The sequence below is a fragment of the Atractosteus spatula genome, chromosome 16 (genome assembly GCF_055471065.1).
Source record: "Atractosteus spatula isolate fAtrSpa1 chromosome 16, fAtrSpa1.hap1, whole genome shotgun sequence".
Classification (NCBI taxonomy): domain Eukaryota; kingdom Metazoa; phylum Chordata; class Actinopteri; order Semionotiformes; family Lepisosteidae; genus Atractosteus; species Atractosteus spatula.
Window position 1 is genome coordinate 15,503,041 of NC_142721.1, and position 216,319 is coordinate 15,719,359.

At 52.5% G+C, this 216,319-nt stretch overlaps 4 protein-coding genes and 2 long non-coding RNA genes across 8 annotated transcripts; 1 reads left to right on the forward strand and 5 right to left on the reverse strand.

Moving 5' to 3' along the window:
• Positions 1–28,056: 28,056 nt before the first annotated feature.
• LOC148819648 (vesicular glutamate transporter 2.1) lies at positions 28,057–52,899 on the reverse strand. Its single transcript, XM_088934830.1, has 12 exons — positions 51,976–52,899; positions 49,076–49,331; positions 47,510–47,628; positions 43,685–43,799; positions 39,240–39,327; positions 38,310–38,396; positions 38,051–38,193; positions 37,125–37,274; positions 34,551–34,683; positions 33,678–33,788; positions 31,205–31,332; positions 28,057–29,984 (listed from the first exon to the last, which is right to left on the reverse strand). The coding sequence occupies exons 1-12, from the start codon at positions 52,056–52,058 to the stop codon at positions 29,646–29,648; spliced, it is 1,752 nt and encodes a 583-aa protein (XP_088790956.1). The 5' UTR covers positions 52,059–52,899; the 3' UTR covers positions 28,057–29,645.
• Positions 52,900–55,397: 2,498 nt separating this feature from the next.
• LOC148819649 (transmembrane 7 superfamily member 3-like) lies at positions 55,398–64,640 on the reverse strand. Of its 2 annotated transcripts, XM_088934831.1 has the most exons (12): positions 64,383–64,640; positions 63,659–63,810; positions 62,924–63,068; positions 62,580–62,700; positions 61,627–61,798; positions 61,089–61,263; positions 60,026–60,112; positions 59,684–59,764; positions 59,438–59,590; positions 58,182–58,279; positions 57,550–57,712; positions 55,398–56,593 (listed from the first exon to the last, which is right to left on the reverse strand). In XM_088934831.1, exons 1-12 carry the CDS (start codon positions 64,483–64,485, stop codon positions 56,400–56,402), a joined length of 1,644 nt encoding a protein of 547 aa, XP_088790957.1. In that variant the 5' UTR covers positions 64,486–64,640; the 3' UTR covers positions 55,398–56,399. The 2 variants fall into 2 exon arrangements, with proteins under 2 accessions (XP_088790957.1, XP_088790958.1); XM_088934832.1 differs by lacking the exons at positions 62,924–63,068; positions 63,659–63,810 and having other exon boundaries at positions 64,383–64,563.
• A 2,447-nt stretch (positions 64,641–67,087) lies between these two features.
• On the reverse strand, positions 67,088–72,697 carry LOC148819650 (P2Y purinoceptor 4-like). The gene is made up of 2 exons (XM_088935205.1): positions 72,607–72,697; positions 67,088–68,134 (listed from the first exon to the last, which is right to left on the reverse strand). The coding sequence occupies exons 1-2, from the start codon at positions 72,625–72,627 to the stop codon at positions 67,088–67,090; spliced, it is 1,068 nt and encodes a 355-aa protein (XP_088791331.1). The 5' UTR covers positions 72,628–72,697.
• Positions 72,698–79,918: 7,221 nt separating this feature from the next.
• LOC148819651 (anoctamin-5-like) lies at positions 79,919–201,311 on the reverse strand. Its single transcript, XM_088934833.1, has 20 exons — positions 201,262–201,311; positions 187,111–187,181; positions 101,454–101,567; positions 99,215–99,283; positions 97,397–97,681; positions 96,926–97,039; positions 96,387–96,496; positions 95,341–95,475; positions 95,090–95,195; positions 93,693–93,753; positions 92,244–92,395; positions 90,486–90,560; positions 87,356–87,584; positions 87,057–87,226; positions 85,822–85,919; positions 85,298–85,428; positions 82,826–83,031; positions 82,007–82,209; positions 81,633–81,738; positions 79,919–80,215 (listed from the first exon to the last, which is right to left on the reverse strand). Exons 1-20 carry the CDS (start codon positions 201,290–201,292, stop codon positions 79,982–79,984), a joined length of 2,700 nt encoding a protein of 899 aa, XP_088790959.1. The 5' UTR covers positions 201,293–201,311; the 3' UTR covers positions 79,919–79,981.
• Positions 201,312–201,862: 551 nt separating this feature from the next.
• LOC148819652 (uncharacterized) lies at positions 201,863–206,721 on the reverse strand. Of its 2 annotated transcripts, none has more exons than XR_016094319.1 (4): positions 206,651–206,721; positions 203,586–203,733; positions 203,384–203,497; positions 201,863–203,275 (listed from the first exon to the last, which is right to left on the reverse strand). It is a non-coding gene; the product is annotated as an uncharacterized LOC148819652 (long non-coding RNA). The 2 variants fall into 2 exon arrangements; XR_016094318.1 differs by having other exon boundaries at positions 201,863–202,680; positions 203,586–203,686; positions 206,651–206,716.
• Positions 206,722–206,801: 80 nt separating this feature from the next.
• Positions 206,802–208,186, forward strand: LOC148819653 (uncharacterized). Its single transcript, XR_016094320.1, has 3 exons — positions 206,802–207,010; positions 207,122–207,208; positions 207,684–208,186. It is a non-coding gene; the product is annotated as an uncharacterized LOC148819653 (long non-coding RNA).
• Positions 208,187–216,319: the final 8,133 nt, after the last annotated feature.

Here is a 216,319-nt window from a genome sequence, read left to right on the forward strand (position 1 = left end):
GTGGTTCCTTAATGAACTGCAAAATAGAAACGGACTCAATTACACTCCGCATTCGTGTTATATCTAATTAGAAGGCGCGTTACTGTCCGCAGCTCATTATTAGGTGAGGGACGTCGATGAGCCCCGAATACAAAAATACAGGATCCTGCAGCAGCTCAGTCCGCAAGAGAGAAGCGGAAAGGCTGAACCTGCATAGTCGAATCCACGAGGAATTAGAGCATCCGGGTATGAAACACAATGTTGGTAAAACGACAACATCAGTTTTTCATCTTCCAGCCTAACATCTGAAACAGTTTAAGACACCGCCGTGGGTGTACCTCTGTATTTCCCACCCTAACCTGTGGCCCTGTGCCCCTCCAGGGAACTCCGGAGCAAAAACGCGAAGGCCAGTACGCGTGTGAGATGTCAACAGGGAGCCGTGCAGCGAGCTATAGAGACTGTCTTTTAATGTTTTGTTATATTGATGGATCGAAATCTGAGATTATGACTGCCCCAAATCGTTTCGAGGCAGGAATCTTAGAGGAAGATTTGTGTGCGATATAAGCTGTTTTTAGTGTGACGTAAAGACTGAAATTGATTTTAAAAAAAAATAATGAAACAACCTTGCGGCGTGACCCAGCCTTCCCAGAGTGCCTGGAGAGTTGGGGGACCGGTGCGCGCTGACAGGGCTGGGTCGCTGACGTCACGCACGCCCCTTGTCCGCAGTGCGGAAAGGGACATAAACAGCTTTCTTCTCGAACTGTATTCTTATTATTTTGTTATGTTTATTGGAGCGGAGAAGGGCTGTGAAAAAAAAAAGGTGTGTGCCGGGTGTCGCACCTGAAGCAGCCGACAAGCCGTATCTCTCTCCTTTCCCTGTCGGCGGGGATTAAACCTTCACCTGCGCAAACTGTTCTGATTAAAACAAACATTATTAACACAAAGAGAAGAATCTCAACAGCCAGCGTGTAGCAAAGAGCAACTAGGCTTGGTCTGCGCACACGTATTCAGTCCTTTGCGTTTTCCGTTCTTCCTAAAAAATTAGAGACAGATACTTTATTAATCCCGTGAGGGAAATCGCAGTGCAACAGCAGTTTAACACAGTCAACACAGCACAGTGTAACGAAATGATAGAATAATACCACAATACAATACAGTCAGTACAGGCAGTGAGGATTGCAGTAAAAACGGAGTGTACAGAACTGCACACAGTATAGAAGATACCAAACAAACCAGATTGTACAGGACACAAGAAGATGTATTGCCCATGATAAATATATTGATACCCAGCATACATTGCACATCGGTTGTAAACAGGACAACCAGCTATAAACAGAGAATTCATGTTTCGCCCTAAAACAGGTCAATGTTGTCCCCTGCTCAGACACACAGCGGATGAGTTGTACAGTCTGATGGCAGAAGGCCCCCTGTCGCACCGCGGTTGGATCAGCCTGTTGCTGAATGATCTAGATCGTTGATGAATATCAGTGGATGCTTTACAGCACAGTCGCAGAAATGACAACCTGACTTGGACGATGCGTTCTGTGGCCCTGTGGCCCCTTGTTGTTGACGCACATCTGAAAGCGCAATAAGTCTTTGGATTTGGGGTGCTTGATGAGCCGGGGCGGGGTCTCAAGTCACAGACAAAAAACGGGCCCGAACCAAAAAGAAAAGCGCCCCTCGATTTTCAAAATCTGACGGCCCTGAGCGGCCTGTTCCGTTAGCCGGGAGGCGCCCGAGCGGTACGGCCTCCTTCGTGCGCTGTGTCGCAGGGGACATCTTGTTGATTTTGCTTCCTCTGGCTGGACAAGGAGGGAGGGTGAATTGTTGGGAGCTCCCTGTCCTCATTTTCCAAGTGCAGCCCCTAAGTCCGAATCAAAGTGCCTCTGGAGAGGATTTTCGAGAAACCCTTCTTTGGTTTTGCGCAGGAATTTCTTTTCTTTGTCCAAAAAAGCATGGAGATTCTGAGAAGCAGCGGTGAGACATCCTTTCAGAATACAGACCTGAGTGAACAGGGGTCACAAGCCCTTCCAAGCGTTAACTACAGCTTTTTGTGTGGAAAACAAGACTCTTCATTTTGGCCTTGCGATCTTGACAGCAGAGGACACGTCCTGTTGGCATTTTTCCACCAGCCCTGCCTTAGTTTCTGACCTACCTGAAGCCTCCTCAGCCCCCCCCCCCCCCCCGTGCAAGATGTATTGCCTTTGCCTCTGTCACTAACATCACTGGCCTCTCTCACCGTCAGCAAACCATTAACCTACCAGGAGCAGCAGGCTGACTCGCAGCAAAATGTACCTCTCTAAAGCACCAGTGGACGCAGGCCACTTAAAAAGAAGGGAGGAGCAGCTGTTTATCTGTGTCCTGCCCCATCTATGTTTTTCTCCAAACAACCTGTGGCGGAAAGGACTCTTGTTTTTTTCCCAAAATCCCGAGCGCTGTTCCTACACCCAGGTTTAATCGATGAGATTTGCCACCCAAAGTCACCCATCTGTGGTCTGATCTGGTCCGGTCTCAGAAGCCCAGGAAGGCCCAGCACTGGGATGGGCGACCGCTAAGGAACACCGCGGTGCTGGTGTTAGGGGACCAGTAGGTGGCGCTCTTTCTTCAGCACCAGTGTGGAGATGAAGGACATGGTACTGCAGAAGGTGCCATCTGACTGATGAGCCATTAGAACTGAGATCCTGACACCTTGTGATTGAACATCCCAGGGCTGGTTACAAGAGCAGGGGTGTGAAACCTGTGGTCCTGGATACATTCAGTTCTGAGCTTGTGCAGGCATGCTGTAAGTAAACACTTAGCTCAGCTGGTGACATATTATCATAAGCTTGGTTGATGCCACGTCTCACTACTGAAGCTTCAGGTGCCGAGTGGGTATACCCTCCCTTGTAAGGTGCCTGCACCCCTTTTCTCCCCCGATGGCGAGGAAGCAGTTCTGTGTGTCATGTCACGGCTGGCAGGGAGCAGTGGAGTTGGGCCGTGGAAGAGGGGGGCGGGGCGGGGCAGGGGGGCTGGTCAGGCCCGGGCGCGACAACCCGTTGACGTGACGAGATTAGAGTGAAAAAGAGGGGGCCCCCTGCAAATTGAATTAGGGAGTGATGAAGAGCCTGCGGCTGGCGGGACCTGTAGGATGGAAGAGGAGGAGGAGGAGGGAGAGGGAGAGGGCAGGCTTTTTCCGCTGTTCAGTAGTGTCTAATATTGCGCAATATCATGCAGTATTGAGCAGTATCATGCTGTATCATGTAGCATCATGTAGTATCATGCAGTATTGTGCAGTATCATGCAATATCATGTAGCATCATGTAGTATTGTGCAGTAACGTGCAATATTGTGCAGAATCTAGCACTATTGTGCAGTATTGCGCATTATAATGCTGCATTGTGCAGTATTGTGGAGTATTGTGCAACATCCTGCAGTATCATGCTGTGTCACAGTCGTGCTGTATCGTGCAGTGCTGTGGAGAGTCTTGCGGTGTCATGCGGTATTGTGCTGTATCGAACAGCATCATACAGTATTGTGCTGCATCATGCAGTATTGCTCAGTATCGTATGGCATTTTGCAGTATTGTGCAACATCCTGCAGTATCATGCTGGTGTCATACACAGTCGTACAGTATCATGCTTTATCGTGCAGTGTTGTGGAGTGTCTTGCAGTGTCATGCGGTATTGTGCTGTATCGAACAGCATCATACAGTATTGTGCAGTGTTGTGCAGTATTGTGTTGTATCATGCAGTATCATACAGTATTGTGCAGTGTTGTGCAGTATCGAACAGCATCATACAGTATTGTGCAGTGTCATGTGGTATTGTGCTGTATCGAACAGCATCCTACAGTATTGTGCAGTGTTGTGCAGTATTGTGTTGTATTGTGCAGTATCACACACAGCGCCAGCAGCTCTCAGGAGCAACGTGTCGGTGGTGATGAGCGCTATACCAGTCTGGCAGCCAGAGATCAGCTGGTGAGACAGAGGTGTTTCGTGCCCTGATGTTCGCTCGTCTCTGCTGCCACGAACCAGCTGCCTCGTGTGAGATTGCAGAGCACTGCATGCGTGGTGGGGGTACCCCTCTCCCCACTGGGTCTCAGGGTGCTGGGAGTGCCCCTGCCTTCTTCTGCCCTGATGCCGTCTGCTGGCAGCCCACTGGAGCTCAGCAGTGTGAGCCTGGTCAGTACCTGGAGGGGAGACTCCTGGGAAAGCTGAGGCTGCTGCTGGAAGAGGTGTTAGTGGGGCCAGTAGGGGGCGCTCACCCTGCGGTCTGTGTGGGTCCTAATGCCCCAGTATAATGATGGGGACACTATACTGAAAAAAGGCGCTGTCCTTCGTGATGAGATGGTAAACCGAGGTCCTGACTCTCTGTGGTCATTAAAAATCCTAGGGTGTCTCTCGAGAAGAGTAGGGGTGTTACCCCAGTGTCCTGGCCAAATTTCCCAATGGCCTTTACCAGTCATGGCCTCCTAATAACCCCCCTCTCTGAACTGGCTTCATCACTCTGCTCTCCTCCCCACTGAGAGCTGGTGTGTGTGAGAGGACTGGAGCATCATCCAGGTGGGGCTGCACACTGGTGGGGGTGGAGGGGATCCCCATGACCTGTAAAGAGCTCTGAGGGGAGTGTCCAGAAAAGCGCTATATAAGTGTAAGGATTATTATTATTATTCTGTCTGTGCTCCTGCTCTGCCAGGGGAGTTAGACACACAGGTGGGCTCAGCTGTGGTGCTCCCTGGATAGGATTACAGACCATAGCAGATTAACACATCTCCCTCGTGACCTTGCTGTCTGAATTTGCATTGTGAACATTGTGGGCTTTTCCCCGTGATCCTTACTCAATATTTCTCATTTTCGGCCCTTTGCAAAAGTCTCCCAGTTGCTTCTTCAGTGCATGTGACATCCCATTGACTGAGCTTTCCCATTGTGGAACCTGTACGCAGAAGTCTTCCCAGCAGGGATTGTTCTGTATAAAGTATTTATTTATTCCTATTTTAAGAAATCATAAAAGAAGCATGATATATATTGTTCCTTGTGGCCTTCTATGCCAGAATCCGAGTCGCCATGGCAACCAGCCTAGATTCAGGAGACACACTGAAAAAAAGGTACTAGAGAAAAGACAAGGCCACACACTCGCTTCCTCTCCCTCTCGCGCTCGCGCACACACACACTCTCACACACGCACAGATGTACCCACCCACGCCAGATCCACTGTGGCTCTGAGGAGAGCTGGAGGTTTCTGCGCAGGTGTTTGAGTTCAGATCCGCGGTGAATCATCAGTACAAGGCGTTCGGACCCGACAGCCTCTTGCATCGCATCTCACACGATCAGATTGATTTTACAGACAGCTGCACGTAGGGAGAATTGGGGTATAATAGCGCTACTTAGGACAGGGGGAATTAGTGAGTGCCAATTGCAGCATTAAAACCCTTATTATGACAAAGAACGAAATGTAACATTAACTGTAATATTTGTAGGTCTCGAGAGCAGAGCAGAATAGAGGAGTATATTGCCGTATGTACATGTACATTGGAATTCTTAATCGCGCCGATCTCTTGGGACACACACACTTCAACAGGCAACACCACACAATGTAGACAATGCATTACAAACAAAATAAATAATAACAACAGGAACAACCGATATGTTGTGGAGCAATAACTATGTAGTGATGAGAATATGCAGCAGGCCCGAAACAACGCACCAATGCAAGAGCCCAATTACGTCTGAATTATACATTTCCTGTCAGGCACAATTTATATGCAGTGCAGGTGGGGCGCTGCGTCAGCATGCGCAGGCTGCAAAGGAACTAGTGAAGGTTTTTTCCCTGCTGAAACGAGAAGAGAGGAAACACAGCTCTCACCCGAAGAAGGCTCCACAGACGAAACGTTGTGTCTTCTTCCTTCTCTTTCCAGCACAGCTTATATGCATGTTATTTCATGACTACATATAAGAATAGGGGGCAGGCAGGAGATTATTCATCCATGAGGACAGCGGGTTATAGGCGTGGCCGGGTCTGGATTTGTAAGGAGAAGGCAAATCCGTCCTTCGGATGAGACGTAAAACCGAGGTCCTGACTCTCTGTGGTCATCAAAAAATCCCAGGGTGTTTATCGAAAAGAGTAGGGGTGTTACCCCGGCGTCCTGGCCAAATTTCCCCCTGGCCTTTACCAGTCATGGCCTCCTAATAACCCCCATCTCTGAACTGGCTTCATCACTCTGCTCTCCTCCCCACTGAGAGCTGGTGTGTGGTGAGCGTTCTGGCGCACTATGGCTGCCGTCGCATCATCCAGGTGGGGCTGCACACTGGTGGGGGTGGAGGGGATCCCCATTACCTGTAAAGTGCTTTGAGTGGAGTGTCCAGAAATAGCGCAATATAAGTGTAAGCAATTATTATTATTATTATTATTATTATTATTATTAAGTTCTCAGTAAAGAAACTGCTGCCATACCAGTGGGAGCTTATCTTTGCATTGACAGCCTAGAGAACCTGTTCTGAAATGCTGTCTCAGGTTACAAAAAAAAGGTGATTTATAATGAGTAAGAGGCAGCTTGGGTAAGGACGTCGTGCATCTTGGCGAGGGGATCATTCAGCTCAGAGGAAAAGCACGCTCGGCGACTGGAGCCGAATGAACAGTCCAGCAGCACGTCGGCCACCACTCCTGTTCTTTTTGCTCTACACAAAGGAACCAGAGGGGAGGCAGGAGGAAACAGAGATCACGCAGTTCCTCACTCGTTCCTCCTCTCCCATCCTTTTTCCTCCCATATTTAATCTCCCCCCTCTTGTTCCCTGTCACTCTTGTCCCCCTCTCTCGGGAGCGTGTGAATCCCATGAATCTTTTATGGCCTCGTGGCTGATGGAGGGGTTGTGAAATTGTGAGTGAGATCCTGCGAACTGTAACCTGAAAACGGCGAGGCTGTCTTCACTTAGGGCTTCTCTGATTTAGCCCCCCCCGTGCAAAGACACCAGGGCGATGGCCGCCAGCGGGACCGCGTGGTCTTCAGGCAGGCAGGGCCACGCCGCCTCTCCAGGGCGTTTGGATCCGACACACTTGCTGCGGTGCTGCAGGCAAGGGGAGAAGCCGCCGAGCGCAGTTCGCTCACAGCCAGAGCCAGGACAGGCCTCGCAAAGTGACTGTACTGAGGGGCTGGGAGCAGAACCAGCTTGAGGCGCCTCAGCAGCAGCTCATCGGCGTCAAACGAAAAACCGAGCGCGTTCGAGAGCCCCGCTGTGATCAGAAGAGCTGCACGAGAGCGTCACAGCCTTGATGCGGCAGAGGCCAGACACACCAAGCCCAGAAGGCAGCAACCAGACACAGCCTCACCTGGCTGAGCAGGAAGTTGAAATGTATTCCTCAAAATTGGGCTGGGGTTCTTCTTTGGGGGAGGGGGGTGTTAGGTGTGAACAAGCCAGGGGCCCTGTCGAAATATACACGCGGGTGTTTCTTTTCCTACTGCTGAAATAGAAATTAACAGCTAGTGAACTGAGCCCTGGAGTCTGTAATGTGTTAATGGGCTCAGTAAAGATCCCTAATTGAATTGTGTCACCGTGAGTGCACTGGGACACTGGCTGCTGAGGGAGCGGTCCTGACACGCTGGCCTGCTGGAAACTCACACTTCGTTGCAGACGGGAGCTGACAGCTGTCTCGCTCTGCTCCGTCTGAAGTCCGAGCAGAGCAGCCGCACAGCTCCTGTGGGTCCCATGATGGCCGTTTCCCTCTTCTTAGAGTTCCTAAAGCGCTGCCTCCGATCGCTCTGCCCCCTCTCTGTCCAGAACCGCTCGCCTCAGATCTTTCTCAGTAAGAGCCAGGATTTTATGATTTTTCCAGGATTTCTTTTTCTGCCCCGACCCCGGCCCTCCCCCCCCCTTCTCTGGTGGGTTTTCCACACGGAGGAGCTGGGGATGAATTCCCCTGGCCTTACCACCCCCCCCAGCCCCCCAGCCCCCACTGCAGCCGGTTGAGAGGGGATAGTCGTGCGTCAGTGTCTGTTTCTCCGCTGGGGGGGGGGAGAAGCTGGAGACGAGGCTGGGGCTGGATTGGATCCTGCTGGTGCGTTATGTAACGCGTGCTCACGTGCGAGCACCTCGTGCAGGGGTTGAGTCCGCTGGAGGGGGGGTGTTCAGAGCATCACGCCAGCGCGGCGTGTCCGGAATGCTGAAGCGCCGATCCTCCCCCGAGCTTGCGCTCATCGCTGGGGGGGGGGGGCGGGAGTTTCCCGAGAGAGGGGAAGCACGGGAGCCGGGCTGAAACCTGTGGGATCGACTCCAAGGATACAAGCGCAGCCCCCCCACAGTGTGCCGTAAGGAGGGCTTGCGCTCGACGTGGGGGCGTCCCTCTGCAGTGCGGGAGAGCCGTGCCTCTGACGTGTGTCCTGACAGGCTGTGGAATGATGCATGCCGGAGGTCAGGCAGCTGTCCTGCCCGATTCTGAAGCCGTCTTGGCGCTCCGAGCCAGCGTGTTTCTCAGCGAGAGGCTGATCCGGCTCTTCTGTCTCTCTGCCACGGAGCTGGCTATCTTGGTGCTCAGCTGAGCCCGCTGGGGTGAAGCCATGTGTGAGGAGGCGGCCCAGCGCAGGGCTCTCTGCCGTGCCACCCCCCTGCCCTCCTTTCCCACATCGCCCTCTCCTTGTAAGACTTGCCCTCTCCCCCTCCTTAGGAAAACGGAACCTGCCGCTTCTGCCCCTGCCAGTATCATATCGCTCTGCAGCTCCCAGCTGGCAGCCCCACTGGAGCTCAGCAGTGTGAGCCTGGTCAGTACCTGGATGGGAGACTCCTGGGAAAGCTGAGGCTGCTGCTGGAAGAGGTGTTAGTGGGGCCAGGAGGGGGCGCTCACCCTGCGGTCTGTGTGGGTCCTAATGCCCCAGTATAGTGGCGGGGACACTATACTGTAAAAAGGCGCCTTCCTTCGGATGAGACGTAAAACCGAGGTCCTGACTCTCTGTGGTCATTAAAAATCCCAGGGTGTTTCTCGAGAAGAGTAGGGGTGTTACCCCGGTGCCCTGGCCAAGTTTCTCTTTGGCCCTTACCCATCATGGCCTCCTAATAACCCCCATCTCTGAACTGGCTTCATCACTCTGCTCTCCTCCCCACTGAGAGCTGGTGTGTGTGAGAGGACTGGAGCATCATCCAGGGGGGGCTGCACACTGGTGGGGGTGGAGGGGATCCCCATTACCTGTAAAGCGCTTTGAGTGGAGTGTCCAGAAAAGCACTATAGAAGTGTAAGCAATTATTATTATTATTATCAGACAGATCTCCATTCTCTTGGTTGGAGACCAGTGTCCTCCACGCTCTGGTGCTTTCAGGACACGGTCGTTACCACTAGCTGCCAGTGCCATGATGGGCATCGTGGCGCCACGGGCAGCAGCGGCAGACCTGACGTCAGCGCGGGGTTTGGTGACAGTGGCATCAGAAGCACTTCTCCCATCCTCACCAGGCAGGGAGCAAGAAGAAGCTCAAGGCTGTTACGCATCTTTTCTCTCCTCATTTTCTAAGATGCGGTAAGATGCACTTTCTGGAGGTCTTTTTTATTATTTTTTTATATATATATACTAAAAAAGGAAAATACGACAAACAAGATGTCGACACACACACAGATGTCACAGGGCAAAGGTGACATCAGACGAGTGAAACCGAAAAACAACTCTTTGTCAACAGTACCGAGGTTGTGTGGGGTAAGAGATCACATTAAATAAGTTTACAGGCTAAAAGATTTTTGTAAACCAACTTACCAAGCATCTTTTATAAACATTTTTAGTGAGTTTGAGTATAGCTTAAATTAGTTAGAAAATTCTTTAAAAACGCACAACCACGTCTTCACCTACATTAAGTGAAGAAATCGTGTTTTTTTTTTTAACAGTTGAAGTGAGATTTTGTCTACCGTAGTGGATCTGGAAAATGGCAAACAAAATATGCAATTATTTCTCTAGCTTCACCTTCTAATTACACCTGTAGAAAAATAACTGATTGTTAATTTTTGGCAAGTTGTTGTTGTTTTTTACTTTTGAAAGCCCGTTGGCATAAAGAAATAAGAAATGCGAGCCCGTGTCTTTCAGAAAAAAAAGTCTGGCAACTGAAAAGCAAAGGAGCTCAAGGCCATCAGCTCCTGCAGAGCGACAGAGCAGCAGCAGAGCTGTCGCGCAGAGAGAAAAGTTCAAGTTCAAGTTTCTTGTCATTATACTCACACACAGGTATATGGTGTAACGAAATGCTATTGAGCTAGCTCTCAGACGGTAAGCAATACAAAAAAAACAACAACACAATTGGATAAGAAAAGAAAGACAGAGACAACAGGTAGTGTGCAACACAACAACAGATAATGTGCAAAACAACAACAGGTAACAGGGACTGTGCAAAACAACATCAGTTGTGCAAAATCATACAGCAACAGAATGAAATGAAGGATAGAAAATTATGGGGAGTGAACTTCTGGACATGTGAGGTAGAGGTAGATTTCAATGTGTGTTTGAGTTTTTGGTAAGAGAGAAGGCACTGTGAGGTTCAGATCGTGGGTGAGAGAGGCTGGGAGTTTAATAGTTTGATAGTGCGGGGGTCAAAACTGTCTCTGAGTCTGGAAGTCCAGGCCCAGATGCTCCGGTACCGTTTTCCAGATGGTAGAGGGTTAAACAGTCTGTAGCTGGGGTGTGTGGGGTCTTTGATGATGCTTAGAGCTTTCCTCAAGCACCGTCTGTCAGAAATGTCCTGTATGGATGAGAGAGCAACCCCAGTGATGGACTGGGCAGTTTTCACCACCCGCTGCAGGGCTCTGCGGTCAGCAATACTGCAGCTGCCATACCACACTGTGATGCAGCCTGTCAGTGTGCTTGCTGTAGTGCATCTGTAAAAGTTAGTGAGGATCTGGGGAGATATCTTAGCCTTCTTCAACCGTCTTAGGAAGTACAGGTGCTGTTGTGCTTTCTTGATCTGACAGGTGGCGTTGAGAGACCATGTGAGGTCCTCGGTGATATTAACGCCAAGGAATTTGAAGTTACTGACCCTTTCCACTTCAGTCCCGTTGATGTGGATAGGGGCATGTCCCTTTTACAGTTTTCTGAAATCAACGATCAGCTCCTTTGTTTTGCTGACGTTGAGGGTGAGGTTGTTGTCTTCACACCACGTTGTAAGGAGAATAAAAAAGGCTCTCATATTTGATGTATTGAGACCGATGGGTTTTTTTTTTCCTGCTGCGTTTGCACGCACCTAGTTTTTCTCCCGATTTTTTAAATAGTGGGGGATTTTTAAATGTACCCCAGACGTGTGCCACGTCTGGCGCGGCGAGAAGATCTCATTTTCACCTCGCCCCTGCGAGCTCGCTCCGGTGTGCGCCAGACGGGCCGTCGTGTGCGGGGGCGGCCGGCCGGGGTCTGTTCTCCACAGAGCGGAGCGGAGTATCCGCTGCTCAGTATCGCTTCTCTCTCTCCTCCCCGCGCTGGGACGCGCTACAGACGGGAACCGGGGTCCGGTGGGGGTCCGGTGGATGCTTGAGACACCCGTTGGGATTAAGGTGCGCGGCGAAGCGCTCTTGAAAAACAACCCGCCGAGACCGTCAATGCGCTACGTTGCGCCTTTTCCTGACAGAACTGGAAAACAGAGAAAACCCGATTTGGATGATGAAGGGGCGGGAGTTCGTCAAATACAACAGATAAAACCTATTTCTGCGCCTATTGGTGCGTTTCCAGCATTTATTCTTGACCATATGGTTTGTTTGTTTGTTTTTATATATAGAAGAAACGGTTTCAACCCAGTCGTTTGAAAAATGCAGGCAGCAGCATGTCTCATTGAGGTCAGCGTTTTATAAAGAAGAACTTCCAGCTCGAACTCTTTTTTCTTTAATAATCTGCAACACAGGAACGTCACTGGGTGCGTAGCAGCACGCTGGCACCGGTTCAATCCGGCATCTGTCCGGGTTCGCTCTCCAATGCCAAAGGCCTCCGTCCTCCGTCTCTCCGTATCCCTCCTGCAGAGGGGCACTGCAGCTCCTCCTGGCCCTGGCGCTTCTGTGTGTGGCACGGAGATGGGGGGGTACCCACGGCCCAGGAGTAACTGGCTAACATCAGGGTGTGCGTTAGAACCCAGTGACTGCAGTGGGACTTGTGCTGCCCGCTAGGCTACCCAGGACCTGGAGACGCGGCGGGGGCAGCTCGGAGCTCGCGGCCGAGACCTCGTGGCACAGACGGGGCAGAGATAGCCGGCGTGGCAGGGAGAGTGGTTTCTTCTTCGCCCTCCTCTCTTCGGCACAGCCAGCTGTGCAAACCAGCCGTATCCCCCTGCAGCTCCCAGCTGGCAGCCCCACTGGAGCTCAGCAGGTGTGAGCCTGGTCAGTACCTGGATGGGAGACTCCTGGGGAAGCTGAGGCTGCTGCTGGAAGAGGTGTTAGTGGGGCCAGCAGGGGGCGCTCACCCTGCGGTCTGTGTGGGTCCTAATGGCCCAGTATAGTGACGGGGACACTGTACTGTAAAAAAGGCACCATCCTTCAGATGAGATGTAAAACTGAGGTCCTGACTCTCTGTGGTCATTAAAAATCCCAGGGTGTTTCTCGAAAAGAGTAGGGGTGTAACCCCGGTGTCCTGGCCTAATTTCCCCCTGGCCTTTACCAGTCATGGCCTCCTAATAACCCCCATCTCTGAACTGGCTTCATCACTCTGCTCTCCTCCCCACTGAGAGCTGGTGTGTGTGAGAGGACTGGAGCATCATCCAGGGGGGGCTGCACACTGGTGGGGGTGGAGGGGATCCCCATGACCTGTAAAGAGCTCTGGGTGGAGTGCCCAGAAAAGCGCTATAGAAGTGTAAGGAGTTATTATTATTATTTTTATTATTATAAAACCGTCTGGTCAGCCCGGGGCTCGCTCTCGGAACCCTGTGCCAGATGCGTCTCTGCGAGGGAGCAGCCACACTCGGGGGCCGAGCGAGGAAGCTGGGTGCCCCCTGCAGGGCGGGGAGCGCACCACAGGGCAGCGGCTCAGGCGGAGGAGGGCTGCAGAAGGGCGAGTCAGAGGGCGAAACAACCCCACCCCCTGCGCCCCGAGCTCCGCGCCCGGTGCTCACGGTTTACAGGTGGGAAGGGAGGTCAGGAATGAGTCCCAACACGGCTGCTGTCGCCCCTCGTGCGGGCTGGTCCTGCCTCAGCCGTCTCGCAGACCCGCTGCAGCGCTGCCGGGGGGGAGCTGCGGACTGCCTGCAGGGCTCGTCGGAGATGGAGATTCCCTGCAGGAATAGCAGCCGGATCGTGTCCCTGCAGTGCTCTGGGTTCCTTTTGTTGAGAGGAGGCACAGATCTTGTCAGCCCCTCTTGGGGCACGCGGCTTTGTGAAATGCCGAGGTCGTTGCCCCCCTCCCCCCCTCCAAAAGGGCACACTCCTCTTCTTTCTTAGAGGGGCTTCTTAAAGGGGCTCATTCACCCCAGGGACTTCTGCTCCTTTCTTTGTCCGTTCTGAGAAAGCCGTCTCGACGAGACGTCAGTCTGCTTCCCCTCCCCTCCCCTCCCCTGAGCCCGATTTTCCAACCAAAACCAGCCCAGACTCCCGCAAGGAAGGACCAGCAGCGAGCAGGACTGCATTTCCTCGTGTCCATGCATCAACACGAAACAGCAAGGCTGTGCCAGCAGTCGTATCGCCCTGCAGCGCACTGCTGGCAGCCCCACTGGAGCTCCGCAGGTGTGAGCCTGGTCAGTACCTGGAGGGGAGACTCCTGGGAAAGCTGAGGCTGCTGCTGGAAGAGGTGTTAGTGGGGCCAGCAGGGGGCGCTCACCCTACGGTCTGTGTGAGTCCTAATGCCCCAATATAGTGACGGGGACACTATACTGTAAAAAGGCGCCGTCCTTCAGATGAGACGCAAAATGGAGGTCCTGACTCTCTGTGGTCATTAAAAATCCCAGGGTGTCTCTCGAGAAGAGTAGGGGTGTTACCCCGGTGTCCTGGCCTAATTTCCCCCTGGCCTTTACTAGTCATGGCCTCCTAATAACCCCCATCTCTGAACTGGCTTCATCACTCTGCTCTCCTCCCCACTGAGAGCTGGTGTGTGTGAGAGGACTGGAGCATCATCCAGGTGGGGCTACACACTGGTAGGGGTGGAGGGGATCCCCATGACCTGTAAAGAGCTCCGAGTGGAGTGTCCAGAAAAGCGCTATATAAGTGTAAGCAAAAGGCTGTCCTTGCGGAAAATCCATTCGCACCAGCGTGTCGCTGAGTCCCCAGAATCCCTCTACAGTCGACACAAGAGAGAAAAGTCAAGGACAGCCGATAAGCACGAACTGTGCTCACCCTGGAAAGCACAACAGCAGTCTGGCCCGGAAGGCCAAGGCCTAGCAGGGCCAGAGAGCACACTGGGTAGCTGAGTCACGCTGGAGCTCTGGGACGAACAGTCTCCCCCCCTCTCTGTTACAAGACTATCTGCTGAAAGAGCTGCGCACACTAAACTAGATCTCTTCTAATTTCCCCTAGATTGCCAGTAAAAGGAGGGACAGTGGGTGGGAGAGAGGAGACAAGAGAGGAGATGTCACCTTTATTTGTGAGACAGCTGTCTCTGCTCTCCCTGGAGTGAGTGATACATTAGGGCCTAATAGTCTCCTCGTGCTTCGACAGCAGCCCCCCCGACTTGTTCCCTGTTAGCCTAACTGAGCCGAAATGGGATGCACTCTGTTTCCAATCTCCTCTCCGCTGGTGAGGCAAATCAATGACGCGCCGGGGAAATTTGTCCGGAAATGAATCGCAGCCTGAGTGGAGCTGGAGGAGGGGTGTGAGCCCCGTGAGCCCCGCTCTGCCCTGGTGGAGGATCTCTGTCATCTCCCTGGCAAGCTTGCGGAAAACAGCAGGGGTGTGCGGCGCATTCTGTCAAGGGTTTCTCCCAATGTGGTGTGTGTGCGGATCCCCCGTGCAGGAGCCGTGCCCCTGTGTGCACGCCTGCCTCGGCCTGCGGTGACCCGTGAGCACGATTACACCTCCTTCCTTCCCAGGCGGAATAGTGAACACCAAAACACGAACCTGAGGACACGAGTGGAAACGATGTGGAGGTGCCTTTGGCACCGACGACTTGATGCACGGCTTTACGCAAAGGGTTGTGGGAGTCTGGTACCTTTACTCAGTCCAGCCATGTTGCTGAAGCTGACACCCTGGAATCGTCCATGAAAAGGGTGGCTGTGCACTATGACATTATGATACTGTGTTGTGGGCCAGTTGTGTTGTGCACCATGACATTCTGATACTGTGTTGTGGGCCAGTGTTGTGCACCATGACATTATGATTATGTGTTGTGGGCCAGTGTTGTGCACCATGACATTATGATTCTGTTGTGGGCCAGTGTTGTGCACCATGACATTATGATTCTGTTGTGGGCCAGTTTTGTGCACTATTCCATTATAATACTGTGTTGTGGGCCAGTGTTGTGCACTATTCCATTACGATACAGTGTTGTGGGCCAGTGTTGTGCACTATTCTGTTATGATACTGTGTTGTGAGCCAGTGTTGTGCACTATTCCGTTATGATACTGTGTTGTGGGCCAGTGTTGTGCACTATTCTGTTATGATGCTGTGTTGTGGGCCAGTGTTGTGCACTATTCTGTTATGATACTGTGTTGTAGGCCAGTGTTGTGCACTATTATGTTATGATACTGTGTTGTGGGCCAGTGTTGTGCACTATTCCGTTATGATACTGTGTTGTGAGCCAGTGTTGTGCACTATTCCGTTATGATACTGTGTTGTAGGCCAGTGTCGTGCACTATTCTGTTATGATACTGTGTTGTGGGCCAGTGTTGTGCACTATTCCGTTATGATACTGTGTTGTGAGCCAGTGTTGTGCACTATTCCGTTATGATACTGTGTTGTGGGCCAGTGTCGTGCACCATTCCGTTATGATACTGTGTTGTAGGCCAGTGTCGTGCACTATTCCGTTATGATACTGTGTTGTGGGCCAGTGTCGTGCACTATTCCGTTATGATACTGTGTTGTGACCCAGTGTTGTTCCCCATTTGGTTATTTTCACCTGTGTGGTTTTTCCTATTAGTCACTATGGCCCCAGAATGTCCTGCATGGAGGCAGGATGTGTTTAGTAAGGATGTATTTGGCATGACTGAAGGTTTCCCAATGAGACAGGAATGAAAGCAGAGGTGATGCGGTTTGAGAGGCTTTTTCCTTTCCAGTCAAATTAGAGCCGTCCTGGAAACCGAGGAACAGGCTGCAGTACAGAGGGCACCACAGGGGATGCGGTCGTGTGCCCAGAGCCCCTTCTGCTTCACGTCGTTAAGCTGCTCTGATTGAAAAGAGGCCTCCCCTCTCTCTCTCTGGAGCAGCACAGAGGCCCAGCTGGTCCCACCAGCTCTCTGCCGGGCTGTCTGGACCCTGCCTTGGGCAAGACTGTCACCGATCTGGAGAGCCGCCCTGATTCTCCCAGTCCCTTTGATGGGCACAACCCTGCCAGCTCCCGTGTGCTGGTTTTAACAATTCAACGCTGTGTCCCGGCAGCACAAAGACCCCTCTCGAGAAAATAGTCCAGATCTCCCTTTAATTGCGCAGTTAATTGAATTTTCAGGTTATGCACAGCAAACAATAAAGAAGGTGGTCATGTTCTATCAGTGCCAACGTGTAACTCACACCAGCATTGCCCGATTATCCACAGTATTTTCACCTGGAGTCAAACACAGCTCCAGAGTGGTGTCCGTTGTAAGAAAAAATAGGAAAATGGCAAGAAACGAACAGTGAAATTTTAGAAACACAGGAGTGTGAATCACCCTTAGTCATTTTACCACAGTAACCTGTCAGATGGGGCGCCTACGCAATGCCAGAGCAGAAAACAAGTCAACAATTGCAGCCTTTCAGTAATTATTTCAAATTGATCGACTGTATCATCACCATGGATGAACAGAGGGACCTAATACGCTCGTCTGGGCTGAGAGATGCCTCACGAATGAAGAATTCTGCCTGAGCAGCATTGTGAAAGGTTAGCAAAGGAAGACAGGGCTCTTTCATGTCCAGTATTCATCATTTCATTACTTTCGGGGACAGTCACTATAGCACCGGGCCTACGAGGCAGAATTCTGCAGAAGCAGGCCTGCCTCGTGAAAGCTGCCTTAGAAAAGTCAGAAACAAATGATCATCGATCGTGCGAAATATTCTATTCAGTTTTTGCCAGCGCTTTGTTCATCTCATTCGAAGCAGATTAGACGTCGCCGACTTTGATAGCGTCTCTTAGGCCAGCTGGTAGCAGGGAACATGAGGAAATTAATCAGATTTCTTTGAAATCCGAGGAAGGACAACTGCAGGGCCAGGCGGGCGTGAGAGAGACCCATTGACTCTCGCCTCCTGCTGCTCAGAGAGAGAGGGAAGGCCGAGCTGCTGTGTGGAGATTCCAGACACAAGCACGGAAATCTTGACCCCTCGATTCAATTCAATTCAAGGTGCTGTATTAGCATGACCGATGGGTACAATCAGTGTTGCCAAAGCAAACAAAAATTTACATGGAACAAAACGAAAAAAATAAAAGTAAAATAAAATCTACAGACATTTAAGCAGTGAGAGGTGGAAAATATTCTGCCTTCCTGTCTAAAAGCGTATGGTGCCACGTCTGTGCAGGAGCAGAGTGAAATGGGTTGGAACTGTTGAGAGGTACAGTATGGAGTAACATGGTGCCAGTTCAGCTGTGATAAAACCTGAGAGACATGTTTTACACCGCAGAGCCACGTCAGAGAGTTACCACACGTCTCTCTGTCTGAAAATAGATTCGTGTTTGCATGGGTTGTCCTCTTTTAATTGAATTCACTCAGTTTTCATTGGCTGTTAACAGTATATGCCAGCAGCCATATCACCTCACAGCTGACAGCCCACTGGAGCTCAGCAGGTGTGAGCCTGGCCAGTACCTGGATGGGAGACTCCTGGGAAAGCTGAGGCTGCTGCTGGAAGAGGTGTTAGTGGGGCCAGTAGGGGGTGCTCACCCTGCGGTCTGTGTGGGTCCTAATGCCCCAGTATAGTGACGGGGACACTGTACTGTAAAAAGGCGCCATCATTCAGATGAGACGTAAAACCGAGGTCCTGACTCTCTGTGGTCAATCACAATAATAATTTCCCCCTGGCCTTTACCAGTCATGGCCTCCTAATAACCCCCCTCTCTGAACTGGCTCCATCACTCTGCTCTCCTCCCCACTGAGAGCTGGTGTGTGTGAGAGGACTGGAGCATCATCCAGGGGGGGCTGCACTCTGGTGGGGGGGTGGAGGGGATCCCCATGACCTGTAAAGAGCTTTGAGTGGAGCGTCCAGAAAAGCGCTATATAAGTGTAAGCAATTATTATTATTATTATTATTATTATTAAAAGCCAGGATCCGGATCCTTTGTGGTCCTGTTCATTTAAGGCAAGATTTTGCATAAATAAAAGCCTTCTGGACAGAGGGCTCCCTCAGCCCGTGTGCTTTACAAATGCTGCTATATAAGTGTAAGGAATTATTATTATTATTATAATATTCCAGGCCACAGAGCAGTCAGATTTGTTACAGAGCTTTAAGAAGGTTCTCTCCATGAAAAGGCGCTATATGAGATGAGTGACAGCAGAAGCCCAGAAACCATTACATGCGAGGTAAGTGTCATCTCGTCCATTGAAACTGGGACACCATAAGAATGGACTCGGATGAACACATTTTTGCTCGGTACAAGTTCTGTTCACCCCTGAATCTCGCAGTTTTTATCGCCCCACAAACACAGGACACAGTACCGGGTGTGTCTACCTGCTGGAACAGCCACTGAGCAGCAGTGAAAGTGCAGACAGATACCTGTCTTCCAGGCAGTTAAAAATGCCCTCGACTGCCCAACACCAACCCCCATTCAACACTCCGGCCTGACGTGCTGCCCTTGTCTCATTCAGAGGCGAGCAGTCATCCCAACAGCGAAGTGAAGGTGGAGGCAGGAATAAATTAGAAAATAAATTGTTTTATTAGAGTAGGAGAAAACAGCACATCTCCTCGTGCCTCTGACAGACAGTATTGCTTTGCCAGTGTTTTTCTGCGAAGCTGTTTGAAGTGAGAGTGGTTTGTGCAACATTACAGTCTGGGGCTGGGGATCATTAGCATATCAGGCTGCCACTGCGCCTGGCATGCAAACACAGGGATAAGGGAGGAGATGGGATCATGGAGATGATCTGATGCCTACAGATGATACCCAGACACCCCTGTGTTCAGGTGTCCAGTGGTAGGGAAATCAGAGGCTCAGAGACAGTGAGCCTTTCGCCTGCATCCTTTAGGAACCTCCTGTTCCCAGAACAGACTGGTTCCAATTTTCCTCCCCCTTCCCTCCCACCACAAACCAGTAAATTATTCCTTTCTGTGCCAGACGTATCCATGCATGTTTAGCAAGGACTTAATGAGCTTAATATGCCCGTAACAAAATGATTTAAGAAAACATGAATAGTGGCAGTAAATTTAACACAGAAAAAGCCATTCTGAAGCTAATCGTGTTATCCGGGGGCTGGAGAACCTCAGAATACTTGCTTGGCAAAAAAAACCAACACATCTATCCCTATGCTGATGGCCACAGGGGGCTGCCTACGACGCAACTATAAAAGCTAAAAATAATTGGAGTGACAGCAGACAGGGGAGAATGAGCGACTTTGCAGCTGTCCTGTGCTCTGATTTACCGCACAGTCTCGCCTGGATTTTATCATCTTGCTCAGTGGAATCCCTTCAGAGCGGGCTTCATTGTAGATGTCGTGTCAATGAGAGGGAGAGAAAGACCATTACAAAATGTGGGATGTGAGGTTTGTTCGGCGTTGCATCATCGATGTTGACGTGTCTGGGGTTCTTGGTGGCAGAGCTGTTCGCGAGCGGTCAGTGGTCATCAGCGCTCTTTGGAGAGGGTCCCCAGACCTGGTGCCCCTCAGTGTCGGGGAACCGGTAGGTAGAATAGGAGGATTTTTCTGCGGAACCACAAAACCTGCAGAATGCGGAGTAGTACAGGGACTATCCAAAAGATGTAATCCAGGGGCTTGGTCAGTTAGAGAGTCCGGTAACCAGGGAAATCCAAAAGACAATCCAAAAACGAAATCCAAAAGGTGTGGTCAAAAGGCAGGAGCAAAGATTAGGAACCGGGAGATCAGTCAAAAGCTTTAGAAACGCACACAAGAGAATTCAACTGGAGGCTTCTCAATAGTGAGCATGGGTTGGTGTGTGAGGGAACTTTAAATACTGAAGGGGGAGGGACGTGGTTGGATAACTGGTCCGGGAGTGAGAATCTGGCGCCTGTGGGATTGTGATGGGCTCCATTAGGAATGAGATTGTGAAACAGTGGGTTTGGGAATGCAACGGCGTTGGCGAGGGAGAGTGTGGGGCGTGCCGCTCAGCTGGGGTTACAGCAGGGGTATTCACAGCGAGACCCATGCAATACAGATCCTCCTGCCCCCCCGGCGGCTCGTTCTGCACCTCTCCGCCCCCGGGCTGTGCTCCCGGTGCCTGGGGTCATTCCGATCCTCTCTCCCCGATCCTCCTCTACCGTGCAGGAAGGGAATCATTTCAGGGAAGCGGATCTTCTTCTTGGTGATATGAGGAGCTCCGAAAGAAAAACATCTCAATAAGTCCGGTCTTTCTCCTTCCCATCCTGGGAAGACCAACTGGGTGCTTGGGCAGCCTATCCGGACACTGTCAAGGGCTGTCTTAAAAAAAGGTTAAAGGGTCAAATCATTTACGCATGACTTTGTCCAGAACTGGTTCTAGGATCAGTTCTGTTTTTCTTATGCAATAAAGTGCTTGGCGCCGTCTTAGAATAAGACTTTCCCATCCATCCATTTCCTAACCTCCTTCGTCCCGTTCAGGGGCGCGGTGAAGCCGGAGCCTATCCCAGCAAGCAGTAGGTGTAAGGCAGGGTACACCCTGGGCAGGACGCCATCCATCACAAGGTACCCACAGACACGGACACGCACGCTCACACCAGGGCCAGTTTTCCCAGAACACCAGTACAGTATGTGAACCAGGATTTTTTTTACAGGAGGCAGAAAGCTGAACAAAACTGAGGGAAACCAGACCAATCTTTTAAGAAGTTTTGGTAAAACAGTATCCAGTCTTCTGATTCTGAATACCAGATATTACGTTCGGTACCCAATAGGGCTTCTCCTCCTCCTCTGTTTCTCTGGGAGACAGTGTTTTGGAGGTCCAGTGTGGACCAGAGCCGTGGACCAGCCCTGATGTCAAATCAAGGAGAATGTGTGTCTATGAGGCATCAAAAAAGACGTCAGCTCTAAGGCTGGATAAGTTATAGGCTGACCTTTACTGGGTTAATTCGAACAGTTTTGACCGAAGTGTCAGGTGTGGTCGAAATCTCTTGACAGAGACCAAGATTTATCTTAATCTTTTACAAACGTCCTCCGATTTAAACAAACAGCAGCCTGCGTTCCACTGAGCGATGAGAGGAGGGAAACAGAGCAGGTAACGCTCTGTAGGAGCTCGTATTTTGCTTCCTGTTTAATGCGACCTCTGACAGGCAGCGCAGAGTGAACCCCAGGGGTGCCAGATCCACAGCCCCCCGTCAGATGCTCCCCTCACTCCTGCCGGCAGCGCGTGTGGGAGCGGGGCGGGGGGGGGGGTTAGCATTAGGCAGTGAGCAGCCAGGATCGATAGCAGCTTGTTAAAATAAGAGCCGTGACCGTTCTGCCTGGTTGAGCCGCTGGAAGACATGTTTGTCTGGCTTAATGCGACATGGGACCTGTCAAATTAACGGAGCCGCCAGGGCGGGCTGGGCGCAGCGACAGCGTGGAGGCAGACCCCCCAGAGGACGCGCTGCTGCCCAAATTCCCCTCCCCAGCAATCCATCTGCACCAACCCCCGGGTACCCCTGGGCAGACAGGGCGATCGCTGCCGCAGGGGCTGTCCATCACTTTTCCCCAAACCTGGCGATGAGAACGCCAAGAGCCAGGAGTGACACATGCCCTGGCACTGTGCCACACACTCCGTCAGCCTCCTCCTGATAGCTCGCGACAGTGCCCGGCCTGCTGTGCCCTTTCCCAGTCCGGCCAGCGGGCACTCACTGTGGCCATCCCACAGCGTTGCTGCTGCAAAGGTGCATTTTAAACGTTTCATTCTTGCCCTCTTTAAAGGCTAAAGAGTTCCGCCCCCATCCCCGAAAAACAGACCTTTAAGAGCCCTGCAGGAAGGGACAGGCAGCCCTCCCCCAGGAGGAATTCAGCGCATCAGTAAAGAGTGGTATCGAAGGCGTGCATTACTCCAGCAGATTTATTAACGCTCAGTGCTCCAGACTAACACATTAAAGCACATAAAAATAATCTATGGGCATGTGGGTGCAGATAATGTAAATTTATAAACAAAACCATGAACGAGAAAGTCCCCTGATTGCTCTGGATAGAAACAAATTAACGTGCTTTGGTCTGCCGCCTGGCTTGCTGAAAGCACATCGGTTATTAAGGGAATTGTGCTCGAGGCGGCGTCAATAATTTATCCCTGCATTCCTTCCCGGAATCGCCTCATCGCCTGGACCAGCATACAGACCAGTTGAAGCAGTTTGAAAGCTCAGTCGAGTCCAGTAAGAGACAGAGAGAAACTGCAGAGAGGTGTGGTCAACCGTTCCATTAAGGTGTAAGAAAACTGTAGGGAACAAATTTAATGGTAATGGAGATTACCCCACCTGGATGATGCTCCAGTCCTCTCCCCACACACCAGCTCTCAGTGGGGAGGAGAGCAGAGTGATGAAGCCAGTTCAGAGATGGGGGTTATTAGGAGGCCATGACTGGTAAAGGCCAGGGGGAAATTTGGTCAGGACACCAGGGTAACACCCCTACTGGCCCCACTAACGCCTCTTCCAGCAGCAACCTTAGCTTTCCCAGGAGTCTTCCATCCAGGTACTGGCCAGGCTCACACCTGCTGAGCTCCAGTGGGGCTGCCAGCTGGGAGCTGCAGGGTGATATGGCTGCTGGCGGAACTTTGCCTGGATCATTCCCAGTGTACTGAGGGGTTTCCTATTCAATACAGCACCTTCGCTGCCTCGTCAGGACTGGGATGGAAGCAATACGAAGGAAAACCAGGCTGCTGCTGTTATTAGTCCTCGTGGACCAGAAGGTGCTGCTCTTTCCCCTGGACCAGAATGTCCAATCTAGTGCCCAGTACAGTGACCAGGGACACTGTGCTGTAGGAGATGTGATCCTTTGAATGAGACGTTGAACTTGATGCCCCAACGGCTTGATCCTTAAAGATTCCTGGGCTGTTCACAACAAAAGTAGAGTTGACCACTTCGGGCTTTGGGTCTGGTCTCCATGACGTTCCTCCTTAATTCAGTTTGTGAGGCAGTTTCTCACTGACCGGTACGTTCACACGAGTGTGAGGTCAGCCACCAACATGAAAAACCGCAGACGCACGTTTCTAACTCAACTCCTGGGGTGCACATAAACCAAACCACCCTCACACACACTACAGCAAATGCACAAGGTGGTGACGAGTCATTTTCATCCGCCCGAAACACATCAATCCTCAGGTGGACCTTAACCACAGCCAGACAGCCGGTCTCGCAGTGCAGGGCCTGAGAAGGTGTTAAATGCTATTGATTGGGCATTCATTTAAATTTGATTTGCGACTGTTAATTCGTCCCCTTCACGGCTCGGGTCAATAACCTTTCGAGATAAAGTAGTGTGACATGACAGGTTATTGATCAGGGCCCCTGGAGGGAGTGTTGGGGAGGAGAGAAGGGTTTGTGTGCGCAAAATGGTTTGGGACGCCACCTGCCATGGGACTGGTGAGAGCTGAGGGTCCGGTGCAGTTGGGGGGGGGGGGGGGACAGCTGTTTCTACACTGGCTGACTTACAGCATGCGCCGTGTCAGGGTAAGTGTGATTTACACCTCTGTCATCCGGCGCGCGTCGATGCTTTGAGTCATGAGAGGTGTTACTGGTGCGGCTTCAATAGTAATTATCACCTTCGGCAGTTAGAAACAGGCCGCCCCACTTCATCTCTGCGTCGCTGAACTCGCATTCTCACACAGTTTCTATTTCTCAGCAACTCTCTCAAGGTGAGGCTGTCACGCTCGTAAACCCCTCCTCTTAAGGACGCTCCAGCCCTTCCTTGTTTTTTACTAATCTCCCGCACCTGCTCCCCGTTCCAGCCCCCTTTTCAGTCCACCTTAAAAGACAGACGCTCACTCTGTTCGGGGCTGTGCTCTGGTTCCTGTACCAGGCGAGTCTGGGACCTGGAGCGCCTGGTCCCGTCAAGTTTTTAGTTCCTGTTCCTGTTCCTGTTCCAATCCCGTTTGTCTTGGATGGACCGCCCGGCTCTGGACTTTTGCCTTCTCTCGGATTCCCCATTGGACTCAGTTTTGGACTGTTTGCCTTGGCCACACCTCCCCCGAACCCCAGCGCACCATGGACACGCCCCGTTTTCATTCCTGACCCCTACATGCTTTTTTCCCCGTGTTTTCCTCACTCGACCTCGGATTGTGTCGTCTGCATAGGGTCCGGAAAGAACGCTTTCGTTACAGGGGCATAGCTGTTTCTCGGTGGACACTGACAGAGCTCTCATCCGAGGAAGCTCGAACTGGGGTACGACTGTGTTGTTGTCAGAAAACGGTGCTCGAACGTTGCTCTGAATGGAAATAAGTTCCTAGATCTTTGCCAGCTGTTTGTCGTCTGTAGGCCCTGCAGATTCGGGAACAGGGAAACTTCACAAGGAGGGTGGAATGTAGCTGGGTGGCTCAGAACTGAAGGCCTTTATCAGGACACCAGTTTTCATGGTCACATCAGCATGCCATATTGCTTTTGAAGACTGGGCACCTGAATCCACTCAAATCTATACAATATGCGGCTGATTGTGTATATGCAGGGTGGAGGACTAACCTTAGTACGCCTCTAGGTGGCGCTGTGTATTTATGAAGTTGGCCACATGGCTGCACCATTGGTGGTTCTGATGCCATGTGGCCAGAGCTCCATTTTGTCTCGGATACATGCAGTCGTCTCCCCATCAGTTCTGGTGATGTCCCCATCCATTCATTTTTATTTTTGTTATCCTGATAGATGAATAATTGTTGGGGGGTTTTCTTGAATAAATCTAAATAATTCCTTATATACCACTTTTCTGGACACCCCACTCCACCACCCAGGGACCGACCAGGCTGAGCTTTGGTGGGCTACGCAGGTCTATTGACAGAGTTGAGTCTCGTCATGTGAAGAGAGGACTGCCATCTTGGATTTCTAATACGAACTTGGACCCTTTTATTTTAAACAGCAGGTATTTAAATTAATAGTTTTAAACTAAAGAACCAAAAGATTCCCCCCCACCTTCCAAAAAAAAGAATGACCCAGAATACAGCTGCCTGTAAAATGGTTGTCGCGTCTGTTCGAATTCTGAGAATTTTGTATTTATGGAGAAACAGGTGCGTGTGTCGCTTTTGATATCTGATTAAGTTATGATCTATCTGTTCTTTTTCAAAGCCTGCAGAAAAGAGCTTCCATCGATTTCCTGTGTCAGCAGTTTTCTTTGAAGCTCCGATCCAGCGACTCTCTCCCTGTGCAGGAGGGAAGAGGGGGTCTCTCGTCAGGCCCCTGTCGGAGCGAGATCAGAGAGCAGAGAAGAGAAACGTCTCGCGCTGTGATTGTTTTTTTTTTCTCAGGGTGAACGGAGGGGGCAGTTTCGGAAGGGGGGGGGGACTTCATCGCAGAATCTAGCAGGAATCTCACACCCTCCTCCTCCTCCTCCTCCTCCTCCTCATCCTTCTCCCTCCCAGCGATCACACCTTCCCTTCCTCCTGCGGGGATGAGCAGAAATATCTTCGCGGCAATTAACCCCCGCCGCCCGCCAGCCGCGGCGCGGGCGCAGGTGCGGGGGCTTGAGAGGGGGTGACGCGTGGGCGAGAGGAGGCGTTTCATCCCGGGAGGAGCCGCAGGGAAAGGTGTGGTTATATCCCGGCGAGGGTGGGGGTGACGAGGAGAGAAGGGGAACAGCACAGCCTCCAAGCCTTTGCCTTTTAGCACATTGTCCTAAAAAGATTGATCAGTTTCTTGTCCTGTGCCTACATGTTCTATACAGCATTTCGAGAGGTACCCAAAAGCTGCTGTGCTCGAGGGGATCGATGACATTTCCTGAGACGCACAGTACTGCTGACAGTGAGAGGCAGGAAGTTAACGAAGGCCTGACTGTGTCTCCCTCAACTCTCTCAGTGTTTGCTCGGCTGCTCTCTGTATGAAGTCTCTGCCTCAGGAAGCGTTTTTTTCATGTCTTTTTACTCTAAGTGACCTCTGTTCTAATACTGCTGCACAGAACAGGCACAGCACTCTGAACAGAGTTGCAATACTATGCAGGTGTTATAGACAGCAGCTCTATCACCCAGCAACTCACCACTGGCAGCCCACTGGAGCTCAGCAGTGTGAGCCTGGTCAGTACCTGGATGGGAAACTCCTGGGAAAGCTGAGGCTGCTGCTGGAAGAGGTGTTAGTGGGCACTCACCCTGCAGTCTGTGTGGGTCCTAACGCCCCAGTATAGTGATGGGGACACTATATTGTAAAAAGGCACTGTCCTTCAGGTGACTTAAAACCGAGGTCCTGACTCTCTGTGGTCGTTAAAAATCCCAGGGCGTTTCTCGAAAAGAGTTGGGGTGTGTCCTGACCAAATTTCTCCAGGTGGGCTAAATAACCTCCTCTTTTTTGCAACCATTCTTACGAGAAATGACAAGCTTCTTCAGCACAGCAGAGTTCGAATTCTCCTACCCTTCTTCGGAAATGGACAAGAAGGTGGTGTTCCCGGGCTCCTGCCTGAGAGTTTCCAATGGGATCGGCGCCTGTGCTGGTGCTTGGTCCGGGAGCCGAGCAGAGTGAGGCAGCCATGACTCACAGACCCTGAGTCTGCTGTGAGCTCCTGAGTGAGCACACTGCCCGCCTCTCGCTAGGAGTTGATGTTCCTGTCTCTTTTAACGAGGATGCAGGTGCTCCATGACCCTCGGGGCTCTGTCACAAGCTAGTGCTTTTTTTATTTTTACAGGCAAAGAAAAATAATACAGTGGCGTGACACGACTTAAGGAAAATATACCGATCTGCTTGCACGGCTTGGATGATTAACCACTGCCTGCAACCGGTACTTTCAATTCCAGAGCTAAAGGACCTACCAGCCACGCAAAGCAGAAGCACTCAAAGTGAGGAGCTCTGACAAACCTGTTAAACCCAATTAACAAAAGTAAAATTGAATACCGTTACGTCTGTCTCCGTCACAGCGCCATTTCAGACTGTGGCCTGATGGCTTTGCAGCTCTAGGCTGCTTTCTGCTTGGGTCTGCCGGAGAGACTCTGTCCGTCCGGGCGCTGTAGGGCAGGGCAGGGGGGGGCTGTGACTCCTTGGCGGTATGCGCTTCACGTTACTATTGATCGACCACGAAATGGAGGGTCTTCTTCACAATTGCAGAGTCCCAGAGGTCAGGCCATTGGCTCTCTGGCATTTTACCACATATTCTCCAGAGCCCTGCAGAACAGCTCGTCCTCCTGTGCTCTGGCCATTAGCTCGCTCTGGGTTGCCATGGGCTCTCTGTGCCCCAGAGAGGGGGCATTGATTTGTGTTGAGAGCACAGGAGAGGGAGGGGGGGCTGCAGGACAGTGCTACACTGGTAGCTCTCCCGTCTCAGCTGGCTGCTGTACTGCGACGCCTAAACGTATTGCTGCCTTTGCCCTCCATGGTTTGAAAGATAACTGGGGCTAGTCTAATGATACCACAGCAGATTTTCTTACTGCTGCTTAGTCAACCAAATTGTCAACCATCTGATTACCCCTATATTCTATACCACACCCATCTGTGTACGCCTATATCCTATACTACACCCATCTGTGTATGCCTACATTCTATACTACACCAAACCCATCTCACTCACCCCTACTGTATATTCTATACCACACCCATCAGTGTATACCTATATCCTATACTACACCAAACCCAACCCACTTACCCCTATATTCTATACCACACCCATCAGTGTATACCTATATTCTAGCTATACCAAACCCATCCCACTCACCCCTATATTCTATACCACACCCATCTGTGTACCCCTATATTGCAGACCCTATGTTCTACCTTTGTAGAATTGTTACGTGTGTTGTCCCACATACAATAACAAAGGAGTGTTTTTGTATCTTATAAGTAAAAAAGGCAAAGGGAAGCCACTTCTTGAGTTTTTTTTACAAAAGGATATATAGAGCATTTTATTAACACTTTTTGACAGCAACAAACCTCTCCATTGAACACACCAAGATAAGCCATAGAACCACACGATCACTTCACTTCTGAGGCACAAAGCGAGAATGGGACCTTGAGTCATGTAGAAATGTAGAACATCTGTAGTAGCGCCATTATTATTTTTATTTTATTATTTTTTTTAAAGTTAAACACCTTTGCAAACAATCCTTATATATTGCGACTCTAGAAGGGGGGGGGGAAGGGGTTCCAACCACTAACACGACACGGTTCAATCGAGAGAAAAGGAGACCGGAGAGCAAGCACGCCCCTCCGGATCACTCCATTGGGAACAGACAGGACAGCGACGGATGTTTGGACTCCGGGAAGGGGGGGTCAGTGGTGGCTCCCCAAACTCATGCCAGGAGGTCAGTGTCCGACTCTCACCACGTCTCAGTTTTTTTTGTTTGTTTGAACATCACACGACTCCAGAACAGAACAAAAAAAAAACAGCTACAGTTAAATACTTCCGCGTTACACACAGGTGTAGGAGATGGGGGTGACGCCGGCGGCGCGGCTGTGCGCTTATTGCTCTGTACACAGACTGCGGCCCAAGTCCATCAGATACAGGATGAAGACGTGAGCCGGGAGCGGCTAGTGACTCTCTCGGCTGGTCCTCCCGTGGGGAACCAGCCTAGACTCTCCAGGCTAGATGTCGCCTTTGGTTTATCGTGCGAACCTGCCGACTCGTCATTCACGCAGGCTTCGAAGCCCGGCGTCCTCCAGACATCCACACCCCGGGACGGTGCCTTGAATCGCCCGTCTTATTGCTCCGAGCGGTCCGGTCTCCACAAGACTCAATCCGCAGCACAGGAGTCCTTGAAGCCTTCTTGTCCATTACAAAAATATGGCCCTTTTTTTGTCGATTTCGGGTTTGTGTTTTGTACGTTTGTGTGCTCTTAAACCACAAAGGCAAGAATAACCCCCCCCCACCCCACCCCAGCGTGTCTTAACGGAATCGTGGGGATTTTGGGGAGGGGGAGAAAAAAATATCCAATCTAGGTTAAAAAAACAAAACGAAAGGAAATATCGAGACTGCGACATTCAAATCAAAGCCAACACTTCGCTATCCAAACACTACAAAACATTTAAAACGGAGCAGGTACTGGTACTACAATGGTCAACTACGGTACGCACGGTCATTTTTGTCGATGTTACTACGATATCTGGCTCACGCGGAGCCAGTAATTTGTCCCAGTACAGTCTGGGTCTATAAATTATACATCCTAATTCTTCTACAGGTGGAGAAAGCTGGCGTAATGAGGTGAAAAATGTCACAATATTTTTTTTTTATACAGATTGCACTTCCAAATAAATTCATATATTCATGTATACATTTACAACCCGCCATGTTGAATCGTGTTTTACATCCTTTTTTTTCACGTTTTACACCACTATTTTTTCTTTAGTTTTGTTTTTTAAGTTTGTGCAAATGAACCACGATGAATTTTCTTTTTTTTTTGTCGTTTTTGTTTTTAAACTCACAGACACCACGCGACATATCCACTGTTTGGCTTCTCCGCTTATGAATAGTCCCCCTCCTGCTTGTAGGCGTAGCTGCCCTGCTGCGCCTCCTCCTGCACGTACTCCTCCTTCTTTTCCCAGCCGCTGGGCCAGCCTCCGTTCAGCTGGGTGGTGGCTCCGTACGTCCTGGCCGGGCCGAAGCTGCTGTAGCCCTGAGTGATGTCCCCCGTCTCCTCCGCCAGCTCGTCCTCGTGGATGAAGCCGCACTTCTCGTCGCTGGTCTCCTCGGGGTCGGCCCAGGGCTGCTTCTCCCCCGAGGCGAAGAGCCCGTAGAAGATCACCCCGCCGTAGTGCACCAGCGCCGCGATCAGGAACACGTACTGCCACTCCTCGCGCGTCTGCGGGGGGGGGGCACAGGGAGTCACTCACCGTGGGCTCAGACTCACCCACCCCCCCCCCCAAACAGAAGAATCGCTGGCCCAGTGTTGACCCGCTTGGTGACTGCAACCTTTATTGACTCTAATTTGAGAGCGGGCTCCGGGTTTTGATCTGATCTAACTGATCTTAGGTGAAATTCCACTGGGTCTCCGCTGTAGTAAGCAGCTGGTTTCTAACGGTACAAACTGCTCACCAGTAAACATCTCCTAGTAATCTAAGCATTCTAATATACTAAGGCCGTTTAAAATGGATGCTGTAATACATCTACTGGATACCGAGCTGACCTGTTTCTACTGGATGTTCTTTTTACAATCAGAGTGGCCTGGGTAGGAGGTCAGAGGTCATGCAGCGCTACCCAGCAGGCCTTGTGATGGCTGACAACACACACGGCATGCTGGGATTCCAGACCGGTTTTAAGAACGTCTAATTGCAGTACCGCCAAAAAGGATTTTCATCTATCCTCACGACTGCTTTGTCTTCTCGGAAATATCTGAAGAAAGGAGCCTCTTCCAAAAAGAAGCTTATTGAGACGAACCAATCTTCGGTGCTAGCCTTAAAGAAGCTGGTTTAAGACTCCAGGAAACAGTTGCACACTGGGATGCTTCCTTCCAACCAACCAGGTGGAATGTGCGCTTGTCTAAAAGCCAGTTGCAGCAGGAGTGTGTTACAAACTGACCTGCTGTCACTATTGTGACATATTGGATTGCTATCACAGTGCGCATTAGCACACGCCATCAGAAATGGATTCTTGACTTTTTGTGTAACTGACCCCTCCCAGCTACAACTTCAAAATGGTTAATGAGTATGTTGTTATATTGTATTATATTCTCCCAAGAGAAAATTTGAGCACAAAAAAAGGTTCGTGAGCTAACTAGCAACTGACGACTGGTGTCACATAGACGCCAAGACAAGATGGCGGCCTCTATGGACCTCTTATCTTTACGGCACCCAGCTAAGGCACTAACTGACGAGCAACATCTACTCCCAATCCCCTCACCCTCAGAACAACACACCCAGATCCAGTCCAGACAGAATATCCATCTCACAATCCTGGGGACAGACCCAGGGTACTCTGTCACAAGCTTCCGAATCCAAGACTCTGCTGAACGACCCCCAGGACTGCTGCCCGAGAGCGCCCCCTGGGGGGGGGGGCAGAATATAATGAGCCATGCCGTGCTACCTTGTGCTTGGTCATGGCGCCCACGATCAACGGGCACACCATCCCCGACAGGGTGCCCACGCCGTTGGAGATGCCCATGAGGATGCTGGCGTACCGCGGCGCGATGTCCAGGTGGTTGACGTTGAAACCTGAGGACAGGGAGAGATGGGATCAGCAGGAATAAGGGATGCGTTGCCGTGGAGAAACCACAACTGGACACTTCTGGCTTATCCCTCCCCGAAAACCAGTAAAGGATAAGGCACACCGTCATTTCTGAGGGCGGAAGTTTGAGTTGAGGTATTGAGAAGAACACGTTTCATGTTTTTGTCCCATTTTTAACGCTCCTAAGCATTATGGGAGCATAAAGGCACGAACGTCCAGGTTCAGAGACAGTTTCTTCCCACAAGCTGTCAGATTACTGAGCTCAACCACTGCCTCACACTGATGTTTTTTTTTTCTAAGATGTATGTTATTTAACTTGTTGTTGCTGCTGCTGCTGTTCTGTGTTTATGTTGTTGGTGTTTCCTTAATATCTTTGTATTGGAGCATACATGCAAATAAGCACTTCATTGCACTTGTGCCTATGACAATAAACTGAACTGAACTGAACTGTCCTGATCCTAAACCCCTCCTCTTAAGGACGCTCCAGCCCTTCCCTGTTCTGTACTCATCCCCTGCACCTGCCTCCGGTTCCTGCCCCCCGTCCTATAAGAGCCGGGCGCTCACTCTGTTAAGGGCTCTGCACTGGTTCCTGCACCAGGCGAGTCCGGGACCTGGAGCGCCTGGTCCTGTCAAGGTTTTAAGTTCCTGTTCCTGTGCTGGTTCCGACCCGGTTCCAGCTTTAATCCCGTTTGTCTTGGATGGACCGCCCGGCTCTGGACTTTTGCCTTCTCTCGGATTCCCCATTGGACTCAGTTTTGGACAGTTTGCCTCGGCCACACCTCCCCCGAACCCCAGCGCACCAGGGACACGCCCCCTGTTTTCATTCCTGACTCCCCCCTGCTTTTCCCCCCGTGTTTTCCTCACTCCACCGGATTGTGTCGTCTGCATAGGGTCCCGAAAGAACGGCTCCGTTACAGAACTTCTGTAGGAATCAGTTTTGTCTACGACTATGTCTCGTCAGCCTAATTATTTCTAGAGCAAAAAAGCCGAGCACAAGCACCAGAAAGGCAGCTTCTTTGGCGGCTGGAAAGGAATGTTTTTTTTCCAGCAGAAACCTTTTGTGTCCCCCGTGTCCCTCTGAGGAACGCTTTTCAATTATTAAAGGCTTTCGACAAAAAAAAAACCCTCTGCCCTCCAGGTGTGCGCATTGAGCGAAAGCACTCCTCTCTCTGGGGTGTGAGAAATCGAACAGGCTGCAGCACAGAGGAGCACCGGCGCTCCGAGCTGTACCTGGGGCTCCCGCACTCTCTGGTCATTAGCGTATCTCTAATTGCTAACAGATGACCAGGAGGACGGTCCACTTCAAGATGCGCCTGCTAATAAATCATGCTTATTGATCCAGTTTAACGCCCTGCGCAGCTCCAGGAGTGTGAGCAGACTTTCATTAATTTTCACTCCAGACATTAAGGCAGCCTGCCCTGGGATTTCACAAATTCATCAGTCCTGTTTCCTCACAGTGCTCACTGTATTGTACCTTCTGCTTGGCTCTCCCACCCTTTGGAGTTCCATATTGCCGAGTCACATTCCTTAAAATGCAAAGAGCAAGAAGGACATTTGACCGTTTATAAATTACTTATAAAGTCACTGGAACTCCATTATCTTTTTTTCTGTCAATAATTTTCCTGAACTGGAAGTATTGTCTCAGTGGTATATCCCCACATGCAATCAACAGCCGCATACAGCCCTTCAGATAAAAGCCAATGCGTGCATTCAGTGCGAATCTCTTCGGTCCTTGCATCGTTTTTTTTCTGCTTAGGCATTTCAGCATGCAGCACACCAGGCATCAGTTCCGAAATCTCTGGGCTTGCAGACAGAGTGCTGGCAATCGTTATGCTAAAGAATAAAGACCCTCTGCAGGGTTCAAGTTGGTGATGTCCCCACATGGTTGCAGGAAGTCCCTGATAGAAAATGTAACAAAAAACGCAAGTCCTTATACTCAAAAAACCGATGGGCAGGCGAAAGGCACAAACCGGGCTGGGACAGTTCAATCGAGGCAACAACTCCAATCGCAAAAGGCAGAGACGAGGTCAGAAACATGCGACAGTCCAGGAAGCAATAGTGAGATCAAAACCGAAAGAAGGAGGGTGCGCGCACTAGGGAGCTCCAAAGAGAATCTGAAATAGTGAGCGATGGTAGGGGAAAAGAGGAGGGTAGAAGTGACGTAGTGATGGGAGTGAGAGGCGATGGGAAGATTAGTCCAGGCGTGAGCGTCTGTTTGAGTGGGTGCGCGTGGGAATGTGACGGCGTCTGTGAGAGTGTGTGGAATGCGTGACACAGAGATGCGCTCTCTTCCCGTGGGGGCCGGGGACTGCAGGGGCTCGTGGGAACTCACCTGATATGGCGAAGCCGCTGAAGCCCACAGCCAGGACCAGGAAGGAGATGGCCACTGCTTTACTGTGAGAGTAACCCACCACCAGCAGCAGCGTGGCCTCCATGCCGAACCCTGCAGCAGGCAACACACGACTCAGAATCCACGTGCATGGGGAGACGGCATCCTACAGTTTCGTTTCACCCATGGGAAAGCAAAGAGACTGCAGTCCTGCTTTATCTGTGAGCAGCCTGGCTAAGGACGAGATATTCCCCATGGTACATCCGGGCAGTCCGGTCCTAGAGTTAAGGAGCTGTCTCTCCTCCCAAACCTGTGTTCTGCCTGTCATTGAAGCTGCACGATTATTATGCGTTGTGTGTGCTGTTTGTTTTTCACGGTATGTGGATCTCCTACCTTAGTCCTTTATCTCGTTCCACAACATGTGTGCACCTGAGTTTTATTTGTCTGGCACACCTGGGTATATACAGTATACTGTACTGTATATATATTGTTTTCTTCTTCAAGAAGCTCCTAGATTACTGTTTATACTGTAACCCTGGAGGAGCAGTAAAGCATAGTGGATGAATCTCTGGACTCACAGCTCTGGATGGGTTGTGGGTTCGAGTCCCTGCTGCAGACACTGCTGTTGGACCTGGGGTGAGGTTCTCTACCCCAGCTGAAGGAGTGGGGACCAGCAGAGCTGAGGGGAGCTAAGCTCTGCAATGGACTGGTGTGCAGGAGGGGACTCACATGTTCCCTAAAATGTTAAAGGCCATGAAAACCAGGATGAGCTGGGATGACCTCCTATTTTAACCCTGAATGACGTATCTTCTGGGTTCGAAACTGAACACCTTCTCCCCCTCTGCTTCGCCCTCCCCCTGGCCTGGAAGGCCTTACCTCCACAGTTCATGATTTTGCGGACCGTGGTGGTGGAGAGGATGTTCTTGCTTCGGAGGAAGTCCGCAATCTGCCCTCCAATGGGCACGATGATGGTCATGACCAGATGAGGGACGGCCGACAGCATGCCCACCTGGAGAGAAAAGCCATTGACTGACCGTTCAGAGCGCGTTCTACCACAATCAGCTGAGAGACCCTGAACATGCAGTGGTCAAGCACTGGAATCAATTGCACTGTATCATTTTTAGTGCTGCTCTGCATGGCATCTTATACAATACAAAAAAGATCAATCCAACGTAAAAGTATAAAATGTCTTGAACTCTAAATCCTAGTGATACAGTAAATAGCTTTCTTAGATGTTATGGTGCCGAAGGACTCCTGTTGCACAGTCAGTTTCAGTGAGATGGCACGAGGGTTCAAGCAGTCATAGTGCCCCTTGCCACACACATACACGCACACACACACGCACGCACGCACGCACGCACGCACACCCGCTATCCAGCTCGGCCTGTCTGCCCATCACCCTGCCTCTCGGCCTCTTGAGCACGCTGTCTGTGCAGCTTGGGGTGCCCTCACTGCATGAAGCTCTCCACGGCCTCGCTCTTGCAGAGGAACAGTGCGATTCCTGTCCGTCTCGACGACTTATAAAATAATCTAAAAAGTTCAGCTGTTGTAGTTCCTATGAACAGTTACGAATGACAGTAGGCTTGCAGGCTGCTCAGACCCATAGGGTAGTTAGCAGCAAACTGATCTGGGGATCTCATCCAGCTGGTTCTCGGAAGAAGTCTGGCTGTCAGCTTCAACCGTGTGCACAGGGAGCTTCAATAGCTGGGAACATAATTCAGTGTTTTGCATAACACCTGTGAAAATACACTAATCATCTGATCTTATCTTATTATGGGTTCAAATCCCCGTAAACACAGCCCTTCAGATTGTTCCAGTGACATACCCTGTTGAATAAATGTCTACAAATATATTTTGAGTGAGAGCTCAGTCTCATTAATTAATAATTAGCAGTAGAGAGGAGTCTAGAAGGTGAATGTGGTTTTTACACAGAAAGTGTAAAAAGACACACAGATGGGCCCAGCACAGCTCTAACCATCGTCAGAGCCTGAATTCCCATTAGGCCTGGAGGGAATTAAAGCAACAGGAGCTACCGTCTGCCTGAAAACACACACCAGCCTCCTTCCACTCGACTCCTTCCTGCCCAGAGCTCTGCTCTGCTAATCCTCCCCAGAGCAAAGCAAAAGATCAATCACTTGGCAAAAAAGAGGCGCAGGTACAAGATTAACATCTTCCTTTGGCCTGGCTCCTCACATCACTGTAAGGGTTTGAGATATTTATGGAATGGTGCATCTATGCACGCCTGTCATTACACATCATGGCACTGGAGAGACGTGGGCTTGATTACATTGAGGCCTGATGCAGATACAGTAAATCTTACTGCAGGTAATAATCAGATGGCAAGCCTAGGGAAGCACTGGGGTATCGCTAAACTGGAAGTGACCCATGCTCCTCCCACTTGAGCACTGCAGGCAGAGGGACAATAAATCCTGAGAGCCAGCTCCCTGGGACAAACACTGCATGAAAGCAGGGTGTTCGAATTGCGCAGGAATATACCGGGTTTTCATTATTTCCCTGTGCCTTGGGGCTGCTTCTCCGCTGCCACCTCCTGACACTGGTCCTACAAGACCTGGACCCTGAGTGGTGTCCAGCAAGGACAGGGTCACAGAGGAGGAACGAGCGAAGCCTGGGGTCTCTGGACCTCCCAATCGACACAAAGGGGCAACAGTATTGCCATTGCTAAAGAAACACCCAAGGCAGAATAAGGCCGTAGCCATGGTAATTCCAATAACAAAAGATTAAAGAGGAACTGCAACACTATTTTTATATTTCGGGGTTAGAAAGAATCAGCATTGATGAGCGCGTCTCAAACCATGATGAAAGGAAATGTGCACAGTAACTTGTAAAACCTTCGATTTACATTTCTAAATAGACGAAATTTCCAGCTAAGCGCAGCTCCATATTGCTGTCATTGACTGCGATTCAGAACGAGGCAACAAAATGCCCGGTGAGGTGAAGCAGCCCTATTACACTTGAAACAAGCGGGCTTGTGAATGCATCTGTTTTAACCTAATAGAAATATCGCTCTCGACTTCAAGATGGTTTTGCAGCTAAATAGAACTTACTTGTTAACTCTGCACGCAGATCACGCTGGAACATTTCTGCAGTGAGATGTCTGCTGCACAATTATGTACTTATTTGCTTGTACATCACAGTTCGTCGGTCATGACAGGGACTAGTGAGCAGGAAGGGCTGCTTTATGTCATAGTGCGCCTCGCTCTCGTCCATGGCGAGACCAGGGGTTTGTGACAATACGGTACTTTCACAAAGCTCACAATCTTGTGCTTAATTTGGAATTTGGAACATGTTTTTTCTGTACCGTCAATGAATTTATTTTGTTACCGAGATTAATAACCGGTCTGACAAACTGGGACTGCAGTTCCCCTTTAATAATCCAAAACTGCTCAGAATCACGTGAGCTTGAATCTTCCCTGCTGGACGGACTCTGACCTTGCTGATCTCGAACCCGAACACCTCTTCGAAGTAGGCAGGCTGGCTGATGAGCAGCAGGTAGAAAGTCCAGCTTCTACAGAAGTTGGCAACGATGATTGCATAGACTGGCATGGAGGTAAAGAACTTTTTCCAGGGGGTCTTGTATTTCTGGAGAAGGAGAAGAAAGTCAACAGCTATTTGCAGAATGACAATAGCAAGAGAAGCAAGTCAAACCACAGATTTCATTCAAACTATGTTCCTTTCCATTTTGCAAGAGGGCGGCAAACGGGCAGAATAAAAAAATTGAATAAAGAAATACTAATATAACGGCACAGTTTGTTTGTGCAAAGCATTCAATTTAATTCAGGACAAGAGCAGAAGCCATGCACAAGCAGGGGTGCAGGGAATGCACTCTGATCATTCCGGCTGACATTCCTTTAATAGTCCATAGGATTTCCTAGCCATTAGGTTGCCATTTCTGCTATGACTACCTCTGTCCACTGCCCTGGCTCAGCAGTGAGAGCATCAGCTGTGTATCAGAGAAGAAGACCACAGTCCACACGGTCCTGAGCAGGTGTTCCGCCGTGTCTACCGGAACAGCTGCCACGTCAGCTCGATCTAGCGCGGAGCCAAACCGCTACGCCTAACGATGTTCAAATGAACTCGGTCGAAGAGCGAGAACATCCATTAGGCTCCAGCATCCCACTGACGGATAGCAACCTTTCCCTGTCAGATCCCACACCCAGATGCCCCATCACTCAACCAATTAGCACTTGCGGACGAGCACCGTTCCTTTCCTTAACGACGGCCTCCGCGCTATATTCCCATCCTCCCTCTGACCCCCTGAAAGACTCCGGGTCAGATGCCTCCTGCGCTCTTATCTCAAGGCCACCTCTCGCCAGCAGGGGGAGCCGCTCTGCTGGACAGCTTGTGGGCTCGCTCACCTCTGCGGGGCCCAGCAGCTTGGCGCTCTCCCCGATGCTCTCCTCGATGTAGCTGCGCTCCTCGTCCGTGATGGTGGGGTGCACGGCGGGGCTCTCGTACGACACCAGAATCCAGAACATGTACCAGAACATCCCGAAACACCCTGCAGCGGCAGGCGGGGGGGGGAGGGGAGACACGTCAGTGGGAAACAGTGGGAACGGGACTGACAGAGGGCGGGGATAATTTACCACGAAAGTCCGAGCCACCTGGCACACGTACCGTACACATAGAAGACCGAAGACCACCCGGAGTATTGCACTAAGATCCCGGCGAGGGGCATGGCTATAACGGCACCAGCGTAGGAGCCTGCAGGGAGACAGGAAGAGCTTGAGAACACAGTGCTGCGCCCAGCAAAAGCCAAGAGCTTGAACACGGAGTGGGTCAAAGGTCAACTTCAGCACAGGACGGAGCATAAGCTATTATTTGTTAGCATTATTAATTAATGCAACTGATGCATCCATCCAGGGGAACTTATACAGTATTTATACCTATTTAAATCTAATGGGCTGCATTACTGAAGCAATTCTAGGGATGCATCTTGCCAAAGGGGGAAGAGATAAGATAAGATCACTTTATTGGGCATATACAATTTCTTGCATTAAGAATTCATCTTTTCACATAACCCAGCTTGCTCTCCATGAGACACACAGACAGGGAGAGAAGCTTGGGGTCAGAGCGCAGGTTCAGCCACTTATACAGCACCACTGGAGCAGTTGGGGTGAAGGGCCTTGCTCATGGGCCCAACGGACAGGATTCCTCTGCCGGACATGGGATTTGAACCGGCAACCTTCCAGCCACAGGCGCAGATCCTTAGCCAGAGAGCCCACAACCTTCCAGTTATGAGTCCAGCACCCTAACCAGTGCACCACACTGCAGCCCCTAGCTCATGGGGTTACCAGTTGGCCACACCAGGCTGCTGGTGCTGCCCTGGCACACCCTGCCGGGACGCACAGGGTAGGAGGTCGGGGAAGAGGTGGGAGGAATTGGGTCAGGCTGCTTCCAGCTGACCTCTGGGGTAAGGATTGACCATTCCCCTTGGCCCTGACCCGATAACCAGATCACAGCCCCATAGGAGTCCAAATAAAATATCTGATGATTCCCGAAAAGGGTTGCATGCTCAGCGTCAATGATAATAAACGCATCATTTACCACAGAAGGAGGTGGTGGCCAGTCTGCTTCTTTCCAGAGGTGGCGCCCATTTACTCCAGATCCCATGGCAGGCAGGGTATGTGACTCCCTGCACACAGAGTCATGCGTTAGCCTTGCTCACACTGTGCAATAGAAACACCTGATAGGTGGCAACGACCCAGCAAGGGCGATCCACGAGAAAGGATCCGGGCATTCATGTTGACCCATTAACAGTCTACTCCACAGAGTGCAATACAACTGAGAAAAAAACAGTGAATAGGCTGGGAGACTTTGTAAAGATGTACAAATAACAATAAGAATTCCTTACACTTATATAACACTTTTCTGGACACGCAACTCAGAGCTCTTTACAGGTAATGGGGATACCCTCCACCCCCACCATTGTGCAGCCCCACCTGGATGATGCTCCAGTCCTCTCCCACACACCAGCTCTCAGTGGGGAGGAGAGCAGAGTGATGAAGCCAGTTCAGAGATGGGGGTTATCAGGAGGCCATGATTGGTAAAGGCCAGTGGGAAATTTGGCCAGGACACCGGGGTTACACCCCTACTCTTCTCGAGAGACACCCTGGGATTTTTAATGACCACAAAGAGTCAGGACCTCAGTTTTACATCTCATCCAAAGGACGGCGCCTTTTAACAGTATAGTGTCCTCATCACTATACTGGGCCATTAGGACCCACACAGACCACAGGGTGAGCACCCCCTACTGGCCCCACAACTCCTCTTCCAGCAGCAGCCTCAGCTTTCCCAGGAGTCTCCCATCCAGGTACTGACCAGGCTCACACCTGCTGAGCTCCAGTGGGGCTGTCTGGGATAGAGCTGCTGGCTATAACACAACGCATTCTATTGCAACTCTGTTCAGAGTGCTGTGCCTGTTCTGGGCAACAGTATTAGAAAAGAGGTCACTTTGAGTAAAAAGACATTAACGACAGTAAGAAGCTTCTGGGACTTTATACAGAGAGCAGCCAGTCTGTGGAGCAAACACTGAGAGCAAGACTTTGTCTTCATAGCTTAGTGACAAGAGAGAGCAAAGAGCGTAGGTGATTAAGATCACCATGTCTCAGAATTGTCAGAAGTCACCAGGAAAACAAGCCTTTTTTGTTTTTAATAGCTTCTTAATGGAGTTAATTTATTAGAGCTTTCTCCTCATCTGACATTACCTCCAAATTCACATGAATCCAGAAACGTCACATTTAAGACCTTCAGCTAAAAAATGCCACATTTTGGTTTTCGAGCAGGAGTGTGACAAGACACTGTGGTTTTTGGAACGAATCCCGAAACCTTGATGCCCAGCCACTGCAATAAACAATTCTTTGTAACTCAAGGTTTGAATGAAGATTAATGAGTTCCCATCTAACGCACAGAGCATATTCAAACAGACGAGTGACTTATTAAGCATGAAGAAAATTTCTGTTACACATTCATTAAACACTAATTGGTGCACGATCAACTATTGGTAGATACAAATTGCTAGGGCTTGCTAGGGGAGAATTCTAAAATCTATTGTTTAATTTACTGTAATTAACTCAAATGCCCGTGACGTAACTTATCCATGTCACCAGCACAAGTCTACATCTATAAAATATGGATAGTACTGTGAGAAACTAAAACAGAATAATTAAATTCATCCTCTTAATTCTGTTAGTCTTTCTCCCTCATTTTTTTCCCTTCAGAGCAAGTAACAGAAAAAGAATCATCAGATTTTTTTCACACCTTTGTGCTTTCGATTTCCAGAAGAGCATTTGTTTGTGTCTCGTGGATGGGCTGCACATGTGGAAAAAATCGGGTTTCTGACAGACATCACAAGAAAAGACACCAAGCTTTTTCGTGAGTATGCACGATGACAGACAATTACACAAATGAGTGAATATTTTCAACAGTGCTTTAAAACAGTTGGGAAACACAGGGGTTGGGGGTTGAGTCAGGCAGGCAGGGGAGAATTCAATTCAATTCAATTCAATGTATTTTTATAAAGCGCCTTTCACAACAAGGCTGCCCCAAGGCACTTGCGAGCAAGTGACCATACACTTTGTGAATAAGCGGAGTGAGGTGTTGCAGGTCTGTTTGATTTGATTCGATTTCAGGTGAAGCAATCTCTGTTGCTCAGAATCACTTGCATTCCCCATGGAGCTGCGCTATGAAAAAAGAATCACGCAGGTAGTAATTAAAATGGATGCCAGCTTTATCACATTAAAGATTTAGCAAGTGTCAGCAGTGACACCATCGTCCGCCACACAGAACGAATTTCTGTTCCAACCTGCTAGCGGTGATTGATTGCTCTGCAGACAACTTGCTCTGGCAGTATTGATTAATACGTCACATCAGGTGGTGTTGGGGGGGGGGGGGGTGTAGGGGGTGCTGTGCTCAGTCCTTTGTTTGCAAACCCCCAAAATTGTGAGAGACCTTGTGAACAACTGAGCAAAGAAAATAAATCTACTGTATGTGCCTCTGTCTTTATTTCCACCTGGACAGATGGAGGATTTTCACAGAACAGAGAGTGGATGACACTGTTCTCACTGTCAGTAAGCTATCTATTAAGATATTATTAAGGACTTATATAAAAACAGATTATATTGATTAGGCTCACCACTATGATGAGAACTGGGGTATATTATTAATATCCAGTTGATCTACAGTAAAGGTTGGAAATAATCCCGATATGTCACTTAGTAATGCTTGATAAATCTTTCATTTACACGAGTCATTAGATACCTCTGGTCTAGGAGGTAACCAAAAAATATTTGTTTTGCAGAAGGCTGCAGTGATGTGCATTTTCCATTGTGTTATTGATCAACATTTAATCCATGATTAGAAACACTGGCTTCCCAGTAGGAAGTCGGGGAAGATCAGGGGAAATTAGTCTGCACAGAGGTTTCGAAGTTCCTGGGCAGGCAAGGTGGGATCTCTCCTGTATTAACTTGTCGTGTTGCCCTAGTTTTACACTGCCACAGAACAAGCCCATTCCCAGACGTCTCCCACATGGCGGTGAGAACCTGCACAGCTGTATTTCCTTCTGGAACAACGGCCCGCCGCCGGGACGCCCCCTGCAATAATGAGCCCCCGCTCAGCAGCTCAAGGACAAATCCCATAAGGCACCTATAGCAACGGGACCTCCAATATAGTTGTAATAGCGCAGGAGTGGAGGTATGAGCAGTTATGACAGCGTCCATCATCCATCCATCCATGCCTGCGGGACTCCCTGACAGCCAAGGGGAAGAATGAATCTACTCTGAGATCATGGGCATCTGTTCGGTCTGCATGTTCCTTGGTGCCCTCTACCCTCCCCTGGTAGCAGATGAGCTGAGAGGCAAGAGACTGGCTTTTCAAAATCCTGACAAAGGGAAGGCTCAGATCAGGGATCAGAGTTTAGGGCTCAGGGTTCAGGGATCATGAATGGTAAATCGTGAGTCATGAGTCATGAGTCATGAATCGTGAATCATGGATCAGGGTTCAGGGATCATGAATCGTGAATCATGGATCAGGGTTCAGGGATTGTGAATCGTGAAGCGTGAATCATGTATCATGAATCAGGGTTCAGGGATCATGAATCAGGGATCGAGGTTCTGGGATTAGGGTTCAGGGTTCAGGAATCAGGTTCAGGGATCAGGGAGAGCCAAGTGCAAATGGACTCGATGGAAAGTGAGGGAACACGGGGGAACGGCCACAGGACGGTAACGATTTTCCTTCAAGAAATGAGGTTCCCGGTACCACCTTGAAAAAAGCAGGTGGGGCAGAAAGATCCCTTCGTGTGTGTGCCACTCCTGACACACAGCGACGGGCAGCAGGCAGGGAGAGAATGACTTCCGCTGTGTCAGGGGACACGTCCCAGAGAGATCTTCCCTACGGCATGAATAGCAGGGCTCTACACATGTTAATGTCAGCAGCTCCGCAACGCAGTTCACCCAGACTGCGGCTGTGAAGACTGGCTCCTGTACAATGACAGTGATGGGTTCAAACCTCCACATCAGTGGCAGTGCAGATCCATTAGGAGGCTGCAGCTTTGCCACCAGAGATGACCCAGGATGGATAATACCCAAGATCTTCATCATCATCATCATCATCATCATCACATCGCATCACTTTCAATAACCACTAATCCAATTCGGGGTCACGATCCAAAGAATTTCCTCAGGCTAGATGAATCCGCCTGTGGCAGGAGTAGGCTTGCTCTGTAGCTTGGAGCTGCTCTCCTTCACAAGCGTGAAAGATTTGCTGTGACACCAGCCAAAGACACAGGGGGCCGCACCCACCGGTCTGAAACTGTACACGGGCCAACGGCGGCATATCAGAGATCGACCAAGACCCAAGACACACAGAAACCCCGAGGAAACCCTCAGAATGAGTCGGGGTGAAATCACACGGCCTGCCACTGAACGTGAACACACTTCAGAGCACCCCAAGATGAACTGAGCGGGTCACGACTCCACCCCCCTCCCCGGCCTCACCTCCACGAGCCCCTGCAGTATCCTGACGAAGATGACGCAGCCGTAGTGCACCCGGGCGGCGGAGGGGATGAGCATGTTGAGGGTGGAGGTGAGGAGGATCGCGGCGCCGAACACCCTGGAACGGGAACAGGCTCGTGAGCTCGCGGCAAGCGGGGGACACCGTGGCCAGTGACACCCCGACAGCCGCGGCACCCCCGCTCCCCACCAGCTGGGGGCTTATGCAGCTTAAACGCGCTCCTCTTTGGCAGGAGTAACGCGCGTTTCGTTATTTCGTTAGGGACTCGCTAGGGTTAAAAATTACAAAAAAAAACTCAGAAGTATTCAGCTCAAATTAAGTCGCTTCCGTACAATACAGACTTTAACGCCTTATTTAATTTTTCAAGGGCGTTTCGGTGCTTCCAATAAAAATTCCGTACTTCGCGTAGATGTTTTCCAACGAATACACCCACAAAGATATTCATACACCCGAATACGAAATAATTATAAATTTTATATTAAAAATAAATATTCCCTATGTCGCATGCCTACGCACCTATGCCACTGGCAGGCCAGATGCGAACAGCATTCATTCACAGTTTGTGTAACGCGTTGCTCGGATAACTGGATAATTTTTCACTGCTCAACTCGCGTCTAAGAAGGTGTTTTGCTTTAACGTGACAGGAGAAAATCTGTTTTGTTGCTTTCCAAAAATAAATTAAGACACCCAGATGTTAAAGGGTGTTAATTCGATGGAAGCGCACAATAACACATAATTAAAAATAAATAACGATGCCTTTATCTATTTAGAATGAATTGTGTCTGTGACAAAATGATCAAAATTGGATGGCGTTGCCGGCATCTCCAAGTTACATCTCACTATGTTAAAGTTTATATATGCATATATTTCCTTTTAAAATCTTTCTTTGTCGTCTCCTAAAAATTACACCCTGCGCTATAGGAGCCTTTGAAATGCCCTCCGGGCAAAAACGAAGACAAACGTTCGGTTTCGCGGCGTGAATCTGAAATAATGTTTATATATGGGAAAAACAATCGACCCCGTAGTTAATAAATGTTCCAACGAAAACGAAATGCGGAAAGCGTTTCGAAAGCGTTTCGAAATGTCCCCACTGCGAGAAGTAAGCCGCGGTTATCGACAGGGAGCGGTCGAAGAAAAACTGATCGGAACCGAACCGCGCTCTTTCTGCGAGCATCTGGCCGCTTTTAGCGTCTCTCCCGAAGGCGAACCTCATCGGAAAATTCAAGACTGGAAATAAATAACAACCGTGTTTTCAGAGAAATACCCGGAACCAGGCAGGGTTTTTTATTCACACGCTAAATACGTGGACAGCGCGACTGTTTTCATTTGAGTTACAGTACATTTCCAATTCCGTTGTCGGTAAAATAGGGAAATCATACTTTATGTACCATATCACATTATTATTATTATTAGTAGTAGTCGTAATAATAATAAAATAATAATAATAATAATAATGGAAACAATACAATAATTCCAGTCATGCAAAGGTCTAAAAATCGTTAAAAGTAAAAAACAATTCTGTTATAAAAAGTGAAAACGATTAAAAGCGGACAGTCCCGGAAGGGGGGTCGACGGAGTCTGTTTTTTTTGACGAGGTTGCCCTAATGAATTACGTGTGACACGAGCTCTTGGTTTTTCCATTCAGGTGGGGGTCCCCCTCTCCCCCTCCCCGCGCACAGGCGCGCGGCCCCGGTCGCGCTGGAGCGCGCCTCAGTCCGAGCTCCGGAGGCGCCCGTGCGGGGCTTGATCAACAAGATCAACGCGCCCGATCAAGCGTGATCGACACTTCGGGGATCATCGTTTGGATCGGCTTCTACCAGCGCGATGCTGCTCTAGGATCGGAACACTTTCTCATTTATTAAAATAATACCATTCAATTATTGCATCTTAATAATAATACCTTTAAAATGACAAAATTACAATTTCATTAAAGGCTTATAAGAATCACGTTAAATCAAATAATAATAAAGCTGCTCTAATAGCAGTAGGTTCTGCTGCCAGGATTACATTCTGCATAAAAAAGTCCTTGCTAAAAGATATATAAAAACAAGGACACTGACGCGCACCCTGCGCTACAGAAAATCTGAAAATAGACGTCATTGCGATATACAGTATTGCTATCAGTCGGCTTTCTTGTGTTAGAAGGGAGTCTCTCTGTTTTGTAGTTTAAACAGAATTTAAAACCAAATGTCGGCGCCGGCAACCAGGGCCTCCGTGTTCCGAATCGGTTTAGACAAAGAGGCGCCGAACCCCCGGTCTGCGAACCGGGCCTGATCCGGGCCTGACTGCGCGCCCGTCGATAGTCTCATCGGCATCATAACGGTTACACGAGCGGCAAGTTTGTAATATTCTTAAACTCTCTGCCCGTCAACGGCGGCACAGAGAGCTACAATAATAATAATAATAATAATAAAATAATAAGTAGTAGTTGAAGTGGGGAGCTGCGTTACCATGCGCAGGCTGTAAAGGAACAGGTAAAGGTTTATTCTCTGCTGAAAAGAAAATAAAACACAACGTTTCGGCTGTGGAGCCTTCTTCGGGTGTGTGTATAATAATAACAATAATAATAATTACACGAAATGACTAGTTTTTGATAATTGTTAAACTCTATGCCCGTCAACGGTGGCACAGAGAGCTACAATAATAATAATAATAAGTAGTTCGCTCTAATCTGAAAATAGTTACAATTAATCCGACTACAGGGAAGTGACAACGTTGACGAACGCAGTAAAAATATTTTTTCTCTCTCTTCAGATGAACTAGAGCCGGTGTATCCCGGCTGCGCCCGGAGACCGAACAGGCTCTAGGACCCGGCTCGGAGGCGGACCCCTCCCGGGGTCTCATTAACAGGTGGAGCAGAACCTCTCGGGGTGCTGAGCGCTCGCGCCTCCATCTGCACGCTCTTGCTCATTAAAGCCGCGCGAGGCTCTGTCACGGGCCGCCGGGGATCACCGCGAGACCCGGGCGACCGGGGGTCCCACCGCGAGACCCGGGCCAAAATAAAACCTGCCCCCCCCCCCCCCCCCTTCGCTTTCCTTTCACTGTTCAATCGAAAAGCGCGGAAGAGGAAAAATACACGAGGTTACCTTGTGATGGGAATATGCACGTACGGGTATTTCAAATAAAAAGCTCATACGTCATTTTAAAAAGATCCGCAAATCAAAGTGCAACAGAAAATTAAAAAAAAGATTATTTAAGGTAAGACTATTCAAATCACTCAAATATGGAGAATAATTATTAACTATACTAAACAAATAGTTATTCACTATATTTATTATATCTGAAGAAGGCTCCACGGCCGAAACGTTGTGTTCTCTTTCTTCTTTTTTTCAGCATGGAATAAACCTGTTACTTGTTCCTTTGTAGCCTGCGCATGCTGACGCAGCTCCCACCTGAAATATGTATTATATATAAATTTAATTGTATATTACAATATTTATAAATATAAATATATGTATACGGTATATTTATAATATATTCAATATATATTATTAGCTATAATTATTCGCTATATTATATTATATATAAACATATATAAAGATGTTAATACAATATCGAAAAATATAATCGAAATGAATCTACTAATAACTTCACGGCCGATCAGCCCCAGTCTCTATATGAGACTCGGATTTTGCCGTTCGGAGAAATTTCTGCCCGGACAACCCGTCTCGCGCGCAATGACGTCACGGCTCGCCCTGACGTCGCATCACCTTGCGCCCGCGCGCTCGGGAGGGCGGGGTGAGAGCTCACCGGGGCGCGCGGGCGCACCTGCCGCTTCCGGCCGGAAATGTATTTGCAGCATGAGTTACCTGTTAGCTGCCAGTCTGGACGATATATACCCTCCCGGGATCTGAGTCACTATGTAGCCCCAGAAGAAGGAGCCATGGATCATGCCCACTGTCTCCGGGTCCCAGTTGAACTTCGCTTTCTGGGAGAAAGAAAACAGGAACGCCAGTTAGCAAAAACGCAAATATGTTAGCAGTTTCTTAATTTCGTGGACGATTGAATTAAACATTAAACGAAACATCCATATTAAATCACGAATTATACTAATATTCTAGTTAATTATCGGGAACTAAAGGAATACTACATTCTGTAAAGCGCTTTGAGAAGCCACCTTTAAAGGCGCTATATAAAATAAAGTTATTATTATTACTACTGATATTGATGATCAACAATTATAGATTATTATACAGACGATGATAACGATCGGGTATACACATTTTTTTCCATTTAGCTTCAGCAGAAAATATTGCCGTGTAATTTGTGTTTAAATAGTTTATTGGCTCCGTTCGTTTCTCTTTGTTTTCGTTTAGGTTATAAAACTAAAACAGCGTCGGGGCGTATTTTCATCTTAGGTATATTTTTCTAGAATTATTTGTTAAGATGAAAAGTACAATTCCCCGGCGAGAACAGAGGCGGAAAACTGCAGTTCGTTTTAATAATAATAATAATAACAGTGATAGTAAAAATAATAATAATAATACGTTTAAAATGACAAAATTCTATTTTAGTTCATGTTTCAAGGTAATGCGTTATCAGAATAATGTGAAAACGTCTTTTAAAGATTAAAATTGCTCTGCAAGTCATTTGACATCGCACGTGTTACACGCTCCTCTCCAACTCTCGAGACTCCCCCCCTTCCCAAAGAGCTCGTGACAGCCTCAAGGTCATCGCAGCACCTGCGCGAGCCGCAGCGCTGCACGAGGCGTCCCGATTCTGTCTATGACGCAGAAACCCTTCTCACGGCGGCCGGGTCGAGTCGGGGTAAGGACACGACCAAGTTAGCCATGTGTTCATTGGTTAGGTCAGTGACACGTGCCCCTCCAGAGCCCCGGTGGTCTAGGGTCAGGGGCCAGGAGCCCCGCTGGACCTCTGAACGCTTTTAAGTTGAAAAACAACCTTGTTCGAATTCAGCTGAGCAGAGTTTTCTGCTGGAGAGAAACCCGGCCCGTGTTGGGTGTTCCCCTGCTCTGGCGGGTACATTGGGGTACACTGGGGACTTTAGGGTACATTCGGGTTCATTCGGGTGAATTGATGATGATGATTCTTTATTAACCCTATACAATTTCTTGCATTAGGAATTTGTCTTTTCGCATACCCTAGCTTTTCTCCATGAGACACACAGACAGGGAGAGAGAAGCTGGGGGTCAGAGCGCAGGGTCAGCCATTTATACAGCACCCCTGGAGCAGTTGGGGTTCAGGGCCTTGCTCAGGGGCCCAACGGAGTAGGAATCCTCTGCCAGCTGTGGGATTTGAACCAGCAACCTTCCAGGCACAGGCGCAGATCCCTAGCCACAGAGCTACCGCTCCGCCGAATTCGGGTACATGTGCAGGGTACTAGGGGCTGTCGGGAAGCACCGGGCAATACGGACCTCCTTGATGATGATCTTGCCGCCCTGGTGCACCGTGCTGTTGTTGACCATGTCGACGATGGCCACGCCCAGGTTGCAGCGGATGCCGAAGGAGATGCAGAAGCCCAGGCCGCTCATGATGGCGATGATGTAGCGGCGGGGCAGCCCGAAGCACGTGCAGTCGCACAGGGGCGGCTTCTTCTCTCTGGTCTCCAGGGGCCGTCCGTCCTCCGTCAGCTCGATCACCTCGCCCGTCTTCTGCCTCTTCTCCAGCACCCTGCGCGTCAGAGGCGGACACCGTCACAGGAGCCCGGTGGCGCCGGATCCACCGGGCCCGACCCGCGGACTAACGAGCCGGCCCCGTGCCGGGATATTTCTTTAGCCACGTGAAAAAAAAAATTCCACGAGTGGACAGGCGGGGTTGGGGTCACCGACGATCAATCTGTCGGAGCGGGTTCACGCTGCGATACGCAGAACACAACCGGAGAGCAGTCCACGCGTGGCTCGGTCCAGCTCAAAGATCGGGTTAAGTTCCTCGGTGTGTGTGTGTGTGTGTTTTTGTGCAATACAGTAAAATGTGCATTCAAACTAGAAATATTTCATTACTGGGGTCCTCCAGTTCGGGAGGCGGGTGAACGCAGCGAGCGGACGCTGAAATTAGACGCGAATTCAATTCCAATAGTTTTTTTTTATTATTAAAAGCTCAAATGGTTCCGAAACGGTAGATAGAGCCGGAGACGGAAACCGAGGGATTACAATCGAACGCCGAGGGTGTCGAGGGGCTTAATTGAGCCCCGCCAAGAGGGGGCGCCGTGGTGCCAGGCTCCTGGAGGAGCGGGGTCTGATAAGAGCAGGAGCCACAGCAGGTCTGTGCTCGACAGGTGCCGGGGCAGACTGGTTTGCGCAGACTTGCCGGTTCGTGATTTGTTTTATCATTTCCAAAAATCGGGATTAGATTTCGTGCATTTCCTTCGCGTCGTCGTCGACGAAAACAATTACATCTGAACGAAAAAAGCCCAGTATCTGAGCCCTTCCTATGAATGTCCGTACCTGTATTATTGAATAATAATAATATGAATAATAATAACTCAGTATATCCTGGTCCAGTGAGGTGGAAATGCACCGCAGTGCAGTGTCTCGTTTCCAGCAAACCTGGGCCTCCTGGTTTTTCAACACAGGTACACAGATCGGAAGACAAAGGGGAAATGTCGGGCTCTGCTACCCTTCTCCCGTCCAAAAGCACAGGATGAATTAAGGACGACTGAAGCTGGATTCCGGGAATGTGAAAACACCTCAACATCTGCTTGGTGACTGTGTTTTATTGCAGGGGATAAAGGGGTCACTGGGTCCTGTACAATTCCAAATCAACGAGAAAATACATTTCCAGATGAGCTAATACATAAGAAAGTGATCGAAATTATGGAGAGAATGATATTTTCTCAGAATGCGCCGTAAAAATGATAATATAATATAAAATATATATAACATAATTAGCCAACAACATAAAAAAAGCACGACGAAAATCTTTTCATTTTCATTCGTTTCGATTCTTCATTTTTAGAACAGAAACGAACGATTTTGAATAATAATAAGAAGAAGGGGTATAATATAAGTATTGGCTCGATTCGTTAATAATCAAATTTTAAAAATACGTTTCATTATTCAGAAAGCACTCCCTCTTTATTTGAAAATGGAGTAGAAAAACCTCATGTAACAGAAGGAGAATCTCCGTTTCAAACCGCAGATAGAAGTCACCTCAAATTAACAATATTCAGAAGGCAATGGATCGAAAATCTTCAGATCTACACTGAATGGAAACACCGCATGTTCTCCAGACGTGTTTAACGGCTGTGGGAATGTAGATACACAATACCCCATTCAGAAAGAGCCCTGGTTTTGTGTTTAAATTAATTTTATTATTGAAGACAGGCATTTGCTGTCCAGTGGGGAGGATTCAATAAAGGAGAGGAAGGGAAATACAGCCAAGTTTGACTCGCTGGACACCGCGGTGTAACGGAATGTCTGTGCGAATCGCCGCGACCGTTTCGGAAACACGAAATGTTGAGGGTTTTTTTTTATTATTAATCATCACTAAAAAAAAAACGAATTGTTAAAAAAAACATTATTAATAATTGAATGTAAAAACGTTGCGATTTGAAAAAAAAGAAAAACCCCAACAATTTGACGGCTTTTAGGCCAATAGAGCACAACGGCTCATCCCTCACTTCGCTTTCGGTTCGGGGCGGAAAATATTTACTACAAGCTGAAACAACAGAGTGCGACATTTAATATCAACAGCAATCGATCTGCGTTCAGATGAAGAATAAATAATGTAAAATAAAGCCTTGGTCTCCGCAGCCTCGAATCACTTTTGTTCCATGAATTATTTAAGCATCAGACGGCTGTTTCTTGGAAAACGAAAGACCGCGCTGGGGGAACTGTGCGATCGAACACGTCCCAGGGCTACAGAGGAACCTGTTCTCGATGATCAGTCTCACCGCCCGAGATTCTGCTTTATTTCACACAATTGCCTTTTTTTTTTACCGACTCTAAACGGAATCGAAATTTTGTTTTTTAAAACCGGCTCCACGGTAAGGTTTTGTTGTTGTTTTTTTTCTGTTGTTGTTTAAATGAAATCTGCGCCCCCAGGCGCTTCAAGTCTCGGCGTCAAACGGCAGACGGACCCGTGTTGGGGCTTTGCTCGATTTTTCGAGGACGCTACCAGATTCAGAATCGAACACCTGACCCGTAAGGCATTAAAGTCGCCTTCGAAAAGGAAGAGCGAGAGAGAGAAAATAATAATCTTTTTGCATCAACTTCACCGAGACCAACACGCGGGACCCCCAGCCAGCCGGACGCCAGCCCTACAGCCCACGCCACCCCGAGTCCGCAGACCAGCCGGGCCGGCGGTCGGCTCTTACCTGTACAGATGTCCGAGCGACTTCACCGCCACCGTCTTCACCCGCTCTTTCCCGGCGAGCACCGTCTCCTTCACGGTATCCATATCCACAAGATGTTTGTCCCAGCAGCCTTGATTTTTATTGTTGCGGAAGAATCATATTACGAGGAAATATGACCGCACATTCCGCTAAGATTCGTTGATTTTTTTTGTTGGGGGTAAATTTATATTTCCCCCTCAAAAATAATAAAACATCAGCTTCGGTTCCCCCAAAGTTTCCCCTCGCCCCCCCAACAACAACAAAAAAAACCCCCACAAACACACACAACCAGAGAGAGCTGTAAAACGCCTACATAGGCGAAGAAGCGAGGCTCGTCTGACAGCGCCTTCGCTCCGAATTACAAAGTCTGGAGCGCTTCGCTCGCCTCTCTCGCACTGAGCGCGGAAGGTGCCATCGCCTGGAGTCTCCGGTTCTTTAAAAAAAAAATCTTTATCGAAAGTGAAGAGAACCCCCCCTTTAACAATCTGAGGTTCATTCACTGGGGGGGGGGCGGTGAAAAAAATTGAACCAAAACAAAATATGTGCTGTAGAAAACGAGAAGATCGCCTAAATGTCCAAAAAATCCTAAATCCAAAATTAAAAAAATTAATCCAAAATTTTAAAGAGAGAGGGGGGAAAAAAAGAGAGAGAGAGAGACCCCTCTTCAGGTGGACCTGCGGAGAGAGCGAGCCCGACACGCGCGCCCCGGGGCGGTCCCCTCGCGTGCTGTTACCGGCTCCGGGTCAGAGCGGATCCATTCGGGCAGCAGGTCCGGAACGCGCGTGTTCAGCACCAAGGACAGAGCCGGCAGGCGGGGTGGTCTGTCTGCGCTCTCGGACCGCCGCTCCAGCTGCTCCGCCAGCGCGCTACGCGTTAGAGGCGGGGAGGGAGAGCGGAGGGGCGGGGGGGGGGGAGGATGTTGTAAGAGGTGTGTGAGGAGGGTGGTTTTCGGGGGGGGGGAGAGAGAGGTCAATGTCTTCATTTTTATCGTAACAAGCCGACCCCGGCCTGGGACCTGAGCACGGCAGCCCCTCCGTTTCCCCCACGCCGTTCAAAATGACCGTATTCCGAAAAACTGGGGTCTGGTTGGTTTGCAACTTTACTTTTTTTTTTTTTACAGACTGGGGACGGACGGACGGACAGTGGGGGGGGGGTGATCGAGTGTTCAGATCAAAAGCGCCGCCGGGTCCCCTCCGTGCTCCGGGCCGGCGCTGCTATGGAAACCGGAGGCTCGTCCCCAGAGCAGGACTTTATGAAAAATTGACGAGTTGCTTTCATTTCTCCCTCTCTCCCTCCCTCTCCCCTGCTCGCACAGACCCGGCTTGGACGCACACACGTCAGATTCTGGCGACTCCTCGTTGGGAACGATGGATCACGCAACCTGCCCTACTTTCTTAACTCCTTTATCATTCCTCTTGGCGCCCCTCGCAAGACAAGAAGCAGGTTTCTTCCCCCCTCTCCCATCGCGATACAAACTCCCCTAAAAGAGACAGAAGGGATCTGAGCTATTCATCGCGGCGGCTCTCAGTTCTGACACGCTATTCACCCAGACGCCACACCCTAGATTCGACGCGAACTCCACAATACTCTCAGCACCCGCAGCGATATTTTCGCACTGCCTGCCGAATAAAACAGCGCCCCGCACACCGCTCTCCACAGCGCTGAGGATCGTGAAGTTTGAGGCCATTACGCGGGTGTGCTATTTGCGTGCTGCATTCGCTCTTTGAAGAAAATAATCAATAGGAGAGGCTTTCTACGGCTTAACGGAGCGGCCCCGGCAACAGGCGAGCTTTTATTCACTGGAGGTACTTCAGCAGGAGGGCGTCTCGTACATTAGTGCAGCGGGCTAATGGAACCGAGAAGTTCAGCTCTTTCTCGGCTGCGCTTTGACAATGTCGCCCCCTGGCGGCGACTTACTGGCACTGAAATACACCAAAAACGTCAGAAGGCTCAGCTCGCAAGCGACGGCTACACATTGGTGCAAGGTGCTGGCGAGCTCGCCTTGGGCACAGGTCCCGGGGGTAGATAACCTCCCAGTTCTGCACTGGACGGATGCATCAGGGACAAACCTGTTATGAATAAAAAGGATGGGTAAACAAAGAGAATGGTAGAGGCACAGAGGAAAACCTCTGCTAGCAGGAGTGTCCAGTTCTGGCCCTGGAGGGCTGCTGTCTCGGTAGGTTTTCATGTCAGTTATATCTAAACCAGCTGGTTACTCTCTTAACTGGACCAGCTTGACCACTTCTCCTAACTCTTCAGGTGCTGCTGCTTCAGAGAGAAAACCTGCAGACACATTGACTGGCCCTGCAGAACCAGGGACTGGACAGCCTGCAGACACACTGGCCGGCCCTGCAGGAGCAGGAGTGGACAGCCTGCAGACACACTGGCCGGCCCTGCAGGAGCAGGAGTGGACAGCCTGCAGACACGCTGGCCGGCCCTGCAGGAGCAGGAGTGGACAGGCTGCAGACACGCTGGCCGGCCCTGCAGGAGCAGGGACTGGACAGCCAGCAGACACACTGGCCGGCCCTGCAGGAGCAGGAGTGGACAGCCTGCAGACACGCTGGCCGGCCCTGCAGGAGCAGGGACTGGACAGCCAGCAGACACACTGGCCGGCCCTGCAGGAGCAGGGACTGGACAGCCAGCAGACACACTGGCCGGCCCTGCAGGAGCAGGAGTGGACAGCCTGCAGACACGCTGACCGGCCCTGCAGGAGCAGTAGTGGACAGCCTGCAGACACGCTGACCGGCCCTGCGGGACCAGGGACTGGCCAGCCTGCAGACACGCTGACCGGCCCTGCGGGACCAGGGACTGGCCAGCCTGCAGACACGCTGACCGGCCCTGCAGGACCAGGGACTGGCCAGCCTGCAGACACGCTGACCGGCCCTGCAGGAGCAGGAGTGGACAGCCTGCAGACACGCTGACCGGCCCTGCAGGACCAGGGACTGGTCAGCCTAGGTTCACAGTTCACACTGCATTCCCAGTCTGTCCACTGAAAGAGTAGAGCTGGGTACTCAAGAGACTGGCTTGGGTCAGCTCTGTCAAATGACACAGGCCTCTTCACTTAATCAAGAAAGTGCCCAGCATGCCCTTAAACACCTGCCTACCCAGCCATGTCTGGACCTGGATTCTAGAAGTGTTCACTCAGGCGAGTGCCACCCACACTCCCCCACGAACCCTGGCTCGCTGCTGATCGAGACGGAGCCCAGTTCGTTTTTCTCCATGTGCAGGCCCAACACCACAAAACAGGCCACACGCGGAGGTCACGACTCCACCTGACAACCATCTGAGCACAGGGCACCGGCACCTGAACGCCGCACGCCGAGAAAGAGAGATCACGTAACCTCCCCTTTTGTGTCACTTTTTGGAACCGGAAAACGTCAAAGAGAACGAGGACACTGTGCTGAACGGTATATAAAAAACAATTTTATTGACAAAACACTACAGCTACAAGAAGTATTACCATCATAAAATATGGAATCTGTCAAAAAATGTATATCTTCCCTTTTTGTCAGTCTAGGATTGATCTGGTCAGCACAGCGCTGAACGCCAGACTGGCCTGTTGGTGTCCTGGTGCTGGGCTGAGGCCAGCAGGGTGGAGATGTCCATCCTCTCCAGTTTTGGGGTGTCTTAGCAGCTGGAAGATGGGGGGGGCGGGGGGGGGGGGGTGAAGGACCTGACGCTGCTGGGGGATTGGGGGGGTGTTGGTGCCACCCCCTGTCATCAAAACAGCGAAACCCCCCTAGAGAAGAGCATTCTGGGACAGACCACAGGACGGGACCCTGATCTGGGGGCAGGGTCACAGAACACAGGAGCCACGCTCGGAGGGCAGCAGTCCGCGCCGGACAGAGGGGAGAGGAGGGAGCCACACCCACAAACGATCACGAGGGAGAGGTGCAGAGAAACTGCACCTGTTTGCAAACCGCGTGGACTAGCTCACAGGGCAAACAAGAAGTTTGTTTCGCGGTTTCCAACAAGCTACCTCGCCCCGCCTGGTTGCTGGCAGCTAATGGACACTGAGCAGTTTCCACACCCCTTCAATGGTACTGTACTCCTGTGCTTATAACACGACAATTTGACAGCCATTAGTGGGTCTGAATATATTTGAACAAAGTGCCGTTCTATATTAGTACACAGACACACATTCATAGTTATTACTATTAGTGACATTAAAAATTAATGTAGTTACTGTTTCAACAGGTGAAAAGGTATAAGGAATGAACCTGTGGGCTTGACAATTGCTTGAACGCAATAACAGATAAAGTGCATCTGCCCTTTCACCATGCTCACCAGCAGCAGGGTACCTCACAAGGAGGGATGTTGCGACGGGGGGTTTCAGGCTGGAGTCTGGGGGGCTTTATGGACAGGGCTTCTCTCGTTCTGGGTCCCTCAGACGGACAGGACAGGCTTCATCTGCAGGATTCGCGCCGCCCCTCCGCGCCTCCGAGCAGAGCCGACCTCTCGTCGCAGGCTGGGGGGCCCTGGCTCTCCCCCCGGCTCGGGTGGGGACCCCGGGGGAACGGGGGCTCGTCCCTGGTGAGGAAGTGCTGAGACGCGGCCCCCCCGACGGCCAGGACAGCCCACAGGGCCAGCAGGGCGCCGTCTGGTGAAGCAAGAGGCGCAGACCAGACTGGAACACCTTCCTCGGGGCTCGGCACAGTCATTACAACACACTCGCGCGCACATCCACAGCCAGCAGCCATCTCACCCTGCAGCTCCCAGCTGGCAGCCCCACTGGAGCTCAGCAGTGTGAGCCTGGTCAGTACCTGGATGGGAGACTCCTGGGAAAGCTAAGGTTGCTGCTGGAAGAGGTGTTAGTGGGACCAGTAGGGGGCGCTCACCCTACGGTCTGTGTGGGTCCTGATGCCCCAGTATAGTGACGGCGACACTATACTGTAAAAAGGCGCCGTCCTTCAGATGAGACGTAAAACCAAGGTCCTGACTCTCTGTGGTCATTAAAAATCCCAGGGTGTCTCTCGAGAAGAGTAGGGGTGTAACCCCGGTGTCCTGGCCAAATTTCCCCCTGCCCTTTACCAGTCATGGCCTCCTAATAACCCCCCTCTCTGAACTGGCTTCATCCCTCTGCTCTCCTCCCCACTGAGAGCTGGTGTGTGTGAGAGGACTGGAGCATCATCCAGGGGGGGCTGCACACTGGTGGGGGTGGAGGGGATCCCCATGACCTGTAAAGAGCTTTGAGTGGAGTGTCCAGGAAAGCGCTGTATAAGTGTAAGGAATGAGTAATTATGACATCCACTAGGCTTTGAAACCATGAGCAGCCCCATCCCATACGCCCAGCAGGCTTGAGCTGAGGCCCTGCATTGCTCGAGTGGGTGTCAAGCCAAGACCACATCGTGCCCTCCTCCCTGGGGCATTCCAAATATACCGTCCCTGAGCAAAGCCCTGCTCCTTCAAGTAGATTAATAGCTGTGCAGGTAGGAGGGGGTGCATAGATAGGTGAGCAATATCTACGTGTTGCATGTAACCTACAGGGTCTCCCATCCTTCAGTACTGAGGCATTTGCACACGTCACGCCAGCCAGCTAACAAGAAAGCAACTCACCCGTGGACTGGAAAGGCGCCAGGATGATGGCCTGGGAGAACAGGGGGCTGACGGCTCTCCGGATCACACTCAGGAGAATGTAGGGCAGGCTGGTGGGGAGGTACGAGCCCACCATGAGCACTGCAGTGTAGGAGCCCACCAAAGCACAGGACAGGATGCCGAGCTGGGGGCAGGGTCAGAGAACACAGGAGTTAGTCTCGGAGGAAAGCAGTCCGGGCAGGACCCAGGGGAGAGGAGGAGGCTACACCCACCAACACGATCACAAGGCAGGGGAGCCAAGACACTGCAGCCATGTGCAAACCGCATGGACTAACTTACACAGCGCCTGGCTGCTGTTAGCTAGCTGACTCGAGGAGAAACTGCTCAATGCCTGGGAAAGCTTGCAGTAGAGTATTTCTGCACCCAAAGCCAGAAAGCCAAAAAACAGAGGTTAAAAAGCAAGCACTTAAATTAAAAGGAATTAATGGGACTCGGTGATGAAGAGCTCACCTGGAGAATTAGACCCCCAGGAGTCCTCTAGGACTGGATGTGAGACCCCTGCAGTAAACTATGCACTGTGCACCGGCCAGGTGGACACTGTGCCAGACAACAGGCTGCCAGACTGGGCCAGTAACGGCCAGTGTCCGACTCACCGCTCTGGGGTAGGCCAGCAGGACGGCAGGCAGCACGATGGAGACGGCCGTCACGCACATCCAGAACAGCACGTCAGACCTCAGCACCTTTTCGTTCACTGTGTTTCGAAACAACAGCTGGGTGAAGGCGGGAAACGACCGATCCGTCACGGAAAAGATCCTATGTTCCGGAGAGCACCAAAGGAGACGCGCATGAAGTGCGTCCCCTGCGGTGCTCTGACGTCAAGCACTTTCATAAAGATTTTATATCCTGAGTACAGCTCTGGTCACTCTGGTATAACCACAAATGGGCTATTAGCGTTTGCTATTAGAACTATATAAAATATTTCCACACAAAGAGAACTTAGAACGAACCCAGGTCAGGTCCGACACACAACTTACAAAAGCGAGCGTTTCAACAGAGCACACCACTCAGCTTATTGCTCACAAAAGGGGATCATCGGCATGCAGTGTATTTTATTTACCAAACGCTGGGCCTTTCTGAGTTAGATTTATATTACATGCATGTGGGGGCACTGGGGGATGAGAAGAAATATGAATGAGTCACATGAAACCTACAGGAATCTTTGCTGGCCCCACACCAGAGTAACCCTCTTAGAGGGGAACTGCAGTCCCAATTTCTCAGATCTCGGCAACTAAACAGATTCATTGACGGTATCACAAAACATGACAAATGCCGAATTAAAAGCACAAAACCAGGAACTTTGTGAGAGCACTGCAAGTCAGCACTTTGTTGCAAAGCCCTGGTCTCGCTGTGGGCAACAGCAAGAGCTCCCCCGCACTGAGACGCGAGGCAGCCCTTCCTGCTCACTAGTCTCGGTCACGCCTAATGTCATGTGACGTCCGAGCGAATAAGCACAGGTTGCGCAGCAGACATTTCACAGCAGGAGCGTTCTAATGTGACTTGCATGCAGAGTTCAGAAACAGTATTTGTCGGCCAAACTGTCTTGAAGTCAAGAGCCATGTTTCTATTGGATTAAAAGAGCCGTATTCACAAGCCTGCTTGTTTACAGTGTAATTGGGCTGCATCACGTCACTAGAGGTTTTGCTGCCTCGTTCTGAATCGCAGAACATGGCGCTGCGCCCACCTGGAAATTGAATCTACTTTGTGATGGAAATTGGAGATTTTGCAAGTGACTGTGCAGATATGACTTTCACTAGTTTGAAATGCGCTCATCGATGCCGATTCTTCCTAACCCCGGTATATAAAAATAGGGCTGCAGGTGCCCTTTAACCCCGTCGGTGCTCTGACTTACCAAGTGGGGTGAACATTATAACCGCGGCCAGGAGGAACCCTGGGACCAGGCCGGCCAGCGCCGTCAGCAGGAGAGGCGCTCTGAACCGCCACCCGCACAGAGCGAACAGAGCTCCCCCGAGCCCTCCGGTCACGGCGGCGTACACCAGACACACTGCGGGAGGAGACCAGACGACCCAGGCTGAGCCGCGGGCCAACAAGCGCTCAGGGGCACGCGGGGCGACGGCGGAGGGGCGCCAGAACTCACGGTCGTACGACGCGCCCGAAAAACGTCCCACCAGCACGAACGAGAGCAGGCAGAACATCAGGAACCCCAAGAAGAAGAGTCCTGAAAAAGCCCAGCGGGACAAAAGCGTCTCAGTGTTTCTCCCTCTGTACCAGCTCGAGGGCCTGTGCGGCTATTCCACACAAACCAGGGGACGAGTGGAAAGGGCTTTTAAAACCGAGAACACGAGGCACTTTACAAAAAGGGGGGCGTACATCTGGAGCCCCCTGTCCTGCCTCATTGTTGAAGCCTTGGTGGTTTGTTTCAAGCAGTGGCTGAACTGAGATCCCTTTACCTGCTTAACCTCAAAGCTAAAAAACTTACCGGCCACAGGAAACCTGTGCCCAGCAAAGCACACGAACAGCCCGTAGAGCCCCAGGACAGTGAAGAACACCCGTGACGAAACTGGGCCTACGAAAGCAGGGAACACGAAAACGTTCAGTTTTTGACCTGAGGCGGGGCTCTGGATTAAACGCTAATGGTGGTTTTCGAAGGCGGATAATGACGGGAAAGACCGAGGTCTGTAAAAGGAATGTTTCCGGGGGTGAGATTTTCACAGCAGCTCAGCTGTACCAGCAGGCAGTGAGGAACAAAAGGCAACAGAAGACTACCACCACAGCTGCTTTCACCAGCTCTGCTTTCTGCAGACTTCCTCTCCCTCAGCAGGAGAGTTGATGGTTTCTGGTCAAGAGGGAGGCCAGCGTCTCACACAGTGCAGGGGATCTGACCCCCCGCCCTCTCTTCACACCCGAGGTCAAGCAACTCACTCAACCTGCATAGATCCACCATCCCTGCAGCCCCACTGGAGCTCAGCAGGCGTGAGCCTGGTCAGTACCTGGATGGGAGACTCCTGGGAAAGCTGAGGCTGCTGCTGGAAGACATGTTAGTGGGGCCAGTAGGGGGCGCTCACCCCCCAGTGGGTATGGGTCCTGATGCCCCAGTATAGTGACTATACTGTAAAAAAAAATATCTTTGGCTGAGATATAAAACCAAGGTCCTGACCCTCTGTGCTTAATAAAAATCCCAGGGCATTTCTTGCAAAGGGTAGGGGTGTTACCCCAGTGTCCTGGCCAAATTTCCCCCTGGCCTTTACCAATCATGGCCTCCTAATAACCCCCATCTCTGAACTGGCTTCATCACTCTGCTCTCCTCCACACTGAGAGCTGGTGTGTGTGAGAGGACTGGAGCATCATCCAGGTGGGGCTGCACACTGGTGGGGGTGGTGGGGATCCCCATGACCTGTACAGAGCTCTGAGTGGAGAGTCCAGAAATAAGTGTAAGGAATTATTATAATTTTGTGCATCCAACACACTGACACACAACCCTGCTGGCGAGCTCTGAAGGGGGAGAGCAGCAGCCGTCCCCCCTCCGGGGCTGGATCACTCACCCTGACCCCGGCAGGGGCCGGGAGGGGCCAGGCCGCAGCTGTAGGTCGACATGGGGACGTAGAGGGAGGCGGCGTGATGCAGGGGGTCCCGGACCACCACAGCATAGATGACCCCAATGCTGGCGAAGGGGCTGACGAGCAGGCGGGTCTTGTCGAAGGAGGTCAGGGAAGCGATCTGGAACGGCAGGAGACACCTTGAAGAGAGAGCAGCGCTTGATAAGGGACTGCGAGGACGCGGACCCCAGGGCAGCCTGGCATCGTAAACCAGGGGACCATGGACAGGCTCTTTAGAGGGGAACTGCAGCCCCAACTTCTCAGACCTGTTATTAAATCTCGGCAACATAATCAATTCATTGACGTCATAGAAAAAATGACATTCTGAATTAAACACGAAATCTTGAACTTTGTAAAAGTACCGTAAGTTGCCGTGTTGCCGCAAACCCCTGGTGTCGCCCCAAGAATTGTGATGTGATGCAGCCCTTCCTGCTCACTAGTCACTGTCATGACAGACATCCCACATACACGCATGCAATCCCACCTTCCTCCCATACTGCTCCACGTTCTGCACCGAGCTCATCCTCGCCAGCCCGTCAAACAGCCCGGCCTCACTGACGTCCACCTCCGACAGGAAGTACTGGTAGAGGTCATAGGTCAGCCTCCATCTCGAGTGGGTCCCTTGGCCGACATCACAAGCTGGGGGGCTCAGGTCTCTAACACCACCAGGGGGAGAGAGAGAGAGAGAACACATGAGGACAAAGGTCAGCACTCGGGGAAAACGGGGTTAGACTGGCCAGAGCTGTACATGTGAGCTCTCGGAGTACAGGCACCAGGATCGGTGGAGGCTCTGGAAAAGAGTGATACGTATGTGGCTTTCCGAGCAATACACCAGCATCTGTACTACCCTGTAGATCACCACTGGAGCTCAACAGTGTGAGCTGGTCAGTACCTGGGTGGGAGACTCCTGGGAAAGCTAAGGTTGCTGCTGGAAGAGGCGTTAGTGGGGCCAGTAGGGGGCGCTCACCCTGCGGTCTGTGTGGGTCCTAATGCCCCAGTATAGTGACGGGGACACTATACTGTAAAAAAGGCATCATCGTTCAGACGTGAAACCAAGGTCCTAAATCTCCGTGGTCATTAAAAATCCCAGAGTGTCTCTCAAGAAGAGTAGGGGTGTAACCCCAGTGTCCTGGCCAAATTTCCCCCTGGCCTTTACCAGTCATGGCCTCCTAATAACCCCCCTCTCTGAACTGGCTTCATCACTCTGCTCTCCTCCCCACTGAGAGCTGGTGTGTGTGAGAGGACTGGAGCATCATCCAGGTGGGTGCTGCACACTGGTGGGGGTGGAGGGGATCCCCATGACCTGTAAAGAGCTCTGAGTGCAGTGTCCAGAAAAGCGCTATACAAATGTCTTAAAACCCGCTGGCAAGCTCCGATGTTTGTGAAATTTGTACAATGTTGCAGATCGGATCCATTTCGAACCACTTGTCAGCTCACCTTGCAGCCCCTAGGTTGGCAGGCGCGAACTCTACCACGGTCTCGTGGGCCGTGAAGCCCAGGTGGACATTGGGGTCGTTTTCCATGTCGAATTCCGTGTTGCACGCGCCGGGAACAGGATCTGGAAGAAAAACACGCCGGAACAGAGGGACACCATTGCAGATAACCTCACCGCTGACACACTGACACACTGACACACTGACACGGGCAGGGGCGAGAACACACGAAGACCCTGCACTCAGACCCGCGCAGAAGGCTCGGCGTTTGAGACTGGCCCCTGCTCGCTGGTGGGGCTCATTTTCAGGCGGCTGAAAGGAAGCTGTGTCCTACTGCGCCGCACACACCTTGCTCCCGGTAAGGCACGACGCTTACGAGCGCGGTGATGTTCTCCTCGGATCTGATGAAGAAGGAAGCGCGAAGCGCCGACACCTTCAACGGGATCCACAGCCCGGCGCTGGTCCCGTTGTAGGACGCGTCACGGGGGAACGCCTGCAGTACCAGAAGCGAACACTGGGGGTCAGTCGCGGCCCTGCAAATCCCGGCTCGTTTGCAGTTTCAGCCTCAGTCTGTATTACAGTTGCAGGATATTATGTGCATAAAGTGAAACGATCTGGGAAGACACCCGTGTTTGGACAGCTTAAAATAGATGTAAAGACGTATTTCCAGACTATATCGCAATGTTAGAACATGCAAGCTGTGCGGACCTTATATTTATTTACCTCGTTTAATCTTTTTTCATAAAGTGTAATTGTATTACAGTACGTTTCCCTCACGATGTCACTGATGTGCTGTATGTAGTTGTTTGTATTGTACGTATTTTTGTTGCTTCAATAAGAAATTTCAAAAAAAGGTTTCGGTCTCAGTCCTCGGTGTCGCAATGTTTCAATTTCATGTGCGGGCTCTGCTACTTTATTGAGTCCTAAACTACACCGACCATTCTCTTTGCGAGGGTTTTAATCGCTGAAACGAAAACTGGCGCTTTCCACAGGAGAAAAACCAGCCCAGACACGACAAAAAGCACCTTAAAGAGACTCTTAAGAATCGCAACAGCGGGACGGCCCTCCCAAGGCGAGGGGTACCTGTGACTGGGACAGGGTGACGCGGCGGGACTGGGTCTGCGCCTGGACCAGTACTCCCACTCCGGCGTCGCCCACTTCCGCCACCAGCAGCTCGGGGGTGTTGGCGAGCAGGCGCAGGAAATACGGCTGGGAGAGAGGCACGGCGAGACCACCTAGTTTAAAACAAAAACCGGAGCAGAGCTGGAGCCTTGCGCCGAGTTCCGTATGAAGGCTTGGCTACACGCGTGCTTTGCGGGTCGGATGAAAAGAGACAATGTTACACTCAACTTCTAGTGAGTAAACAGTGAACTCTCTGCTACATCTGGCTTTTCCCGTTTACAACTGTTTTTGTGCAATATATGCCAGGGACTTGTGACATATATTTATATTTATATTTATAATGTGCAGTACAACTTTTTGTGTACTGTTCTGGTTTGTTCTTTGTATATCCTGGACCGTGAGTAACTCTTCTTGGTGCACTTCTCACTGACTGTACTGATTGTATTAAATGTATTGTATTGTATTGTTGTATTATTGTATCATTTCGTTACAATGTGCCGTGTTGACTGTGTTAAGCTGCTGTTGCACTGCAATTTCCCTCAATAAAATATCTATCTATCTAGCTGTAGCCTTGCTCTTGTAGAGCAGGCATGAAGCTACGACTTTTATCGACGTGATGGCGTGCATGCTGGAGCTCCTCGGCTAATGAGCACGAATAAGCACCAGCTCCCGGTACTGTCTGTACCTTCAGCACTGCGAGACGCCGCCGCCTCTCCGCCGAGCCCGGGCAGCAGGCAGACCGCGGCCAGCAGGACGGGCAAGCACAGCGAAGCGTCTTTCCGCGTCATCGCGCACTCGTCTTCATGTACTCCCCGTTAGCAAGCAGCCGGGGCGGTCGGAGAGGCTGCCGAGGCCGAGTCGCGGAGTTTCGCCTCCCCTCCGGCTTCACTTCCTCGTCTCGTGCCCCGGGTGACGTCATCGACCTTCGCCTGCCCCCCCCCCCCCTCCACATCTCCAAAAGGAGAAGCCCAGTCTGTGAGCCGCCCGTCCTGACTCACGGCGTTAGCCTATTGCGGGAAGTCCACCTTCCTCACACAGCAATTCCATTAAGAATATTTCTGTAAGTATATTCTGTACTCCAGCCATGTGGCTAAACGCAGTCCCGTGTTTCGTGCACGCCCGGCGTGTCCCCGGCCGCGAATTGCACACTGCAGGTGGCTGCTCAGAGTTATTCAAGATTTTGGTAGCGAGTCTCAGAGGGATCTTGGCACCAAGAGGACAGATGTTTCCCCGGCTTCATTTAAACTATCTTAGTCAATCTTATTCAACAAAACACGTCGAATAAAGCAGTATTTAGCTCTCTGTCCGCCGATATTACTCAATTTGACAACAAGCACAAACTTCTTAGTCTTCTTTAAACCCCAACTACTCAAAAAAACATTAACTTTCACACTAATAAACCCCCCTTCCACGGAGACACACTTTTACACTAAAGTACGCCCTCCCTAAAGGCAATCAAGACAAAGGAACAGGTAAAGGTTTATTCCCTGCTGTAGAGAGAAGAACAGAAACACAACGTTTCGGCTGTGGAGCCTCCTTCGGGTGTGAGGTTAGAGCTGTTTCCTGGGTGTGGAAGGGAGCATTGGTTGATGAAGTAATTGACTGAATATCCCCCCCGAGTAGGGAGTCCAACAGCTCTGTCTAGGACTGATATAGCTAATGGCTTCAATAACCAGGTTGTTGTCAGCAAAATGTGCTCTGAGACGAATCCTGTGGGTGAAGTCGACTTGGGTTTGGGGGGTGCCCAGCTTCTTGGGGACTTTTACGAAACCGAGGCCTTTGCTGAGAAGAGATCGCAGGTCCTGTGAAAGGGCAAGGTCAGAGGGTACAGTCACAAGAAGATTAGGATTGGTGGAGGTGGTGGGGATGTTGATGTTTTTGTTTCTGTAGAAGCTGATTGACTTTTTTGTCCTTCTCTGAAGTAAGGAACTGGTAGAGCTGGGAGTTGAGGGATCTGATGAGGTGAGTGATAAAGGGAAGATGGGGTGGAGCTGTTAGCCGTAAGAATCCCCACCCTGCTTTGATGTTGTCAGAAAGGGTTAGTCTGTTGTTTGAGGGAGAAAGCATTCGTTTCCTCGAAACGTGCCGTAGAAGTCTCTGAGTGTCACTCTGGGTGGTGTCGGAGTCAGAAGAAAAAGTGTGAAATCTCCAGCGAAATCCTTTAGGAATGATATTCTGACGACGAGATCTGTAAAGGAATAGGAGGTGGTTAGAGAGCCTGGTCTTGGGGCAGGTCGCTGTGTTTGGTGAGAGGAGGGGGCAGGCGGCCCAGGGAGGAGGAGAAGAAATGACGAAGAGATCCAGAGAAAGATGTAGAGGAAGGCACAGTGGGTGGCAGCAGAAGTAGGCTGAAGTAGTTCAGGTGGGGAGCTGCGCCAGCATGCGTAGGCTACAAAGGAACAAGTAAAGGTTTATCCCCTGCTGAAAAGAGAAGACAAGAAATACAACGTTTCAGCTTCTTCACACCCGAAGAAGGCTCCGCGCCCGAAACGTTGTGTTTCCTTTCTTCTCTTTTCAGCAGGGGATAAACCTCTACTTGTTCCTTTGCAAACTATTTTATGGTCTTTTGGCGGCCTCTAGTGGCCGGATCCGGTAACTACAGTCTACACACCAATTCGAGCTTTATTGTGCCATTCGGGGAGATTCGATTGACAGATCACTGCCAACACAACAACACAACGACAGACTATATAAGTCGAAGCCTCACACCGAAGCACAGAGGAGTACCGTTCCAGCAGGGAATTGAGTTTCCGAGTATGTTTTAATCCTCAAAATGGCCTGGACGAAGAAAACATATTTTGCATCCAGTCGCCCACCTTCAGCTGGCTGCCCCCTGGTAAGTGTTGTGGAGTCCTTCTGGAAAGCACAGGGCTCGGGGCAGGACCGCAGCCTGAACTGGACGAGCCCACCGCAGGGCGCACACACACGCGCACACACACACACACACACACACACACACACACACACACACACACCTACACAACCTCAGGGACGATCCACGGACAGCAGTGAACCTAGGCAAGCAGGTTGGTAGGCCTGGGAGGTGGGAAGAAACTGGAGCAGCCGGAGAGAGACCACAGGAACTCAGACAGAACCTGCAGACTCCACACAGAGGGTGTTCTGGTCCAGAGTCCAACCCTGGACCCCAGGGCTGTGAGGCTGCAGGGCCACAGTGCTGGCGGCATTTTGTTCATGCATGTGAAATTCCTGGACAGCCGGCCTAGTGATTGGTGTGACACACCTGCGGTAGCGTGAGGTCTTTAAATAGGTGGGACCCAGCAAAACAGACACAGACATAGCCGTGAGGTACAAAACTGAGCTCTTTTATTTTACAGTGTGACGCTCGGGGCAGGGGAGGGACGAAGACGGCGGGGGGCGGGGGAGGGGGCATCACGCCGGGCAGACGGCCGCCACGTGCGGCCCGACAGCACCGTGCCCCTTGCCGCGGGCACGGGCCCGCCGCCCCCCTCTCCAGGCCCATTGCCCCCGGCACAGCCCGGGCAGCAGGGAGCAGAAGTGGAGCCGGAAGTCGCCGCCGGCCAGGAAGACGAAGAGCGGGTTGATGCAGGTGTTGAGGCTGCAGATGCACATCTCCACCGTGAAGACCAGGTCCACGGCCAGGAAGGAGCGGGGGCCGCCGGCGGGGCGGGCGGCGCGCGCCACGATGGCCAGGTTGCGGGTCAGGTGGTAGGGCAGGTAGAGGAGGGCGAAGACGACCAGCACGGAGTACATCAGGCGCGTCAGCTTGCGGCGCCGGTGGGCGTGACGCGGGAAGTGCCGCTGGCGCCGGAGCTCCCGCAGGCTGCGGCAGTAGCAGTAGAAGATGCCCGCGCAGGGCAGGAGGAAGCTGCCGACGGTGCAGCTCAGGGAGTAGGGCAGGCTGGCCGAGGTGTCGTCCAGGAAGAGGTACATGGTGCAGATCGTCTGGTTGGTCCCGGGGCACCGCTGCGTCAGGGTCATGCCGGCCACGGGGTAGCTGATCACGATGCTGACGCTCCAGATGGCCAGGCAGACCAGCAGGGTCTGCCGCCGGCCCAGCAGGGACAGGGACCTGAGCGGGTGCACGATGGCCAGGTAGCGGTCCAGGCTGACGCAGGTGATGAAGTAGATGCTGACGTAGAAGTAGTTGTGGTAGAGGGTGCGGACGGCCTTGCACAGGGGCAGCCCCAGGGTCCAGCGCAGCTGGTCCAGGCGGAACTGGATGAGGAAGGGCAGAGCCAGGAGCCAGGAGGTGTCAGCCAGGGTCAGGTTGCAGAGGAAGAGCGTGCTGCGGTTCCAGTGGCGCACCCGGCGGAAGAAGACCCAGAGGGACAGCAGGTTCAGGGGGAGACCCAGCACCAGCACCCCCAGGAAGACGGCCGGGGTCAGGTACATTTCCACCAGCAGCAAGGCTTCCTTTCCCGGGGAGCTGGTGAAGCAGAAGTCCATCTCTGGAGGCTGTGGAGACGAAGGAGAGGGTCCGTCCGATTGGGTAGGCGAAGGAGAGGGGCGATCTGATTGGGTAGGTGACGGAGGGGCGATCTGCTTGGGTAGGTGATGGAGATTGGCGATCTGATTGTGTAGGTGAAGGATAGGGGCGATCTGATTGGGTGTGTGATGAGAGGGGCAATCTGATTGAGTAGGTGAAGGATAGGGGCGATCTGATTGGGTAGGTGACGGAGAGGGGCGATCTGTTTGGGTGTGTGACGGAGAGGGGCGATCTGTTTGGGTGTGTGACGGAGAGGGGCAATCTGTTTGGGTGTGTGATGGAGAGGGGCGATCTGATTGGGTAGGTGACGGAGAGGGGCGATCTGATTGGGTAGGTGAAGGAGAGGAGCGATCTGATTGGGTAGGTGAAGGGTAGGGGCGATCTGATTGGGTGTGTGACGGAGAGGAGTGATCTGATTGGGTAGGTGATGGAGATTGGCGATCTGATTGGGTAGGTGACGGAGAGGGGCGATCTGATTGGGTAGGTGAAGGGTAGGGGCGATCTGATTGGGTGTGTGATGGAGAGGGGTGATCTGATTGGGTGTGTGATGGAGAGGGGTGATCTGATTGGGTAGGTGATGGAGATTGGCGATCTGATTGGGTAGGTGACAGAGAGGAGCGATCTGATTGGGTAGGTGAAGGAGAGGAGCGATCTGATTGGGTAGGTGAAGGGTAGGGGCGATCTGATTGGGTGTGTGATGGAGAGGGGTGATCTGATTGGGTAGGTGATGGAGATTGGCGATCTGATTGGGTAGGTGAAGGAGAGGGGTGATCTGATTGGGTAGGTGAAGGAGAGGAGCGATCTGATTCGGCAGATGAAAGAGAGGGGCAATCTGATTGGATAAATAAAGGAGTGAGGCGATCTGATTGGGGAGACAAAGGAGACACTTAAAGCATGAAACAAACAAGGAAACTACAGAGATCATCATAAAGGCGTGATATCAACTTGAATTTCAGAGCTTTCGAGAAAACTAGAACACGATCACTGTTCTTAAAAAAGCCAACGTTGCACACATGGGCGATAGAAAAAATATATTTGCTGAAACTGTTTGCGTTTCCTGTTGGTATCTAATTCCCCAAGAGCAAATAGTGTCTGTGGTGTATAAAAGTGTTTTCAGAAGATAAAAGATACATTCCACTGTGCGCTCAGGTTAGTTTATGTAAAGCCGTTCTCAGTTAATGGCAAGAGAAACACAGACTCTGGAGAGATCTTTGGAAAGTGACTGTTGGCAACAGTCAGACCTCACTGACACTTCTGCAGATGTTTTGGTCAATGTCTGAAACAGGATTTAATCATCACCATCCTGGCACTTACCCCTAGCTTTAGTGAGGCTCCAGATGTACTAAATACAGTGTTTTAGAAAACAAAGCTCATCTTTGACAAGAACAACACTGTAATAAACACAGAGCTAGGACAGGATGTTCCCACACCAAAGACAGTATTTTTTTTAGTATTCTAATATTTGATATCAGCTGTTTCTTCAACGTTCCTTTATAAGAAATTCAGTGTGACTCAAATCAACAGGGACATGTGGTTTTATTTTGACACCATATAGGACAGAAAGATTGACACTGATCCAATTTTAACTGCAACACACATAATACCGCTAAAAGAATCAGCACTGATGAGCGTGTTTTAAACCACAGTAACTGAAAAATGTACACAACAACTTATTAAACTTTAAATTTACATCACAAAACAGAAGACATTTCCAGGTATGTGCAGCACCGTGTTCTGCGATTCAGAACCAGGTAACAAAACTTCCAGTGAGGTGAAGCAGCCCTATTACACTGTAAACAAGCAGGCTTGTGAGTCCATCTCACTTAACCCAATAGAAATATTGCTCTCAACTTCAAGACAGTTTTGCCAACAAATACTACTTGTTAACTCTGCAAGTAGATCATGTTGCAACATTCCTGCAGTGAAATATCCACTGCATAACCTGCACATATTTGCTCGTACATCACAGTACATCAGTCGGTAACTAGTGAGCAGGAAGGGCCACAACACATTGCAATTTCTTGGGAACTCGAATGCACATTTGCGACCACATGGCGACTTACAGTACTCTCACAAAGTTCACGATTTTGTGCTTCATGTAAATTCAAACTATGTAAATCGTTCCTACAATGTCAAAGAATTTATTTTGTCACCAAAATTTCATAACTGAGAAAATTGGGACTGCAGTTCCCCTTTTAATATCAGAAAAGGGTTATAGTAGATGACCCCTCCCACCCCTTCCAAAAACTCTTTGTCCTCCTACCATCTGGGAAAAGAGGTCGCACTGTTCGGGCCAGCTCCACCAGACTCTGTAACAGCTTCTTCCTGCAGGCTGTCAGGCTCCTCGACACCCTGGAATCTACTTGCGCCCACCCCAATTCCAGAAACAGGGTTTTAAACCCCCCAGTGTGTTGTGTATATTGTGTTATGTATTTGCCTTGTAATTTGCACTATCTGCACTTTGCACTATGTGTATCCTGTCTACAATGTCTGTGTCTGTGTCCTGTCTGTATTTACACCGTAGACCAGGAGGAACGATATTTTGTTCCACTGTATACTTGTAAATGGCTGGAATAAAAAATAAACGTGAACTTGAACCATTTACTGTACGGGTGCAATGTTCCTTATCCCCGGCAGATGGTGCTCACTCCAACCCCGAAAAACAGCGGATTACAATACGCTTCAAAATTGACGCCGCCTGACGAACTTGCGCTTCCAGCCATAAACAAAAAATGCCAAATCAAATTAACTATAAAGTAATGCTTTCGAAAAAGAGTGTGAAGCGCGGACACTAGGCACTTTATGTAGATTCGGTCCGAAGAAACAGTAGGCTGGCCTCTGGGAGAGAGGCACGCCACAACCCGCAAAGACAGCACGCCTGAACCTCCCCACTGCCGGGACAGGACAGGTTATATAGCGGTGCGCTGGTCGTCAGACGCCCGGCTTGTGACTGCAGAAACAGTGTGGCCGCTTCCATTGCGAACTGAGGGAAAACAAGTTGGTAACTAAGGGCGCAGAATCGTCACTTCATGTATTGAATGTATTGATCAGGGCTGCTCAATCTCCTTATTGAACACAGCAGCACCTGTAGAGCCGAGAGGAGCTGGGAAATGGGTCCAATTAAGCCAGTAACTAGTTGGTTTGACTCATTAGGAGCTGGGTATGATTGAAAACCTGGAAGCCCTGTTCTCTCTGGGAGCAGGATCGCTCCCCTTGCTATGAGTGGTGCCTGGGTTCCCCACTCCGATCCTGGGCGTCTGAAATCTGGGAGGTTTTCAGTCTCCTTAAGTCAGCGCCAGTTCTTCCCCTGGGAGTGTGAGAGTTAAACCGATCTACTTCAGCAATTAAGATCTAATTGGACCAATTTATCCCCTTCTCCTCAGCCTTAAAGTGCTCGTGATTTACAGGACACAGGCAGGCTGCTGGATTCTGGACTCGGGGGACAGGAATGGGAAAACTCCTTTAACGACTGATCTTGGAGTCGCCCGGAGTCATCCAATAATCCCAACACAGGCTGTGAAGGAGCAAGTAAGGCTGTCTGGTATGGATGAGTTAAAAAAGTGCTCGCTTTAGTCTTACCTGGATTAATTGTAACTCAAAAAAACAATAAAGCCCAGGTGCTTTTCGCTAGTCCACAGCATCACAGCAGCGAGGAATACACTGACCGGGAAGTCTTCTAATCCTGCTGTGGATTGTCATGATCTGTGCTTGTCGTAAATGCCAGACAACCGCGCTTAAACAGCTTTTCGTCTGCGCTCTGATACTCTGTGCTCCACAGCCCCTTCGTTAACGAGTGGGGGCACAACACAGCCCCTTCGTTAAGGAGTGGGCACACAACTCCACAGCCCCTTCGTTAAGGAGTGGGCACACAACTCCACAGCCCCTTCGTTAACGAGTGGGGGCACAACACAGCCCCTTCATTAAGGAGTGGGCGCACAACTCCACAGCCCCTTCGTTAAGGAGTGGGCACACAACTCCACAGCCCTTTTGTTAAGGAGTGGGCGCACAACTCCACAGCCCCTTCGTTAAGGAGTGGGCGCACAACTCCACAGCCCCTTCGTTAACGAGTGGGCGCACAACTCCACAGCCCCTTCGTTAAGGACTGGGCGCACAAATCCACAGCCCCTTCGTTAAGGAGTGGGCGCACAACTCCACAGCCCCTTCATTAAGGAGTGGGCACACAACTCCACAGCCCCTTCGTTAACGAGTGGGGGCACAACTACACAGCCCCTTCGTTAAGGAGTGAGCGCACAACTCCACAGCCCCTTCGTTAAGGAGTGGGCGCACAACTCCACAGCCCCTTCGTTAAGGAGTGGGCACACAACTCCACAGCCCCTTCGTTAAGGAGTGGGCGCACAACTCCACAGCCCCTTCGTTAACGAGTGGGCGCACAACTCCACAGCCCCTTCGTTAACGAGTGGGTGTTGGAAACAACACTGACCTGAGCCTGGCTGTTCCCCATCTGTGCGGCTGGGTGCTCCTGCTCTTCCTCCCAGAGCCAGCGTCTAGTCAGCGAGGCAGGCTCGTCCGGGGCTGTCCTGGGTAACAGGCAAGGCTGAGAGCCAAATATGGGCCTGAGCAAACACACTCAGCACAGCCTCACAGGCGCCGTGCCGCGTAAACACCTCGCGCACTGCTCTTTCGGGGAGGGGGGGGGGCGAGGAACTGGGGGCGAACACGCCGTCAGACGCCCTCCCGGTGTGGGGCTGGGATTCACCTGGACCCCCTTCCCGAAGGAGGGATCACCTCCCCTCCTGGTCTGCAGGGCTACCCAACGAGCCCCAGCAGCTGGTTCCTGACTGAACCGGATCAGTTGAACCACTTCTCCCAGCTCTTCAGGTTCTGCCTAAAGAGACTGTGAAACTTTCGAGATCCCCTTTAAAAAGTAGTGACGGGGACACTATGCTGTCAAAAGGCGCCGTCCTTCAGATGAGATGTAAAACCGAGGTCCTGACTCTCTGTGGTCATTAAAAATCCCAGGGCATCTCTCGAGAAGAGTAGGGGTGTTACCCCGGTGTCCTGGCCAAATTTCCCCCTGGCCTTTACCAGTCATGGCCTCCTAATAACCCCCCTCTCTGAACTGGCTACATCACTCTGCTCTCCTCCCCACTGAGAGCTGGTGTGTGGTGAGCGTTCTGGCGCACTATGGCTGCCGTCGCATCACCCAGGTGGGGCTGCACACTGGTGGGGGTGGAGGGGATCCCCATGACCTGTAAAGCGCTTTGAGTGGAGTGTCCAGAAAAGCGCTATATAAGTGTAAGCAATTATTATTATCAAAGAACATAAGAACTATGAAGCTATTTATTCTGGAGACCTCCAGCTGTTTCTTAAAAGAAGACAAACCATGAGTTTCAAGTACATAGCTTGTTCCACACCCCTACAACCCTCTGGGTAAAGAAGTGCCTCCTGTTCTGGGTTTTAAATACAGTTCCACAGCTTCCTCTTGTGGCCTCTGGTTCATATTTCACTTTTCATGCCGAAGAAGTCCTCTGGGTTGACTTTGTCGGTGCCGGATCGTGCCGAGCAGGAAATACCTTTTCTAGAACTTGGGCGGTCCAAACTGCGCCCAGCATAGCAGTGTGTTCCAGGACTGACCAGCCCCATCTGCCAGCCTAGGTCAGTGGTCTTCTCTCCTCGTTGTGCCTCTCCCTCCTGTACAGATTCAGACTCGCCCGGTCACTCGTGAGTGGGGCTCCACTGGAGAGGAACCAGACACGATGGCCAGTAGAATGGGCTAGAAACGGACCGGCCTGGGCCCAGAACACACCCACTAGCACTACCCTATCGCCACAAAGAGCCAGCCCCCCAGACACAGGTTGTCCACACTTCCTGTTTCCCGTGGACAGGAAACAGGAAGTGGGCGTCCTTGACCGGGGGGTCTGCACCTGACACTGCGGGGCCGCGCCCCATACCGAAGGAAACAAGTCGCTCCAGCAGGCAAGAAGTGGGTCATCCCATCGCAAGCGTACGCACCAGCGTACTGGACATCAGATAGTAAGAGACACGATCAGCTTTCCCTTGGGTTAGCCAGAGCAAGATGGCGGTTCACATCCTGTGTGCTTACCGTGAGTCGGATTCAGCAGCATAAAAATCCAGAGAACCTTAAGCGCAGCCCTGGGAGGAGACACAGCACGACAGGCGCTGAGGCGACTCCTCTGTGGTCAGGCTGTGCTTACGTCTCCCCCGGGTGCCGACAACGTGACATTTCTGCTGCCCGTAACGGCAGCTGGGCGTCTCCGCCTTGTTTTCCCCTCTCCCCTGTTTGCTTTTTCGCGAGGGGCGTTAATGGACGGGCACATGTTTTTGTTGCTGCCTGCGTTCAGCCCCCGACTGCCTGGTCTGTAAACATGCTGCTGGTATAACAGGAGGCGAGCAGCTGGCAGCTCCTGCGCTACGCGGGCACGCCTGGCATGATTCCACTGCAATCCAGTGCACTTCCCCTGTGCACGCGGGACCCCCAACAGCTCTTCAGAAACAGCCCTCCCCCACCCCCACTACAGGATTCTGATCGTGATGCTGGGGAGGCCCGAGCAAGTGTCAAACACTGAAGAAGAACATAATATAATCACTCCCATCTCTGAACTGGCTTCCTCACTCTGCTCTCCTCCCCACTGAGAGCTGGTGTGTGTGAGAGGACTGGAGCATCATCCAGGTGGGGCTGCACACTGGTGGGGGTGGAGGGGATCCCCATGACCTGTACAGAGCTCTGAGTGGAGTGTCCAGAAAAGTGCTCTGTAAGTATAAGCAATTATTATTAATTATTATTATTAAAATCTCGTGCCATGTGCAAATCACAGTGCTCTCTGACATGCTTCTCTGCAGTGTTGCAGATTGTGAATTCTGAACGAATTTTCCTTTTCCTGACGAGTCTGGTTTTTTAGGTACTGCCAGCGGTGGTCATTAAGATTTTCGGCACCCTCCACCTTCCAATCCCACCCCTTGCCAGGAAATGACAGTCGAATGTCATTTCCTGCCAGATTAGCCTCTGTAGAAATCCCATCAGTCAACAGAGGTCTCGTTCACAAACACCGAACCAGCCGACGAATATCTCAATTAAGACACATATATAGAAAATTCCAGCTGGACACATGGCAATATTTGTTCAGTCCGGGCTACCAGATGGTCGCATTGAGATATTATGTTAACATTAATGCAAGTGAGTAATGCAAAAGGCCTACCTTTCAAAAATGATTGAGTCAATAAATTCTATGAAACAAGATCTGAGAGTTGAGCAGGCTGGACAAACCTAGTTGGTCGCAGCTTAAGACAACAGGCGTTTCAGCCTGTGATCAAATCACACTTTTAGTTCAAAAACGGCATTTCTAAGGCTGTGTCAGAGCGGCACTACCCAAAAGTGCCTGAGCCCATGAGTTAAAAAAACTTGCCTCAAACCATATATTCACACTCTATTAGAATAAAAGTAGAACTGACTGTATAGAGCCAACTCATCTCGTCGGGACAGAGAATCATGCATGCAACTACTGCATGAGCGTTTTTTATGTGGTCTGTTTTTATTAATTTAACACATGCTTCTCTACCCCAGGCACCTGCTGAGGAGTAAAGCTGCAGAGAACTGGTTCAGAGGTCAAGCCTTTCGGCCTTGAGATTCTAACCACCAGGAAGACAGCAGAACAGTTTGTTTGAGTCTGTTGCAGTTCTCGACAGGAGAGCACTCTCGCTGAGGCGAAAGAACGCACGCAGAGTGGGTTGCGATGACACGATCTCACTCTAACACTCTCACCCTCCATTGTTTCCCCTCCTACCTCCATTGTCGTTGTTTGCTCACTAATTAATAATTATAATTGCTTACACTGATATAGCGCTTTTCTGGACACTCCACTCAAAGCGCTTTACAGGTCATGGGGATCCCCTCCACCCCCACCAGTGTGCAGCCCCACCTGGATGATGCTCCAGTCTTCTCACACACACCAGCTCTCAGTGGGGAGGAGAGCAGAGTGATGAAGCCAGTTCAGAGATGGGGGTTATTAGGAGGCCATGATTGGTAAAGGCCAATGGGAAATTTGGCCAGGACACCGGGGTAACACCCCTACTCTTTTTGAGAAACACCCTGGGATTTTTAAGAGCAGAGAGAGTCAGGACCTCAGTTTTACATCTCATCCAAAGGACGGCGCCTGTTTACAGTACAGTGTCCCTGTCGCTATACTGGGGCATTCTCTGCTCTGTCGAGGCTGTGCCTCACTCTGAGCCTGTAATCCGCTGAGCACGGATTACAGGCAAACAGTAGACAGAAATCCTGTGGAACTGATGCTCTTGATCTCCGTTACCTTATTATCCCTGACTGCAGCTCGAGAGGCTAATGTCCCTCAGCGTACTGAGAAATAAAACAGGAAAGACGTAGCTATTCATAAAACACCTTTATTTCTAGTTGTCTTTAGTATTAATAACATTAATCGCACAATAAATTTTCTCATTTGTTTGGCGCATTCCATACAGGAGTGAAAACGTTTCAGAATACACGTACAGTGATGCGAAAGTGATTAAAAAAAAGTCAAGACACATTATTTCATCTGCCACCGGGTGCTTCAAAAACCAGACTCGCTAACTTAACAAGACTTCAGACCCGGTTTTGAAATGACGACAAGACAATGCTCCGTTGATATACAAAATGTGAAAGGAGCTCATCCAGCCTGGTCACGGAAGCACGTGAGCAGGATGAGACACTAAAAAAAATCAATTATCCTTCATTTAAAAAAGAAAAAAAAACTTCCAAGACTTTAACAGTAAACACAGACTTATTTAAGGCATAAAAAGGCGTTTTTTTTTTTATCCTGTAGTATAGTTTCTGATTTAGTGAGGTGGGGCTTTGTCTGTCTTAGACATCCACCCAGTTTCAGTTCAGCTGTGCACAGCCCTGTCCCAGTGACCCAGCTGTGAGGCCCAATGCCTTGATGAACAGTACAGCCTCAGCAGTGCACAGGTATTGATTTAAGGCCTTGAAGCTGAGGCTTAGTGGACAGCAGGTCAAAAGGTCATCAGGCCTTTAAAACCAGGTGTGGCAGACCAGAAAGCAGCTTTAGAAAAGCTTTGGTAAACCCGGGCAGGATTATAGAGAATCGTGCACAGAAGAAGCTATGATGGTGAATTATTGTGAGCTGTAGGAGGAAAACAGGAAAACCCAGGAGGATAATACAAAAACCCAACAGAGATTTACTGCAGCAACACTGTCCCTTTCACAGCATGCCTCAGGCCTGTGTCTCCGGTTAAAAAAAGACACTACCGCTGACCCCTACAGCACTGGGCATCTAGCGCACAGCTCATGTGAATGCGTCCCAGTCTGCACAATACTGTCGCCTCGGACTGCCAGCATCACGCCTTAAAATAACAAGACCTCAAGCAAGACCCATTGAAAACCGGACCTGCTACTGGTAAGCCACTGAAACACAAACAGCATCCCAAATAAAATCTCGGTGTGACTGACATCGGATCAATAGGAACAGCTGTGTTACTCCGTGCCCTCGAACTCGTAGTGTAATTACAGTAATTAAAGAGCAGGGGGGAGAGAGAAGACAGGACTCAGCTGTTTCTATGTACTGTGTCTGTTCCCCTACCAACCCCCCCCCCCACCTCCTTCATTAAGTGCTTCTGTGCAACAAGATTTTCTTTGTCTTTCTTTCACAACAGGGAGAGCAAACAGGACGTAGACTGAAATCTAAAAAAAAAAGACCTTTTCCAGCGATGCCAGACCTTCATTAAGTTTAACACTGGGGTAAACACAGACACATTAAGAGCATTTGTCTTGGGGACCGACTGCACTGATAGCAAAGCGCGGAGAGCAAACTGGACTTTGAGATGTGTTTCGCACTTGGTCACCGAGAAACTGCCAGCTCCTGGCTACCCTGAAGCCCTCTGGCACCCCTGCCCCGAGTGCTGCAGAGCTGAGGCCCACAGACTGCAGCTTGTGCAATTTTGGGGTCCCCATGTGGTGTTAAGTTTCACACCAGCCATGGAGAAGTCCCAGGCCAGAGAGCGGAGGTGCGGGATCTGTCCCGCTCACAGCCCACAGAGACCTCGGAGAACCTGGGGATGTTCAAGGTGACTGGAGAGCAGGGTCCACACTGAGGACCCCTGAACTGGAGCCCCCAGTTCTTCTTCAGCTCGTACTGAGAGAGGTGCTCAGAGGGGCACCGCTGCTCTGCTGCTGCCTGGTTCACAAGCCCAAGCACCCTCACCCACTGCCCCCTGTGCGTGGGCTCATCGATACCGCCGACCCTCCCAGCCCAGGTTAGACCACCCCGTCGTTTGGCACTAGGACAAGCGGCACCACGGAGCAGTGGTACGGACCTCTCCCTTCCAAGCCCGCCCTGTCCCACCTCAGCCCACAAACCGGGGTTTCGTCCTGTCCTTCCTGCCTGCGGCCAGCAGGACGTCCCGCACGCTGCCCGCACGCCCCAGCCCAGCTCGGAAGGAACGGCGCCTGGTTCTGGCTGGCGTGTGGCACCTGTAAAGCACGTGGCGGTCAAGGGCACTGCGGTATCTTCCGTGGCACGAGGGAGCCAAAGGTGCACGCACCTGGCACAACTCTGTGTATGGCTCTGCTGCCTTGGTGCTACGGTTTGGACAAAGGGTCTGAGCTCCTACAGTCGCACAGAGACCAGCATGGACTCGCCGCTTCATGCTAAAGGTGAAACAGGTGCCAGACAGGAGATTGTAATACCCACAGTTCAACGATTCATTCTCTTCCTGACCCTGCAACGGGCGTGCAGATGTCCCACATCCGCTGGCAGCTCTGATCAACTGTCCCGAACAGCGAAGAACCGAGCCGTCTCCGCGAGGGACGCCAGCCAGCAGCGACAAGCCTGCTGAAAGGCCGGTGCAGGAAACGGAGGAGGAGAAGCAGAAAAGCAGGAGTTCAGGTGCTGTCCCTGCAGGAAAAAAAACGGGTTTCTCCCTGCGCCCCCAGCACTGCCAGCAGGACGCCGCTGAGGAACAGGGCTGAGAGTTGAGGCCACGGCCTGTGTGAGGCGTTCGTGCAGATTTCACTCTCCGGCCCGCTGTCACACAGGCTCCCTGCCTCTCTCCTCCACAGCCTCGAGGATTTCTAGAATGCGCAAAGTCGTTTACCCACAGTCGCTCGCTCACAGGCTGGGCTGCAGGATTTGGCAGGATTTAAAAACACCCAAAACACGTTCCACTAGATGGAATTCAAAAATGCAGGTTAAAAGAGAAGCATTACATCCAAATGAAAACAGGAAAAAACACAACAACTCAAGCCCTGCGTCAAAAGGGCGGTCACACAGAAGAAAACAGAAAGACAAAGGGCACGGTCTGTACAGCGATGGCTCGGGTTTCTGCGTGTCGCCCGGGGGGGGGGTCAAGGGGTCAGGGCTCGGCCGCAGGGCAGGACAGCAGCCCAGGACCGCAGCCCAGGACCGCCTTGTGTCTGGAGTCATGGGACGACCGTTCCTGCAGTGGGGGGGATGAGGGAAGAGGGGTGCGGTCAAAGGAGCTGGAGGTAGCGGGAGCAGGCATGTCCGAGATCGAGAAGCAACCAGCAGGACTGGATCTGGGCCCGGGCTTCTCTCTATTTCTTTTATGGCTTTGTGACCAGTCCGACCCGGAAGTCGTCCCAGACCCTGCTTGGGATCCGTGTGGTCTGGAGTTGGAAGAAATGTGAAAGTAGCTTCACCGATTCCCCCACCCCCCGCCCCCCCAGCGCTGCAGAGCCAGCCCAAGCCCCGTGGCTGAAAGCAGGCTGCAGACCCTGTGAGGTCTGAGAGGGAGGTGTGGGTGGGCCCGCCAGTGCAATAGAAGAGGGTGGTCCGCTGGGGCAGGAGGGGGGTGGGCGGGCTGGGGGGCTACAGCACCTGGGACAGCACCTCGTGTTTCTCGGTGGCGGCCAGCAGCCCCCCGGGGTCCGGGCAGCCCCTGCCGTTGGCCTGCTGGCTCAGCTGTTTCTTGAGCCGCTCCAGCTCGTAGTTGTGCAGGTACTCCTGGATCAGGTAGCGCTCGTGTTTCACCCGCGCCTTCACGTCCGTGGGCACGTCCGGGATCAGCCAGGCCACGAAGAACTTCACCACGAAGACCACGTGCTGCCCGGGGAGAGGGGACAAGAGGCAAGGTCAGCCGGGAGCCAGGCCAGCACACCCTCCTGTACTGGACACCGGCACGTCTGGGTACATGACTGGGCACGACTGTATGAGCTCTGACATCTGTGTGTGAACTGTAAGGGCAGACTGTGCTGATCTGACAGTGCTGTGGTGAGCTGTAAGGAGAGAGTGTGTTGATTAGACAGTGCTGTGGTGAACTGTGTGTGATCTGTAAGGAGAGAGTGTGCTGCTCAGACAGTTCTGTGTGTGAACTGTAAGGACAGACTGTGCTGATCTGACAGTGCTGTGGTGAGCTGTGTGTGATCTGTAAGGAGAGAGTGTGCTGCTCAGACTGTAAGGAGAGAGCAGTGCTGTGGTGAGCTGTGTGTGAACTGTAAGGAGAGAGTGTGTTGATTAGACAGTGCTGTGGTGAACTGTGTGTGATCTGTAAGGAGAGAGTGTGCTGCTCAGACAGCTCTGTGTGTGAACTGTAAGGACAGACTGTGCTGATCTGACAGTGCTGTGGTGAGCTGTGTGTGAGCTGTAAGGAGAGAGTGTGCTGATCAGACAGTGCTGTGGTGAGTTGTGTGTGAACTGTAAGGAGAGAGTGTGTTGATTAGACAGTGCTGTGGTGAACTGTAAGGAGAGAGTGTGTTGATTAGACAGTGCTGTGGTGAACTGTGTGTGATCTGTAAGGAGAGAGTGTGTTGATTAGACAGTGCTGTGGTGAACTGTGTGATCTGTAAGGAGAGAGTGTGTTGATTAGACAGTGCTGTGGTGAACTGTGTGTGAACTGTAAGGAGAGAGTGTGTTGATTAGACAGTGCTGTGGTGAGCTGTAAGGAGAGAGTGTGTTGATTAGACAGTGCTGTGGTGAGCTGTAAGGAGAGAGTGTGTTGATTAGACAGTGCTGTGGTGAGCTGTAAGGAGAGAATGTGTTGATTAGACAGTGCTGTGGTGAGCTGTAAGGAGAGAGTGTGTTGATTAGACAGTGCTGTGGTGAACTGTAAGGAGAGAGTGTGTTGATTAGACAGTGCTGTGGTGAACTGTAAGGAGAGAGTGTGTTGATTAGACAGTGCTGTGGTGAGCTGTAAGGAGAGAGTGTGTTGATTAGACAGTGCTGTGGTGAGCTGTAAGGAGAGAATGTGTTGATTAGACAGTGCTGTGGTGAGCTGTAAGGAGAGAGTGTGTTGATTAGACAGTGCTGTGGTGAACTGTAAGGAGAGAGTGTGTTGATTAGACAGTGCTGTGGTGAGCTGTAAGGAGAGAGTGTGTTGATTAGACAGTGCTGTGGTGAGCTGTAAGGAGAGAGTGTGTTGATTAGACAGTGCTGTGGTGAACTGTGTGTGATCTGTAAGGAGAGTGTGCTGCTCAGACTGTAAGGAGAGAGCAGTGCTGTGGTGAACTGCGAGCTGTTGTACCTCCATGATGATGATGAAGGCCAGCTTGGCGGCAATAACATGCCAGAACTGCATGTTGTGAGAGTACTCCTTCTCGTGGCCAGGGGGGTAGCGGAAATCGCGATACCTAAAACACAGCACACGAGGGCTTCAGGGAGAACCACCATCCAGTCAACACGACACAATGAACATTAGCCGTCATCCGTTACAAAAAGAGCAATAAAATAAATTTCTGGCAGAACACGGACAACATTAAGGCAGTGGATCTCTTTAGCCTTGAACAGAGGAGACCGTGCAGTGAACTGATTCAAAGGAAGGAATGAAAATATAACCTGGCATCATACAAACAGAAAACAGAAGGTAGTGAAAGATGGAGTTTATCCCGAACCCCCGACCTGCAGGTGGTGTCAACGGTCTCGTTGAACCAGATGGGGTTCTCCCCGTACTCGGGCCGGTTCTGGTCGGAGAACTGGGAGATGTTGAAGATGGACAGGCTGTTGTTGATGTAGCCCTCCATGGAGTACTCGCTGCCAGGGTGGTAGGCGTAGTAGTAGACCAGGCGTGGGATCATGTCTGAGGTGAAGGACACGATGAAGGCCTGGGAGGGAGGAAGAGGAGGGAGGGAAGAAGGGGGAGATGGTGCCGTCACCAAAAAGCCAACAGGGACGCTCATTAGCTGTGTTGTGCAACTGTTTTTGATGGGTTAAAAATAAGGGCAAGGTTTTAGTAACAGAGGCGGCACCGTTTAGGGGCTCACTTCCATCCATCCAGCCCTTACATTTTCTAACTGCTTTATCCAATACCGGGCTGCAGGGGGCGCTGGAGCTTGTCTGAGCACACATTTCTTTTTTAAACACGTGCCAGCAGCTATATCACCCTGCAAGCTCACAAGTGGCAGCCCACTGCCGTCCCATCCAGCTGGGAGCCGCACATTGGTGGTGATAGTGGGATTCCCCATTACCAGGAAAGCGCTATATACAGTATAGCGTATATATACTGTATATAGCATAAGGATTATTATTATTAAATGCTACTGCATTACAGATTCAGTCTCCTGCTGCTCCCTCACAAGCAGAATGCAGGGGAAATGGAAAGAGAAGATTGCAGGTGGCTGTGGGTTTTAGGTACTTCAAGTCTATCGCAGGACCTCAAGAGAGCTTCCTGACATCATGGAGTCACAGCTGATTGTTCTACACCCCCGTCCCTGCACTCACGTTGGTGACCACGGACACGATGGCGATGCCGTTGAGGATCTCCTGCCACGCCCCGATGCTGTGGGCCTTGGCCGCCACCGGCCGGCGGAACTGCGTGGTGCACTTCCAGGCGTCCACTCGGATCTCGATGATGTTGTTGACGAGGGCCAGGAGGGGGGCCAGGGGGAAGGAGACCACGAAGAGGGTGATGAAGCCGAACTGGATGACTGCATTGGGGGAGGACGAGAGGAGCGGGACAGAAGCTGTTAGCTGGAACATCTCTTGAAACATCTCACAGGTCCTTCACAGAGCCAAAATAGGGGTTTGTTTTTATAACACACACACGCACACACACAAACACACGAGAGCAAACTCACACAAGCGCACAAAGCACATAAGCGCAAACACACACAAGCACAGGAGCACTCACACAAATGCACCTGCGCACACAAGCACATGGCTACATACACACAGAAGAACATGAGCACACAAACATACACAGTAGCACATGAGTGCAAACACACACAAGCACGAGTACATACACAGTAGCACATGAGTGCAAACACACACAAGCACGAGTACATACACAGTAGCACATGAGTTCAAACACACAAGCACGAGTACATACACAGCAGCACATGAGTGCAAACACACAAGCACGAGTACATACACAGCAGCACATGAGTGCAAACACACAAGCACGAGTACATACACAGTAGCACATGAGTGCAAACACACACAAGCAGGAGTACATACACAGTAGCACATGAGTGCAAACACACACAAGCACAAGTACATACACAGTAGCACATGAGTTCAAACACACAAGCACGAGTACATACACAGCAGCACATGAATGCAAACACACACAAGCAGGAGTACATACACAGTAGCACAAGTGCAAACACACACAAGCACGAGTACATACACAGTAGCACATGAGTGCAAACACACACAAGCACGAGTACATACACAGTAGCACATCAGTGCAAACACACACAAGCACGAGTACATACACAGTAGCACATGAGTGCAACACACAAGCACGAGTACATACACAGTAGCACATCAGTGCAAACACACAAGCACGAGTACATACACACAGAAGCACATGAGCACTTACACAAACGCACATAGACACACAAGCACATGCATGCACACAAAAATACATGCATGCACACATATGCGCACACAGAAGCACACACACAGGACCACAGCGGCGTTGATTCAGCATGCCAGACTTGTGGGTGTCTAAGCATCATGTGGCCAGAAGTTTAGCACTGAACCCTCCTGCTACCAGCCGGGCTACGCTCTGTGTGAGAGGCAGCCCGACTGTGAAGAGCTCTGCCTCTGCCAGAGAAGGTGTGAAGCCGACCGCACGTGCTGGTGTGGGAAATGTGACGCTCACACGCAGAGTGCGAGAGCTGTCCACAGAGGAGAGGTTACTCTGGCCAGGAAAGAGCCACAAACCAAAACCAGCTCGCGCTAAAGCACGGGGCGGGGCAGCTCGACCACAGGAAAATGAATGGGTAGTCATTGTGACAGTGCGACAGCCAAAATTAAGGTTAAAGCGGGTTATGCTTTAATCTGAAAAACAGGCTTTAATAATAATAATAATAAAAATTGCTTACTCTTATATAGTACTTTTCTGGACACTCCACTCAAAGTTCTTTACAGGTCATGGGGATCCCCTCCACCCCCACTAGTGTGCAGCCCCACCTGGATGATGCTCCAGTCCTCTCACACACACCAGCTCTCAGTGGGGAGGAGAGCAGAGTGATGGAGCCAGTTCAGAGATGGGGGTTATTAGGAGGCCATGACTGGTAAAGGCCAGGGGGAAATTTGGCCAGGACACCGGGGTAACACCCCTACTCTTCTCGAGAGACACCCTGGGATTTTTAATGACCACAGAGAGTCAGGACCTCAGTTTTACGTCTCATCCGAAGGACGGCACCTGTTTACAGTTTAGTGTTCTTGTCACTATACTGGGGCATCAGGACCCACATGGGCCACATGGTGAGCGCCCCCTGCTGGCTCCACTAACACCTCGTCCAGCAGCAGCCTTAGTTTTTAGTGAAAGCCTGGTGCACTTATCCAAAGGGAGTATCCGAAGTCTTAGTCGAAGTAAGCTCAAGTCGGCAAGCCCGAGGTTCAGGAAGCAAACAGCAGACAGGTAGCAAGAAACTCTTTAGAGAGGAGCGCCAGTGGGAAACCCAATACTGAGCACGGAGATGTTGAGAAAGAGTCCTGAAGTACTCTGGTGCGGTGGTGACTGATGGGATGATTGATTAATGCGTCTGTGCTGGTGGGGATTAGAGGAGGCTTGTGTCCGATTGTGTGAGGCCGTGACAGTTGTGTCACAGCACGTTGGGCGAATGCAGGAGCGTCTGCGCGGGGCAGGCCGGGGTAAGTCAAGTGCAGAGAGAGGGACAGGCCACACACAGACAGAAGGACCTGCCGTCAGGTGAGGGGACAGAGCTCAGGGTTCCTCACCCATCTCCAGGTACTCGTAAAACAGCCCCAACTGCCCGAAGCACTGCAGGTTGTGGTCCTGTTCCCAGCGGCTGTACAGACTCTCGGGGTGACTCCGCGCCTTCCTGCTGCCCCACCAGTTCCACAGCCACCTGGGCACAGAGCACACAGCAAACGGGGGGGTTAAGGGCAGAGGCTGTGGACCTTTGCGAGGGAGAAGGGCTATCAACTCTGGTGTCGTGGCTGATGTCAGAACCTGGTCCATCTGATGAGCCCTTGTGTTAGCGAGGCCTGTCCTGCACCTTCTGATCCTCTTAGGAAAATGGAAATTCCGGGTTAACTAGAAGCCAGCCGAACACAAAGCTGACCCACCCATCGAGATGCATTACCAAGATGCACTTGGCAGGGGATACCTGCCAAGAAGGGGTCTTTTTTACGGCCTGGTGAAAGAGCATGTGCAGTTTCAGCTCTAGCAGAATGGAAACAAGGCCCTGGGCTCACGCTAAACTGCCCCACTGCCCCCCTGCTGAAAGGGCGATACTCACGGCACCAGCGCCTCCTGGATGTTCCCCCACACCTGCTTCCCGGCCATCACAATGACCAGCTGCGTGGTCAGCTCGATCAGACAGCCGCCGGGGTCACACTGCGGCCAGGAGAGGAGAGACGCACACAGACACAGCGTCAGGAGGCGGCCAGAGAGCTCATGATCAGCGGCCTGACAGCGTGCACTGCGAGACAGGCAGACCTGGCTGCCGTCTCTTTGGGGCTGAGATCATCTGTTTTGCAAAAACGAAAGCCTGTTTAAGATTTACGCTGGGCGCTATGGTTTCTGTGAAATACGGCAGGCTGGCAAATTCTCATTTTGCACCAGTCATGCAGAAAGAAAGGCTGTGTGTGTCGAGCAGAAATGTTGTTGCCACTTAATAAACATTCTGCCTTTGTCTTCTGTTTGTACCAGGTGACTCGGGAACTCAATGACTCCTTAGATTGCAATGACAAGCTCCGATTACAAAACATTTTATATCAAAGGGCAACTGCAGCCTCAATCTCCCAGACCGGTTAAGAAAACTTGGTAGCAAAATAAATTGACTGACAGTATAGGAACAGTTCACACATTTCGAATGAAGCACAAGATCTTTTGGTCGTTGTGAAAGTACTGTAAGTCTCCATGTTGTCACAAACCCCTGGAGAGCGAGAGTTCCCACGTATTGTGACGTGATGCAGCCCTTCCTGCTCACTAGTCACTGTCATGACTGATGTACTGTGATGTACGAGCGAATTAGTACAGGTTGTGCAGCGGACATTTCACTGCAGAGATGTCCCAATGTGATCTGCATGCAGAGTTAACAAGTAGTATTTGTTGGCAAAACCATCTCGAAGTTGAGAGCAATATTTCGATTGGATTAAGTGAGATGGATTCACAAGCCTGCTTGTTTACAGTGTAATAGGGCCACATCACCTCACTGGAAGTTTGGTTGCCTCATTCTGAATCTCAGAACATGGCGCTGCACTGACCTGGAAGTTTTGTGTATTTTGTGATGGAAATTGGAGGTTTCCCAAATAACTGTGTGGATTTGACTTCCTGTGTTATTGAAAGCAATCATTGGTGATGTTTTCCCACCCCGAAATATAACAAATAGCATTGCAGTTCCCCTTCAAGACACACAGGTGGAAGAGACGAGCTCAGTGGTGACTAAAATTGGTTTCTCAGTGCTGCCTGATATCAATAGGTTTTAAAAATCTGTACCCCAACCCCCAGCACGGAAAGGAAACCAGGTACCTCCTCGTTCCTCCACTTGTCGAACATGTAGATGTATTTGCCAGGGTAGCCCACGAACTTGCCCTTGAAGAAGGCCACGTAGAAGCAGGAGGAGAAGTAGTTGACGAACTGGAAGAGGAACATCTTCATGGTCAGCCTGTTCTCATACTCCAGGTGGGTCCGGGGGATCTCTAGGTGAAGGGAGACTTCAATTCAGACGCGACCCGAGATCTCGAGCTCAAGATGAAGTGGCCGGCCTGATCGCCGTCCTCCTCCTCCAAACCCCCCCCCCCCGGCGCGCCCGTCCTCCTCCTCCTCACCCATGTCGGTGATCCAGATGGCCACGCGCTCGTACAGGAAGTTGAGGATCATGATGATGACGAAGTTGATGCAGGAGGCGGTGACGGAGGTGGCCATCTGCGGGGTGATGAGGGAGTCCACCAGCTGCAGCTCGTGGGCCGGGTTGTCCTTCATCAGGCTGGCGAAGGCGGCGTAGACGGCCAGGCGGTAGGCGATCACACCGATGATGCAGGCGATGATCAGGGCGATCTGAGGGCACAGGGGAGACCGACAGGCTGAACCCCCCCTTGTCCTGCTCACTGCACAGCACAGCCACCCTCTGCAGGGCCCCCCAGCTGTGCATGATGCTTGTGCAAGATCCCCCTTTCTCATACCACGGCGTGAGCTGTAACCGTATCTTCCCCAGATAGTAGTGGCAGTAACCTCTCTCGGTTGATCCAGGTTGGCCAGGGGCGCTCATTAACCATCTTTTTAGTAACCGGCATCCCGACCCAGAACACGACCAAGGCTGCTACCAGTATTCTCCTGCTACAAGTCTTGTCTGAAAACCTTTATCTCTGAATTGTCTTTGTAAATACTCACTGTCTTACTAAACCGTGAGGGTCCGTGAAAAGACAACCTCCGACTGTCCTAGGAACTGCTTCTATAGGGAGCTACAGTCTCCTGGTGATTTCCCCGTGAGAATCCTCAGAATGTGGTTCTCCTAAACGGGATGACCCCACCCCTGGAAATTCACCCTTGTTTCCAGCCCCGGCTTTGCTACAGGCCTTCAGCATAGTTCCGGAATGTCCACCTTTACAAACTCGAGGCAATTTGGTGCCAGGCAAGAGAGTACTATTCAGCTCATCTTGCTTACATGATCCCTTATTGCTAAGTGATTCTAAAATCTGGCACAACCTAGTCTTGAAGGATCCCATATGTCTGATTTCTACAACACAGCCTTCTTTGAGCCTCCTGATTCAAGTCCCAGAGGGATTTTCGCATATTTGTCTTTTGTAATGTCATGTCTGTATTTTTTTTTGCTATGACTCTTAATAGCCTCTTGCATCGCAAGAAAGGATTCTGAAAATCTGAAGCAGTCTCACTACAAGCAGGGATAAACCACATAACTTCTCTCGGTCGGTTCTGGTTGGCCAGGGGCGCTCATTAACCGGCTTCTTACTTACCAGCGTCCCGACCCGGAAAACGACTGAGGCTGCTACTAGTATTATCCCACTGTAAGCTTTCTCCGATTTGTTGTGCCAGATGAAACCTCGGGAACTGCTGATATAGGGAGCTAGAGTCTCTAGGGGCAGCCAATTCAGTCCCCATGGGAATTTGAAAACTGTGACTCGCCTCAGGGCGGAGCGGTGGCCCTGTGGCTCAGGATCTGCGCCTGTGGCTGGAAGGTTGCTGGTTCAAATCCCACAGCCGGCAGAGGAGTCCTACTCCTTTGGGCCCCTGAGCAAGGCCCTGAATCCTAACTGCTCCAGGTGCACCATATTAATGGCAGACCCTGCGCTCTGACCCCCAGCTTCTCTCCCTGTCTGTGTGTCTCATGGAGAGCAAGCTGGGGTCTGCAACAAGACAAATTCCTAATGCAAGAAATTGTATAGGGGCTAATAAAGTGATGTTATGTTATGAGATGACCCTGCCCCTCTATGATTCACCTGTGCTCCCAGCACCTGCTCTGCTACAGTGCTACACTGCACCCCGAGATGCAAATGTGCTCCAAATCAGGCTCCCAGTACAACAGACACGCAGGCAGGCCGTTCCTTTTCTGCTCTGTCGGCATGCACAACTAAAACGCTCTGCTTGTGCCTCTAATTCCCTCTTGGCTTGGCTGATTTGAACGCCAGCTCTCTCTGTCCGACCGGTGGTTGGGAAACGTCTCGGGTCAAAGAGGTGCCTGCAGATTGCATTGGCGGTTTGGGTTTTTCCTCTGTACGAATCCAAAAATGAAAGCCGTGACGCTCTGTGACAATTGTTCGGGTGCAGGCCCTGATGCCATCACAGTGGAATTGCTTTAAAAGGGACGGCTCATATTTTAAGCCTGTTGTGGATAGTTAAACAGGTTAAAATCACCAAGTTAACACACACTCTTTAAATGGAAAGGGTGGTGTCTTCACGATATGCACAGCAGGAATGTGACAGCAGAAGAGGAACGAACCTGCTTTTACAGAGTACATGCTACTTATAAGACCTAAAATGGATCAAAATGCAACACAAAGGGAGGTTTGTATCCATCCCTGGTACACTGCGGCTCCCCAGTATACCTCAGTGTTCCCCAATGAACCTCTCTGCAAACCTGTGTACCCTAGTGCTCTGCAGTGAATCCTACTGCACCTCAATACTTCCACTGGGGTACTCCAGAGTTCCCCAATGCAGTCCTGCTCCCCACTGTACCCTGGGGCTCCCCAGTGAACCCCCTGCTCCCCACTGTACCCCAGGGCTCCCCACTGTACCCCAGGGCTCCCTAGAGAACCACATGCTCCCCCCTGTATCTCAGGGCTCCCTAGTGAACCTTAGAGCTCCCCACTGTACCCCAGGGCTCCCCAGTGAACCCCCTGCTCCCCACTGTACCCCAGGGCTCCTCAGTGAACCCCAGTGCTCCCTAAGGACACTGTACAGCCAACGTTTCTTTCTAGTGCTTCAGAAATACATCACATTCACAGAACATTTACACTGCAGTGCGGAGAACATAACCATCCTACACAGACCTTGTTAACGTCTCACATAGCCTTTTCTCTAAAGTCATCGATTCACCAGACCTGGTCTAACAGCTCCCCCTGTGGCACAGAGCAAGTCGTTTCAACAAACCTGCAGAGTGTTTTGGAAATACCTCATCACAGGTCCGGAAATGTCTTTAACATGATTAAATAGCCCACTGACACACTACACTGAAGCAAGTCTTGTTACTTGTTTTGAGTCTGACTGCTGATCGGAGCATTTCCATTCCTCTGCCTGCCTTACTCACCATCCTGAAAGATTTGACCTGAATGATTTTTATTTTCTCATTCAGGACTGCTGTGCACGCACTGCGTCTCGGGGATGTTAAGACACAGGTGTGTGAGGGAATCCTTTTCTAACTAAATCCGTTTGCCTCTCACTCATACTCCCAAGGAACGGTGAGGAAGAGGAGGTCACTGCTGAGTAACTGAAGGTGCTCACCCAGAATATGACGGTCGCTCCAGACAGACAGAAGGGTGCACACTTGCTGGTTAAGGGTAAGTAAGGCTCCATTTCCTAAACAGTGAGCAAGCAGAGCAAGAACAGTCAGTCAGTCGGCGGTTCATCAATCTCACTGCAGCAGACACTGAAACTGTGTGAAACAGGGTGTCAGGCCCAGGAATGACCTGGTCAGGGGGCAGCACGCTTAACTTCCTGAAGCCCTGCGCCTCTCACCTGAGCCTGTTACTGACCTGAGGTGCACCCCCTCCCACCTTGGACTGTTTGAGGTCCCCATCAAGGAGTTTTCCCCAAGGCAGGTCCCATCAACCCAGACCTCTGGCCCCTCATTAATTGTTTAATTAAGATTGGACAGTGTTTACTGGCAGACTCTAAAGCCGGTCCAGAATCAAGCACTTGACTTTGACACTGTTGCCTTTCACACAGGTTCACTGCCCACGCTATCCCAGTGCACAGTGCGTTAAACACACCATTAGTCCTCCCACTGGCACTCAAATCTCCCCCCCCCATCTTACCCACAGTATGACCGTGGCCCAGCAGAGCATCATTTTCCCACAGAAATCTAGCGTGCTCCTGTCCAGAACCCATTCCTCCTCCTACAGGGGGCATCAGGCCACACGTTACAGAAATAACACTTGTTAACAAGAAAACTCTGCTTCTTGTCTCAGATCTTTCAGGGGCAGAAGCTGGGTGGGGATGAGATGCTTTAGGGCTGCAGAGCCAGCTCCCGTGCCCCCCTTACACAGAGTTTCAGGATACACAGGATTGTGCCAAGCGACCTGGGTGTCCCTCCGTGATCTCAGGGCCACTTTCCTGGGGACTCAAGTAACAGAGGTGCTGCCCTTTGACAAAAGGTCAAAAGGTCAAAGCTCAGACAGCTCTAGGATTCAGGAACCAGCGGTTCTTGAAGGAGTAAGTTCTTTTAGGGAAAAGAAATCTGTAAAGCTATCTTGTCATTGATTTGGAAAATCCAAAACATCCGTTCTGTAATAATAATAATAATAATAATAATTGCTTACACTTATATAGCACTTTTTAGACACTCCACTCAAAGCGCTTTACAGGTAATGGGGATCCCCTCCACCACCACCAGTGTGCAACATCCACCTGGATGATGCAACGGCAGCCATAGTGTGCCAGAACGCTCACCACACACCAGCTCTCAGTGGGGAGGAGAGCAGAGTGATGAAGCCAGTTCAGAGATGGGAATTATTAGGAGGCCATGACTGGTAAAGGCCAGGGGGAAATTTGGCCAGGACACCGGGGTTACATCCCTACTCTATTTGAGAAACACCCTGGGATTTTTAATGACCACAGAGAGTCAGGACCTCGGTTTTACGTCTCATCCAAAAGACAGCGCCTGTTTACCGTATAGTGTCCCCGTCACTATACTGGGACATTAGGACCCACACAGACCGCAGGGTGAGCGCCCCCTACTGGCCCCACAAACACCTCTTCCAGCAGCAACCTTAGTTTTTCCCAGGAGTCTCCCATCCAGGTACTGACCAGGCTCACACCTGCTGAGCTCCAGGGGGGCTGCCAGCGGGGAGCTGCAGCGTGATTTGACTGCTAGAACTGTGGCATAACCTGCTTGTTCACAGTGCAGCTGCCTGATGTGCTCGATGGTTAATTCCCTTCTGGTATTCATCTGCTGGCTGTGCTACAAACCAGCGCTGGACTGGATCGGAGGAACAGGTGATAGAGAGTCCCTGGAGCTGCAGCAGTGGGGTGGCGAGGTACCTGGGTGATGGGGTTCAGTTTTCGGCGAGTGCACTTGGTCTCATATTCGGGGCGCAGCTGGAGCTGCTGGTGCTCCTCTTCAAAGTCCACCAGGTCCCACTCGTACTCCAGCCGGGCCTGACGCCGCTTCCAGAACTCCAGGAACATGGTGACTGCAGGCAGAGACACTGTTACACACCCTGGCACACACACGCACACTGGCACACACACACATGCATGCACACACACACACACTGGCACACACACACACACTGGCACACGCACTCATTACACACGCACACATGCATGCACACACACTCATAGTACACGCACAAATGTATGCACACATACTACAAACACACACACATGCGCTCACAGACACACATTCACACACAGACTTGCACACACACACACTCATTGCACATGCACACACACTCATAGTACACGCACACATGCATGCACACACACTCATAGTACACGCACAAATATATGCACACATACTACAAACACACACACATGCGCTCACAGACACACATTCGCACACAGACTTGCACACACACACACTTGCACACACACTCATTGCACACGCACAAATGCATACACACACACTACAAGTACACGCACACACACGCGCTCACAGACACACATTCGCACACAGACTTGCACACACACTCAATGCACACGCACACATGCATGCACACACACTCATTGCACACGCACAAATGTATGCACACACACTACAAGTACACGCACACACATGCGCTCACAGACACACATTCGCACACAGACTTGCACACACACTCATTGCACACGCACACATGCATGCACACACACTCATAGTACACGCACAAATGCATGCACACACACTACAAGCACACACGCAGGCGCTCACAGGTACGCATTCGCACACAGACTTGCACACACACTCATTGCACACGCACACATGCATGCACACACACTCATTGCACACGCACAAATGTATGCACACACACTACAAGTACACACGCGTGCGCTCACAGATACGCATTCGCACACAGACTCGCATGCACCTGCACTCAAAAAAGATAAGCCCACTATACTTTTCTTGATTTTAAAAAAAGTGCCACCAAATGCATGCCAAAGAATGGAAAAAAAATTCATCAACTGCTATAATCCGGCACTAGATCGTCTGATCTGCTCCATTTGTAGGATAGAAGTGTAAAATGAATCGTTATTTCTTTTAAATGATTGAATAGCTCATTGTGCCAAAGATTAGCATCATCATGGATTCATTCACTCACTCTATGGTGGGGCTCTATGGACAGTCCTAATGATTGGAGCACTTTGAGTTCACTGCATTGTATTCTCATTGGAAAAATAGGTGTGAACTCAAACCCAGAGAAATACTCTCTCCCCCCACTAGCTGGGGCTACTGCCTCATGGCTGAGGGCCTCGCTCCTCTGAGACCATGCAATGATCAAGCCACTTTACCCCATATCCCCATGAAGATGGCGAAGAACAGCGTCCCCACATTGTCGAACAGGTGGGATTGCTGAAAGACAGGAAAGGGAAAAGGTCAGACTGCCCTTGAAGGTCACAACCGCTGCCACAACCGGGCTCGAGCTATCCTTCGGGACCCAATGCACCCTGGCCACGATCCGTTTTCACCCCTGGGCTCTGGTAGGAGGTATGGCAGTATCAGAACACTGACCAATAGATTCAATAACTTCCCTCAAGCAGTCCGCATCATAAACAGCTCAGATTAGCACCTGCACTTTAAGGCACTGCACTGTTTGCACTATGTCCTGTTGGCTGTATTCTATTGTCTAAATGTATTGGCCATGTCTGTTTGTCATTTGTGCCTGTTTTTTTTTCTCTGATGTTACTGGGTACAGCTGAACGAGTAAGCATTCCAATACACTTGTTGTATCTGGCAAATAAAGAAATCTTGACATCTTCAAGGGCGATGCTATACGTTTTGAGCTCTGATCCCGGACAGCCCCAGTGCATCAAAGTTTTTTGGAGGGCTAAAGATCACACTGATTAATCGCATTACGAGGAGGAAGACTCTGGATAAAGGACCAGGTCAGTGGATACATGGTCGATAGTATCTCATCTGCCTCTCCACGTCGGCCAGGCTATCCCCCGGTTCCTACCCGCTCTCTGACGAGGCAGAGTCCCTACAGGACTAGTCCACTGCTCGCTTGCCTTCATCCTGCACACATGCATTCATTCATTCACGTGGCAGTCAATCCTGGTTTTGCATTTGGCCTTGCTGTCCCCTGTGTATCAGGATCGTAAACCCCTCTTCTTAAGGATGCTCCAGCCCTTCCTCGTTGACCTGATCTCCTGCACCTGCCTCCAGTTCCTGCCCCCGTCCTATAAGAGCCAGAGCTTCCTACCAATCTGGGCTCAGCTTTGGAAGACGGACGCCCGGAAGCCCGCCTACCCGCGAGTCCAGGAGGGGCTCGACGGCACAGGCTTCGCAACAGCGTCCTGACCATCTGGGTCCGGGACTGGGAGCTCCTGGCCCCGTAACCCCCTTTTATTCCCCCCGACCCTTCGCCAGATCCCGCTCCGGCTTTTAACTTCGTTCGTCTGTGTCTTGGATTGACCACCCGGCTCTGGACATTCGCCTCCCCCACGGATTTCCCTACGAACACCCTTCGGACTTGTTTGCCCTGGACACCCCCCCCCCCGAACACCGGCGCACCTTGGACACGCCCCCTGTTCTTCTTCCAGCCCCTATCCTAGTCTTTTTTCCCACTCCTCTCTGGTTTCTGCTGTCTGTTTCGTGACACTGTGATGTTCTGTGCAGGCTTCTCAAGATCCCCATGTCTGCCTTCAACAACCAACAGTCTTGCCAGCCGCTCGGCCCCTACACCTACCCAGGAGGATTCGCAGGTGGTGTTGAGCTTCCAGTAGCCACACTTCTTGTCGCACAGCGGGCACATGATAATTTTCCCCCCGATCTCGGGGTCGCAGATCTCTCTACTGCAAGAGAGGGAGGTGGAGAGGCAGAGAGGGAGAGAGGAGGGGGCGCAGGAAGTAGAGGAGAGGGGGAGAGGCAGTCATTGCGCTGCGTGTGTATGCAGGGGACGTGCAGAAGAAGGAAGGAGAAGGATGCGCCTGTCCTCACCTCCACACGTTCTCATGGTAGGTGGAGGCGCCGTAGCAGAAGCAGATCAGCCCCACGATGGCAGCGAAGAACAGCATCTTGGTGTAGAAGCCCAGCCAGGTGAAGTAGATCCCAATCTTCTCCCCATAGTACTTCCTGCCAGCAGCCAGCAACACAGGGAAGATCACTAACAGCGCTGCCACCTGGCCACAGGCTGCCTACACTGAGCAACGGGACCAGGCACCACACTCTCTGCTCTCGTCCTGGCCTCCTTCTCGCTGTCCTGCTCCCTGAACGGCACCGAGACCACCACTGACTCAGGCTCCAGACCAGATTCTATGGATTAACTTCAAGGCCAAGCTACCTCTCTCCCCTCTTCCCTGATAGGATGGGAAGAGCTCTTCTGCCATGACTGGTCTGCTCACACATTCTCTGACAGTCTCAGCTCACATACCGCCTCTCACTCTCTGAGTACATGAACCAGCGCACATCTTTTCTCTCAGCTCTCATACAGCCTCTCTTTCTGTGAGGGTCTCGGCTTGAACCCAGCCTCCACTGTCCCAACCTCCATGACTCCCAACATCGACCACACTGCCCTCTGGCTTAGCACCCCCATCCTGCCCCAGGAATACAGTGTCCTCAGCCTGGCCAGACCCTGACTCCTGCCCCAGGAATACAGTGTCCTCAGCCTGGCCAGATCCTGACTCCTGCTCCAGGAATACAGTGTCCTCAGCCTGGCCAGACCCTGACTCCTGCCCCAGGAATACAGTGTCCTCAGCCTGGCCAGACCCTGACTCCTGCTCCAGGAATACAGACAGTGTCCTCAGCCAGGCCAGACCCTGACTCCTGCCCCAGGCCAGACCCTGACTCCTTCCCCAGGAATACAGTGTCCTCAGCCTGGCCAGACCCTGACTCCTGCTCCAGGAATACAGACAGTGTCCTCAGCCAGGCCAGACCCTGACTCCTGCCCCAGGCCAGACCCTGACTCCTTCCCCAGGAATACAGTGTCATCAACCTGGTTAGACCCTGATTCCCACCCCAGGCCAGACCCTGACTCCCGCCCTCACCGGATGAGATTGAGCGGCTGCTCCTTGTAGAAGCACAGGAAGCGGGCCCACTCCTTGTACAGCGTGAACCTCTCGCTCTCACAGTTGGGGTCCTTGATCAAGTACCGGCACTAGGCGGGACAGAGACAAGTGGGACACGTCTTCAGTGAGAAAAGTAGGAATTTTACAGCAGCCACAGGTCAACGTTCAAAACCCGTCGCCCAGTCTTTGAATGAGCAAGTGAATGAGTAAGTAGGTGAATGAATGAGCACAAGAATGAGTGATCATGTGCATGAATGACAATATGAATGAGTGAGTGAATGAGTGAGCAGGTGAATGAGTGAGTGTGTGAATGAGTGAGCAGGTGAATGAGTGAGCAAGTGAATGAGTGAGTGTGTGAATGAGTGAACAGGTGAATGAGTGAGCAAGTGAATGAGTGAGTGTGTGAATGAGTGAACAGGTGAATGAGTGAGCAAGGGAATGAGTGAGTGTGTGAATGAGTGAACAGGTGAATGAGTGAGCGTGTAAACGAGTGACTAAGCGGGTGCAGGTGGCCCTACATCGTGCAGAGCGTAGGCGGAGGTATAGGTGCCGTTGCTCAGGAGTCGCTTGATTCCCATCTTGTCTCTCATGACCTCCGTCCAGTAGGGGCAGCGCGACAGGATGTAGTACACCTGGAGGGAGGGGAGGGAGACACCCACAGTCAGACACCCAGGACACATCTGGGGACCCCAGCCCTGGTCCTAAGGGGCTGCAGGGCTTTCTGCTCTCCATTTCCACCCCTCCTCTCCCAGTCCCTTTACTGATCTAGGGATTTTCCCAGACCAGTAACCACTCAATGACTTAACTCTGCCACATGCACACGCCCCATGTCCCACCCACAGCTGCCCAATTAGTGCTCCACCCACCCACGCCCCGCCCACACCCACCCATGTCCCGCCCACCGGCACCCCACCCAATGCCCCGCCCACACCCACTCCCTGTCCCTGCCCACCCGATGCCCTGCCCCTCCCCTGGAGCCCTGCACTCACGATCCTGTTGCGCGTGGACGGGGGGAAGAAGGTGTCCTTGTTGTCGATGAGGAAGAAGTCGGGCTTGTCCTTCTCGAAGGGGGAGGTGAAGTAGTCGGGCTCGAGGTTCATCATCTCGTCGGGGAGGCGGAAGGGCTTGAAGAGCCACTGCAGTGGGATCTTGCGGGAGTAGGGGATGTCGTTCTGCTTGAAGGGCACCTTGATCTTCAGCACCTCTGCGTAGGTGGCCAGCACCTCCCAGGGGGCGTGCACCTTCAGGAAATACGTCTTCCCATCTTCGGACTCCTGCAGGTGTGAGGCAGACACCAACGGGATCATGTGTCTGCTCTTGAAACCTGGGGCTCTCTGCATCCCCAATCACATCTGCACCTCCCTGGCAACTGCACCTTCCTGATAGCTGCACCTCTCGTTGATAACTGCACCCCCCTGGCAGCTGCACCTCCCAGACAACTGCATCTCCTCGACAGCTGCTCCTCCCCTTCAACTGCTGTTCTATCCAACAACTGCACCTCCTGGAGAGCTACGCCTCCCTGATAGCTGCATCTCTCCCTTACAACTGCACCCCCCTGACAGCTTCGTCTCTCCCTGACAACTGCACCCCCCTGACAGCTTCGTCTCTCCCTGACAACTGCATTCCCCGGACAACTGCACCTCTTCCCGACAATTGCACCTCCTGGACAGCTGCGCCTCCCTGACACTTGCATCTCCCTGGCAGTTGCACCTCCTTGACAACTGCACCCCCCTGGCAGCTGCATCTCCCAGACAACTGCATCTCCTCAAAAACTGCTCCTCCCCTTCAACTGTCGTTCTATCCAACAATTGCACCTCCTGGAGAGCTACGCCTCCCTGACAGCTGCATCTCTCCCTAACAACTGCAGCCCCCTGACAGCTCCGTCTCTCCCTGACAACTGCACTCCCCTGACAACTGCACCTCTTAGACCTCTGCATCTCCTTCACAGATGCACCTCTTTGACATGGATCAGACCAGCCAATAACATCGACAGAGACGTATGTCTCGACATCACACTGCACATATATAACTCACATCCTACAGGATCTAAACCGATGATGTGTATCACTGGCCTGTGCATAAATAGCAGTGAACAGACTGATCAATAATCCAACTGAATTATTGGAGTATGTTAGCCTAGGGAGCAAGGGTCAGGGTCTGGACTCTGGAACGTCGAGATTTAGCAGTGTGCCCACTTGGAAACTCAGATCGTTCCAGTAAAACATAAGGCTGTATAATTAGGTACAAATGTTAAGTTGCATTGTTAGCCAAATAAATTCATAATAACAACATCTTAGAGAATCTGAACACCTGGAGTGTTATTGGGAGAGTGGAGAGATGGAAAATGTTCTCCAATTATCCAGGGTTAACACCTTTCATTACATGTCTTTTAGTAAACAATCATCAAAGCTAAGCAAATTAAGCAATTAAGGGTGAAATGAGCTAACTTCCATGAGCTGTGTCAAAGGCTTTTAACAGATCACACTGGAAATATTGCAGTCTCATTCATACCTGTAACCATATCGTTACTTAACACTTGACCTTCTATGCAAATATGAATGTATATTGTTGTTCCTGTTGGTTTTTTTTCTTCTGTCCGTCTGTACACCAACACTGTTGCTGTAAAACAACTCCCCCCCCGGGGATAATAAAGACACTCTCTCTCTGCTTAGGCTACTACTACAGTACATCAGTCAACATGGAAGACAGGCCTCTGAGCGCACACCCACAGAACAACCACCAGAGGGAGCCCCTGGGCGACAGCAGAGGTGGCTGTGCATCCACACCCATCCAGCCATCCCTCTTACACTCTTGTCTTCTGTCTCCAGCTCCAGTCCGGCCTTCTGCAGATTGCTCTCATACTCCTTCCTCCTCTCCTGGAGAAACGAAAACAAGGCAGAATAAAACAGGGCTCACCATGAGAAAGATGCAGACAGCCAGCCGCATCCCTGCCAGCAGCCATATTGCCCTGGTCAGGGTGAGCCTGGTAATATCCTGGTGAGCCTGGTCAGTACCTGGATGGGAGACCTCCTGGGAAAAACTAAGGTTGCTGCTGGAAGAGGTGTTAGTGGGGCCAGTAGGGGGCGCTCACCCTGTGGTCTGTGTGGGTTCTGATGCCCCAGTATAGTGACGGGGACACTATACTGTAAACAGGCGCCATCCTTCGGATGAGAGGTAAAACCGAGGTCCTGACTCTCTGTGGTCATTAAAAATCCCAGGGTGTCTCTCGAGAAGAGTAGGGGTGTCACCCCTGTGTCCTGGCCAAATTTCCCCCTGGCCTTTACCAGTCATGGCCTCCTAATAACCCCCATCTCTGAACTGGCTTCATCACTCTGCTCTCCTCCACACTGAGAGCTGGTGTGTGTGAGGGGACTGGAGCATCATCCAGGGGGGGCTGCACACTGGTGGTGGTGGAGGGGATCCCCATGACCTGTAAAGCGCTTTGAGTGCAGTGTCCAGAAAAGCAGTATATAAGTGCAAGGAGTTATTATTATTACTATCCCTGGTTTTCTACACAGTCACCGAGGAGCTGAGAAATGAAGGTGGACTATAGGGGCCTCCTTCTCAAAGACACAGGGCCTGACTGAGCAGCGAAAACCAGAGTCAACAGGGCGGACTGACACCAGGGCCTTCCCTGCGCTGGGTACTGACAGACGCCATTCCTCACAGGTTTGCGTGAGAAGCCGAAACGAATATAGGAAAAAGATTGAAAACCTATCTCTGGGCACTTCAGGGCTGAGGGCAGTGATGCTGGGCAGGGAGGAGAGCGAGAGAAAGGCACAGCGCGTGCTGGGAAAGCGAGCCCCTCACCTCACTCCTCCTGGTTTGGAACAACACTTTCGGACATGTCTTGCTCTGTGGCCAAGCCTGTTACAGAACTGATGAGTCAATATCTCAGTACATCTGTTGTGCAGCCCCTGGGCATCACTGTATCTAAAAGGCTTATAAGAAAACCCAGCTAGGACTGCAGATGGGAATGCATGCCATTCTGTGTGGAGTTTCAGCTCTTGTGTTACATGTGTATTCTGCGACTGTTCTTCCCCCATTTCCAATGTACTCCACTGCTTTCCTCTTCCATGAAGAATTACCATGGTACGTCACAGCAGGGGCACAGTGAGGTGCTACACACCGCTGAGACACAAAGGTGAGAGGAGCGATCAGATTCAGCATGCTGAAACCAGGGCTTGGTCTGTGAGAGTCCTGCACTGATTCACTGTGGCGCTCAGTGCAATGGCCAGGAAACACCAACCCTCAAGCCACAGGGAGTGTGTGTGTGTCTGTGTGTTTTGTAGTGTCTGGTGTGCAGGAGGCATTTCAGACAACGGTGCGAGAATCAGTGCTGAGCCCAGGGTGAGGACAAGATGAACTGTCAGGCTCTCAGCGCCTCAGAGCAGAGCCAGTCATTTCACAGGAAGAACACAGTTCCTGGACCTGTTACAGCCAGACAGAGATACTTATGAGCCTGGCACCCTAAATCAGCAACACACACAGGTCAAACTCAGGAATATATATACTATAGGAACAGCTCTTCCCAACTGACTTTCACAGCTCTTGATATCTTTGGGAGAACCACAATCTTTGGGAGGTGACGAAGTCAATAAGAAAGGGCACAAACCAGTCCCAAATTAAAAAGACTCGAGTAGCATTCTGAAGAGGCATTCATTGCAAACACCTCAACAAGAACTAATGATCAGTTTGTCCCGTAATTATCAGGCTGTCATCCTCAGTATTTGCACAGGATTTGCCTTTCAGTAGTGTTGTCAACAGCTCGGTGACTGTATACATCTGCCATTGAGAAGAAAGTCAGGAAACAGGATAATTGCAGGTTACCGGTAGTCGAACATTCCTATTTGAATTTGCCGTTTGTTCAATGAGAATGGAAGTTTAAGGACTGAAGGGCTTGGTTTAGAAGCAGTTTTGTGATTCTCACAGCCACAATTTATTGTGCATTCAGTACAGTAGAATGTAGGAGTATTTTTCCTTGCACTTCAGATGCCAAAGTGCTGGGAGCCGCATTCTGTGCGGATGGTTGATATCGGGGCTCACCTGCTTTTTCTCCCCATCTTTGGTGTGGTCATCCAGGTAGGACAGCACGAAGTCGATCCTGCGCACCCCGTCCCTGAAGAAGACGGAGTCCTTGCTCTGCTGCTGCCTGTCATTCTGCAGGACACAGACAGGCAGAGGACCCCCGTCAGGCACCCCCGGACACCAGGACGCTTCCCCATGGGAAACACCATTTCTGGGGAACCTGCCAGCAGCATGCGCCCCCACCCCACCCTGTTTTGCCCAATTCGGGGTCCCCCCCCCCCCCCCGGCAGCAGGCTCGGTGGGTAACGTCCGTGAGAAACACCACACAGCAGACAAGAGAGAAACCGAAGACCCGCAGCACCGGGCGCCTCATCCTCAGAGGCAGCAGAAGCCGGCTTCGAGCTCGGCCTCCTGCCAGGCTGCCCCAGTGGTGCCCATGCAAGCCAGCCGCGCTGCACCATGCTGGAGATGTGCCCTGAGCTGCGCTCGTCTCTGTAGCCAGAAAAAACACACCCCTTCTCTCAAGAGTGAGAAACAAAAAGCTCCCCCAGACTTGCCTGTTTGCTCCATGGCGACTCCGAAATTATCAAGAGAGAAATCAGGCCCTCTGATCGCCTTTTTGCAGCCAGAATGGCGACACGGTTTCTATTCAAATACCCCAGACCACATCCAGAAAGCTTTCTTTTTTAAAGATATCTTATTACTACTGTTAAGGCTTGGGTCTGCCTAGGTTTTCATGTTGCCCTGCAGCTCCCAGCTGGCAGCCCCACTGGAGCTCAGCAGTGTGAGCCTGGCCAGTACCTGGAGGAGAGACTCCTGGGAAAGCTGAGGCTGCTGCTGGAAGAGGTGTTAGTGGGGCCAGCAGGGGGTGCTCACTCTGCGGTCTGTGTGGGTCCTAATGCCCCAGTATAGTGACGGGGACACTATACTGTAAAAAGGTGCCATCCTTCAAATGAGATGTAAAACTGAGGTCCCAACTCTCTGTGGTCATTAAAAATCCCTGGGTGTTTCTCGAAAAGAGTAGGGGTGTTACCCCAGTGTCCTGGCCAAATTCCCCCCTGGCCTTTACCAGTCATGGCCTCCTAATAACCCCCATCTCTGAACTGGCTTCATCACTCTGCTCTCCTCCCCACTGAGAGCTGGTGTGTGTGAGAGGACTGGAGCATCATCCAGGTGGGGCTGCACACTGGTGGGGGGGGGTGGAGGTGATCCCCATGACCTGTAAAGAGCGGAGTGGAGTGTCCAGAAAAAGCCCTCCATAAGTGTTAGCAATGATTAATTATTATCATATCAATTCACTCCAGATCCCAGCTATAAACAGTTGGTTTAAGGCATCAAACTTCAATCTCCTGCTGCAGACCCAGTATTTACAGGACAGGAGGAAACTGTCTGACCTAGGAGACCATCTCCAGCTTGACGTCGTCCCTGTTGCAGCAGGAGAGCCACAGTGATCAGCAGCGATATCCCCGAGGGTCATCGCTGCGCAAGAAGCATCTACAGTAACCTCTCCGATGTGTAATGATCTGTTTGTTTTGCATGCTAGGACTCGTAGCCCCGGGCTGCCTTCTGGGGCATTAACTAATGAGCCAGCCAGGCAACGGGCTCTGTCAGTGCTGCTGGAGCAGTGGTACAGCAGGGTCTCCGGCAGGCAGGCAGCTCGCCTCTGATCACCGTGCTCAGGAACTCCCCCCCACCGAGGCCTGGCCCGTTTCTCCACACCTACCCCAGCACACCCCCAGCCACGCGGGCCGGAGAGGAACTGGTGGGGGTGGAGGGGATCCCCAGTACCTGTAAAGCGCTGTGAGTGGAGTGTCCAGAAAAGTGCTGTATAAGTGTAAGGAGTTATTATTATTATAATTTGCGTCATGTCGTTCTGGCACCGCGCATCAGCCAACTCCCTGGGTCCTGTGTGGAGACTGAAGCAGGGAATGTGTGTGCTGTTTCGGGGGGGGGGGGGGCGAGATGTTTCCTGGCGTATTTGAGCACACTCCAGCTCGTCTTCAGAGCGAAAGCGTGGAGGCAGAAACACGACAACGTGTGTGTGTGTGTGTGTGTGTGGAGGGGTGGAGAAGCACGGCGACAGAAATAAACTTTTATTCCGCAGATGAGCTCCTGGGAATCCGTGGATGTTACGATCCCTGCCTCCCGGCAACGGAGGAGGCAGAAGTAGGCGTAGCCCCTATCTAGCGGTTCACCTATCAGTTTTCCCATTCACCACCACACCCCCGTCTCATCCTACTTAAACACCTGTCCTTTCCTACCTCGTTGCTCAGTATTGGTTTTCCCTTTCGAGCTTCCTGGTTGCGCTTCTTCTACTCTGTGTTCGTCTTGGCTTTCGGTTTGCGGTTTTTCCCTTTGGACTTTGGCTTTTCGGATCTCGGCTTGGATTGGTTACTTTCGCTCTGTTTTGGATTACTGGCTACCCCTGGATTCTCGGATTGCTCTACGGACTACGACCTCGGATCTCGCTTCGGCTTCGGTACTCGTTCCCCTTCGGATTTCTGGCTTCCCCTGGACACTCGGCTCGTTCCTACGATTACGGTTTGCTTTCGGATTACGACTTGGTTTTGTTTGCTCCTGCAAGTGGGTTCACTCACTGGTTCGGTCCCGATTACCGAACTCATAACAGTGGAAACTGGAGAGTTCCAGCAAACTCTGGCGCTCCAGAGCACCCCTCCCCCCCACACACCCCTCTCTCCACCCTGTGCCAAAATAGAACACAGCCCTCCTGGCCTGGGCAGGCAGCCCTGCAGCTCCACTAACCACAGGGGGCGTCTCCCTGAGCTTCCAGCAGCAGCTATGTCCCTTAATTGCAGGGCACAGAGAAAGGATCTGCAAGTCAAGAGCTATATATACGCGACCCACTCCTTTATTTGACTGGCATACACAGTCCCACCTCGGACCTGGATAATTATGTTTCCTCTCGCTCTCCAGTTATCCCGCTGGCTGATTCCAGGTTAGCGCTGTCCCTCACGGTGGGGTTTAGAAACCTAATCTGTAATTATATCACAGCGGAGGCACATCTGCACCTCGAGCACTGCCACACACTCCACAGTGCGTGCACCCTCTTCATCACAGCCTGCTTAGTTAGTTCGGAGATGAAGGACAGAGCTGGTCAGGGACACACGCCATCACACAAGCTGGAAAAACAGAGCCTTTTCCATGATAAACATTCCCAGAAAGCAAGAAAGAACTTCATCCAGTGCACACTGGAGGCAAGCGGGTTAAAGCTCTGTAGGCAGGGCACGCCTCTCGTTAAATGAAAGCTCTGGCGCGGCAGGTTTTAAACGCAGGGACTGCCACTCTGAAGCCTTGCCTCTGAGTTGCAGAGTGGGGAGGGGGGGGGGGGGGGCGCAGTCTCTAGTTGGTGGTGAGTGATTGGTGCCTGGCAGATGGCCCAGGTGGCACTGCTGCACAGCCCTGCCTGCCTCTGGGACCGTGCGCCCTCTCATTGCCCATCTGGAAGCCATTGTGGGACCCCCCCTCCCCCTCCCCCAAAACCCACAGCTGCCCAATCAAAGGACTCCCCTGGGCCCCCTGTTTTTAACCTGTCCTAAATTTAAAGCCATCAGGAAACACATTTAGCTGGAGGGAGACAAGAGGAGGAACCCTCACATCTGGCCCGTGACTGCTCTGCAGCGACACCTACTGCGTGGGAACAGGAACGGCTACAATTTTTTATCGCCTCCTGAGTGCTTTTATTTTCCTTTTCTGGAGTTTCTCCTTTGTTTTTGGTCAATCTTTTTAAAGTCCTTTTTTTTATTGTTGTTGTGCTGTCGGTCGGAATGTTGTGTGTGCTGGACGGCAGAAATTGCACAGAAATTGGGCAGAAAACACCCAAAAAGAACGCGGAATCGAACACCCAAATTGGAACCACATGAAAGCCTCCAGCCCAGGTGAGATTCAGCTCAGAGTCCACGTGCCTCTGTCACGCACCCCAGCACAGGACGGTGATAGGGTTTTGCTTTTTTATAAATATGTTTAAACCCGTGCCTCTCCTGACCAAGTGTGAGTGAGAGAAAAAACATGTTTTTATCCTCTGTTTTTCTGTCTCACCTCCAAAAGCACAAGAAACAATTAAAGGTGCAAATGGAAAAGCTTCCTGAGAGGCAGGTGTTTTCGTTACTGCTGAAACACATGGGCTGAGAAACACATGGGCACACGGCTCATTTAGAGGCAAGGCGTGCAGCTGCCTGCTATTGAAAAGCGCTTTCTTCGACTTGAATAGGAGGAAATTGAAAAAACACACACACATGAGAACTGGGGAAAGATGTGTGGGTGTGTGCGTGAGTGTGTGTGGGGAGTTGCATTACTTTCCAAGCTCAAATCGGTGCAAGTGTGCGGACAACTGCCCCTGACTTTACACTTCAGAAAGAAAGCTGCAGTCGTCACAGCCATGAGGTGTTTACACCGTGACCGTTCAAGATGGCCGTCCTGAGTCTGGGGGCTCTCTGGGCTGTTTTTCAGAGCTGTTCTGTGGCTCCTTTCTTTCTGTACCCCACGGCACTTCGCCAGGCACGTGGGGTCCCCCAGTCCCCTTCTCCCTCTGTCCCAAAACGGAGGGCACTGCCGCGTCCACACGAAGCAGGTGAGCGGTGTTTCAAGCCTGCAGGCAGATGACATCAGACCAGAACCATTCCGATATGATGACTTCAGAGCAGTACCATTTTAGTGTGATTACATCAGAGCAGTAACCATTCCAGCGTGATGACATCAGACCAGAACCATTCCAATGTGATGACATTAGACCAATACTATTTTAGCGTGATGACATCAGACCAGAACCATTTCGATGTGATGACATCAGAGCAGTACCATTTTAGTGTGATTACATCAGAGCAGTAACCATTCTAGCATGAAGACATCAGACCAATACTATTTAACGTGATGACATCAGACCAGAACCATTCCGGTGTGATGACATCAGACCAGTACCCTTTTAGTGTGATGACATCAGACCGGAACCATTTTAGTGTCACTCCAAAGTCTCACTGACATCAGAGCAGTAACCATTGCAGTGTGATGACATCAGCCCAGAATCATCCCGACATGACGACGTCAGACCATGCCTCAACAGCCTGTGCTGTACCGTACCGTACCCTGGAGCGAAACTTCAGAAACTGCGCCCTCTTCTTCCAAATCTGCGGAGCAACCATCAGAGAGTGAGAGGAGCAGACAGCACCCCCGGCCCGAGAGACAGACAGCAGATCCCACGGCAGAGCAGTCCGAGCCACTTCGGCTTTTACCAGCTACCGCCTCTCGTCTAACCCAGCACCAGGTGCGGAACATTTCGGAAAACAGAGCATCTTTCTCAGTCCAGTTTGCTGAGGGACTTGCAACACCTGAGGTGCTGGAACAGACGATATGGCTGCCGTGGGAACTTGATCTGCTTCTCCACAGGCTGGTAGTGTCGTTTCCCCACAGTGGGACTAACCCATTTTATGACACCAGTTTCAGAGAAGATAAAAAGGGAACTGTCAACAGTCCAGCTGTGGAAACCGGTCATTTATTAACCAGACCAGAGAGTCCTGTCATCTCAAAGTGCAGCAGTCGGACCACAGCGACCGGGAGATCAGAGTGCTCAGCAGGATCTGTACTACTATCTACTGGAAACAACCCCCCCCAGGGTGGAAACATCTTAAAAAATGCATCCTCCCTCCTAAATCGCCCGGCGACCCTAACCCGCATGAGTGCATGAAGACAGTGAGAGCGTTCGGTTTTCCTGACGCACTGCTGCTTCCTGTCTGTAAGCATTGTCTGCCTCCTGCACAAGAGGTCTGCATGAGGAACCGGTGCTGCTGTGTTTGTGTCTGCTCAGTCTTGTGCCTGGTATTGTACCATTCACACACGTACTGTACAGCCTTGAGGGAAAGGCTGTGCATTTCAATATGGAAGGACACTGTGATCAGCCTACACCACCTCACAGCAACAACCCTTCACAGCTGAGTTCGTTTTCATGAGCTACATTATTCCCCAGATACACTGGAAGTTGTTCTTTTGTACCTTTTTCCAAAGAGGAAGAGCAGGCTTCCAAGCAAAGACACAGCTTAATGGACTCCCTCATCTCTAAGCCACTTTTGCGGGACTCTCAAGTAGCTCCTTTAGGGACTGCCGTCTCCTGGTTCACCTGAGCTTTAAGGTACGTAGTTGATCTAATTAATTAGCTGAATACCTGTAATACTTGGAGCTCTGAGATTTACAGGTAACTACATGTTCCATTAAGTAAATGTCCTGTAATCAACTGTAAAAGATCTTAAGAAAAATCTTATATACATGTCTAATTTAAAAACTAGCTAGGCTAACTGTTTAATTGACTTCTCAGTATAAGAGAAGACCTAACAGGCATGAGGCCATCCAGGAACTTTAGCCTGCATTAATGTGAGCAGCTCTCCTCTAACACACCCATGATGCACCAGTTCTCTCAGAGGAAGAATAGTGATGGAGCTGAGACGCTCACTTCACTGCTGTGGAGGGGAGCCCACCTGCAGCTGGAGCTGTAGTCTTTAATCAGTGAAACGAACAGGAAAACACCAATTTCTCCCACAGGCTAGAGTCCGAAGCCCCGTCCCCCCCCCCCCCCACCAAGAATTGATTCTCCAGCAGTACAGACCACTGCACAGACGACAAGACAAATTGTACTGAGGACAGACATCACAGGAAACTCGACACATGTTGTTAAGCCACACAAGACATTGGACAAATTAAAGAGCCGAGCAGCACCCATGAAATTAACGAACCTGGTAGCTCATTGCAGCACTGGGGAAATCGGATGCGAGGAAATTTTCCCTTCAGCTGTGTGCACTTTAAACAGCCCGCAACACGTGTGGCCTGATCTCCACCACCGTGGTCCCTCTCCTGAAGAGGATGTGCTCACACACGAGAGGAACACGTGAAGGAGGGAGGCTGATGGGAGCCGAGGGTCAGGCCGGGCAGGAGCTGAACAGGACGCACGTGTACAGCCCCAGACTCACCCTCCATGGACTCTCACCTGTCATCCGCTGAACCACCACCCATCTCCTGAAGCAATCCCTAGCCGTTCCCTCTCCTCCCTCACACACTGGAGCAATCCCCAGACTTTCCCTCTCCTCCCTCACACACTGGATCAATCCCTAGTCTTTCCCTCTCCTCCCTCACACACTGGAGCAATCCCTAGTCTTTCCCTCTCCTCCCTCACACACCTGAGCAATCCCCAGTCTTTCCCTCTCCTCCCTCACTCACCTGAGCAATCCCCAGTCTTTCCCTCTCCTCCCTCACACACCTAAGCAATCCCCAGTCTTTCCCTCTCCTCCCTCACTCACCTGAGCAATCCCCAGTCTTTCCCTCTCCTCCCTCACACACTGGAGCAATCCCCAGTCTTTCCCTCTCCTCCCTCACACACTGGAGCAATCCCCAGTCTTTCCCTCTCCTCCCTCACACACTGGATCAATCCCCAGTCTTTCCCTATCCTCCCTCTCTCACCTGAGCAATCCCCAGTCTTTCCCTCTCCTCCCTCACACACTGGAGCAATCCCCAGTCTTTCCCTCTCCTCCCTCACACACCTGAGCAATCCCCAGTCTTTCCCTCTCCTCCCTCACACACTGGAGCAATCCCCAGTCTTTCCCTCTCCTCCCTCACACACTGGATCAATCCCCAGTCTTTCCCTATCCTCCCTCTTTCACCTGAGCAATCCCCAGTCTTTCTCTCTCCTCCCTCACACACCGGAGCAATCCCCAGTCTTTCCCTCTCCTCCCTCACACACCTGAGCAATCCCCAGTCTATCCCTCTCCTCCCTCACTCACCTGAGCAATCCCCAGTCTTTCCCTCTCCTCCCTCACACACTGGATCAATCCCTAGTCTTTCCCTCTCCTCCCTCACACACTGGATCAATCCCCAGCCGTTCCCTCTCCTCCCTCACACACCAGAGCAATCCCCAGTCTTTCCCTCTCCTCCCTCACTCACCTGAGCAATCCCAAGTCTTTCCCTCTCCTCCCTCACTCACCTGAGCAATCCCCAGTCTTTCCCTCTCCTCCCTCACACACTGGATCAATCCCCAGTCTTTCCCTCTCCTCCCTCACACACTGGAGCAATCCCAGCCATTCCCTCTCCTCCCTCACACACCAGAGCAATCCCCAGTCGTTCCCTCTCCTCCCTCACACACTGGAGCAATCCCAGCTGTTCCCTCTCCTCCCTCACTCACCTGAGCAATCTCCAGTCTTTCCCTCTCCGCCCTCACTCACCTGAGCAATTCCCAGTCTTTCTCTCTCCTCCCTCACACACCGGATCAAACCCGTCTTTCCCTCTCCTCCCTCACTCACCTGAGCAATCCCCAGTCTTTCCCTCTCCTCCCTCACACACTGGATCAATCCCCAGTCTGTCCCTCTCCTCCCTCACACACCGGAGCAATCCCCAGTCTTTCCCTCTCCTCCCTCACACACTGGATCAATCCCCAGCCTTTCCCTCTCCTCCCTCACACACCGGAGCAATCCCCAGTCTTTCCCTCTCCTTCCTCACTCACCTGAGCAATCCCCAGTCTTTCCCTCTCCTCCCTCACACACTGGAGCAATCCCCAGTCTTTCCCTCTCCTCCCACACACACTGGATCAATCCCCAGTCTTTCCCTCTCCTCCCTCACACACCGAAGCAATCCCCAGTCTTTCCCTCTCCTCCCTCACTCACCTGAGCAATCCCCAGTCTTTCCCTCTCCTCCCTCACACACTGGAGCAATCCCCAGTCTTTCCCTCTCCTCCGTCACACACCGGAGCAATCCCCAGTCTTTCCCTCTCCTCCCTCACACACTGGAGCAATCCCTAGCCATTCCCTCTCCTCCCTCACACACTGGAGCAATCCCCAGTCTTTCCCTCTCCTCCCTCACACACCGGAGCAATCCCCAGACTTTCCCTATCCTCCCTCACTCACCTGAGCAATCCCCAGTCTTTCAGTCTCCTCCCTCACACACTGAATCAATCCCTAGCCGTTCCCTCTCCTCCCTCACACACTGGATCAATCCCCAGTCTTTCCCTCTCCTCCCTCACACACCGGAGCAATCCCCAGTCTATCCCTCTCCTCCCTCACTCACCTGAGAAATCCCCAGTCTTTCCCTCAACTCCCTCACACACCGGAGCAATCCCCAGTCTTTCCCTCTCCTCCCTCACACACTGGATCAATCCCCAGTCTTTCCCTCTCCTCCCTCACACACTGGATCAATCCCCAGTCTTTCCCTCTCCTTCCTCACTCACCTGAGTAATCCCCAGTCTTTCCTTCTCCTCCCTCACTCACCTGAGCAATCCCCAGTCTTTCCCTCTCCTCCCTCACACACTGGAGCAATCCCCAGTCTTTCCCACTCCTCCCTCACACACTGGAGCAATCCCTAGCCGTTCCCTTTCCTCCCTCACACACCGGAGCAATCCCCAGTCTTTCCCTCTCCTACCTCACACACCGGAGCAATCCCCAGTCTTTCCCTCTCCTCCCTCACACACTGGAGCAATCCCTAGCCGTTCCCTCTCCTCCCTCACACACCTGAGCAATCTCCAGTCTTTCCCTCTCCTCAATCACTCAGCTGAGCAATCCCCAGTCTTTCCCTCTCCTCCCTCACTCACTGGAGCAATCCCCAGTCTTTCCCTCTCCTCCCTCACACACTGGATCAATCCCTAGTCTTTCCCTCTTCTCCCTCACACACTGGAGCAATCCCAGCCGTTCCCTCTCCTCCCTCACTCACGTGAGCAATCCCCAGTCTTTCCCTCAACTCCCTCACACACCGGAGCAATCCCCAGTCTTTCCCTCTCCTCCCTCACACACTGGATCAATCCCCAGTCTTTCCCTCTCCTCCCTCACACACCGGAGCAATCCCCAGTCTTTCCCTCTCCTCCGTCACACACCGGAGCAATCCCCAGTCTTTCCCTCTCCTCCCTCACACACTGGAGCAATCCCCAGTCTTTCCCTCTCCTCCCTCACAAACTGGATCAATCCCCAGTCTTTCCCTCTCCTCCCTCACACACCGGAGCAATCCCCAGTCTTTCCCTCTCCTCCGTCACACACCGGAGCAATCCCCAGTCTTTCCCTCTCCTCCCTCACACACTGGAGCAATCCCAGCCGTTCCCTCTCCTCCCTCACTCACCTGAGCAATACCCAGTCTTTCCCTCTCCTCCCTCACTCACCTGAGCAATACCCAGTCTTTCCCTCTCCTCCCTCACACACCGGAGTAATCCCCAGACTTTCCCTCTCCTCCCTCACTCACCTGAGCAATCCTTAGTCTTTCCCTATCCTCCCTCACACACTGGAGCAATCCCTAGCCGTTCCCTCTCCTCCCTCACTCACCTGACAAATTCCCAGTCTTTCTCTCTCATCCCTCACACACCGGAGCAATCCCCAGTCTTTCCCTCTCCTCCCTCACACACTGGATCAATCCCCAGTCTTTCCCTCTCCTCCCTCACACACCGAAGCAATCCCCAGTCTTTCCCTCTCCTCCCTCACTCACCTGAGCAATCCCCAGTCTTTACCTCTCCTCCCTCACACACTGGAGCAATCCCCAGTCTTTCCCTCTCCTCCGTAACACACCGGGCAATCCCCAGTCTTTCCCTCTCCTCCCTCACACACTGGAGCAATCCCTAGCCATTCCCTCTCCTCCCTCACACACTGGAGCAATCCCCAGTCTTTCCCTCTCCTCCCTCACTCACCTGAGCAATCCCCAGTCTTTCCCTCAACTCCCTCACACACCGGAGCAATCCCCAGTCTTTCCCTCTCCTCCCTCACACACTGGATCAATCCCCAGTCTTTCCCTCTCCTCCCTCACACACCGGAGCAATCCCCAGTCTTTCCCTCTCCTCCCTCACTCACCTGAGCAATCCCCAGTCTTTCCCTCTCCTCCCTCAAACACTGGATCAATCCCTAGTCTTTCCCTCTTCTCCCTCACACACTGGAGCAATCTCCAGCCGTTCCCTCTCCTCCCTCACACACTGGAGCAATCCCCAGTCTTTCCCTCTCCTCCCTCACACACCGGAGCAATCCCCAGTCTTTCCCTCTCCTCCCTCACACACCGGAGCAATCCCCAGACATTCCCTCTCCTCCCTCACTCACCTGAGTAATCCTTAGTCTTTCCCTCTCCTCCCTCACACACTGGAGCAATCCCTAGCCGTTCCCTCTCGTCCCTCACTCACCTGAGCAATTCCCAGTCTTTCTCTCTCCTACCTCACACACCGGATCAATCCCGTCTTTCCCTCTCCTCCCTCACTCACCTGAGCAATCCCCAGTCTTTCCTCAACTCCCTCACACACCTGAGCAATCCCCAGTCTTTCCCTCTCCTCCCTCACACACTAGATCAATCCCCAGTCTTTCCCTCTCCTCCCTCACACATCGGAGCAATCCCAAGTCTTTCCCTCTCCTCCCTCACACACTGGATCAATCCAAAGGCTTTCCCTCTCCTCCCTCACATACCGGAGCAATCCCCAGTCTTTCCTTCTCCTCCCTCACACACTGGAGCAATCCCTAGTCTTTCCCTCTCCTCCCTCACGCACTGGAGCAATCCCCAGTCTCTCCATCTCCTCCCTCACTCACCTGAGCAATCCCCAGTCTTTCCCTCTCCTCCCTCAGTCACCTGAGCAATCCCCAGTCTATCCCTCTCCTCCCTCAAACACTGGATCAATGCCTACTCTTTCCCTCTTCTCCCTCACACACTGGAGCAATCTACAGCCGTTCCCTCTCCTCCCTCACACACTGGAGCAATCCCCAGTCTTTTCCTCTCCTCCCTCACACACTGGATCAATCCCCAGTTTTTCCCTCTCCTCCCTCACACACCGGAGCAATCCCCAGTCTTTCCCACACCTCCCTCACACACCGGATCAATCCCCAGTCTTTCCCTCTCCTCCCTCACTCACCTGAGCAATCCCCAGTCTTTCCCTCTCCTTCCTCAAACACCGAAGCAATCCCCAGTCTTTCCCTCTCCTCCCTCACTCACCTGAGCAATCCCTAGTCTATCCCTCTCCTCCCTCACACACCTGAGCAATCCCCAGTCTTTCCCTCTCCTCCCTCACTCACCTGAGCAATCCCCAGTCTCTCCCTCTCCTCCCTCACTCACCTGAGCAATCCCCAGCCGTTCCCTCTCCTCCCTCACACACCGGAGCAATCCCCAGTCTTTCCCTCAACTCCCTCACTCACCTGAGAAATCCCCAGTCTTTTCCTCTCCTCCTTCACTCACTGGATCAATCCCTAGTCTTTCCCTCTCCTCCCTCACACACTGGAGCAATCCCCAGTCTTTCCCTCTCCTCCCTCACACACCGGAGCAATCCCCAGTCTTTCCCTCAACTCCCTCACTCACCTGAGCAATCCCCAGTCTTTCCCTCTCCTCCTTCACTCACTGGATCAATCCCTAGTCTTTCCCTCTCCTCCCTCACACACTGGAGCAATCCCCAGTCTTTCCCTCTCCTCCCTCACACACCGGAGCAATCCCCAGTCTTTCCCTCTCCTCCCTCACACACTGAAGCAATCCCTAGCCGTTCCCTCTCCTCCCTCACACACTGGAGCAATCCCCAGTCTTTCCTTCTCCTCCCTCACACACTGGAGCAATCCCCAGACTTTCCCTCTCCTCCCTCACTCACCTGAGCAATCCCTAGTCTTTCCCTCTCCTCCCTCACACACTGCAGCAATCCCTAGCCGTTCCCTCTCCTCCCTCACTCACGTGAGCAATTCCCAGTCTTTCTCTCTCCTCCCTCACTCACCTGAGCAATCCCCAGTCTTTCCCTCAACTCCCTCACACACCGGAGCAATCCCCAGTCTTTCCCTCTCCTCCCTCACACACTGGATCAATCCGCAGTCTTTCCCTCTCTTCCCTCACACACTGGATCAATCCCCAGTCTTTCCCTCTCCTTCCTCACTCACCTGAGTAATCCCCAGTCTTTCCTTCTCCTCCCTCACTCACCTGAGCAATCCCCAGTCTTTCCCTCTCCTCCCTCACACACCGGAGCAATCCCCAGTCTTTCCCTCTCCTCCCTCACACACTGGAGCAATCCCTAGCCGTTCCCTCTCCTCCCTCACACACCGGAGCAATCCCCAGTCTTTCCCTCTCCTACCTCACACACCGGAGCAATCCCCAGTCTTTCCCTCTCCTCCCTCACACACTGGAGCAATCCCTAGCCGTTCCCTCTCCTCCCTCACACACCTGAGCAATCTCCAGTCTTTCCCTCTCCTCAATCACTCACCTGAGCAATCCCCAGTCTTTCCCTCTCCTCCCTCACACACCGGAGTAATCCCCAGACTTTCCCTCTCCTCCCTCACTCACCTGAGCAATCCCTAGTCTTTCCCTCTCCTCCCTCAGACACTGGAGCAATCCCTGGCCGTTCCCTCTCCTCCCTCACTCACCTGAGCAATTCCCAGTCTTTCTCACTCCTCCCTCACACGCCGGATCAATCCCGTCTTTCCCTCTCCTCCCTCACTCACCTGAGCAATCCCCAGTCTATCCCTCAACTCCCTCACACACTGGATCAATCCCCAGTCTTTCCCTCTCCTCCCTCACACACCGGAGCAATCCCCAGTCTTTCCCTCTCCTCCGTCACACACCGGAGCAATCCCCAGTCTTTCCCTCTCCTCCCTCACACACTGGAGCAATCCCAGCCGTTCCCTCTCCTCCCTCACTCACCTGAGCAATACCCAGTCTTTCCCTCTCCTCCCTCACACACCGGAGTAATCCCCAGACTTTCCCTCTCCTCCCTCACTCACCTGAGCAACCCCTAGTCTTTCCCTCTCCTCCCACACACACTGGAGCAATCCCTAGCCGTTCCCTCTCCTCCCTCACTCACCTGACAAATTCCCAGTGTTTCTCTCTCCTCCCTCACACACCGGATCAATCCCGTCTTTCCCTCTCCTCCCTCACTCACCTGAGCAATCCCCAGTCTTTCCCTCAACTCCCTCACACACCGGAGCAATCCCCAGTCTTTCCCTCTCCTACCTCACACACTGAATCAATCCCCAGTCTTTCCCTCTCCTCCCTCACACACCGGAGCAATCCCCAGTCTTTCCCTCTCCTCAATCACACACTGGAGCAATCCTAGCCGTTCCCTCTCCTCCCTCACTCACCTGAGCAATCTCCAGTCTTTCCCTCTCCTCCCTCACTCACCTGAGCAATCCCCAGTCTTTCCCTCTCCTCCCTCACACACTGGAGCAATCCCAGCTGTTCCCTCTCCTCCCTCACTCACCTGAGCAATCTCCACTCTTTCCCTCTCCTCCCTCACTCACCTGAGCAATCCCCACTCTTTCCCTCTCCTCCCTCACACACCGGAGCAATCCCCAGTCTTTCCCTCTCCACCCTCACTCACCTGAGCAATCCGTTGTCTTTCCCTCTCCTCCCTCACACACTGGAGCAATCCCTAGCCGTTCCCTCTCCTCCCTCACTCACCTGAGCAATTCCCAGTCTTTCTCTCTCCTCCTTCACACACCGGATCAATCCCGTCTTTCCCTCTCCTCCCTTACTCACCTGAGCAATCCCCAGTCTTTCCCTCAACTCCCTCATACACCGGAGCAATCCCCAGTCTATCCCTCTCCTCCCTCACACACTGGATCAATCCCCAGTCTTTCCCTCTCCTCCCTCACACACCGGAGCAATCCCCAGTCTTTCCCTCTCCTCCGTCACACACCGGAGCAATCCCCAGTCTTTCCCTCTCCTCCCTCACACACTGGAGCAATCCCAGCCGTTCCCTCTCCTCCCTCACTCACCTGAGCAATCTCCAGTCTTTCCCTCTCCTCCCTCACTCACCTGAGCAATACCCAGTCTTTCCCTCTCCTCCCTCACACACCGGAGTAATCCCCAGTCTTTCCCTCTCCTCCCTCACTCACCTGAGCAATCCCAAGTCTTTCCCTCTCCTCCCTCACACACTGGAGCAATCCCTAGCCGTTCCCTCTCCTTCCTCACTCACCTGACAAATTCCCAGTCTTTCTCTCTCCCTCCTCACACACCGGATCAATCCCGTCTTTCTCTCTCCTCCCTCACTCACCTGAGCAATCCCCAGTCTTTCCCTCAACTCCCTCACACACCGGAGCAATCCCCAGTCTTTCCCTCTCCTCCTTCACACACTGGATCAATCCCCAGTCATTCCCTCTCCTCCCTCACACACCGGAGCAATCCCCAGTCTTTCCCTCTCCTCCCTCACACACTGGAGCAATCCTAGCCGTTCCCTCTCCTCCCTCACTCACCTGAGCAATCTCCAGTCTTTCCCTCTCCTCCCTCACTCACCTGAGCAATCCCCAGTCTTTCCCTCTCCTCCCTCACACACTGGAGCAATCCCAGCTGTTCCTTCTCCTCCCTCACTCACCTGAGCAATCTCCAGTCTTTCCCTCTCCGCCCTCACTCACCTGAGCAATCCCTAGTCTTTCCCTCTTCTCCCTCACACACTGGAGCAATCCCTAGCCGTTCCCTCTCCTCCCTCACTCACCTGAGCAATCCCCAGTCTTTCACTCTCCTCCCTCACACACTGGAGCAATCCCAGCCGTTCCCTCTCCTCCCTCATTCACCTGAGCAATCCCCAGTCTTTCCCTCTCCTCCGTCACACACCGGAGCAATCCCCAGTCTTTCCCTCTCCTCCCTCACACACTGGATCAATCCCCAGCCTTTCCCTCTCCTCCCTCACACACCGGAGCAATCCCCAGTCTTTCCCTCTCCTCCCTCACTCACCTGAGCAATCCCCAGTCTTTCCCTCTCCTCCCTCACACACAGGAGCAATCCCCAGTCTTTCCTTCTCCTCCGTCACACACCGGAGCAATCCCCAGTCTTTCCCTCTCCTCCCTCACACACTGGAGCAATCCCTAGCCGTTCCCTCTCCTCCCTCACACACTGGAGCAATCCCCAGTCTTTCCCTCTCCTCCCTCACACACTGGAGCAATCCCCAGACTTTCCCTCTCCTCCCTCACTCACCTGAGCAATCCCCAGTCTTTCCCTCTCCTCCCTCACACACCGGAGCAATCCCCAGACTTTCCCTCTCCTCCCTCACTCACCTGAGCAATCCGTAGTCTTTCCCTCTCCTCCCTCACACACTGGAGCAATCCCTAGCCGTTCCCTCTCCTCCCTCACTCACCTGAGCAATTCCCAGTCTTTCTCTCTCCTCCTTCACACACCGGATCAATCCCGTCTTTCCCTCTCCTCCCTCACTCACCTGAGCAATCCCCAGTCTTTCCCTCTCCTCCCTAACTCACCTGAGCAATCCCCAGTCTTTCCCTCTCCTCCCTCACACACTGGAGCAATCCCAGCTGTTCCCTCTCCTCCCTCACTCACCTGAGCAATCTCCAGTCTTTCCCTCTACGCCCTCACTCACCTGAGCAATCCCTAGTCTTTCCCTCTTCTCCCTCACACACTGGAGCAATCCCTAGCCGTTCCCTCTCCTCCCTCACTCACCTGAGCAATCCACAGTCTTTCTCTCTCCTCCCTCACACACCGGATCAATCCCGTCTTTCCCTCTCCTCCCTCACTCACCTGAGCAATCCCCAGTCTTTCCCTCAACTCCCTCACACACCGGAGCAATCCCCAGTCTTTCCCTCTCCTCCCTCACACACTGGATCAATCCCCAGTCTTTCCCTCTCCTCCCTCACACACCGGAGCAATCCCCAGTCTTTCCCTCTCCTCCCTCACTCACCTGAGCAATCCCCAGTCTTTCCCTCTCCTCCCTCAAACACTGGATCAATCCCTAGTCTTTCCCTCTTCTCCCTCACACACTGGAGCAATCTCCAGCCGTTCCCTCTCCTCCCTCACACACTGGAGCAATCCCCAGTCTTTCCCTCTCCTCCCTCACACACCGGAGCAATCCCCAGTCTTTCCCTCTCCTCCCTCACACACCGGAGCAATCCCCAGACTTTCCCTCTCCTCCCTCACTCACCTGAGTAATCCTTAGTCTTTCCCTCTCCTCCCTCACACACTGGAGCAATCCCTAGCCGTTCCCTCTCGTCCCTCACTCACCTGAGCAATTCCCAGTCTTTCTCTCTCCTACCTCACACACCGGATCAATCCCGTCTTTCCCTCTCCTCCCTCACTCACCTGAGCAATCCCCAGTCTTTCCTCAACTCCCTCACACACCTGAGCAATCCCCAGTCTTTCCCTCTCCTCCCTCACACACTGGATCAATCCAAAGGCTTTCCCACTCCTCCCTCACATACCGGAGCAATCCCCAGTCTTTCCTTCTCCTCCCTCACACACTGGAGCAATCCCTAGTCTTTCCCTCTCCTCCCTCACGCACTGGAGCAATCCCCAGTCTCTCCATCTCCTCCCTCACTCACCTGAGCAATCCCCAGTCTTTCCCTCTCCTCCCTCAGTCACCTGAGCAATCCCCAGTCTTTCCCTCTCCTCCCTCAAACACTGGATCAATGCCTACTCTTTCCCTCTTCTCCCTCACACACTGGAGCAATCTCCAGCCGTTCCCTCTCCTCCCTCACACACCGGATCAATCCCTAGTCTTTCCCTCTCCTCCCTCACACACTGGAGCAATCCCAAGCCGTTCCCTCTCCTCCCTCACACACTGGAGCAATCCCCAGTCTTTCCCTCTCCTCCCTCACACACCGGATCAATCCCTAGTCTTTCCCTCTCCTCCCTCATGCACTGGAGCAATGCCCAGCCATTCCCTCTGCTCCCTCACACACCGGAGCAATCCCCAGTCTTTCCCTCTGCTCCCTCACACACTGGAGCAATCCCCAGTGTTTCCCTCTCCTCCCTCACACACTGGAGCAATCCCCAGTCTTTCCCTCTCCTCCCTCACTCACCTGAGCAATCCCCAGTCTTTCCCTCTCCACCCTCACTCACCTGAGCAATCCGTAGTCTTTCCCTCTCCTCCCTCACACACTGGAGCAATCCCTAGCCGTTCCCTCTCCTCCCTCACTCACCTGAGCAATTCCCAGTCTTTCTCTCTCCTCCTTCACACACCGGATCAATCCCGTCTTTCCCTCTCCTCCCTCACTCACCTGAGCAATCCCCAGTCTTTCCCTCAACTCCCTCATACACCGGAGCAATCCCCAGTCTTTCCCTCTCCTCCCTCACACACTGGATCAATCCCCAGTCTTTCCCTCTCCTCCCTCACACACCGGAGCAATCCCCAGTCTTTCCCTCTCCTCCGTCACACACCGGAGCAATCCCCAGTCTTTCCCTCTCCTCCCTCACACACTGGAGCAATCCCAGCCGTTCCCTCTCCTCCCTCACTCACCTGAGCAATCTCCAGTCTTTCCCTCTCCTCCCTCACTCACCTGAGCAATACCCAGTCTTTCCCTCTCCTCCCTCACACACCGGAGTAATCCCCAGTCTTTCCCTCTCCTCCCTCACTCACCTGAGCAATCCCAAGTCTTTCCCTCTCCTCCCTCACACACTGGAGCAATCCCTAGCCGTTCCTTCTCCTTCCTCACTCACCTGACAAATTCCCAGTCTTTCTCTCTCCCTCCTCACACACCGGATCAATCCCGTCTTTCTCTCTCCTCCCTCACTCACCTGAGCAATCCCCAGTCTTTCCCTCAACTCCCTCACACACCGGAGCAATCCCCAGTCTTTCCCTCTCCTCCTTCACACACTGGATCAATCCCCAGTCTTTCCCTCTCCTCCCTCACACACCGGAGCAATCCCCAGTCTTTCCCTCTCCTCCCTCACACACTGGAGCAATCCTAGCCGTTCCCTCTCCTCCCTCACTCACCTGAGCAATCTCCAGTCTTTCCCTCTCCTCCCTCACTCACCTGAGCAATCCCCAGTCTTTCCCTCTCCTCCCTCACACACTGGAGCAATCCCAGCTGTTCCTTCTCCTCCCTCACTCACCTGAGCAATCTCCAGTCTTTCCCTCTCCGTCCTCACTCACCTGAGCAATCCCTAGTCTTTCCCTCTTCTCCCTCACACACTGGAGCAATTCCTAGCCGTTCCCTCTCCTCCCTCACTCACTTGAGCAATCCCCAGTCTTTCCCTCTCCTCCCTCACACACTGGAGCAATCCCAGCCGTTCCCTCTCCTCCCTCACTCACTTGAGCAATCCCCAGTCTTTCCCTCTCCTCCGTCACACACCGGAGCAATCCCCAGTCTTTCCCTCTCCTCCCTCACACACTGGATCAATCCCCAGCCTTTCCCTCTCCTCCCTCACACACCGGAGCAATCCCCAGTCTTTCCCTCTCCTCCCTCACTCACCTGAGCAATCCCCAGTCTTTCCCTCTCCTCCCTCACACACAGGAGCAATCCCCAGTCTTTCCCTCTCCTCCCTCACACACCGGAGCAATCCCCAGTCTTTCCCTCTCCTCCCTCACACACTGGAGCAATCCTAGCCGTTCCCTCTCCTCCCTCACTCACCTGAGCAATCTCCAGTCTTTCCCTCTCCTCCCTCACTCACCTGAGCAATCCCCAGTCTTTCCCTCTCCTCCCTCACACACTGGAGCAATCCCAGCTGTTCCTTCTCCTCCCTCACTCACCTGAGCAATCTCCAGTCTTTCCCTCTCCGTCCTCACTCACCTGAGCAATCCCTAGTCTTTCCCTCTTCTCCCTCACACACTGGAGCAATTCCTAGCCGTTCCCTCTCCTCCCTCACTCACTTGAGCAATCCCCAGTCTTTCCCTCTCCTCCCTCACACACTGGAGCAATCCCAGCCGTTCCCTCTCCTCCCTCACTCACCTGAGCAATCCCCAGTCTTTCCCTCTCCTCCGTCACACACCGGAGCAATCCCCAGTCTTTCCCTCTCCTCCCTCACACACTGGATCAATCCCCAGCCTTTCCCTCTCCTCCCTCACACACCGGAGCAATCCCCAGTCTTTCCCTCTCCTCCCTCACTCACCTGAGCAATCCCCAGTCTTTCCCTCTCCTCCCTCACACACCGGAGCAATCCCCAGACTTTCCCTCTCCTCCCTCACTCACCTGAGCAATCCGTAGTCTTTCCCTCTCCTCCCTCACACACTGGAGCAATCCCTAGCCGTTCCCTCTCCTCCCTCACTCACCTGAGCAATTCCCAGTCTTTCTCTCTCCTCCTTCACACACCGGATCAATCCCGTCTTTCCCTCTCCTCCCTCACTCACCTGAGCAATCCCCAGTCTTTCCCTCTCCTCCCTAACTCACCTGAGCAATCCCCAGTCTTTCCCTCTCCTCCCTCACACACTGGAGCAATCCCAGCTGTTCCCTCTCCTCCCTCACTCACCTGAGCAATCTCCAGTCTTTCCCTCTACGCCCTCACTCACCTGAGCAATCCCTAGTCTTTCCCTCTTCTCCCTCACACACTGGAGCAATCCCTAGCCGTTCCCTCTCCTCCCTCACTCACCTGAGCAATCCACAGTCTTTCTCTCTCCTCCCTCACACACCGGATCAATCCCGTCTTTCCCTCTCCTCCCTCACTCACCTGAGCAATCCCTAGCCGTTCCCTCTCCTCCCTCACACACTGGAGCAATCCCCAGTCTTTCCCTCTCCTCCCTCACACACTGGAGCAATCCCCAGTCTTTCCCTCTCCTCCTTCACACACTGGAGCAATCCCAGCCATTCCCTCTCCTCCCTCACACACCGGAGCAATCCCCAGTCTTTCCCTCTCCTCCTTCACACACTGGAGCAATCCCAGCTGTTCCCTCTCCTCCCTCACTCACCTGAGCAATCTCCACTCTTTCCCTCTCCTCCCTCACTCACCTGAGCAATCCCCACTCTTTCCCTCTCCTCCCTCACACACCGGAGCAATCCCCAGACTTTCCCTCTCCTCCCTCACTCACCTGAGCAATACCCAGTCTTTCCCTCTCCTCCCTCACTCACCTGAGCAATACCCAGTCTTTCCCTCTCCTCCCTCACTCACCTGAGCAATCCCCAGTCTTTCCCTCTCCTCCCTCACACACTGGAGCAATCCCCAGTCTTTCCCTCTCCTCCGTAACACACCGGAGCAATCCCCTGTCTTTCCCTCTCCTCCCTCACACACTGGAGCAATCCCTAGCCATTCCCTCTCCTCCCTCACACACTGGAGCAATCCCCAGTCTTTCCCTCTCCTCCCTCACTCACCTGAGCAATCCCCAGTCTTTCCCTCAACTCCCTCACACACCGGAGCAATCCCCAGTCTTTCCCTCTCCTCCCTCACACACTGGATCAATCCCCAGTCTTTCCCTCTCCTCCCTCACACACCGGAGCAATCCCCAGTCTTTCCCTCTCCTCCCTCACTCACCTGAGCAATCCCCAGTCTTTCCCTCTCCTCCCTCAAACACTGGATCAATCCCTAGTCTTTCCCTCTTCTCCCTCACACACTGGAGCAATCTCCAGCCGTTCCCTCTCCTCCCTCACACACTGGAGCAATCCCCAGTCTTTCCCTCTCCTCCCTCACACACCGGAGCAATCCCCAGTCTTTCCCTCTCCTCCCTCACACACCGGAGCAATCCCCAGACTTTCCCTCTCCTCCCTCACTCACCTGAGTAATCCTTAGTCTTTCCCTCTCCTCCCTCACACACTGGAGCAATCCCTAGCCGTTCCCTCTCGTCCCTCACTCACCTGAGCAATTCCCAGTCTTTCTCTCTCCTACCTCACACACCGGATCAATCCCGTCTTTCCCTCTCCTCCCTCACTCACCTGAGCAATCCCCAGTCTTTCCTCAACTCCCTCACACACCTGAGCAATCCCCAGTCTTTCCCTCTCCTCCCTCACACACTGGATCAATCCCCAGTCTTTCCCTCTCCTGCCTCACACATCGGAGCAATCCCAAGTCTTTCCCTCTCCTCCCTCACACACTGGATCAATCCAAAGGCTTTCCCACTCCTCCCTCACATACCGGAGCAATTCCCAGTCTTTCCTTCTCCTCCCTCACACACTGGAGCAATCCCTAGTCTTTCCCTCTCCTCCCTCACGCACTGGAGCAATCCCCAGTCTCTCCATCTCCTCCCTCACTCACCTGAGCAATCCCCAGTCTTTCCCTCTCCTCCCTCAGTCACCTGAGCAATCCCCAGTCTTTCCCTCTCCTCCCTCAAACACTGGATCAATGCCTACTCTTTCCCTCTTCTCCCTCACACACTGGAGCAATCTCCAGCCGTTCCCTCTCCTCCCTCACACACTGGAGCAATCCCTAGCCGTTCCCTCTCCTCCCTCACTCACCTGAGCAATCCACAGTCTTTCTCTCTCCTCCCTCACACACCGGATCAATCCCGTCTTTCCCTCTCCTCCCTCACTCACCTGAGCAATCCCTAGCCGTTCCCTCTCCTCCCTCACACACTGGAGCAATCCCCAGTCTTTCCCTCTCCTCCCTCACACACTGGAGCAATCCCCAGTCTTTCCCTCTCCTCCTTCACACACTGGAGCAATCCCAGCCATTCCCTCTCCTCCCTCACACACCGGAGCAATCCCCAGTCTTTCCCTCTCCTCCTTCACACACTGGAGCAATCCCAGCTGTTCCCTCTCCTCCCTCACTCACCTGAGCAATCTCCACTCTTTCCCTCTCCTCCCTCACTCACCTGAGCAATCCCCACTCTTTCCCTCTCCTCCCTCACACACCGGAGCAATCCCCAGACTTTCCCTCTCCTCCCTCACTCACCTGAGCAATACCCAGTCTTTCCCTCTCCTCCCTCACTCACCTGAGCAATACCCAGTCTTTCCCTCTCCTCCCTCACACACCGAAGCAATCCCCAGTCTTTCCCTCTCCTCCCTCACTCACCTGAGCAATCCCCAGTCTTTCCCTCTCCTCCCTCACACACTGGAGCAATCCCCAGTCTTTCCCTCTCCTCCGTAACACACCGGAGCAATCCCCAGTCTTTCCCTCTCCTCCCTCACACACTGGAGCAATCCCTAGCCATTCCCTCTCCTCCCTCACACACTGGAGCAATCCCCAGTCTTTCCCTCTCCTCCCTCACTCACCTGAGCAATCCCCAGTCTTTCCCTCAACTCCCTCACACACCGGAGCAATCCCCAGTCTTTCCCTCTCCTCCCTCACACACTGGATCAATCCCCAGTCTTTCCCTCTCCTCCCTCACACACCGGAGCAATCCCCAGTCTTTCCCTCTCCTCCCTCACTCACCTGAGCAATCCCCAGTCTTTCCCTCTCCTCCCTCAAACACTGGATCAATCCCTAGTCTTTCCCTCTTCTCCCTCACACACTGGAGCAATCTCCAGCCGTTCCCTCTCCTCCCTCACACACTGGAGCAATCCCCAGTCTTTCCCTCTCCTCCCTCACACACCGGAGCAATCCCCAGTCTTTCCCTCTCCTCCCTCACACACCGGAGCAATCCCCAGACTTTCCCTCTCCTCCCTCACTCACCTGAGTAATCCTTAGTCTTTCCCTCTCCTCCCTCACACACTGGAGCAATCCCTAGCCGTTCCCTCTCGTCCCTCACTCACCTGAGCAATTCCCAGTCTTTCTCTCTCCTACCTCACACACCGGATCAATCCCGTCTTTCCCTCTCCTCCCTCACTCACCTGAGCAATCCCCAGTCTTTCCTCAACTCCCTCACACACCTGAGCAATCCCCAGTCTTTCCCTCTCCTCCCTCACACACTGGATCAATCCCCAGTCTTTCCCTCTCCTGCCTCACACATCGGAGCAATCCCAAGTCTTTCCCTCTCCTCCCTCACACACTGGATCAATCCAAAGGCTTTCCCACTCCTCCCTCACATACCGGAGCAATCCCCAGTCTTTCCTTCTCCTCCCTCACACACTGGAGCAATCCCTAGTCTTTCCCTCTCCTCCCTCACGCACTGGAGCAATCCCCAGTCTCTCCATCTCCTCCCTCACTCACCTGAGCAATCCCCAGTCTTTCCCTCTCCTCCCTCAGTCACCTGAGCAATCCCCAGTCTTTCCCTCTCCTCCCTCAAACACTGGATCAATGCCTACTCTTTCCCTCCTCTCCCTCACACACTGGAGCAATCTCCAGCCGTTCCCTCTCCTCCCTCACACACTGGAGCAATCCCCAGTCTTTCCCTCTCCTCCCTCACACACTGGATCAATCCCCAGTTTTTCCCTCTCCTCCCTCACACACCGGAGCAATCCCCAGTCTTTCCCTCACCTCCCTCACACACCGGATCAATCCCCAGTCTTTCCCTCTCCTCCCTCACTCACCTGAGCAATCCCCAGTCTTTCCCTCTCCTCCCTCAAACACCGAAGCAATCCCCAGTCTTTCCCTCTCCTCCCTCACTCACCTGAGCAATCCCTAGTCTATCCCTCTCCTCCCTCACACACCTGAGCAATCCCCAGTCTTTCCCTCTCCTCCCTCACTCACCTGAGCAATCACCAGTCTTTCCCTCTCCTCCCTCACTCACCTGAGCAATCCCCAGCCGTTCCCTCTCCTCCCTCACACACCGGAGCAATCCCCAGTCTTTCCCTCAACTCCCTCACACACCGGAGCAATCCCCAGTCTTTCCCTCAACTCCCTCACTCACCAGAGCAATCCCCAGTCTTTCCCTCTCCTCCTTCACTCACTGGATCAATCCCTAGTATTTCCCTCTCCTCCCTCACACACTGGAGCAATCCCCAGTCTTTCCCTCTCCTCCCTCACACACCGGAGCAATCCCCAGTCTTTCCCTCAACTCCCTCACTCACCAGAGCAATCCCCAGTCTTTCCCTCTCCTCCTTCACTCACTGGATCAATCCCTAGTCTTTCCCTCTCCTCCCTCACACACTGGAGCAATCCCCAGTCTCTCCCTCTCCTCCCTCACACACCGGAGCAATCCCCAGGCTTTCCCTCTCCTCCCTCACACACTGAAGCAATCCCTAGCCGTTCCCTCTCCTCCCTCACACACTGGAGCAATCCCCAGTCTTTCCTTCTCCTCCCTCACACACTGGAGCAATCCCCAGACTTTCCCTCTCCTCCCTCACTCACCTGAGCAATCCCTAGTCTTTCCCTCTCCTCCCTCACACACTGCAGCAATCCCTAGCCGTTCCCTCTCCTCCCTCACTCACGTGAGCAATTCCCAGTCTTTCTCTCTCCTCCCTCACTCACCTGAGCAATCCCCAGTCTTTCCCTCAACTCCCTCACACACCGGAGCAATCCCCAGTCTTTCCCTCTCCTCCCTCACACACTGGATCAATCCCCAGTCTTTCCCTCTACTCCCTCACACACTGGATCAATCCCCAGTCTTTCCCTCTACTCCCTCACACACCGGAGCAATCCCCAGACTTTCCCTCTCCTCTCTCACTCACCTGAGCAATCCGTAGTCTTTCCCTCTCCTCCCTCACACACTGGAGCAATCCCTAGCCGTTCCCTCTCCTCCCTCACTCACCTGACAAATTCCCAGTCTTTCTCTCTCCTCCCTCACACACCGGATCAATCCCGTCTTTCCCTCTCCTCCCTCACTCACCTGAGCAATCCCCAGTCTTTCCCTCAACTCCCTCACACACCGGAGCAATCCCCAGTCTTTCCCTCTCCTCCCTCACACACTGGATCAATCCCCAGTCTTTCCCTCTCCTCCCTCACACACCGGAGCAATCCCCAGTCTTTCCCTCTCCTCCCTCACACACTGGAGCAATCCCAGCCGTTCACTCTCCTCCCTCACTCACCTGAGCAATCTCCAATCTTTCCCTCTCCTCCCTCACTCACCTGAGCAATCCCCAGTCTTTCCCTCTCCTCCCTCAAACACCGGAGCAATCCCCAGTCTTTCCCTCTCCTTCCTCACTCACCTGAATAATCCCCAGTCTTTCCCTCTCCTCCCTCACGCACTGGAGCAATCCCCAGCCGTTCCTTCTCCTCCCTCACACACCGGAGAAATCCCCAGTCTTTCCCTCTCCTCCCTCACACACTGGATCAATCCCCAGTCTTTCCCTCTCCTCCCACACACACTGGATCAATCCCTAGTCTTTCCCTCTCCTTCCTCACACACCGGAGCAATCCCCAGTCTTTCCCTCTCCTCCCTCACACACCAGAGCAATCCCCAGTCTTTCCCTCTACTCCCTCACTCACCTGAGCAATCCCCAGTCTTTCCCTCTCCTCCTCACACACTGGATCAATCCCCAGTCTTTCCCTCTCCTCCCTCACACACTGGATCAATCCCTAGTCTTTCCCTCTCCTCCCTCACTCACCTGAGCAATACCCAGTCTTTCCCTCTCCTCCCTCACTCACCTGAGCAATACCCAGTCTTTCCCTCTCCTCCCTCACACACTGGAGCAATCCCCAGTCTTTCCCTCTCCTCCCTCACACATCGGAGCAATCCCAAGTCTTTCCCTCTCCTCCCTCACACAGTGGATCAATCCAAAGGGTTTCCCTCTCCTCCCTCACATACCGGAGCAATCCCCAGTCTTTCCTTCTCCTCCCTCACACACTGGAGCAATCCCTAGTCTTTCCCTCTCCTCCCTCACGCACTGGAGCAATCCCCAGTCTCTCCATCTCCTCCCTCACTCACCTGAGCAATCCCCAGTCTTTCCCTCTCCTCCCTCAAACACTGGATCACTGCCTACTCTTTCCCTCTTCTCCCTCACACACTGGAGCAATCTCCAGCCGTTCCCTCTCCTCCCTCACACACTGGAGCAATCCCCAGTCTTTCCCTCTCCTCCCTCACACACTGGAGCAATCCCCAGACTTTCCCTCTCCTCCCTCACTCACCTGAGCAATCCCCAGTCTTTCCCTCTCCTCCCTCACACACCGGAGCAATCCCCAGACTTTCCCTCTCCTCCCTCACTCACCTGAGCAATCCGTAGTCTTTCCCTCTCCTCCCTCACACACTGGAGCAATCCCTAGCCGTTCCCTCTCCTCCCTCACTCACCTGAGCAATTCCCAGTCTTTCTCTCTCCTCCTTCACACACCGGATCAATCCCGTCTTTCCCTCTCCTCCCTCACTCACCTGAGCAATCCCCAGTCTTTCCCTCTCCTCCCTAACTCACCTGAGCAATCCCCAGTCTTTCCCTCTCCTCCCTCACACACTGGAGCAATCCCAGCTGTTCCCTCTCCTCCCTCACTCACCTGAGCAATCTCCAGTCTTTCCCTCTACGCCCTCACTCACCTGAGCAATCCCTAGTCTTTCCCTCTTCTCCCTCACACACTGGAGCAATCCCTAGCCGTTCCCTCTCCTCCCTCACTCACCTGAGCAATCCACAGTCTTTCTCTCTCCTCCCTCACACACCGGATCAATCCCGTCTTTCCCTCTCCTCCCTCACTCACCTGAGCAATCCCCAGTCTTTCCCTCAACTCCCTCACACACCGGAGCAATCCCCAGTCTTTCCCTCTCCTCCCTCACACACTGGATCAATCCCCAGTCTTTCCCTCTCCTCCCTCACACACCGGAGCAATCCCCAGTCTTTCCCTCTCCTCCCTCACTCACCTGAGCAATCCCCAGTCTTTCCCTCTCCTCCCTCAAACACTGGATCAATCCCTAGTCTTTCCCTCTTCTCCCTCACACACTGGAGCAATCTCCAGCCGTTCCCTCTCCTCCCTCACACACTGGAGCAATCCCCAGTCTTTCCCTCTCCTCCCTCACACACCGGAGCAATCCCCAGTCTTTCCCTCTCCTCCCTCACACACCGGAGCAATCCCCAGACTTTCCCTCTCCTCCCTCACTCACCTGAGTAATCCTTAGTCTTTCCCTCTCCTCCCTCACACACTGGAGCAATCCCTAGCCGTTCCCTCTCGTCCCTCACTCACCTGAGCAATTCCCAGTCTTTCTCTCTCCTACCTCACACACCGGATCAATCCCGTCTTTCCCTCTCCTCCCTCACTCACCTGAGCAATCCCCAGTCTTTCCTCAACTCCCTCACACACCTGAGCAATCCCCAGTCTTTCCCTCTCCTCCCTCACACACTGGATCAATCCCCAGTCTTTCCCTCTCCTGCCTCACACATCGGAGCAATCCCAAGTCTTTCCCTCTCCTCCCTCACACACTGGATCAATCCAAAGGCTTTCCCACTCCTCCCTCACATACCGGAGCAATCCCCAGTCTTTCCTTCTCCTCCCTCACACACTGGAGCAATCCCTAGTCTTTCCCTCTCCTCCCTCACGCACTGGAGCAATCCCCAGTCTCTCCATCTCCTCCCTCACTCACCTGAGCAATCCCCAGTCTTTCCCTCTCCTCCCTCAGTCACCTGAGCAATCCCCAGTCTTTCCCTCTCCTCCCTCAAACACTGGATCAATGCCTACTCTTTCCCTCTTCTCCCTCACACACTGGAGCAATCTCCAGCCGTTCCCTCTCCTCCCTCACACACCGGATCAATCCCTAGTCTTTCCCTCTCCTCCCTCACACACTGGAGCAATCCCAAGCCGTTCCCTCTCCTCCCTCACACACTGGAGCAATCCCCAGTCTTTCCCTCTCCTCCCTCACACACCGGATCAATCCCTAGTCTTTCCCTCTCCTCCCTCATGCACTGGAGCAATGCCCAGCCATTCCCTCTGCTCCCTCACACACCGGAGCAATCCCCAGTCTTTCCCTCTGCTCCCTCACACACTGGAGCAATCCCCAGTGTTTCCCTCTCCTCCCTCACACACTGGAGCAATCCCCAGTCTTTCCCTCTCCTCCCTCACTCACCTGAGCAATCCCCAGTCTTTCCCTCTCCACCCTCACTCACCTGAGCAATCCGTAGTCTTTCCCTCTCCTCCCTCACACACTGGAGCAATCCCTAGCCGTTCCCTCTCCTCCCTCACTCACCTGAGCAATTCCCAGTCTTTCTCTCTCCTCCTTCACACACCGGATCAATCCCGTCTTTCCCTCTCCTCCCTCACTCACCTGAGCAATCCCCAGTCTTTCCCTCAACTCCCTCATACACCGGAGCAATCCCCAGTCTTTCCCTCTCCTCCCTCACACACTGGATCAATCCCCAGTCTTTCCCTCTCCTCCCTCACACACCGGAGCAATCCCCAGTCTTTCCCTCTCCTCCGTCACACACCGGAGCAATCCCCAGTCTTTCCCTCTCCTCCCTCACACACTGGAGCAATCCCAGCCGTTCCCTCTCCTCCCTCACTCACCTGAGCAATCTCCAGTCTTTCCCTCTCCTCCCTCACTCACCTGAGCAATACCCAGTCTTTCCCTCTCCTCCCTCACACACCGGAGTAATCCCCAGTCTTTCCCTCTCCTCCCTCACTCACCTGAGCAATCCCAAGTCTTTCCCTCTCCTCCCTCACACACTGGAGCAATCCCTAGCCGTTCCTTCTCCTTCCTCACTCACCTGACAAATTCCCAGTCTTTCTCTCTCCCTCCTCACACACCGGATCAATCCCGTCTTTCTCTCTCCTCCCTCACTCACCTGAGCAATCCCCAGTCTTTCCCTCAACTCCCTCACACACCGGAGCAATCCCCAGTCTTTCCCTCTCCTCCTTCACACACTGGATCAATCCCCAGTCTTTCCCTCTCCTCCCTCACACACCGGAGCAATCCCCAGTCTTTCCCTCTCCTCCCTCACACACTGGAGCAATCCTAGCCGTTCCCTCTCCTCCCTCACTCACCTGAGCAATCTCCAGTCTTTCCCTCTCCTCCCTCACTCACCTGAGCAATCCCCAGTCTTTCCCTCTCCTCCCTCACACACTGGAGCAATCCCAGCTGTTCCTTCTCCTCCCTCACTCACCTGAGCAATCTCCAGTCTTTCCCTCTCCGTCCTCACTCACCTGAGCAATCCCTAGTCTTTCCCTCTTCTCCCTCACACACTGGAGCAATTCCTAGCCGTTCCCTCTCCTCCCTCACTCACTTGAGCAATCCCCAGTCTTTCCCTCTCCTCCCTCACACACTGGAGCAATCCCAGCCGTTCCCTCTCCTCCCTCACTCACTTGAGCAATCCCCAGTCTTTCCCTCTCCTCCGTCACACACCGGAGCAATCCCCAGTCTTTCCCTCTCCTCCCTCACACACTGGATCAATCCCCAGCCTTTCCCTCTCCTCCCTCACACACCGGAGCAATCCCCAGTCTTTCCCTCTCCTCCCTCACTCACCTGAGCAATCCCCAGTCTTTCCCTCTCCTCCCTCACACACAGGAGCAATCCCCAGTCTTTCCCTCTCCTCCCTCACACACCGGAGCAATCCCCAGTCTTTCCCTCTCCTCCCTCACACACTGGAGCAATCCTAGCCGTTCCCTCTCCTCCCTCACTCACCTGAGCAATCTCCAGTCTTTCCCTCTCCTCCCTCACTCACCTGAGCAATCCCCAGTCTTTCCCTCTCCTCCCTCACACACTGGAGCAATCCCAGCTGTTCCTTCTCCTCCCTCACTCACCTGAGCAATCTCCAGTCTTTCCCTCTCCGTCCTCACTCACCTGAGCAATCCCTAGTCTTTCTCTCTTCTCCCTCACACACTGGAGCAATTCCTAGCCGTTCCCTCTCCTCCCTCACTCACTTGAGCAATCCCCAGTCTTTCCCTCTCCTCCCTCACACACTGGAGCAATCCCAGCCGTTCCCTCTCCTCCCTCACTCACCTGAGCAATCCCCAGTCTTTCCCTCTCCTCCGTCACACACCGGAGCAATCCCCAGTCTTTCCCTCTCCTCCCTCACACACTGGATCAATCCCCAGCCTTTCCCTCTCCTCCCTCACACACCGGAGCAATCCCCAGTCTTTCCCTCTCCTCCCTCACTCACCTGAGCAATCCCCAGTCTTTCCCTCTCCTCCCTCACACACCGGAGCAATCCCCAGACTTTCCCTCTCCTCCCTCACTCACCTGAGCAATCCGTAGTCTTTCCCTCTCCTCCCTCACACACTGGAGCAATCCCTAGCCGTTCCCTCTCCTCCCTCACTCACCTGAGCAATTCCCAGTCTTTCTCTCTCCTCCTTCACACACCGGATCAATCCCGTCTTTCCCTCTCCTCCCTCACTCACCTGAGCAATCCCCAGTCTTTCCCTCTCCTCCCTAACTCACCTGAGCAATCCCCAGTCTTTCCCTCTCCTCCCTCACACACTGGAGCAATCCCAGCTGTTCCCTCTCCTCCCTCACTCACCTGAGCAATCTCCAGTCTTTCCCTCTACGCCCTCACTCACCTGAGCAATCCCTAGTCTTTCCCTCTTCTCCCTCACACACTGGAGCAATCCCTAGCCGTTCCCTCTCCTCCCTCACTCACCTGAGCAATCCACAGTCTTTCTCTCTCCTCCCTCACACACCGGATCAATCCCGTCTTTCCCTCTCCTCCCTCACTCACCTGAGCAATCCCTAGCCGTTCCCTCTCCTCCCTCACACACTGGAGCAATCCCCAGTCTTTCCCTCTCCTCCCTCACACACTGGAGCAATCCCCAGTCTTTCCCTCTCCTCCTTCACACACTGGAGCAATCCCAGCCATTCCCTCTCCTCCCTCACACACCGGAGCAATCCCCAGTCTTTCCCTCTCCTCCTTCACACACTGGAGCAATCCCAGCTGTTCCCTCTCCTCCCTCACTCACCTGAGCAATCTCCACTCTTTCCCTCTCCTCCCTCACTCACCTGAGCAATCCCCACTCTTTCCCTCTCCTCCCTCACACACCGGAGCAATCCCCAGACTTTCCCTCTCCTCCCTCACTCACCTGAGCAATACCCAGTCTTTCCCTCTCCTCCCTCACTCACCTGAGCAATACCCAGTCTTTCCCTCTCCTCCCTCACTCACCTGAGCAATCCCCAGTCTTTCCCTCTCCTCCCTCACACACTGGAGCAATCCCCAGTCTTTCCCTCTCCTCCGTAACACACCGGAGCAATCCCCTGTCTTTCCCTCTCCTCCCTCACACACTGGAGCAATCCCTAGCCATTCCCTCTCCTCCCTCACACACTGGAGCAATCCCCAGTCTTTCCCTCTCCTCCCTCACTCACCTGAGCAATCCCCAGTCTTTCCCTCAACTCCCTCACACACCGGAGCAATCCCCAGTCTTTCCCTCTCCTCCCTCACACACTGGATCAATCCCCAGTCTTTCCCTCTCCTCCCTCACACACCGGAGCAATCCCCAGTCTTTCCCTCTCCTCCCTCACTCACCTGAGCAATCCCCAGTCTTTCCCTCTCCTCCCTCAAACACTGGATCAATCCCTAGTCTTTCCCTCTTCTCCCTCACACACTGGAGCAATCTCCAGCCGTTCCCTCTCCTCCCTCACACACTGGAGCAATCCCCAGTCTTTCCCTCTCCTCCCTCACACACCGGAGCAATCCCCAGTCTTTCCCTCTCCTCCCTCACACACCGGAGCAATCCCCAGACTTTCCCTCTCCTCCCTCACTCACCTGAGTAATCCTTAGTCTTTCCCTCTCCTCCCTCACACACTGGAGCAATCCCTAGCCGTTCCCTCTCGTCCCTCACTCACCTGAGCAATTCCCAGTCTTTCTCTCTCCTACCTCACACACCGGATCAATCCCGTCTTTCCCTCTCCTCCCTCACTCACCTGAGCAATCCCCAGTCTTTCCTCAACTCCCTCACACACCTGAGCAATCCCCAGTCTTTCCCTCTCCTCCCTCACACACTGGATCAATCCCCAGTCTTTCCCTCTCCTGCCTCACACATCGGAGCAATCCCAAGTCTTTCCCTCTCCTCCCTCACACACTGGATCAATCCAAAGGCTTTCCCACTCCTCCCTCACATACCGGAGCAATTCCCAGTCTTTCCTTCTCCTCCCTCACACACTGGAGCAATCCCTAGTCTTTCCCTCTCCTCCCTCACGCACTGGAGCAATCCCCAGTCTCTCCATCTCCTCCCTCACTCACCTGAGCAATCCCCAGTCTTTCCCTCTCCTCCCTCAGTCACCTGAGCAATCCCCAGTCTTTCCCTCTCCTCCCTCAAACACTGGATCAATGCCTACTCTTTCCCTCTTCTCCCTCACACACTGGAGCAATCTCCAGCCGTTCCCTCTCCTCCCTCACACACTGGAGCAATCCCTAGCCGTTCCCTCTCCTCCCTCACTCACCTGAGCAATCCACAGTCTTTCTCTCTCCTCCCTCACACACCGGATCAATCCCGTCTTTCCCTCTCCTCCCTCACTCACCTGAGCAATCCCTAGCCGTTCCCTCTCCTCCCTCACACACTGGAGCAATCCCCAGTCTTTCCCTCTCCTCCCTCACACACTGGAGCAATCCCCAGTCTTTCCCTCTCCTCCTTCACACACTGGAGCAATCCCAGCCATTCCCTCTCCTCCCTCACACACCGGAGCAATCCCCAGTCTTTCCCTCTCCTCCTTCACACACTGGAGCAATCCCAGCTGTTCCCTCTCCTCCCTCACTCACCTGAGCAATCTCCACTCTTTCCCTCTCCTCCCTCACTCACCTGAGCAATCCCCACTCTTTCCCTCTCCTCCCTCACACACCGGAGCAATCCCCAGACTTTCCCTCTCCTCCCTCACTCACCTGAGCAATACCCAGTCTTTCCCTCTCCTCCCTCACTCACCTGAGCAATACCCAGTCTTTCCCTCTCCTCCCTCACACACCGAAGCAATCCCCAGTCTTTCCCTCTCCTCCCTCACTCACCTGAGCAATCCCCAGTCTTTCCCTCTCCTCCCTCACACACTGGAGCAATCCCCAGTCTTTCCCTCTCCTCCGTAACACACCGGAGCAATCCCCAGTCTTTCCCTCTCCTCCCTCACACACTGGAGCAATCCCTAGCCATTCCCTCTCCTCCCTCACACACTGGAGCAATCCCCAGTCTTTCCCTCTCCTCCCTCACTCACCTGAGCAATCCCCAGTCTTTCCCTCAACTCCCTCACACACCGGAGCAATCCCCAGTCTTTCCCTCTCCTCCCTCACACACTGGATCAATCCCCAGTCTTTCCCTCTCCTCCCTCACACACCGGAGCAATCCCCAGTCTTTCCCTCTCCTCCCTCACTCACCTGAGCAATCCCCAGTCTTTCCCTCTCCTCCCTCAAACACTGGATCAATCCCTAGTCTTTCCCTCTTCTCCCTCACACACTGGAGCAATCTCCAGCCGTTCCCTCTCCTCCCTCACACACTGGAGCAATCCCCAGTCTTTCCCTCTCCTCCCTCACACACCGGAGCAATCCCCAGTCTTTCCCTCTCCTCCCTCACACACCGGAGCAATCCCCAGACTTTCCCTCTCCTCCCTCACTCACCTGAGTAATCCTTAGTCTTTCCCTCTCCTCCCTCACACACTGGAGCAATCCCTAGCCGTTCCCTCTCGTCCCTCACTCACCTGAGCAATTCCCAGTCTTTCTCTCTCCTACCTCACACACCGGATCAATCCCGTCTTTCCCTCTCCTCCCTCACTCACCTGAGCAATCCCCAGTCTTTCCTCAACTCCCTCACACACCTGAGCAATCCCCAGTCTTTCCCTCTCCTCCCTCACACACTGGATCAATCCCCAGTCTTTCCCTCTCCTGCCTCACACATCGGAGCAATCCCAAGTCTTTCCCTCTCCTCCCTCACACACTGGATCAATCCAAAGGCTTTCCCACTCCTCCCTCACATACCGGAGCAATCCCCAGTCTTTCCTTCTCCTCCCTCACACACTGGAGCAATCCCTAGTCTTTCCCTCTCCTCCCTCACGCACTGGAGCAATCCCCAGTCTCTCCATCTCCTCCCTCACTCACCTGAGCAATCCCCAGTCTTTCCCTCTCCTCCCTCAGTCACCTGAGCAATCCCCAGTCTTTCCCTCTCCTCCCTCAAACACTGGATCAATGCCTACTCTTTCCCTCCTCTCCCTCACACACTGGAGCAATCTCCAGCCGTTCCCTCTCCTCCCTCACACACTGGAGCAATCCCCAGTCTTTCCCTCTCCTCCCTCACACACTGGATCAATCCCCAGTTTTTCCCTCTCCTCCCTCACACACCGGAGCAATCCCCAGTCTTTCCCTCACCTCCCTCACACACCGGATCAATCCCCAGTCTTTCCCTCTCCTCCCTCACTCACCTGAGCAATCCCCAGTCTTTCCCTCTCCTCCCTCAAACACCGAAGCAATCCCCAGTCTTTCCCTCTCCTCCCTCACTCACCTGAGCAATCCCTAGTCTATCCCTCTCCTCCCTCACACACCTGAGCAATCCCCAGTCTTTCCCTCTCCTCCCTCACTCACCTGAGCAATCCCCAGTCTTTCCCTCTCCTCCCTCACTCACCTGAGCAATCCCCAGCCGTTCCCTCTCCTCCCTCACACACCGGAGCAATCCCCAGTCTTTCCCTCAACTCCCTCACTCACCTGAGCAATCCCCAGTCTTTTCCTCTCCTCCTTCACTCACTGGATCAATCCCTAGTATTTCCCTCTCCTCCCTCACACACTGGAGCAATCCCCAGTCTTTCCCTCTCCTCCCTCACACACCGGAGCAATCCCCAGTCTTTCCCTCAACTCCCTCACTCACCAGAGCAATCCCCAGTCTTTCCCTCTCCTCCTTCACTCACTGGATCAATCCCTAGTCTTTCCCTCTCCTCCCTCACACACTGGAGCAATCCCCAGTCTCTCCCTCTCCTCCCTCACACACCGGAGCAATCCCCAGGCTTTCCCTCTCCTCCCTCACACACTGAAGCAATCCCTAGCCGTTCCCTCTCCTCCCTCACACACTGGAGCAATCCCCAGTCTTTCCTTCTCCTCCCTCACACACTGGAGCAATCCCCAGACTTTCCCTCTCCTCCCTCACTCACCTGAGCAATCCCTAGTCTTTCCCTCTCCTCCCTCACACACTGCAGCAATCCCTAGCCGTTCCCTCTCCTCCCTCACTCACGTGAGCAATTCCCAGTCTTTCTCTCTCCTCCCTCACTCACCTGAGCAATCCCCAGTCTTTCCCTCAACTCCCTCACACACCGGAGCAATCCCCAGTCTTTCCCTCTCCTCCCTCACACACTGGATCAATCCCCAGTCTTTCCCTCTACTCCCTCACACACTGGATCAATCCCCAGTCTTTCCCTCTACTCCCTCACACACCGGAGCAATCCCCAGACTTTCCCTCTCCTCTCTCACTCACCTGAGCAATCCGTAGTCTTTCCCTCTCCTCCCTCACACACTGGAGCAATCCCTAGCCGTTCCCTCTCCTCCCTCACTCACCTGACAAATTCCCAGTCTTTCTCTCTCCTCCCTCACACACCGGATCAATCCCGTCTTTCCCTCTCCTCCCTCACTCACCTGAGCAATCCCCAGTCTTTCCCTCAACTCCCTCACACACCGGAGCAATCCCCAGTCTTTCCCTCTCCTCCCTCACACACTGGATCAATCCCCAGTCTTTCCCTCTCCTCCCTCACACACCGGAGCAATCCCCAGTCTTTCCCTCTCCTCCCTCACACACTGGAGCAATCCCAGCCGTTCACTCTCCTCCCTCACTCACCTGAGCAATCTCCAATCTTTCCCTCTCCTCCCTCACTCACCTGAGCAATCCCCAGTCTTTCCCTCTCCTCCCTCAAACACCGGAGCAATCCCCAGTCTTTCCCTCTCCTTCCTCACTCACCTGAATAATCCCCAGTCTTTCCCTCTCCTCCCTCACGCACTGGAGCAATCCCCAGCCGTTCCTTCTCCTCCCTCACACACCGGAGAAATCCCCAGTCTTTCCCTCTCCTCCCTCACACACTGGATCAATCCCCAGTCTTTCCCTCTCCTCCCACACACACTGGATCAATCCCTAGTCTTTCCCTCTCCTTCCTCACACACCGGAGCAATCCCCAGTCTTTCCCTCTCCTCCCTCACACACCAGAGCAATCCCCAGTCTTTCCCTCTACTCCCTCACTCACCTGAGCAATCCCCAGTCTTTCCCTCTCCTCCTCACACACTGGATCAATCCCCAGTCTTTCCCTCTCCTCCCTCACACACTGGATCAATCCCTAGTCTTTCCCTCTCCTCCCTCACTCACCTGAGCAATACCCAGTCTTTCCCTCTCCTCCCTCACTCACCTGAGCAATACCCAGTCTTTCCCTCTCCTCCCTCACACACTGGAGCAATCCCCAGTCTTTCCCTCTCCTCCCTCACACATCGGAGCAATCCCAAGTCTTTCCCTCTCCTCCCTCACACAGTGGATCAATCCAAAGGGTTTCCCTCTCCTCCCTCACATACCGGAGCAATCCCCAGTCTTTCCTTCTCCTCCCTCACACACTGGAGCAATCCCTAGTCTTTCCCTCTCCTCCCTCACGCACTGGAGCAATCCCCAGTCTCTCCATCTCCTCCCTCACTCACCTGAGCAATCCCCAGTCTTTCCCTCTCCTCCCTCAAACACTGGATCACTGCCTACTCTTTCCCTCTTCTCCCTCACACACTGGAGCAATCTCCAGCCGTTCCCTCTCCTCCCTCACACACTGGATCAATCCCCAGTCTTTCCCTCTCCTCCGTCACACACCGGAGCAATCCCCAGTCTTTCCCTCTCCTCCCTCACACACCGGAGCAATCCCCAGTCTTTCCCTCTCCTCCCTCACACACTGGATCAATCCCCAGTCTTTCCCTCTCCTCCCTCACACACCGGAGCAATCCCCAGTCTTTCCCTCTCCTCCGTCACACACCGGAGCAATCCCCAGTCTTTCCCTCTCCTCCCTCACACACTGGAGCAATCCCTAGCCATTCCCTCTCCTCCCTCACTCACCTGACAAATTCCCAGTCTTTCTCTCTCATCCCTCACACACCGGATCAATCCTGTCTTTCCCTCTCCTCCCTCACTCACCTGAGCAATCCCCAGTCTTTCCCTCAACTCCCTCACACACCGGAGCAATCCCCAGTCTTTCCCTCTCCTCCCTCACACACTGGATCAATCTCCAGTTTTTCCCTCTCCTCCCTCACACACCGGAGCAATCCCCAGTCTTTCCCTCACCTCCCTCACACACCGGATCAATCCCCAGTCTTTCCCTCTCCTCCCTCACTCACCTGAGCAATCCCCAGTCTTTCCCTCTCCTCCCTCACACACTGGAGCAATCTCCAGTCTTTCCCTCTCCTCCCTCACTCACCTGAGCAATCCCCAGTCTTTCCCTCTCCTCCCTCACACACCTGAGCAATCCCCAGTCTTTCCCTCTCCTCCCTCACTCACCTGAGCAATCCCCAGTCTTTCCCTCTCCTCCCTCACTCACCTGAGCAATCCCCAGCCGTTCCCTCTCCTCCCTCACACGCCGGAGCAATCCCCAGTCTTTCCCTCAACTCCCTCACTCACCTGAGCAATCCCCAGTCTTTTCCTCTCCTCCCTCACTCACCTGAGCAATCCCCAGTCTTTCCCTCTACTCCCTCACTCACTTGAGCAATCCCCAGTCTTTCCCTCAACTCCCTCACACACCGGAGCAATCCCCAGTCTTTCCCTCTCCTCCCTCACACACTGGATCAATCCCCAGTCTTTCCCTCTCCTCCCTCACACACCGGAGCAATCCCCAGTCTTTCCCTCTCCTCCCTCACTCACCTGAGCAATCCCCAGTCTTTCCCTCTCCTCCCTCAAACACTGGATCAATCCCTAGTCTTTCCCTCTTCTCCCTCACACACTGGAGCAATCTCCAGCCGTTCCCTCTCCTCCCTCACACACTGGAGCAATCCCCAGTCTATCCCTCTCCTCCCTCACACACCGGAGCAATCCCCAGTCTTTCCCTCTCCTCCCTCACACACTGAAGCAATCCCTAGCCGTTCCCTCTCCTCCCTCACACACTGGAGCAATCCCCAGTCTTTCCTTCTCCTCCCTCACACACTGGAGCAATCCCCAGTCTTTCCCTCTCCTCCCTCACACACTGGAGCAATCCCAGCCATTCCCTCTCCTCCCTCAACACCGGAGCAATCCCCAGTCTTTTCCTCTCCTCCCTCACACACCGGAGCAATCCCCAGACTTTCCCTCTCCTCCCTCACTCACCTGAGCAATCCTTAGTCTTTCCCTCTCCTCCCTCACACACTGGAGCAATCCCTAGCCGTTCCCTCTCCTCCCTCACTCACCTGAGCAATTCCCAGTCTTTCTCTCTCCTACCTCACACACCGGATCAATCCCGTCTTTCCCTCTCCTCCCTCACTCACCTGAGCAATCCCCAGTCTTTCCTCAACTCCCTCACACACCTCAGCAATCCCCAGTCTTTCCCTCTCCTCCCTCACACACTGGATCAATCCCCAGTCTTTCCCTCTCCTCCCTCACACATCGGAGCAATCCCAAGTCTTTCCCTCTCCTCCCTCACACACTGGATCAATCCAAAGGCTTTCCCTCTCCTCCCTCACATACCGGAGCAATCCCCAGTCTTTCCTTCTCCTCCCTCACACAATGGAGCAATCCCTAGTCTTTCCCTCTCCTCCCTCACGCACTGGAGCAATCCCCAGTCTCTCCATCTCCTCCCTCACTCACCTGAGCAATCCCCAGTCTTTCCCTCTCCTCCCTCAGTCACCTGAGCAATCCCCAGTCTTTCCCTCTCCTCCCTCAAACACTGGATCAATGCCTACTCTTTCCCTCCTCTCCCTCACACACTGGAGCAATCTCCAGCCGTTCCCTCTCCTCCCTCACACACTGGAGCAATCCCCAGTCTTTCCCTCTCCTCCCTCACACACTGGATCAATCCCCAGTTTTTCCCTCTCCTCCCTCACACACCGGAGCAATCCCCAGTCTTTCCCTCACCTCCCTCACACACCGGATCAATCCCCAGTCTTTCCCTCAACTCCCTCACTCACCAGAGCAATCCCCAGTCTTTCCCTCTCCTCCTTCACTCACTGGATCAATCCCTAGTCTTTCCCTCTCCTCCCTCACACACTGGAGCAATCCCCAGTCTCTCCCTCTCCTCCCTCACACACCGGAGCAATCCCCAGTCTTTCCCTCTCCTCCCTCACACACTGAAGCAATCCCTAGCCGTTCCCTCTCCTCCCTCACACACTGGAGCAATCCCCAGTCTTTCCTTCTCCTCCCTCACACACTGGAGCAATCCCCAGACTTTCCCTCTCCTCCCTCACTCACCTGAGCAATCCCTAGTCTTTCCCTCTCCTCCCTCACACACTGCAGCAATCCCTAGCCGTTCCCTCTCCTCCCTCACTCACGTGAGCAATTCCCAGTCTTTCTCTCTCCTCCCTCACTCACCTGAGCAATCCCCAGTCTTTCCCTCAACTCCCTCACACACCGGAGCAATCCCCAGTCTTTCCCTCTCCTCCCTCACACACTGGATCAATCCCCAGTCTTTCCCTCTACTCCCTCACACACTGGATCAATCCCCAGTCTTTCCCTCTACTCCCTCACACACCGGAGCAATCCCCAGACTTTCCCTCTCCTCTCTCACTCACCTGAGCAATCCGTAGTCTTTCCCTCTCCTCCCTCACACACTGGAGCAATCCCTAGCCGTTCCCTCTCCTCCCTCACTCACCTGACAAATTCCCAGTCTTTCTCTCTCCTCCCTCACACACCGGATCAATCCCGTCTTTCCCTCTCCTCCCTCACTCACCTGAGCAATCCCCAGTCTTTCCCTCAACTCCCTCACACACCGGAGCAATCCCCAGTCTTTCCCTCTCCTCCTTCACACACTGGATCAATCCCCAGTCTTTCCCTCTCCTCCCTCACACACCGGAGCAATCCCCAGTCTTTCCCTCTCCTCCCTCACACACTGGAGCAATCCCAGCCGTTCACTCTCCTCCCTCACTCACCTGAGCAATCTCCAATCTTTCCCTCTCCTCCCTCACTCACCTGAGCAATCCCCAGTCTTTCCCTCTCCTCCCTCAAACACCGGAGCAATCCCCAGTCTTTCCCTCTCCTTCCTCACTCACCTGAATAATCCCCAGTCTTTCCCTCTCCTCCCTCACGCACTGGAGCAATCCCCAGCCGTTCCTTCTCCTCCCTCACACACCGGAGAAATCCCCAGTCTTTCCCTCTCCTCCCTCACACACTGGATCAATCCCCAGTCTTTCCCTCTCCTCCCACACACACTGGATCAATCCCTAGTCTTTCCCTCTCCTTCCTCACACACCGGAGCAATCCCCAGTCTTTCCCTCTCCTCCCTCACACACCAGAGCAATCCCCAGTCTTTCCCTCTCCTCCCTCACTCACCTGAGCAATCCCCAGTCTTTCCCTCTCCTCCTCACACACTGGATCAATCCCCAGTCTTTCCCTCTCCTCCCTCACACACTGGATCAATCCCTAGTCTTTCCCTCTCCTCCCTCACTCACCTGAGCAATACCCAGTCTTTCCCTCTCCTCCCTCACTCACCTGAGCAATACCCAGTCTTTCCCTCTCCTCCCTCACACACTGGAGCAATCCCCAGTCTTTCCCTCTCCTCCCTCACACATCGGAGCAATCCCAAGTCTTTCCCTCTCCTCCCTCACACAGTGGATCAATCCAAAGGGTTTCCCTCTCCTCGCTCACATACCGGAGCAATCCCCAGTCTTTCCTTCTCCTCCCTCACACACTGGAGCAATCCCTAGTCTTTCCCTCTCCTCCCTCACGCACTGGAGCAATCCCCAGTCTCTCCATCTCCTCCCTCACTCACCTGAGCAATCCCCAGTCTTTCCCTCTCCTCCCTCAAACACTGGATCACTGCCTACTCTTTCCCTCTTCTCCCTCACACACTGGAGCAATCTCCAGCCGTTCCCTCTCCTCCCTCACACACTGGATCAATCCCCAGTCTTTCCCTCTCCTCCGTCACACACCGGAGCAATCCCCAGTCTTTCCCTCTCCTCCCTCACACACCGGAGCAATCCCCAGTCTTTCCCTCTCCTCCCTCACACACTGGATCAATCCCCAGTCTTTCCCTCTCCTCCCTCACACACCGGAGCAATCCCCAGTCTTTCCCTCTCCTCCGTCACACACCGGAGCAATCCCCAGTCTTTCCCTCTCCTCCCTCACACACTGGAGCAATCCCTAGCCATTCCCTCTCCTCCCTCACTCACCTGACAAATTCCCAGTCTTTCTCTCTCATCCCTCACACACCGGATCAATCCTGTCTTTCCCTCTCCTCCCTCACTCACCTGAGCAATCCCCAGTCTTTCCCTCAACTCCCTCACACACTGGAGCAATCCCCAGTCTTTCCCTCTCCTCCCTCACACACCTGAGCAATCCCTAGTCTTTCCCTCTCCTCCCTCACACACTGGAGCAATCCCCAGTCTTTCCCTCTCCTCCCTCACACACCGGAGCAATCCCCAGTCTTTCCCTCAACTCCCTCACTCACCTGAGCAATCCCCAGTCTTTCCCTCTCCTCCCTCACACACTGAAGCAATCCCTAGCCGTTCCCTCTCCTCCCTCACACACTGGAGCAATCCCCAGTCTTTCCTTCTCCTCCCTCACACACTGGAGCAATCCCCACTCTTTCCCTCTCCTCCCTCACACAATGGAGCAATCCCAGCCATTCCCTCTCCTCCCTCACACACCGGAGCAATCCCCAGTCTTTCCCTCTCCTCCCTCACACACTGGAGCAATCCCAGCCGTTCCCTCTCCTCCCTCACTCACCTGAGCAATCTCCAGTCTTTCAATCTCCTCCCTCACTCACCTGAGCAATCCCCAGCCGTTCCCTCTCCTCCCTCACACACCGGATCAATCCCTAGTCTTTCCCTCTCCTCCCTCACACACTGGAGCAATCCCCAGTCTTTCCCTCTCCTCCCTCACACACCGGAGCAATCCCCAGTCTTTCCCTCAACTCCCTCACTCACCTGAGCAATCCCCAGTGTTTCCCTCTCCTCCTTCACTCACTGGATCAATCCCTAGTCTTTCCCTCTCATCCCTCAGTCACCTGAGCAATCCCCAGTCTATCCCTGTCCTCCCTCAAACACTGGATAAATGCCTACTCTTTCCCTCTCCTCCCTCACACACTGGATCAATCCCTAGTCTTTCCCTCTCCTCCCTCACACACCGGAGCAATCCCAAGACTTTCCCTCTCCTCCCTCACTCACCTGAGCAATCCCTAGTCTTTCCCTCTCCTCCCTCACACACTGGAGCAATCCCCAGTCTTTCCCTCAACTCCCTCACACACTGGATCAATCCCCAGTCTTTCCCTCTCCTCCCTCACACACCGGAGCAATCCCCAGTCTTTCCCTCTCCTCCCTCACACACCGTAGTAATCCCCAGACTTTCCCTCTCCTCCCTCACTCACCTGAGCAATCCCCAGTCTTTCCTTCTCCTCCCTCACACACCGGAGTAATCCCCAGACTTTCCCTCTCCTCCCTCACTCACCTGAGCAATCCCTAGTCTTTCCCTCTCCTCCCTCAGACACTGGAGCAATCCCTAGCCGTTCCCTCTCCTCCCTCACTCACCTGAGCAATTCCCAGTCTCTCCCTCTCCTCCCTCACTCACATGAGCAATCCCCAGTCTTTCCCTCTCCTCCCTTACACACTGGAGCAATCCCCAGTCTTTCCCTCTCCTCCCTCACACACCTGAGCAATACCCAGTCTTTCCCTCTCCTCCCTCACTCACCTGAGCAATACCCAGTCTTTCCCTCTCCTCCCTCACACACCGGAGTAATCCCCAGACTTTCCCTCTCCTCCCTCACTCACCTGAGCAATCCTTAGTCTTTCCCTATCCTCCCTCACACACTGGAGCAATCCCTAGCCGTTCCCTCTCCTCCCTCACTCACCTGACAAATTCCCAGTCTTTCTCTCTCATCCCTCACACACCGGATCAATCCTGTCTTTCCCTCTCCTCCCTCACTCACCTGAGCAATCCCCAGTCTTTCCCTCAACTCCCTCACACACCGGAGCAATCCCCAGTCTTTCCCTCTCCTCCCTCACACACTGGATCAATCCCCAGTCTTTCCCTCTCCTCCCTCACACACCGAAGCAATCCCCAGTCTTTCCCTCTCCTCCCTCACTCACCTGAGCAATCCCCAGTCTTTCCCTCTCCTCCCTCACACACTGGAGCAATCCCCAGTCTTTCCCTCTCCTCCGTCACACACCGGAGCAATCCCCAGTCTTTCCCTCTCCTCCCTCACACATGAGCAATCCCTAGCAGTTCCCTCTCCTCCCTCACACACTGGAGCAATCCCCAGTCTTTCCCTCTCCTCCCTCACTCACCTGAGCAATCCCCAGTTTTTCCCTCAACTCCCTCACACACCGGAGCAATCCCCAGTCTTTCCCTCTCCTCCCTCACACACTGGATCAATCCCCAGTCTTTCCCTCTCCTCCCTTACACACCGGAGCAATCCCCAGTCTTTCCCTCTCTTCCGTCACACACCGGAGCAATCCCCAGTCTTTCCCTCTCCTCCCTCACACACTGGAGCAATCCCAGCCGTTCCCTCTCCTCCCTCACACACTGCAGCAATCCCCAGTCTTTCCCTCTCCTCCCTCACTCACCTGAGCAATCCCCAGTCTTTCCCTCTCCTCCCTCACACACCGGAGCAATCCCCAGTCTTTCGCTCTCCTCCCTCACTCACCTGAGCAATCCCCAGTCTTTCCCTCTCCTCCCTCACACACCGGAGCAATCCCTAGTCTTTCCCTCTTCTCTCTCACTCACCTGAGCAATCCCCAGTCTTTCCCTCTCCTCCCTCACACACTGGATCAATCCCTAGTCTTTCCCTCTCCTCCCTCACACACTGGAGCAATCTCCAGCCGTTTCCTCTCCTCCCTCACACACCTGAGCAATCCCCAGTCTTTCCCTCTCCTCCCTCACACACTGGAGCAATCCCTAGCCGTTCCCTCTCCTCCCTCACACACTGGATCAATCACCAGTCTTTCCCTCTCCTCCCTCACTCACCTGAGCAATCCCCAGTCTTTCCCTCTCCTCCCTCACTCACCTGAGCAATCCCCAGTCTTTCCCTCTCCTCCCTCACACACCTGAGCAATCCCCAGTCTTTCCCTCTCCTCCCTCACTCACCTGAGCAATCCCCAGTCTTTCCCTCTCCTCCCTCACTCACCTGAGCAATCCCCAGCCGTTCCCTCTCTTCCCTCACACACCGGAGCAATCCCCAGTCTTTCCCTCAAATCCCTCACTCACCTGAGCAATCCCCAGTCTTTTCCTCTCCTCACTCACACACCTGAGCAATCCCCAGTCTTTCCCTCTCCTCCCTCACTCACTGGAGCAATCCCCAGTCTTTCCCTCTCCTCCCTCACACACTGGATCAATCCCTAGTCTTTCCCTCTTCTCCCTCACACACTGGAGCAATCCCAGCCGTTCCCTCTCCTCCCTCACTCACGTGAGCAATCCCCAGTCTTTCCCTCAACTCCCTCACACACCGGAGCAATCCCCAGTCTTTCCCTCTCCTCCCTCACACACTGGATCAATCCCCAGTCTTTCCCTCTCCTCCCTCACACACCGGAGCAATCCCCAGTCTTTCCCTCTCCTCCGTCACACACCGGAGCAATCCCCAGTCTTTCCCTCTCCTCCCTCACACACTGGAGCAATCCCAGCCGTTCCCTCTCTTCCCTCACTCACCTGAGCAATACCCAGTCTTTCCCTCTCCTCCCTCACTCACCTGAGCAATACCCAGTCTTTCCCTCTCCTCCCTCACACACCGGAGTAATCCCCAGACTTTCCCTCTCCTCCCTCACTCACCTGAGCAATCCTTAGTCTTTCCCTATCCTCCCTCACACACTGGAGCAATCCCTAGCCGTTCCCTCTCCTCCCTCACTCACCTGACAAATTCCCAGTCTTTCTCTCTCATCCCTCACACACCGGATCAATCCTGTCTTTCCCTCTCCTCCCTCACTCACCTGAGCAATCCCCAGTCTTTCCCTCAACTCCCTCACTCACCTGAGCAATCCCCAGTCTTTCCCTCTCCTCCCTCACACACTGGAGCAATCCCCAGTCTTTCCCTCTCCTCCGTCACACACCGGAGCAATCCCCAGTCTTTCCCTCTCCTCCCTCACACACTGGAGCAATCCCTAGCCGTTCCCTCTCCTCCCTCACTCACCTGACAAATTCCCAGTCTTTCTCTCTCATCCCTCACACACCGGATCAATCCTGTCTTTCCCTCTCCTCCCTCACTCACCTGAGCAATCCCCAGTCTTTCCCTCAACTCCCTCACACACCGGAGCAATCCCCAGTCTTTCCCTCTCCTCCCTCACACACTGGATCAATCCCCAGTCTTTCCCTCTCCTCCCTCACACACCGAAGCAATCCCCAGTCTTTCCCTCTCCTCCCTCACTCACCTGAGCAATCCCCAGTCTTTCCCTCTCCTCCCTCACACACTGGAGCAATCCCCAGTCTTTCCCTCTCCTCCGTCACACACCGGAGCAATCCCCAGTCTTTCCCTCTCCTCCCTCACACATGAGCAATCCCTAGCAGTTCCCTCTCCTCCCTCACACACTGGAGCAATCCCCAGTCTTTCCCTCTCCTCCCTCACTCACCTGAGCAATCCCCAGTCTTTCCCTCAACTCCCTCACACACCGGAGCAATCCCCAGTCTTTCCCTCTCCTCCCTCACACACTGGATCAATCCCCAGTCTTTCCCTCTCCTCCCTTACACACCGGAGCAATCCCCAGTCTTTCCCTCTCTTCCGTCACACACCGGAGCAATCCCCAGTCTTTCCCTCTCCTCCCTCACACACTGGAGCAATCCCAGCCGTTCCCTCTCCTCCCTCACACACTGCAGCAATCCCCAGTCTTTCCCTCTCCTCCCTCACTCACCTGAGCAATCCCCAGTCTTTCCCTCTCCTCCCTCACTCACCTGAGCAATCCCCAGTCTTTCCCTCTCCTCCCTCACTCACCTGAGCAATCCCCAGTCTTTCCCTCTCCTCCCTCACACACCGGAGCAATCCCTAGTCTTTCCCTCTTCTCTCTCACTCACCTGAGCAATCCCCAGTCTTTCCCTCTCCTCCCTCACACACTGGATCAATCCCTAGTCTTTCCCTCTCCTCCCTCACACACTGGAGCAATCTCCAGCCGTTTCCTCTCCTCCCTCACACACCTGAGCAATCCCCAGTCTTTCCCTCTCCTCCCTCGCACACTGGAGCAATCCCTAGCCGTTCCCTCTCCTCCCTCACACACTGGATCAATCACCAGTCTTTCCCTCTCCTCCCTCACTCACCTGAGCAATCCCCAGTCTTTCCCTCTCCTCCCTCACTCACCTGAGCAATCCCCAGTCTTTCCCTCTCCTCCCTCACACACCTGAGCAATCCCCAGTCTTTCCCTCTCCTCCCTCACTCACCTGAGCAATCCCCAGTCTTTCCCTCTCCTCCCTCACTCACCTGAGCAATCCCCAGTCTTTCCCTCTCCTCCCTCACTCACCTGAGCAATCCCCAGCCGTTCCCTCTCTTCCCTCACACACCGGAGCAATCCCCAGTCTTTCCCTCAAATCCCTCACTCACCTGAGCAATCCCCAGTCTTTTCCTCTCCTCACTCACACACCTGAGCAATCCCCAGTCTTTCCCTCTCCTCCCTCACTCACTGGAGCAATCCCCAGTCTTTCCCTCTCCTCCCTCACACACTGGATCAATCCCTAGTCTTTCCCTCTTCTCCCTCACACACTGGAGCAATCCCAGCCGTTCCCTCTCCTCCCTCACTCACGTGAGCAATCCCCAGTCTTTCCCTCAACTCCCTCACACACCGGAGCAATCCCCAGTCTTTCCCTCTCCTCCCTCACACACTGGATCAATCCCCAGTCTTTCCCTCTCCTCCCTCACACACCGGAGCAATCCCCAGTCTTTCCCTCTCCTCCGTCACACACCGGAGCAATCCGCAGTCTTTCCCTCTCCTACCTCACACACCGGAGCAATCCCCAGTCTTTCCCTCTCCTCCCTCACACACTGGATCAATCCCCAGTCTTTCCCTCTCCTCCCTCACACACCGGAGCAATCCCCAGTCTTTCCCTCTCCTCCGTCACACACCGGAGCAATCCCCAGTCTTTCCCTCTCCTCCCTCACACACTGGAGCAATCCCAGCCGTTCCCTCTCCTCCCTCACTCACCTGAGCAATACCCAGTCTTTCCCTCTCCTCCCTCACTCACCTGAGCAATACCCAGTCTTTCCCTCTCCTCCCTCACACACCGGAGTAATCCCCAGACTTTCCCTCTCCTCCCTCACTCACCTGAGCAATCCTTAGTCTTTCCCTATCCTCCCTCACACACTGGAGCAATCCCTAGCCGTTCCCTCTCCTCCCTCACTCACCTGACAAATTCCCAGTCTTTCTCTCTCATCCCTCACACACCGGATCAATCCTGTCTTTCCCTCTCCTCCCTCACTCACCTGAGCAATCCCCAGTCTTTCCCTCAACTCCCTCACTCACCTGAGCAATCCCCAGTCTTTCCCTCTCCTCCCTCACACACTGGAGCAATCCCCAGTCTTTCCCTCTCCTCCGTCACACACCGGAGCAATCCCCAGTCTTTCCCTCTCCTCCCTCACACACTGGAGCAATCCCTAGCCGTTCCCTCTCCTCCCTCACACACTGGAGCAATCCCCAGTCTTTCCCTCTCCTCCCTCACTCACCTGAGCAATCCCCAGTCTTTCCTTCTCCTCCCTCACACACTGGATCAATCCCTAGTCTTTCCCTCTCCTCCCTCACACACCGGAGCAATCCCCAGACTTTCCCTCTCCTCCCTCACTCACCTGAGCAATCCCTAGTCTTTCCCTCTCCTCCCTCACACACTGGAGCAATCCCTAGCCGTTCCCTCTCCTCCCTCACTCACCTGAGCAATCCCCAGTCTTTCCCTCAACTCCCTCACACACTGGATCAATCCCCAGTCTTTCCCTCTCCTCCCTCACACACCGGAACAATCCCCAGTCTTTCCCTCTCCTCCCTCACACACTGGAGCAATCCCTAGCCGTTCCCTCTCCTCCCTCACACACTGGAGCAATCCCCAGTCATTCCCTCTCCTCCCTCACTCACCTGAGCAATCCCCAGTCTTTCCCTCAACTCCCTCACACACCGGAGCAATCCCCAGTCTTTCCCTATCCTCCCTCACACACTGGATCAATCCCCAGTCTTTCCCTCTCCTCCCTCACACACCGGAGCAATCCCCAGTCTTTCCCTCTCCTCCGTCACACACCGGAGCAATCCCCAGACTTTCCCTCTCCTCCCTCACTCACCTGAGCAATCCCCAGTCTTTCCCTCTCCTCCCTCACACACTGGAGCAATCCCAGCCGTTCCCTCTCCTCCCTCACACACCAGAGCAATCCCCAGTCTTTCCCTCTCCTCCCTCACTCACCTGAGCAATCCCCAGTCTTTCCCTCTCCTCCCTCACACACCGGAGCAATCCCCAGTCTTTCGCTCTCCTCCCTCACTCACCTGAGCAATCCCCAGTCTTTCCCTCTCCTCCCTCACACACCGGAGCAATCCCCAGTCTTTCCCTCTCCTCCCTCACACACCGAAGCAATCCCCAGTCTTTCCCTCAACTCCCTCACACACCGGAGCAATCCCCAGTCTTTCCCTCTCCTCCCTCACACACTGGATCGATCCCCAGTCTTTCCCTCTCCTCCCTCACACACCGGAGCAATCCCCAGTCTTTCCCTCTCCTCCGTCACACACCGGAGCAATCCCCAGCCTTTCCCTCTCCTCCCTCACACACTGGAGCAATCCCAGCCGTTCCCTCTCCTCCCTCACACACTGCAGCAATCCCCAGTCTTTCCCTCTCCTCCCTCACTCACCTGAGCAATCCCCAGTCTTTCCCTCTCCTCCCTCACTCACTGGAGCAATCCCCAGTCTTTCCCTCTCCTCCCTCACACACTGGATCAATCCCTAGTCTTTCCCTCTTCTCCCTCACACACTGGAGCAATCCCAGCCGTTCCCTCTCCTCCCTCACTCACGTGAGCAATCCCCAGTCTTTCCCTCAACTCCCTCACACACCGGAGCAATCCCCAGTCTTTCCCTCTCCTGCCTCACACACTGGATCAATCCCCAGTCTCTCCCTCTCCTCCCTCACACACTGGATCAATCCCCAGTCTTTCCCTCTCCTCCCTCACACACCGGAGCAATCCCCAGTCTTTCCCTCTCCTCCCTCACACACCGGAGCAATCCGCAGTCTTTCCCTCTCCTACCTCACACACCGGAGCAATCCCCAGTCTTTCCCTCTCCTCCCTCACACACTGGATCAATCCCCAGTCTTTCCCTCTCCTCCCTCACACACCGGAGCAATCCCCAGTCTTTCCCTCTCCTCCGTCACACACCGGAGCAATCCCCAGTCTTTCCCTCTCCTCCCTCACACACTGGAGCAATCCCAGCCGTTCCCTCTCCTCCCTCACTCACCTGAGCAATACCCAGTCTTTCCCTCTCCTCCCTCACTCACCTGAGCAATACCCAGTCTTTCCCTCTCCTCCCTCACACACCGGAGTAATCCCCAGACTTTCCCTCTCCTCCCTCACTCACCTGAGCAATCCTTAGTCTTTCCCTCTCCTCCCTCACACACTGGAGCAATCCCTAGCCGTTCCCTCTCCTCCCTCACTCACCTGACAAATTCCCAGTCTTTCTCTCTCATCCCTCACACACCGGATCAATCCTGTCTTTCCCTCTCCTCCCTCACTCACCTGAGCAATCCCCAGTCTTTCCCTCAACTCCCTCACACACCGGAGCAATCCCCAGTCTTTCCCTCTCCTCCCTCACACACTGGATCAATCCCCAGTCTTTCCCTCTCCTCCCTCACACACCGAAGCAATCCCCAGTCTTTCCCTCTCCTCCCTCACTCACCTGAGCAATCCCCAGTCTTTCCCTCTCCTCCCTCACACACTGGAGCAATCCCCAGTCTTTCCCTCTCCTCCGTCACACACCGGAGCAATCCCCAGTCTTTCCCTCTCCTCCCTCACACATGAGCAATCCCTAGCAGTTCCCTCTCCTCCCTCACACACTGGAGCAATCCCCAGTCTTTCCCTCTCCTCCCTCACTCACCTGAGCAATCCCCAGTCTTTCCCTCAACTCCCTCACACACCGGAGCAATCCCCAGTCTTTCCCTCTCCTCCCTCACACACTGGATCAATCCCCAGTCTTTCCCTCTCCTCCCTTACACACCGGAGCAATCCCCAGTCTTTCCCTCTCTTCCGTCACACACCGGAGCAATCCCCAGTCTTTCCCTCTCCTCCCTCACACACTGGAGCAATCCCAGCCGTTCCCTCTCCTCCCTCACACACTGCAGCAATCCCCAGTCTTTCCCTCTCCTCCCTCACTCACCTGAGCAATCCCCAGTCTTTCCCTCTCCTCCCTCACACACCGGAGCAATCCCCAGTCTTTCGCTCTCCTCCCTCACTCACCTGAGCAATCCCCAGTCTTTCCCTCTCCTCCCTCACACACCGGAGCAATCCCTAGTCTTTCCCTCTTCTCTCTCACTCACCTGAGCAATCCCCAGTCTTTCTCTCTCCTCCCTCACACACTGGATCAATCCCTAGTCTTTCCCTCTCCTCCCTCACACACTGGAGCAATCTCCAGCCGTTTCCTCTCCTCCCTCACACACCTGAGCAATCCCCAGTCTTTCCCTCTCCTCCCTCACACACTGGAGCAATCCCTAGCCGTTCCCTCTCCTCCCTCACACACTGGATCAATCACCAGTCTTTCCCTCTCCTCCCTCACTCACCTGAGCAATCCCCAGTCTTTCCCTCTCCTCCCTCACTCACCTGAGCAATCCCCAGTCTTTCCCTCTCCTCCCTCACACACCTGAGCAATCCCCAGTCTTTCCCTCTCCTCCCTCACTCACCTGAGCAATCCCCAGTCTTTCCCTCTCCTCCCTCACTCACCTGAGCAATCCCCAGTCTTTCCCTCTCCTCCCTCACTCACCTGAGCAATCCCCAGCCGTTCCCTCTCTTCCCTCACACACCGGAGCAATCCCCAGTCTTTCCCTCAAATCCCTCACTCACCTGAGCAATCCCCAGTCTTTTCCTCTCCTCACTCACACACCTGAGCAATCCCCAGTCTTTCCCTCTCCTCCCTCACTCACTGGAGCAATCCCCAGTCTTTCCCTCTCCTCCCTCACACACTGGATCAATCCCTAGTCTTTCCCTCTTCTCCCTCACACACTGGAGCAATCCCAGCCGTTCCCTCTCCTCCCTCACTCACGTGAGCAATCCCCAGTCTTTCCCTCAACTCCCTCACACACCGGAGCAATCCCCAGTCTTTCCCTCTCCTCCCTCACACACTGGATCAATCCCCAGTCTTTCCCTCTCCTCCCTCACACACCGGAGCAATCCCCAGTCTTTCCCTCTCCTCCGTCACACACCGGAGCAATCCGCAGTCTTTCCCTCTCCTACCTCACACACCGGAGCAATCCCCAGTCTTTCCCTCTCCTCCCTCACACACTGGATCAATCCCCAGTCTTTCCCTCTCCTCCCTCACACACCGGAGCAATCCCCAGTCTTTCCCTCTCCTCCGTCACACACCGGAGCAATCCCCAGTCTTTCCCTCTCCTCCCTCACACACTGGAGCAATCCCAGCCGTTCCCTCTCCTCCCTCACTCACCTGAGCAATACCCAGTCTTTCCCTCTCCTCCCTCACTCACCTGAGCAATACCCAGTCTTTCCCTCTCCTCCCTCACACACCGGAGTAATCCCCAGACTTTCCCTCTCCTCCCTCACTCACCTGAGCAATCCTTAGTCTTTCCCTATCCTCCCTCACACACTGGAGCAATCCCTAGCCGTTCCCTCTCCTCCCTCACTCACCTGACAAATTCCCAGTCTTTCTCTCTCATCCCTCACACACCGGATCAATCCTGTCTTTCCCTCTCCTCCCTCACTCACCTGAGCAATCCCCAGTCTTTCCCTCAACTCCCTCACTCACCTGAGCAATCCCCAGTCTTTCCCTCTCCTCCCTCACACACTGGAGCAATCCCCAGTCTTTCCCTCTCCTCCGTCACACACCGGAGCAATCCCCAGTCTTTCCCTCTCCTCCCTCACACACTGGAGCAATCCCTAGCCGTTCCCTCTCCTCCCTCACACACTGGAGCAATCCCCAGTCTTTCCCTCTCCTCCCTCACTCACCTGAGCAATCCCCAGTCTTTCCTTCTCCTCCCTCACACACTGGATCAATCCCTAGTCTTTCCCTCTCCTCCCTCACACACCGGAGCAATCCCCAGTCTTTCCCTCTCCTCCGTCACACACCGGAGCAATCCGCAGTCTTTCCCTCTCCTACCTCACACACCGGAGCAATCCCCAGTCTTTCCCTCTCCTCCCTCACACACTGGATCAATCCACAGTCTTTCCCTCTCCTCCCTCACACACCGGAGCAATCCCCAGTCTTTCCCTCTCCTCCGTCACACACCGGAGCAATCCCCAGTCTTTCCCTCTCCTCCCTCACACACTGGAGCAATCCCAGCCGTTCCCTCTCCTCCCTCACTCACCTGAGCAATACCCAGTCTTTCCCTCTCCTCCCTCACTCACCTGAGCAATACCCAGTCTTTCCCTCTCCTCCCTCACACACCGGAGTAATCCCCAGACTTTCCCTCTCCTCCCTCACTCACCTGAGCAATCCTTAGTCTTTCCCTATCCTCCCTCACACACTGGAGCAATCCCTAGCCGTTCCCTCTCCTCCCTCACTCACCTGACAAATTCCCAGTCTTTCTCTCTCATCCCTCACACACCGGATCAATCCTGTCTTTCCCTCTCCTCCCTCACTCACCTGAGCAATCCCCAGTCTTTCCCTCAACTCCCTCACTCACCTGAGCAATCCCCAGTCTTTCCCTCTCCTCCCTCACACACTGGAGCAATCCCCAGTCTTTCCCTCTCCTCCGTCACACACCGGAGCAATCCCCAGTCTTTCCCTCTCCTCCCTCACACACTGGAGCAATCCCTAGCCGTTCCCTCTCCTCCCTCACACACTGGAGCAATCCCCAGTCTTTCCCTCTCCTCCCTCACTCACCTGAGCAATCCCCAGTCTTTCCTTCTCCTCCCTCACACACTGGATCAATCCCTAGTCTTTCCCTCTCCTCCCTCACACACCGGAGCAATCCCCAGACTTTCCCTCTCCTCCCTCACTCACCTGAGCAATCCCTAGTCTTTCCCTCTCCTCCCTCACACACTGGAGCAATCCCTAGCCGTTCCCTCTCCTCCCTCACTCACCTGAGCAATCCCCAGTCTTTCCCTCAACTCCCTCACACACTGGATCAATCCCCAGTCTTTCCCTCTCCTCCCTCACACACCGGAACAATCCCCAGTCTTTCCCTCTCCTCCCTCACACACTGGAGCAATCCCTAGCCGTTCCCTCTCCTCCCTCACACACTGGAGCAATCCCCAGTCTTTCCCTCTCCTCCCTCACTCACCCGAGCAATCCCCAGTCTTTCCCTCAACTCCCTCACACACCGGAGCAATCCCCAGTCTTTCCCTCTCCTCCCTCACACACTGGATCAATCCCCAGTCTTTCCCTCTCCTCCCTCACACACCGGAGCAATCCCCAGTCTTTCCCTCTCCTCCGTCACACACCGGAGCAATCCCCAGACTTTCCCTCTCCTCCCTCACTCACCTGAGCAATCCCCAGTCTTTCCCTCTCCTCCCTCACACACTGGAGCAATCCCAGCCGTTCCCTCTCCTCCCTCACACACCAGAGCAATCCCCAGTCTTTCCCTCTCCTCCCTCACTCACCTGAGCAATCCCCAGTCGTTCCCTCTCCTCCCTCACACACCGGAGCAATCCCCAGTCTTTCGCTCTCCTCCCTCACTCACCTGAGCAATCCCCAGTCTTTCCCTCTCCTCCCTCACACACCGGAGCAATCCCTAGTCTTTCCCTCTTCTCTCTCACTCACCTGAGCAATCCCCAGTCTTTCCCTCTCCTCCCTCACACACTGGATCAATCCCCAGTCTTTCCCTCTCCTCCCTCACACACCGAAGCAATCCCCAGTCTTTCCCTCAACTCCCTCACACACCGGAGCAATCCCCAGTCTTTCCCTCTCCTCCCTCACACACTGGATCGATCCCCAGTCTTTCCCTCTCCTCCCTCACACACCGGAGCAATCCCCAGTCTTTCCCTCTCCTCCGTCACACACAGGAGCAATCCCCAGCCTTTCCCTCTCCTCCCTCACACACTGGAGCAATCCCAGCCGTTCCCTCTCCTCCCTCACACACTGCAGCAATCCCCAGTCTTTCCCTCTCCTCCCTCACTCACCTGAGCAATCCCCAGTCTTTCCCTCTCCTCCCTCACACACCGGAGCAATCCCCAGTCTTTCGCTCTCCTCCCTCACTCACCTGAGCAATCCCCAGTCTTTCCCTCTCCTCCCTCACACACCGGAGCAATCCCTAGTCTTTCCCTCTTCTCTCTCACTCACCTGAGCAATCCCCAGTCTTTCCCTCTCCTCCCTCACACACTGGATCAATCCCTAGTCTTTCCCTCTCCTCCCTCACACACTGGAGCAATCTCCAGCCGTTTCCTCTCCTCCCTCACACACCTGAGCAATCCCCAGTCTTTCCCTCTCCTCCCTCACACACTGGAGCAATCCCTAGCCGTTCCCTCTCCTCCCTCACACACTGGATCAATCACCAGTCTTTCCCTCTCCTCCCTCACTCACCTGAGCAATCCCCAGTCTTTCCCTCTCCTCCCTCACTCACCTGAGCAATCCCCAGTCTTTCCCTCTCCTCCCTCACACACTGGAGCAATCCCCAGTCTTTCCCTCTCCTTCGTCACACACCGGAGCAATCCCCAGTCTTTCCCTCTCCTCCCTCACACATGAGCAATCCCTAGCAGTTCCCTCTCCTCCCTCACACACTGGAGCAATCCCCAGTCTTTCCCTCTCCTCCCTCACTCACCTGAGCAATCCCCAGTCTTTCCCTCAACTCCCTCACACACCGGAGCAATCCCCAGTCTTTCCCTCTCCTCCCTCACACACTGGATCAATCCCCAGTCTTTCCCTCTCCTCCCTTACACACCGGAGCAATCCCCAGTCTTTCCCTCTCTTCCGTCACACACCGGAGCAATCCCCAGTCTTTCCCTCTCCTCCCTCACACACTGGAGCAATCCCAGCCGTTCCCTCTCCTCCCTCACACACTGCAGCAATCCCCAGTCTTTCCCTCTCCTCCCTCACTCACCTGAGCAATCCCCAGTCTTTCCCTCTCCTCCCTCACACACCGGAGCAATCCCCAGTCTTTCGCTCTCCTCCCTCACTCACCTGAGCAATCCCCAGTCTTTCCCTCTCCTCCCTCACACACCGGAGCAATCCCTAGTCTTTCCCTCTTCTCTCTCACTCACCTGAGCAATCCCCAGTCTTTCTCTCTCCTCCCTCACACACTGGATCAATCCCTAGTCTTTCCCTCTCCTCCCTCACACACTGGAGCAATCTCCAGCCGTTTCCTCTCCTCCCTCACACACCTGAGCAATCCCCAGTCTTTCCCTCTCCTCCCTCACACACTGGAGCAATCCCTAGCCGTTCCCTCTCCTCCCTCACACACTGGATCAATCACCAGTCTTTCCCTCTCCTCCCTCACTCACCTGAGCAATCCCCAGTCTTTCCCTCTCCTCCCTCACTCACCTGAGCAATCCCCAGTCTTTCCCTCTCCTCCCTCACACACCTGAGCAATCCCCAGTCTTTCCCTCTCCTCCCTCACTCACCTGAGCAATCCCCAGTCTTTCCCTCTCCTCCCTCACTCACCTGAGCAATCCCCAGTCTTTCCCTCTCCTCCCTCACTCACCTGAGCAATCCCCAGCCGTTCCCTCTCTTCCCTCACACACCGGAGCAATCCCCAGTCTTTCCCTCAAATCCCTCACTCACCTGAGCAATCCCCAGTCTTTTCCTCTCCTCACTCACACACCTGAGCAATCCCCAGTCTTTCCCTCTCCTCCCTCACTCACTGGAGCAATCCCCAGTCTTTCCCTCTCCTCCCTCACACACTGGATCAATCCCTAGTCTTTCCCTCTTCTCCCTCACACACTGGAGCAATCCCAGCCGTTCCCTCTCCTCCCTCACTCACGTGAGCAATCCCCAGTCTTTCCCTCAACTCCCTCACACACCGGAGCAATCCCCAGTCTTTCCCTCTCCTCCCTCACACACTGGATCAATCCCCAGTCTTTCCCTCTCCTCCCTCACACACCGGAGCAATCCCCAGTCTTTCCCTCTCCTCCGTCACACACCGGAGCAATCCGCAGTCTTTCCCTCTCCTACCTCACACACCGGAGCAATCCCCAGTCTTTCCCTCTCCTCCCTCACACACTGGATCAATCCCCAGTCTTTCCCTCTCCTCCCTCACACACCGGAGCAATCCACAGTCTTTCCCTCTCCTCCGTCACACACTGGAGCAATCCCCAGTCTTTCCCTCTCCTCCCTCACACACTGGAGCAATCCCAGCCGTTCCCTCTCCTCCCTCACTCACCTGAGCAATACCCAGTCTTTCCCTCTCCTCCCTCACTCACCTGAGCAATACCCAGTCTTTCCCTCTCCTCCCTCACACACCGGAGTAATCCCCAGACTTTCCCTCTCCTCCCTCACTCACCTGAGCAATCCTTAGTCTTTCCCTATCCTCCCTCACACACTGGAGCAATCCCTAGCCGTTCCCTCTCCTCCCTCACTCACCTGACAAATTCCCAGTGTTTCTCTCTCATCCCTCACACACCGGATCACTCCTGTCTTTCCCTCTCCTCCCTCACTCACCTGAGCAATCCCCAGTCTTTCCCTCAACTCCCTCACTCACCTGAGCAATCCCCAGTCTTTCCCTCTCCTCCCTCACACACTGGAGCAATCCCCAGTCTTTCCCTCTCCTCCGTCACACACCGGAGCAATCCCCAGTCTTTCCCTCTCCTCCCTCACACACTGGAGCAATCCCTAGCCGTTCCCTCTCCTCCCTCACACACTGGAGCAATCCCCAGTCTTTCCCTCTCCTCCCTCACTCACCTGAGCAATCCCCAGTCTTTCCTTCTCCTCCCTCACACACTGGATCAATCCCTAGTCTTTCCCTCTCCTCCCTCACACACCGGAGCAATCCCCAGTCTTTCCCTCTCCTCCGTCACACACCGGAGCAATCCGCAGTCTTTCCCTCTCCTACCTCACACACCGGAGCAATCCCCAGTCTTTCCCTCTCCTCCCTCACACACTGGATCAATCCACAGTCTTTCCCTCTCCTCCCTCACACACCGGAGCAATCCCCAGTCTTTCCCTCTCCTCCGTCACACACCGGAGCAATCCCCAGTCTTTCCCTCTCCTCCCTCACACACTGGAGCAATCCCAGCCGTTCCCTCTCCTCCCTCACTCACCTGAGCAATACCCAGTCTTTCCCTCTCCTCCCTCACTCACCTGAGCAATACCCAGTCTTTCCCTCTCCTCCCTCACACACCGGAGTAATCCCCAGACTTTCCCTCTCCTCCCTCACTCACCTGAGCAATCCTTAGTCTTTCCCTATCCTCCCTCACACACTGGAGCAATCCCTAGCCGTTCCCTCTCCTCCCTCACTCACCTGACAAATTCCCAGTCTTTCTCTCTCATCCCTCACACACCGGATCAATCCTGTCTTTCCCTCTCCTCCCTCACTCACCTGAGCAATCCCCAGTCTTTCCCTCTCCTCCCTCACACACCTGAGCAATCCCCAGTCTTTCCCTCTCCTCCCTCACTCACCTGAGCAATCCCCAGTCTTTCCCTCTCCTCCCTCACTCACCTGAGCAATCCCCAGTCTTTCCCTCTCCTCCCTCACTCACCTGAGCAATCCCCAGCCGTTCCCTCTCTTCCCTCACACACCGGAGCAATCCCCAGTCTTTCCCTCAAATCCCTCACTCACCTGAGCAATCCCCAGTCTTTTCCTCTCCTCACTCACACACCTGAGCAATCCCCAGTCTTTCCCTCTCCTCCCTCACTCACTGGAGCAATCCCCAGTCTTTCCCTCTCCTCCCTCACACACTGGATCAATCCCTAGTCTTTCCCTCTTCTCCCTCACACACTGGAGCAATCCCAGCCGTTCCCTCTCCTCCCTCACTCACGTGAGCAATCCCCAGTCTTTCCCTCAACTCCCTCACACACCGGAGCAATCCCCAGTCTTTCCCTCTCCTCCCTCACACACTGGATCAATCCCCAGTCTTTCCCTCTCCTCCCTCACACACCGGAGCAATCCCCAGTCTTTCCCTCTCCTCCGTCACACACCGGAGCAATCCGCAGTCTTTCCCTCTCCTACCTCACACACCGGAGCAATCCCCAGTCTTTCCCTCTCCTCCCTCACACACTGGATCAATCCCCAGTCTTTCCCTCTCCTCCCTCACACACCGGAGCAATCCACAGTCTTTCCCTCTCCTCCGTCACACACTGGAGCAATCCCCAGTCTTTCCCTCTCCTCCCTCACACACTGGAGCAATCCCAGCCGTTCCCTCTCCTCCCTCACTCACCTGAGCAATACCCAGTCTTTCCCTCTCCTCCCTCACTCACCTGAGCAATACCCAGTCTTTCCCTCTCCTCCCTCACACACCGGAGTAATCCCCAGACTTTCCCTCTCCTCCCTCACTCACCTGAGCAATCCTTAGTCTTTCCCTATCCTCCCTCACACACTGGAGCAATCCCTAGCCGTTCCCTCTCCTCCCTCACTCACCTGACAAATTCCCAGTGTTTCTCTCTCATCCCTCACACACCGGATCACTCCTGTCTTTCCCTCTCCTCCCTCACTCACCTGAGCAATCCCCAGTCTTTCCCTCAACTCCCTCACTCACCTGAGCAATCCCCAGTCTTTCCCTCTCCTCCCTCACACACTGGAGCAATCCCCAGTCTTTCCCTCTCCTCCGTCACACACCGGAGCAATCCCCAGTCTTTCCCTCTCCTCCCTCACACACTGGAGCAATCCCTAGCCGTTCCCTCTCCTCCCTCACACACTGGAGCAATCCCCAGTCTTTCCCTCTCCTCCCTCACTCACCTGAGCAATCCCCAGTCTTTCCTTCTCCTCCCTCACACACTGGATCAATCCCTAGTCTTTCCCTCTCCTCCCTCACACACCGGAGCAATCCCCAGTCTTTCCCTCTCCTCCGTCACACACCGGAGCAATCCGCAGTCTTTCCCTCTCCTACCTCACACACCGGAGCAATCCCCAGTCTTTCCCTCTCCTCCCTCACACACTGGATCAATCCACAGTCTTTCCCTCTCCTCCCTCACACACCGGAGCAATCCCCAGTCTTTCCCTCTCCTCCGTCACACACCGGAGCAATCCCCAGTCTTTCCCTCTCCTCCCTCACACACTGGAGCAATCCCAGCCGTTCCCTCTCCTCCCTCACTCACCTGAGCAATACCCAGTCTTTCCCTCTCCTCCCTCACTCACCTGAGCAATACCCAGTCTTTCCCTCTCCTCCCTCACACACCGGAGTAATCCCCAGACTTTCCCTCTCCTCCCTCACTCACCTGAGCAATCCTTAGTCTTTCCCTATCCTCCCTCACACACTGGAGCAATCCCTAGCCGTTCCCTCTCCTCCCTCACTCACCTGACAAATTCCCAGTCTTTCTCTCTCATCCCTCACACACCGGATCAATCCTGTCTTTCCCTCTCCTCCCTCACTCACCTGAGCAATCCCCAGTCTTTCCCTCAACTCCCTCACTCACCTGAGCAATCCCCAGTCTTTCCCTCTCCTCCCTCACACACTGGAGCAATCCCCAGTCTTTCCCTCTCCTCCGTCACACACCGGAGCAATCCCCAGTCTTTCCCTCTCCTCCCTCACACACTGGAGCAATCCCTAGCCGTTCCCTCTCCTCCCTCACACACTGGAGCAATCCCCAGTCTTTCCCTCTCCTCCCTCACTCACCTGAGCAATCCCCAGTCTTTCCTTCTCCTCCCTCACACACTGGATCAATCCCTAGTCTTTCCCTCTCCTCCCTCACACACCGGAGCAATCCCCAGACTTTCCCTCTCCTCCCTCACTCACCTGAGCAATCCCTAGTCTTTCCCTCTCCTCCCTCACACACTGGAGCAATCCCTAGCCGTTCCCTCTCCTCCCTCACTCACCTGAGCAATCCCCAGTCTTTCCCTCAACTCCCTCACACACTGGATCAATCCCCAGTCTTTCCCTCTCCTCCCTCACACACCGGAACAATCCCCAGTCTTTCCCTCTCCTCCCTCACACACTGGAGCAATCCCTAGCCGTTCCCTCTCCTCCCTCACACACTGGAGCAATCCCCAGTCTTTCCCTCTCCTCCCTCACTCACCTGAGCAATCCCCAGTCTTTCCCTCAACTCCCTCACACACCGGAGCAATCCCCAGTCTTTCCCTCTCCTCCCTCACACACTGGATCAATCCCCAGTCTTTCCCTCTCCTCCCTCACACACCGGAGCAATCCCCAGTCTTTCCCTCTCCTCCGTCACACACCGGAGCAATCCCCAGACTTTCCCTCTCCTCCCTCACTCACCTGAGCAATCCCCAGTCTTTCCCTCTCCTCCCTCACACACTGAAGCAATCCCAGCCGTTCCCTCTCCTCCCTCACACACCAGAGCAATCCCCAGTCTTTCCCTCTCCTCCCTCACTCACCTGAGCAATCCCCAGTCTTTCCCTCTCCTCCCTCACACACCGGAGCAATCCCCAGTCTTTCGCTCTCCTCCCTCACTCACCTGAGCAATCCCCAGTCTTTCCCTCTCCTCCGTCACACACCGGAGCAATCCCTAGTCTTTCCCTCTTCTCTCTCACTCACCTGAGCAATCCCCAGTCTTTCCCTCTCCTCCCTCACACACTGGATCAATCCCCAGTCTTTCCCTCTCCTCCCTCACACACCGAAGCAATCCCCAGTCTTTCCCTCAACTCCCTCACACACCGGAGCAATCCCCAGTCTTTCCCTCTCCTCCCTCACACACTGGATCGATCCCCAGTCTTTCCCTCTCCTCCCTCACACACCGGAGCAATCCCCAGTCTTTCCCTCTCCTCCGTCACACACCGGAGCAATCCCCAGCCTTTCCCTCTCCTCCCTCACACACTGGAGCAATCTCAGCCGTTCCCTCTCCTCCCTCACACACTGCAGCAATCCCCAGTCTTTCCCTCTCCTCCCTCACTCACCTGAGCAATCCCCAGTCTTTCCCTCTCCTCCCTCACACACCGGAGCAATCCCCAGTCTTTCGCTCTCCTCCCTCACTCACCTGAGCAATCCCCAGTCTTTCCCTCTCCTCCCTCACACACCGGAGCAATCCCTAGTCTTTCCCTCTTCTCTCTCACTCACCTGAGCAATCCCCAGTCTTTCCCTCTCCTCCCTCACACACTGGATCAATCCCTAGTCTTTCCCTCTCCTCCCTCACACACTGGAGCAATCTCCAGCCGTTTCCTCTCCTCCCTCACACACCTGAGCAATCCCCAGTCTTTCCCTCTATTCCCTCACACACTGGAGCAATCCCTAGCCGTTCCCTCTCCTCCCTCACACACTGGATCAATCACCAGTCTTTCCCTCTCCTCCCTCACTCACCTGAGCAATCCCCAGTCTTTCCCTCTCCTCCCTCACTCACCTGAGCAATCCCCAGTCTTTCCCTCTCCTCCCTCACACACTGGAGCAATCCCCAGTCTTTCCCTCTCCTCCGTCACACACCGGAGCAATCCCCAGTCTTTCCCTCTCCTCCCTCACACACTGGAGCAATCCCTAGCCGTTCCCTCTCCTCCCTCACACACTGGAGCAATCCCCAGTCTTTCCCTCTCCTCCCTCACTCACCTGAGCAATCCCCAGTCTTTCCCTCAACTCCCTCACACACCGGAGCAATCCCCAGTCTTTCCCTCTCCTCCCTCACACACTGGATCAATCCCCAGTCTTTCCCTCTCCTCCCTCACACACCGGAGCAATCCCCAGTCTTTCCCTCTCCTCCCTCACACACCGGAGCAATCCCCAGTCTTTCCCTCTCCTCCGTCACACACCGGAGCAATCCCCAGCCTTTCCCTCTCCTCCCTCACACACTGGAGCAATCTCAGCCGTTCCCTCTCCTCCCTCACACACTGCAGCAATCCCCAGTCTTTCCCTCTCCTCCCTCACTCACCTGAGCAATCCCCAGTCTTTCCCTCTCCTCCCTCACACACCGGAGCAATCCCCAGTCTTTCGCTCTCCTCCCTCACTCACCTGAGCAATCCCCAGTCTTTCCCTCTCCTCCCTCACACACCGGAGCAATCCCTAGTCTTTCCCTCTTCTCTCTCACTCACCTGAGCAATCCCCAGTCTTTCCCTCTCCTCCCTCACACACTGGATCAATCCCTAGTCTTTCCCTCTCCTCCCTCACACACTGGAGCAATCTCCAGCCGTTTCCTCTCCTCCCTCACACACCTGAGCAATCCCCAGTCTTTCCCTCTATTCCCTCACACACTGGAGCAATCCCTAGCCGTTCCCTCTCCTCCCTCACACACTGGATCAATCACCAGTCTTTCCCTCTCCTCCCTCACTCACCTGAGCAATCCCCAGTCTTTCCCTCTCCTCCCTCACTCACCTGAGCAATCCCCAGTCTTTCCCTCTCCTCCCTCACACACTGGAGCAATCCCCAGTCTTTCCCTCTCCTCCGTCACACACCGGAGCAATCCCCAGTCTTTCCCTCTCCTCCCTCACACACTGGAGCAATCCCTAGCCGTTCCCTCTCCTCCCTCACACACTGGAGCAATCCCCAGTCTTTCCCTCTCCTCCCTCACTCACCTGAGCAATCCCCAGTCTTTCCCTCAACTCCCTCACACACCGGAGCAATCCCCAGTCTTTCCCTCTCCTCCCTCACACACTGGATCAATCCCCAGTCTTTCCCTCTCCTCCCTCACACACCGGAGCAATCCCCAGTCTTTCCCTCTCCTCCGTCACACACCGGAGCAATCCCCAGTCTTTCCCTCTCCTCCCTCACACACTGGAGCAATCCCAGCCGTTCCCTCTCTTCCCTCACTCACCTGAGCAATACCCAGTCTTTCCCTCTCCTCCCTCACTCACCTGAGCAATACCCAGTCTTTCCCTCTCCTCCCTCACACACCGGAGTAATCCCCAGACTTTCCCTCTCCTCCCTCACTCACCTGAGCAATCCTTAGTCTTTCCCTATCCTCCCTCACACACTGGAGCAATCCCTAGCCGTTCCCTCTCCTCCCTCACTCACCTGACAAATTCCCAGTCTTTCTCTCTCATCCCTCACACACCGGATCAATCCTGTCTTTCCCTCTCCTCCCTCACTCACCTGAGCAATCCCCAGTCTTTCCCTCAACTCCCTCACTCACCTGAGCAATCCCCAGTCTTTCCCTCTCCTCCCTCACACACTGGAGCAATCCCCAGTCTTTCCCTCTCCTCCGTCACACACCGGAGCAATCCCCAGTCTTTCCCTCTCCTCCCTCACACACTGGAGCAATCCCTAGCCGTTCCCTCTCCTCCCTCACTCACCTGACAAATTCCCAGTCTTTCTCTCTCATCCCTCACACACCGGATCAATCCTGTCTTTCCCTCTCCTCCCTCACTCACCTGAGCAATCCCCAGTCTTTCCCTCAACTCCCTCACACACCGGAGCAATCCCCAGTCTTTCCCTCTCCTCCCTCACACACTGGATCAATCCCCAGTCTTTCCCTCTCCTCCCTCACACACCGAAGCAATCCCCAGTCTTTCCCTCTCCTCCCTCACTCACCTGAGCAATCCCCAGTCTTTCCCTCTCCTCCCTCACACACTGGAGCAATCCCCAGTCTTTCCCTCTCCTCCGTCACACACCGGAGCAATCCCCAGTCTTTCCCTCTCCTCCCTCACACATGAGCAATCCCTAGCAGTTCCCTCTCCTCCCTCACACACTGGAGCAATCCCCAGTCTTTCCCTCTCCTCCCTCACTCACCTGAGCAATCCCCAGTCTTTCCCTCAACTCCCTCACACACCGGAGCAATCCCCAGTCTTTCCCTCTCCTCCCTCACACACTGGATCAATCCCCAGTCTTTCCCTCTCCTCCCTTACACACCGGAGCAATCCCCAGTCTTTCCCTCTCTTCCGTCACACACCGGAGCAATCCCCAGTCTTTCCCTCTCCTCCCTCACACACTGGAGCAATCCCAGCCGTTCCCTCTCCTCCCTCACACACTGCAGCAATCCCCAGTCTTTCCCTCTCCTCCCTCACTCACCTGAGCAATCCCCAGTCTTTCCCTCTCCTCCCTCACTCACCTGAGCAATCCCCAGTCTTTCCCTCTCCTCCCTCACTCACCTGAGCAATCCCCAGTCTTTCCCTCTCCTCCCTCACACACCGGAGCAATCCCTAGTCTTTCCCTCTTCTCTCTCACTCACCTGAGCAATCCCCAGTCTTTCCCTCTCCTCCCTCACACACTGGATCAATCCCTAGTCTTTCCCTCTCCTCCCTCACACACTGGAGCAATCTCCAGCCGTTTCCTCTCCTCCCTCACACACCTGAGCAATCCCCAGTCTTTCCCTCTCCTCCCTCGCACACTGGAGCAATCCCTAGCCGTTCCCTCTCCTCCCTCACACACTGGATCAATCACCAGTCTTTCCCTCTCCTCCCTCACTCACCTGAGCAATCCCCAGTCTTTCCCTCTCCTCCCTCACTCACCTGAGCAATCCCCAGTCTTTCCCTCTCCTCCCTCACACACCTGAGCAATCCCCAGTCTTTCCCTCTCCTCCCTCACTCACCTGAGCAATCCCCAGTCTTTCCCTCTCCTCCCTCACTCACCTGAGCAATCCCCAGTCTTTCCCTCTCCTCCCTCACTCACCTGAGCAATCCCCAGCCGTTCCCTCTCTTCCCTCACACACCGGAGCAATCCCCAGTCTTTCCCTCAAATCCCTCACTCACCTGAGCAATCCCCAGTCTTTTCCTCTCCTCACTCACACACCTGAGCAATCCCCAGTCTTTCCCTCTCCTCCCTCACTCACTGGAGCAATCCCCAGTCTTTCCCTCTCCTCCCTCACACACTGGATCAATCCCTAGTCTTTCCCTCTTCTCCCTCACACACTGGAGCAATCCCAGCCGTTCCCTCTCCTCCCTCACTCACGTGAGCAATCCCCAGTCTTTCCCTCAACTCCCTCACACACCGGAGCAATCCCCAGTCTTTCCCTCTCCTCCCTCACACACTGGATCAATCCCCAGTCTTTCCCTCTCCTCCCTCACACACCGGAGCAATCCCCAGTCTTTCCCTCTCCTCCGTCACACACCGGAGCAATCCGCAGTCTTTCCCTCTCCTACCTCACACACCGGAGCAATCCCCAGTCTTTCCCTCTCCTCCCTCACACACTGGATCAATCCCCAGTCTTTCCCTCTCCTCCCTCACACACCGGAGCAATCCCCAGTCTTTCCCTCTCCTCCGTCACACACCGGAGCAATCCCCAGTCTTTCCCTCTCCTCCCTCACACACTGGAGCAATCCCAGCCGTTCCCTCTCCTCCCTCACTCACCTGAGCAATACCCAGTCTTTCCCTCTCCTCCCTCACTCACCTGAGCAATACCCAGTCTTTCCCTCTCCTCCCTCACACACCGGAGTAATCCCCAGACTTTCCCTCTCCTCCCTCACTCACCTGAGCAATCCTTAGTCTTTCCCTATCCTCCCTCACACACTGGAGCAATCCCTAGCCGTTCCCTCTCCTCCCTCACTCACCTGACAAATTCCCAGTCTTTCTCTCTCATCCCTCACACACCGGATCAATCCTGTCTTTCCCTCTCCTCCCTCACTCACCTGAGCAATCCCCAGTCTTTCCCTCAACTCCCTCACTCACCTGAGCAATCCCCAGTCTTTCCCTCTCCTCCCTCACACACTGGAGCAATCCCCAGTCTTTCCCTCTCCTCCGTCACACACCGGAGCAATCCCCAGTCTTTCCCTCTCCTCCCTCACACACTGGAGCAATCCCTAGCCGTTCCCTCTCCTCCCTCACACACTGGAGCAATCCCCAGTCTTTCCCTCTCCTCCCTCACTCACCTGAGCAATCCCCAGTCTTTCCTTCTCCTCCCTCACACACTGGATCAATCCCTAGTCTTTCCCTCTCCTCCCTCACACACCGGAGCAATCCCCAGACTTTCCCTCTCCTCCCTCACTCACCTGAGCAATCCCTAGTCTTTCCCTCTCCTCCCTCACACACTGGAGCAATCCCTAGCCGTTCCCTCTCCTCCCTCACTCACCTGAGCAATCCCCAGTCTTTCCCTCAACTCCCTCACACACTGGATCAATCCCCAGTCTTTCCCTCTCCTCCCTCACACACCGGAACAATCCCCAGTCTTTCCCTCTCCTCCCTCACACACTGGAGCAATCCCTAGCCGTTCCCTCTCCTCCCTCACACACTGGAGCAATCCCCAGTCTTTCCCTCTCCTCCCTCACTCACCTGAGCAATCCCCAGTCTTTCCCTCAACTCCCTCACACACCGGAGCAATCCCCAGTCTTTCCCTATCCTCCCTCACACACTGGATCAATCCCCAGTCTTTCCCTCTCCTCCCTCACACACCGGAGCAATCCCCAGTCTTTCCCTCTCCTCCGTCACACACCGGAGCAATCCCCAGACTTTCCCTCTCCTCCCTCACTCACCTGAGCAATCCCCAGTCTTTCCCTCTCCTCCCTCACACACTGGAGCAATCCCAGCCGTTCCCTCTCCTCCCTCACACACCAGAGCAATCCCCAGTCTTTCCCTCTCCTCCCTCACTCACCTGAGCAATCCCCAGTCTTTCCCTCTCCTCCCTCACACACCGGAGCAATCCCCAGTCTTTCGCTCTCCTCCCTCACTCACCTGAGCAATCCCCAGTCTTTCCCTCTCCTCCCTCACACACCGGAGCAATCCCCAGTCTTTCCCTCTCCTCCCTCACACACCGAAGCAATCCCCAGTCTTTCCCTCAACTCCCTCACACACCGGAGCAATCCCCAGTCTTTCCCTCTCCTCCCTCACACACTGGATCGATCCCCAGTCTTTCCCTCTCCTCCCTCACACACCGGAGCAATCCCCAGTCTTTCCCTCTCCTCCGTCACACACCGGAGCAATCCCCAGCCTTTCCCTCTCCTCCCTCACACACTGGAGCAATCCCAGCCGTTCCCTCTCCTCCCTCACACACTGCAGCAATCCCCAGTCTTTCCCTCTCCTCCCTCACTCACCTGAGCAATCCCCAGTCTTTCCCTCTCCTCCCTCACTCACTGGAGCAATCCCCAGTCTTTCCCTCTCCTCCCTCACACACTGGATCAATCCCTAGTCTTTCCCTCTTCTCCCTCACACACTGGAGCAATCCCAGCCGTTCCCTCTCCTCCCTCACTCACGTGAGCAATCCCCAGTCTTTCCCTCAACTCCCTCACACACCGGAGCAATCCCCAGTCTTTCCCTCTCCTGCCTCACACACTGGATCAATCCCCAGTCTCTCCCTCTCCTCCCTCACACACTGGATCAATCCCCAGTCTTTCCCTCTCCTCCCTCACACACCGGAGCAATCCCCAGTCTTTCCCTCTCCTCCCTCACACACCGGAGCAATCCGCAGTCTTTCCCTCTCCTACCTCACACACCGGAGCAATCCCCAGTCTTTCCCTCTCCTCCCTCACACACTGGATCAATCCCCAGTCTTTCCCTCTCCTCCCTCACACACCGGAGCAATCCCCAGTCTTTCCCTCTCCTCCGTCACACACCGGAGCAATCCCCAGTCTTTCCCTCTCCTCCCTCACACACTGGAGCAATCCCAGCCGTTCCCTCTCCTCCCTCACTCACCTGAGCAATACCCAGTCTTTCCCTCTCCTCCCTCACTCACCTGAGCAATACCCAGTCTTTCCCTCTCCTCCCTCACACACCGGAGTAATCCCCAGACTTTCCCTCTCCTCCCTCACTCACCTGAGCAATCCTTAGTCTTTCCCTCTCCTCCCTCACACACTGGAGCAATCCCTAGCCGTTCCCTCTCCTCCCTCACTCACCTGACAAATTCCCAGTCTTTCTCTCTCATCCCTCACACACCGGATCAATCCTGTCTTTCCCTCTCCTCCCTCACTCACCTGAGCAATCCCCAGTCTTTCCCTCAACTCCCTCACACACCGGAGCAATCCCCAGTCTTTCCCTCTCCTCCCTCACACACTGGATCAATCCCCAGTCTTTCCCTCTCCTCCCTCACACACCGAAGCAATCCCCAGTCTTTCCCTCTCCTCCCTCACTCACCTGAGCAATCCCCAGTCTTTCCCTCTCCTCCCTCACACACTGGAGCAATCCCCAGTCTTTCCCTCTCCTCCGTCACACACCGGAGCAATCCCCAGTCTTTCCCTCTCCTCCCTCACACATGAGCAATCCCTAGCAGTTCCCTCTCCTCCCTCACACACTGGAGCAATCCCCAGTCTTTCCCTCTCCTCCCTCACTCACCTGAGCAATCCCCAGTCTTTCCCTCAACTCCCTCACACACCGGAGCAATCCCCAGTCTTTCCCTCTCCTCCCTCACACACTGGATCAATCCCCAGTCTTTCCCTCTCCTCCCTTACACACCGGAGCAATCCCCAGTCTTTCCCTCTCTTCCGTCACACACCGGAGCAATCCCCAGTCTTTCCCTCTCCTCCCTCACACACTGGAGCAATCCCAGCCGTTCCCTCTCCTCCCTCACACACTGCAGCAATCCCCAGTCTTTCCCTCTCCTCCCTCACTCACCTGAGCAATCCCCAGTCTTTCCCTCTCCTCCCTCACACACCGGAGCAATCCCCAGTCTTTCGCTCTCCTCCCTCACTCACCTGAGCAATCCCCAGTCTTTCCCTCTCCTCCCTCACACACCGGAGCAATCCCTAGTCTTTCCCTCTTCTCTCTCACTCACCTGAGCAATCCCCAGTCTTTCTCTCTCCTCCCTCACACACTGGATCAATCCCTAGTCTTTCCCTCTCCTCCCTCACACACTGGAGCAATCTCCAGCCGTTTCCTCTCCTCCCTCACACACCTGAGCAATCCCCAGTCTTTCCCTCTCCTCCCTCACACACTGGAGCAATCCCTAGCCGTTCCCTCTCCTCCCTCACACACTGGATCAATCACCAGTCTTTCCCTCTCCTCCCTCACTCACCTGAGCAATCCCCAGTCTTTCCCTCTCCTCCCTCACTCACCTGAGCAATCCCCAGTCTTTCCCTCTCCTCCCTCACACACCTGAGCAATCCCCAGTCTTTCCCTCTCCTCCCTCACTCACCTGAGCAATCCCCAGTCTTTCCCTCTCCTCCCTCACTCACCTGAGCAATCCCCAGTCTTTCCCTCTCCTCCCTCACTCACCTGAGCAATCCCCAGCCGTTCCCTCTCTTCCCTCACACACCGGAGCAATCCCCAGTCTTTCCCTCAAATCCCTCACTCACCTGAGCAATCCCCAGTCTTTTCCTCTCCTCACTCACACACCTGAGCAATCCCCAGTCTTTCCCTCTCCTCCCTCACTCACTGGAGCAATCCCCAGTCTTTCCCTCTCCTCCCTCACACACTGGATCAATCCCTAGTCTTTCCCTCTTCTCCCTCACACACTGGAGCAATCCCAGCCGTTCCCTCTCCTCCCTCACTCACGTGAGCAATCCCCAGTCTTTCCCTCAACTCCCTCACACACCGGAGCAATCCCCAGTCTTTCCCTCTCCTCCCTCACACACTGGATCAATCCCCAGTCTTTCCCTCTCCTCCCTCACACACCGGAGCAATCCCCAGTCTTTCCCTCTCCTCCGTCACACACCGGAGCAATCCGCAGTCTTTCCCTCTCCTACCTCACACACCGGAGCAATCCCCAGTCTTTCCCTCTCCTCCCTCACACACCGGAGCAATCCCCAGTCTTTCCCTCTCCTCCGTCACACACCGGAGCAATCCCCAGTCTTTCCCTCTCCTCCCTCACACACTGGAGCAATCCCAGCCGTTCCCTCTCCTCCCTCACTCACCTGAGCAATACCCAGTCTTTCCCTCTCCTCCCTCACTCACCTGAGCAATACCCAGTCTTTCCCTCTCCTCCCTCACACACCGGAGTAATCCCCAGACTTTCCCTCTCCTCCCTCACTCACCTGAGCAATCCTTAGTCTTTCCCTATCCTCCCTCACACACTGGAGCAATCCCTAGCCGTTCCCTCTCCTCCCTCACTCACCTGACAAATTCCCAGTCTTTCTCTCTCATCCCTCACACACCGGATCAATCCTGTCTTTCCCTCTCCTCCCTCACTCACCTGAGCAATCCCCAGTCTTTCCCTCAACTCCCTCACTCACCTGAGCAATCCCCAGTCTTTCCCTCTCCTCCCTCACACACTGGAGCAATCCCCAGTCTTTCCCTCTCCTCCGTCACACACCGGAGCAATCCCCAGTCTTTCCCTCTCCTCCCTCACACACTGGAGCAATCCCTAGCCGTTCCCTCTCCTCCCTCACACACTGGAGCAATCCCCAGTCTTTCCCTCTCCTCCCTCACTCACCTGAGCAATCCCCAGTCTTTCCTTCTCCTCCCTCACACACTGGATCAATCCCTAGTCTTTCCCTCTCCTCCCTCACACACCGGAGCAATCCCCAGTCTTTCCCTCTCCTCCGTCACACACCGGAGCAATCCGCAGTCTTTCCCTCTCCTACCTCACACACCGGAGCAATCCCCAGTCTTTCCCTCTCCTCCCTCACACACTGGATCAATCCACAGTCTTTCCCTCTCCTCCCTCACACACCGGAGCAATCCCCAGTCTTTCCCTCTCCTCCGTCACACACCGGAGCAATCCCCAGTCTTTCCCTCTCCTCCCTCACACACTGGAGCAATCCCAGCCGTTCCCTCTCCTCCCTCACTCACCTGAGCAATACCCAGTCTTTCCCTCTCCTCCCTCACTCACCTGAGCAATACCCAGTCTTTCCCTCTCCTCCCTCACACACCGGAGTAATCCCCAGACTTTCCCTCTCCTCCCTCACTCACCTGAGCAATCCTTAGTCTTTCCCTATCCTCCCTCACACACTGGAGCAATCCCTAGCCGTTCCCTCTCCTCCCTCACTCACCTGACAAATTCCCAGTCTTTCTCTCTCATCCCTCACACACCGGATCAATCCTGTCTTTCCCTCTCCTCCCTCACTCACCTGAGCAATCCCCAGTCTTTCCCTCAACTCCCTCACTCACCTGAGCAATCCCCAGTCTTTCCCTCTCCTCCCTCACACACTGGAGCAATCCCCAGTCTTTCCCTCTCCTCCGTCACACACCGGAGCAATCCCCAGTCTTTCCCTCTCCTCCCTCACACACTGGAGCAATCCCTAGCCGTTCCCTCTCCTCCCTCACACACTGGAGCAATCCCCAGTCTTTCCCTCTCCTCCCTCACTCACCTGAGCAATCCCCAGTCTTTCCTTCTCCTCCCTCACACACTGGATCAATCCCTAGTCTTTCCCTCTCCTCCCTCACACACCGGAGCAATCCCCAGACTTTCCCTCTCCTCCCTCACTCACCTGAGCAATCCCTAGTCTTTCCCTCTCCTCCCTCACACACTGGAGCAATCCCTAGCCGTTCCCTCTCCTCCCTCACTCACCTGAGCAATCCCCAGTCTTTCCCTCAACTCCCTCACACACTGGATCAATCCCCAGTCTTTCCCTCTCCTCCCTCACACACCGGAACAATCCCCAGTCTTTCCCTCTCCTCCCTCACACACTGGAGCAATCCCTAGCCGTTCCCTCTCCTCCCTCACACACTGGAGCAATCCCCAGTCTTTCCCTCTCCTCCCTCACTCACCCGAGCAATCCCCAGTCTTTCCCTCAACTCCCTCACACACCGGAGCAATCCCCAGTCTTTCCCTCTCCTCCCTCACACACTGGATCAATCCCCAGTCTTTCCCTCTCCTCCCTCACACACCGGAGCAATCCCCAGTCTTTCCCTCTCCTCCGTCACACACCGGAGCAATCCCCAGACTTTCCCTCTCCTCCCTCACTCACCTGAGCAATCCCCAGTCTTTCCCTCTCCTCCCTCACACACTGGAGCAATCCCAGCCGTTCCCTCTCCTCCCTCACACACTGCAGCAATCCCCAGTCTTTCCCTCTCCTCCCTCACTCACCTGAGCAATCCCCAGTCTTTCCCTCTCCTCCCTCACACACCGGAGCAATCCCCAGTCTTTCGCTCTCCTCCCTCACTCACCTGAGCAATCCCCAGTCTTTCCCTCTCCTCCCTCACACACCGGAGCAATCCCTAGTCTTTCCCTCTTCTCTCTCACTCACCTGAGCAATCCCCAGTCTTTCTCTCTCCTCCCTCACACACTGGATCAATCCCTAGTCTTTCCCTCTCCTCCCTCACACACTGGAGCAATCTCCAGCCGTTTCCTCTCCTCCCTCACACACCTGAGCAATCCCCAGTCTTTCCCTCTCCTCCCTCACACACTGGAGCAATCCCTAGCCGTTCCCTCTCCTCCCTCACACACTGGATCAATCACCAGTCTTTCCCTCTCCTCCCTCACTCACCTGAGCAATCCCCAGTCTTTCCCTCTCCTCCCTCACTCACCTGAGCAATCCCCAGTCTTTCCCTCTCCTCCCTCACACACCTGAGCAATCCCCAGTCTTTCCCTCTCCTCCCTCACTCACCTGAGCAATCCCCAGTCTTTCCCTCTCCTCCCTCACTCACCTGAGCAATCCCCAGTCTTTCCCTCTCCTCCCTCACTCACCTGAGCAATCCCCAGCCGTTCCCTCTCTTCCCTCACACACCGGAGCAATCCCCAGTCTTTCCCTCAAATCCCTCACTCACCTGAGCAATCCCCAGTCTTTTCCTCTCCTCACTCACACACCTGAGCAATCCCCAGTCTTTCCCTCTCCTCCCTCACTCACTGGAGCAATCCCCAGTCTTTCCCTCTCCTCCCTCACACACTGGATCAATCCCTAGTCTTTCCCTCTTCTCCCTCACACACTGGAGCAATCCCAGCCGTTCCCTCTCCTCCCTCACTCACGTGAGCAATCCCCAGTCTTTCCCTCAACTCCCTCACACACCGGAGCAATCCCCAGTCTTTCCCTCTCCTCCCTCACACACTGGATCAATCCCCAGTCTTTCCCTCTCCTCCCTCACACACCGGAGCAATCCCCAGTCTTTCCCTCTCCTCCGTCACACACCGGAGCAATCCGCAGTCTTTCCCTCTCCTACCTCACACACCGGAGCAATCCCCAGTCTTTCCCTCTCCTCCCTCACACACTGGATCAATCCCCAGTCTTTCCCTCTCCTCCCTCACACACCGGAGCAATCCCCAGTCTTTCCCTCTCCTCCGTCACACACTGGAGCAATCCCCAGTCTTTCCCTCTCCTCCCTCACACACTGGAGCAATCCCAGCCGTTCCCTCTCCTCCCTCACTCACCTGAGCAATACCCAGTCTTTCCCTCTCCTCCCTCACTCACCTGAGCAATACCCAGTCTTTCCCTCTCCTCCCTCACACACCGGAGTAATCCCCAGACTTTCCCTCTCCTCCCTCACTCACCTGAGCAATCCTTAGTCTTTCCCTATCCTCCCTCACACACTGGAGCAATCCCTAGCCGTTCCCTCTCCTCCCTCACTCACCTGACAAATTCCCAGTGTTTCTCTCTCATCCCTCACACACCGGATCAATCCTGTCTTTCCCTCTCCTCCCTCACTCACCTGAGCAATCCCCAGTCTTTCCCTCAACTCCCTCACTCACCTGAGCAATCCCCAGTCTTTCCCTCTCCTCCCTCACACACTGGAGCAATCCCCAGTCTTTCCCTCTCCTCCGTCACACACCGGAGCAATCCCCAGTCTTTCCCTCTCCTCCCTCACACACTGGAGCAATCCCTAGCCGTTCCCTCTCCTCCCTCACACACTGGAGCAATCCCCAGTCTTTCCCTCTCCTCCCTCACTCACCTGAGCAATCCCCAGTCTTTCCTTCTCCTCCCTCACACACTGGATCAATCCCTAGTCTTTCCCTCTCCTCCCTCACACACCGGAGCAATCCCCAGTCTTTCCCTCTCCTCCGTCACACACCGGAGCAATCCGCAGTCTTTCCCTCTCCTACCTCACACACCGGAGCAATCCCCAGTCTTTCCCTCTCCTCCCTCACACACTGGATCAATCCACAGTCTTTCCCTCTCCTCCCTCACACACCGGAGCAATCCCCAGTCTTTCCCTCTCCTCCGTCACACACCGGAGCAATCCCCAGTCTTTCCCTCTCCTCCCTCACACACTGGAGCAATCCCAGCCGTTCCCTCTCCTCCCTCACTCACCTGAGCAATACCCAGTCTTTCCCTCTCCTCCCTCACTCACCTGAGCAATACCCAGTCTTTCCCTCTCCTCCCTCACACACCGGAGTAATCCCCAGACTTTCCCTCTCCTCCCTCACTCACCTGAGCAATCCTTAGTCTTTCCCTATCCTCCCTCACACACTGGAGCAATCCCTAGCCGTTCCCTCTCCTCCCTCACTCACCTGACAAATTCCCAGTCTTTCTCTCTCATCCCTCACACACCGGATCAATCCTGTCTTTCCCTCTCCTCCCTCACTCACCTGAGCAATCCCCAGTCTTTCCCTCAACTCCCTCACTCACCTGAGCAATCCCCAGTCTTTCCCTCTCCTCCCTCACACACTGGAGCAATCCCCAGTCTTTCCCTCTCCTCCGTCACACACCGGAGCAATCCCCAGTCTTTCCCTCTCCTCCCTCACACACTGGAGCAATCCCTAGCCGTTCCCTCTCCTCCCTCACACACTGGAGCAATCCCCAGTCTTTCCCTCTCCTCCCTCACTCACCTGAGCAATCCCCAGTCTTTCCTTCTCCTCCCTCACACACTGGATCAATCCCTAGTCTTTCCCTCTCCTCCCTCACACACCGGAGCAATCCCCAGACTTTCCCTCTCCTCCCTCACTCACCTGAGCAATCCCTAGTCTTTCCCTCTCCTCCCTCACACACTGGAGCAATCCCTAGCCGTTCCCTCTCCTCCCTCACTCACCTGAGCAATCCCCAGTCTTTCCCTCAACTCCCTCACACACTGGATCAATCCCCAGTCTTTCCCTCTCCTCCCTCACACACCGGAACAATCCCCAGTCTTTCCCTCTCCTCCCTCACACACTGGAGCAATCCCTAGCCGTTCCCTCTCCTCCCTCACACACTGGAGCAATCCCCAGTCTTTCCCTCTCCTCCCTCACTCACCTGAGCAATCCCCAGTCTTTCCCTCAACTCCCTCACACACCGGAGCAATCCCCAGTCTTTCCCTCTCCTCCCTCACACACTGGATCAATCCCCAGTCTTTCCCTCTCCTCCCTCACACACCGGAGCAATCCCCAGTCTTTCCCTCTCCTCCGTCACACACCGGAGCAATCCCCAGACTTTCCCTCTCCTCCCTCACTCACCTGAGCAATCCCCAGTCTTTCCCTCTCCTCCCTCACACACTGGAGCAATCCCAGCCGTTCCCTCTCCTCCCTCACACACCAGAGCAATCCCCAGTCTTTCCCTCTCCTCCCTCACTCACCTGAGCAATCCCCAGTCTTTCCCTCTCCTCCCTCACACACCGGAGCAATCCCCAGTCTTTCGCTCTCCTCCCTCACTCACCTGAGCAATCCCCAGTCTTTCCCTCTCCTCCGTCACACACCGGAGCAATCCCTAGTCTTTCCCTCTTCTCTCTCACTCACCTGAGCAATCCCCAGTCTTTCCCTCTCCTCCCTCACACACTGGATCAATCCCCAGTCTTTCCCTCTCCTCCCTCACACACCGAAGCAATCCCCAGTCTTTCCCTCAACTCCCTCACACACCGGAGCAATCCCCAGTCTTTCCCTCTCCTCCCTCACACACTGGATCGATCCCCAGTCTTTCCCTCTCCTCCCTCACACACCGGAGCAATCCCCAGTCTTTCCCTCTCCTCCGTCACACACCGGAGCAATCCCCAGCCTTTCCCTCTCCTCCCTCACACACTGGAGCAATCTCAGCCGTTCCCTCTCCTCCCTCACACACTGCAGCAATCCCCAGTCTTTCCCTCTCCTCCCTCACTCACCTGAGCAATCCCCAGTCTTTCCCTCTCCTCCCTCACACACCGGAGCAATCCCCAGTCTTTCGCTCTCCTCCCTCACTCACCTGAGCAATCCCCAGTCTTTCCCTCTCCTCCCTCACACACCGGAGCAATCCCTAGTCTTTCCCTCTTCTCTCTCACTCACCTGAGCAATCCCCAGTCTTTCCCTCTCCTCCCTCACACACTGGATCAATCCCTAGTCTTTCCCTCTCCTCCCTCACACACTGGAGCAATCTCCAGCCGTTTCCTCTCCTCCCTCACACACCTGAGCAATCCCCAGTCTTTCCCTCTATTCCCTCACACACTGGAGCAATCCCTAGCCGTTCCCTCTCCTCCCTCACACACTGGATCAATCACCAGTCTTTCCCTCTCCTCCCTCACTCACCTGAGCAATCCCCAGTCTTTCCCTCTCCTCCCTCACTCACCTGAGCAATCCCCAGTCTTTCCCTCTCCTCCCTCACACACTGGAGCAATCCCCAGTCTTTCCCTCTCCTCCGTCACACACCGGAGCAATCCCCAGTCTTTCCCTCTCCTCCCTCACACACTGGAGCAATCCCTAGCCGTTCCCTCTCCTCCCTCACACACTGGAGCAATCCCCAGTCTTTCCCTCTCCTCCCTCACTCACCTGAGCAATCCCCAGTCTTTCCCTCAACTCCCTCACACACTGGATCAATCCCCAGTCTTTCCCTCTCCTCCCTCACACACCGGAACAATCCCCAGTCTTTCCCTCTCCTCCCTCACACACTGGAGCAATCCCTAGCCGTTCCCTCTCCTCCCTCACACACTGGAGCAATCCCCAGTCTTTCCCTCTCCTCCCTCACTCACCTGAGCAATCCCCAGTCTTTCCCTCTCCTCCCTCACTCACCTGAGCAATCCCCAGTCTTTCCCTCTCCTCCCTCACACACCTGAGCAATCCCCAGTCTTTCCCTCTCCTCCCTCACTCACCTGAGCAATCCCCAGTCTTTCCCTCTCCTCCCTCACTCACCTGAGCAATCCCCAGTCTTTCCCTCTCCTCCCTCACTCACCTGAGCAATCCCCAGCCGTTCCCTCTCTTCCCTCACACACCGGAGCAATCCCCAGTCTTTCCCTCAAATCCCTCACTCACCTGAGCAATCCCCAGTCTTTTCCTCTCCTCACTCACACACCTGAGCAATCCCCAGTCTTTCCCTCTCCTCCCTCACTCACTGGAGCAATCCCCAGTCTTTCCCTCTCCTCCCTCACACACTGGATCAATCCCTAGTCTTTCCCTCTTCTCCCTCACACACTGGAGCAATCCCAGCCGTTCCCTCTCCTCCCTCACTCACGTGAGCAATCCCCAGTCTTTCCCTCAACTCCCTCACACACCGGAGCAATCCCCAGTCTTTCCCTCTCCTCCCTCACACACTGGATCAATCCCCAGTCTTTCCCTCTCCTCCCTCACACACCGGAGCAATCCCCAGTCTTTCCCTCTCCTCCGTCACACACCGGAGCAATCCGCAGTCTTTCCCTCTCCTACCTCACACACCGGAGCAATCCCCAGTCTTTCCCTCTCCTCCCTCACACACTGGATCAATCCCCAGTCTTTCCCTCTCCTCCCTCACACACCGGAGCAATCCCCAGTCTTTCCCTCTCCTCCGTCACACACTGGAGCAATCCCCAGTCTTTCCCTCTCCTCCCTCACACACTGGAGCAATCCCAGCCGTTCCCTCTCCTCCCTCACTCACCTGAGCAATACCCAGTCTTTCCCTCTCCTCCCTCACTCACCTGAGCAATACCCAGTCTTTCCCTCTCCTCCCTCACACACCGGAGTAATCCCCAGACTTTCCCTCTCCTCCCTCACTCACCTGAGCAATCCTTAGTCTTTCCCTATCCTCCCTCACACACTGGAGCAATCCCTAGCCGTTCCCTCTCCTCCCTCACTCACCTGACAAATTCCCAGTGTTTCTCTCTCATCCCTCACACACCGGATCAATCCTGTCTTTCCCTCTCCTCCCTCACTCACCTGAGCAATCCCCAGTCTTTCCCTCAACTCCCTCACTCACCTGAGCAATCCCCAGTCTTTCCCTCTCCTCCCTCACACACTGGAGCAATCCCCAGTCTTTCCCTCTCCTCCGTCACACACCGGAGCAATCCCCAGTCTTTCCCTCTCCTCCCTCACACACTGGAGCAATCCCTAGCCGTTCCCTCTCCTCCCTCACACACTGGAGCAATCCCCAGTCTTTCCCTCTCCTCCCTCACTCACCTGAGCAATCCCCAGTCTTTCCTTCTCCTCCCTCACACACTGGATCAATCCCTAGTCTTTCCCTCTCCTCCCTCACACACCGGAGCAATCCCCAGTCTTTCCCTCTCCTCCGTCACACACCGGAGCAATCCGCAGTCTTTCCCTCTCCTACCTCACACACCGGAGCAATCCCCAGTCTTTCCCTCTCCTCCCTCACACACTGGATCAATCCACAGTCTTTCCCTCTCCTCCCTCACACACCGGAGCAATCCCCAGTCTTTCCCTCTCCTCCGTCACACACCGGAGCAATCCCCAGTCTTTCCCTCTCCTCCCTCACACACTGGAGCAATCCCAGCCGTTCCCTCTCCTCCCTCACTCACCTGAGCAATACCCAGTCTTTCCCTCTCCTCCCTCACTCACCTGAGCAATACCCAGTCTTTCCCTCTCCTCCCTCACACACCGGAGTAATCCCCAGACTTTCCCTCTCCTCCCTCACTCACCTGAGCAATCCTTAGTCTTTCCCTATCCTCCCTCACACACTGGAGCAATCCCTAGCCGTTCCCTCTCCTCCCTCACTCACCTGACAAATTCCCAGTCTTTCTCTCTCATCCCTCACACACCGGATCAATCCTGTCTTTCCCTCTCCTCCCTCACTCACCTGAGCAATCCCCAGTCTTTCCCTCAACTCCCTCACTCACCTGAGCAATCCCCAGTCTTTCCCTCTCCTCCCTCACACACTGGAGCAATCCCCAGTCTTTCCCTCTCCTCCGTCACACACCGGAGCAATCCCCAGTCTTTCCCTCTCCTCCCTCACACACTGGAGCAATCCCTAGCCGTTCCCTCTCCTCCCTCACACACTGGAGCAATCCCCAGTCTTTCCCTCTCCTCCCTCACTCACCTGAGCAATCCCCAGTCTTTCCTTCTCCTCCCTCACACACTGGATCAATCCCTAGTCTTTCCCTCTCCTCCCTCACACACCGGAGCAATCCCCAGACTTTCCCTCTCCTCCCTCACTCACCTGAGCAATCCCTAGTCTTTCCCTCTCCTCCCTCACACACTGGAGCAATCCCTAGCCGTTCCCTCTCCTCCCTCACTCACCTGAGCAATCCCCAGTCTTTCCCTCAACTCCCTCACACACTGGATCAATCCCCAGTCTTTCCCTCTCCTCCCTCACACACCGGAACAATCCCCAGTCTTTCCCTCTCCTCCCTCACACACTGGAGCAATCCCTAGCCGTTCCCTCTCCTCCCTCACACACTGGAGCAATCCCCAGTCTTTCCCTCTCCTCCCTCACTCACCTGAGCAATCCCCAGTCTTTCCCTCAACTCCCTCACACACCGGAGCAATCCCCAGTCTTTCCCTCTCCTCCCTCACACACTGGATCAATCCCCAGTCTTTCCCTCTCCTCCCTCACACACCGGAGCAATCCCCAGTCTTTCCCTCTCCTCCGTCACACACCGGAGCAATCCCCAGACTTTCCCTCTCCTCCCTCACTCACCTGAGCAATCCCCAGTCTTTCCCTCTCCTCCCTCACACACTGGAGCAATCCCAGCCGTTCCCTCTCCTCCCTCACACACCAGAGCAATCCCCAGTCTTTCCCTCTCCTCCCTCACTCACCTGAGCAATCCCCAGTCTTTCCCTCTCCTCCCTCACACACCGGAGCAATCCCCAGTCTTTCGCTCTCCTCCCTCACTCACCTGAGCAATCCCCAGTCTTTCCCTCTCCTCCGTCACACACCGGAGCAATCCCTAGTCTTTCCCTCTTCTCTCTCACTCACCTGAGCAATCCCCAGTCTTTCCCTCTCCTCCCTCACACACTGGATCAATCCCCAGTCTTTCCCTCTCCTCCCTCACACACCGAAGCAATCCCCAGTCTTTCCCTCAACTCCCTCACACACCGGAGCAATCCCCAGTCTTTCCCTCTCCTCCCTCACACACTGGATCGATCCCCAGTCTTTCCCTCTCCTCCCTCACACACCGGAGCAATCCCCAGTCTTTCCCTCTCCTCCGTCACACACCGGAGCAATCCCCAGCCTTTCCCTCTCCTCCCTCACACACTGGAGCAATCTCAGCCGTTCCCTCTCCTCCCTCACACACTGCAGCAATCCCCAGTCTTTCCCTCTCCTCCCTCACTCACCTGAGCAATCCCCAGTCTTTCCCTCTCCTCCCTCACACACCGGAGCAATCCCCAGTCTTTCGCTCTCCTCCCTCACTCACCTGAGCAATCCCCAGTCTTTCCCTCTCCTCCCTCACACACCGGAGCAATCCCTAGTCTTTCCCTCTTCTCTCTCACTCACCTGAGCAATCCCCAGTCTTTCCCTCTCCTCCCTCACACACTGGATCAATCCCTAGTCTTTCCCTCTCCTCCCTCACACACTGGAGCAATCTCCAGCCGTTTCCTCTCCTCCCTCACACACCTGAGCAATCCCCAGTCTTTCCCTCTATTCCCTCACACACTGGAGCAATCCCTAGCCGTTCCCTCTCCTCCCTCACACACTGGATCAATCACCAGTCTTTCCCTCTCCTCCCTCACTCACCTGAGCAATCCCCAGTCTTTCCCTCTCCTCCCTCACTCACCTGAGCAATCCCCAGTCTTTCCCTCTCCTCCCTCACACACTGGAGCAATCCCCAGTCTTTCCCTCTCCTCCGTCACACACCGGAGCAATCCCCAGTCTTTCCCTCTCCTCCCTCACACACTGGAGCAATCCCTAGCCGTTCCCTCTCCTCCCTCACACACTGGAGCAATCCCCAGTCTTTCCCTCTCCTCCCTCACTCACCTGAGCAATCCCCAGTCTTTCCCTCAACTCCCTCACACACCGGAGCAATCCCCAGTCTTTCCCTCTCCTCCCTCACACACTGGATCAATCCCCAGTCTTTCCCTCTCCTCCCTCACACACCGGAGCAATCCCCAGTCTTTCCCTCTCCTCCGTCACACACCGGAGCAATCCCCAGTCTTTCCCTCTCCTCCCTCACACACTGGAGCAATCCCAGCCGTTCCCTCTCCTCCCTCACACACTGCAGCAATCCCCAGTCTTTCCCTCTCCTCCCTCACTCACCTGAGCAATCCCCAGTCTTTCCCTCTCCTCCCTCACACACCGGAGCAATCCCCAGTCTTTCGCTCTCCTCCCTCACTCACCTGAGCAATCCCCAGTCTTTCCCTCTCCTCCCTCACACACCGGAGCAATCCCTAGTCTTTCCCTCTCCTCCCTCACACACCTGAGCAATCCCCAGTCTTTCCCTCTCCTCCCTCACACACTGGAGCAATCCCTAGCCGTTCCCTCTCCTCCCTCACACACTGGATCAATCACCAGTCTTTCCCTCTCCTCCCTCACTCACCTGAGCAATCCCCAGTCTTTCCCTCTCCTCCCTCACTCACCTGAGCAATCCCCAGTCTTTCCCTCTCCTCCCTCACACACCGGAGCAATCCCCAGTCTTTCCCTCTCCTCCCTCACACACTGGAGCAATCCCAGCCGTTCCCTCTCCTCCCTCACACACCGGAGCAATCCCCAGTCTTTCCCTCTACTCCCTCACACACTGGAGCAATCCCCAGTCTTTCCCTCTCCTCCCTCACTCACCTGAGCAATCCCCAGTCTTTCCCTCTCCTCCCTCACACACTGGAGCAATCCCCAGTCTTTCCCTCTTCTCCCTCACACACCAGAGCAATCCCCAGTTTTTCCCTCTCCTCCCTCACACACTGGAGCAATCCCTAGTCTTTCCCTCTCCTCCCTCACACACCGGAGCATGTATTTGCTGGAATGTCCCCTATCTCAACGCTTTTAATTTTTAGGTCCGTATACAGAAAGGACTGAAAGTTCCCATGTGAAATGTAATTATTGTGATAGAGATTTTTAGGAATTACTTTAATTAGCAGGTCATCTCCATGCCAGACCCAGAATTAGCAGTGTCTGCAGCAGGGACTCGAACCCACAACCCGCCACTCACGAGTCCAGAGACCCACTATGCTTTGCAGCCCCAGTTCATAATTCGTTCTGTAAACAGCGTCGGACCAAGGCACTTGACCAATGGCCTAATAACGGGAGGAATGAGAGAGAGAGGGAGACACTCCCGTTATCCCAGCTCTCCCGAAGGAGTGCAGACAAGATTACGGACACATGTCCTGGAGGGGGAGGAGTCTGGGCATCGGCTCCGCCCACACTCCCCAGCACACTAGTCACCAAAGCCAAGAGGAACACTTCAACACCAAGCCATCAGCACACACACAAACACACTTCCCGCTGGTGCAGGGGCGGTGACGAGCGTTAACACACAGACCACGGGCGCGAAGACGAGAGCACGCACGCGGACACACAGGAGCATGCACTGCAGCCCCTTACCCCTGGCAGGCTGGAGAGGAGGCAGGCCGACTCTGTGGCGCTTAAGCTCTACAGGGTTAAGCGTGGAGAGGCAGGGGAGAGAGAGACAGGTGGGTTAGCGCGGGAGGACCAGTCCGGCGGCAGCTCGGAGGAGTTAAACCACGATGCCTCGTGCGTGACACACACACACACAAAAAAGCTTTATTATTGCACAAGATCGGCAAAAGAAAATGAAATAGCAGCTCGATTGCACAAGGGCCGATGAGTGTTCAGAGCAGGAGGCATTGAAGGGAGACACCCATCACAGCGTGAAACCCCCAGTTTTCCCACTGATGGAGTTCAAGGAAGCTCATCTTTTTCTTGAAACACAATTGGAGAAAAAAACAGGAGTCCCTAAACTGGGTTCTGCGCAGAAACCCCCCTGCAAATTCAATAGATCGCCCTAAATCTTGGCAACACCTGTGAACCAATTAACTTGAGTGAGCCAGCAGGGCCGGTAAGGACCTCCTGTCCTTGTGCACAGACATCCGTCCAGCTTCTTATCCTACCCTGCTTCTCTGGCATGGATTTAGAAAGAGTCTGGGCTGTCTTATTGACTGACTTGCTGACCATGTACATCCGAAGTCTTATAGTCTACTGACCTCTGGAAAGCACATTATGAATTAATGTCATACTGTAAATGAATGCTAGCTTCAAGGCAGTACATCACAGATCAATGTCACTACTGAAATGTGACCGCAATGCAGACAATATAGAAATATCACTTTGTCAGAATTATAACAGCAATTCAGAACTTGAAAGACTAATATCACTGCAGAACTACAACTACACCACATTACAGCCGATATCACTATACTATATAAAAAAGCAGGCAATACATTATAGAAATATCACCACTGAAATCCAAATCTAGTACAGTGCCTTACAGACCAATAAAATAAAAGTACAATATCAGCTAATGTAATTGCTAAATATCAGCTTAAATCTGTTGATTCAGCCAGAATGGCAACCTAATAATTTGATAATTGATCATTTGATAATTGATCAATTCTTGCTTATGGCCAGACTGTGAGCATCTGCCAATCCCACAGTGAGAGCATTCAGAGGGCAGTTCTCCCTCAGTCAGGCCCAGAGACTGCTTGCTGTAAAAGCCTATTACGGGGAGTCTAAACCCTACAAGCAACCAGCAAATGTACTCTACTAGTGTTTGGTTAACTGATATCAGATAAGCACCACAATCTAAACCAAAACAACCAGAACAGAGCCTTAATAGATCATAGTCAAACTTTTGGTTTAGAGCACTGTCCTCACTGTGCAACAAACCTACTTTAAAGTCCCTTAGTTTGAAAACACTACCGAGCTACCTTCAGGCAGGGCTGTGTCTGTGTACTCTGTGCGCTGTAGAGTCCCAGTGTGGGAGGGACAGGAGAGGCTGCAGAACCAGCAGTTATATCACCCTGCAGCTCCCAGCTGGCAGCCCCACTGGAGCTCAGCAGGTGTCAGCCTGGTTAATACCTGGGTGGGAGACTCCTGGGAAAGCTGAGGCTGCTGCTGGAAGAGGTGTTAGTGGGGCCAGCAGGGGGCGCTCACCCTGCGGTCTGTGTGGGTCCTAATGTCCCAGTATAGTGACGGGGACACTATACTGTAAAAAGGTGCCGTCCTTCAGATGAAATGTAAAACTGAGGTCCTGACTCTCTGTGGTCATTAAAAATCCCAGGGTGTCTCTTGAGAAGAGTAGGGGTGTAACCCCAGCGGCCAAATTTCCCCCTGGCCTTTACCAGTCATGGCCTCCTAATAACCCCCCTTTCTGAACTGGCTTCATCACTCTGCTCTCCTCCCCACTGAGAGCTGGTGTGTGTGAGAGGACTGGAGCATCATCCAGGGGGGGCTGCACACTGGTGGGGGTGGAGGGGATCCCCATGACCTGTAAAGAGCTCTGAGTGGAGTGTCCAGAAAAGCGCTATATAAGTGTAAGGAATTAATAATATTATTATGATGATGATGATGATGATTACAGAAAGGCCAGTCTCTTCCCCAGCTCCTGCCTCCTTTGCCGCTGCTGTGTAGCGCTCAGCCGAGCTGCTGACAGAGCAGACAGGCGCCGTAGTCGCTGTGCAGATGGAGGGAGGGGGTGTGGAGAGGAGGGTGGAGGACAGGAAGTGCTGACAGCGACCGGCGCTGAGGGCATGGGAGGGGGAGAGGAAGTGACTCATAAGCACCCGGCGGCTCTCGGCCCTGACCACGGGCACCAGTGGGCGCGAGGGGGGGGGGCAGGTACTGTGACAGCCCAGAATTGAATTCATCTCGAGCATCGCTTCCTCCTGACCTTGCGCGGGGTGTTTTTGCAGTTGAAGAATCGGCTCGATGTTTCAAGAATTTATACGTCTGGAAAAATGTATTGACGCTCACTGAATCACTTCATGTCACAGATACCCTACCTTCCTTTAGAGAGATTTTGTTTTTGCTCCTACACACTCATGCTCGTGGCCCACGAACAACAATGCATTTTGCAAGATGCTGTAGATCATAAGGCTAAAACATGAAGTTAATACCACACTATACCTAATACGTCACATAAGATGTCTTTATAATATAACAAATTCTGGTCCAGATTCACTTAAAACGTCAGCCTGCTCTCCAAGCTCAATTTTCAAGTACATGATGTCCCGAAGGGTCTACCGTCGGCTGTTTGTAAGGGCCAGTGCTGAGATTTCACTTGGGACTGAGTTTGTCCACGGCGGGTTTGATCTTCTGCACTTCAGAGCGTGGGTCAAGGTCTGAGCTGAACAAGACTACATTTCCCAGCACTCCCTCCTCCGGCCCTGTGCTGGGTGTTGTTGAAGTGGCTCAATGACTCTTTTTTTAAGAATTGACACGTCTGGGAAAATGCATTGACAAAAGCTGAATGACTTCATGTCCAAAAAAAAAAAAAAACACACACCAAGAATGTAATTACAAAAGTCCTCATGAAAATAATGCATTTCTGAAATTTCGCAACAGGAAGCCGCTTCACCTGGAAAAGGAATGGAATAGGACTGCAGTCAGTGTGCTGCTCGTCTCCTACCTCTGGAATTCCTGGGAGCTGGGAGTCCTTGGTGGAGGTGGAGATGACACTGTGACCGTTGTTGTCTTCCCCTGCAAGAGAGACATAGCCAGTTAGAACACACACACACAACCGCCCGACACATCTGGGACTGGGCTCATTATCTTAATCTTTTTATCATCACATAGCTTCCTGAGAGCTGGCGACTGCTTCCTGTACGGCTCAGCTCTGCTGCCTGTATTTCAACCCTGCATCTGTGGTCTGAGTCACAGCGACTGTGCTTGCTGTAAAAGGGCAGCCTGAGAGGAAAAACAAATCTCTGTCACGGAGATAAGAAAACAGCTTGAAACAAACCCTGCACCCCAAAGTCCCCCTTCTGCCGAGAGCCATGCTAGAGGAAAACCCATCTTCTTCACAGAGAAGTTTACGATCCTGGGTCATCGAAGGCTCCTGACAAGACTCGGGCCTCCTGCTCATCTCCGTGTCCAGCTGAGATACTTGTGTGGGCAGCCCCGAAGGCGACTGGCCACGCTTTCACGGAAGAGAATTCCTTCCTGCTGAGTCAGTACTTCCTAACAAGTGGCAAAGCAAAGCATGGATACACTGGGAATGCATTCCAAGAGCTGACCGGCCTCCCAGATTTGTTAGAGACGTGCTGTGCAGCATCCTCTACCAGTGCGGCTGGGAAGTAAACAGTTGCCTCAGAGGGCACTCAGCTGTGATTCCATCACCATCACCAGTGATAGATAGATAGATACTTTATTGATCCCGTGAGGGAAATTGCAGTGCAACAGCAGCTTAACACACACAACACAGCCACAGTGTAACGAATTATATAATAATAGTACAATACATACAATACAATACAAGAGTTACTCACAGTCCGGACGCACAAGAACAAACTAGAACAGAACAGTACACAGAAAATCGTATCACACTCATATCACACATATGAATATAAATATAGATGTAACTATAGATATAAATATAAATGTATTGCACAGGTCCCTGGCATATATTGCACAAAAAGTGGTTGTAAACGGGAAAAAGAAAAAAGAAAAAGAAAGAGAACAGATGTAGCAGTAGATGTGTAGATGCGTTTAGTCCAGAAACAGGTCACTGTCGATGTTGCCTCTGCCAAGACGCAAGGTGGATGCGTTGTACAGTCTTATGGCAGACGGCAAGAATGACCTCCTGTAGCGCTCCCTGTCGCACCGTGGATGAATCAGTCTATTGCTGAACGTGCTCTTCATTCCTGCCAGCCTGTCAAAGAGGGGATGGGAGAAGTTGTCCATGATGGCCTCTAGTTTGGACCTCATTCTCCTCTCAGCCACTACCTCCAAGGAGTCCAGGTCAAACCCAATGACAGAGCTTGCTCTCCTGATGAGCTTGTTCAGCCTTTTGGAATCTACTGCTCTAATCCCAGAGCCCCAGAACACCACTGCGTAGAAAATGGCACTCGCTACCACCGACTGATAGAACATGTGTAGCATCTTACTACACACATTGAAGGACCTGAGCCTCCTCAAGAAGTAGAGTCGGCTCTGTCCCTTCTTATAGATGGCCTCGATGTTCTTAGACCATTCCAGTCTATCGTCGATGTGCACTCCCAGGTACTTGTACGAGTCCACCATCTCCACGCCACTCCCATGGATGTAGACAGGAGTAGGTTTGACCTTTTTCCTCCTGAAATCTACCACCAGTTCCTTTGTCTTCGTCACATTCAGTTCCAAGTGGTTCACCCCACACCACTCCACAAAGCTGCTGACCAGTCCTCTGTACTCCTCCTCCTGCTCACCCTTGATACATCCCACAATTGCAGAGTCATCTGAGAACTTCTGCAGGTGGCATGACTTTGAGTTGTACTTAAAGTCCGAAGTATAGAGGGTGAAGAGGAATGGAGAAAGAACTGTCCCTTGAGGTGCCCCTGTGTTACTCACTACCTGTTCAGACACACAGTTCTGAAGTCTCACAGACTGTGGTCTGCCTGTCAGGTAGTCAGTGATCCACGAGGTCGTGGAGGCATCGACTTGCATCTCCTCCAGCTTCCTCCTTAGAAGTAAGGGCTGGATGGTATTGAAGGCACTGGAGAAGTCGAAAAACATGATCCTTACAGTGTTGCCAGCCCTGTCCAGGTGTGAGTAGGCCCTTTGCAGCATGTAGATGATCGCATCCTCCACACCAACACTGGGCTGGTAGGCAAACTGTAGGGTGTCCAGTGATGAGCTGACCAGGGGTCTCAGGTGGGATAAGACCAGCCTCTCCAGTGTCTTCATGATGTGAGAAGTCAGTGCAACTGGTCTGTAGTCGTTGAGGACAGAGGGGCGCCCTTTCTTTGGTACCGGGACCAGGCATGATGTCTTCCAGAGCACCGGGACTCTTTCCAAGCGCAGGCTCAGGTTGAACAGTCGCTGGAGCACTCCGCTCAGCTGATCAGCACAGGCCCTCAGAACTCTGGGGCAGATGTTATCTGGTCCTGTGGCCTTACCCTCGTGCAGCCTCTTCAGCTCCTTCTTCACCTGGTCAGCTGTGATGGTCAGCCTGGCCTGGGGGATGGTGCTCATACTGCTTTCAGTGCTGCAGGTGTTAATGGCGGAGGTGTTGGAGAGTGGCAGCTGTGGGGGATGGGTGGGTGAGTAGCCGTCGGGGGTTGTGGCTGTAGGCGGCCATGTTTGTGGGGGGATGGAGGAGGTATTGGGCAGTCGCAGTTGTGAAGGGTTAGGGAGCGTGTGGCAGTGGGGGGATGGGTGTTGCACCACAGAGGACCCAGAATCAAACCTGTTAAAGAACTGGTTAGGTGGCAGGTCTAGTCCGACTTTTCTCTCCATCATTAGCAGAGTGGAGCTGCTGATGAAGGCAGTGTCTTCACCAGACCCAAACACCGGCAGGCCCCGGAGGGCTGGGCTCTGGACAGGAGGGTTGCGGGTTCGAATCCCAGCTGGCCCGCTGCTGTGGCACCCTTGAGCAGGGAACGTCGCTCAGACTGTTCTCATTAACACACAGCGGTGTCAGTGGGCCTCCAGGTTATCACTGCCAACGAGACTTGGTTCTCAATTGACTCCTCTTGCTTCAAATAAGAAATACAAACAAAATAGCCTTAAACTGTGTTTCAAAACTCCGACTGAAGCCGCTGGCACACCCAAAGTGCAGTGATTGAATTCCCCCACTGTCGGTGAAACATTACACTTGCTCCCAGCTTCAGTTCCACTCAGACAGGAGTGAAGATTTCCAGACATATGAAATGTTTAATGCAGTAAAATATGAGCAACATATACTTTGAGGATTATCTTCAGTACTCTGTACTTAGTTGGCATTCATGCTTCCAAGCAGGAGACAACTGTCGGCTTTCAAGCTCAAATTAAATCAAAACTGACGTCGGCACAAGGCCTATATTTAGCAACGACAGGGAGAGAGCTGCACAGCTGAATTCCCAGTGGGTTCGGAATGACACAAGACGCTTGTGCTGGCCGGGACGGTTTAGCAGAACCAGTCACATCTTAGGATCTCGCAATCTTTCTCCCTGCCGACTTCTGCGGTTCAAGCATGGTGGGCAGCAACAGCTAGTTCTCGGGTAAAGCTGATTTGGACGAGAAATTCAGAGCCAGCCTAAAACGCCCACTTATCGTGTTGCCTTATGTCTTTGCAGGATTGAAACCAAGGGCATCAGGGGGCTGAATTCTTCAATATTATTGGCTTTCATATTTCCAAAGCATTTTTAATAATAATAATAATAACATCACTTTAACCCCTTACAATTTATTGCATTAGGAATTATCTTTTTGCATACCCCAGCTTGCTCTCCATGAGACACACAGATAGGGAGAGAGCCTGGGGTCAGAGCACAGGGTCAGCCATTGTACGGCACCCCTGGAGCAGTTGGGGTTCAGGGCCTTGCTCAGATTCCTCTGCCAGCTGCAGGATTTGAACCGGCAACCCATCGAGCTACAGGTGCAGATCCTGAGCCACAGAGACACCGCTCCGCCCCATAGTCAACCATAGTTCCACAAACAAACACAGTAAAGCAGATGAAAAAGAAAAGCTCTCAGCTGTTGAAGGAACAGATGTGGACGGGCCAGAGCAAGTGGTCACAGAAAAATGAAGGCTGGCAGGAGAGACAACAAACCCTAAAGCTCCACATGTAAGCACGGACCCCATTTCCCAACCTGCCACACCAGGACCTGGAATAGAGGCTGAATCCGGGACTGTAATATTCCCGATGCTGCAGACAAGACAGAGCCTTTTCGAGACACACGGTAACCAGCAGGATGCGATGTGGGGAGCAACACAGGCGCGCCCGCGCCAGCACACGCACACACACACCGAACGGGCGGGCGACAGGGACAGAGAGACGGCACCGCGCGGGCCCGGGGGCGACGAGAGCGATGGCAGCACGAGGGGAAGTCGGAGCAGGAAGTGGGCAGACGCCAACCACAACAACGGGGGGGACGGAGAGAGAGGGCCTGGACACCACAGACAATGGGTACCTGCCAGCAGGGTCATCCGGAATCCCGTCAGTGCAAGGGGTTAGAGAGGGGTGAGGAGGAGGTCGTTTCGTGAAAGGCGCCAGGGTGTCGGTTCCAACAACATGGCCTTGTGTGCAGAAGGGCATAAGACAGGGGAACTATGCGAGGAGGCCACTCAGCCCACCTTGACCTTTTCGTACTAGGTGGCTCACTGACCCATGGTTCTCATCCAGCCGCCCCCTTGAAAGATGCTTCGGCAGCTGTTCCAGACCCCCACCACTCTTGGTGTAAAGAGAGAGCTTGTTGCGGCGGCTTGTGCGCGCCCCAGTTCTTCAGTTTCTTCCCTGTGGTAAGACACCTCTCGGAAGTCAGAAGTCTTCTGTCTACATTGCGGACATGTAGAAGGAGGCTGAGGTGCTACTCAAACCCGTTACTCAGTGCCCTTATGGTTTCTTCCACAGCTCTTTGTGTGCTCTGATACTCTACCTTTTTTTAAGGAGGTTTTGCTTTTGCTCGTGGCCCATAAGCAATGCATTTTGCAAGATTCTGTGGATCATAAGGTTAAAACTTGAAGTAAAAACCACACTATACATAAAACATTGCATACGACTTTATTATAATATAACAAATTAGGGTGCAGATTCACTTAAAACCCCAGCCTGCTCTCCAAGCTCAATTTTCAAGTACATGATGGCCCGAAGTTTCTACAGGCGGCTGTTTGTAAGGGCCAGTGTTGAGATTTCACTTGGGACTGAGTTTGGCAACGATGGTTTGATCATCTGCACTTCAAAGTGTAAGTCACAGTTTGAGCTGAACAAGACTACATTTCCCAGCATTCCACTGGCAGCCGACTGAACAGTGGCACAGCACATGGATTCCAGATGGATCTACAGTACTCCGCCCAGCTGCCTCTCTCTCTCCCTTTCTGTATAGACACAACTCCCAATCCTGTGCCGCATTCCAGGAATTAAGAAAGAAGAACTGTTTTGCAAGACAACACGTGCATCTCCCAGAGCAGGAAAGCTGGCCCCCTGCGCCGTGAGGCTCTTTGTAGCAGAGTGACTCAGCAGACAGCGAAGACAAGTACCGGCTTTGTCCCCGACAGCAAACAGCTGATTTCAGAAATCAAAAAGGAAAAGAGCTTGGCTAAACACTTCCCAGCTCCAGACTCCTGGAAGTCACAGACTCGACATGAATTCCAGCACTGAGTCATGCCGTGGTGTCTGAGAGGGCAGGTGGTGCTCGTGCGCAGCTCCGGCATTGAGCTCTTGTTTGTGACCTGCACTGCATGCTGCAGAGCTGCTCATCATGTGCTCTTCTGCACAAGGGGGGGGGAGGGGGTTCACTTCAGGTGCAATTAACTTTATTGGCAGCGAAGTGCATCTGGGAAAGAGAAGACGCCTGTTCGAGCTCGAATGGAACAAGGCTGTTAAAGCTGATCCTGGCTCCGATTCAGTCGCATGGTGGAAAGCAAACTGTAAATTCCTTCTTTTCCACTGCGGACATAAAAGGTCTTGAGCGCAGAGCCTGCCCTGCCCACTCACAGCAGGCATAAACACGGATGAGACTCTTCTTGGCTGTGCATCAGAGCCACAATCTCTGTGTTTTGGCTGCGAGCTAAGGTCAGCTGTGCCAAGCACAGAGGCTCCAGCACAGCAAGGCTGAGCTTTATATAAACAGCGGAGAAACAGTACTGAGCTCTTCTTCTGAGAGCAGAACACAGCCCACATCAGTCCTCTGAAGAACGTGTCGGGGCCAACTGCACGCTATCTGAACAGGTGACCTTGCAGACAGCGAGCGACAATGTTTTTCAACACCCTGAAGGTTACATACGACAGAAGGCCACGATCTCTTCTAGCTTGTTTGGTTAATCCGCAGCAGAGTGATCTCAGAATCACATCCAACTGCTTCTTAACAGAATGCAGGGCACCGGCTTCAACAGCCTGGCTGGGGATCTCGTTCCAGACTCCCACCACCCTTGGTGTAAAGAAGTGACCATGTGCAAAGCTATGTCAGCATTGAGAAAAAGCACTAGGATCGACTGGCTACAGCTCTTGAATGTTTGTTTGTTTATTTAGTTAATTAATTATCCACAATAATACACATTTACAGCCATTCCCACAACAGCATTTTACTAGAGCAATCTGGGTGAACAACTCCTGCTGAAGGACACAACAGCAGATTCTCACCTGGGATTCGAACCCACATCCTTCCAGTTACAAATCCAGGACCCCGAGACCACTGCTCCACGGGGTACCCCTCTGCCACTCCCATCTCTCTGAGAAATACCCAGTAATCCCATTTCCCATGATCAGGTACAACAGGGCCTTATGTGCTCCTACTGTATACCCAGGGAGTGCCAGGTCTGACGCTTTTTCCTGCTTTTCTTCTCTGTGTAAGGATACACAGCACAGGAAGAAAACCAGTTAGGACCGTTTGGGCATTTCCAGAACAAATACAGATCTTGGACACTCAGTTCTGGAAGAAACACAAGTCCATAATAGGACCTACTGGTCCTACTGTACCAACATGCTTCACCATCTAGAGGAATTTATTCTAACACACAACCTTTAACCTCATCCTTCCCCTTCTGTCTTGTTGGAACGAGCCGTCGCATTATCCTCCACAGAAAAGAGCTGGATACTGTCAATAACAGTGACAAACACTAACCCCTGAACAGCTCCACTCCGGCCTCCTTTCGCTGATGTTAAACAAAATCATACGACGGTTACTGGACCTGGTGACTTCAGTTGCTGATTAAAGCTCTGGTTGAAGATAAGCAGAGATAGGCAACATGCCACCCTCCTTGAAGATATCTGCCACCTGTGATAATGCTGATACTGGCTGCCGCACCCTAGCGGAGCTGTAATTAACTGTGCCGTCAGTGTGCTTCGGGAAAGGATGTTGTGCGATGCTGGGCTCCACACATAAATAAAACACTCCAGCGTGCTTTTCAATAATTCATTCTGTCATTGTGCACTGGAACCATCTAAGAACAAAGGCCAGGGATGGCAGATGTGCACAGTGTTCAGACAGTGGTGCTCAGCGCAGCAGAAGGCCAGGACTCGGCTCAAGGCCAGGTGAACACACCTGGGTGAACGGAGGAGAGCTCCCTGCTTTTGTTCAGAAGGGCACAGGACAGGTTACCTACAGTAGGAGAGGAGGCCACTCAGCCCACCTTGACCTTGTCATACTTGGGGGCTCACTGACCCATGGATCTCATCCAGCCTCCCCCTTGAAAGATGCATCGGCAGCCGTTCCAGACCCCCACCACCCTTAGTGTAAAGAGAGAGCTGATTGTGGCGGCTTGTGCGCGCCCCAGTTCTTCCGTTTCTTCCCTGTGGTAGGACACCTCTCGGAAGTCAGAAGTCTTCCGTCTACATTGCGGACATGTAGAAGGAAGCCGAGGTGCTACTCGAACCCGTTACCTCCAGGGCGGCTCGCGAGAGGAGGCCGGCCGGCAGGCGCAGAGGTTTGGAGGAGGTGCTGGGTCCAGGGTGGGACGAGCTGCACTAAACACACGTCCATCTGTATATGAAGCTGTTAAGAGTCGCCAACATTGCTTTCTTCAGCTCTCAAATCCTGGGCTCCGATCCTGGTCCTGAAACTCCACCCTCAGCAGCTGGTCTGTGTCCCAGTCCAGCTTCAGACACACAATCGAACCCCTAACCGACTTAAATAACAGGATTCATCTGAGCCGTCTGACCTAAACATGTTGGACCTTCCTTTCTAACTACTGCCTTTCGTTTGTAACATAAAACTCCCAACATGTCAAAGAAAGTCCAATCAGGCAGCTAGCTTCCCATCAGACAACTTGCAAGCTTAAGGGAGGCTTCAATTAAGCAATTAAGCTCAGCTGAAATGAAAACCAACAGGACCATGATTGGTGCGTCCTTAACTAATTAATATCATTTTGAAAGGAAACTATTCTTAAAAAAGTTGGAAAAAAAAAGACTGAAGAGTTCAGGACATGAACCAAAGTTCCCTGTCTTTATTAGTGTAGAAAAAATTAGGTTTACAAGATCGCCCTGCCCTTCCCCGAGCAATTAAAGAGCCGTTATTAGAAAATCAGGAGGTTTATAAAACATCCAGCCCACACAAAAACACACCATGCTTCTCACAGTCACAAAGGGCTTCTAGTAGGGCTGTTTGAATACCTCCTTCAACAATGAGAGGAAGTTCATCATTGTCAGCCTGGCAGGATAAGTGCCTTGATTCCTGTGGACAGGTCACGGAGGGACAAGAGATAGAGCAGGTGATCACTTAATCACCGCCTGGCGCAGAACAGTTTGTACCAGACAGCATTTCACCACTTTTTAATCACCGATCTAGGTATTGTCAGTTAATTACAAGTTGCCTTCGCGACGGAAAAAGCAGATCCAAGAAGATGTGTTTTTGAAATGTCATTTTAGTGGCTTCAGTGTAATTCGGAGGAATTATTTTAGCAAAGCACTTGGACAAAAAAAAAGGCAGGGGCAGATTCTCACATCCTGCAGTCTGAATGGCACCAGGTATTCTTTTTTTAAAACTTTTTACTTAACGATGAAAGGATTTAGCGATACAGCATAGACAATACAAAGTAAGATCATTTACAGCTTTCATCTTTCGGTTTTTGATTAGATTATTTTTTAGATGTAATGAACTCTTTACATTACGCCGGCAGGGATGGGAGGTTACATCTAAAAATATCATCAACAAAAACACACAACAAATAACCAACAAACTAGACAAGATTTCTCCCTCTTTCACAAAACAGAATCCGGTCTCAATGAGGCCACAAAGTCAATCCAGGCTAAACCTTTCTGCTTGTCACCTCAGAGAAAAGGTGATCTTTTCCATCAGATAAATCTCCTTCACAACATTGATCCACTGTTACAGTTTCGGGCGATCTTAAGTAAACCATTTTCTCGTGATCTTACTTGCTGCTAAAACAATTCTTTGTATATATATCCATCTATCCTTTAGTTCCAGTCAAAAGTAAAATTACCCAAATACGTAAAAGAGAATTCAAACGGTATGTCTAGGTTTACTATATAAGTAAGTGCAAAATGTATATATTTCCAATATTTTATTTTCAGGCATGACCAGAATAACTAGCACCACTTATTCTGAAACAATTCTAAACCTTCACACTACACATCATACAACCCAAAGACCAGATCCCTCAGCTCCGAAGTCACACGAGATGACAGGCAGCACACTGTAGCTTTGTTAAAACTTTGTAAGGGCATTCCAGTGAGGAGACCGCGGTCTTCCACGCCACGAGGAACAGATCCCCTGCGGGACTGCAGGCTACTCCAGACTGAGAATCGTTCTGTGTTACAGGAAGAGTCGTCTTGTGTTTCAGAAGGAGAATCGTTGTCATCAGCTATATTCAACCCCCTGATCTGTGTTTGAACTGGTTCCTCACCAGGAAACCTCTCCTCCTGCACAATGTGACACCTGAGCTGTCATCCAGGCTGAATATTACAGTTATCGCTTAGCTCAAGGGCAGCGCTATCAGCGCTATCAGTGTTTTGTTACTTAACTAAAGGTTTTCACAGTTACAACATGAAAGAGGCAGAGCTTCTGCAGGCTCGAGCTCACAGGGGAGATACAGTTACTTCTGAGCTCTGACAGCTTGTTAAAAACGAGGTTGTCTTGAGCACTTTTTGTAGACCTTGCCTGCTTTCCCCACCCCCACACACAGAATCACTATCTGCAATCCACACATCAAAGCAGAAATCGAAAGTCCTGACCCAGTTTCCACGGCGATGGTATCGCCACCCCTGCCTCTCACCGATATGAGGAAGTTGCTCTGGAGATATGAGATGTGGTTGTCTTATTTTACAGCTGAAGTACTGCAGCCCGTTAACCTGGCGTTGAAAATCACTAGTCCTCCAGAACAATCTCTCGGACCTACGCCCTGCCCATGCCACCAGAGACCGCACTGTCTACACTGTGGACAAGAACACCGGACAAGGTCACCCACACCAGGAGGCCTCGCTCATCTGTGGGGAAACTCCCCATTGGGACATGGGGTCTCTTGACCACACTGCACTCAGCTTTTCACATGGTGAGCCAGAGGGCTCTTTCACAAGCTGAGCACAGAGGCGTGGGGGGGTCTGATCTGTTTCCTGTACGGGGGGGGGGGGCAAATTACATTGGAGAGCTACTGCCTAACCCAGCCTCTCTGTCAGCTACCCCACTGTCAACATCCCAGCCCCCCTCCCAACTACCCCACTAAAAACCACAGTTTGCTTTGTTAGCATAACATGTTGTTTTTTTATAAGACACAAACTGACCCAGAGTTCACAGCCTTTCATCTCCTAACTCTTAACACGATTCCTTAAACTAACGCCTCAGCCAGGCAGGTCATGAAGTGTGTTAAACATTACCCCTCACCTATCTGCGTGACATCTTTATGGCTGCTCTCCCTGCTGAGCCCACAGTGCAGAGGGTATCGGAGAGGCGGTCCGGCTGGTACCGGCCCTGGCAGGCGGTGCCATTGACCCAGCCCGGCCCCAGGGGTCCTGGGTGCGAGCTGGCAGACCGGTGTGCCGAGCGGACACTACCCAGCCCCTGGTCTCCGGCAGGGTGGCTCTGTGGCTCAGGATCTGCGCCTGTGGCTGGAAGGTTGCTGGTTCAAATCCTGCAGCTGGCAGAGGAATCCTACTCTGTTAGGCCCCTGAGCAAGGCCCTTCACCCCAGCTGCTCCAGGGGTGTGGTACAATGGTTGACCCTGCACTCTGACCCCAAGCTTCTCTTTCCCTGTCTGTGTCTCACAGAGAGCAAGCTGGGGTATGTGACAAGACAAATTCCTCATGCAAGAAATTGTATGAGGCCAATAAACAGCTGAAACGTTGTGTTTTCTTTCTGATTTTTTTCAGCATGGAATAAACCTATTACTTGTTCCTTTGCCACCATCAAAACTGATGAGGAACCTACACAGTCAATTATTAGAGAGAACTATTGCGTCAGAGATCTGTGGAGAGAAGGGAAGGAGGAAGCAGAAACTGTGTGGAAAATAGAGGCCAGAGGACTGAATCCCCAAACCTATGATATTGACTACCATGTAAAGAAAAAATGGCATTTGTGTTTTTTGGAAGTGATTCAAAATGCCATGTGGAGAAATGCATCAGAACAAGGCTCCACGGCTGAAACGTTGTGATCTCTTTCTTCTTTTTTTCAGCATGGAATAAATCTGTTACTTGTTCCTTTGCAGAACAAATGTAATTATTGCTATGTAACAGATGCCTCTTTTTTTTTAACCTTAACAAGATGTGTTCACATATACTGTTCTAGGTATTATACTGTACGTTGATGTCAAGTTGTCTGTTTTGTTTTTCTCTGTATTTATCTGTGAAAAGAAAATCGAGTTCTTAAAAATTGAATCTCTTTCCTAGATCTGCAGCCTGCCTTTCCCTGGCCTGTCGGCTCCTCCTGGCTCTGATGTCACCACGGAGCACCACAGCAGCCTCGTACAGGGGGGCGCGGCTGCCAGGATCAATCGATTGATCAGCGGTTACATATTCCAGCCGGTCTTTCCGAGCCGCCCTCGAGTCCCGGTGCTCATGGAGGACCTGCGCTGGGTGAAACAGGAGGCTCCCTCTCTGACGTGCTCTCACACAGCCTCCTCTGCTCCTCGCTGTCTGAACTTTTAACCCTGCGCTGCAAGGCACTGCTGGGAACCCTGCCCTTCCAGACTCGTGTGAAGCCTTTCCTGGCCTCACTTTCCACCTCCTCTGCCTGTCAGTGCTCTGTGCTGCAGTGATCGGTGCCTCCTCTGCCTGCCTCTCCCTGTCAGTGCTCTGTGCTGCAGCGATCGGTGCCTCCTCTGGCTGTCAGTGCTCTGTGCTGCAGCAATCGGTGCCTCCTCTGCCTGTCAGTGCTCTGTGCTGCAGAGAATGGTGCCTCCTCTCCCTGTCAGTGCTCTGTGCTTCAGAGATCAGTGCCTCATCTGCCTGCCTCTCCCTGTCAGTGCTCTGTGCTACAGAGATCGGTGCCTCCTCTTGCTGTCGGTGCCCTGTGCTGCAGAGATCAGTGCCTCCTCTGCCTGTCAGTGCTCTGTGCTGCAGAGATCTTTGCCTCCTCTGCCTGTCAGTGCTCTGTGCTGCAGCGATCAGTGCCTCCTCTGCCTGTCAGTGCTCTGTGCTTCAGAGACCAGTGCCTCCTCTGCCTGTCAGTGCAGCACAGCACTGCGCACAGAAGCACCACAGACGTCACCACAGAGAGCCCTGCAGCCCAAACACTTCCCAGTACTGCCGATCCTCTGGGAAGAGTCAGGCTCATTAGCTACTCGAGGCCTTCAACAGCGGGGAATTGGATGCACTGTGTGCTGCGCAGGAGCTGTAGCTGGGCTGTGGATGTCATCTGCCTGCCTCTTCCAGGTCCGATCCACTCTCAATACAAACCGCTACACTGGCCTGGCTCATCTGGATATTCAGGTCTGCAGGTGGTGCATTCTGATTTAGGCTACACTGAGTGTGACGCGCACGGCCTAGTGCGCAATCCAAACACTATGTGCTCTATTCTAGCATCCTGTAAGGTTCATGCAGTGACAGAGGCAGAGGTGTGTGGTATCTTGTCTTTTGTGGGCTCTGCAGCCCAAGGCTTAGCCGATACAAATGAACCTCCACTAATTATTTTGCCTTACAAATGATTCTCCAGCGGCAGACTGCACGGAGCCCGTCGGTGCTCGCCGAAGGTAAATAAACGGATCTGCATTCCACGGAAATTCTCTCTCGTGGAGCTACCGTGTCATTTGCAGGACGGCCAGCTGGTTGCTAACTGGGCCAAAGGATGTCCCCAGCCAGGCAGCAGTCGACGCTGGTCCGGGGGGCTCGGGAAAAGGGGGGGGGCTGCTGGTACTGCCTCCTGACGCGGCTGTTTCAGGGGTGCAGCCGGGGTACGGGCCGGCTTCGGACAGGGTATAATCTACCAATCCCACCGGACCGCCCATCTCCGTCTGCTCATCCCGGGGAAGCGTGTCCGCAGACAGCCCCCACCCACCCCACCCCGCTGGGATGAGGAGGGGTGCCCTGGCCTGTTCAGGGAGAGAAAAGGTATTTCCCCGTCGCGAAACTCAGCAGTGCCACCCCCGCGCCTCTGGAGCCCCAAGCGCCCGCAGACAGTTGCGTCAGCTTCCCAGCGGGCTTGACTCACCGTTATTCAGGCTGGCCGCCCCGGGATACCGGGGGAGGAGGAGGGGGCCACAGCCGGTTTCAGCCACACGAAAGCGACGCATAAGCGACGTCTGCTCGGTCAGGACAGCAACGACCACGGTAACCCGAGACGGGGGAAAGAAACGATGTCTCTTCTCTTCCCGAGGCGGTGGGTAGGCTGTAGGAGAGTCTAGCTCGGTCAGCGTTGACTTGTTTTCGGCTAGGTCTCTCTCTCTACACCAGCCGCCGCATCTGCCTCTTGGGGCGCAGCGACGTCCCGGCTTCTCCCGGCTCTCGGCTCCCGGCTGTGCCGAACCGGTCCCGGGACGTACGCGCAGGGAAACGGGGCGAGCCCGCGCGGAGCCCCGAGCGTGCTGTTGATGGGAAGGATGGGGGGGGACCCGTATGGCTCAGGAGCCCACTGCGCAGACAAAATGCTCCAGCGCCACTCCAAATAAGGGAAGTATCGCGGCATCACCGATTGAAGTGTTGGTACAAGCCATGATTTGTACAGCAGACACAAAGAAATGTCGAAAGGATGAGCTTGTGCGCAGCTCTGAACTCACCTCCACTTTGGTCGTCCGACGCGCTCCTCATCTCTATCAAAGTTTCGTCCTTCGCCTTCCCCGCTAGTAGTATAAAGCGACAACTTTCGTCACACTTTTGACAGGTACCACGCCCCCTTTTCCAGCCAATGGTCGTCCGCGGTGGTTGGCTGCCCCGCCCCCTTGCCTGCCAATGTCGTGTTGTTATGTGTGCATGTCCCGCTCCCTCAGGAGCCAATGGTGTGGGTCGGAACTCCCGCCTCCCCCCCGGCCGGTCGGCCCGGCGCCTCAGGGTCCCAAAGCCCCCAGACGGCGCATCCCTCGCTTTAGGTGTGTGCAAGTGTGTATTGGTTTGGAAGGGGACCATGTCTGCCGCGGGGTTGAGTGCGCTCTATCATAACCCTAGGAAATCGGGCAGTTACGGCGGCGCTGGGAGTCTGGTGCGGGCCGCGAGATCCCGGGGTGTGAGCGGCGCCAGCCGCGGCCGGGTGGTCGAGTGGCTGTCCGGCCAGGCTGCTTATACGCTGCACAAGCCGTGTCTCAAAAGCAGCAGGGTTGTAAGCACACACACACACTGACTGCGTAAAGTCTCGCGGAAAGAATTTGCAGGACAAACACCAAGTGAAATGTGAACCGCTTTATTTCAACAGTGGGTTACAAGTTACAGACTCCAGTTTGCAAGTATGTGAAATGTGAACCGCTTTATTTCAACAGGGTTTTCAAACACTGAAACAACGCAGCAGCAGTTTTTACACAAGTTACAGACTCGAGTTTGCAAGTATGTGAAATGTGAACCGCTTTATTTCAACAGGGTTTTCAAACACTGAAACAACGCAGCAGCAGTTTTTACACAAGTTACAGACTCCAGTTTGCAAGTATGTGAAATGTGAACCGCTTTATTTCAACAGGGGTTTTCAAACACTGAAACAACGCAGCACACATGCGTTACCAACTCCTGTTTGCATTCAACAATTAAATGTTGGTGCGGAAAATTAGTTCGGTACGCGTAACCACCACCCCCACATTGCTGAGAAACTTTGCGGCATCTGAAAAAGCATTCATAACCCCCTTCCGCTCCCCGTGTCTAAAGCCATGCGAACCACACTGGGCGATCCGATCTAGCAGAGCAAAAAAATTTGCCTGCGTAACCAGCGGGATGGTGTTACCACAGGTTCTGTGCAAAACACGCTGTATTTTGGAATACACACTGTAGAACCCCCCAGGCTTCCTCTTCTGATCTGAAAACATCAGATCTGCAATAATTTCACTCAAGTTCTCGACATACACATCTATCTCTTTAACAAATTTAAGGACATTAGCATTCGACTCTTTGTTTTGCATATCAAGCTTTGTAGAGAGAAGCGTGTAAAGCACTCTTAGTAAGAATTCAGACGTATACATTCGAAATTCTTCATTCTTCGGACGATGGCACACCCGGGTCTGTAAAACAGAGTGAAACCTGTATTCACATTTTACATAGATCTTTTTTTTTGCGTCTGTAAAAATAAGAATAGTGTTTCTTTTGCAACTCATCAAAAGTCACGTCTACTAATTCTTCATCCAGCTGTTCAAGGGTGGCGTGTACATGCGCGTATGGGGAGCGGTCCTCAATTATATTTTTTAGCAACTGTTTTATGCACCGCTCAGTGTCATTTGTAATGGTGTACGAACCCAGACACCGGGCGGTGTACAGAACAGCCGATAAAATTCGGGCTAAACTGAGAGACTTATAAATTTCTAAAGCGGCAAACGTCATGTCTTCACACCCATCTGCGTAGCCGCCAGACAGGCATGTGTGACCCCGCTGACTGGGATGGTCAATCAAACAGGCCGGGCAGTCATCAACCAGGACCCCCTTTAAACAGTGTTTGAAGATGCAATAAACTACTGCTTTCACAATCTGGGGCATAACATCGGGCTCATTAGGGACAGGGGCATCAGCTTTATTAACATTTGGGCGAACACACAAGCATAGACACGAGACATTCACATGTGTCGGTAGGCTGAAGATTGACCCGTCCACATCCTCTTTATTCTATTAAAGGAAAAAGAAAAGGAAGGCTTAACAAAATAGACATGCTTTGCACCTAAAATATCGAGCATTTAACGCACTTTTGAGCTAAGGTTTTTCGTTAATATTTACCATTTGTAGCGTGGTATCATCGCAAGCACCCGGCTGTTCTTCAACATCTGGTACCCCAGCTGAACTCACACCCCCGCCGATGTCACAGTGCGCAGAGGGTGGGGTCGGGTTTTGCTAAAAAGAAGACCAAGTATTAAAATGACATACGCTAAGCACCGATACAACAATTCCACGAGCAGAAAAAAATATTTTAGCCGCCTACCTCTTCACTTTGTAGAATAGCGGACCCCGTTGTTTCTCCACACAAAGAAGCCATCTCAGCAGCTCCGCGGTGTCTGACAGCTCCAAGCACGCGCTGCGGCCCTGTCAGGTCGGAGCGTTTAAGAATATGCGCCAATGGTGTATCACGCCTACATAACACAAGACATTTTTCAATTGGTTGTGATGACCCCCCTGATTTATCGAGAGCGAAAAGTATTCGCTTATCAGTTTATAAGTTTTAAAGTATTGTAACGCTTACGGCCGACAGGTACTGTGTAAGAGCCGGCGTACCAGAGCAGGTGACGTCACCGCCCTTCCCTGTGATAGCAGGACTACAGCTACTGGGCTGTAGAGAGATCTCTCTTTAGCTCACGGGGCTAGGTCGCTGCAGAGAGACGCGGAAGTCCCGGGTTCGAGCCTCAGTCGGGAGGGGGCCGACCAGATGCGGCAAGGGCGCCCGCCGGAGCCCCCGTTGCGTTACAGTATTAACACACAACGCAAACACAAATGATGTGTTCCACCCGAAAATAAATTTTAAACACGCGGGGTTGGTCTTAAAGTTTTTAAAATAACGTAATAAGACACAGTTTATTTTTAATAACACATTCGCGACAGCTTTTTCGAAAGTTTGGGATAAATTTCCACACAGCGCCAGCATAAAAGTCTTTAAGGTGTTAACAGACAACAAATGGTGGGGTGTTGTTCTTCAGACTTTAACGGATTGTTCATAAAGTTTTAAAATTGTTTCCCTGTAGAGATGATTTGTGATGATATTGGAGACGGGATGTGGGGGGGTTAGTTACAGACTCTGGAATGCAGAGTGGGGGGTGCTAAAATTGACACCAGGGAAAATTTACAAACATTTTAAATTCATGTAAAGTTTTCTAATTTACAAGCACCACATGTATTTCACGCAAAAATGTTCTTAACAGCGCAGCGCGAAAAAATAAAACCTCAAAACGTCAAGCTTGGTTTGTGAACACGACCCTATAAAGAACAGATACATTTTCTTATAGCGTTAATAAAACATTTTGCTTGATAATATTCTTAGCGGTCTGTTGGTGAATTTAAACAAAGACAACGCAGCACATTTTCGCCACGTTTTAACAGCTAAGAAATGTAGACACCGTTGTATGTCTTAAAATAATATAGATTTTAACATTATAACGATCTATACTCGCTTATCAGTTTATAAGTTTTAAACTTTAAAAGTATTAACACACAACGCAAACACAAATGATGTGTTTGCCCAGAAAATAAATTTTAAACACGCGGGGTTGGTCTTAAAGTTTTTAAAATAACGTAATAAGACACAGTTTATTTTTAATAACACATACGCGACAGCTTTTTCGAAAGTTTGGGATAAATTTCCACACAGCGCCAGCATAAAAGTCTTTAAGGTGTTAACAGACAACAAATGGTGGGGTGTTGTTCTTCAGACTTTAACGGATTGTTCTTAAAGTTTTAAAATTGTTTCCCTGTAGAGATGATTTGTGATGATATTGGAGACGGGATGTGGGGGGGTTAGTTACAGACTCTGGAATGCAGAGTGGGGGGTGCTAAAATTGACACCAGGGAAAATTTACAAACATTTTAAATTCATGTAAAGTTTTCTAATTTACAAGCACCACATGTATTTCACGCAAAAATGTTCTTAACAGCGCAGCGCGAAAAAATAAAACCTCAAAACGTCAAGCTTGGTTTGTGAACACGACCCTATAAAGAACAGATACATTTTCTTATAGCGTTAATAAAACATTTTGCTTGATAATATTCTTAGCGGTCTGTTGGTGAATTTAAACAAAGACAACGCAGCACATTTTCGCCACGTTTTAACAGCTTAGAAATGTAGACACCGTTGTATGTCTTAAAATAATATAGATTTTAACATTATAACGATCTATATTCGCTTATCAGTTTATAAGTTTTAAACTTTAAAAGTATTAACACACAACGCAAACACAAATGATGTGTTTGCCCAGAAAATAAATTTTAAACACGCGGGGTTGGTCTTAAAGTTTTTAAAATAACGTAATAAGACACAGTTTATTTTTAATAACACATACGCGACAGCTTTTTCGAAAGTTTGGGATAAATTTCCACACAGCGCCAGCATAAAAGTCTTTAAGGTGTTAACAGACAACAAATGGTGGGGTGTTGTTCTTCAGACTTTAACGGATTGTTCATAAAGTTTTAAAATTGTTTCCCTGTAGAGATGATTTGTGATGATATTGGAGACGGGGTGTGGGGGGGGAGGTTAGTTACAGGCTCTGGAATGCAGAGTGTGGGGTGCTAAAATTGACATCAGGGAAAGTTTACAAACATTTTAAATTCATGTAAAGTTTTCTAATTTACAAGCACCACATGTATTTCACGCAAAAATGTTCATAACAGCGCAGCGCAAAAAAATAAAACCTCAAAACGTCAAGCTTGGTTTGTGAACACGTCCCTATAAAGAACAGATACATAATAAAAAACATTTTGCTTGATAATATTCTTAGCGGTCTGTTGGCGAATCAAACAAAGACACCGCGGTACATTTTCGCCACGTTTTAACAGCTATGTAATTTTAGACACTGTTGTATGCCTTAAAATAATATAGATTTTAACATTATAACGGTCTAAAACGTTTTCTAAAATGTTTCTTAAAATAATTTCTACAGACCAGTACGTGCACCCCCAACGATACCTAAGATTAATGGTTTTATGGGGGGCCATGTGTGTTTCTTAGAAGAGAATGTTTAGCGGATTGAGTATAAGTACCAGCGGTTTAACAGGCGAAGTTTTAGCTGCATTCCAATTCCTACAGTCTCACGTTATCGCCTAACTCGTCAGAATGGATCACGCCGATCAACTACAACAGTCTGAAGATAGTCTATTTACAGACTTAACACTGTTCGACTTGATAGACGAAGACGAGGATTCCGCGAATTTCAGCGGTATGTATATCTGGCTTATTGTGAGACAATTACAACGTCACGGTGCATGTCTCGTGTTAGCTGTAGTTACAAAACGTTGTATAATATTTGTATACTAGGCAATATTGAATGATTATAACGGAATTACCGGGGATTGGTGCCGTAATGTGGTCATGACTGTGTGTATCCATTCATTTCCATTAGCCCCGAAAACCACAGCTGTAAAAAGACCAGTTACGGCGCAGCACAACACCGGTGAGTAATTACGACAATGTTTTGAATAACGCTTTACGCCCATGTGAGTCTTAAAGACACAGGGGTATATACTCCACACCAAAACTCGTATGTGTCTATTCCACAGACGCGGGCGAAGGGACAAGTCGCCACACATTTAAAAAACCTCGTTTGGGGTTTGCATTACCAACCCAAAACCTTGTGGAGACACAGGCAGATGTTCACGGCACACCAGACGGTGCGGGGGATATTATCAGAGCGCCTGAGAGAAGAGGTCGGTATTATATAAAACATTCTTTTCGCATGGCCATTTAAACGTGTCTATAATAAAAATACCCACCGTTTTTCTATTTTTTCGCTAATGGTATTTTCCCACGCCGTGCAGACCCCGGGCCTTCAAAAAATAAACTGCGACGAGCCAACAAGTTAACTGGGGCAACGAGCTCAAAACGTCTGAAATCAACAAGCAAAGGTTAATTAATTTAAGCGTGGTCAAGATGTGTTATGATCCACTTACGGTAAACGTTACTTCTATTGTTAGGATGTTAATTCGCTGAAAGATCCTACCTCGCGTAGTTTTCTGTTTGGGAGTGTTAAAAAACCTTATTTAAAACTGCCTAGCTTTTAAAGTTTAAAGCGACTGGTGTGTGCGAGGGTCTACAGGCCGTTAGCACGCCGCTTGACCCAGTAGCGCCAACACAGCCGTCAAGGAAACCGGTGTAACAACATGTCCGGGTAACTTGTTCCATTCACCCACAGCCCTTTGTGTAAGGATGCGCCACATGTGTGGCGTTTTTATCATAGTTATCGTAGTTTTCTGACTTTGACAGTTTAGATTTCATTGATTGTTGTGTTGAAAAGTCTTTTATTTTTATCACAGCGTAGTTTTCAGATTTTGAGATGTGGAGCATTGGCGTGGTAATAAAAAGTCTTATTTTGTCACACAGCAGCTGTATCGACGCGCGGCGAAACAAATGTGGCGGAAACGTCGGACCCTAAGGTGGTGACTGCATCGGAGACGGCTGTTAAGACGCTGACCAAAGCCAGACGTGTCAAGCCTTCGGAGCGAAATCATAACGCGCCTAAAGACTTGGTGTTTGGTGATTTGGGCTACTCAGTGCGGCATATTGCAGACTTGGTATCAAAGGTGGGCACTAATGAGGTGGATAAAAAGCGGTGTTTAGAGAATCTAAGAGCCGCTTTAGCAAGTGCACATGCAATGTTTCCAAAAACGATCCAGGTTTACGCCGCTAGCCTCTTAGACGTTTTTTCTAAAGAGGATGTCGATCTAACCTCTGGATTTCACTACCTCGTAATGCTATTTCAGGGAGCATTGGTGCAAATCCCCGGTGATAAATGACTAAACATGCGGTCTAAAAAGTGCTTAAAAGACCGACCGCTTGTCAACCGCAAGCTTTTGTACATAAATAAAAGAATTAAACTGGCAAAAGCATGTTTGTTGCGTCGTCAAAGATTCAGAGCGAGGCATCAGATTTCCCAAGGGTCGCCCGAGCCACGCAATGAAAATGCAGTGGTAGAAAATAACTTAAGGCCCGAGGTTGTTGTAGCAGAACAGGATGGTGGTAACCCAGAACCGGTTGTACTGAACGATCTGAATCAGGTTGGTGGCGGTGCCGGGGCGAATAGAGACCCCATAGTTTTCCTGGAGCGTATACGTAGTTATAACAGGTCTTATAATAATTTTAGAGCAACAGACCACCATGAAGAATTTCGTTTTGTAAATCTCGACAGAATAACCTCGTATGTACAGGCTATAGACGCTGTGCATGGTGCAGTCCAGAGAATATTGAATGAACTTTCTCCAAACATCGGGGCGAATTATTTTGTACAGCTGCGTTTGACTGCGGGTGGTTTTAACAAACCCTTGTTCTCACGCAGGAGACACCCCGGAGAATTAAATGCTGCCGGTTTTTTAAGCCACATCTCAGACCTCTTACAGAGCCACACAGAGGTTCTCACCGATGACACCCTCCGCTTAGTGGTGACGATAGTTAGGAATATGCAGGGGGGTGCCCGCCGAAGATTTAAATCCGTTCTGTACAGCCGGGTAATTGCGCAGAAAAAAGCGCACCTTATCGACTTACATTACACGGGCGGTAATCTGTGTTTCGCCGGGAGTGTGTACGGTTTGTTGAATGAGGGTTGTACCGATGGGGAAATGTTACAGGGCGCTAAACGAATGCACAAAGAGTTGGGTTTTCCAGAGAATCGGAAAATTCGTTTGTCAGACATTACCGCTTTTGAAAAACATTTAAAGGTGGTCATTAAAATTTTGTACCACGACCAGGGTGATTGGAAATATTTTACAACGGGACCCACACCACCAAATTCTAAAATACTTTTTGTTCTACTGCATGAAGAGCATTTTTATGGGGTTTTAAATATTAAAGCTTTTGTGGGGGCGGCGTATAGCCACAAGAACGCACACGCCTGTGTTAAAGCTTGTAAAACCTGTTTAGATTCCCAGTGTTGCGAAATTGATGCTGAAATTCAGAATTGCCCGGCCTGTGTAAGGTCTTTTGTCGTAGCTCTCAGTGTTTGGCGAGACACTTGCGGAATGCGGCGACGGGTGTGAGTAAATGTGAGCGCAGGGTCTTTTGTGAGAAATGTGGGGTTTATAACCTTGCAAGTCACAAATGTAAAGAGAAACTGCTCGCGTTGTAACAACGTGATCGACACCCCTGACACACATTTGTGCTACATACCGCCTTTGGACAACCCCAAAATTTCAAACAAGTACATTTTTTTCGACTTTGAATGCATGCAAGAAACGGGGACACACATACCAAATTACGTCCACGCCCTTCATATTGACAATAAACGCACCTGGGAATTTTATGGTGAAACTTGTCTAAAGGATTTTGTGTGTACATTTATCGATAGACGTTTCAAAAACCATACGTTCATATCGCACAATGGCAAGGGATATGACAATTACCTAGTGATCAGACAGTTGTTAGCTGAAAAGATGGACGTCGAACTAATTAATCAGGGTGGTAAGATAATGTGTATGACCGTAAAAGCTCTGAACATCCGATTTATCGATTCTTTAAACTTTCTGCCTATGAAATTAAGCAAACTGCCGGCCGCCATGGGGTTCCCCGGGTGTAAGGGTCATTTTCCACACTTGATGAACTCTTCAGAAAACCAAAATTATGTCGGACCGATGCCTCCGCCTGAACTTTACGGCGTTAACTACAAGCTGCCGAGCGAGAAAGCCGAGTTTTTGGTTTGGTATGAAGAATGCAGGGGAAGTGTGTTTAACTTACAGAGAGAGTTGAAACGTTACTGCCAGTTGGATGTGGCATTTCTAAGAGAAGGCTGTATCAGGTTTCGGGACGAGGTCATGAATATGACCAGACAGACACGCGTGACTGAGTCAGGGGCCGCCTGCGTTGTCTGCATCGACCCCTTTCAGTTTGTGACCATCGCTAGTGTCTGCATGGCCATGTTCAGACTTATGTTTTTACAGGAAGAGACGATTGCGTTGCTACCCCATGACAATTACCACCGCCAGCAAAAACGATTTTCTACACCCAGCATTCAATGGCTTATGTACATCGAACACACCGAGCGCGTTAAAATCCAACACGCGTTAACCACGGCCGGTGAGTTCAAGGTTGGCCCATATTTTCTGGATGGTTATGCTGTAATTGATGGCGTGCCGACAGCCTTTGAGTTCAACGGTTCCTTTTTTCACGGTTGTAGCGTTTGTTATTGTGAAAACGATTTTAATCAGCTGACAAACACTACTTTTGGTTGGTTGCACAGAAAGACGATGGTGAAAATTAATTTTCTCAAAATGAGAGGTTTTAACGTGCGTGTTTTGTGGGAGCACGAGTTCAGAGACACGCTTGTTAAAAATGGGGGTTTGGCTACAGTTTGACAACCTCGCGAGTCGCTTTTTGGGGGGAGAACAAACGCGATTTGTTTGCATTACACAGCGCAGCCCGGTGAAAAAATTCATTACTATGATTTCACCAGTCTGTATCCGTTTGTGAACAAAACTAAAAAATACCCACTGGGGCACCCCCGAATAATATATAACAACTTTGGAGATTTAAAACGGTATTTCGGTTTAGCGAAGGTGAAAGTTTACCCACCCAGACGTTTGTACTTTCCAGTTCTTCCAACCAAAATTGACAAAAAACTGTTTTTCACACTGTGTCGTACGTGTGCTGAAACAAAACAGACCACTCCCTGCGAGCACAGTGATGAAGATCGCACCTTGACTGGTGTCTGGTGCACCCCTGAATTACAGAAGGCCTTAGATCTGGGGTATAGAGTGTGTAAAATTTACGAAATTTGGCATTTCGAAAAGGCCTCACACGATCTTTTTACCGACTACATCAAACTGCATCTGAAAGGGAAGCAGGAAGCTTCGGGGTTTCCAGAGTGGTGTACTGATGTCGCGAAACAACAAAGATATATCAGCGAATATTATGAAAAAGAGGGTGTCCGGCTGGACCCCGGCAACATTAAAAAGAATCCGGCCAAAAGACAGCTTTCAAAAATTGCCTTGAACAGTTTGTGGGGCAAGTATGGGCAAAGAGACAATTTACCACAGACCACCATTGTGAGAAACCCCGATGAATTGTTCAGGTACTTATTTACGCCATATCATGAGGTGTCAGCCTGCGACTTTATCGATGAAAACACAGCCTGTGTTACGTGGAAACACACTAAACACCACTATACGGGCCATTCAAACACTAACATTTTCATCGCTAGCTTTACAACCGCCTATGCCCGCTTGGAGTTATACAATCTGCTAAATGCTTTGCAAGGCCGTTGTCTGTACCACGACACAGATTCCGTTATCTTTGTGAGCCGGGAGGGTGAGTGGAATCCGGAACTGGGCGACTACTTGGGTGAGCTGACCAGCGAAATCGCTGCTGGTCAACACATCACCGAGTTTGTGTCAACAGGACCCAAGTCGTACGGGTACAAACTGTCTGGAGGGAAAGCCTGTTTAAAGGTAAAAGGCATTACGCTCAATGTGAACAATTATGAAAAAGTTAACTTTGAGAGTCTGCGGGACTTGGTTTTTGACTATGGCGTTAACCCTTATGCAGAGTGCCGGGAATTTAAACACATTTCTATTCAACAGCCGATGATCGTGCGTGTTAAAAAGGATTGGCGCATTGAGACCCGGACCTTAAAGAAAACCCAGAAGGTGGTGTACGACAAGCGGGTGCTGCAAGAAAATTTGACATCGTTGCCCTACGGATATTAATACGATGGATGTCAGGTTAAAACACCCTTTTTCGTGCATTTTGTCCGGACCCTCGAATTGCAGTAAAAGTTATTTTATAAAACAGCTCTTGGAGAGCGGTGATACCGTTATGACTCGTAAACCCGAAAACATAGTCTGGTGTTACAGCTGCTGGCAACCTCTATACGACGAGTTGCTTGTGAAATTTCCATACATTCAGTTTATAGAAGGACTACCGACGTCGTTTTCCGACGACCAGCTACTGCCGCCGGGTAGAGTAAATTTGATTATAGTTGATGATTTGATGGAGTCTGCGTGTGAAAATAATGAGATAGAAAAAGCTTTTACCAAATACGTACACCACCGAAACCTCAGCATCATGTATATCGTCCAAAATGTGTTTTGTCAAGGCCGGAAAAGTAGAACCATCGCGTTAAATACAAAGTACATGGTGCTGTTTAAAAACCCTAGAGATAAACTACAGATTACAACCCTGTCCCGGCAGATGTACCCCGGTAAAGCCAATTTTTTTTTTGAAGCGTTCGATGATGCTACTAAAAAAACTTTCGGTTACTTGTTGGTGGATTTAAATGCAGACACACCAGATGACTATCGCTTGCGAACAGGTCTTTTCCCCCCAGATGTACCCACGGCTTATGTATTTAAAAAATCTAAACGTCGGTGATCTCACAACCACAGACTCAGTCGAAAAAACACGTTCGGGGCGTCGTCATGTCTTCAGGCGTTCGGAGAAACCTGACTCTTTTAAATTTTCTGGTAAAAGCCGCCCCCAAGCAGCGGAAAGCTATTCTCTGCGGAGCTACAAATGATCTTGTACAGGCCATAGCTGAAATCGCCTTGAATACCTTGAAAGGGAACATACCGTTATCTGCTAAGCAGTTTGGGACCCTGAAGAGAAAGCGTAAGCTTATAAAGACTTTGAGTCGAAAGGGTCTTTCTCTTAAAAGAAAGAGACTCTTGGTGAACCAGTCTGGTGGTTTTATCGGGACCCTGTTGAGTATTGCAGTACCACTGATTACGGGGCTTCTACAACGTCAATAATGGAGCACGCTGAAAAAATGTACCTGGTACCTCAGAAACAGCTCGATCGGCTCCGAGAGCGGTCTGGGTTCGAAAGCGATGTAAGAAAAATAACAGCCCGTCGGTTGGATGATGAAATGCGTGACATTCTGCAGAACGCGCATCTGGCCGAATATGGAAAAGTGAAATTGTACAGCCAGGTGTTACAACGGTATTTGACATTAGTACGCCAGGAGACTTCCGAAAAGGGGACTTTAACCGTTGTACTACCGGAAAATGCACCCACCGAACCATCACGCACGTTAGCACAACCGCCGTCATCGAGCGAGGCTGACTTTGGGTATATTTTGGACAGCGTGTCTCAGCGGTTCCGGAGAAATGCTGAGATATTGTTAAAGACCATGGCCCGCAATGAACCATTAATAGCCTGGAATGAAAAAGGGGAATTTGTGTACAAGGGGGCACCTGTTGAGAGCTCTCACATGATTGGTCTTGTCAGGGCTCTCACGCAGCAGCAAGCAGTTGCTGTCGGTAAGAAGCCAAAAGGTTGGGATGTGTTCATGGAGGCTATGGCAGAAATCAACGTGCCGGGCACCCTGCTAGCCAACGCTGGTAACCGAGACATACTTGAAAAGCTCAAGGCTGCCCCGCCGGGGTGTGCAGCGTCGGTCAAAACTTTAAAACAACCGGTAGAGTTGTCGACGGTCGACCCGGTCTCTAAGATAACCGCTGAAAGGAGACGCTCGCTAATACCTAGACCCACATGGTTGTCTTTGTAACATTTTTTCTCTGGGTATGTGTGTTTGTGTTAAATGACTTGAAATGTATATTAAAAAGCGTGCGCAATATGTTTAAAAATGGTTTGTCTGTAACATGTATTAAAAAAAGCTTGAGCGCTATAAAAGCGAATGTATAATAAAAATATTGTGTTGATTTTCAATCATGTTTTGTGTTCTTTTTAAATAATAACCACACAGACGTCGAAATGGTTCGATTTCATTTTTATTTTAGACGATCGATTAACATTTATGACATGTTTTAAATTGTCGTTAACACCCGCATAATTGAACATTCGTATTTTCAAAGGGCTTGAAAGGGTACAGGGGTCTCCGTCTCACACGACGTCGGTTTTTCAGAAACATTTCCACCATGCGGTCATTCTGGATTGCATTTGTAGAATAAAGTTCTAAAATGTTTCTAAAAGATAAACCTTTACATCTATGGTATAGAAAAAAGACGCAATGTAGACCGCAGGTCACTGCAAAAGAATCTTGCAATTGTCTGTTGTTGTAAAATATGGAGTTAGCATTTCTGTTTAAGAAATCAATAATGTTCTTGGGAAAGAAAAAGGCTTCGGGTGAAAATCCGTAGGAGTCGAAAAATTCTGCGCCCTCGTCGTCGGGTAAGTAAATAGCCAGCCAGTGTTCACCGGGGCGGTCGTGTGGGTGAGTATTAACTATTAAACACAACGGGCGCCGCGCCAGTCTCTCGCGTGGTAGGGCATCACTGGGGAACACGCCTAGAAAACTGTCTCGGGTGTAGCGGTCTCGGGTTAGAATGTCTTCCAGCTGTTTGGTGTTCATCTTTATGTGCAGGTTGTGTGGCCGCCCGTGCTTTTTAGCTGAAGTCGTAAATGACTTGACGTCTCATATCCAACTCTATCACGTTGTCGAACAGCGCGTACACAACCATGTTAACTGTAGTGGGTAGCGGTAGCGCGAAGCGTATTTCAGCTCTCAGATTACCCGTTTTGATAAGTGAATAATGTCCTGTGCACTCGTCGTCGGGGCTGAGGTTGAAAGCGAACAATGTGTAACCGCGCGCGTACTCCTCGCAGTCCACCAGAAGTGGTTTGTCTTTCAGACGCTTCCCGGCTGTTTCCACCAGATTAAAATATTCACGGACGCAATGTCCATTCTGGAAGTCTGGTTGAAGCGGTTTAGTGGGGATTTGTTCACCGTCCGCGTAGAGAGCCAGAAAGTTAACGTTGTAGTGTTTAAAATTGAAGGGGTTTTGGGTAAAACTGACGCTGAATGCCGCGTTGTCCACAAACCCCAAAATGACCACTTTGGGTAACTGTCCGAGAAAGAGGTTTTCTTGGTTACACACACGGCTCCCTGCAGGCAGGCTGAAGACTTTCATCTGTACGCGGTCTATGGGATATTTAGCGTTGGCCGTCAGGAGTGCTTCGGCGTGTCCCAGTCTGACCCCGGGTGACACTCTGACTCTTTTCACAAACAAAGATGCAGAGAGTACGCTCAGTTTGTGTTCTCCGGCGTTGTTCATTAAGCAGAAAGCATCTCTGTTTCGCGTGAGTTTTATTTTCAGATCTACGCCATTCAGTAGTAGTTTGTCCTGAAAAAACAGGTCGGCGTGAATGTGACCCAGGAGCTCCAGTTTTCGGCTTTGCGTCGTGTATGATGCTCTTTTTCGGAACCCCTGATTGGGACCATCCAAAATTGTGGACTCGTGTTCCCCGGCTGTGTCTTTGTAAAAGAGCCCTGTTGAATACTGCGTCTTCAGCGTCTCTTCACTGTAGTTCAGGACCGACTCTATAAAGGCTCTGTAAGGATAGCAGTTGTTGCTCTGGCTGATCAATCGGTCTCCTACGGTGATAGTTCAGGTGGGTAGCTGCGTCAGCATGCGTAGGCTGCAAAGGAACAAGTAATAGGTTTATTCCATGCTGAAAAAAAGAAGAAAGAGAACACAACATTTCGGCCGTGGAGCCTTCTTCAGGTGTATAAAGTTTGTAAGGTTATCTTTGCTTTTCTTGTATAAAAGACCTATTAAATCAATTTCTACTTTGATTTTCTCCTGCTGCATCTACACTTACTTTCTTAGGAGGGAAGAGGGGAAAATATCTTTTAGTCTTGTATTATCCTACTTGTCAGCTGTCATTGTACAGAGATGTCAGTAGAGGAAAGAGACAAGGTTTAGGAAATGTGCATCAGAACAACCTTTCATAAGACTCTTCTGGGGGTGGTCTCATGGAGATATTTTTTCTTTTCTTTTAGTTCCTATAATGACAGTGTAACTAGTAAATTTGCACTCAATTTGTATTGTAATTTTGCACTCAAATGTGTTATTTTTCAATTCCCCGGACAATTTAGCGGGGTGTTACAATTTGAGCTGCAACAGAAATGGAAACAATCCTGCTGGTTTCCTGCTTTTCTCTAGCGAAATGAGGGTGCCTCGCCGCCGCGTCACCATTGAGTTGGGAGCTGTTTCGGAATTCGGAGGTCGCCCCCCGGATCTGACTGAGGAATGCAGCAAGGGATCGAGACCAAACTGGACACCACTTTACTC

What these genes read in the sequence shown, in the direction of transcription:
- LOC148819649 (XM_088934831.1), bottom strand. Translation starts at nt 64,485, where the DNA reads ATGACGCGGAAAGACGCTTCGCTGTGCTTGCCCGTCCTGCTGGCCGCG. An exon ending in CGGCCCCTGCCGGGGTCAGG is followed by an intron (nt 60,113 to 61,088) that starts GTGAGTGATCCA and finishes CTGCTTTCGTAG; the next exon opens with GCCCAGTTTCGTCACGGGTG. An exon ending in TGCTGGCCTACCCCAGAGCG is followed by an intron (nt 57,713 to 58,181) that starts GTGAGTCGGACA and finishes CCCTGCCCCCAG; the next exon opens with CTCGGCATCCTGTCCTGTGC.
- LOC148819651 (XM_088934833.1), bottom strand. Translation starts at nt 201,292, where the DNA reads ATGAGGAGCGCGTCGGACGACCAAAGTGGAG. An exon ending in TACCATGAGAACGTGTGGAG is followed by an intron (nt 95,196 to 95,340) that starts GTGAGGACAGGC and finishes CCTCTCTTGCAG; the next exon opens with TAGAGAGATCTGCGACCCCG. An exon ending in AACTGAACCCCATCACCCAG is followed by an intron (nt 90,561 to 92,243) that starts GTACCTCGCCAC and finishes CTCACTGTTTAG; the next exon opens with GAAATGGAGCCTTACTTACC.
- LOC148819650 (XM_088935205.1), bottom strand. Translation starts at nt 72,627, where the DNA reads ATGGGGAACAGCCAGGCTCAG. An exon ending in TGGGGAACAGCCAGGCTCAG is followed by an intron (nt 68,135 to 72,606) that starts GTCAGTGTTGTT and finishes TCGTCTCCACAG; the next exon opens with CCTCCAGAGATGGACTTCTG.
- LOC148819648 (XM_088934830.1), bottom strand. Translation starts at nt 52,058, where the DNA reads ATGGATACCGTGAAGGAGACGGTGCTCGCCGGGAAAGAGCGGGTGAAG. An exon ending in GCAAGATCATCATCAAGGAG is followed by an intron (nt 47,629 to 49,075) that starts GTCCGTATTGCC and finishes TCTTTCTCCCAG; the next exon opens with AAAGCGAAGTTCAACTGGGA. An exon ending in CAGCGGCTTCGCCATATCAG is followed by an intron (nt 31,333 to 33,677) that starts GTGAGTTCCCAC and finishes CCCTGTCCTCAG; the next exon opens with GTTTCAACGTCAACCACCTG.